Source organism: Neovison vison, chromosome 1, assembly GCF_020171115.1.
Source record: "Neovison vison isolate M4711 chromosome 1, ASM_NN_V1, whole genome shotgun sequence".
Classification (NCBI taxonomy): domain Eukaryota; kingdom Metazoa; phylum Chordata; class Mammalia; order Carnivora; family Mustelidae; genus Neogale; species Neogale vison.
Window position 1 is genome coordinate 305,499,436 of NC_058091.1, and position 288,358 is coordinate 305,787,793.

General features: G+C 47.3%; 1 protein-coding gene across 2 annotated transcripts; it reads right to left on the bottom strand.

Annotated features, from left to right (window-relative positions):
• Positions 1-16,743: 16,743 nt before the first annotated feature.
• TRIO (trio Rho guanine nucleotide exchange factor) lies at positions 16,744-243,129 on the bottom strand. 2 transcript variants are annotated; one of them, XM_044233736.1, is made up of 56 exons: positions 243,006-243,129; positions 234,083-234,197; positions 228,327-228,519; positions 225,285-225,797; positions 223,649-223,771; positions 219,374-219,565; positions 211,934-212,065; positions 199,583-199,813; positions 184,120-184,242; positions 172,301-172,492; positions 155,098-155,267; positions 153,955-154,129; positions 149,501-149,696; positions 148,549-148,715; positions 146,207-146,326; positions 144,541-144,732; positions 143,911-144,060; positions 140,409-140,523; positions 136,402-136,517; positions 131,797-131,919; positions 124,854-125,048; positions 124,644-124,759; positions 123,802-123,868; positions 123,081-123,190; positions 122,045-122,114; positions 121,327-121,416; positions 116,292-116,384; positions 113,796-113,907; positions 111,597-111,787; positions 109,505-109,606; positions 105,347-105,489; positions 104,681-104,780; positions 93,486-93,729; positions 58,240-58,532; positions 56,671-56,841; positions 54,069-54,164; positions 48,751-48,899; positions 47,448-47,514; positions 46,031-46,134; positions 43,709-43,778; positions 41,683-41,772; positions 41,047-41,139; positions 40,226-40,276; positions 39,885-39,962; positions 38,564-38,755; positions 36,462-36,639; positions 32,998-33,821; positions 28,768-29,015; positions 27,080-27,218; positions 26,087-26,114; positions 25,736-25,898; positions 25,351-25,472; positions 23,985-24,063; positions 22,099-22,299; positions 19,739-19,877; positions 16,744-19,117 (listed from the first exon to the last, which is right to left on the bottom strand). In XM_044233736.1, exons 1-56 carry the CDS (start codon positions 243,127-243,129, stop codon positions 18,569-18,571), a joined length of 9,219 nt encoding a protein of 3,072 aa, XP_044089671.1. In that variant the 3' UTR covers positions 16,744-18,568. The 2 variants fall into 2 exon arrangements, with proteins under 2 accessions (XP_044089671.1, XP_044089679.1); XM_044233744.1 differs by lacking the exons at positions 16,744-19,117; positions 19,739-19,877; positions 22,099-22,299; ... (3 more) ...; positions 26,087-26,114; positions 27,080-27,218 and having other exon boundaries at positions 28,933-29,015; positions 33,561-33,821; positions 243,006-243,060.
• Between the last annotated feature and the right edge of the window lie 45,229 nt (positions 243,130-288,358).

The window sequence follows — 288,358 nt, forward strand, 5'->3', positions numbered from 1 at the left end:
GTCCCGAAGAGAGGAGTGGGATTGGCCTCTGCTGCGTTCCGGGGCAGGAATGCTCCTTATTTACACCTCCCAAGGCCCTGCTTGTCCCATGAATTTTGGAACTTGGCCCTGACCGAAGGCCTCGATTTCCTTCCAAGCTCTTGCCATAATTTATGGTTTACAGGTTTTTCCTCTCGCGGGACATTGTTTGGTGCGCTGTGTACAGTGTTCTGCTTGGTCTATCGTGAAGACTAACAAAACCCGGCCTGTTTACCTCCCTTGAAGAGACGTGGCTGCTGCCCCAGACTCGGACTTTGTTCTCTTCCTAAGTCCTGCTTTGGAGAGACCCAGCTAGTTACCGCCCAGTAAACCTACGCCAGGGGGGCTTTGTGTCCTGTCCGCCCCCCCCACCCCGACTTCCCACCCTTCTCTTTGTCATTTTCAAGACTCCGCATTGAGGAATGAGAAGTGAGATGTCGGCTCTGGGGCCGTGCTGTTGGTGCTGTTGAGGGTAATTCTCTCCGGCCCCACAGTGCCTTGCAGCCAAACCGGGCCCTTCTCAGACTGGAAGGAGCAGATGCAGCCCCGGGGAATCTCGCCAAAATGCAGACTTTAGGTCTGGCTGGGGGGCTGACATTCTTCTTCTTCCTTTTTTTTTTTTTTTTTCCCTTCAGGCTGAAATATATTATAATAGTTCCTTATTCATTATAGGTATGCATGGACAGAACAGAAAGTCTAGGCCATGAATGAAGTCTTCAGCAGTCAGGAGGTAAAGAGAAGACTTCAGATCAGTCTTGCTTTTGTGTGTAGGTCTCCGGGTCACTTCTGTGTCCGCAGGTTTACAAGCTCTCCTGGGGCAATGCATCACACATCTTGAGCCTGATGCAATCCTGAATTCTTTTTTCCCATGTGGATTTTTACGTTGACTACGAAACATTACGTGTGCGTTACACAGGTTAAAAAGAACATGGTGCCATGACTTGGGTGACAGAAGGAAAGAAGGGCTGTGTTGAGAATCCGGGTAGGAAGGGACGTCCCACGTTTCTAACCAGCAGCCTGGTGATGCTGATTCTGCTGGCCCTGGGACCACATCCTGGGCAGGGATGGAGTCCGGAGGGGCCAGGATGAAGTTATCCATCATATTCTTCCTAAGACGCCAGTAGAATGAAACACCTGTAACCATACTTTAGATCACGGATTCTCCACTTTGTGAACTTCTGTGATAGGATTCGTTATATGTGGTTATGAGAATCGAATAAAAATAACATTCAAATTCCTTCCCCATATTGCGAGACACTGTGTGGGTTTTTTTTTTTAATTACTCATAATTTATTTTTTTCTGAATCCACATAGAGAGATGACCTTATTGATTTAATAAATAGTATTTCCTTGCATGACTGTACCTTCATTTATTCAACAGATCCTTCCGTTTGGTTTAGCTTTATCTTTAGAGATTTTCAGAATTCCTTGAATATAAGTATTGTTAATGCCCCCAAAAAGTGACAGTGAGGCCATTTGTGTGTGCCTGGCAGACTCTGGAACATTTGAGTGTTGGCCTGGTCACAGAAATCAATGCTAATCTAGTCAGTTGGCCTAAACCATACAGTTCCCAAGAGGAAGTTAATGAAAGGGGAATTTAGGAAAAAAATTCTTAAAGGAACAGTGATATCGTTTTCTGAATAACTGGCTCAGAGCTTCGGCTGTCTGTCTTCACTCACCTACCAGGCTGGCTGCTTTTCTTCACAAGACAGTTTAAGTACCTCGGGCTTCACCACTTTGATGATGCCCTGACTTGGGGGTGCAGCCCAAGCCTTTCTCTTAAGCACCAGCCACTTGTCTCCAGGCTCTTCTCGTAGGCATCCATGGTCTCTGAACTCTAGCACGACCTAGAAACACCAGAGACAACTTGGGCTGCCCCCCCCCCCACGGGTTGCCCGGCCTGGTGTCAATTCCAAGGGGTCCTGATTGCTGGAGTTTTAGATACGGGCTTGTCATTGGGCTCGGAATGGGCTTGTCATTGAGCCACAGAAGGCCTCCAGCTTCGTTGTTCTTCTTCAGGATTATTTTGGCTTTTCATGGCCCTTTGCCTTTCTAGATGAACTGGAGAATCAGCTTCTCAATTTCCACATAACCATGGGGACAAAACCCATCTGTGGAAGACAGAGCCAGGGCAGGAAGGTTATGACTAGGCAAATGGACACACACAATGATCAAGTCACCCTGCCCCCCTCAGCTTCTCAAATCGCCTAGAAACTATTTTAGAGAAGCATCCTTAGGTTTGCCTGCTATCCACACTTGGAAACATTTTGGGAGGCGAGGTGCCAGTGGGTAATCAGTGGTGTGGAATCAGAAATTCTGGCCTGGAGCTAGGATTTTATTTATTATTATTGTTTTTTAATTTTTTTTTTTTTTTTAAGTAATCTCTACACCTGACATGGGGCTCGAACTCACGACCCCGAGCTCAAGGGTCTCCCGCTCTACTGACTGGGCCGGCAGGGCGCCCCTGAGCTCCGACTTTAATCCAGCCCAGAACCTGTTAATTTTGATCACAAGGCAGAGCGGGTCGTCATTTTTGCTCGATGAAGTGAGACCGGCTAAGTGAAGGGCCAGAGCAGCCCAGCCAGCTTCTCACCGACGGACCCCTTTCCAGGTCTCTGACGGGGAGGCCACAGCTGTTTGCTTGAACTCTTTCTCCTGTAATTACTTTGCTTATCTCCCGGCTATTTAAAGGAAAGGGAACGATGCTGAATTCCCTGGCCAAAGACCAAGCACCATCTAAAGCCAATACCTGGACAGATGAGTTCTCCTTCACGTCATTTAAAAACGAAGGGCCGTGTTCCACAGTAACATGCAAGAGATGATCTTTTCCATCCAGTGGTACAAATCTTATCTTTTTTTTTAAGTTAATAAACCTATGCTCTCGTTTTCCTGGCACCTGCGAAATGACACAGGGTTCTATGAAACGTCTTCTTCCGAGCGTGGCGGAATTGTAAGCAAAGATTGAAGAATCTCAGGATAAGCGTGGCGGCAAGCCGTCTCGTGAACACACGGAATGCGCCACTGGGCGCCGTGGCTGGAGACGAGCTGGGCCGCCGCCGGGCCCACGCAGTCGACATGTCACACGCCGTGGAAGCCGCCCTGACATCTGGCACAGTTTAAGGAGGTTTACTCATGGGGTTTGTGTTGGGATAAGGATGGCCTGGAATTTTCCACCTCAGCAGAACACAGCAGGTCCTAACTTCTTAGCTGGATTGCGGCCCAAAAGGAATCAGGGGTTATAAATAAAATTTCCTACACAAGGAGCGGCCTATAGACAGAGGTGAGCTTTCCAGGGCAGCCTGAGCTGCAGAACAATGAAGTACCTGGAATTCCCTTTCCAGCGAGCCAGAAGAAGGCGATACTCTTGCCAACCAAGTCTGAACTCAGCCCCAGGAAGCCGGCTTCTCCTTCCATGGAGAACGTTGGTCCCGGCTGCAGCTCTGGGATTGCACTTGGCACCGGCTGTTGGGGTGTGGGACCTGGGACTGAGGTGCTGGGTCGTGGGGAGAAGGGGCCCCTGAGGATGGACCCCCACCCCTCGGGTTTCCGGGTTGGACTTGGCATTACTGACCCCGTTCTGGCCTGGTACTGGCCTAGCCCAGCGGGGTAAGAGGAAGACAGGAAGTGGGGCAAGAGCAGGGGGCAGGCAGGGGTGCTGCAGTGAGCCCCCAGGGGCGAGGGGAGGACTTCTGGCCATGGAATCGGAAGGTAGGGGTATTCTTGGAGCCGTCACATTGGGATGTTCATCAGTCCAGGGAAGATGGTCCCGTGGTGGTCTGGGGAGGGAGGGACTCGTCACACCAAAGCAGGAGTCCTGGGCCTGCTGTGCGTGTGCGGCTGGCTGGCTGGCTGGGAGAAGTTCAAGGCTTTTTGAAATAATTAGAAAGTCACAGGAAGTTGCAGAGATAGCACAGAGACGTCCCGTAGACCTTTCGTCCCCAGTGTGGTCCCATTGTAAGTAAGTACAGTACGACAGCAAGCAGGACAAACTGACATTGGTACAATGCACGTGTTTGCTTCCATGCTTTGAGTTTGGCTTTTTCCACCCAGCATTACTGCCTTGAGACCCGTCCAGACCGCTGAGTGTATGGGTAGTTCATTACTTTTGATGATAACACAGAGTGCCATGGTGCGTTGTCCGGGTGGGCTTGGCCCCTGTTTCCGTTCGGGTTCTTACACCCTGGGCGCCATGAACGACTGTGTATGGGTTTACATGTGGAGATAAGGTCTCATTTCTCTGGAGTAAATGCCCAGGAGTATGACTGCTGACTTAAATGGTTAGTGTGGGCTTACTTACTTGAAATGCCAAACTGTTACCCGGCGTAACTGTATCATTTTATGTTCAAACAGCGACATATGAGTGACCCCCTTTCCTCTCTGCCTCCCCTGTATTTGGCATTGATGCTATTTTTAGTTTAGCATAGTTTTGGCTATTGTAATGGGGGGTGGTGACATCTCCCCAGGGTCTTAATTCTCTTGCCTTTCCTCCATGGCTAGTGTGATCTGACTCTGGCTTCATGTGCTCTTTCCAACCATGGTCTGTCTTTGGCTTCGGATCGCTATCCTTTGTCCACCATTTCTGGGAGCCAAGGCCCTCATGCTTGCAATAAAAAAACCTAAAAACCAACCTACAAAACAAATAAAACCTAAAACACCCCCCCCAAAAACGAGAAAGAAAATCTTGATTTTTTAACAGCAGTTTTAGGTTCACAGCAAAATGGTGCCTGAAGCACAGGGATTTCTCATATACCCCTGCCTGTAAGCATGCGCAGACTTGTCACTATTAATATCTCCCCCATTAATGAACCTACACTGATACATTGTAATTATCCAAGGTCCAGGGTTTACATTAGGGCTCACACTGCTGTCCTTCATTCTGTGGGTTTGGGCAAGCGTACGCTGACGTGTACCCACCATCAAAGTATCATACAGGGCACTGTTGACCCTGAACAGTGTGGGGTTAGGGTACTGAGCCCCCGAGCAGCCCACATAGAACTTTTGATTCCTCCGAAACTTCACTAACAGCCTGTTAACCAGAAGCCTTACCAATAACATAGTCGACTAACACCTATTTCCTATGGTCTATGAATTATATACAGTATTCTTACAATAAAGCTAAAGAAAATGGTAAGAAAATCATAAGAGAAAATATATTTGCAGTCCTGTCCTGCATTTATTGATGAAACAAAAAACAAAAACCAGCAAGAACTCTGCATAGAAGTGGACCCACGTAGTTCAAACCTGTGTTACCCGGGGGTCAACTACTTTCCCTGCCGGATAAATCCTGTTCTGCTTATCCATCCCCCTCTCTCCGTTAACTTCCGCTGACTCACTGATCTTTTTACTGGCTCCATAGTGTTGCCCTTTCCAGAATGTCACAGAGCTGGAACCGTACAGTACGTGGCAAGCCTTTTCACACGGTGTCTTCCACTTAGTCTGGCACAGCACTTGCCTCGCTGCCTTTCCCCGGCTCGCCGGTTCCTTTCCCGTCAGCGCCGATGCTGTTCCGCGGGCGGGAGGTGGCGCGGTGTGTGGATGTGACGCGGTGACCTGAGGACATCTTGGCTGCTTCCAGGTTTCGGCAGTTATGAATGAAGCTGCGGTGAAATCCCGAGCGGGTTTTGCGTGGACCCGATTTCAACTCCTTTGGAGAAATACTAAGGAACATGATTGCTGGGTTTTGTGGTGAGAATAGGGTTAGTTTGGTAAGAAACTGCTGAGCTGTCTTCCAAAGTGGCTGTAGTTCTGCATTCCCGCCCGCAGCGGCTGGGAGCTCCTGCTGCTCCGCCTCCTTGCCAGGGTTTGGGGGTGGGGGTGGAGAGGGGGTTGGATTCCGGTCATTCTGACAGGCTGCCTGCTCTTTCCTCTTTCCCAGGAGACCCTCAGATGCACGCACTCCTCCAGCTCGCCCTGTCTCAGAGGCTGAAACCTCCGCCCTCCGGCTTCTGCTGGGAATCAGCCCGGGAGAGCACCCGCAGGGGCGGAGGGAGGATGACGAAACGCAGGCGCCCCCCACCCGGCTGTGGCCTTGCCTCTCGCTGGCGGCTTCCGTCCCAAAGAGGCCTCTAGTCCTGTGAAGGCCGCCTCTCCCTCTGAGGACCAGTCCTGACTCTCGCTGCCTGAGTCCTTCAATAACCCTTTGTTGATATATCAGTTTCTCAGGGCGCCTGGGTGGCTCAGAGGCTTAAGCACCTGCCTTCATGATCCTCAGGTCCTGATCCTAGGATTCTGGGATCCAGCCCCATGATGGTCTCCCTGCTCAGTGGGGAGCCTTCCTTCCCCCTGCTTCTCCTTCTCCCTCTGTCCCCCTCCTTCTCTCTCTTACTTGCTCCCTCTAGAACAAATCTTTTAAAAAACAAAACAAGAGGCTCCTGGTGGCTCAGTCGTTAAGCCAGTTTGATCACAGGGTCCTGGGATCAAGCCTCGCATTGGGCTCCCTGCTCTGGGGGAAGACTGCCCTGCTTGTGTTCCCTCTCTCACTCTCAAATAAATAAATAAAATCTTTATTAAAAAAAAAAAAACCCAAATCAGCTTTTCCAACTTGAGTGACCTTCTGTTTCCAAAAGGACCCTGATGGATGGATCTCCCCATCCCTTCACCCCCAAGAAAGTTATTTTATTTTTCTTATTACTCACTTGCTTGGCCAGTTGGTCTATTCGTGTACACGCTCATTTCCAACTGTGGAATTCATTCATTCATTCATCCAAAAAATATGGAGTGAATATGTTTCCTTAAGGAAAAGGTGCATTCAGGTGTGCGCCCATGTTTGAGGAACTGGGTGTGAGGGGCAGAGCAGCAGGTGCTGTTTTGAGTGACAAGGAAGGGGTTTCTTCTGCGCCCGATCTCCAGTCTTCCCCGGCTCTGTTGAGTTCTCTAAAATACCTCCAAGTCCTGTCCCTCCTGAGCATTTCTGACCTTCAGAAAGTCTCTTCTTCCCGGTCTTTTGTCCTCTGGACCTGGTGCCATCTTGCTGGGCGGTTGATCTGAGTGTCCGCAAACATGCTAGCCACTCCGTTTCTCCAACAGGACTGTTGGTCTCTGTCCTTCCATCTGACCTAGGTCAGAACTTCTTCTGCAGCCTACCTCCACGCAGCTAAACCCTTGTTCGCTTGTGGAGACTCTCACATATCTGGATCATGGCCAAAGCCATGCCCCCAGTGAAGAGTGTTTGGGGCTTTTCCCCCCATACCATGGACCCCCTCCCTTAGGCTTCTCAGTCACCACTATTCCGAAACTTCATGAAGCCGCCCTCTGCTCACCGTGCCTCTGTAAGATCCTTCTGAGTTCACCTGGGACAGCTCCCGGAGGGCCCCTTCTCCCCATTGCGAGGTGTCTCCAGCTACGCTGTCCAATATAGGAACTATTTACATCTAAAATAACTAATAATAAACTAAAGGAAAACTCAGTGCCTTAGTTGTATTAGCCACATTTCAAGGGCTCAATAGCCACATGTGACTAGGGGCTACTATACTGGACGGCACAGATATAGAACATTTCCCGTCACTGCAGAAAGCTCTTTTGGATGACCCTGGTCTAGATAAAACATGGCTAGGGCCTGTGGAGCCTACGAGATTTTTGGAAAGAAACAAACACCTGGCCATGTGTGCAGGCTTCCTGCATTGATTCACTGGGCAGTTTGGAGTCTACAACACTGCAGTTCATCAGGTGGCTAACAGTGCCCACACTTCAGAGTCAAAATGCAGAATCCTTCCTGTGGGCTTTGCTGAAATGAATGAAGGAAAAACATTTCCTAGAACTCACAAAGCTTGAGCCCCGGACTTCTAATGTCTATTCCTCGGTTTTTCACTTCTCCAGTCTGGCAGGCACAAGCCCCCAGCAGAAGTAGAGCCTGTCCTGGAAGGGTTTGTAGGACGCGTCTTGATCTTATGAGAGGAGATTACTTATTGCACACAGACCAAGCACTTGGAAACAGTGATGAAGATCGACAAGCTCCCTGTCCTCACATGGCTTACCATCTGGGGGGGAACAAAGAAACAAAGTGCATCCATTCATGCAGGGATGTGCAATGTGGGAAAGAACAGGCCTGAAAGACCAGAAGAGGCCATCCCTCAGGTGTCAGAAGGGCTTATCTCCAAGGACACCTAACCTGAGTTAGAGGATGAGGAAGCAGTTACATCAAGACAGGGTGTCAGCATGGGGGTACATGGTGCCCAGGGAGGGACAGGAGGGTGTAAAGGTCCCACACAGTGGGGATGGCAACATCCATCTGGGTCTGAGCAAAGGCAAGTGGTTGGCGCAGAGGCAGCGAGATCAGTGTGTGGCGGGATGGAAGCCCTGTGGGGGCTGGACATTTCCTTACAGCAATGGGAAGCCTCCCAAGGGCTTAGGCAGGGAAGACACAGGCATCTCCCCAGGCTGACTCTGCTCTGAGGGAATTGCCAACTAAAATTGTGAAGAACCAGAAGTAGGAGTCTGATTAGGAGGCCTCTGTGGGATGCATGGGGGCCTGGTGTGAGGTGGAGGAGAAAGGAGGGGGCTGAAGGGCATGTGTTTAGAGGTGCAGGAAATGCAAGGGGCAGGGAGAGGCAGGGCAAAGATCAGCTTCAAAATTTCTGGCCCAACACCTGGGTAAATAGCCATGGCTTAGGGGTTAGGTGAGAGGTGAATTTCAACGTCCAAGTAGAGCGTTGGATATGAGGGGAGGGAGGAGGAAAACTGATTATCCCCTCTATCCTTCTGAGCTCTTAGGTCAGGCCCCTGCAATAAAAGGCAAATTAACAAGGGAAAACAAGCAGAAGTTTATTAACATGTAACTCACATATATACATGGGAGATACACAGGGGGAAGTAACTCGAGGAGGTGGATTTGAACTCTGGCTTAAATGGCATCTTCCACAAAAAACAATAAATTTGTGCAGAAATTACCAAAAGAAGGAGTTTGTTATGCAGATTTCTCTGGTACTGACTCTCAGCTGCCAAGCTCTAAAATTGTCTCTGGTGATTAACTTTTGTCCTTCCTAGTAGAGAGTGGAGGGGATCCTTTGAAAATTTATGTCCTACTTTCAGGCAAATGGGGAGGGAAGGAAGCTTTTACCATATCTACTTCAGCTGCCTTCCTCTGAAAATAATCCAGAGTGGTATGTTTTGGGATGGTATTTGGATCCCCTTGATGGATATGTGATGGGGAGCAGGGGGGACTTTGCTGGAGACACAAAGTCAGAATTGTGGGCACAGAGATGACATAGTATGTTGAAAAATGGCCCTTTAGAAGACATCTCTGTCCTAATCCCTGGAACCCGATATAAATGTTATGGCAAAAGATGAATGGCAAAGATGATATGGCAAAGATGAATTGAACATCTTCCCAGATGTAATCTGTTCTCATTCATATTTCCTATTTCACCCAATTGGCCATAACACTGAAAAGGAAAAAGAAAAGAACAATGGCTTCTTCTTACCTTAAGTGAGCCTGCTGTTCTAACTCCTGGCATGGTGGGTGAAGCTTAGTGCTGGGAGGTAATTTTCATGTTTGCAAAAAGTCAGTGCTTTGCATCTTTTCCCTTTTTGTGTAAAAATAAATACAGAAACCAGGTCATTACCATATCTTAACAATCCAGCAGTATAGGCAGTTCTCAAATTTTCATTAAGGTGTGTCTTGAAAATCGGCTTTATGTCATTAGTTTTCTTTTTTTTTTTGTCATTAGTTTTCAAATATAATTTTCTGTGTAAATACATTAACATGAGATGAATTTAGTTATAAAGAGATGAATGGACAGGGCAAACTGAGTTTAAGAGGTTTTTAACCTTCGCAAACGAAGCAGAGATGTATATGTTTTCTATAGGCAGCAATTATAAATGAGGCAATTAGTTTTCAAGTCTCTGCTTTCCTTGGGCCTTCCCAAGGATTCTGCCCACACCAGCTTTAGCTGTCCTCTTCTCGGGACAGAGAAAGCCAGGAAATGCTCGGATACGCTCAGCAGGCCTGCCAAGAGGCCCCTGAGCTGTGGTTTCAGTAGGATGAGAGCTATAGAGTGAAAGATAAAGCCCTGTGATTTTGCGAATTGTAAATAAGAAATGACCAATGGAAGCTGAGATGTTGGAGGAGGCAAATGCTGGGTCAGTCTCAGATTCCATCAGAAGAAAACCTTCCTCTCCAAGGAGGACCACCTGCCCCTCTGGAAGTGATCTGAGGCCACTGCCTGGAAACCCTGCTCCCCCACTGAGGACCAGCACACACTCTTTACTGTTCCCTCCAGTGTGAGGCAGTTCTTTGCACTCCACCTTCTATAAGTGACTTGAGTCAATTCTTGTCCCTTCTCTCCCTCCCTATGCTTGAGAGCCGAGTGGCCACACCCCTGCACAGCTCTGCCCGCCCTGGGTGCTCCCTCCCCAAAGTCCAGACAGGCCCATGCACCTGGATCTTCCGGACCAGGAGCAGGAGCAGGAGACCTGGGTGGGTAGTAGAGTAAGACTAGACGGAGAAACGAGTGGGCAGAAGAGGCATCAGACCATGAACCAGGCCAACAGTCAGTGGATGTGCAGTTCTTCCTTTGACACCTGATAACATCAGTCACTTTTGAAAATAAGATAAAGCATTTGATTTTGCCCAAGAGACCAGTGTCACATAATCCCAACACTGACAAATAAGGGGAGAAGCATGGACACACCACTTCTGCTCTTGGGAGGCCGGGCCTCGTGCCCTGGCTCGGAGCAGCAGAAGACCCTGGACGCCAGGCACGACAGGAAGCAGGAACCACAGAAGACCATGCTCGGTGAGGAGAAAGCCGGCTGGCTAGGGGCCTTAGGGTTGAGGAGGCACAGATGGTGAGTTCTCTGGGATTTCCTTTTTTCCTTAGTCTTACATCTAAAGCTGCTGGCAACCTGGAAAAGTCAACAGATGCCGACAATAAAAGTCCCAATAAAGCTCTGCTCTCTCTAGACAAAGGGCCAGCTCTCAATGATGAAAAGCTTTTGGACAGTAACCTCTCTCCTCTAGCAGATGCTATAGAAAACACAAAGTCAAGACTGAGTGGGGAGCCTAGGTTTCCATGCTTGATAGGCTATAATGGGGTATTCCAACCCCTGGCCGAGGAGGTATTAGAGAAGTCAGAGAGCTGAGACTTTTAATCACTGCTGGGTGGGAACAGGAAGCCCTGCTCCCTCGGCTATCAGCAGGGATTATGTGGGGAAGCCTGCACTTCCAACCCACTCCCACCAAGTAATAACCAGGTTCCTGTCCTACCCAACTGGGGTGTCCAGGAAAGCCTAGGGCAGAGTCAGGACCTCTATCATCCTTGTGGGATCTGGGGAGACTAGTGGAACTCAGACCACTGACCACTATTAATGAGGCAGCACCCAGCCTCCTTCCCGGCTGGAATGGTGGCAGAGGAAGCCAGCTAGATCAGAAGCCTGGAGTGATATCCAGAGCCACAGAACCTAATACCTGAAATGCCCCCATTTCATTGCTCAGAGGGGAGTCTACTTCTCCCTCTGCCTCTCCCCCCACTCGTGCTCTCTCTCAAATACATACATACATACACACATAAAATGCCATTTCAAATGAAAATCATTCATCATACTAACCAGGAAAATCTAAACTTCTGTGAGAAAAGAATAAGCAATAGAAATCGACAAGATAGATGACAGGGATATTAGAATTATCTGACAAAAGTTAAGGCAGCCATGATAAGAATCCTTCAAGGAATAATTGTAAACATCCTTGAAATCATTTAAAAGGAAAAGATCAAACATCTCAGCAGAGAAATAGAAGATAAAAAGAAAAAACAAATAGAATTTTCTAATACAGAAATACCACAGCTGAAACAAACTCAGTGTATGGGTTCAAGGGCGGCCTAGAGTGCACAGAGGAAAGACTCCATGCACGTGGAGACAGAAAAACAGAATTTACACAATCTCAATATAAAGCTAGTAGCTTAGGGCTGGGGTTGGGGATCGGTGGGGATACTGTCTCAAAACAAAAATGTCATCAATGTCTTTGAAGAAGGCAAAGGATGGTAGGCCTCTAAAAGTACTTGAAGAAATGCCTGAAAACAAATTTGGTAAGAGACCTAAACATATAGATTCAAGAATATTAGTCTCAGATGGAATAAACACAAGTAAATCCAATGCTAAGACACTCACAAACTTCTGAAAACTAAAGACAAAGAAAAATTCTTGACAGTGAGAGAAAAACATCTCACTTATGAGGAGGAAAGTTTTTTCTTTTTCTTTTTCTATTTATTATTTTTAAAGATTTTCTTTATCTGTTTGACAGAGAGAGACAGTGAGAGAGGGAACACAAGCAGGGGAAGCAGCAGGCAGAGGGAGAAGGAGGCTTCCCGCTGAGCAGGGAGCTCAATGTGGGGCCCGATCCTAGGACCTTGGGATCATAACCTGAGCTGAAGGCAGATGCTTAATGAATGAACCACCCAGACACCTCAAGGAGGAAATTTTAAAAAATATATATTTATTTATTTCTTTGAGAGAGAAGCAGGAGGACAGGCAGAGGGAGGGAATTTCAAGCAGATTCCCCACTGAGTGCAGAGCCTGATGCAGGGCTTGATTCCACAACCCTGAGATCATGACCTGAGCTGAAATCGAGAGTCAGAAGCTTAACCAACTGAGCCACCCAGGCACCTCATGGGAGGGGGGTTGGGGCAGGATTTGAATGACTGTAGATTTCTCATCAGAAACCATGAAGGCCCAAAGGAAGTGGCACAATGTTTTTCAAGGGCTGAAAGAAAAGAACTGACAATTCAGAATTCTAATCCAGGGAAAATATTATCGGGAACAAAGGGGCAGATCAAGGCATCTTAATTATCTTTATTGGGGGTGCTTGGGTACCTCAGTCGGTTAAGTGTCCCACTCTTGGTTTTGGCTTAGGTCATGATCTCAGGGTCATGAGATTGAGTTCTGTGTGGGGCTCTGCATTCATGCTTGAGATTCTTTCCCTCCCCCTCCCCCTATACCCCTTTCCCAGCTTATGCTCTCTCTAAAATAAATAACATCTTGAAAAAATCATGTTTGATGATTGAAACAAAAATCACAACACTGTGTGATGTGATTCTAAACCCAAGTAGAGGAATTATTTAAAACAATTATAAACTGGAGAAGGTAATGAAATATAAAGACAGGTGGGATTTCTATATTTTACTCAAATTGGTAAAATGATGACACTGGTTGACTGTGATGACTTACACATATGCACACACATACACACACTGTAATATCTACAGCAATGACTAAAGCCATACAAAAAGATACATTCAAAATCAGTACAGAGCAAAATGGGATTCTAAAAATGTTCAAACAACCCATAGGAAGGCAGGCAAAAGATAACAGAGAAATGAAAACCCGAGAGAAAAACAGTAAACAGAAAAATAAAAGGGCAGGTTTAGGCCTTAAGTTTATTAATAATTACGTTAAATGTAAATGACCTAAATACACTAACTAAAAATAGAGATGGGTGGGTATAGTGGATTATAAAACATGATCCAACGATATGCTGCTGATAAGCAATCTACTTACATATAAGGGTGTAGGTGTACTGAGAGTTAAAGGATGGAAAAAGGTGTATCATGCAAACATTAATTAGGAAAAAAGAGTAGGCATGATTACATTAATGTCAGATAAAGTAGATGCTGGAATAAAGAAAATTACTAGAGGGAAGAAAGGGATAAAAAATAAACATTCAAAAATCAATTTCAATTTCTAAATAACAGCAGTACATTCATGGACACCAAAATTAAAAGTATGATATAATTTATAATTGCTTTAAAAAAGAAACTTGGGTATAATTCTAGCCACCACATATAAGAACTTGTAAAACTATAAAATGCTGATGAAAAAAATGAAAGATCTACATAAACGGAGAACCATATTGTATTCACAGGAGACTCAACACAGTGAAAGTACCAATTCTCCCAAACTGATAAACAAATTTAATGCAATGCCTATAAAAATATGAGTAAGATGTAGACAGGACTATTTTAAAATTTATATGGAAATGCAAAGGAAATAGAATAGCTAAAATTTTTTTTGAAAAGGAAAAATAAGGAGGGAGGACCATCTACCTGATTTCAAGACTTCCTACACAGCTATGGTAATTGAGACTATGTGGTAATAGTGGAGAAAGAGAACTAGACGAACAGAATAGAGAACCCAGAAACAAACTCACATAAACAGGCGCAACTGATTTTTGACAAAATCACAAAAGAATAGCCTTCTAACAACTGGTGCTGAAAAACAAATTGGTCTTCAATCTGCAAAATGTGAACAAAAATAAGAACACAAGAAGGCAAAAAATACCCCCAAAACCTTCAACCTAAATTTGATACCTTATACAAAAACTAACTCAAAATGGATCATGGCCTTAAATGTAAAACATAAAACTTAAAAACATAAAACGAACAAAACAAAACAAACCCTTAGGTTAAAAAAGTTCACTCTGGGGCTAGATTAAAAAAAAAAAAAAAAGTTCTTTGACTTGACACCAAAAAGCTTGATCTACAGAAGAAAGAATTAATAAATAGGACTTCATCGAAATAAAAATACATTTCTCTGTGAAAGATCCTGTTGTTAAGATGAAATGGGAGAGAATATTTGCAAGCCACATCTCCAACAAAGGACTAGTATCTAGAATGTATAAAGAACTCTTAAAACCTAACAACAGAAACCCATTTAATGAAAAAATGGGCAAAACACATGAAGGGATGTTTTATGGAACAGGGTAAGCAGATGGCAAATAAGCAAATGGAAAGATGTGCAAAACCATGAACCACGAGGGAAAGAAAACTTAAAACCACAATAACATCACTATGTACTTGTCAGAATGGCTAAATAGAAAAACAGTGACAACACGAAATGCTGGCAGATTTGGAGAAACTGGATTACTCCGACATTGCTGGTGGGAACGTCAAATGCTAGTCTGGAGAAGTTTGGCTAACCCTTAAAAAACGGAATCTGTCATTGCCCTGTGATCTTCCAATTCTCTGACATTTACGGCAGAGAAACAGAGACTTACGTTCATACAAAAATCTGTACACCGTTGTTCTTAGAAGCTTTGTTTGTAATACCCAAAAGCCAGAAAAAACTCCAGACTTCCTTCCATGGGTGAACAAGTAAGCTATGGTACATCCACCCCACGGAACACTACTCAGTAATAAAAAGGAAAACTGTTGATATATACCACAGCCTGGATGAATTTTCCAGAGAACTGCGCTCAGCTAAAAAAAATCGATCTCAAAATGTTACAGACTGCATGATTCCATTTATTTAACGTTCTTGAAATGACAAAATTGCAGAAACGGAGACCAGATTAGTGGCTGACAGAGATCACGGGAGGGTTAGGGGCAGGAGCGTGGGGTTGGCATGGCTCCAAGGGGCTGTGGGGATCCCGGCAGCAATGGGGCGCCCTGCATCTTGACTGCATCAATGTCGGTATCCTGGTTGTGACATGTGGTATGTTTTCAAGACATTATCACGGGGGAGAACAGAGGAAAGGGGACATCTCATAACGCGGCAGGCACATCTACGGTGATCTCACGGTAAAGCTCAGCTTGGTTTTAAAAAGTACATTTTATGTGATTGTATTTACATGAATTCAAAGGTAAACTAACCTCAGAATGCTTGAAATCAGAAAAGCAATCACCCTGGCAGGGAAGGGGCATGAGGACCCTGGGGGATAGTGGAAATGTTCTGTTTTTTTGTTTTGGGCAGTGACCACAAATTCAGGTCTCAAAAAAGTACATTTGAAAGGACCTCTCCTTCCAGAGGTTTAAGACAGTCTGATATCCTGAATTTAAGATAATGCTCAGCATGTGTTCTGCTAAAATACTGCGTTTCTTCCCTTTAGAGCTGAAAGGAATCCCTGAGCTTTACGGATTTATAAATGGTAACATGCAGAATGCAAAGCATCATGATTTTTAAGGGGAAAAAAAATCTAGGTAGTGATCATGACAGGCCGTTTTTCACTTGGGGGAATGCTTGGCTAGTCCTGTGACTTTCTTTGGCAAGTGTCCAGTGACAAGAAAACCCCCACTTGCCCCAGTCTCGCTACTGAGGTCTGCACTGTGGTGAGGCGGCCACTCCCCCCGCCCCGCGCAGGAGGAGAGCCTACCCCGTGTTTCTGGCCCTCCAGAGCCTCCTGAGCCGCGGGCGGCGCCCGTCTCTGGGTGGGTGGGCTTCTCGCGCCCTCCCTGACTTAGGGCCTCGGCGCAAATGTTGTCCTTTCACACCTGCCCGACCTTTAGGATGTCAGTGAACGGAGGAATAATAAAGCCTGTTCTACAAGTGCCCCAGGACCCCACGCCTCCTGGGGCGGGTGCTGAGGGCCAGCCACCACCGGGGGGTCTGCTCCGAACACGGACGCTTGAACCCAAGTGCTTCACGTTCTTCCATCCCTCTGGACGTTAGGGTTGCTTTCCTGTGGCCAGGAGGCAACAGCTCTTCCCTTTGCTCGGTTCGTGTGTCCATCGAGAAGTGGGGGACCTCAGCGATTCTGACCAGCACGAGGTGCAGCCCCACTGCACACCCCTGAAATCTGATTTACGCACCACTGTCTTTGGAGTCTGGATTCTGGGAACCAATCTGCAGGCCCCTCACTAACTCCCATTTCTGGCCCTGTACAACGGATTCCCAATCCAGAACATTCTCCCCTCCGGCTCCCCGCCAGACCTAGGAGAGGCCAATCTTTCAGTCTCCCTCAGTGAGGTCTCTCTTTTCGATTTCATGGTGATCAATTTAAATAAAAGGCCTAACGCAAAAATCAGGCAAATATGTTTAATTTTTTAAAATAACTGATGGCAAAATAAAATATTTACATCACATCGTACTGTGTAAACATGTAAGGTCTCTGTACAAAGAAATATACATGCAAAATAATGTAAAAACTTAACTGAATAAAAGAAACAATACACAAATAAACGTTGTGAGGTTACGAATACACATCCAGTTTTGAATCCAATTTCTTTTAAAAAGTTTCTGTACAATTTTACAAGAAACAAACAAAAACCCAACAAAGGAATAAATAAAATACACTGGAAGCGGCAGAGCTGAACTAGGCCAGTTTGCGGCTCAAGACTCTGGTGTCTGGCCGGCCGGGGACGCGGGCTGCTCTCTTTTGTGCATTTCACACAACAAAGGAAAAAGGACATCCCGAAAAATGCAAGTGTGCCCAGAAGCCTCACGGCACGTCCCAAGGCCTCCCCACCGTGGCGTGAATTCTGCCAATGACACCGACGTTGGATGCCGGCCTCGGGGCGGCTAGGGCTTAATTGGCTTTTATTTCTTACCAAAAGCTCAAAATCCAGCCAATTTCTGTACAGAAAGTTGAACGTCAAAAAGTCTAAAAAGTAGTAAATGTCCAGACTGATTTTGGGAAAAAAAAAATAATACTTTGGCATTCTGAATAATAGCATAATAAATTTTAAAACATTACCCTATTATCCAGTTTTATATTCAGAGTATGAAATCACTTTTTACAGTCCTCAAAACTGACAAATTTCACGAGGAGTTAAATCTCCTTGAACTGATGGCACAGGGCTACAACCCCCTCCCCCCACCCACCCCCGACACACGCACAAAACCATAAAGCTCACTGTACGAAGTATGTGCTTTTTCTATATATTTATTACAGGTACGACAGAGGTCTTCATAAATAGTTGCATAAAATGTTAAAGCCACAACATTGCACATGATATGAAATAAAACAAAACGAAACAAAAAAAACCAAACCAAACCAAAACCCCAATGAGTGCATTTACAGTATTTTCATCTGACTGTATACCGCTCGACAATCTGACTGACGGCTTGGAGGGGTGTGAAACACAGGGAAGAGGCTACTGGGGCTCAGGGCAGGACCCAACCTGATGTCCTGGGTGGATGGGCAGAGCCCCCTGACCTCCCCCAGAGGAAGCCCTGGGCAGCGGGTGGGGAGCAGGAGGGAAGGCAGGAGGGGAAAGGACAGACTGAAGGCAGGACCAGTCTTATATACAAGTAAGGCCTACATTTCATCAGAGCAGAACGACTCATTCTACGCTTGTGCAGAAGTCTGACGCTGAATGCACATCTCAGGAGCCCAGGCCGGCGTCCCAGCGACACACACACAGACGCGGCAGCTGGGCAATCTCAGAGCCAGGTGGACCCCGAGCTCTGGACGATGCCGCAGGGACGGCCACCACGAGGGGGAGTCCTCCCTGGAGGGGTCCACCATCTCTGTTTTGTTCGTGAACACCAGTGGTTGAACACAGGCATTTCGTTTCCTTGAACAAATCTTGGAAAATGTTAAATTTGCAAAATTCTATTCATGTTCGTTTAAAAAAGTTTCTTTTTATTTTTTGCAGAAACCTGAATAAAAGACTGTGATACAGCAATGCTGTCTCCGCTCACGAGAGTGTGCGAGAAGGTCCTCCACCCCAGCACTGCGTGCGCCCGAGTCCCACGCGCGGCCGAGCACAGCTTGCTCGGAGCCCGGGGTCACACGATGAACATACGGCAGCTGATCAGTTCTGTTGGTTTGTGTTTCTCTTCGAAATTCAAATTAACAGCTGATTGGCAGGTGAAAGAGAATGAGAAAGAACTTCAAGATAGGTCAAACTCGAGGCAAAAGCCTGCTCTGTAAGAAGTTTTTAACACTACGGATAGGTCGAACATCGTTCTGGTGTTTGCGCCGCTCAATGAAGGAAGTCAGTCTGGACGTGTCGAGGACGCCCGCCCCTTTGCCCCCGCCATGGCCTGCCTGCAGCCACTGCTCCTGGAGGGCCAGCGCAGCCGAGGGACGCTTGGCAGGGTCCTCTTGCAGGAGGAAACACACGAACTCCTTGGCCTTCTGGCTCACTCCTTTAAAGCAGTCCTCTGGGAAACTAAAGTCTAGTCGGCAAATGTTCAGGCAGGTCTCCTCCACGCTGTCGTCGAGGAAGGGGGACACGCCACTGAGAAGCACGTATGTGAGCACTCCGACACTCCATGTATCCGAGGTCAGGGAGATGGGGTTCCCAAGGATGATTTCGGGGGCTGCAAACTCGGGGTTCCCCAGCAACTGGTGGATGTAGTAGGTCGTGTTGAGTTGGACAGCATCTCCAAAATCAGCCAGTTTAATCGTTGGCTTGGCCAAACTCTGATCCACCAGAATGTTCTCAGGCTAGAAGACAGGGTAAGACAATGGTCATTTCCACTGATCCCAATCTCAAGCTTACGCGGGATGCGCACCAGGAATCAACGAAGCCAACTGGAAGAAAGCATCCCACGCAAGACGGGAGGTGGTTCTGAGCGTGCAGCCCACGGAGGAGGAGGAGGAGGCGCGACACAGAGGGAATGGCACCCCCTCCTTGCAGACAGCCCTCCTGGCAAGTGAGCATGAAGGCGCCGGGCTGAAGAATGCTGGCTCAGGAAGCTGGGCGTTCATTTGCACTCCTGGCTCTACTAGTAGAAGTCACCTTCCTTTCTCGGCTACCACTGACCCAGTCCCACATCAGCCTCACAAAGCTCACAGGAACTTTCTGGAACCTCATGAAATGTGTGAAGATCTCAAATGTTTATCTTATACTTTGCTGACTGTTTATATTATTGAGAGCAAAATCCTAAAAATGGAGATTAGATATCAGGGTTCCCACTACCCACCTCCTCCTGTTCGTCCGCCATCCCCCCACGCCTCCTGGCCTGGCGCAGTGGGCACACTGGGAGGTCGGGAGGAGGCCCCTGAGAGCCAGGTGGCTGGGCCATGGTCAGACATGCTGGCCTTGGCCCCAGGAGCCCCACTAACCTTCAGGTCCAGGTGTGCTATCCTGCAGTTGTGAAGGTATCGGACGGCTTCCAGAACCTCCCCCAGATACGCCCTGATCTTCCCTTCGGTGAGGTTTCCCCATCGCACCACACAGTCCAGGAGACGCCCCTGGTCAGCCCTGTGGAGGCAGGAACGTGTGCAACACTCGTCACGGTGCTGGGTCACTTTAGAGGCAACAGCTTGTCCGCGCCTGCTGTTAACGTCCTACCGGGCTGATGCCCCAGGAGCACACCTCTGCCTACGGGCACGACTATATCGAGAGCGGGACTGCTGGTCAACCTCGTTATGGATGTGAGCGAGGAACAAGGGTGCCCAGCCCTCAGAGGCGGTGGGGAAGGGGAGAGGAAGGGGCGCTCTGCAGGCACCTGCCGTAGGACGGAATGAAGTGACACACCTCCCTGAGCCTTCGTTCCGTCATTTGTAAGACGGGCAAAGGGAAGGCCACATGAGGTAACGTAAGCAAAGAGGCAGACCTCAAGGTGTGCGGAGAAGACAGCCACCAGGAGCTGCTGCCGGGGTGTTCCACAGCACGACAGGCTGTCCCGCACGCCTCCGGGGTCTGGACATTTACCCAAGTTCCTGCTGTGCTTTTCCCCGGTGCCTCTGGAAACAACCACTCAGAGGGGAGCTGTGACCAGTTAGTGACCTCGGCCCCGCCCCCTTCTAAGTAACACCTGCTGCTGCTGCTCTCGATCTCCTGCTCACTCATGACCTGGGTTGGAGGGCTGCCCTTCCCCAGCTCGCCGCCGCCACCAGTTCTAGGACCTGTGATCTGAAACTGTGCCTTCGATCAAAATGCCCGCAGAGCTCCCGTTTCCCTGAAGCGGGAGCAAGGATGCTGAGGGATTCATGCTGGACTCGAAAGGCTTCCTACTGTCAATGACTTTGACACGGAAAAGCCACTGACGGCAGCGCTGCCCATGGGCCAGGGACTAAACGCTTAGTGTCAATTCACTAGATCCTCACGCCAACCTCCCCAAGGCCAAGCAGCCGCCCAGGAAGGCCAGCACTGCAGCAGGCAGTCTGGCCCCAGGCTCTCTGAACACCAGGCTACGCTGCCCGCTGTCTGTGGAACAGGAACTAAACGGAAAATCCGTCACTTGTTGGGTAACAAAGAGGAACTGAGGAGGATTTGGTAGAAATCGGTTATAAGCCTATGGCCATACTACCCTGAACGCGCCCGATCTCGTCTGATCTCGGAAGCTAAGCAGGTCTGGTCTGGTCAGTACTTGGATGAGAGAAATCGGTTATGAAAAGAAATCCTAGTACTAGCATGGTGAGACTAAACCCTTCAGTTTTCCACTAAGAAGAAATGGCAGCTGAACACACTTAAAATTTTCAGCCAGAAATGGAAGTCCTGTTGACTTTTGACGAGGACTTTAGGATAGTTCTCGTTAGAAAATCCCTGAATGAGCAGTAGCTGTCAGACACCCAGCATCTCAGCCAGAACAGAACAGATTTTAAACACAGCTCAATGCCAAGATATTTCAGAGAGGCGGGAATGTTCTAGGGTGGGCTTCCCAACCCGGGTGCCCGCTCGGGGGCAGGTGATTCTCTGCCGCAGGCCCATTGGGCCCCGCAGGATGGAGGGCAGCAACCCTGACCTCCGCCCTCTGGATGGCAGCGGCACCCCCAACCCAAGTTGTGACACCACAAAAGTCTCCAGACGCGGCCAAATGTCCCCTGGGGGAGGCAAACAGCCCCCAGCTGAGGATCACAGCTCTTGCGTCACAGTTTTCACACTCGCTCCTTAGAAGAGTGAGTGCACTGTTTAGCGGGGTGGCACACTGAGCTCACCGAGCCCCATGGGACGGGGGACTGCTCTGGCCAGAGGCCCACCCCCCTTCCCAAAGATGTTCTTTGCGCGAGGTGCTTCTCACTTTCCCATTCCGACTGTCCTGCAGTGGGCCAGAGCTCTGAGGGGCAGGACTGCAGGCCCGAAGCATCAGACATGAGCAGGGAGCCCACTCAGCATCCATGAGGCTCCCAGGCCCCCAGCAGCCGTGCAGTGCCTCCTGCAGGGGAGGAGTCTTTAGGGGCCTGGCCCCTCGGGGAGCCTGGGAACCCGGGTGGTACTGAGGTGTTTTGATGCTGGGTGTAATGCTCCCTCATTCGAACAGCATGTGCTGAAGACTGTACTTCTTTCTACCATTATTGGAAAGCTCTAGAACTGTGTTTTCTCACAATAGGCATACACACATACACATACACACACACTACAGGAGATATGGATCCTGAAATCCTGATTTCTGTCTGTCTCCGAGAACAAACGACAGTAAAATCACTTAAGGTCGAGGATGAGGCTTACGAACAGGGGAGGGCAGTGGGTGTGTACGCACATTTCCAACACCAGGACGTAACTGGTGGGGGTCTCGAAGGTATCAAGGAGGCCAATAAGCAGTGGGTGCTGGAGGTTCTGCAGGATTCCAAGCTCATGGGTGACCTGGTCACGCTTCATCAACTTCTTGTTCACAAACTTAGTGGCCACTGCTCGTTTGGTTCCTTTCTGATCACATTTTTTAACGACAGAGAATCTGCCCCTGGAAAACAGGTTGAGAAGGTCACTTTCAGAGGACTCTGAGTATGTCACAGAGAAGAGACTCTGCTAACCTAAACGGACTGGAGGCCTGTCTGCAGGCCCTGCTCTCCCTTGGCACTTGTGGAGGAGCAGTGGCTCACAGTGGCTCACAGTGGCCCCGAGGGAGCCTGCCAGTCTGGAGCCCCTCTGCCACTGACCGTGTCTTCTCCTTCCTAGAGGCAGGCTCCATTTCCTCACCCTGCACCTGGCTAGGCCACGTGCCCTCCTGCCTCTGGATGTGGCCGAGGTGACACCACGAGGCTTACCAGGCAGCCCCCACCTCTGCTCTCATGGAAAGCCTTCCTTACCACATCAAAACGCTTGAGCTGTACGTGGTGGCTCCAGTCACCTCCTGCCCCCCTCCCTTTCAGAAGGGATGCAAGTGTGGGTCTGGTCACCCACTGATAGCCCACGGCCTCTGAAGCTCTACCCAGTAAACCGTCCCAAGAAGCTCAGCAGCACCTTGATCTGACCTTGATGATAGGGTCCCGGACCTCAAGTCCGAGCCTACTACCGATGAGGACTCTGAGAGCACCGGGACAGCAAGGAATAGAAGTAAATCTGCAGATAAATGCTGAAATGGCCACACCATCTTGCTACTGCTCCCACACAGAGGCACAGTCTATTTCTCTGGTGTCGAATCTGGCCTGGCCGGTGGGTTTTGCAGGCCCACGCAATGCTGGGGAAATGTGGTTGCAGATTTCTGCAACCTTAAAAGGCTTTGCAGCTTCTGCTTTTGCTGTCTTAAAATGCTTCCGCCATCAGGTGAGGAAGCCCAGTGTGGAAGTCTATGTGGACAGAGGCCTAGGTTCCCAGCCCAGCTAAGGCCAGGAGAAACCAACAGATCTGCTGGATCATTCACATGTGTCAGAAGTGACAGTAAGTGTGTGTCTGGTGCAGCAGGGGTAAGCGAGGGTGTGTCAGCCTGACACACCAGCGGGTGAGCAGGTACCCGGAGGCGCACGGCCACTGTGGCCACAGGACTGCAGGAGGCTGCTGCTGGGGCAGTTTCTTGGAAAGCTTTTTAAAAGAGACAAGCTCAGCTGCAAGCTCTTGACCTCCTTCTCGCCACGTGGGTCATGACCCTGCACGTGGAGAAGTGCTGTGTGGACGGGCAGCAGGGCCAAGTCAGAAGGAGCCTGCCTGGGGGTGAGGACACTTCTGAGCCACTGCCCCAGGTCTGGCTGCCCCTTCTGGAGGGAACCAGCCTCTTTCTGGACAGGAGGAAGGACCCTGCCCCTCTAATCTACATCTCCAATCTGAAGATCCCATTCAGCCTTTCTCAACTGGGACACCCCAAGAGAATTAAATGTCAACCAAAAAAGGTCTGAGCGACTCTCCTCTGACTTCCCCAGGGACAGGACAGAGCTAGCACAGTCCTGGAGGCACAGCAGGAGGGTTAAGTCAACACATCAACAGACGGCTTATGGCATTAGGCCTTAATTCTCTCTTGGAACCCAAGCTGAAAACATCTTTACTCCCTCAATGTTTAATATCAAAAGGCAATTACAGATTATGTTTCAAATATAATTCATGTAACTTCTAACTGGTGGCAAAATTCCCTGCTAATCTTATCAGTCTACTCTTACAGAGAGTTAGGTCATATACTCTGCTTTCCTGGGAGGGGCCCTGGGTTTTATATCCTACCTGCCAAGCTCAGCCACTTCACTGTAGAAGGAGTCAAAGTTGTCTTTCCAGGTCACCATGATCCCGTCACTCCCTGGACCTGCAAAAAGAGCAGCATCTCCCCTGAACTTGGTTTATGTGGCGCTTCCTGGGAAGAAGTCTGCAGGCCTGCGCTGTCCGATATGGTAGCCACACGCGGCTACCGAGCACCTGACCTGTGCTGGAAGCGCGAATACACACCGCAGGCCGGGACTTAGGATGAAAAGGGATGGATTCACGGGACAGAAATAAACACACACTTCCTTTCCCATTATTTTCCCACTCGCATCTCCAAGGTGGGAGTCTTCTACCTTCCTAAGCTCCTTTAGCTTCTGCTACTGATTTCTTACAAAGCAAAAATCACCTGCATAGTTTCTGTGACATCTTTCACAAATTAGAACACTGGCGATTCTTCCCTTTTAAATTCAAGATTCTCTTTCTTCCTTGTGTCATGATCCAAGAATCAGATCATTTCCTTTCTCTGGTTTAATGAGGTTAAAATAGCTGGGGTGAAGACACATGGGATAAAAATGCTAAGCCAGTTCTGTTCATTGTCTACACACAGGGCGCTCCCGGACTCAATACACATTTCAGGTCAGATTCTTATTTTTGCTTTTGGAAGCAGTTTCCTAGAGCCGGGGCAGCTGAAGAAGGCACGGCAATGTCAGCAGCCCTGCACTGCACGGCTGGCTTCCGCGAAACCAGAGCTGCAAACCAACCAGTACGTGTCGTCTATTGAGTATGTACCCAGGTCAGTGAGACCAGTGGGAATTTAAGAGGGCCTGAGATGTGGGTTCTGCCTCCAGGAGCTCACAGTCCGGCCAAGAAGAGAGAACAAGGCCTTGCTGGGCCGTGGACAGAGCAAGGGCTTCAGACCGGAGCGATGCCGGGTCCTACCGTGGTTGCCCTGCGCTCCCAGGAGGGATGCTGTTAGGTTTCAGTGAGGCACAGAGTCTGCACAGGCCTCAGCCACGCTCCTTCCTCTCCTTCCGCAGTCTGCGAGAAACCAACTTATAGGACATCCCCTCAGAGCCAAAGTGTCAACTGAGCAACTACATGAAAGAGAAGTCAGATACGAGAATGTGTTTTGAGCACTGTGGGATGGAACACACCATGTTCCAACCTGAAAGATGGCACTGGCTGCTTGGATGCCCGGGGCCTGCAGTCAGTGGCCTACACCGTGCACCTCCCCGAGACCCCCTAGACACTGGGGTCTGCCACTTGCAGCTCTCATTGGGAAGGTCCCACAAGTGACTTACTGCCTCTTGAGTGTGTTTGCGCAGGGGTGGGGTTTCTGGACCTGAGAATCTGGGAAGATGCGTGCCCCCGGCTCAGGGGTGTCGCTTACCCAGCACCCTCAGACTGGCTGAGGACGAGGCTGAACCCATGTCGTTCACAGCGATGCACGTATAGATGCCGTCATCTTCTGTGGTCACGCCGATGATCTTCAGAGTGGCCTCTCCCAAGTCACTGCCACACAGAGAACAACACACTGTGAGTCACAAAGGTACGGCTCCCCCAGTGACCACCCCTGCCCTCTCTCCTTTGGGGTCACAGAAAATGACAGAGGAATACTGACAAGGAATTTCAGTGGAATTTTAGTTTTTTTGCACACCCCGGTATGAAATGCTCCCTTGTGGGCAGTGTCAGGGTACAGAGGGTAAGTGAGGGGTGGACTGTGGTGGTCACAGTGGGCGGAGGTCATGCTCACTGCCAGAGAGATCCCCCCTCACCTGTAGGAGATGCTGTAGTGACCGTCGTTGTTCAAGGTGTTGTGTTCAGGGCCCTTCCAGGTGATTGAGGCCTTGGGGCGGCCACAAACTCGACATCTAAGAACAACGGTCTCCCCTGTCTCACACGTGACCTCACTCAAGGGAATGACGAATTCTGGGGGAACTGCCAGAGAAAGGAGTCACTGACACTGTCACCCTTGGCTCCCTTCCCACACCCACCAATCCCAACAAGAATGAGAACGAGTTGTTGCCCATGCCCTAGGACCCCAGAAAACCTGCTCCCCAGGTTATGCACCAGCGTTCTACAACATGCCCCACAGACCCTACACTATGCAAAAGCAGAGAACTCACCGTCATATATGTAATTGGGGTTGAGAAGCTGAAAGGGAAAAAGCACACAGATGTTGGCCAGAAACATGAACTGCTTTGAGATATGGTACTTTAATTCCCAGGCTACAGATGAACAGGAATACAACTTGACTTTTGTGGGTCTCAGAGCACATTTTCACTGCTTTTAAACGCTTTCAAAAAGCCTCATGTCATACAAATTTCAGCGAATTTTTGTTTTGCTACCCACAAACACAAAAGAGCCTCTTGAACTCAGAAATGTCCATTTTCCTCATCCAGTGGTCAGGGTTCGGCTGGTCCCTGGGCCCCTTCCTTCTGAAGAGCAGCCAGTGCCCTGACCTGAGCCCTTGTGTTCCCTTTAGGGTTGTGCAAGCAACCACCCCCAGCTAGGTTTAAGGCAGTCTGACGGGAATAAAGCTGACCAAAGCAAGCAGCAAGGAAATGTGCTAAAGCCAGTGAGCCTGGGTCTCCAGCCTCCAGTCACTTCCCAGCAGTGCGCAGCAAGCAACTGGGGAAGTCTGTGCCACGGCTGCTTCACATTGTGTACTTGGGAGAACCTGGGCTCTGCATCACCAGGGCGGCTGGCAGCCTTCTTTGTAAGCTACATGTGCACTGATCAGCGACGCAGGTACCCAGCGACCGGAAACGCGCATGCGCACCTGTGCTGGGAGCACGGTCCCGGCCAGCCCTCTACAAAGCGCTGCGGGAGCTGCCCACAGGGCAGGGAGGTGATGTTGGGAGGCAGATGGCAGCAAGTGAGGCCAGTTGCCAGGCCCGTGACTTGGGCCGCTACTAGCCCAGCTACTGCCCCGGGAATGAATGATGTAGGCTCCTGGGCCATCACCAGCCTTGCCCTGGAAATGAATGATGCAAGCTCCTGGCCGCTGCCAGCCCTGCCACTGCCCCGGGAATGAATGAGGCAGGCTTCTGGGCTGCCACCAGCCCGGACGCTTACCCACAGGGATGGCCAAGTCTCCTGGAGATGCTCATACGCACCTTCACAGATACCTTGTTGCTGAGCCCCTCCCGCGACTTCCGATAACCGTTCTCCAACTTGCCTTCCCGCTTGCCGTCTTTATCTTTTTTCTCAGATTTTTTCCTTAAACGGAGTGCTGTGTGCCAAGATGTTGACTTCCTAGGGGGAAAATAACACGTTGGTAGTGTTAACATCTTTCCAGTGTTTGGCAAGCGATTCCTGAAAGCCTTAGAGAAAAGCTGAGTAGCCCACTTAAGGATTTGGGGTGACTGAGGCTCCCTGGCACCAGTGAGCTCTGCTGAGGGAAACCCGCCTGTGGGGCTCAACCATCAGAAGAGAAAGCAGCTCTTCACTTTTGAGGATTAAAAATACCAAAGTGCTGGTAATGGTCAATTTTATGTATCAACTTACCTGGGCTATTGGGTGCCCAGAAATGTGATCGAACATTGATCTGGGTGTTTCTGGATGAGATTAACATTTTAATTGGTAGAGTAAAACACACTACCCTCCACAACACTGGAGGCTCCCTCCAATCAACTGAAGGTTTGAGTAGAACAAACAGACGGGCTTCCCTGAGCACGAGGGAATTCTCCAGCAGAGGTCCCCAGCCTGCGGCCCTCACTGCAGATTCCGACTTCCTAGTCTCCATAACTGTGTGAGCCAATTCCTTACATTACCTGCTTCCTCCCTGGGACACATAAACACACACACACACACACACAATCTCTTTCTCCTACTCTTCTATTGGTTCTATTTCTCTGGAGAATCCTAATATAAGGCCCAAAAACACTCTTTGAAAAAACAAAGTACAAAACGGTAATCTTGAACAATGTGCTAGAATAGGAGAAACAGGACAAAGGGATTGAGGAGAGGCTCTCTGTAGCCTGAACTCAAGGCCCCCTTCCCCGTGGGACTGCAAGGTCCAAACCCGGAGGTGCAGGGCTGTGCTGGGATGCCGGCCAGCCTGAGCTGCGAAGCCAGACAAGGGTCCTCCGTGCTTGGAGAGGAGCACGGCCACTGCCACGCTGCCTCTGGGTCTGCTGGTTTGGGCTGATCCCTACCACAGGTCAAACAGATTCAGGGAAGGGCAGGGCTTTAAACCAGCACCTGAATTAAGTTTTCTTTAAAAAACAAAACAATCAGGCTCTCTGCTCCCCTCTATCTCTGCCTGTTGCTCTGCCTACTTGTGATCTCTCTCTGTGTGTCAAGTCAATAAATAAAATCTTTAAAAACAAAACAAAACAAAATTTAATACAGCAAAACCAGTCATTTCTTAACTGAATGAACCTTCTAGTAGAGGTGAGGCGCGATGGTGATGGCACCACACAGATGTTCACCGGCAGCTCCCGGAATGAGCGTGTGCCCGGCTGCACCCTCCGCATAGCCAGCTAAGGAGTTAAAGGTCCTTGGGGAATCCTCATCCCCAGCCCGAGACCTCTGGAGACTATAGTACTATTGTAAATACCCTAGTAGCTTAAAAACGCTGTCTGTTTGCAGATGGAGGTTATTAAAAGAGCCTGTCAGAACAAGTCTGAGAGATGAAGGGCTAGACCCCGTCCTCACTCAGGGGCTCCACACCGTGTGTAGAGATGACTCGCCCCGACAGACAACAAGGCTGCTCTCTCGCTGGACCTCCCGCCTCCCAGGGCCTCTAGGCCTCCCTTGCGCGCAGGCCCCTTGGCCCTCGGCCGGCCTGCCGGGGACTCACTTGAGAGTCCCATCGGGGTTCTCCATGATGACTGCACTGGTATGGCCCAGGACGAAGCCTGGAATCCAGCCCTCGGCTGCGGGGCACTGGTCAGTGGCGGCTCGGAACACCAGAAACATGTTCTGTTGATTGCTGGCCAGAATTTGAACGACCTCTCCTTGATAGACGTTTATCTCATCCTCCTTCACTGCCGTGTAATCGTGTGTCACCAACATGGTGGAGATGTTGCTACTGCTGCTACTTTCACTCTGGAGCGGGAAAGACCAAAACAAAAGGCAGAGGGAGCTGAAAGGAGATCTGACGTCGGGCACTCGCTTGCCGGCGCGCCGCAGAGGGACAGCCAGAGCAGGGCTCACCAGCCGCACGCGGAGGCACCTGCTCTCCTCTCCACGCTCTCTTTAGTTATCTTTGTGCCTCTTTTTGGGTAATTAAAAATCGGGATTTCTCTAGAAAGCAACGCAAGCAACAACCTAGATTCAATCACTGCAACGATGACACTTTGCTTTTGGGAGCTTCATCTACTGTTTTAATCCCATCTTCCTTGCACCCTCCAAGGAATGGCTCAGGCCTCCTGTGGATGCCATGCTGCCTTGTCACTGGGACTATCAGGCTCATTTAAAAAAGTATTATTACATTCAAAGGCCACGGAGAGTAGCTCTTCAGCTCACTGACTCAGCAGATGATGGAGCGACCCCAAGTCTGCCAGAGCAAACGTTCCCCGAGATCTCCTGTTGGATCTCCAAGGATCCTCACAAGCCACTGACAGGCCTCATCACTGTTACCTCTTTCTCCTTTGAAGAGAATGAGGAACACCTGAAAAGGGAATCAGCGCTGTTCTGCTCTCATGGACAGTTACTCGGCCTGCTGTATGTGGCCCTCAGTGAGCGGCCCTGAACTTGCGCGACTCAACTCTCCCGAAGGTGCTGTTGCCACGGGAACACAAAGATTACACAGCAGCTGTGGACACCGCTGGCCCCATGACTCAAGCTCCGGGAACAGCCTTTGGCATGAGAAAACCTATTCTCTCCTGGAGTCCTAGCGGGGCCCAGTGTCTTGGTTCACTGTGTGTCTCTAAGGTCCACCATGGTGACGGACACGTAGCAGACACGCAATACATATTCAGCGACTCAATGAGGCAAGACTGCAGGAGTAAAACACAGGTCATTTCTTAAGGCCACCTACCTAGGCCCACAAGCTGAGTGGTGTCAGCTGCTGAGGAGAAGAAACACAAATGGCAAATGGCAGTATTTGTCCCCAGCTGTCATGTACCAAGTGACCCTTTTGTTCCAGGAGAGGAGGAGGAAGCGGACACCACGGGCACATCCTGAGCTACATCTTGCTCAATGCCCCCTATCAACAGGTGGGATGCGGGAGAGGGCATCGAGCCCTGCTCCTGGTAGCTTGTCCTCAGAGGCTCCCACCAATGATGTCGTCTGGCTGCTTGCGGGTCCCCCGGGCTCCGAGGATGCTAGCCTCTGCTGGGCTCTCGGGTGCCCGGGGCAGCTCCCAGGTGGCATGGTTGCAACCGTCAGCCACGCCTGCCATGTGCCCGTCAGCCCTGGCTACTGAGCTGGTGTTAAGATGCGCGGGAGCAGATGGGCGGCCGCTGTTAACAAGCCAGTGTGCGGAGGATTCCGGGGTGCGGAGCTAGGACTCTGGCCCCGACGCAGCAGGGTGTCAAGCTCTGGTTCTGTCTCAGCTGAGAGTCTGTTGCGGATTCCTGCTTCTCCTGGGTCCCCATGCTGTCCACGTTAGGCTACGGCCTGTGCATATTCATTTACGCCATTTTATTCTTTTAGCACGTACTTATATAGCAACTTCTGACTTATATAGCAACACCCAATAGTTTTGAGATCACAAAGCCAAATTTGCTGGAAAATGCAAACAAAAAGCAACTTATGTGGCACAGCTGCTTTTGGCCACAGAGCATCCCAAGCTCTCTCATAATTTTGCCACAATAATAATTGCTATTAGTATTTTCTGAACACCCCCTATGTGCCAAGCTAAGTATCAGTCATTTAAAATCTGTCTCCCTTAGTTGTCGAAGCCACCTTCCCAGCTGGCACAATTATCACCCCCTTACAGAACAGGGGTTGGGCATTTGTGTGGGCCATCTGGCCTCGGAGACGAAAGCAGGGGTGCACTTCTACCACTGCCAGGTGGGCAGGTGCAGACAGATTGTGCATCCACATTTGGGGGCTGGCACAGTCACCATGTGGGTTGGTCCACATCCACTCCACTCCTGCTCTCAGCAGAACTTTCCAGAAGGTGCCCATGAAAGGAGCAAAAACCCAGGCCATGGGTTGGGCACAGCTGCTCAGCTGTGACTGCAGACAGCTCCGTGGAAGTAGTCAAGAAGGAAGGTGGTCACTGCTGACCCACTAGGAGGATAAGATGACTCAGCTGGGTAGAAATGGGGCAGGGCAACAGTTCCTTTGAACCAGAACATGTAAGAGTCCTAGAGGACATGTTCACATCCCCACTTAAGCCCCTAGTGGTCTTCCTGGCCTTCCAGGGCATTTCTGTACGGCACTCTGACTCATCAAAAACACTGGCAATCTCCCTTTCCAGGTGACCTACCACCTAAGAAAAAGTGAGAAGCAACTTTTGCAGCCTACAGCTGAAACATATGGCACCTGTGATTGTGCCTCTGTCCCAGGGCATCCTGGGAGGGAGCCGGGTGCTGACGGTGATTTGGGTTGCTCTCAGGCGGCCTGGGGACCATCGTGGCATCTGAGTCGGAGCAGCTGAGATTCACTCTGAAGCACAGACTCTGAGCACTCCTCATCCGTGGGAGGGGAGTGTCCAGGTGAGGAGGAGCTCGGGAGTGGTTCCCCAGCCTAATTCCCCAATCTGCAGGGGTCTCAGCTGTAAGGCCACGCCTGCCTCCCAAGTATTCAGATGTGGACAGGCATGGCATCCCTGCAGACCTCTGCCTCTTTTCCTCTGGCTGAAGGCGCGCACCTGCTTTCCTAGCATTTCAGACCCAACTGGGGGCCAGGCTACCCTGCCAGGTCATTGTAAGGCACCCACAAAGATGACACGGGTCACAGCCACTGCAGCAGACGCCTGCCTGGACCACTTATTTTTGCAAATAAAAGTCAAGGGCAAATAAGTATACCAAGACCCATTTCCTAATTTCTTTCTACGTAACAAAATACGTAACAAATAGAAAAGAGAAGGCCACATCAACCCAAACAGGGCATTAATAGAAGTCCAGAGAAAATTAGAGAGACATGCAAAAGCTAGATTTGTTTTCATAAAGAGAGACACAGACCCTTTTAGGGAAATGTATTTAAAAATTTATAAAGCGATCAAACATACACTCAGAACAGTTCTATTCTCTCACGCATGCCTTTAGGAAAAGTGTTAGAGGTCAGGCCATCTGCCGTGTAGGAAAACAGCTGGGTAGGATAGTGAGGAAGCCACAAAATGGGGGAGAAACCCACCACAGCAACCTTTCTGCTTGAGGACACAACATAGGTGCCGGGCAAGAGGAGGGCGAGGAAGCCCGGAGGGCCCACAGCGCGCCCCCTGCTGGGCAGAAGGCAGGATGGTCGCGGCCGCCGGCAGGAGCCCGGGCTCCAGAGGCCCTACAGCAGTCTCTTCCAGAGTGAAAGCTGGGGGAAGCAAGTATTTCCACTGGAGAGATTCCTTTCCCCCCATTTTGTCTGCTTAGTTTGCTGTGAGTTGCTGTTGGAAGTTTTCTTGAGGGGTTTTTTTTTTTTTCAGCAGAGGAGTCAAAAATGCTGCAAAGATAATTTAAGGCATAAAAGAGCACAACCAAGCCATGAGCAGAAAGCTTAAAGTGTACAGATTCCAATTTAAATAGGAAGTAAACAGCAGGGACACTGACCCCTCTAAAAAAAACGTGTGTGAGGAAAGCAGGGGTAAAAAGGAAGTTCCAAAATATTCTGCTGGTCAGAGAGCGTGAAAGACGCACAGGTGTCGCGTTCAGAAGGTTACCGATCTGGCTTCCCGGGTTAAGGAGACACACATAAAGCAAGGAGCGAGTTGTTAGTAGAGACGAGAGCAGCGCTGTTCCCGCAGCAGGAGGGGTTAGGAGGCGGCTGGTCCGCAGGCTCCGGGCGGAGAGCTGACCATTGCAGACGGTGCCGGCCGGAGGGCCGAAAGTTAGTAGGAGGAGAGCGGCGGCCACGCGGAGGTTTAGAAGAGCTGGCGGGACAGAGGCAGTGGGGCGGGCGGGCGCAGGCTGCCGGGTGTTCTTACCCCGTTGCTCTGGGTGGACTGCACGGACTGCTCGCTGGCCGAGGAGCACGTGCTCATGCGGTCCGTGTCCTTGCCGGGGGCCGTGTGGCGTTGTGCCTGCCGCTGGAGGGAGTCACTGTCCCCCGGGAAGGTGAAGGAGCCCGGCCGGCTGGCGGGGGAGGCAGGGATGGAACTCCAGAAGGAGCCCCCCTTCTGCAGGGGGCTGCTGGGGGGAAAGGGCTCCTTGCCGATCGGAGAAGGGAACGCGGTGGCCACAGGCGAGTTCAGAGGCGAGACGGCCCCAGGCCTGGGCTTTCCTAGGGGCAGTGAGCCCAGGCTGCTCCGTGAGCGGCTGTCCTCCTGGTTGGCCCGTGCCTCCTTGGCGTCCGCATCGCGGCTGGCGCCGGCGGCACTCCCTGAGGACTTCCTGGGGCTCTCAATCACCTTCATCTTGGGGATGTGCTCGGAGTCTTGCTGGGGGCCTTCGGGCTCTCCCGGAGTGTGCCTGCCAGGCTGGCCAGGGCCGGCCTCCGGGGCAGGGCTGCTGCCAGGAAGGGGCGGTGCAGGGCTGGGAGTGGACATACCTGACATCTTGTCTGCCTCTGCCTGGCTCGAGGCTGCAGAGGAGACCAGCACGGGGGAGTGGTGTCGGACAGGCTGGGGGATCCGGGAGGGTCTGCTTCTGCTTGAGCTGGGGAGGCCGCTGCAGCTGCCAGGGCCAGTGCTGGGGTTGCCGCCTCCGGCGCCTGGCGCCCCGCCGCCGCCGCTGCCCCCGCTGCTGCCCCCACCACCGCCACCCCCGCTCCCGCTGTGGTTCCTCTGATACTCGATGGGTGATGTCAAGGCTGTAAAGTAAGAGAGACACAGAGGAAAGACTGTCAGGGAACCAAGTTAAACATCCTTAGGGGGCAAAGGAGAAAGGCACAGGATCTCACAGAAATGGTATTCTGGTCCTGAATGCCCCCTTCTCCAGGCAAGTGGGGGCTCATCCACAAGCCTTCTAACCACGACAACCTTTAAGCTCCTACCCATCCTGGAAGCAGTGGACAGACACCATCCATCAGTAAAAGCAAAGGACTTAACCGCCGCTTGTCTGTCGATGAACAGCTCCCGTGTATGGGAGCTGCGCCTGTGTGAGTGGCTGCGGCCGAGAAGGCCGAGGAAGCCCCGAGGGTGTGAGGACTAGGGAGGCGCCGACTGGGACAGCCTGGGAGCAGCGAGCAGAACTCCTGCATCCCTGCCAAGTGGAGGAGGCCAACTGCCCGTGTGGGAGAATCCCAGACGGCAGCGGCTCCCATAGAGTGGGAAAATTCAGCCCAGCTGCCATAAAGGTCTTCTTTAAACCCGAGAGGTCAGGAAAAGAAGAACCCGGCTGGGAGCTAAGGAGTCCCTTGGTTTCCCTGCAGGCTCGCAGGATGGCAGCATTAGGGACCACCTCTGCTTTGCAGATTTGGTACAAGAGACAAGGGATGGTAAAGAGCTCCACAAAGACCCCCACAGGTCGTGGAGCTGTCCCATCTCCCCCTCCAGCAATTGAGTTTGTACGTGCTCATCCGCGGGAAACTGAAGGGAACGAGCCGAACAAGATATGGGGAGATATGGGGCGCCTGGGTGGCTCAGTGGGTTAAGCCGCTGCCTTCGGCTCAGGTCATGATCTCAGGGTCCTGGGATCGAGTCCCGCATCGGGCTCTCTGCTCAGCAGGGAGCCTGCTTCCTCCTCTCTCTCTGCCTACTTGTAATCTCTGTCAAATAAATAAATAAAATCTTTAAAAAAAAAAAAAGATATGGGGAGATATGAACACAAACTTCTGAAGCGTTAAAACCTTTGAGAAATAAAGCAATTACGCAGAACCCCTTCCTGCCAGGCAGGTGGGAACAAGCATTTGGTAGCCCAGTGGCATTTTACTAAGTCTGTCCTGGCCACGGCCTCTTACTGGAACAAGGGGCGAGAGGGAAGAGTGTCACGTGTCCAGAGCTCCCAGGCCATTCCTAATGGTGCTCCATCCTCTGGAATCAGTCCTTCCCGTACACTGAGGGCATCTAATATAGTTTCACAGCATGGAATATTCTGGCTTCCAGTTGGGAGGCAGTTCATTTTATTTTCAAGATGTAAAAGTTGACCGAGACCTCCCAACGGCTGCCTGCTGTGGAGGACCACGCGATGCGTCACTTCAGAACAGGACCGTTAGAGCAGCCTGCACTGGCTCACTGTCATGGGAGCCAAACTTTTTTCTACATTCATAGGGATGGTCCCCGAACCCCCATGAGCCCCATGAGCCAACCACAGGTGTAAAAAACGATCAGTCTTGCTTAACTACCAGGCAGCTGGCCACGCCTTGTCCCAACCTGCCTTGCCCTTGATTTTGCACTGAATGCCTGTGTTCGTGGCTCTTGAACATCATGCAGGTGTGAAGGTGGTTTTAGGGTGACAAAGAAATGACAACATCCTGTTGGACTGGGGCACAGACAGAGAACATGGACATAGAGAAAAGGACAAAGAGAAGGCTTTAACTGAGTTATCTAGTTTCCAGCCGAATTCTCAGAGCTCATCAGTGATGGCCCAGTTAGATGCAGAGTCAGAGTCGGCCATCAACAAGGGAAGCAGGAGGCAGTTGCAGGTCACCCACAGAACGAGTCAGAGGAGTTATCTAAACCGTAAGGTCAGTACGGTCACCCTCCGGTGGAGAAGACACAGCCCCTAAGGTGCTTTGCCGCTTCCTGTCATCACTCATGTCGTGGAAGCTGGGAAGGAAAACTACAGGCCTTGTTTTCTAACGGGAGGTGGGAGGTATGACTAAGCAATGCAAGCAAAAGCAAGTTTCAGACGTGCACTGGAGAATGTCTACAATATCTGTGTCTACTTCTGTCTGCCGCCTCAGTCTTTCTCAAGCACTCCCTTCCCAGGACAGGGCTCCAGGGCACAGATGGTGCGAGAGGCCGTGTGGACATGTGCCCGACACGTGCCCAGGGCAAGGGCCGGCTGGGAACCTTGACTCTGCCACGAAGAATTTGTGGGACTTGGGACGCCTGGGTGGCGCAGTTGGTTGGACGACTGCCTTCGGCTCAGGGCGTGATCCTGGAGTCCTGGGATCGAGTCCCACATCGGGCTCCCAGCTCCATGGGGAGTCTGCTTCGCTCTCTGACCTTCTCCTCGCTCATGCTCTCTCTCACTGTCTCTCTCTCAACTAAATAAATAAAATCTTTAAAAAAAAAAAAAAAAAGAATTTGTGGGACTTGAAGTAACTTACTGACCTACCCTGTGCCTCAGCTTCCTCATCTGTAAAATGGGCTAACACCAGTACTTGCCACCAGGGGTCGTTGTGAAAAGGAACTGAAGTAACACACAAGTGCTTATTAGGACAGAACCTGAAACACAGTCTGGGCTAACTCTCTCTGGCCATGGTGAGCAGGACGCAGCAGGAGAGAGAAGAGAAACGGAAATGTGTACCTCCAGTCCACCCACCCGGTAACAGAACATACATTACCATTTAAAAAATTGCGCTGGTTTTCTAAAATTTGGTTGATTTCATGGATCCATGTTTGCCGGACACTTGGACTGGATGAATGTAAAATGAAGGTCTCCACCACACCACCCGTCCTCGATGTCAGAGCAAATTTACACGGATCGTTTTCCACATTTTCCTCCAGGCAAAGGCAACTCACCTTAAAAAGAGTAAAGCATTATTTACAATGGGCAAAAGGTGAAAGTAACACAAGTGTGCGTTGATTGATTGATGGATAAAGAAAATGTGGTCTCTGGAATGAGGGATGGGGTATTACTCAGCCTTAAAAAGGAAGCACAGGCTGACATATGCTACAACGTGGATGAACCTTGAGGACGTCATGCTTTGTGAAATAAGCCAGTCCCAGGAAGACAAAGAGTGTTAGAATTTCTTATAAATGAAATAAGACTTTGAGTGGTCAAAGTCACAGAACCAGAGAGTGGAACAATGGGTGCCACGGGCTGGTGGGAGGGCAAGTGGGGAATGGTTGTTTCAAGAGCACAGAATTTTGGTTTTGCAAGGTAAGGAGGGTGTGGAGGTGGACGAGTGGACGGCCGCACAGCAGTGTGAATGTGTGTAATGCCGCCGAGCTGCACACGGACAAATGGTTGAGATGGAGAATTTAAGTGTATTTTACTATAATAAAAACAAAGCATATTTATTCCCACTGGTCAGGTGCAATGTAAAGTTCATCCTATGTCAAAGTTGAAACAACCAGTTTTGGGTTGAGCTGTCATTTTTACTGCCTGGGAAATCATCTTGAAGCTTTTCAATAAGTTTTCAAACACAGGGACAAGGGGATTAACTAATAATGTGAATATTAACTAGAAACATGGGCCTGGGAATTACCTGATTTCAAATGCCTTTATGATGAGCCAGTTTGTGTATCCCTCCCTTCTCTGCCCCAGGAAAAAAAATGACACTATTTAAAAACCTCGACTATTCATAGGACATGGGTTATGAAGTTATACGTGATATTGCACGTGGGATGGTTTCACTGAAGCAAGAACATAGGATTTCTAAGCTGCTGGAGTGGAGTGAAGTCAGGAGCCTTTTGGAAGAAACAGGTAAGATGTCCAGAGGATGGAGGGTGCATAGTGACAACCTGGGGGCCTCTAGCGGCCTGGGGGGGAGGGCTGGAGGATGGCGGGAGATAGAAGAGGCCCGCAGGTTCATAGAGCCCAGCTCGAGTGCCTCCCTAGGTTCTGTTGGGCAAAAGAGCCTCCTGTAGCCCAGAGCAGGAAAAAGTAGGAAGGCTGCTGTGGGGGCCGACAGAAGCCTCATGGGGAGCGGGATGGTGTGGTGTCCCACCTGTGTGCTGAGACCTTAGGGCTCAGAGGGCCTAAGAAGGTCCCTGCCTCTGTTCCTGACAGGGAGCCTAGCAGCCCGGGGCAGGAGGCCCTAACACAGGGAAGCACGTCTCCCTTTTCAGCTCAGGGCCTGCAGGGCTGCAGAGGTGGGAGGAGCGGGGATGGAGATGGGAGCGGGAGGGGGAGGGAGGAAGGCAGACTGCATCTCCAGGGACTGTTTGCTAGGACTTCAAACCCCCTGCTCTGCTTTTTTTTTCTATCTGGCCCTTGGTTTGTCCCATTTATAGGACTCAAGACCATCTGCAATTATTTTGTCTGGTTACTTGTGCCTCTCCTTCGTCAGAAAACTGGCTACTCGAGGGTGTGGACTAACTGTCTGGTTTACCCCCGCGGCCCCATGCCGAGCGGTGAGCGCTCAGTGTGTCTGCACTGGGTGGAGGAGAAGAGTAAGACACTGGGAAAGCGTTCTGCTTTGGCCTTACAACAGTACTCCAAATCTGTGTCTCTTCACATTGTACATGGTTCTAGGAAAGGGGGTACACAGGAACTAACCAAGACAAAGTCGTCTCATCATGGTCACAGAGAGGTGTGTGTGAACCATGAGCCACTTCAGAATGTGGACAGTACAGGGATGGAGTGAACTTTTATAAGTTCTACAACGTCTTAGGAAAATTTTAAAATATTTAATAAACAAAGGATCAGGACAGATCATCACTGAAAAGGAAACAGTTTATCCGTATGACGGCTATGTGTATCAGCACAATCACACGTTACCTTGATGCTATTCTTAAACAGGAATCCTGGCATCGAGAAGCCCTTTTTTTTATCAAGTGGTTCACTGAAAATGACGATCTGCTCAAAGAGGAAAACTCGCCTCTCTTTACAGCGAGGCAGAAGTCCCGAGTCTTGGTCTGTGACCAAGAATGTGTCCTGTAAGAGCAGCTTGCCCTGGGCAACAATTTTACCCTAAAAGGGGGGCAAAGGAAAAGGAGAGAACATTTCATTCTAAGTCAAAGTATCTGTTTTGTTCCCACAGAATGTGTTTTTCTTCTATTAATTTATAGAGCTTAAAACTTTCGTTTATTGAAATGAGTTCTTAACCCCAGATGGAGTAATCATCTAGATAAAATTCTTGCCAAATTCTGTGTAAGTCTCTGGCCTCAGTTACGAACAAAGACAGAGCGGGTGGAAAGTGTATAGTCTGCACTGGACCAGGTTCTCGAGGCGCAGTGCCTGGGCCCAGCTGCCCTGGCATCCTGGCAGGACCCTTAGTGATGCACAGGGACCTGTGTTCTTAGAAGCCCTCCAGGAGAGTCTGTGTGTGTTTTGCTGAGAACCACAGCACCAGAACTTTACATCCTAAATCTCTAGTAAAACAGTAGGCAAGAAAAGCAGAAATGTGTCCCATTTCCTTACTTAGTAGTTGAATTTGTGAAAATTCTGAGTATCTTTAAGATACTAATAAGGCAGGGGCGCCTGGGTGGTTCAGTGGGTTAAAGCCTCTGCCTTCGGCTCAGGTCATGATCTCAGGGTACTGGGATCGAGCCCCGCATCGGGCTCTCTGCTCGGCAGGGAGCCTGCTTCCTCCCCCTTCTCTCCCTCTGCCTGCTTCTCTGCCTACTTGTGATCTCTGTGTGTCAAATAAAAATAAATAAAATTTAAAAAAAAAAAGATACTAATAAGGCAATACATGTAATATCAATAGTCTGACCACTCAAAGAAATGTCAGACTAACAATGCATACAATGAGCCTGAGGTCAAGCTCCCAGGGAGAGTGGAGGGGCGGGGTCCCCTGCTTCCCACTACCTGCCAGGGAAGGCACCTGCCACTACAGCAGCGGAGGGCCCACAGGACAGAGCAGGTCCTGCCTATTTCCGCCATCAGGCGCTGGGTTGTGAGCAAAGGAAGGTCGTCAAATAACAAATCAAATACACTAAAAGAAGTTGAAAGAAAAGATCAATCAGGTTTAAGAACAGTTAGAGGAGACAGAAAACCAGGTAGAAAGGATCAGCTTTCTACATGCAGAGATAAATAATGGAAGACCAAAGAAAATGAGGGAGGCCGGAGGAACAAGTGTAGAGGGCAGCCGCATTACATCAAATCCTTGCAGACGCCCCACATTCATCATGTCGTTGCAGCGCTTGGGGACTATGCACATGACTTCCACGGCTCTCTGCGGGGGAGAGAAAGCAGATGCACAGTTCAGCTCCCTCGGGACAGCTGGTGTGTCCACCCTCCGCCCCACCCCCAAGTTGGGCTCCCTCCTTCCTCCCCCACCCCAGGGTGCGGAGGGCACATCCAGGTAGAGGACAGACCCCTCCTAGGGACAGGCTCCTCCGGGGTAAAGATGCTTGGGGGACACTGGAGACAGGGGTGGGGAGGATTAAGTGAGGGGCCTGGCGAGCACAGGGTGGGCCCAGCAGGGGACGTAAGTACCTCCAATTCTGACGTGTCCAGGCTCGCTTTTTTGGAATACTTGAGGAAGTCCTGCAAGGAACACGGAGAGAAGGACATGATAAGGGCAATAATTGGAACAACCGCCACTAAGCTTTTTGCTCGTTCCTGCTGTGCCAGGTGCCAGGCTAAGCGTCTCGGTTGTATGTTTTCGTTGTTTCTCCCAGTAACACAACACTTAGGAGGATTTTGAGCCACAGCAGGGTAGAGTCAACCAAATCTAAGCAGATATCGGCTCCTCTTTTACTCCACGACGGCTCTGGGCTCCATGGATACCTGGCTTGTAAGTGTGGTAACTCAAGGACTCTCCACATATTACAACACTCACTTTCGTCATGGAAAACCGTGTGGCTTTGCCTTTAATCGCATTGACAAATTTAAACCAACCAAGGGCTTCTGAGCTCTGTCAGAGCCAACAGAAAGCAAGAGGCGGGACTGAAATTTTAATTTCACCCAGGACCCCAGGAAGATCAGAAAACTTGAAAGGCCAAGAAAGCCAAGGAAAACCATTAGCATTCAACGATCTGTGATGGTGGAAAAAAGTTCACGTCAAGTGATGTTTTGATTCAGAACTTGATGTAAATGAAAAATCAAGGAAATAGTATAAGGTGCTTTATTAGACTTGAAGAAATTTACTCTGAAATATTTAAGATCAGGAATCAGAAGACCACTTTAGATTTTTTTATAGGAAAGAATCCCCTCCCCTGCCCAACCCCTCCTTCTCCTCACCCGTCTGGTCCCCTCACCAAACCAACGGCCGACCCCAGAGTCTGCAGCCAAGTCGGCCCCATGCAAAGCCTCACCTTCAGGAGCAGCTGGTACTTCATGATCCTCTGCACTGGCTTGATTAACAGATCTGTGAGCTGCAGCCTGTGGCCCAGGCGCTGCTTTAAGTCCTGTTGTTTTAAAGGAGAAAAGAAAGACGTGTAAGTGCTGCCTTTCAGAGGCCAACTGTTGAATCCCTGCATGGGTCAGAAACGCTAACTACCCAGTAGGAAAGGCAGGAAAGGCGTGGGGTGGGGCCAGGGGCCTCGCTGCCCCCAAACCAGTCAGGATGCCACGAGTTTGCAGAATGGCCTCTTCTAACCTTTCAGGGCAGTTTTCAAAATAGTCTTTTTTTCCTTATTTAAAGACCTTCTTTCACTTGGTTTCTTTTATTCATATAAACACACGCTTTAATTTTAGGCTGAGAGCTTAGATCATGAGTTATGAATCTGTAAAGAGCCTTAAGTTCAAAATTCCTGAAAAAAACCCTTATTTTAACAATGACCCCAGTCTTCTGAAGGTTAATGGATATACAATCATAGACTAAATTCATACTAATTTCTCTAATTCATAGGAAAGGATTACTTAGTTCCTAGGAAAAATGGTATTTTAGGTTTGGGACATCAACCATACACAGAAGATTCAGAAATATTTGTTTCTTTCTTGGCTCTTACCTCAAAAAAGGTATCAATGTATTCTGAGACAATGTGCTCAGACTTTGGTTTATTTTGACAATAAACTATGTACATGTGCAACCTTCTCTCCTAGGAATGAAAAAGGGAAACAGATGGGTTAAAACAATCGGAAGTTCAATTAGAATATAAGAGCACACGCACATTTCAGCACATTCATCAAGGAAATTTTCTTAAAACTGTGGTTTAGGCCGGTGGGAGTGCATTCCAGAGGCATGATTAGGCCAGCATTCTGCTCTGTGGCTCCACAGGCCGTCCTTCCTCCTCGCCCCCTCAGGTATTTCAAACCCCTCGCCACACCCGGCAATACAGGGGCAACAAGAGGACATGGTTCTTCCTGTTAAAAGGAGAATTACTGCCACCCATCCGAATGGCCCAGGGCTCTAGGACACCTCATTGGCTTTGGCAGGGAAGAAAAAGCTCTTTTACTTCAGATACTAAAGGCGGGGAGAAAACGTACACACTGAGCCCTCCCTGAATCTGGTGATCCTCAAAGTGTGGTGTGCCCACCCCTGGGGGTCCCTGTGTCCTTTCAGGGAATCCAGTGGGTCAAAATTATTTTCAGACTAATATTAAGGTAAAATTTGGCCCTGTCTTTGTGCTACCATCTCAATGATGTGCAAAACCAGCCAGCACCTGACAAATATTCACCACTGCACATCTGCAGAAGACTGCCAGTTCCACCTCAGAATGTTCGGGCTGCAGTCATAAAAATCCACTTAATTAAAACTCAACCATGGACTATACATCTTTTTAACATTCTTAAGACAAAAAAGAGGTCCACATAACACTTCTGTAGCATACGACAGTTGTCTCAAGCAGAAGCACTTGGGACACCGAGCTGTGGGCCACCATTTTTACTTGAAAGGAGGAGGGACACAAACTATATTTATACTTGGGTCTCTGACAGTCATCTTCTTGAACATGAACAAAAGAAGCCTGTTGTTTTCAAGGCAAACCAGCAGTATCTGTTGATAATGAAACTCTGAGCTTTCAAGTTAAAGATGAGAATTTTGGAAAACATGGTATCTGCCACTGTGAACTTAATACCTAAAGACTGGTCTAGAGAGAGGGTTGGTGATATCAATAAATCTGACTTTTTGATACGGTGTAACAAAATGTGTCAGCATCTGGAAACTCTGTCTAAATTGTTGAACCAGTATTTTCCAACTGACCAAGGCACAATTGCACAAGCTAGTGCAGGAGTGGAAGCCTGCCCGTGCCCGTGGGACGCTTCCAGTGAAACAGGAAGGCAGAAGTCCACCATAGAGCTTTCCAGATTCCCTGTGGCAGCTAACCTTTAAGATACTATTACATGGTCGAGTTCTGGTGTGGCACCTCAGAAAACTGCTCATAATTATTACCTGAAAAGAGTATTAAAATACTTGTTTCTTTCCGACTCTGCTTATATGAGGATGGATTTTTTTCCATATATTTTTAACCAAAAAACCATTGCACAACAGAATGAATGTAGAAGCGGATATAAAAATCCATCTGTCTTCTATTAAGGCAGACATTAAAGAGATTTGCAAAAATGCAAAAACTCTTATCACTAGCTTTTTATAAATGTAGGAATTTTTCCTAAAAAAAACCCCATTAATGCTAACACACTTATTTCAGACACACATATATATATTTAGCTACCACATTAAACCTAAACCTAAACCTAAACTGTACGTTCAGGTACATCACTATCGTCACTAAACAACTGTCTGCCCACAGATATCCCCAAATGCTCCTGCTTCAAGTCTGCCTCTGGTCCCCCTTCGGACCACTCTGCACTGCACTGAGCTGCACAGCCAGCTGGGGCCAGGTGACTGGGAAAGCACGTCATCTGTGGGCAAGACTGGGGTTTAATTCCAATTTGCTGACACTACACAGTTTGATTTGATTCTTAACACAAGCACTTTTGTAAACAACCAGTGAGTTCTCCTTTAATCTGAAAAACCGGTCACTGAACACAACGATATCAGAACAGAATATAAATAAATAATGTTATTGTACTGACATGTTTAACAAAAAGGGATCCTAGTTTTTCCGGATCTTCAAGGCACTTCTCCAACTCTCCTAAAAAAAAGCTGGAACAAGAAGAGAAATATTAGAGCCATTTCCAACTTGGCCCTCTGATTTTAGTCAAAATAGTCTGTTGTGACATGAGCAATTGGGAAATGTCAAGCATATACTTAAGAAATCGAATGTGCCCAGAAAACATTTTGTTAGGGCAGGAACCAAGAGAGATGTACAGGTGAAAAAAAGGCAAAATGAGACGATCCTTTGACCAGCGACCTTTCCTTCTCTTAGACAATCAACATTTTTTGTCTCACTTTTCTTAAGGACATAAGCAATAACATATCACGGCTGAATACAGACAAAACAAAGTTTCAACACAACTGGTCATTTTTATTTCTGAATACTTGAGTTTCATGTATTTTTACAGTCACTTTTAGGAGGCTCAAATTGAATAATCGATATAAAATACTGAGTATGTTACCTGTGCCACTTTTATAACATTTTCCCAAATACCATCCAAAGTAACTTCTAGGTTATGTATAGCAGTTCCCATCAGAGACAGAAATCGGGTATGACCGCAGCAACACAAGGGCTGCGGACAAGCACTCTAGCTCTTCCGGGCTGCAGTCTCAAAGATGCATGCCCCCCTTAGTTAGTACTTACCCATGTTGACATTTATGTCTGGTATTTTATTAACCCACAAACCAACATATCTATTAAGGTCATTTTGAATTTTCTAGCACTTGGGGTTTAATTACAGCTGTGCACACACTGTGCAGGCCCTATCTTCAGGGGCAACTTCTCTGTCTGGTCATCCCAGGAGCACTGTGTTGTTCCCTCTTTCCCATCACGGCTTCATAGCCAGACTCAGGGACGGCAGACTACAGAGGAGCACCAAATATCCCCTTTCTAAAATCAGGTTCACTGTAGGTTCTTGAGAAGTCTATCGTCAGTAGAGCTATCAGTTATGCTGTGACTGCAGGTGGCCATTCACTTACCTGTGAGTCGACTGAATTAGACATTAGGGGGATATGAAAATGATGACCCTGAATCCGGGTTCAAGGGTTTTACATTCTTTAAGGACAGATGAATTTAGAAATAATAAAACACTACTATACACACACTCTGAGAACTCCCGTATCAGCACAGTATTTTAGTTTCAAAAGCACATTTATGTATGCTATGTGCAAGGAGAACAGAGCACGTCTGCTTGGAGTGATGAGGTCTAACGGAGAGTGAGAATTTGACCTGGGCTTTGAAGGGGGATGGGAGCACTCTGCAGGCCAAGGGGACAGTAATGCACATAAAGACAGTAAAGCAGGTGGCCTGTGCAGGTCATGGGAACAGATCAGGGCTACTGGAATACTCCACATATCAGTGGCTGGCATTAAGCAATCTGCAGATGATTCAGTCTTTTAAATTCACAGTAAGGTGGCGTGAAGGGGCCTATGTGCTGTAGCACCAGCCTCCATGAATCTCCTTATTAGGATGGGTGTGACAAGGTGCTGGGGTCCAATGTTTTGGGCGCAGTCATGTCTGCTTTTTCCATTACAATCATTAGAAAAAATAGTATCTTTAAAACTCTCTAACAGTAATTTGTATTTATTCAAGAGGTGCCTGCAGTTCTAATTAGAAACATTTACTGATGCTTACTCTACAGAGATAGTGTTCTAAGTGCTTTGCATGTATTAACTCAGTCTCTCTTCATGAAAAACCCCAGGAGGGGTGGGTAAGACTCTGACCCACATTGTGTAGGTGGAGAACGGAGGCCAGGAGAAGGGAAGCAAGTGGATTAAGGCCAGGACTGGGCTCTGAACCCAGGCGGTCAGGCTTGATGCTGGTGCTTCCAGCCATCCCCATGGGCACTCCCTGGATGCACCAGGAAGCAGAACAGACTCGCCCCCCTGCCATGACATGCTACCACAAAACTCCTTGGCACATCAGTATTTCTTCTTCTTCTTCTTCTTTTTTTTTTTTTAAGATTTACTCACTCATTTTAGAGAGTGTGCACCAGCAGGGGGAGGGGCAGAAGGAGAGAGAATTTCAAGCAGACTGCACTGAGCATGAAGCCTGATGCAGGCCTCAAGCCCAAGACCCTGCGATCATGACCTGAGCTGAAATTGAGAGTTGGATGCTTAATCGCCTGAGCCACCCAGGTGCCCTTATCAGTACTTCCTCTGTACCAGCTGCCTCTGGGAGGCCACACAGGTAATAAGAGGACACGAACCACCGCACATCCTTTACCATTTGCCTGCCACAAGGCAGTTCAGCAAGTGGTGATGCTGTGTGCACCATCACACACGGCAAGTATCTTACGTACTCTCTGTGCCAATCATAAATCTGATGGATGTTGCCAAATACAATCTTGTCCTTTCCTTTCATGTCATCAGGAACGCCATCTTCTTTCATAAGAGCCATGTAGCCCTAGAATTGAATATTTAAAAGTAACTTTGCTTCACTGAACGTATCTTGATCAAGTAATGACTTACGTACTAAAAGTCATAAAGAAAAACAAAGACATATACAACTGTCTCAAAACCCAGTATTTCTTTAAAAACAAACAAAAGCTATGCAGGAAAGAGTCCTGCCTGGCACTTGAAATGTCCCCCCATCCACACTGCCATGACTTTCTCTCCTTGGACTGTGTGGCATTCGTAGATCCAAAGTCTTCTAAGGAACTGAAGACATTTAAATGTAAATGGTTTCACAAAACAAATCATCTTATCAGCTTGTAAACATTAAATATTTGGCCAGAAATATATTTACTCTGTTCTTAGCATAATATAAACAGATTTCCTTTCCTTTTTGGATTAGTGACATAATTTGTTAAAAAAGAATTTAACAATATTCTTTCCATAAGTGGATTTTTAAATAACACTTGATTAAGTATGTTGATAAAATGACATCTCAGCTTCTTGAGTGGGATTCAGCCTATACACACTTATCTCTTAAGTAATTCAAGTGACTGATATTGCAGATCCAACGAGCATGCTAAATCTTTTGCTGCACACTTACCTGTGAATGCTATTACTTCTAATGGAATGAACATCCCCAAAGTACTGTCTTAAATACATTTATGAAGCCAGAGAAATGGTAAAACTGTATACCATAAAAATTGCTTTTTGATGAGTTGGGTTTATAAATAAACTTATGCCCTGGACCTGAATGACTGGGTTAAGTGATGCTTTGTGAAAATGCCTTGATGCTGTGTGAGAGACCATGGTTTTGTTATAGCTACACCATGCATAGCAACTTCTGGGCCATGAATATGGTGATGTATTTGTTCTGGGGAAAGTATAAGCAGATGGTCTACTGTAGCCACAGGCCAGCTCTGAACCCAGGTGGATTCAGGATGGAATTGATGCCACAGCTAGTCACAATGGACTTCTTCAACCAACGACGTTCTCAATTCTGCGATGATATCCATGTTTGTAAATAATCAAAAGCAAGATTCCCATGTCATAAATACAATGGCTGGATATAATTTAAAAACTTAATTGTAAAAAAAAGTAATTATGTCAAAGATATACTATGTGAAAAAGAAGCATTTACAAGTGAATACAGATGAAGGTGATTGGCTAAATTTCATTTTCCTGAAACTTGGTTTTCTTTTGAGGGAAAGGATGTCAAAATGTTCTTAAAGCTTTTGAGAAGGTATCAGTGTTAAACTGTCAAACATGATACTCCCTTGACAACTCTTAGGGCTGATGCAGGTTATTAAATCTCTGAAAACATACCTCAACCACACAGCCGAGGTCCCGCACATAGTCACGCTCGGTCTCCACCAGTTCTTGCAAAACATAGCTGGAAAGAGAGAAAAACCAGTGTTTACAATTCAAACTCTTCTCATTTCCGGAACGAGTTCTTCAGCACTTTGCTTTTGTCAGGTGAGACTCCCACTGGGATTGTCCTATAATTTATCAAACTTGCACAACTGGGTCTCCAATTTCTGAATGTCCCAAATCACTTACAGGTTCATGTACGTAACCCCCAAGAGCTGGGGACTCTGATCACATACATGGACAATCAAGAGAAACTTAGATATAATTTTTCTGCATAAAGGCATGACATTAAAGAAAGCAAGTTTGTTTTGTTCTGTTTTTAAATGATTACATCATTTTAAGCTTCACTGGACCTACAAGAAAAAACTTTAACTCAGATGTTTAAAGCTTTGGGTCTGATCACTGAGCCAAAAGTGTGAGCCTGAAGGCTCACAACTGTTTGCAAGGCCTCTCTGATAAGACAATTAGTTGATCAAAAGAGCATACCACCTCAGCTGGCCTGGAAAAGTCTGTTGGTCTGCTCATCATTCATTCAGCCCCCACAGGCTGCGCCTCTCCCGAGAGCGACCATCATTCTCCGATCCAGAGTGCTCCACAGAGCGCTCAGGAAAACCGAGTCTCTGCCCTCACACAAGAATTTCCTCTTCTCTGAAGGCAAGGTTAAATCCTTTTGTAATATTTCTCAGGATTCCCCTTTTCACCATAAGCAGCTTTACTGGAACTGAGAAACACTATCACTAAAGTTATGTTAAAAAAATATTCAAGGTTCAGGACTCGATCTGATTTTATGTTGTCTTCTTTCCTTCACAGGCCATATGTAATATAAAGCACAGGAGTTTCTCACTAGAAGTGACAGAAGAAATTCTTGTATCATTCTTATTTATAAATAAAGTATAACATACAAATACCAAACACTGCAGCTACGGGGTGGGGGGGAGGTGACTGGCTGGCTCAGTCAGTAGAGCAGGCTTTCTTGATCTTAGTTGTGAGTTCAAGCCCCATGTTTGGTGTAGAGCTTACTCAAACAAGTAACACAACATAAACATAATATAACATAAATAAAATAAGTGATTTCCAAACTCTTGAAAAAGAAAACCCTGCAGCTATGACTTCCTGCACCCTTATGAGGCTCTGAGAGATTCTCAAAGACCTATACAACTACTCCAGGAGTGACCCAGAGACGGATCGCTGTTACATGTGTGAAGGTGACAGAGACAGGAGGAAATCTGACCAACGCGGACATGGAAATGTGTCTTACTGCCGTCTCTTTAGGGAGCTGGATTTTCTTTCTTCCATCTCATCAATGGGTGAGGAGGAGGACAGGAGGGAGTTGTCTGAAGGGTTGAAGGAGGGGCTGCTACTGTCTCCCTGGTCAACAAGGAGCGAGCTGGGACGATCCTCCAGTGCCTGAAAGAAAACCAGACCACCAGTCACGTTTCCTGCCTATGGTCCAGGAGCCTGGAGTTAGAATGAGGAAACCTTGTAAGTCAGAAAAGACAGAAGGCCTGATGGTAAAATCAGAAGATCTATGTTTGTGATATTACATGGTATTTCATAACAAAACCCCTGACTATTAACACAAATACTGAGCAAGAGAAGCTGGATAAATGAGGTAAGGCAAAAAGGACAGTGGATTTATATGCATTAATAAATTCTATTCCTTTTCACCAGATAGTTAGAAATAGCCCAACTTGTTTCCATCACAGCACTGCCCCCATTTCTGGATGTAGCAGGCATTCCACACGTAGCCATTTTGCCGCAGTTATGAGATAGCAGGACCATTTCAGAAGTGCGCAGAACCTCCTCCATCAGGCCAGCCTACCCCAGGCACATCACCCGTGTCCCCAGCTGGTGGGCTACGCAGCAGTGTGGGCCATCTCTATTTTAATTTAGACAGCGTGGGGGCTGTTCTTGATTATCCGTGAAGCCTTGACTCTGCACACACATTGCCCAGCTGAATGGAGCTCTATCTCTGGACGCTCACCACATCCTTCCTCTCTTCCATGGGAAGCAGCTGTCATGTTGCTTCAATGAGGTATCCTAAACTCCCTCTCCTCCACTGGAGTTTAGTTTCCACGAGTGACTGCTGTTAGTGCTGTAGTCTGTGCAGAACCTTGAATGAAGCTTTGCAGGTGTTCAACACATCTAAGATGAATCTCGACTTCTGTCCCTGGACTAATGTGACAATGATAAGCGACTGCTTACTTTCTAGTTGGTACATATTAACTATGCTTTTTAACTGAATTCCCAAAGCTCCCAACAGGTGTGGGTTATAATATTTTCGAACTTTCTAAAGCACACAGCTGGATATATAGGATGATCAAGAAGTATTTATCTAGACGGGAGCTGGGAAAATGTGATTAACTTACCCTCCAACAAAAAGCTCAATTCAAACTGCAGGAACACTTCATATTCTGCATCAAATCAGAACTCCTAATGCTCGTCCCATTTTTTTCCCCTTAAGAGTAAAAGACCAATGCTGACCTCGTCACTGAGCTCAGATGCGAGGACACAAAGTCTGTGCCTGTAGTTTTGTTCACCAAACCCATGGAGCTGTGGAAACACACGAACTGCTGCACTTATTAGTGACGAATCAGGAACAGCGTTCAATGAGAACACAGCACTCTGTTTTTGAAATAATTAGCTATTGGCCTTTACTGGAAGCAAGCACTTTGCAGGAAGCCTCGGGCTTGCTCTGTGCTCGTCGAACTCCTCGAGGGGAGGCTGGAGTCTGGAGGTGGAGGGAAGGACTCAGTGCACCGTCTCTGGTCTAGATTTGCGAGGAAACCGCTACTGCTCATTAGATTCAGTTCTGTTCATTTCAATGGTGATAAAAAAGAAAGAAAATAGAGAAGATGTCTCCTGATGCCCCTTCACACAGTGCAGTGAGCAATGAGGCCAAGCAGTGGACATGGCTGGTGTCAGTGAAGCCCTGGTGGTCGGCTGGCAGGATGGCGGTCCGGACAGCCAAGGGTGGAGATGGGAGGCGTGGACCCCGCTGGGCAGCCAGTGAGGGCGAGGAAAGGCTTCCACCGGACTAGCCCTCGGAACCAGAATTCCTGGGACTTCACAGATTCAGGTGAATTTCTTGTGAAGTCCTCTGGGTTTGGTGGTGTTCTGTGGGCAGGTTTTTGTCAACTTTTATTCCTTGGATAAGGACAGGTCTGCACAGATAATCCATCTCTTCTAAGGTTAGTTTTGGTAAACTAACTCATTTGGTAAACTGCTCATTTCATCCAGGTTCTCCAATTTACTTTCAAAGACCTCAACAAAAAGTATTATAATGATTTTAATTTCCTTAGTTGGCCCCTCTCTTATAATTCTTGTTTTGTGAATTTGTGCTTCCCCTTCTATTTTCTTGAGGTTACCTGATGTTTATTACTTCTTCAAATAACAAATTTTGGTTTTATTTATTCCGTTTTCCTATTTCTCAACTCATTATTTCTGTTGTTTTTCTAGTATCTTGAGATAGATGTTCATTCAATTTTTACTCTTTCTCATGTCTCCTTTTATATTTAGATCAACGAAGAAGAGAAAACCCCAAAGTCAAGTGCAAATGGTCACAGTGGCTGTGGGCTTCCAGTGTTCAGGAAAGACACACCATGTTTCCCACACCGCCTGGACCTGGGATGTGGAGGTCAGGGAGAGGAGGGAAATAGTTTCCAGGGTGGTTTTATTTTTCAGATCGACTCTGCAGGATTTAGGGTTAGGAGGTTCAATTCCCTGAATATCTTACTGTGTAACAGTTGAACTTCTTCCCAGGCCAGTAAGTTAGTATGTAGCTTCTGAAGGACAACCAACTCAGCCGAGAGGTGACCCACAAGAAAACGAATGTGGATGACCAGGGATCTACAGCATATGGTAAACGTGCTGCAGTACCTGACCCTAGTTCACATGCACAGAACAGGTGAAAGGATATTAAAATGATTCAGAGTTTTCACTGACAAAAAGCAGTTCTCTTCTGACATCAGAGGATTAGTGACAGGAAATCAACACAGAGCGACTTTTCCCTTGAGCCAGAAAAAGAGGGCGGAATCTAGATTATATTTCATGGACAGTGAGAATGGGATAAGCCCATCATGAACAGCATAAACATGGTCCTCCAATGGGAAAGGCAAGCACTTGTGACTACCCACGTGGATGGAACCTGGCCAGGAGCTGAGCAAACAGTCCTTAAGCTGAGTTTACAGCTGAAGGACACAGGCTCGGAGAGCCCAAGTGTAAGTAGCAGGGTCTGAACGTGAGTGTATGCTCTTTCCGTGATGGCAAGAGCTTTGTTCCTGTTAACTGAAGGAGAAAACTGAGTAGAAAGAATTGAGTTTCAACTGGTAAAGTTTAATGCTTTGGAAATGACAGGAAGGAATGAAGCAGTAAGAGCTGAGAGAAACCACATCCTAGAACTCCTCTCCATTTCAAGACCATGTGAATTAACGACAAATGAATCGCAGCCCACTTCAAATGGAATGCAGTTCCGACACAGAAGGACAACGAGAAGGCTGACAAAGGCAACCTCATAACCTTGCTTGGGAAAACTATTCAATTATTAGACAGAATGATTTTAATGATCATATAATTGAGGAATATAAATGACTGTTTTTAAAATGTTTAAAGATGCTTGAAAGCTCACAGGGTACAATTTAAGTACCCTTTGTTTAGACCATCAATCAAGCTGTCTCAAAAAGACTGCCGGGATGCGATTTAGCTCAGTTCAAACTGAAACGATCCTAAACTCTTGACCAGTAGAGTCAAGTTCTTGGGGTTTTCTACCAAGTACTAGCAACTTTCCTAACTTCCGAGCCCATCATGTCGCTTTCAGAGCGTGACTACCTGGGAAGAAACTCCAGTTATGGCACAGTGAAACAGTCTGAACTTCCCCGATACAATTCCCACTTGACAGAATCAACCAGTTTCATAGCAAATATGGTCAATTCCAGTCTATTTCATGTGGCCAGGGTCAGTGGTATTCACAGACAGACAGGCTGACCGTTTTCTTGCTATCTCTGATGGTTAGAATGATCAAATGATTAAAAAAAAATCAGATGACTGATTAGAACCTATGGGAGAAGAAATGGGGATGATATAACATTACCCAGTTAATACCCAGTTAATACCTAATGGAAGGAAGAGAAATTTCCTTGAAAAAGTATATTCTTCGATCTGGCAATTCCAGTGCTAGAAATTTACCCTATACACATTTACCATAGTGTAAAACTGAACACAACTTTACACACACACACATATATATTATTATTATGAATTTGTTTAAATAAATTATATAGTATAATCAGGTCTCTGCCCCTTACTGGTTAATTAAGTTTTAAACTCTGTGGCTTCAGTTCTGTCATCTCTAAGATAAAATGACAGTAATGTGTACTTACCTCATTGGACTCCTAGTAAGTTAATACAGACACAGAATAGTGCCTGCTACAGAAGAATCCCTCAGTAGATTATCACTGCATCCACCCAATGGACTACCATACAGATATTACAAGGAACAATGTAAACCTTAAGTACTGAGGTGAGAAACTCCTCGAAATTTATTAAGTCTTAGAATATTAAAAGCAGAATGAATCCTTTTCGAAAAACAGAGCATGGACAAGCACCTTCCCCCTCCCCATAAATGTTTGCACCCTGCACAGAAAATGTCTCGAGGGAAACATACTGATCACAGTGGTTACCTCTGGAAGACCGACTGCTGGGAGAGGCTGAGGGCTTTTATTTTCGGAGGGTGACTTAAAAGATATTAAGTAATACACTGGAAATCCAAATGAAAGATCTCAGAGACAGTGAAAGGAACCAACAACCCATGTGTGCCTGCCATTGACCATGGGCACACCTGCGGACCTGAGTGGAATAGACCACACCTGCTAAAATGCTGTGAGCTCTGCAGTCAATGTAGGTGCAAGAAAGGATTCATCCTGGCTCCTGGAAAGTGCCTCTATCCCCTGGGATGTCCTGCCTGATGAACCTGTCTATTTACCTAGGGGCTTTGGGCCACAACAGACAGTCCATGTCAACAGTGCCACTCTTGGTGGGGGCTCTGAGCCACGTGGTATCTGAATTTCTGGAGGGGTAGGAGACAAAACGGAGCCATGCTAGCAGTCAATCTTGTGTATGTGACTGAGCTCAAATAAAAACGCTGAACACCAAGGCTCAGTTAGTGTCCCCTGTTGGGCAGACTCTACATATGTGACATAAAACAATGTCACACATCGTTGTCAGGAGAAGTCTGTGCTTTCCACAGCTGGATGCCTGACCCTGGAGCCTTCCTGCACCCTGCTCCTCTTCCCCGGCTGACTTTAATCTGTCCTTTCACAGTACAAACCGCAACTTGGGCTATCACACCTTTTCTGAGTTCTAGGAGTCCTTCATGCAAATTCTTGAACCTGAGGGTGATACTGGGTCCCCCCAAACATGCAGCTGGTCAGGAGTGAGGGTGGTCCTGGGGACTCCGCCTGGGTAACCCTTGCAGGCACCCTGTGCGGACAGGAGCATGACGTGAATGGGGGGCACGTCCATCTGCACGCAGCCTCTATGGCAGCTTCCAAACCTCAGACTGTCGGTGGGAAGCCTTACCATCTTGCTTTTCACGAGTTCTTCAATTGCACTCACAAGCTCGGCTGCACTCGGAGTTTCGGAGCTGGTGGGGCGGACTAATAACCGAGAAGAGGCCTACGGAAGAAGCGAAGAGAAAGAGAAGGGGGAGGGGGAATGCCTCATGTTAGTAGCTGGACGGACAGCAAATTCTCCTGCAAGCTCAATCTCTTTTTCAAAGTAATTCCAGACAAAAAGACCACAAGTTTGTCTTTGTTTGCATTTATTTAAAGTCATCCTTTTAAATTTACAATATTCTGACACGAAATACTAAATAAAACCTGTCTGGGATACATGTGGAAAGCAGACAAAGTCTGTTTTTCATCCTCGGTCATGTAACATCAGAATGCTTTTCAAAGAGGTGACTGGGTGTGGGAGGTTGCTAACTTTAACTTTTGCAACTGCCAGCTAGGAGAGTGGCTAAGCAGGGAAAAATACAGAATCTGATCAATGTAAGAATGAAAGGCTGGGGGTCTAACGAGTGATCCTTTAATAATCAGGAAACCAAACAGGATAGTAAAAATGACTCTCCTGTGTTTATGGGGTCAACAGAAAGAAACAAGAAAGAAAAGGAAAGGAACCGGGGGTGCACTGACCAGACAGGGAAGAGGGGGGACAAGCTCACCATTTTCTGTGCCATCCATTTCCCCCATGATTAGTGCGGAGTACAGAAGATCTGTGGCCTCACAAGCTATGAGATGCCATTTACGGCTAGAATCAGGGTGTACAGGGGTTGACAGGTAGGGAATTTGAGGGAGGGGCTGCTGAGTTCAAGTTTCAGTAATTAGCAAACACAGTGTGTTTGCAGATTACTTGTGCCATTGATTAACTGGAAACTAGAAGAGGGGCATAATATGAACCTTGCTTCATATTAAGGACAGCAGAGATGCATGCGACACACGGCTAGCTGTCCTAACGATGCATTTCTCACAGGAGACAGATACGGATTTATACATTCACAACGAGGCTTTTACATGTGTGGATCCAGATATGTGATTTGCAAAACAAATGTTGATTTGGTCTAATGAAATCTGGAGTATGGGGTGAAAAAAACAAGAAAAAAATTCAAATGGAGAGGTAAGGAAACTGAGCCAAAACAGACACAGAACACAAATCAACGTAATGCTGCAGTGAAAGTTTACAAAAAGAGAAAACAGAACAAAACAAAATATTAGTCACAAGATAATAAACTCTCTGGGACTATCACTACAGATTTTTATAAATGAAGAACTGCTACTGATTATACCCAATGAGGTAACACAATAACCAATAAATGATTTCAACGCACCGAAGTATACAGTGTAATACAGTCCTGAAATGGAGAAAAATACTCTTACTGGGGAAATAAGTCAACCAGGCCCCACATCTCACTTCAGCTAACCATCCAGATTTACGAAAATTTTAGTTTCCTGCTTTCAAGGAAGGTACAGCTTGGGATGCCACAAAACAGTTTAGGAATTGTCTGAGAAAGGACACATTCCCCTTTCCTGGCAAGTCTGCTCTGCGCAGGGGGTGAGGCCCTCCGTCACCTCACCTCAGCTCCCAGAGCGGCTGGCCTGCACCCACATGTCCCCAAACTCCAGTCTCCAACCCAAGCCCCGGACTGCAGCCAAGCCCCGTGGTGCTCTGACTGTGCACCCAGTGCCACCACGGGGGAGGAGGCGGGTTCCCAGGAGCTGGGAGGTGGCCACCCACGTTAAGACTAAGATGTGGTTTGCCTCAGCCTCACAGCTGCCTATCATTGGGCCGGGCCAGAGTCATAAAACACGGGCAATCCAGCAAGTGACCGTGTTGGCACTGAGGAAGGAGTCAGGGAAGGAAGAAGAAGAAGAATGGGCAAAAATGATGAAAACACTGTTTTATTCAGAAAGCTTACTTACTGCCCCCCGACCAAAACCCAAGGCCTCTAGTCATCTAGTGATGACTTCATAGCATGGTTTTCAACACCTGGGCCAGAATGCAAGAGAATGTGCAAGCCAGTTACCAGGTTTCTTTTGGACAGTTCAGCACTCTGCAACGCGGATGTGCTGAATAGTTTTAGATCAGGTAAGAACTAAACAAACAAAAACCCAAGCCTGGTTTGAAGCCTCCACATGCACCCAAAGAGGAGATTTACGGTTTTGAACTGATCCTTACACTTTGATACCTATCCCCACATCCACGCTGATCCGAAATGCTAACATCAGGCATGCTAGACAGAGGGACCAGACAGCAGTAGTATCCCACTGGAAACAACGCTCGTGTGCAAAAACACCCTGAAGGGAGAGCAGGATGGCCTAACGTTCACATAGGGATGCCGTCACCAAGACTGCGCGTGACTTCTCGGGACTCCTCTCTCAGGGACCCCGGGTGGCACAGTAAACGGAAAATACAGTTACTTTCAAAGTAACAGTTACTAAAGCATTATTAAAAATGCTTTCAAGTACCCGTGTGAGAAACTACACGTCGGCCTACTGCCTGGTCTAAATCGGCTTTGTTCTTCATACTTTTGGGGAGAAATGCACATTTTCCAGGTGCTTGTTCACAGCCCCAGAGCTGCCAGCTGCAGCAACGAGGCTAGGGTGCAGTGACACGGGCCCCTCACCTTGTCGTCCTGCGAATCCGGCTGCAGTAGGCTATGCTGCTGGATGGCCATGGGCGGGGGGAGAGGCACAGCATCGGCCCCCTCCTCCCCTTCTTCTTCTCCGCAGCTCTGCATGCCCGACGATGAAGACTTTGAGAGCGTGCCGCTGCTCAGGCCCTCATTCCGGCCTCTCTGAAATCAAACCAACATTTGCTCATTATATTCTAGGCCCAACTGTAAAGGTCAGCTCACAGAAATGAACCCTAAAAGGGTTAACTGGGAAAGTCCAGCCAGGACAGCAACGGAGATCCCAAATCAAACGCAAACTCTTTCCACCCCGATAGTAACTGCTCATTCCCTTCCTGCAAGCCAACTACTTCGCCTGCCGACTTGGATAAGGGAAGGGCCGCCCATGTGTCTTCTGAAGGGGCCTGCCAACATTACCCATTAGGCTTTGAACACCTCTCATCTTCAACCCACCTCACCCCCCACCCCAGATCAATTTAAAACTCTGAACCATTAGTAACTTTCATGTCAGTTCAGTTCCTTCGGTCTACTTTCATTTTTGGTAAATTGCTAGAATAAAATTCACTGAAATTAAAATGGCATAAGGAATAATATAACTAAATGCATTGGGAGAATCTGAATTTAGTCTCACCTCAATTTTCCTCTGCTTTCATTTTAGAAAAATTGTTTTATTTCTACTAAGAGGACACAGATGTAGAAAACAGACAGATGAGAACATAATAAACCATATATTCTAGTGAAAATCCAGGGCAAAACAGGCCCAGGAGAAAAGCAGTAGAAAACGCATGTCTCCAAAAAAAATTAAAGGACACATATCTTATCCACTCTGTTTTTTTTCTTTTTGAGGGAGCTCGGCAGGCGGGGCTGGGGGTGATCTCAGTTAAAAACTCTAAGGGTCCCTCACTGACACCACCAGCCGGACAGAACCAGCCTGGGGATCATGAAGGGACTCTGTTCCTTCAGTATGTTTAAAGCTCTCCACCCCAAACAAAAAGGAAATTAAAAAAATTCCTGGCTGACCGATAGACATTCATCTGTAATGACATGGAAATAACCCAGTGTTTACTGGTTAGCGAACTAAATTCACTGGGTGTTCTCTACTGAGGACAGATGTTGAGTACGACTCTGGGGGAGGAGGGAGGCGACACGCTCCTCCTGGCCTTCCATGTCTGAAGTGGGCGCTTCCCCACACAGTGCTGCCCCTGCGGTTTAGGGGCTGCTCAGACCTTCTGCAGCACCCACGGGCGCCTCCTGGCTTGCCTGTGGTGCGCGGACAGAAGGACCACGCAGCAGTGTCCCCTTCCTCCTGGAGCAGGCCTGGGGGTGCCCATACCTGGGCGGGCGGAGGCTCACCGTCCTCCGGAGTTCTTTCTCAGAAGCCACCAGGGGCCCGACCAGGTTAAGGTGGAGCTGCTAGCGGGACGGCTCGTCCCCACCGAGTCCAAGTTTGCTACCAAGGGATTTCAGGAGCAGCCAGTCCCAGGGGCCCAGTGAGACACAGCCCTTCCTACGAGTTCAGGAGCAACCCCGGTGGGTGGCCCTGCCCGGTGAGCGGGCTCTGACCTCTTCCACGGTCTCGTCCTGCGGGGTGGCCGCGCTGTCGTCCGAGTCCTTCTGCGAGCCGGCGTCGGCGCTCTTGCGGACCTCCCTGCTCTTCTTGTGCTTGTGCGCGAGCTTCTTCACGTGCCCGTCGGCCTTGCCGCTGCTCAGCCGCCGCACCGGGCTCGTCAGCCACTTGCGCAGCGTGTTTCCCGGCCGTTTGGGGCCCGGGGAGCTCTGGGCCCCCATCATGTGGGGCTGGAGCGAAGCCACGGACGCCGGCGGGCTGGCATCGTTACTGGAGACGGACAGCGAGTCTGAAGGACGAGAGAGACATGGCCGGTTTCACAGACCCGCCCTCCGGGAAACCCTCCCGCCGTCCTGGCGGCGCCGTCTTGCCGACCCGCCGTCGCCGTGGAGCCCGGCGCGGTGCGCAGGCGCGAGGAGCACACGCGGCCGCCTCCGCTGTGTCCGGCCACGTCCCTGCGGGGCGCACGCCACGCTCACACGCACACGCCTTTCAAAGTGTCCCAAACGCGAGTCGCTCCCAGTGACACTCTTCTCGAGATGGGCCGTTCCCTCCCCACACCCCAAGTCACCAATGCTGAAGACCAGTGTCCCTGTCACACAGACTGAATATGTCATCACTTAAGACATCACAGGGGTCAGAAGACAGAATTTTAAAATTATTTTCACCTACTTTCTTGATAAACAAAAGCTACAAAAGAGGACTTTAAAGGAAATTAAAAACGAATTGTGACAGATGAATGTATAGTTTGAACACAAGAACAACTCCGTAAGCCAACGTGTGTGCGCACGCACCCAAATCAGTATGGATTTGCCCAGGTCAGACTTTGGGACAAATGACACCCATCTGGAAAGCTGCATCACGGCAAAGTCGGCGACTGTGGAAGGGATAAAGTCTGGCTGGCGTGGGGGAGACCCAGCCCGTGGCCAGACTCTGGAAATATGCTGCTGGTGGTGGGGGGGTGTCTTTGCTCTCAGCCTTTAAGTGACTTCGCATGGAGGCAAATGCCAGGAGCAATGAACAAAAACAATAACACATTTTTAAAAGAAATGTGAGGGGAAGCCTTCCTCAAATAACCAAAATGCTTTACAGAAAATATATCCAAACGAATCTTTTTACTGGATCTCAAAATCTAGTCAACCCTGAAGTGTTGATTCTTTAGGAGAAAGAAAAAAAAAAGAAAAGCTTAGGAAACTGTGGTGCTCACCAAATCCATGTAGTTATGAGGTTTTATTTTACAAATAGAAAACTGGTGACCTTGGACACTGCCTGGCCCTCTCCTGAGCACTTGACTCTAGGGTGTCACTGCAGTGGAATGGAATAAAACACTTTACACTTCAAGAAATGGAATGAGAAGATCATCACTATGCTTGTTATTTTCTTAAATCTTTTGAGGCCTTAAAAATATTAAAATTAATCTTTGAGAAGACCCTATCCTACAGACCCCTGTGTTCCCTTTATCCACGTCTGTGGCACCGGAGACCATCGTTCGCTGTGGTTACAAAGCAGGAGCGCTAATCCCCCCAATCCTGTGATTATACGTAGGAGAGTCAACAGCAGTTTCCCACTTATGCTCCAGACGCCAGAATGAGACGGCAGATCCAGGTCTCACTGCTGTCCCATGCCTGCCCTGGGCGAAGCCTTGCGCGGGTAGAGGGTATAATCTTCCATAAACAGATGACACATTTCAAGCAGGATCACTCATTCTTAAAAATCTACATTTTCTCAGAACCAGACTTTGGTTTCAAGACCAGTCAATACAGATGTAGCATTTTGTTAAAGAGTAAAAATCTTTTTTTTTCATCTGTGTGTATATATACACATATGAATGTGTGTACATATACCCATTCGTTTCTTTAACTTTATTTTAAAATGAGAGTCCCTGCCAGCCTTCCATGTCACTCCCCTTTTCCTTAGGTACTGTCTGGAGAGGAAGAAGAGCATGAAACCATTAAGGTGGCAACACGCACACTGTGAGGACTTCCTAGAGACCTCCTCAGGTGCGGATTTAGGATGAAGGGCAAACAGGGAAACAGTGCCTCAGGAACTCTTGTGGAGGGACAAGAAAGACAAAAAGAAGGGGAAGGTCTGGGTAATCTATGTACCAAGTGATAACTAACTGAAGTGTTTTAAGTTCCAGCTCTCAGCAAGAATCTGTGCTAGCCACAGCAGGTGACGTTTCTCAGTCATTTACTGTGCTGGGATCCAGAGCCAAGCCCTTACCTGCCACTGAACACAGAGGAATAAAACCTTACTTCACCCATGGGATCCACCATGTAGTGCTTTCTAGGACCACATAACTATTAGGCCAGAATATGACACACGATGTAAGCGAGTACAAATCCTGTGGGAGGTTGAGAAGAAGGGGAACCGAGTGGAAGGATCACAGAAGGTTTCATGAAGAGGGAGCACGGAAGCCGGCCTTCGAACGAGCTAGGCCTGAGTAACTCACGTAGGCAGATCACGAGAACGGCAGTTCCATGAAGGCAGGGCCTCATCGGCTGTTATGTGAGGTATTCCCCAGGCCTGCCACGGTGCCTGGCATACAGTAGGCATCTACTACGTATCAAAGAGAAATATCAGAAATCCCAGCCTCAAGATGTAGAGGAAGCTGAATCATCACCCAGATTTGAAGGACAATCATGTCTTTGATGTACATTTGTCCCGCTGGATAATGGCACCAAACAAAGGGCTGTGGAGATGGCACACAGCTGGACACATCCTGGGCTGGCCAACCTCTGACGAGCTGCGACGTGGGTGAACCAAGGGGGCAGGAATGAGATCGAGGCCCACTTACTGCAATACGACCGAATCAATGCCGGGTCTTCACTTTCCTAAGCAGAATCCTCGCACATGACGAGTAACAGGGCGCATGACCTGAGCCCACGTAAGAACCTCACCTGCGTTCCGTGCCCAGAAGTGAGAACTGGAGGGAATGTGGCATGGGAGCAGGGAGCATACCACGCGAATCCTAGGAGGATTCCTAGACGCCCACTGGAATTCTGACAGGCTCTGTCCACCAAAGCCACAAGGCCACCAGGAAGTGGACGAGAGCATGGTGGGTGGGAATGCAGGACAGTCCCCTGAAGCATAAGGACCTCTCCTTCGGTCACCAGACCCAGCAGGCCTCAGGAGGCATCAGGAATGCTTTGTGCAACCCGACTGGCCTAAAAAGGATCGCTCCCAGGACATTCTAGCCTTGCTCGGAGAGGAGCTGATGGTTGGTTGTAAGAATGGCTCAGAAAGAACAACAGGAGATAGCATTTTCTAGCTTCTCTCTGTGGGCTCAGCTGCACTGGGTTTGGTTCTTTGCACTGGAAGTAGGTTCAAAACAGAGTTCCTTTTTATCTGGCAGGTCAGGGAAGATAAACATGGCCGTGGCCTGGATGTACCCTCCCAGACCCAGCAAAGAGAAAGAGCTGCCCCAGGCCAGAGTTCACCTGTGATGAATGCAGTTCTGAAGGGGAGAGCAGTTCTCTTCCTGAGGGGCTGTTTATCAAACCACTTAATGACACTGTTTCACTTTACTGGAATATTTAGACCTTAGAAAAATCTAGGAGCAATTACAAACTAAGAAGAAAACTGTATTGAATTTTAAGTGCTTTGTTTTAGTTGTTGTTGTTTTTAAGTAATCTGAGTACCCATGAGGGGCCTGAATTCACGACCCAGAGGTCAAGAGTCACACGCTCTACTGACTGGGCCCGTCTGCCTCCCCTACACAATGTCATTGAGTTTTACATTTTACTTCGGAAAACAATGTCATTTCAGAAGTGTGTAAAGGTAGAGGGAGATTTTCTTCATCTGTCTCTAGGATTAGCAGATACTTTGTCTAGTGCAGGTCTGACATGTCAGTCCTAATTCTGGTGATTAGCAATAAAAAAAATGACCAAAACCAAAAGCAAAATAGATGAATTCCTTCTCTGTCCACTTCGTCTTTAATAGTAATTAATGCTCAATTCTTCAATGGTTTGATACTCTTTGAGAAAAACAACAAATTGTTGTTGTTTTATAATACACAAACTTCTTTGCCCAAATCAATGGATGCTAACAGCCCATTTTATGGTCTTCACTGGATTGCAATATAATGCATAAATCAGAAATTTAAAAACTTAAAAATTATTTAAACCTAGTATACTCATTAACAGAATGAAATAAAGAGCTTTTTTTTTTTAAGTTAAGTGAAGAAGAGACTTTAACCACTAGACCAACTGCTCTGCTGCAAATCTGAAATTAAACATGTCCTAGTGGTACCTAGTGGAACTAAGGTCTCTAAAGCTATTGGGCACGAGGTAAGGGTAAGTCACAAAACAAACACAGAGCTTAAAAGTCTCCTTGGGAAGACCTTAAATTACTCGTCTGCACATAGGTGACTTTCCCAGGGGAGTTCCTGGTGTCTGTGATATGCAGAATCCTAAGCGTCCTGCCCAGGTATAAGCACTGTGTGGCCAGGCCCCCTTTCTCCAAAAGTTCACCTTCGTGCTCTGGATTAGAGCGAGGACGGCTCAGGCCAGTAACACGAGTCATCCGCAGGTGGAGGCCCTACAGCCCCAGCTCTGTGTAAGCATCTCCTACCGGTACTTTCCCAGCTGGGTACCTGTCAAGACAGGAAGCCAACTGTGACCTCAGACTCCAGGCTTCATGTGGGTGGGCGCTGGGTCTGGTGTGTTTACAACTATGTGCCCAGCTGCCGGCAGGATGTCTGGCACATCCTTGGCGATGAGTAAGTAAGTATACGCTGAATATACGACAAATGGTTGGGAGAACAAGGCGACTGCCGGTTATGGGCTAGCTCCCCGACTAAGTATATTGCCTGATAACTTAAGCTGACCGCAATGAACGGTCATGTCCTGACTCGGTGGCATATATCCTCCTCAGTTGTAAGGGGAGCTCCAAGTAAGTTCACAAGTCTGTAAATCACTTACTCACAAGACGGTTAGTTCAGAGTGGACTGAGGCTATTCTCGTAATGATCTGCTCTATGTGATGCTTCTTCACAAGGTAGAGAGGCTGCTGTCCTGGTGGGGGCCAGGGGACTGAAAGAGGGTTCAGGAGTGAACCGACCTGAGAAATAGGATGGAAACTCATTTATCACTCAGAGAAACCGTGTCTGTTCCTGTTTCCACCTTCATTGGTGTCTCTTGCCTTCCCCTCAACTCCTAACTTCTTGGAATAGCAAAAGACCCAACGCTCAGTACTGCTGCTTACTCACCCCATCCCCGGCCTTCCCAGCCCCCAGAATGGCTCCAGTCACATTGTGTCTGGTTTGGGGATGTCGTTCCTCTTTTTAGGGAAACTCCACCAATTCGAAGGTCAGAGGGAGGATCAATTATGTGTGACAGAAGGAATTCTAGACTCGTCAAAGGGTCTCAGTCCAAGTCTGGCTCTCCTACTCAACAGCCATGACCCCAGGCCAACATTCTGGCATCTGGATTTCCTCATCTCACAGGGCTATCATAGGATTGTATGAAATAATGGGGTGAATGAGCTTTACAAACTGTAAAGTGCTATTTACAAAGGTAGGATGCTAGAGGTGACTTTCTTCAAGACTCCTCAGTACTACACAACTTCCTGCTACACTGTATTTATGGAAAACGGGGACTCAGTGTAATCATCTTGGTAATCAAAAGCCTCATGTGGTGACCAGGACGGCCTCAAAATCATTTTGAGATGAAGGATTTATGAAGGAGCCCAGGTGGGTTACTTCATTTTCTTCCCATTTGTTTTTAAAAACTTGTCCTGTATGAAGAAGAAAAAGCAGTGTAAGGAGAGGCTATCAGCCCATCGCAGTCTTTTAAAAAAGGCCCTTGAGTGTGTACACGAGAAAACCATTTGTGGCCTGCCTAAAGCCTAAGAGAGGAAATCAATTCAGGTTTATCCCCTTATTTTGAGGGGGAAACCAAGCCCACATACATGGCTTCTTTGCTAAGGTCAGAGTTCACAGAGAGTGCACACTAGATTTCTTAAAAAAAGGGAAGAAGCTCAAGAAAGAAGGGAAGGCAGGAGTGCTGACCCCCGGCCCCTTGCAGGAAGGAGTTGCACCCTGTGAGCACACAGAACACCGAGACCGGGGGAAGATGAATCGCCTTCTCGTTCCAGGCACTAAATCTGGGACATCTGTGATTAATAAAGCACTTTTTTTAACGTAAGGAGAAAAGGAGAAAGGACCATATCCTGCTCGCTGCAGAGTAAGGAGTTTCACATTTCATTTCGGCCGTGTCCCTGCTCGACAACGGCAGGACGTCTCAGGATGTTTATAATCCCACAGTGCTGAGCGCGCCCGGGTACAGAACGAAGAACTTCAGCCCCTGGAGTGGAAAACATTCCAACGACACCCCGGCATCCCCTTGCGGCACTCCTGCTGCCTTTCTTCCTTCTCTGTCCCCACGGCACGTGGCTCTAAGAAGGCAGAGGTGTGCTGTCTGTTCCCCCCGCCCCGTCTCTGCAGAGTTTAAGCCTGCTTTACCCTCGAACAAGCCCTCTCCGGATGCATATTCATTCAAACCCCACGGGGCCGGGGCCTAGCCCTGTCCTGTTAGGTCCTGGGCTGGGTACCATATAAGTCCTTCAGTTTTCTGAGGGTGGAGTGACAGTGAGTCCTCCCCAGGCTGCTCGGAGGACAGGAACAAGCACGGTCTTTGTAAAATCATAGTCTGACACACACAGGAGGCAGGACTCCCACCTGTGCACACAAACAGAACGTGCAGAAGGAGGCAAGTGGGGGTAAGGGAGGCACCCCGGGGCCAGGCACGGGAGGAAGGGACAGCTGGGACAGTGAAGGCCTCACCTCTCCAAGTGGCCGGGGCCGCAGCCCCTCACCGCACGCAGCCCATATGCAGAGACATGCGCCCCTCACCCCACATAATATCCTCCAAACGCGCGCACATGGGACTGGCGCTGACAGCCGCGTCACGTCTAATGACGCATGACCCCCACACAGATGTGTACCCTCAATCTTGGCAGACTTTCCAATAACCAGTTATTGAAATATCTCACATTTCAAATTCTCCTGCACCGACTGTCCCAGAACAACTGTAGCTCATTTCGAAGGAAGATATTCCCATCTTTCTGTCCACTGTACGTGCTCGAGAATCCCTGTCCGGTGGACAAGGCCATGTGAGGTCTTGATCCAGCCTCTAACCAGGATCAGTTCAGCTCGGAGCTCAGCGCCCTCCCAGGGCAAACTGCTGACTTCTGATTCTAGTGATAAGGACGTGAAGCCATGTTTATTTAGTAGCTATTGCTAGAGACAGATTATGTGCTAAAGGAAGATAAGTCAAAGACACTTTGGGGCAGCTGCACCTCATATCTAAAAATAATCCCCTCAGACTGTTTCTGACCAGACTGGGCAGCGTTTAATCAGGTGCATTTGGTCTTCGTCAGGTTCTCAAACCTCTTGTCAAGAATTCAATGCAGCAGGGGCACCTGGGTGGCTCAGTGGGTTAAAGCCTCTGCCTTCAGCTCGGATCATGATCCCAGGGTTCTGGGAGCGAGCCCTGCATCGGGCTCTCTGCTCGGTGGGGAGCGCCTGCTTCCTCCTCTCTCTCTCTGCCTGCCCACTTGTGATTTCTGTCTGTCAAATAAATAAGTAAAATCTTAAAAAAAAAAAAAAAAAGAATTCAATGCAGCAAATCACAGTTTAAACTAGGAAATTCTTGTACCATCCCAGGAAGGTCACAATGTATGGAAAATCAGATCTAAAATTTACTTGATCCAGGAGCAAAGAAAAAGTTGCTTGCTTATGGCTGCTGACTGGGTGGTTCAAATATTCCAGAGCGAAATTTTCACAATAAATGATGTCAACTCTATACTTATCAAACTGGCTTTTAATTCCCTGCTTTTTGGAATCAAGGTAATAGCTTTTTGGAATGGGGGGATAAAAAGGTCATAATGTACTAAAAATCCTCTTGGAGATCATAAAAAGTGAGCTAATCAGTAAATTACTCCCCAAGATGCGTTTCTAGGGATCGCATCTTCTCTTTGTGTCACACAGTGACTACAATGACCTCCACAGGTGAAGCGTGTTAATTTACGACAATGATGAGAGAGACGAGTCTAGGGTGTTATTGGGGGGAGCGTCACATAAAGAAGGGGAAACTGACTGGCCCCAGGATACGGTTATACTTCTGGTGGTTCAGCATACTGGAGCAAGTATTTTTGTATTTCCAAACTTAAGTCTATATTCTATTTGTAAGTATCTGAAAATTTCTCTTGATTGACTTCTTTTTTGTTCTAGTTACCTCACTCTTAACTGTGTTTCACTCATCTCGTGTGTGATTCAGCAGCAGGAAGATGCCTCAGGGGCTGAGATATACCCCGGTGCCCCGCCTCAGTCGGTTACCTGCTGCCCTCCACCCGCCATGGTCCGGTGTCCTGCGTTTCCCGGGCTTCACTCTGGCTTGAAACTGTCACACAAATTCACGTTAACACAGGAAATAATCATTTTTAAAAGGTTAGAAGCGTTTAAAAGCTATGCAGAGGTACCAAGCAGCACGAGAGTTCACAGAATGATGATGAGTGAAAAAGGTGGCAAGAAAATTAGAAGCAAATTTGCAAGGGGAGTCCTTAATGCTACAATGTGGGCTCTGTATTTGCTTTCAAAGATGAGGTAAACACAGAAAACATGAAGAGAAAGATTAAATTCCCGAGTTGTTTGTTTTTTGCTTTTTTAAAATAATCCCTAGATTCACCCAGAGGTCCAGCATAAGCACTGTAATGAAGAACACATGGTCTTTGCTGCCTGAGAAAATGTACATCTATGACCAGCACATTCGCCATTTCCTGTGCAGCCGCTGTCCACGAATTGACACTAGTGTTCACTAGCAGCCCACCTCAGGGGACCCCTGAATGGAAGGACACAATGTAATCACTGGCATCAGTTCACACACTGCCGACCCAACTAGAAACAACTGGCCTGGAAGAGAAACAATCTCTCCAACCTTTCTCTTGGTGGAGGTTGAAAGAGATGGATAGTGGGGACAGAAAGCGCAGTGTCCCTGTCCTGGGCTTAGGGAGTCACACCATGAAAAAGGAGTGGCTTCTCACCACCACGGAGCACGCGGAACACAAGAGACACAAGGTTTGTAACCTCTATCTAACCAGACAGACATGCAAATGGAAGTTGCACGTGCAAGTTTTGCTCTTTTGACTCTTAGAGAAATCTCAAAATGCTCTTTCTGAAAACCCTTAAAAGATTACACAATCACTTGAAAATGTGGCTGTTTCAACAAATGCAGAACTGCAAGCATCATTTTCCCTTGAATTCATTCTTGGGAGGGGAATGCTAACCTGTCAGAACTTCTAGTCAGGAAAAGCATCTCATCTTAAAGATCTTTCTCCACGTGAATTTCAACAGTTGAATTTCCAATAAGGAAACCTGAAGAAATTCAGTAAAAATGAAAGCAGATGGCATAATCCTTTGCTTGGCTAATCAGATGAACAGGATATCACATACTGCCAAAGGGGAAATTTGAAAACACCTCAGAAATGCAATCTTAGGAGTCATTTTTGATAGTGGAGAACACAAAGGCTGGATTAGTCTGGATCAGTGTTAGGAATTTAATACAAATCTAGTGAATGGCGTACCCGTGCCCTGAACAAAAAAGGCTCTGGCTCATTGGCTGGATGAGGAATTCTCTAGGGACAAGTAGATCTGTGGCTGTTGACAGTTCATCCCCAGGCTGCTGGCTTCTAGGAAGAGGTGAGCTAGGCAGCCGTCCTAGCTTGAGACCAGGACCCTGGCAGGAGGCAGCGTAGTGATGGTAAAGGTGGAATGCTATGGTGTGCCCTCCTGGTCCGACTCCCCCTGCTTCCAGGGTGGTGGCGGAGAACCGGGCACGTGTGGACCGACGGCTCACCTGATGCAGACATCCACACATGGACAACCAGACCGTTACAAAACCTAACTACGGTGTCAGAGAGTTCTTGTCTTCGTTTTCAAGCCCACTTTTATATTGGGGCATATTTCTTCGTGAACCTCCTCTGCCTGGGACAAACACTGGCTTTGTTGGAAGAAAGCTTCTAGCCCATATTCCTGTTTTCTCCGGATAACAGGGACATTTTCTTTGCCTCTTATGCAAGTTAGCCCTGGAAATATATGTTTCTGAGAGATGAACAGCAGGCTTTCCTGCAACCAAAAGCCTGAAGTGTCACAAAGGGAAAAGAAATCCCCAAGGATCTATCTTGCCAGTGATGACAGGGGATTTGGGCTCATTCCTGACTTTTACACAAGGATAAAAGCAGATGTTTAAAGGTATCCTTGCTAGGTGGAAGAAAAGACAGTTTTTTGAAAAAAACTGCATAAAGGTGAGACGGGAAACACACACACAAATCCTGCAAGCTGCAGACATTTATGTCTACCAGAGTTTTCTGACACCCTCTGGCCTGTCCCCACACTCCTGATGTATGAGCTATGTGGCTCTCCAGCACACATCGGCTGGGAAATAGAATGAAATGTGGTGTAGCCTCGGCGCTCACTTGGAAAGTTCTCCAGCCACTGAGTGGCCCCACTGCCCACACCGGCCCCCACCATGCCGCTCCATGTGAAGTCCTGGGCACAGAGGGGCCTCCGACCCCTCCCCAGGTTCTACTGCTCTCTCCACACCAGTTAACAGAAGCTGTAAAGCTCCAGGCCAGGCTGCTCCCGTGGAGGGTCTGCAGGAGAGGGCCCTGCACGTGGTGCATGTACAGCCGCCCAGCACCACCACGGGGTCCATCAGCGACATCCTGGGGCATGCTGCCCTCGGCCCTGGTCTGCTGACAGCTCAGCAGCAGGAAAACTTCTGAATGCTCCTCTATCTGTTTGGCTTTTTCAGAAGCTGAGAACCTCTGTGTCCCCCAAAAGTCAAATGGCTGTTCTTTCCACAAGCTTACTTAAGATGAATACCACTTACACAAAGAAAGATTATTATAAACACAAATACCGTGTGTTTACTAGATTACTTAGTATTTAGTGTACCGCTGACTTAGGGATAATGAGGTTTTTCTCTGAGATAAAATAATGGGTTCTTGATTCTTAATTTCTTCATTTGTGAAGCTATTCCCAGGGCAATACAGCATTTATTATTGCCCTGAACAGATAATCATCATTTAAGGGAATAGAAAGTTAATTTGGGGGGAAATAAACAATTCTGTGATGCTCACATAACATTCCCTTCGTCTGATTCTGCCTTTCAGAGGTTCAAAGACTGCTAAAAACATGAATGTTTATCCTGTGGGCATAACCTTTCCTGATATTCAACACAAAGTGTTAGCAGTGAAAAGACCTACCCTTATTTGAAGGAAGCTTACTTGTTCTGTATTCTTCATGATGAAGGTTAGTGTTTTTGGTTAATGTCTGATTAGTTATTGGTAAAAAAAAAAAAAAAAAATGAAATAAATCAGCCTACCTTCTTACAGAAGAAACCGAAGATTTTCTTAGGGGGCAATTTGTAGATTTCCTTAAAGTTGAAAATGTCTCTAAATGAAGCGGGAGGTACACAAAGATACTCCCATGCAAAATGGTTTAAAAGAACATTCTGTAGTTAGTGGTTTAAACTACATGACTGATTTGTGTCAGGCGCTAACAGAGTTCTCCTCATTCATATACAAATCTATTATTTTTAACTAAGACTGGATCCAGAATGCTAACATTCAAAAGCCTTTTTCCTACACTCTAGAAAATGAATCCATGTGAAGTCCTGGGCACAGAGGGGCCCAGGGGGTTGGGTATAAGAACATACCCAACCAAAATATGCTATGAACCATGCAGAGTTACGTTTTCATAGAGCCACATAACTCATTTCATAACTGTATACTAAATTTTACATAGAATTAAGAAGAAAAAAAAAACACCCAGCCTTGGAATGTTCTGCAGTGAGCTTGCCAAGCGGGATCACTCTTCATGTCCTCTACGCAGCAGGTTAGCTGAAGCCCCGGCCTCTAGGGGCACGGAGTATTAGTTCGGAAAGAGTTACAGCCGTGGAGAATGAGGAAATGGATGGCTTCGCCCCCCTTAAACCACAAAGCAAATATCTAGTACATTATATTTTAGGGTCCCTGGTCATTTGGTTCAAAAAAAATAAAGAAAACAAAAAGCCCTAACCAGTTAGGAATCTCTTTCACAATTATATTTTAGTAATATGTCTACCAAAGGCAAAATGCTGCTCTAACTTAAAGCTGAGCACTTGAGAACTGGGATTAAAATGTTAACCACGGTGGAAGAGGCCAAAAGCCCAAGGTGTGTGGGTAGCAGCCCCATTGTTCCCACCCACTACCAAGCACACAAAGGGTTTAGGGGCTGCAATCCCAAACTTTAATCTGATTTTAGGACACCCCACCCCACCACCGCGCTACAAGAACTGAATGGCACTGAATTTTGGTTTTTACATGACCAGTCTGTAATTTCTTGAAAACTGCCCACTCCCGTCCTCGGATGTTACAGAGCAAAACAATGACAACAGTAAAAAACACAAAGAAAAGAGGGTCAGGGCGACTCTACTTGGAGCTGTTCACAGACCCGGCACTGGAGGCGAAACCTCCTCAGGAGAAGCCCCGGAGCCCAGGATGGGCCGCTTTCTAAGGATGCCCACGCCTCCCCCCCCCCGGCCTGCTCTGAGGGAGGGGCAAGCACAGGGAGAGAAGGAGGGAAGGAAGAGGGGAGGCCTGGAGTTATTCCAGGAGGGAACAAAAGCCAGCGTGGAGACAAAGGGAACGAAAAGAACGCCTCTGCTATGAAGGCCAATTAACGGCACAAATCCTGTCCTTGGTGTTAATTAGCGCCCCGTGTGACAGAATGGCACAGCCACAGACCGGGAGGAGAGCAAGGGTAGGAAGTGAGCAGCCGGCCTCCGCGTGGGGCGCAGAGGCCAGCGGGGGCGGGCGCCGAGTGCTGGCTTTCTCCTAGCTGCAAAGAGACAAAGGGAGAATGTTCAGTGTTTAGCTCCACGTCCCAACAGGCACATTCCCTCCTTGTTATTCAAGACTCCCTCCCTCTGGTGTGCTTCTGGGCCACAGGGCCACTGCGGACCAGACCCCTGCGACTTCAAGAACTGGAGGGGGAGGGGGTGGTCTTCAGGTTCCGGACTCCGTCCCTGGACAGAACAACTCTGGTCCTATCAATGCTGCCAGGCGTAGGTCTGTTTTCGATACGGTTTGACTTGTTCTTTATTTTAACAAGAAGTAACAAGAGAAACCTTACTCAGCGATGCGTTTGAGAAAACGGACAATGGACAGGACAGAGGAGGTTTCTTAGAGTTGAGTTTTCAAAGTAGGAGTAAAATATGCAACATTTCACATGGAAAAAGACTAGAATAAAATCAAACTATGTCCAAACGTTATCTGCCAATGTTTTCTTTCCCTCTGCTGCTCCTTCTGTAAATTCTTTTTTTTTTTTTTTTTTTCCCTATTCACATAGAGTGTAAGAGAAACTGTATGTTTTGGGCTCGTATTTGTATGGTCGGATGTGAGGGCTGTCAGAACTGACTGGGAGCATCTGGGCTGTGGCTCTTCCCCCGGTGCCCCCAGCCCATCCTCCAAGGCGGGAAGAGGAAATGGGGGAAGTCTCCATGGACTAATTTCCAGGCTCATTACCCCCACACTCCCAGACAGCCTACCCTGGGTTTATGGACTTGCTTGCTGACCATGAGGCCAGCTTTGAGCACCTGGAGGAAATTCTTCTGAATAAAAACCCATAAATTTGTGTTCATCCTGAAGTCGGGCTGAAGAAATATGCTTAGAAAGAGCACATACCAAAGACAGATCACAGCTAAGAGCAGGGCTCTGCTCCTTGTCTAGAGAAGAGAAAGAATTCCAGAGCCAGGAAAGGTCATTTTGATTGAAGGCTTCTAACCTGGGGTTTTGAGGGATCTTCTCAGTCTATTTTTCTTATTAACTGCAAAATGTTAATACTTCAAAATTTCATGTTCACCCTCCATAAGGCAAATAATTTTATGTTTCTTTGCATTCTGGCTGGAAATATATATAAATCCAGTGTGTTTACACTGTTTTGATTTTTGTTACCTGAAACTAACACCAGAAGTTCCGAGAGACAATTAAATACGTGTTTGATCAGTGAAAAGTGAGAAAACAAAGTTATTTTTAAAATTGCAGGTATTTTAATCTCACGAAGAAAAAAGAGCCTTTAATGTAGTTTTTTAGAGAACACAACCACAGAAGCAGCAAGCAGGTGTGTGTGTGTGTGTGTGTGTGTGTGCGCGCGCGTGTGCATACATGTGTAAGGTGAGGAGAGCACAGTTGAGTGTGATGCACAAGGATTTAGCTGAGGTCACACCAGCAGGGGTCGGCGAGGACAGGAACACTGGTGGCGGGACTTCCACAGTAACACTATTCCCATTGTATTGTCGTGCATATCCTGTCTTAAACTCTGACTCACTTAAAAATACTTAAAGAGCAAAAAAAAGAGATTTGAGATAGAATTTAGTTTGCCCAGTAACTTGTGTGAAAGGGCTTTCATAGCTCAAACAATACAGTGCTGTGCTAAGCACTTTGGTGGTTTTCCTTTCCTCACAGGAAACGGGGTGTCCTGTGCACGGGCCCCCCTGCTGAGCCACAGGCAGGGCTGCCAGCCCACGTGCACACTTTCGGAACAGGTGCACGCTGTACGTTCCCTGCATTAAGTCTTTCAAATGTTTCCCTTTAATTTATAAAAACAAAAGCTGCACTGGTGAGAATCCACATTCTTCAAAAAGGAAACAGGATTTGAAGTAGTTTCGAGGAGAACGATAAGGCACACAGTCCCCTCTGTGTGTCCATCTGTTTAACGTTAAGGAGGATCACTCATTGTTCTTCTCCGTAGGAGAATATGTACAGCACTGGGATCGATTCCATGTGTCCCACAAAAGGGTATACTTAGTTCAGAATGAGCATAAATTCAACAGTTCCTCTATCTTATCAGTGTAACTGGGCTCTCCCACTGGAACTGTCTTAAAAGATAATTTATAATTCTATAAAACTCGAGTTCTTTTCCTAACAAATGCTTTGCAGTATAACTCTCCAGGTTTATGGCTGTGTAAGTTATTGGCAATGGCAAGGTCTGCACATGAAATGGGCTTTCATGAAGATTATTCCAAGCAAGACTAATTCACATTTGAAGGAGAATGCTTCAATGACTATGTCTAAAAGCAGAAAAACAGCCTTTCCCCCAGGGTGCTTCAATAAATGAACCCCTAGATTGCTTGGGGGCTCTAAAGGACAGCTTCGCAGGCTCTCTAAGGTTTGTGGGCTATTTTAACGTATTTCGGGGTTTATTTTTTGGGTATTACTCAAAAGCATTTTTCTTTTTCAATCTGATTTATGTCTATTTCTGCATAATCAATTTAATAAGTAGAATCAGAATGTATCAAAATATCACTCTGATATAACACGGCATTCTGAAAATTGTCTTGGAATTGCTATGAAGGTTTGGGAAGAGATGGACTGTCCCATTTTGCTTTCTCTCATCTGTTCTTTACTGTGAAGAGACTGGATTTTTTCTTCCCATGAAAATTCGAGGGGACATCAATTTCCTTCCAAATTTGGGATAGCTTAAAAATTTTGTGGTGACAGTATGGATAACATCACCTGGACTTCCCATCATAGTCTCAGAACTGCCAGAACAAAACTCTGTCTAGGGGAAATGAAAATGTTACTCCCTCCAGTATTTAAAAAGTTAAATAATGTCCCTTCAGAAGAATTTCTAAGGAACTAAAATAACGCTAGGAATCATAGTCCCTCTATAAAAAGAATACTCCGTCTTTTTAAAATCCATTATCTCTTGGCAAAATCGCTCATTAAAATATTTTGGTCTAAGCTTTTGGTGATGCTTAGGCTACACTAGGGGGAGGCCCCCTACTTTTACTCCCATTATGCAGACAAAGAAGTGAGGTTCAGAGACATAAGGTAATTTTCTTAGGACCCAGAGCTATCCAGTGGCACAGATTTTAAGTGAGTCTTTTGAGGTTACCAACTGTTTCCTCTCCTTTACAAACACTATTCTTTCCATCACTGAAGAGATCTCATGGATCATGTCTGTTCACCCACCCAGTGCAGAACGCAGAGCATGCAGTGTTACTACTGGACCCGCCCGGCCTGGACACCGCCACAGAGGAAGGCCATTCTCAAACAACGTAACAAACACAAATGGGGTAAAAGTTAGGCTCGGTGACTTAGAAATGTCTTGATAGCTTTGCGAACCAAAAATACACAGAATATTTATAAAAAATAATGTGTGAACCAACAAATTCAATATTCACGCAGCCAACACTTATCTCTTCCAGGGCCCACTAAGCAGATAATTTTCTTGTCTTCTTCTGGTATTTCATGAACAAGCATGTAAACAGTGCCGCTTCCCTCAGATGCTAAAAGCACATTTTTTGCTGTTTTCCACCAACAGCAACAGTGGGTCCCTCCGCCTCATCCCTTCTCCCTTAAGCTCACAGTAAACTGGAAATCTCCAGAAGGTCTCACCAGGTCCCCCGGGGGTCCCCCAGATGCCCACTTCTGAGGCACCAGTGTGGGTCATGGCCGGTCAGACAGTAGGGGCAAAGCTCTCGAGTTCACCAGGCCAGGCCCGAAATCCCGGCCGAAGCCAGCCCTGCCCGCAAGGCAGAGACGGCCTCGTGGGAGACTCGTTTTAATGGCTGCACCCCCTGGACAGATGTGGAAAGTGGCTACTGGAAAGCCAGCCTGCTCCGGAGCGCCACTGGGCAGTTCTGTGGAGACCCGCAGACCTCGTTCCTCCCCTCACTTCATTCTTTTGTATCCTCTTGCCTTTTCCTCAGCGTCGGAACTTACCGACTTCTCAAATGACCTTTGCAGGAACCACGTTTTCTTGCCTTAAGCCTGACTGTGTGTGTAAAGCCAGAGCCTGGCACACACACGCCCTTGAACACATGCGGGGGGCTGCGGGAAGCACACTTTTCCACTGTCTTATTATAGGGCCGCAGTTCCTCGGAGAAGGAACCAGAGAATCTACACACGGATGCGGGACAGTGCCTCCCCCCAACTAAACCTGGAACAGACAAGAGACCAACTGACATCGAAAGAAGGCGACGTGTGGCACAGATCACATTAGGCTGTTTACATGCCGTTCACGAGAAAGAGGGCATAATCAAAAGCAGTCCCGATACTAGAATGCCTCAGAGCCCAGCCGTCAGTCAACACGACTGCTTCTCGACCCACTCCGGGAGCCCCCCACCGAACAGCCCCCCGCACCCCGGCCCAGGCGGGCAGCAGGTAACCCATTTCTGCATGAGCCGCTTGTTTGAAAGCATGCAGCAGCGGCGCCGGCAGCCCCCGCGGGACCCGGGCGGAGGGCCAGCAGGCTGGAGGGGGCACGGGCGGGGAGCGGGGGTACCTAGGTCGAGGATCCAGTACTTGCAGGTGCCGGGCGGCCCGCCGCTGCGGTAGGCAGAGCTGACGGCGGAGAGCGAGTCCAGCGCCTCGACGGGCTTGATTCCGTTGGGCATGGTGGGCGCTGAGCGGGCAGCAGGCGGCAGGCTCGGAGCTGCCACCCTGTCCGTCCCCGCAGACAGCCAGAGTCACCCCCGCTGCGGCCGAGGTGGGTCCTCAGAAGCGGGCGCAGCGCGCCGGGGCGGGGAGCGTGCGGCCCGCGGGCCAGGCCATGCTCGGCGGGCGCAGCTCCCGGGGCCGGCCGCCCCTCTGCCTGGCTTCTGAGCGCTGCTTTACAGTGGGGTTTCACATGTGGGACTATCCAGACGCGCTGGATTACAGTCTACCACAGTGCCTCTAATTGGAGCTCAAGGAAATTCTGCGGGTGCGCCGGGAGCCAGCTGTCTCTCGTCTCCTGCGCGAGCCAGAGCGGCGATTTCCTGACGCTGAAATGTGGAGTGACGGCCGCCCTCCCCACGCGGGCCCTCCGACTCGGGCTTTGTGCACGTTTGGACGGAGGGCTTCTCTGAGGCACAGAACAAACAGTGCCTCCTGATGTGACTTGATAACAGAAAGAAACGCAATGCAATTCGGTCCCTAGCCAACTGGTGACATCACTGAGCTAAAATGCCTCTCCTCGCTTATTAGAAACATATCTTCCTTCCTCCGCACGAGCAGCGGCCAGCCCAGTGAAAGTAAGCATCTTTACTTGTGATTCGTAAAGACATTTTTAGGAAAGCATCTTAAAAGCTCATTTTGGTCCTTTTTGGAAACTCGAGTATTTTCTTTAGCCTGCATCAAATCTTACTATTTCCTTGAGAGTTGCCCTGGGGTCCCTCCCTTGTCTCACCCAGCACAATGGCTTCGTGGGTGACAGTTCACTGTTTAACAGTCATGGAGTCGGACTTTGCAACTTCAGGGGAAGTGTATGCACTCTCCTGTGTATCATGAATTCAAGGAGCGCACAGAGTGCTCTCCAAACTGTACTGTGATGGCCCATCTCCTGCTTTGAGGCAGGCACCTGGAATATTCTTCCCACATCTCAAACTGTAATGTGCCCCTCAGTTACTTAAACATTTCCTGAGGGGGTGTTACTTGTTGAAGCTTGTATGTAACAAAATCACACCCTGCCTTCCTGAGTTACTAATAATTCTTCTATCTCTATTTACCCTAATTGCATCAATGATGTTGTTTTTTTATTGTTTGCTAAGAGAAAATGTTCCTCTTTAGTTCCTTAAGAGTTAAACTTGTGTTCTCCCTCCCCCACTGCCCACATTAGTTGCGAAGTAAATTTTGAAAACTCTCAGAGTAAAAAAATGTGAAAATAGCATAGACTTCTAGTTTCTCAGTTTAATACAATACACAACTACAAAAAAAAAAAAAGAATTAATTCAAGGCACCCAAAGAAAGCTGTCTTGAGTGCTTGTTAACACCTCTCCAAAACAAACTGCCACAGAGTAGGATTTGTCTCATATTCTTCTCAAAAGACCAAAAGCAAAGCCCAAGGTTGTTTTTCCCCATGATAGATCCAGATGGCGTACTCATGCCAGGACCAAGCAAAAGGCAGAACTCTGCACAGAGCACTTTTTATGAAAGAAAACTCTATTACTGAATAAATAACCTTCTTTCTTATTGGCAAAAAAAAAAAAGCAGTAAAAATTATGTCCTAAAGGAAATCGAGTTAATTGACATTCTAAGGTTTCATTTACTACAGTCTTTATTAAATATTTCACTTTGTCTCTTTCCAAAAACACAGGCTGCCAAGCAAGGGCTATTAATTTAAAAAAAAGAGCTGTCAAGGGAAATTAATTACTTTATGGGTAATATATGTTCTCTGCTACAGAGGAAGGGAATGATCCTTAAAAACAAATACAATTTTGGCTAAGATACATGTGACATTTCTCCAGTAACTGTCTTCTTCAAATGCTGAGTTCACGTCTGCGAGAGAAACATAACATAGAAGGGGTAAGGGAATAAAGGAAGGAAGTCTTCTCATCCCCTCCTTCCTTCTGTCTGTGGAAGTGTGAGCTTATTACAGAGTGTTTAGTAGGTAACATGGCCCTTTATAAAGTATGTAAAGATAAACTATATTAAAGGCACTGCGTGACTCCTACCTGTAAGGAGTGATAATCGAACCCACTGGACGGACAGGCAAGGAAGCAATTGAGAAGTCAGTGTCGGTAAATGCAAGGTGCCAAGGCAAAGGGGGAGAAGAGCCAAACCGTGGGGCAAAAGCTTCCCAGAAGTAGCTTCTGAGCTCTAAGACTGACTTCTACCTTGGTGGTGGGACTGGAATTGGCTCTAAGAGTCTGTACCAAGTTCAGGCCAGAAAAACCCAGGGTGGCCTTGGCAGCCTACGGACAGAAAAGCTTGGTGACGACCGTGGCCGTGGGCGGAGAACGGGAAGGAGAAGGCAGGAAAGACAAAGGCTGGGGACCTCAGTTTCCTGGGAGCTGCTATGGAAGGGGTGAGGATGTGCTGCAACCAGCAAGGAAATCGGAGGCGACAGAGAAGTTGGAGAATGGGTGCGGGGGGCAGTCAGAGCTCTGGCCACGGAGTGGGCCGCCCTGGAGTGTGAGAATTCTATCAGGTAGGAAAAGAAAGGAATGGTGAGATCAGGCTAGCACAGACGGAGATGAGCTTTGCCCGCAAAGGGGACAGACATGTAAATACTCATACAGGGCGGGCTGAAAAACCATCTTAGGCATTTGGTGTTTCTGATTTGTCTCGGATATTTATTTGATGTCTAGATACATAATTAAAAGTGTCACAAAGATGGGGCGCCTGGGTGGCTCAGTGGGTTAAAGCCTCTGCCTTCGGCTCAGGTCATGATCCCAGGGCTCTGGGATCAAGCCCCACATCGGGCTCTCTGCTCCGTAGGGAGCCTGCTTTCTCCTCTCTCTCTCTGCCTACCTCTCTGCTGCTTGTGATCTCTGTCTGTCAAATAAATAAATAAAAATCTTAAAAAAAAAAAAAAGACATTAAAAAAAAAAAAAAGTGCCACAAAGAAAAGAGAAGCTCCAAGGCCCAAGACAGTGCTTTTAAAAACATTACCCAAGGTTTGTCTGTGAGGACCAAAAGCAAGGGGTACTGGGAGGAACAGGTAAGAGATACCTGTGTGTCAGAGGTTGACTGTTGACTCCTGGCACCATGGTTGTGTTTCACAACCCCCCACCCCCAAATAAATCATCAAGATCAACTAGGACTGGGATGTGTACAAATATGTGCTCAAAATGTAAGGTAAACACCGTAACAAAGGACCTAGCCATATTACAAAAGAAAACGTAGTCACACTAAAGGAAGGAGTTTTCCTCAGTGACTCTGAAAAATGGCATTTTGATTCTATGCTGCAAACCAAAGACAAAAGACCTGTAAGTTTGTGTCTCACAGGGGTGTGGGTCAGCAGTACGAGTGGGTAGAGTTGAGTGTTTTAAAGTCAAGTCATTTTAGGTAAATAAAATACTCCCTTTCTAAAGAGGAAAAACACAGGCTTCTAGACGAGGACGAAAATGTATTTTGAGTGACAAGATGCAGGTGTGTCACTGTCACAGAAGGTTACAGGTGAGGAGAAGGGAAGGGCTAGAATGAACTCTGTGCTGTTGACCAGGAGTTGGGAGGTTTCAGGGTGATCTGAAGTCCTGTTTCTTTACATGTGTGCAAACATTCAGAGACAGAGAGAGCATGAATGCAGGCGTGTGTGTGCCCGTGGATAGGTACACATACTTGTCTGCTGAGAGGACCCAAAGGTCATGATCCCTATGGCCATGGAGCATACCTAGCACCCAGATCTTAGTTTTTAAGCTCATTCTCCAATAAGAAGGAACCAGGGCTTCTTGGAGAAATGGTTGGTCCAGGACTGCAGCAAGGAAAATACAAGGTGAGCTAGGAAAGTGCTGTACTGTTAGAAAGCAAGGAAGCACGCTTGAAACGATGGGATGTGTCGAAGTACACAGAAGAGAACCCGAAGGAGCTCCTAATGGCCAAAGCCGGGATAATCTGAGTAACAAAATAAATAACAATAGTCCTGGATGAGGGCCCAGAGAATAAAATACATATCCACAACTCCACATCGAGGTCTGTAACTGAGTGAGTGAGGCAGACGGCCGTCTCCTCCTTTCAGAATTCTAATGAATACATTTAAAGAAATGAGGAAGATAGCACAGAGAAGGTGAGAACCACTGATGTTAAAATGAGTGGGGAAAGGCAGGATGGGAAACGATATTTGTATAGTTTCAAAACATCTCCCACGAGGTTCTTACTAGATTACAACGACAAAAGCAGCGACTTCACAATGGATTATCATTGCAGTCCCTTCCCTAACCAGGCCCTCAAGGTCACCACCATGGGCAACACGGCGTGTCCGGAACCTCCCGAGCCTCTGCTACCACAGGGGTGGACACAATGTCATCTTTGTGGTATTCCTGCCAGAAATCCATGAGCTCCGTTTAGTCATGAGAAACATCAGAGAAGCTGGGTGTGAGGGACCACTTACAATATAAAGGACTGGTAATACCTTAAAAGTGTCAAGGTCATTAAAAAAGGTGTGATGGTCATGAAAGAAAGAGAAAAAGGCAGAGGAACTACCATAAATTGGAAAGACTAAATATGACACGGGTCCTGGATTGGATCCGAAGCCAGGAAAAAAGACAGGCAAACCCTGAGAAAGGGCTGTGGTGTAATTAACAGCACTGCATCAAGGCCCCGGATCGGATCGTGAGCACTGAACCGGGGTCAAGTGACACCGCGGGGGGGGGGGATTCTAGGTAAAGGGGGTCCAGGGATTCCCTGTACTATATCTGCAGCTTTTTTGTAAGTCTAAAATTACTTCAAAATAAGCAGTTTGGGTTTTTTCTTTTAAGAATTTATTTACTTGACAGAGACACAGAGAGAGAGGAAACATAAGTGGAGTGGGAAAGGGAGAAGCAGGCTTCCCACTGAACAGGAAGCCCGATGCGGGATCAGGACCTGAGCCAAAGGGAGACATTTCACCGTCTGAGCCACCCAAGTACCCCCAAATAAGCAGTTTTTAAAAAATAAATTGAGTGTAATGGGTATATAAATACAAATAGCTAGAGAACTTGAGAATGTGAAAGAAGTTACTAGAGAAAAACCAGCAAATTCAGAGAAGAAATTTTGTGGGAAAGAAACATAGTAGGCAAACTAATGACTTGTGAATAAAGGATCTATGGTTTATTGAAAAAATAGACTGAAGGAATATAAATTCATTGTTTGTTTGCATATATATGGAGCGACATATAACCATCTTCTTCTCATGGCAATAAAGGTACTTTTATTAAAATTGGTAGAGGGGCGCCTGGGTGGCTCAGTGGGTTAAAGCCTCTGCCTTCGGCTCAGATCACGATCCCAGGGTCCTGGGATCGAGCCCTACCTCGTGCTCCCTGCTCTGCAGGGAGTCTGCTTCCTCCTCTCTCTCTCTTTCTCTCTCTCTCTGCCTGCCTCTGTGCCTACTTGTTATCTCTGTCTGTCAAATAAATGAACAAAATCTTTTTAAAAAAATTGGTTGAAAACAAAGATTGTTTTGGTCAAAACACTCCCCCAAAATCACTTTTCAGGTACCCCCTCCCATGATAGCCATTCCTCAAATATTTAAAATAAGAAATTCGATGTTCAAGTGCCTACTATTAGCCTATCCAAAAAAAAAAAAAAAGTATGAAGCAAGGTCATTTTTGCCAAAGGAGGTCTTAAAAAAAGAGGGCCATATACAAACGGTGCTTTTAAAATCAGGACTAAAACGACACGTAACAGAAAGCTGTTTGTAAAACTAGACTTCAGATAAGCCAAAGGCCCTACCTAAGGTCTTTCTACTCTAACAGAAGAGGAAAGCATCATTAATAATTAGGCAGCTAAACCAGGATGACAAGGGCCCCCAAGCCCTAAACGCAGCAGGTGGGAAATACAGGACAGCCGCAGTGGCATTTTGATGTCAAAAAACTCTACCGACGTGACTCGGAGGAACATTGCCCATCATCTCCTCTAGCGACTAGTGCCTTCCTGAGACTTGAAACACGCGCCACGAACCTCAGGGCTTCCTGTGGCCTGGCTTCCTGCGGTCCCGAACCCCAGGCGGGGCTGCCCTCCGGCCTGGCCTGCCCCAGCTCTGCGCTCCTCCCCGCGGCATTTGCCCTCTGCGCAGCAGGCCACGCGGCTGGCTGGGGTACAGCTGCGCCCCCGGGGTCGAGCTTCTCAGGTTCCACGCACAAAGATACTCCTGTTCCGAGGGTGTTTTGTCCAGTCTCTGAGCCCACAGATACCACCTCCTGCTCTGGAGGGAGCGGACGGGATGACTAAATCCTGCTCTTAGGGCTCCATTCAGCACATTATTTCCTGCTGCTTTCGAGCACAGTTGCCCATCCACAAAAGCACCTTTATTGAGGGATTCAAACACTTCGTGTGGGTGCCAAAAATTCGATAGGCTCCTTTTCATTGCTTTCCTTACTATCTTTTCAGAAACGATGTGAGTTTTTCTCTTATGTTAACAAAACACACATTCAAGTGCTCCTTTTTCACGTTTCACTCTAACTCGCTGTGTGACGTTCTCTGTCTGCACCAGCACTGGGGGTTATGTGCAAAATGGCAACATGAGACGGGACCCTCACAAATGTGTTCCCTAAAAAATAACAAAAACAGCAGTGTTCAAAAAATCAGGGTGATGTCACCAACCCCTGATAGCCAATCCGTGCTCTGATGTCCCAGTTCTGCTAAACTTGCGAGAGCGGGAGGCAGGCCACAAAAATCACTGATGGGGGCGGAGGGGAAGACAGGAAGTTTACTTTCCCAGATTTTTCAAGAAAAAACAAGCGGCAGATTTTGATTATTTTGTGAGGAAGGGGGGGGGGAATTTTTACTTTTGGGAATGGTTTTTCCATTCCTTTGCTCACAAAAAGCTCACGGAGGAGAAAGCTCTGGTCTTAACTAGGGTAGAAGGAAGAGGAGAGATGTGGCTCAAAGGAAAGAGAAAAAAGACAGATGCCCACGAAGATGACTTCTCTGGGTGAGGGAAGGCAACTGGAATTACCATAATTCAAATGAGAAAGCTTAAATGGAGCCTTCTCAGACAAGGGGATGGCTGGAGGGGGCCGTGGCCTCTCAGGAATGTACGATATAGCTCCAGGAAGGCAAGCAGTCTCAGCCCTAGTGGCCTTGGGAGACCAGCTTCCGGAATCAGCTCTTCCACAAATGGTGGCTGCCCTGGAGCAACTGAGTTTGTCTCTAGAGGTTACAGCTTCTCCCCTGGACCGAAGGCTCCTTCCAGCTTGTGTGGAAACAGGATGCACAGTGGTTAAGAGCCCGGAAGTCAGACTGCTGTTCTTGAAATCCCGTTTTCCAACACCTACTAAGCTTGGTTCAGTTAATGTCTCTGTGCCTCTATTTTCTTGTCATACAAAGATGACAATGTTACTAACTGCCCATGGGGGTACCTTGAAGATTAAACGTAGAGACAAGCACAGTGCCGGGCATACGGCAAGCCCTCAACACATCCCAGCTGCTACTACTGTGAGGTTTTCGGGGGGAGGGAGGGAGAGTGCGCGCGAGCACACGTGCCTACATGGGAGAGGGGCAGTGGGAGAGCACAGGGAGAGAGAATCTCAGCTGATGTGGGGCTCGACCCCATGATTCTGAGATTAGGACCTGCTGAAGTCAAGTCAGATGCTCAACAGACTGAGCCCCCCAGGCACCCCAGCTGTTAGTTGTTAAGGCTCCATAGTACCCTCTGCTATGGGCTGACTGTGCCCCCCACCTCCCTATTTGTATGCTGAAGTCCCAAGCCACAGTACCTTGGAATGTAACCCCAGCTGGAGACGGGGTCTTCAGAGAGGTTCTTAGGTTAAAACGAAGCTGTTAGGGTCGGTACTAATCGGACTGGTGTCCTTGGAAGAACAGGAAGGTTGGACACACCCAGAGGCACCAAGGTGCACACACAGGAGAACTGTGTGAGGACGCGGCAAGGAGCTGGCTGTCTGCAAGCCAGTCAGAGGCCTGAGAAGAAACCAGCCTTGCTGGTGCCTTGGTCTTGGACTCGGAGCTTCCAGAACTAAGAAAAAATACACTGCAGCTGCTGAAGTCAAGTAGTCTATGGTATTTTGGTAGCCAGAGCTGACTAACACACCCCTCCTCCCTTGTCTGTTAACAATCTCCTCCATAACCCAGGACTGAAATGGTCTAATTATTTTTGAGATAAGAGGAAACTAATCTCTAAGAACAGCACTTCAATGTTCTTTCCTTCTAGTAAATTCAAAGCTCTACAGACTCTGGAAAAGGGGCGGGGGAAGGAAAAGATGCACTAGAACACACAGGGCTACGTGACAGAAATAGTACAGGATTCCAGAGCTGCCTTGCAATGCAGCCGAGGCAAATGAGTCTGTTTACGGTCCTCTTCAATGTATGAAAGGGCCCTTCAAAGAATAAAACATGTTGGGTCCCCTGTCCTGAGCTTGGCTAGAAAAGTTTTGGGAAAATGGCGACCCTCTGGAATCGTGAGTCTTGTGGAATGACCGAGCTGTCCAAAGCATCCCTGTCACCGTGAGTCAGACCACAGTAAAATGCCCCTTAATGGCTCAGACACTAAAGCGACTCGGAGGATTCGTGGCCCTGCTCTGGAGGGTGGCCACTCGGAGGGTGGCCCTGCTCTGGTCCACAGAGAATGCTGGGAAGGGGAGCCAGGATGCTCCTTCTGGACGGCACTGGCTGTAGAGGTGACAGTTCAAAGGTCAGTCTCCTTAACCCTCTGACTCTGTCCAGCCCTACATGCCCCTCTTTCAGCCCCTCCGAAACCTTTCCATAGTGTCCATAAAGAAGGAAGGAGATTGGATGGGGGAGGTATTCAAAAACAGGATTTTTCAAAATTCACTGTGAAATTTTAGTGATGAACTGAATCCTTCAGAAAGTACAGAGATCACTCGGAGGCTTTAGAGCCCATTAGGGAACCCGTGACGGCGCTGCCGCACCCCGGTGCTTCTCAGAGGCGAGGGTGTGCTGCGGGTTCACAAGCGGCTCTACGTTAAGTGCAAGGCGAAACACTGGCGCCGCAAAGAGCTGTTTATTCTCTGGAAACTACTACCCTTGGACATTTAGCGGCAAACTCCTCATTTGCACCCTTCTGACTGAATCTGGTATAAAAACACAGAAATTGGTGAAATATTATTTACATTAATATTCCACTGTATGCTGCAGTACGGAGTTCTGTGGGAAAATGTCCATCAAAAATATCACCTCCTGGAGTGAGACAGAAACTTGTAATTTCATTGGTATGTATGATTTTAAAGAGTGATCTTATTCAAAGGGCACAGTTTTAGGGTTTGTTGTTGTTGTTGTTTTCATAAATGGATAAAATGATGTTAGAGACCTCAAATGGTGTGGTACAGATCACATGATCATGACTCCCATCAAAATTAAAAAATACGTAAAAGTAAATGTCACCATATAGCACGTTCGCAACTTTTTCTTTTTATAGTTAATTTATGATTTGGGTGATTCTTCAACAGTTTGCTTTCCATAAATGCATTTACCCTTCCCCCCCATCCGCTGGACTGCGAACATTCCATCTCACCACTATACCTGTGTGGCAGGGACAGCAACGGCCCCCCAACACCGCAGAGTGGCTCACGTAGGCACCACTTGGGGACAAGCTACGTGCACACATGACGACGGCACGCCCTGTCACACAGAACAACATGTGTCTCTACATCCCCATCTGGAGTCATTCCTACAAGGCTTGACCAAGTGAAAAAGAGCCAAAATATGCTACCTTTTATGCGAGAACGTGGAGGCAAGAATAAGCGTGTGTTTGTATTTGCCTAACAAAATATGGGAAGAAGTTAGAAACATTATAATAAAAACGGTTCTCTGTACATGGCAAATGGGATTGTGGGACTAAGACGGCTCAGCTTACACCTTTTCACAATTTAATTTCTGAGTGAGATGCCCAGAAGTGAGTTTAAAATCAGTTTTCCTTCTCTTCTTTAGAAAATGTTCTGTGTGTGGGGTTGCGGGAACGGTGTGCAAGCGCTCCCTGTTCGGGGAACCGGTACGGAAGCTCTCGTCGTGCACTCCTGCTCCCACAGCTGCTCCACAGGCAGCTGGGCCATCGGGAGGCATCTGTCCTTCTCCCTGTGGTGGGAGCAGCTCGGCTGTCAGGACCTGCAGTCCCAGCCATCAAACTCCTCACCACTCATGGGCAAGTCAGTGCTGGGAACACAACCACAAAGTCACCTCCTGCGTCTCTGAACACAGGAAGGAACGCAGAGGCAAAAGCCAAAACACACTTCGGTTTGTCTGGCGCCTGCTTCTTAGGTGCTGTTTTATCAGGTGTTCTCAGAGCCACGACTGGCTGCATAAATCACGGCGACAAGTGCAAACCCCGTCTGAATGGGATACACTGTTTTTTCCCACCGCGGACAGCACTTATTCATGGTCAAAACACTTAACGGAAACCAGCACACAATTTTTAAATGATTTTTCACCAAACACATCTTCTCTGTACTTTTTCCCAGCTTCTGCAGACCCTCGCTAGAGATATTTAAGAAACCCCAGTTTGTCCAATAAATGGCAAAGTCTGACATGTGCCAATGTCAGAGAGGAGATGGTTGGAAAAGCGGGATGCGGACACCTGTATCTTGTCCCTGCGGCCACTCCCTGCCCAGCCCGTGTGTCACGCTGAGGAGAGTATGCTCCTATTTTCCCTGGTGAACTTTCTCTCCTGATGACATTGCTTTCCTAAACACTGTCTCATGGCCATTTAAAGCAAGCGTGGGAAGACGGTTTTCTCATTTGTGGCTTATGACTTTGCTATGTATATAATTTTGTGATCATCTAATATGGACAGTGTTAATACCTGCTCATGGTTTTCTCCTGTTTCCATAAACACTTTAATATAAAGTTGGAACATGAAAATACCTCCAACATAAAGCATTCCCAGAGTAACGGCCCACTTGTGCGGCTCCATAATTACATGCTGCACAGCGAACGAGCCTTAATCATAGGGCTGGGATTGATCACCTCGCCTAGCTCCGTGGTGCTTGGGAGAAGGACCACGTCTTTATTCTTGGTGGGGCCCCATGTTCCTGTTTGTCTTCCCACTGGGATTTACATTAGCAGCTGTTCTCAGAGGCTAAAAACTGTTCTTTTCCAAGCTAATTTTCTGAGAAAGTATATATGGCCTCCATCATACATATATATTTTAAAGACTATGTGGGAAGATACAGGTTTGACACGTCTATGCCTGGGGTGTATTTTCCGGTTAACAGTGGCAATCTGGCATTAAACGTCTGAATCCACCAGAATCACGATATAGTCAACTAAATTTTTTCCTATCACTAAGGTCATTTTAATGTCCTAGGGTTTTTTTTGAGAACTTATTAGGTCACTTAAAAGTCGTAAAGCAGTTACAAGAGATAGGAGACTCTGATCCACCTTCGGGGCAGAGTGTCCCATGGTTTGGGAAAGAGGCTATGTGAGATGAACAAATTTAAACCTAGTCATCCCCAATATACTTGAGGAAATGCTAGAGGCCTCGGATGCAGAGCTGTGTTTTTGGTGGCAGAGATTTCTAGAGAAGCACCTTAGTCTCCGCAGAGCTGCTGTTTCTCTGGGTGGCGGCTGCTGGGCGGGGTGGGGGAGGGGGAGCACAGGACGAGGCCATGACTGCTGTGAAGAGGACAAGACGTCCCTCCGGTGGCTGTACTGTGCTAGGCTGATGCTGTCCTGGGAGCCGGGGGAGTGGTGTGGACGGGGGTGAGGAATCTTAGCACCTCCTGTATTCTGAGGAGAGAGACAGCTCTGACCTGCCCTCTGAGCTGGGCGGCCAGCTGATGATGGGCACAGACTGGGAATGCAGTCAGTGGGGCCAGAGTCCCTGGGAGAGGACACACCTGGTGGCCTGCGGAGTCCTTCCTTTCCAGGACCACAAACCTCTGCGAAGGTCCTGTCACCTGGTCTCACTTCCACAAAATGGGGAGAAGGGACACGGAAGCTGAGGCCGCGGGAGAGACCTGGCTTCTCCCCAAAGCTGGGGATCGCACATACAGGCAGGGCCACCAGCTCACAGGACCCTGATGCTGAGGCCGGGAGGCTGAAGATAGAGGCTCAGAGGCACTTCGTTTTGGCCCTTAAGGGAAATGCAGCCTAATTCTACACATAGGGGTTGTGGTCAGTGGTTCTCTAAGAATCAGACGTGGAGCTCGGACCTCCAGGCATGGCGCTGGGCTCACTCACTCATTCATTTTAAGAGACTACAAGTGACTCTGAGGAGCTGCCTCTGGTATGCGAGGTATGTCCAGTTCTCTGAACTCTGATGAATGGCCCCGGGAACATATCCAGATGGAGTAAGAGACGTAAGGCAGACCGTGACAGAGCAGGTGACAAGGAACTGTGCTCACCTGCCCATGCAGACCCTGCTGAGGGAGCCTCCTGGGGAGCCCACTGCCCTCTCAGGCCTCCCTGCATAGCTTCCCTCTGTGCCCTCTCAGGGTGATGGAAGAATTCTCTGCCTCCCTCATCAGTCCTGGTGTTGAGAACCTGTGTCGTGTCCACTTGCATGCAGGACCATGTTCGTAAGTTTAGCACCGTATCTGCACCCGCTGTTCGGACTGAAATCTGTTCTAAAGCGCTTGCAGTAAGTTCCTGTGGGTTTCCTGTGGGTCTGTGGTCCCTGAGTACATCTCATCGGGACTGTCTCAGGTTATGCTCAGCTTAGCCTTTGCTCTGAAACACTGTTAACTGCCCCCAAATTCACTCCGTTCTCCCTCACCTCCACAGACTCACCAGATACATTATTTTCCTCCTTTAGGGTTTTTCATTTATTTGGTAGGAGGGGACAGAGAAAGTCAGGCAGGGGCGAGGGAGTAAGACAAACCCCTCCTGTTACATGACACCAGGGGGAAGGCTGCGTGCACACCTGGGGAGGGTATGGCACGAGGCTCCTGAGTGACATGAGCTCTGCGCGACAGCAAGTCACTGAAGGAGCCTGAGGAGCACAGCCTGACGCGATCTGTACTTCAGCTGTAGTAAGAGAGGAAGGGGCACCAGGGCCGGGAGGGCTGCCGGCCAGCAGCGATGGCGGCACTGGAGAAGTCTGTTTGAAATACGTTATTTAGATCAAGGTAACCCAATGTGGTGGGCATGCTGAGAAATCTTAAAAAAAAAAAAAAAAATAATTATCATAGGACAGTTCCACTTCTGGGTACACTCCCCACAGCAGAAGCGGGGACTCAGGACCCCAGAACACTCCTGGTTACAGCAGCCTTATTCACGACTGCAGGCGGGAAGCAACCCCAGTGTCCGCTGTGGACGAAAGGAGGGATGAAACGTGGCCTGCACATACAGTGGCCTCTTTTCAGCTCCAGGCATTCGGACACACAAGCTACAACATGGATGAGCTTGACGGCATCGTGCTGGGTGAAATAAGCCAGTCACAAAAGCAGAACTACTGCAGGAGGACCCTCGAGGGGTCAAACTCCTAGACACGGAAAGCAGACGGTGGCTGCCAGGGGTGGGAGAAGGTAACCGAGGTTAGCGTCCACTGGGGACAGAGCCTCGGCGGACGGTCGGTGGTGAAGGGACGCCGTGTGAAGGAACTCAATGTCCCTGAAGAGAACACTGGTTGAGATGGTTACGTTTTATATTATGTGCATCTTACCACATAGAAAACCACTGTGGCGTCACCACCAGCTCCGGGTTTCGGCATCGGTCATGTGCCCCCGCAGCAGGTGCACAAGCTAGACTGTCACCGGGACCGTGGGGAGAAACGCCCCAGCGCTATCACGCAGGGTCACTTGAGATGTGAGGAGAGGGGAAAGCTGGATCACTTAGCCAGAGCAGCGTAAGAAAGGGGATGCTGTGAATTGGCCTCATAAGGAACATAAACGCGGCTGATACTCCTGTCTACTTTTTGTGACCAAGACTAAGTAAAGAACAGAACAAAGTGACAAGTTTTACAAGTTGAGACAGCAGGAAAGAAAAATCCCTTGGATTTACTAAGAGATTAGACATAATTACGTGGCATCGATTTCAGCGGTGAATCCATACGTGATCCCCAGGCGAGTGAGAGAGACCCGTGCCTGTCAGTCCCCGCTGCGGGTCAGACTCGCGGGGCACAGACACGGTCTCCAAGTCTGGGCCCCAGCCCCAGATGCTGATGTAACACAGATGGCACAACCCAAGTAAGACGGGATGAGCAGGAGGATTTGCTGAATCCTTTTCTACCTTCATGTTCTCAGGGTCCATGTAACTTCTGGTGGAGACTCCAGCAAGAACGTGGAATGGTGGCCAGAGCGACGCAGGAATGAAACACTGAACACCCACACCACCCGTCTGCAAAGACTGCTCCCCCAGCAACCTGCTTCCACGGGCCTTTCCCCCAGGACGGAAAGAATTTCTCAACAAATAGTGTTCACACTGGAAAACAAACCAAGCAGTTACATGTCTTGTTCCTTTTAAATATATTTTTAACCTCTTCCTACACCACTCAGGTTTAACAGAAAAGAGAGAGGGGCTCCTGGGTGGCTCAGTCGTTAAGCATCTGCCTTCAGCTCGGGTTATGATCCCAGGGTCCTGGGATCGAGTTCCGCATCAGGCTCTCTGCTCGGCAGGAAGCCTGCTTTCCTGTCATAGTCCCCTGCTTCTGCTCCCTCTCTTGCTGTGTCTTTCTCTGTCAAATAAATAAAATCTTAAAAAAAAAAAAGAGAGAGAGAGAGAGAGAGAAAGAAAGGAGAGAGACCTATTGCTCACAAATTCCAAGTGTTCTCCTTGTCCAACAGATTTCCTGCGTTAACAACGCTGAAAAACCATCAACATGAACCTGGGCAGCGCTATCGGTGAGTACTGGGCCTTCTTGGATGATGTATTTATGACCTTAACAGGCATGATTTTCACATTTGAAATTTACGGAAATTTAAGTTTTTTGGACTAAGGAATTATGAAAAAATTATTGAGGCAATAAAGCTGAGAAAATTTTGGAATCAGAAATCAGTAAATGTGCCTCCTGCCTGGGAGGTCAGAGCAGTAAAGATTGAAGGCATTTAAGAAACTGTCTAGAGACAGATACATAATGACAACTCCCTAACTGTCAGGAGTCTGGAAGTATGTGAGAGGCAAGACAACCTACTTTCTGGGATGGCCAAGAGGAGATGCACCAGCGATGGGCAGCAAGTTCTTGGAGAGAAGTAGCCACATGTAACTCGTCACTGTAGCGTCCTACAAGCCCAGCCCAGTCTGGGACCCCACATCAGGTAGGAGACGCATGTGTGGAACAGGTGTTAACAGCCCGATGCGTGCCAGGGTACGAGCAGTATGGTGGCATCACTCCTTTCCAAGTAAGGGCAAGAAGAAGGGTTGTGGGCTGAGCTGAAGCAGATCTAGATGTCCTAGGAGGCAGTGGCCTCTTGCTCCCTAAGTCTCTGTGTCTTTTTCTTGGACTTAATTCCCAGATCCTCATCCTAGTTGATGAAGGTCTCTTCTTCTAGGTGGAGGACCTCGTCACTGCTGCCCGATTTCCTGGACTTGAACATGGACAGGACACTCTGGCAGAGGCCTGTCCATAGCTCAAAGAAAGATTTCCCCTCCCCAATCTACGGCCCAGGTCCCAACACTGCAAGCAAACAGACAATCTTAAGAGGTTCTTTGCATTCTAGGAAAAATAAAAATGCAGGAAAGTATTTTAAAATGGAGAAGGTTTCTAAGCCCCCATCTACTGACTGGCTGTTAATTCACAACAGGGTTTGCTGAGTGAAGACACACCCTCTTGTTAAAAAGACCGTGATGGGGTTTCTTGGGGCTAAGGAGTAACTTCCCAGGGGCCAGAGTGTCACAGAGTAAGAGACAAAAAGCCCAGGCAACAAACTGGTACTTAAACTTAAAACCCAGCAAAAACTCCACCTCCATAAGAACTTTTCAGAACAAAGTCAAGTGTGATAAATACCTAGTTCTTTCCTCTCAGCTAGCCCACAATTGTGAACACCGGGAAGCAAAGAACACACCACGGGGAAGGCACATATAAAAAGAAATCTTTCCGAACAAGTGTTATTTGTAGCATGCTTAAACTCACCGGGGCTCCTCTGTGTGAGAAACTCGAGGGGAAAAGTTGTTCTTTATTTTCAATTCCAACTCAAGGACTTAAATACATTATGCAACTTTGGAAGTACTCTAACGATGGGCTGGTCCAGTGCAGAACCCTACTGGGGCTGAAGGGCCACAGGCGTGGGGGCGGCAGGGGGGAAGGCGGGGGCCCAACACTGCTCTAAACTCACAGCTTTGCCAGGAACGAAAGCCCACACCACAGCTTTTGGCCAAAATTGTAAAATTCTTTTTCTGTTTGGGTCCCTGGAGAAGTGATAGCTGAATTCTTCTGGTTTCTTACTGGGGTGACATTCAGGTCACATCTAGGCCCTAAGGGATCTGGACCAGGGTTGTGCCCATAATGAATGAGGTGAGCTAATCAGTAACCGTATCCTCTGCAGCCTCACTGAGCTCAATGCACTGAGCTCAATGCACCTGGCAGCCAGAGGACAGGCCCCAAGACGGGTCATGAAGAAAGCAAGGAGAGCACAAATGACAAATGAAGGGAGTGACCAGAATATTCCAAAATTAACAGAAAAGAACTAGAATATGGCCGACTAGAGTGATCTTCTCTCAGGAAAAGAAACTGCACAGCCCCAGACCGGGAACAGTCTGCCATCTGCCAGCGTTGCAGAGGGATGGAGACTGTGATACAATATGGTTTGAGGCAGAGAAACTCTACACATACTGCACTTTTCTAGAAGCTGTAAATGACCAGTGTTTCTCAAGAGGGCTTAAAGTCTCAAGTTTGCTTTTCCCTGAGGGGAAACCAGCACTAACAGAAATGTACAGCAACCTGCATATGCCATTTAAAACCTTCTAGTAGCCAGTTCTCAAAAGTAAAAGGAAACAGGAAATGAAGACATTAACTCTAACAAGACATTCTATTTAACTCTACACGATATCTTGTCACTTCAGCCCGTCATGGCTCTGAAATAGCTGTGCACGGTCTTTCTCACCACAGCTCTTGAAATCTAGCGCATGTCCTCCCCCTGCAAAGCAACTCGGCTCCGACCGGCTGCCTCTGGACGACGCCCTGCGCCCACACTTGTCCGGCGGCTGCCACGCTGGACACTGTGGACAAAGCGCCCTCGTGCGCCCGCTAGGAGCCCCTGACTGACCCATCTAGACACACAGAGTAAAGCAGTCTCGCCACCATTACCTTTCAATGAAAGAATCACCAAGGAACGCCAAATGCTGTTTGGTTCAGATGGCCTGCCACTTCAGGGGAAAAGCGCTTCTTTCGGAAGCCCCTGCCAGCAGAGCCACAGCACAGCCGCAGCCATCCTCCCGAGCCCTGCCTGACCCACCACCCTCTCCCTCGGGGCCGGCTCCGTCCCGATGCTGCATGGGAGCCTGGGCACTTTGGTGAGTTCTGAGATACTCTACAGGGGGGAAAGGGCCTGCATGCTTGAATTCCTGGGATTTAACACTAACAAAACAAAAGGACCCACAATGTGAAAACCTGATGAAGGAGAAGCTGAATGTGATCCCACCTCCCCTACCTGCTTTCATCCCTTGGAGGAGAATGGTCCCTGCTCTGTGTTCTCAATTTATGAACGACATTGCCCGAAAGAGAAGAGCCCCCTTCTCATTCTCCAAACAGATACCATTTCGGGAAATGACACAATCATTTCTGATCATCACATGAAATCCTCATTTCCACTCCAGCTCTTGATGGATTAGAAAAGGCCCAGAGCCACAGTGATAGCGGCCTGAGTCACGAGGGACCAGGCTGCAAGGAAACAGGGACAGAAGCACCAGTCATTTCCAGTGGGCACGAGCCAGCCATGCCTCAGGATTCCTACCTTTGTGGTTGAAGATGCCCTCCATTTCCATGCTACTTCTCGAGTGGGCGATGCACAGAGAGCCGCAGGGAACCAGGCCCTCTGCAGCAGGGGACCGGTCGGTGGTCCGCACCAGACACCAGTCAGGCTTGTCGTGGGGCCGCTCCAAAACCTCCACGGTCTGGCCACGGCGGATGGTCAGCTCCGTGCTGTTGCAGGCGGTGAAGTCGTGGATCACCACTGTCAGCTCGCAGCCGCCAGAGAGCTGGGGAGGGAGAGACACCCGTCAGCGAGCCCCAGTCACTGCACCTGTGGTGCGGGAGGCTGACCTGGGCCAGCAACATCCTGGGGTCGGGGCAGTAACTTGCCCCCAGCCTGAGTCAGGGCTCTCCAGTTTCGCTGCCCCTTCACTTACCTTCAGAATTACATGGGCAGCTATTGACTGTCTTGTGTTTTAATACATGGTTATGATTTTTGAGGGTTTCACGGTCAGAATCTGATACAATTTTTCAGATGAGTGCCCATATCATTTTGGGCCTGAGACATTATTATCTCCCTGCTCAAAATGTGCTACAATAATCATCTTTCAAACCTAGGGCAACCTTGTAAAAGCTCTGTTTCAAGGCCACGGGGGGATCACTGCACCACAGGGTGCTAACGTGATCGTTTTATCTGAAATTTCCCTTCCGACTTGGCACCACAGCAGCCTGCGCTGTCAGCATCGGGGCTCTTGGCACCACGTGGGTCCAACATCGGGCTGTCGCACAGCAGGGAGACCAAAGAGGCCACGAGATCCCTACATATGGGCAGAGCATGCCTTGTTCTCTCTCCGAAGCCCTCCAGGATGCCTCTTAGTGGGCGCTCCCATCCCCAGGCCTTTCCAGAACCCCTGCCCACACTGTGCTTCAGCATGCCGGCCCACACACTCTGTGGACACTGGCTTCTTTCCCATACGCTCGTGCGTTCTGGCCTGAAGCTCCTTCCCTTCTTCTCTCCTCTCACTAAGCTCACTCCCATTTTCTGTCCATTAAAACTACCAACGCTTAGGCCCTCTGAAGCGTATCCATGAATTCCAGAAAGATACATCCACGCCATGATTTCTGCTTATAAAAGAGGTGTGTGGCCTTCTCGTGGCCACTCGCTTACTGTGGCCAGGGCCCTCTAAGTCTGCGCCTCGGACCGTTCACATGTGGGGACAGCTCATACACACACATGCTCATTAACATCTCCTACACGAGAGTGTTGTGAACCCCGTTCCCCCTCTCCAGACTGTCCCCTCTGGCTCTTCAACCCAGGCAGCCCCGGTGGCTCCAGCTCTGCTGCCAGTTCACTGTGGCCCGATGCGGCCCCATAACCACACCCTCTATGCCGAGGACTCCCCAAGCAGACACCCCAGATAACAGCTAGACATTATTCCCCTCATCGTTTTGGACGTGTCCCTCCAAAGCAGTCCAGGACATGACCCACCTCCCTAGTTTGTCCGTCTTCCAATGGTGGCTAATGGTACCACAATTAAGTTACCCAAGTTAAAAACTCTTGCGCTCCAAATACTATCAAATAGACCTAAGGCCGTCTCTCGGGTTACTTCCTTCCTCTGCCCAGCCATGCCACACGTTATGTGGATTTTGTGGTGGCCTCCTTACACATTCCAGGCCCACTTTCCACACCACGTGAGCACTGCAGGCAGTTGCCTTTTTGAAATGCTAAGCCTCCCCTTCAAGGACCTCAGATCCAAACTGCTGAGCTTGGGATCCAAAGCTCCCACAGCCGGGTGCCAGCCCGCCCTGCCAGGCATGCTCGCCGGCTTCTCCTCGTGGGATTCACAGCCTGGAGCGTGTCTTCCCTGAGGTGAGCCCTGCCTGCACTGTGTGCATGAGATCCTGGCTGCTCGGAGCCCCCATGTCCCCTCTAGGTCTGCTTCAAGCTCTGTCCGCCCATCAAAGCCCCCTGGGAAGCTGCTCCTGCACCTACCTCGTCACTAAGTTTGTAAATAAATTGTGTCACAATTCTGAAATAAAACGTGACTTCGGGAGCTAGCTCTGCCTGCGTTCAGCATGTCACATGCCCAGCCTTCTGTCCCCCTGCAGGGCAGCAGCACGGAGAACACACAGTCCAGGACAGCCAGCGGCCTGGGCTGTGGCCGGTGGGTGGAAGGACCGGCTGGGCCTCCCACTGGGGAGCAGCCTCGTTCCAGAGGCCTCGCCGCTCCCCCTCATTCGCAGAGACCTGAGAATCCATGCCTCCTGCGCAGGCTCACGGCCCCCTGGGCCCCGTCATGCCCTAAGCTGCTCATTATCCTCCGGTCCTAATGGCCTCTCTTTTGAGAGAAAGTTTAGATATTTACAATAAGAAACACATGTCCACAAGACAACCACAGAAAGCAGAACACAACAGAACTCTTCCATAACAAAGCACACATATCAACAGATGGACTGTCTTTGCTCGGCCACAAAGGCAATTTCTCACGAATGTTTAATCCACTCCGAAACGGTACACATTCCCCACTGGGAAAACCATGCTAAATCTTACACACATCTCCGTGAACCATCAAAGATGCTAACGTTAAAAGGTTAAAGGTAGAGGCCCAGGCTGGAGAATTTTCCCTGTGAAACCCCACATTATGGAAGTGCTTAATCCCTGTAACAAAAAGGAGGAATGTTTCCTGCCCCAGGGGAGGCGTGACCAGGGAAGCAGCCCCAGCACGGAATCCAGTGTGCTGAGGCCCCGCAGGGTCCACACTTCCTACAGCCCCCTGTAGGCCTGCTGGAGCTCTCCCACGGCCACCAGTGACCTGCCCGTGCGAGTGTGTCACCCCCTGCCCGGAGCCCCACGCCCCCAGCCCGTCACGCCGCCTGGAGGTTTCTCCACCCCCCCCCCCCCGCCCTGGGAAGCACAACTTCAAGACACATTATCTCATCACCAGCTCTTTGCTGGCTTCATTCTTGAGCGTTTTATTAATTTTTCGGACGGCTCAAAGCCACGTGGTGCATTTTGCGGGTGGGGGAAGGGTGGGAAGGAGAGAAAGGGGCTGCCCAGAAGGAACGTTAAGCTCGACTTTATTTCTGGCCCTGACTCCTTAGCCCCTCACAGAGTAATCAGAAACTATTGGAAACATCTGTGGACTTGACAGAGCATAATAAAAATCAAGCCTGTTCTGACAAAGAATCCCATACTGAGTTAAAATTCTTTTTCAAAGACTTCGGAGAACTTACTAACAGAATCTCCTACAATAATCTGTTTTCAAATAGTACTAAAATTATCATTAAAAAAAACAACCTATCTGCTTGGCTTTACCGTGAGAATCTCCTCCACAAATCTTTAAGGGAGGACTAAAAGGATGCTTTCTGGGGCACAGAAGTCCTGAGGATTTCTATCTCAAGGTTCACATCTGAAAGTTTTAAATTCACTATACAAAAACTGCCTTTAAAACCAGTTTGCTAACTTTAAAAAAAAAAACTTTTAAAAATAAAAGACTTAAAATAACTATTTTGCGGAAGCAATGCAAATCATCACTGCCTTTTAGGAATTAAATTCTTAAGTAGAAAAAGTTCGGATAATGAAGGGTGACTGAGATTGTACCTGTTTTCAATGCTATTTCCACCACCAGTGACCCGATTTCATTACTATACTGAGTTACCATTCCACTGATGGTAGTTTAAAACTCACTTCTCCCTTCTAAGCACACCCTGAGAAAGTTTTCACGGGACCCTGTTCACTTCTGTGTGTTTTACGGACTTCTGTCAGGGCTCCTGCCGGCATGCATGTAGTTTAGGATCACAACTGATGAAAATCTCAGCTTCCACGATTCACATGAACTCTTGCGAAATTCACATGAGGAGACAGTGCCCTCCTCCCCTCCAATCCTTCTGCTTTTCTCCTTTAAAAAATAACTGTGGTGCCTAAAAACCATGGCCATGACTAGGCCTTAGTGCAACACACCATGGAAACTAGCCATGAAATGCCTCCTGCAGGACCAGACCACCTCCTGCCCCTTGCCGAGGGCTTCCAGGGGGCACTCTGACAATCCAGACACACAGACAACCAGCGGACTCCAATGAGGGTCCCTCTGCCTGAATTCTCTCTAGAAAGGCTGAATGTGAACAAGCTGTGGGCGCTCACCCAAAGGAATGAAAGAAAGAAACACTCATCTCTGGTCGCTGGCATGTTGAATCTTCAACAATTACCACACAGAACAGAATTTTACTTTTTATGTTTTCTGGAGAAAGCGTGTTATATTGTTGCTTTACCTGAACCCAGTTAAGAGCAGTGACTCAACTGTTTTAGTCCCCATGGCTGGGGACTTCTGAGAAGCCCACCGCTCCTCAGGGCAACCCTCTCTGGTGCACAACGAGGCAGTCTGACATTGCAAGAACACAGAATTCTGGAGAGACCAAAGCAAACATGTGCTTTGAAGGATGGCGCTCCCAGCTGAGCTCTGGGGCAGGATCGGCTGGAGGGAGAACAGGCCTGTCACAACGGCCACAGGGGATGACGCAGCCCCTGCAGCAAATGATTCTACTTCGAGAACCGAAGTCAGCTGCAGGTGGGTGTCTGGCCAATTTTGTGAGAGCGATTCAAAAGGAATGTGGCATTGCGGTCTAATAAAAGCCATTTCCCCCCAAAAGAACAAAGTGTATCAACTCTGTGAACAGTCCCTCCTACAGCACAGTTCAGTCATTCAGAAACCTCACAAAAGAATCTTGTGGTTTTGTGGCGGTTTCACACGGAGCGGACCAAAGACAGACCAAAGAGTGGCCGCTTGGTTCAAGGGGATCAGGGAGTACAGCGCCATTACTGGCAACGCTTCCGAGAGAGGCCACCACCGGCAGCCAGAGATCCCCAAGGGAGTGCATCCTACCCCAGGCTCTCACCCACCCAGGCTTCCCACTGGGCAACTTCACCAAACCTGGGCAGCAGAGCCCCTGCTCACGCCAACCCCAATGCCAAGTCCACAGGGGAAGCCTCCACCAAGATCTGCGGCTGAGTTCTAGTGAGGACCACTGTCATGGGCTCTCACACATCGAGGGCATAGAAAGAAATCTGTGAGAACTCAACAAATGGTTATTAGGGTAAATTTTATATGGCTTTTACCACACACACGCAAAAGAAATCTGTGAGAGAATTTTTTTTTTTCCCCAAAATGGTAGCTTACCATACCTAACATTTTATCGAAAAAAGAAATACTGAGTGTGGTATTCAGGGATGTTAATTCTTCACTCTTGACTGACATGATCACACATTGGGTTTTCTGACACAAAAATAATTCTTAGAACCAAGGCCTCCTTGACGGTGTGATATACATGAGGTGGAATGGAAAATGAGATGTTAAAAAAAACCCAATTTAAAAGCCACAGCTAAAAAGGCAAACTTTAAATGTAAAACGTCAGGCCAAGTGGAGATAGGACAGTGATTATGTATCAGGCTTCAAGGCTTCACAGACCCTGACCTGCACCAGCAACCCGATTCCCCTAGCTCACATACTAGAACGAGAGATGCCAGCACCTGCTGAAGAAACAGGCACGGAGGGAAGGTGGCCAATGAATGAGAAGTTTAGTTGGTTCACAAAGAAAAAGGCACAAGAGCTGGAAAGTAGACAGCTGACCACTGTTACCTTGAGTCATCTGGTCCTGGAAACCCCGAAGCTATGTAAGACACTTTCACCCAAAGAAACCCATTTGCTGAGTTTCCTGAGTGAGCAAGACCATCCTTCATCCAGAAACGTTAATGTGAAATGACTCTTTGTCTTTGATGGAGGAACACCAACCAGAAGAGCTAAGAAATGACAGTTAGCCAGGTGACTGCGCTTCCCACCAGAAGGAATTACAACTAGAAGAAACCTCTGGGCTCAAGTCCAAATCAAAACTATGTCATCACCTTCAACAGTAACTTTGATCAGTACTGTAAAATTTACATTAAAAAGCACTTTTCAGTGCACCACTATCTTAGTAAACATTGTTGTTATATTTCTACCGAAGCTTTGTATTTAAAAAAGAAAAAAATCTGCTTTTTCTTAGAACCAAGGCTTTCTGGGGAGCCTGGGTTGCTCCGTTGGGTAAGTGTCTGACTCCTGATCTCGGCTCAGGGTCTTGATCTCAGGGTCGTGAGTTCAGGCCTCGCACTGGGCTCCATGCTGAGCATGGAGCCTACTGAGAAAAAAAAAAGGAAAAGAAAAGAAAAAGAACTGAGGCTTTCTACTTTAGCGTGGGCAATTTTGTTTTTCTGATTAACTAAAATTATCAAAGACTACATTCCACTTTGTGGTTTCATGAAAGCACTGAAAAAACTTGTCAAAGGTTACAAAAAACCACAGCCACTTAGGAAAATAGAAAACAAAGATTAGCAAAAGGAAGACACAAACACCAGGTGCGCTCCATCCCCCAGACTGCTGGCGCGGGTGGGGGCCTCATCTCCCGGGTCATTCCTGTCCTGGAGCACCTATCCTGGGCCTGCCCACTTGGGTGATGCACGGACATCCGTGAATAGCGTGCAGTCATTTTACACGTGTGCAGCCACAGTACGGCTCATTCTGCGGGGTTAAAGATGAGTGGGGGGTAGGTTTTTCGCAAGAATCCCCCCTCTTCTTCAGTGACTGCCCATTCAGTATGGGGCATCTCACTGTGAAGCGCCACCCCAGTGCTCATGTCCAGGCACTCACACTGAGCAGTTTATTCTTAGGGCAGCTTCTAGCTCCTCATCAGCACAGTCCAATCCACTGCCATCCAGAGCGGGCAAATACAAGGACAGAGAGGCTGACACAGACAGCCATGTGCAACCACCGGGAATGAACAGCAACGGTCCAGGAAGGAGGGAGCAGACAGCACTTCTGACAAAGACCCAGCAATCGCTGGGATTCCTTAAGTGCTCAGAACGTGCTCGGCACTGTTCCCAGCACGTCACACATTTTCAGTGCGCACAGCCCCGTGAGGTGAGTCGTTAGGTCCCGTCCCCAGTTACAGATGATGACACTGAGGCACAGAGAGGTGAGCTAACTGCCCAGGGCTGCTGAGGAGTGGAGCCCAGGGGTCTGTCTGGTGAGCACGTCCTCGTTCCTAACTATCTGCTGTCACACTGCGAGCAGTGGCAGGTGTACTCTGTCTGGGGAGACTAAAATTCTGCCCTGGAGAAAGGCTTCCAGATTAAAGCACTTGCTGTTATGCCCACACAGGGGCACACCAACGCGAGGTCCCGGGAGACTCAGAGCTCTGGCAAGGCCAGCAGCTTGAGCTCCTCCTTGGAGCCAAGGTGCCCTCTTGCTTCCAGCACCTTCAGCGGGGGGAGAGCATGGAGCCAAAGCTGCGGGAGCTCAGAACCAGGGCTCATGTGGCTCCTGGCAGGGCCACTCTCTGCCCGGTATGCCAGCGAGGTGGGCTGGAAGGGAGAGGGAAGGCATTTCCTAAATAGGCTCAGTGCAAGTTTCCTTTCTCGAAAATGTGAATTTGGCCCCATTTTAAAATGCACACTGCAATTTACATAAATCCGGCCAAGTTCCTATCGTTAGGATGTCACTTCATAGAGGAAGTTGGTTGACTTTTTAAACTACATAAAACCCCCTATCCCCAACACAGTGCTACAGCGCCTTCATTAAGAGTAAAATGAAATCACTTATTCTAAATACGTGGATTCATAGATTCACATTGTAAGCTTAGGGCAGTTCATGCCAAGTGTCAGTCTCAGTTGAATTTCTCATTCATTAAAAATCAGAACTGCATTACCTATGATGTAAAAAAGCTCACACGGGCCCCAAGGGCTTGGGGCAGCTTGTCCACAGGCCCCTCATCTTGCTTCAGTGATTCATCTTGACCTCAAGATGCTTTGTTCTAGAGTTGCCTGTATCTGATTCTCGTATTTTCTATTTTCTTTATAATATAAGTTTTTGTTATATAAAATAAACCACAGACTAATAAGGCAAATAGAAGAGAAAAAGGTTAAAAATGCTTCTTTAATACATTAAAATATTTAGCTCCATAACTAGCGCTAATGTGAATGATAAGGTCTGGACTCGAGCTGGTAATTAAATCCACATTTTGTTCTTGGCTTTAGCTGTCCGCTGCTGGGTGGCCCTGTGAGGGTCATCCGACCTCCCTCATCTCCTCAGTGTCCTGAAGGCTGGCTCAGCACTCTCCTCCCTACCTCAGGGAGACAAGCTCAGGACAAATGAGATAAGAATCTGGCAACCATTTGATTTCTTTGGACTCCGAATTATATTTTTATAAGATCATTTTATCAGCCTAAGTACCACGAATATGGACAAGAATCGCTGCTAAACTCACTCCCGGAACAAGGGGGTGGCGTATTTCAAAACTGATGTTTTCAAAGAAAGAACTGTGCTCGCGAGGCGTGTTTGTACCCGGCTCTGCGAACAGGGCTCCTTGGAAAGAGGGTGTCTCCAGGAGACCCTCCTCAACAGACTCTTCCAGAAACATCCTGTGCGCCTCCTAGAGCATTACTATAGCACTGGGCACAGAACTTTTCCTTACGAACGCTCCAAGAGGCCAAGTCGAAAACATCCCCCCACCCAGTTTCTGAAATGTAACCGAAGTCCACGATAACAACTAACTCACAACAGGCATCATAAATTAAGTCCAACAGGCAGAGTATGGTTAAGTAATTTCCCTCGCCCGGTCTATCTGCCTGTGTCATCAGAAGCTGCTTAAACCTAAAATATACACGGTGGAAAGAACCCCGAGACAAGAAAACTTACTGCCATCGGACCGGAGGGGGTTTTCTGGCTAAGCCGAGTTCAGTCCAACAGTGCATTCTAAAGCTGACTCGAAAAAGGATGCAGTTTCCTAATCTCAAAATGTATTTTCCTGACACATCTACTGACCCTGAAATATCTACTAGAAGTATAAGCAGGGAGACAACAATAAGAAAGCCCTCTGGAAGCTGAGAACACACAAATCCTGGCATTCGCATAGCAGCAAAGTCTTCCTTTCTTTCTCATCAGGCCGAATGGGAACATCCTCTCCAAACTCCACAGATTTTGAGTTACCATCATGAAATCTCACATGCTCTTTATTCTCAGCCCAAATACAGACCCAAGAACTGAAGAAGGCAACTGGCTGCAGGTCTGTGGTCTTAGGATGACAGCTCATCCCTGTTTGGTACTCTTGAACCTACCAAGGACCTACGATCTTAGGGAGGGGTATTTAAGGAAATACATGCCAGGTCTACATAAAAGAGGAGTTCTGGAGTGTCATTACTTCCAGATGGCTAGGAGTCATGGGAACGCCAGGCTGGGAGCTGCCCAGCAGGAGAGCCTCTGTACAGCTCAGGTGGAGGGTAACGGCCGTTAGCTGCAGAAGCGGTCATCAGGGAGTTCTGAGCTCCACAGTGACGTTCGGAGAGAGGGCACCACATGAGGGAAGCAGAAAATGGTGAATTACCTCTACACGTAGAAGACTCAATAGATAGTTCCTTAAAAAGCCTAACATCCCGGGGCGCCTGGGTGGCTCAGTGGGTTGGGCTGCTGCCTTCGGCTCAGATCATGATCTCAGGGTCCTGGGATCGAGTCCCGCATCGGGCTCTTTGCTCAGCAGGGAGCCCGCTTCCCTCTACCTCTCTCTCTGCCTGCCTCTCTGCCTGCTTGTGATCTCTGTCTGTCAAATAAATAAAATAAAATCTTAAAAAAAAAAAAAAAAAGCCTAACATCCCAGTAGGAAAGCAAAACTTTATTTATCTCTTTGACAATTTCATTCAAATTTCTTATTTCTACAAAGTAAATTTTAAAACTCATTTCTAGAGTAAATCTATGAGAGTAAGAAATTCTAGAGTAAGTTCTATGAGAGTGTATCTGGGAAGAACATGAACTTGGGACTGACGGGCCAATCGGTGGCTGGTGATGCCCACCACGGCGAGTCTGTGAAGGGCCTGAAGGTGGGTGGCCGCAAGAAACATTGCTATTACACCCCAGATGCCTGACATGTCCCTTTTCTCCTTCCTCATTTCTACCATTGGCGAGACACATTTGCCACTGGGCTCTGAACAAAGTAAAATGAGACACTTTTTCTTCTCCATCCTATTACTCCAACCAGTCTACTTTCTAGGACTTATAGTTTGATGAACTCAAAAAACTAAATAGAAAAAACAAATGACTCAAACCAGAAGGATCTTAAAAGAGAAATCACTGTAGGAAAGCAATACTTTAAAACTCACTTCCTTCTCTCCTGGACCCTGCATTACACACCGGAATCCTCTGCAAAACTGGGTGAGGAAAGTGCCCCCATCTGGGCCTCTGAGACCTACCAATGGAAACAGTCCGAGACTGGACCCTCACTGGAAGTCAGCAGTCGCTTCCAAAGGACGGTGAAGTCAGGACACTTCCTGCTACAAATGTGCTGTGCAAATACCAGGCCAAGAACAGACTCCTGCGTGTCTCCCCACCCCCTCATCGGGACGAATGCAGAAAGAGCAGCCTGCATCACATAGTGGGAAACCAAGAATTCTGAACCGGTGGCACTCAATAAAATCACTATTCACTATCAAATAATCTTTTTGGAGAATTTGGTCTAGCAGTTTAGAAACAGAACATGTGCTCATCTCAGTGGGAACAGAAGACTTATTTAGCTGATGTGAATGTCCCCCAACTGGCTTTTATGGAGGACCCTGATTAGCTATGCCTCATGTCAGCCTGGATTCCGAATTCTCCTGCTCATTTATTTTGTTGGTTCTGGGATTTGCTGGGGACAGATCATGAGGTGCTCTACACCCCTTCTGCAGAAGGGAGAGCTACATGGATGTTTTGCCGACCAGAATGGCTGCCCAGCCGTTGGCACAGGCACGGGCTCCTTCCGGGCTGCCTTTCCTGCACCTGCTGCACCTGTTCCCAGGAGGAGCCGCAGGGCCCACCTGAGGATGCCGGCGCCCCTACTGATTCACAGCAGCTTCTCGTCTGGGCTCTGTGCAGCATTTAACTTAAAATAACTAGTTCTTCTGCTTCTGTAGAGTTACAGCTTAAACACCTGCCCTAGAACACCCTGACAGAAAACCATGTAACGACACTGGAAAGGTCAGGCGATTTTTCCTGAATCCTCAGACTTTACCCCCAACACCCCCAACTTTTTGTCTCTGCTTCTACTCCCAGCACCACTTAGCACATAGCAACTGTCTGGAAATGTTGGTGCCAAACTGTCATTTATAGATAGAAACAGGCTGCTTCGTAGCAGATCCAAGACTGCATCACCCACCCGCCAAAGAAAGTGCTGGTTGCAGCTTACCTTATCACTGTCCAGCGTGTTCTGAGACGTCCGTGAGGCGATGGAAATTGTGTCCGGCTGGCTGCTCCCATCGCCCTGGCTATCCAGATCCTCTCCATCCCTGAAGAAGCAAATAAAGTTTTCATTCCTGACACTGCTGGATTTCTCAAGACTGGTGGAGGGCAGCTGTCAGTCACTGGAGAGACAGATTTGTTCAAAGAGGCACAGAGCCATCTGTGTGACTGCACCAGCATTGTGAGAACGGTGACAGGAGGCCACCTCAGCTGCGCGCTGGGCTGTGTGTCCAACACGTGTCCTCCGGGTAACGTGCACAGTGGTAAGACACGGTTGTGGTCATTTCCATCACAGAAACGAGAAATATGAACACCTAGGATAAGATGTAGCTTGTCCCGGTCCCACGCATGACCTAGACACGCATCCAGACTCACACGTGCTGTGGGAAGGGCAACAGAAAGGGATGTGCACGGAGCCCCTTTACTTTAAGCTGAAGGAGGTTCTGGTCGTGACAAAGCAACTTCATTGCTAAGAATGAGGTTACACCTAAACTATATTAAAAAAAAATCCTCAAAATATTTAAGAAAGATGATCTTTGAAAAACAGTAAGTTAACACCGCCTTGTTCCCTCCCTACCAACCAAACACAGCTACCCTGAGTCCCAGCACTAACCTCCTTCCCTTCTGCCTTGTGGCCGGCGCCGTCTTGGGGATGTGAATGGGCTCCTTCAGGGCTCCTTTCAGGTGAATAGTCCTTTCCTGTATTACTTCGCGGATGTGCTTTATCCAGTCCTGCTTGTTCTCTATACTGGAAGCCTGAACGAGGTGTGAGAGTCAGTCAGGATACGGAAGCGCTCCTTTCCAGAAGCCACACTAACCACGCCCAGGTCACCCGCATTCCTTGTTTCCCATTTTCAAAATAACCTTCCCGCAGAACAGCAACACATCCCATGTTTACTTTGCCATTTTGAGTATTTTTCAGTCAAACCATTTTTATCTTACAGCACGTATGTTACTCCAGATCTCCAAATATTGTAATAATCAATCATCCCCCAGCCTGCAAACCTTGTAAGCAGCGCTGGGTAAATATGAAAGTGCAGCTCATCCCAAGCCCAAGTGTCCCTGAAGCAATTTAGGCAAAGACCAGAGGTCGGGGGTTCCCAGCCACCTGCATTGGTGCCCATGTCCCTCTCCCTCGTCCCCTGCACTCTGTTACCAGAGCAGCCCCGCCTGCACCCATGCTCGCTGCCCTAGCACTCTGTGGAGTCGGGCGCCCCCTTATCCTCGGGTCAGAAATGGGCCCACGGTCACACGGCTGGCATGGGAAGCAGCCGGAAAGCTCAGGCTGGACAGATGGCATCCATGTGGACGTCAGAGCCCGGCCTCCTAAGCTCTGCCTTTACCTACCCCAGGTCACACCAGTAGCGTAAACCAGTTAACCTACTGCGAATCACAGATGGCAACAGCATTACAACTTTTGAGAACTATTTTCTGAAAATGACACACAGTCGATATTCAATAAGCATTTGCAGAATGAACACACAGGGTGGTACTCCTTCCAGATTTTTTTTCCTTTCTCTTGGCCTCAAAGAAGGTTTCTTTCTTTCTTTCTTTTTTTTTCCTTCTTTTTGCATGTTCTGGGGCTTAATAACAGTTTTTAATTTCCTTGTGGAAAACATCAGCCTCCTATGACATAAGCACAATTCCCTGTAAGTGACTCAAACAGTCGTCACAGGGATTACAGCTGAGATCCTGACCAAGAGGGAGCATTTTCTCATGGCGCACCTTGTTTTCAAAAACAGAAAGGTCAAGGCCCAGGTTGGGAAAGGAAATTAGAGTTGGGACTATCTTTCCCCTATGTACAAAGTTTTAACTGGAGGCTGTGTCTTTAAAGTCACTTAGAACTAGGAACAGGGAACTAAATAAAGGATAACAGCAGCCTCTGGCCTCCATTCCCAGACCTGAGACTGGGAAGCAGATCTCAAGTTCTTCTGGGGCCAGAGGCAGGAGGATCAGGGACTAGGGGAGTCTGTGCATGGAACAGAGGTGTTCTCTCGGTGCAAAACTCTGAAAACTGCAGATCTACTGGCATTGAAATGCTTGATATAAGCATTCAGGTTAAACTGAGAGAAGAATCTGAGAAAGAACATTTGGCTGGGTTTAGAGACAACTGAGGGAAACTGTTAAATATGGTTCACAAAGAAATGAAATTCTCATGATTTAATAGGGTGAAGTGATCATTACATTTATGGAGAGGAATTCTCTCGACCTTAAAGAAATTAAACAAAGAAAACACGTGCCAATTTTTCAGAAAAATAAGAGAAAGATAAGCCAGCTAAATACTAAATAAAAGGTCCCACTTGTCTAAGAGATGGGAATAGCTTGTTTTGGACTCTAAGTAGTCTCCATCCGTTTATGGAAGGATTTGGAAATCAGGTTCTCCCTTCCAGAGGACAACATAAAAAAGACCACAGCTTTGTTTTCTAACTACTAGGCCATCAGTATCATGGTCATTTCTATCAGTACCTCCTCCACCACCATCATCAACTCTACCAGCACCACTGTCTCCCCTGCCACCACCACCTCCACTACCATCTCCAACACAACCACCTCCATCTCCACCACTTCACCACCACCTCCAGCACCATCACTCCCACCACATCTCCGTCTCAACCACCTCCATCATTTCCACCACAACCATCTCCATTTCTACCACCACCACATCCATCCCAAACACCTCCCCCCCACCATCTCCATCTCAACCACCTCCTCCATCATCTCCACCACCTACATCTCCACCACATCCACCACTACCTCCTCCACCATCACCTCCACCATCATCTCCATCTCCAACACCACCTCCACCACCATCACCTCCATCATCATCTCCATCTCAACTACCTCCTCTGTCATCTCCACCACCACCACTTCCATCTCAAACACCTCCCCCCCACCATCTCCATCTCAACCACCTCCTCCATCATCTTCACCACCTACATCTCCACCACATCCACCACTACCTCCACCACCATCACCTCTACCATCATCTCCTTCTCCAATACCACCTCCACCACCATCACCTCCATCTCAACTACCTCCTCTGTCATCTCCACCACCACCACTTCCATCTCAAACACCTCCCCCAACCATCTCCATCTCAACCATCTCCTCCATCATCTCCACCACATCCACCACTACCTCCACCACCATCACCTCCACCATCATCTCCATCCCAACCACCTCCTCCATCATCTCCACCACCACCACTTCCATCCCAACCACCCCCCTCCCCATCTCCATCTCAACCACCTCCACCACCACCTCCATCACCATCCCCACCACCTCAGTCCCTGCCTCCACCATCATCTCCATCTTAGCTGGCATTTCCACCTCCACCCGCACCTTCTGCATCTCCAGCTCCACCACCACAAAGTAATCTCTAAAATGAATGAGGACATCATTTCCTTTAGTCTCTCCTTGGAAGGCAGAGAAGTATTACTCGAAATTCCCCTAGAAAGCTTTCATCTGATAAAGCCTGTAGGGAGCCTTATCCTTCAACTGCATCATGAGTATTTTATTATATCCTAAATGAAAGTAGTTCAAATCTGACTAAAATATCTGGCACTATTTCTCAGATTCACCCTTTGACATCTGTCACTGTAGCTAATCTGGATAAATACTATGAGTTGGAAGTTTTATGGTTTTGAGTATACTTTAAAATTTTATGGCTTAGGAAAGTTCCGTTATCTAATATTTAGCTATCAGTGCAATTTCTATTTTATAGGGCTTTATGCCAATACTAACAAGAACACACTGGGCTGGTAATCATATATTCATTGCAAAACAATCCATCATCTCCACGGGAATAAAGATCTTAGAAACACAATGGCTTCCATTAAAGTACAAATTCTTTAAGAGCAAGGTACCGAGGAGAAATTCATAGTTGCTGGAAATACTGGTGAGAGATTAAAAGGAATGTATGAGACAGAATCCCTGGCATGCAAGTTCATACACCAGAGTCCCATTAAGCTTTTGGCTCATCTCCCAATATTGTACAAACCTTCAGCAACATCTTCCACAGAACATCCCAAAATCACTTATGGCCTTCCCAGACAGCTAAAAAAGACAGTTCCATCTGTATTTTCTCAAACACAGGAGGGAGTACACAAGACACCTGAGTGCCCTGTGTCTTTCCTTGGAGAGGCTGGTACAATGGAGGCAGAGTTCAAGTCAAATATTCAAACATATATTCCTCCTCCATCCCAATATATACCCTCCAAAAGCACCCTTAGTGTTTTTGAACACTTTGAATCATAATATTATCAACCCTTGTAACTGATCATTATCTCCCTTTCTTTCTCTGCCCCTTAACCAGAAAGCCAAAGAGCCTGGGACCCCATGAAGACTCTCAGCACATTCAGCCCTGGAATGGCCCAAGGCCTTCACAAGCTCATCAGGTGCCTATTTGTCTTTGGAAACTGGACAAAGTGTGCGGTGAGAGCTGTTGAGCCACATGTCCTTCCTCCTGTACCTTAACCTCCTGCACCTCTGATGGAATCGACTAATTTTTTTTCAGGCAGAATGGGAGAAGTTTAAAGAGATTTCTCTCCATCTGACCTTTATCGTAGAAGAGCAAAGTTTACTTCAAGGCATTTTATCACTAGAGTACCAAACTGAATTTATTCTTTTATTCTTTTTGTGATAATCACCTAACTCGAGAGAACACAAAAGAGCAAATAAAAGCATATGAACACCAATATATTTCAACAGGAAAAAAAAAAAACCATTAAACTTGTCCCACAGCACATTCCCAAGCTTCAAATGAACATACCTTAAGGACAATTTTATTATCTGAGGTTGGTGTCCTCCCCACCCACAGTGCAAATTTGCAAGGATCTCCTTCAACGTGTTCCGTGACACCCAACTCTGAGGTCTGGATAAAAAGGTAATTACATAATTAGATGACTGTAAGATTCCAGCAGGATACAGAACAAAGACCAAGAAAATGGTTTTTGGTGGCTTGTGGTCACGCCAGGTTCTAACAACATAGTTTGTTTACGCTAACGGGTAAGCCTCCGATCTTACTGCAGTTAAAATGAGAGGATTTTGTTCTCAGGCCGCCATGATTGGTTGCATCCCTTCTACTTCCCCTGTGCGCATCTACTGGAGATCCTGATGAGGGAAAACCAGCAAATCCAAAGGAAGGAAACCAAAATATCTAAAAATCCTCTTACTGGAAAATCAAAGAGTTGACCATTTTCAACTCATAAACAACAAACCAAATCAGTCTGAGTTGCAAAGAAGCTCCCGCCATGCATTTTCGGCACGAGTGGAGCAGCTTCGAAGAAGGCACATAATGTCTTCACAGTTATTTCCCGATTTGTCTATCAAAAGCATTAACTTTTAGTATTTTGCCAATAATTATAAGGGCTAAGAGACAAAATTTCTCTCTGTGACATGTGCAGTTGTGATGGGAGCACGTGGAAGAGCAGAGGAGAAGGTCAACATCTTCAGTCCCTCCCCCACAGTCAAGTTCACCTTCCTGTGTTTCCCCTCTCCAGCAAAGGAAGTGATTCATAATGGTGGCCTCGAAGGGAACCTTAACTTTTGAAAGATAAATTAAATGAAGATGTATCAGCTTCTAAAACAGACTAGCTTGGTCTCTGAGGATAGATTAAAGGCAGCTAGTGAAATTACTAGCCAGCAATGCTGCATTTTTTCTTTCCAGTTACAATATGATCTAAAATGATGTAAGGTGGGCTGTGAGCCAAAAGACAATCTCAGACAGGATATAAGCCAAAGAAAATGGTATGAAAACCATTAGTTTAAACTTGCAAATTCCAAATTATTATTAAAGATGATTTCTACATTGGTAGTACTTTATTACTTTGGGAACTTGATTAATATATGGATACCATAAAAATACATAATGTAGATGATGTCCAAATTCCAAATATCTACCAGTATTTATAAGTGATCTGTCATATCTTGTGTAAAGAAGAAACCAAATTCTATACATCTCTTATTCTTTCTCAGATGGTGATTTTTCATTAGTTTTGCACAATCCTCCCCCTGCCTGACCCTGCCCAGCAGTTCTGTGATGACAGCCTGAGGTATTCCCACGAGGGGAACACAGAAACACAGCGGACCATGAGGAGGACACCTGCTTGAGGCTTCTCGGAGAGTCGGCATGTGGTTTTACACAGAGACTTGTTATTTGTTGGAAAAAAGGCATCAGCTATATTCTTTTGGCATAAAGTACACTCACAAGTTAAAAAAGAATTCAAATGCAACACAGTATGCACCCAGCACTCAAGGGTGGGAAGTAATCTCTGCACAGATGGGATAGTGGACCTTTAGAACTATTTTTGCATATGTATATTTTCTCTAATAACCATATTTTGTTAGTGTAAAGAACCCTAAATTTACTTGTTTATTTTCCACACATTTACCTTTATTGAAAGAAAAATTCACCCCAGATTATTAAGAGCCTACAGCCAGCCACCCAGGAAGGCTGCTTAACGTATCTTCCAACATTGGTGAAAGGAAAATTAATTAGAATGATAAGAGAACTTAATCGTAGACTCATATGATCAATTTATTTGTAAAGCTGGTTTGGGTACATAAGAGGTAAATCTAAATTCACTTAAAAAAAGTGTTTTCTCATCCTTAGAGTCTATGGAATTTAGAAAAAGCAGGTTTTCTCAGTCTAGCGAAGCTAAAACCCATGAGCTCCCTCTAGTGGACTCCAGATTGTCAGAGACGTTCACTGTGGAAGATGAAAACCTAACAATTCTAAAGTTTCACATTTTAGGGCAGTTTGGGAGGTTAAATTGAAAGCAATGGTGCTTTTTTTTTCTGCCTACAAGAAGATTTGCAAGTGTGTTACCTTTAAATTAACAATTCTGAATGCTGATACTTACAAATAATTTGCTTTTATAAAGGTACTTGCTTCTGCCACTGGAATCTTTCACTTCTTTACTAAATACTAAGGACATTTCAAAAAGGAAGAGATGCCGTTCTCGACCCTTTCGAATTAAGGTTTTTGGGTCCCACACTTGGAAGGATTCCTGCAGAATGAGTTCTCCCTGAGACTCAATATTTTCATCAAACCCTATAACACAAAGACAAGAAGGCACAATCAATTTGAAAGAAAATAAAAAATGATGCACAGGACAGCATTGTGACGATTTAAACATTTGTTCAATGCCCAACAATTACATCACAGAGTAGAGTTCCCTTTCTGGGCCCCCATTCCAGTTTCTCTGCACTGATCCCACCTGGCGAAGGATAATCTTTCCTTAAACATGACTTTGTGTATATTTTCCCTTGCTCAAAAAGGAGGGGAGAGAGAAAAAAAAAAAAGCTAGTGCTTCCTCATGGCTTTATTCCTTCAACTCTGTCTGCTGCGGGTGGCATTCACACCATGTGAGATCTGAATGAGCTCCGTGCTGCTCCTCGGCCTTCACTCACGGCATCCCATTACACAGACCTCCTCCTCCCCTGGCCCAGAATGGTCCACGGGCCTTCCCCCAGGCCACTGCCTACTCCCAGGCTGCGACCTGATCCTCTGCCTCTTCAGCCCAGAACACCCTCCTGGACATTCCACTGCAGTCCCAGCCTTTCCACAGGGCTCTGGTCTGGCCTTCCTTGGTGAGTTCTCCCAGCTTTGCAAAATTCTTCCTGTGAATCAGTCACACTCCGGCCATGGAATGGCTTTCGCTCTGCTCAACTCTTCCTGGAAGTGGCCCACTGCATGGACTTCCAGCGACCAGGCTGCAGGAAGTGGCTGGATATCTGGGGCAGGGGCTGCTAGTTCTCCTCGACCATGGCTCTCTCCTCCTTCTCCAGAGAGAAGCGTCCTCTGTGGTTGCTCAGACAGGCCCTGCATTTCTGCCCCCGTGGCACTGGGACAGCACGTGGCCAAGCACAGGCCATGTGGGGCAGTCTTGCATACAACTCCTCGTTTCTGCCCTTCCAGCGGCTGCTCCTTCCCCGTCCTCTTTCCCCACTTTCTTTCTGCTGCATGGAACATTCCCATGGTCTTGACATATCCTAAACCTTACCAAGCAAACAACATTTAAGCCGTGGAGAGAAAGTACAGAGAACAGAACCTGAGTCCTTGATGATGCCAAGAAGGGCTGCCGCACCAGCTCAGGGTCTCACATCAGAGACAGGAAAAGCTACCCCACCTGGCCTCTGACTTCTGCGTCTCTACTGCAAACAGCAGCACCTCTGCCCCAACCGGTTACACTGCTCAACACTACTGGTAAGACACAGGCTCGAAAAAGCATTTGGGGAAGGATTCCTTTTTATACATAATTGTGTACCTGATAATAGGAGTTAAGCTCTACAACACAGAAAGAACCTCTTTAAACACAAGCATCCATGGAAAGTTCGCTTGCAAGGTGTTTCGTTTCTCTACCTCGCTCTTCACCACATCACACATGGCCGTGTCACATGCCGCCATGTTCGAGGCTCTTGCAAGTGATACAGTGGATAGAGATACAGGGAAACAGCAAGCTTTTTAAAGGATTTGATAATCAGAGGGGGCTGATCTTGCCGTCCTTCCATCCATCCATCTACTGTGGACACCTGATTGCCTAAAACTAGTGACACACAGTGCTACCGGGGTCCAGGAGAGTGGACAGCCTGTTCTCCAGATGATGGACAAGAGCGTGCTCTTAATGAGGCTGAAGCACTTCAGAAACTAAGGGGAAGCAATGAAACCAGATCCTTTAAAAAAGAAGGTCCTTGGGGCGCCTGGGTGGTGCAGTCGGTTAAGCATCTGACTCTTGATTTCAGCTCAGGTCATGATCTCAGGGCTGTAAGACTGAGTCCTATGTGGGGCTCCATACTTGGCAGGGAACCAGCTGGAGGATTCTCTCTCTTCCCCTGCTCTTTACCCCTCCCCTGCCTTGTGCCTGCACACTCACACTCTCTCTCTCAAACAAATAAATCTTAAAAAAAATATAAAGAAGGGTATTCACATCTAAACTCTTAACTCCCAACAGAATACAGAGGCACAAAGCCAAGAGTTTCAGGGCATGGGAGAGCCCCTCATACACAGTGTCAGCAGGACGTGTGCAGATGCTTGTTGGGGGACGTGCAGAGCCTCGTACCTTCCAGCATGCTGAGGTGCATGGCGTCGTTGGCTCGCTTTGGCACACTGAGCATCACCTCGAGGCCATCTTTTATCTCCCCCTTTCCTTCCTCACAGCAAGTGAGTAGCTCCTGTAAGAGACCGATACCATGAACCATCCAAAGGCCAAAAGCTTTGCAACAAGATCTTTGCAGAAAAAAAGTCCATGAAGAATCCATGAGTTTCAAGAGAATAACCAACCACAGTCGGCTGGGCACATATTCTCACAGAAAATGAATCACTGCCTCTTTAAGGATGGAAGGATCTGTCCGGCTCAACTCAGGATGCTTCTTCAGATCAGAGGAAACCGGATGCAGTCACAGTTTAAGACAAAATCAGTGTACACATTAACTACCAAGCCTCAAAAATAATAATAATAAAAAAATAATTAGCACAGCAAAGCATAATCAGCTACTGGTTTTATCTGAAGGTCATGGCAGAGTGCACCGAGCATCCCCGTGTGATCGTGAACGTGTCTGTGCTGTTAACTCCGCCCCCAGCCTGGACATCCCAGGTCACGAGCGGGAGCAGCACCGCCTTGCTGGTATCCACAGTCACACACTGTGTGTGCCCTTGTGCGCAGGACGGTTAGCAAAGCGCGAGTGATCCGATCACACTTCCCCGAGTGGGATTCCATTTCAGACGCACTTAGAGGAACATCTGCTATTAAAGGAGGGTGACAAGGACAATAAATGCATGTTCTGGCAGGCTCCAGGGTATTTTCTTACCAGCATATGAATGGTGATAGTCAGCACTAGTAAGCAGCACTCTCTGGGTCCTAGCAATCCCCAAGAGTGACAGGGCCCTGCAGGGCGCTCTGGTCTCATACTGGATAGCTTTAGAGCAATCTGGCACCAAACAAGCACTTTCACTCATGACCAGATGGTTTTTACCTATTATTCTAAGGAGCTTGGCAAGAAAAAAAGTGCTTAAGAATGCTATGTACAGAAATTAACCTCACTGGCAGAAAACACTCCTCGTTGGGGAGCTCAACAGAGCTTATTACTATTCTGCTGAAGAACCCCTGGGCAGAATAACGTGAGGTTCATAAATTAAAGTCCCACTTTAATGGTGATTAGCTAGATGTGAGGTCACTGGAAAAGAGATTTTTAGTGGAAACACATGCTAAAGACAAAATTCTTAAATCCTGAGGACACCAAGAGGTACACGGCCTTTGCAGAAGTAAAAAGCAGAGGGCTAATGTGAATATAAATAACTTAACCTCCTGACTTCTATTTCACATCCGTGGCAAGCTCATATTGCTGCAGTGAGGGACATAAAAGCACTTAAGAGGATTTTAAAACAAAAGTGCAGGAGAGCTTTCCCAACGGAAATGTCTCATGATGGTATTGCTTTAACAAAAGAATATGGCCACTTCTGTTTCTAGAGTTTTCTCATTACCAGAAAGTGTTTCAGGATTTCATAACTCCATCTCTGAACTTTTTTTCTATCTGGGAAAATTACAACATCACCTCCTACTGCTGTGCTAGGGCAGCACCAGGGACAGAGTCAGATTCACAAAACAGGGGTCCCAGGATGAGGGCAGGTGGCTCATTCTCAAACTGGGTAACATTCTCCAGCCACATAAACAGCACACACATCATTAGGTAGAGCTGGTAGATTCTTATTCTCATAGTCAAGAAAACGTACATCGATTTATACGACGCATTCTGTGACAACAATCACAAATTCCAAATTTCCTCTCCCATTCTACTGTTAAATCCTTAAGATTATTAGAAGTGGGGTTTTTTTTTTTTGAGGTATAATTGACACACACCATTATGTTAGTTTCAACAGTATGACATAAGGATTTGCTATTTGTATATATTGCAAAATGACCACAATAATTCTAGTTAACACCCGCCAGCATACCGAGCTATAGGATGACTTTCACTCACCATTCGTAACCAAGAGAAAGTGGAGATCAGTTTGCCGTGTGAACAACACGCTCCATAAATAAGTGTGTGATACGTGACTAGACGTCACAGGGAGGACGAGCTGAGGGTGAGCTACTTGACCCGTGGCTCCACATGGGTTTAGAACAGAGCCCAGATGCCAGTGACCCAGGGATGATAGCGGGCACAGCCCTTCCCCTCACAGGCTCACTTCCAGACCTGCAGACCAGGTGAACTTAACACACGCGGAGCACGGAGCATAGCGTGCGGCCCATAGTCAGCGAGCCAGCCTGGGACACAGGTACCAAGGGATCTAGACTTCACAATCTCTTTTCTCAGTGTATGTTAGGGACCAGGGTCAGGCATCAAAGTTCAGGTGCCTAATCAAGGAATAGTCTCTTATTTCCCTGCTGCACTGAGAAACTGATCAGGGTAACAGATGACAATACATTAAAAAAAAATTAATTGGCTAGGTGTTATTTCAAAAATTCAGGGTACTTGACATAAACAGAGAGAAAAAATGTCAAAATAAAAATGCACAGTTCACAAAATTCTGCAAGTAGAAAATGCTTCATACATACTTTCAAAAGAAGTTGATACTTTGTTATTCGCTGAACTGGCTTAATAAGGTACGAAGAGATGGAATTGGCTAATCCGTGCCGCTGTTGTATTTCCTGAATTAAGAAAAAAAATAAATGGATATATACTGATGAACATTACTGGGTAAATTAGGTAACATGAACTAAAACTACATTTTTTACCTTCAAAATGACTACACACATATCACTCTTAGCCTAAGCAATAAAAGTAGAAATCACTATTTACTCTTTCAATATGCTGAACATAAGAATAAGCTAATCACTTTGAACCAGAAGACAGCATGTTGTCTGGGTTTCTGGCTTTCACGTGCAAACATCAAACAGGCAAGCCCAGGACTCCCAGCCATGGAGCCATGGGGCCCACACTGGCCCAGCAACCTCCGCCCGCCCTCCCCTGCCCCGGGCTAGCCCCGGTGCATCAGCCAAGGGACACTGAGCCACAGCAGCTCTGGCAACTTGGGCCACCAGTGCCCTGGAGCCACAGACCACATCCCTTCCCCCAAGCCTGACTCTCCCGCACAGGGACCCCTCCTTCCTCACTGACACATTCACACACAACTCAGCCATTCTTCCACCCACGCTGGCAATCCATCTCCTAGCCCAGACTTTCACACAAACCCACTGTACTTGTGCTATCTTGGCTCTTAACGCTCTTCTCAGGAAACTAACTAACTAACTAACTAGATAGATAAAAGGGGTGGGGCACCTGGGTGGATCAGTGGGTGCAGCATCTGCAATCGGCTCGGGTCATGATCCCATGGCTGAGCCCCACAACAGGCTCTCTGCTCACAGCGGAGTCAGCTTCTCCCTCTGCCCCTCCCCCCCTGCTCATGCCTCTCTCTCTCTCTCTCTCTCTCCTCCCCCCCCCTCGTTCTTTTACTCACACTCTCTTTGGAATAAATAAAATCTTTTTTTAAAAAGGGTTATCAGGCACCTGGGTGGCTCAGTGGGTTAAGCCTCTGCCTTTAGCTCAGGTCATGATCCCAAGGTCCTGGGATCGAGCCCCGCATCCGGCTCTCTGCTCAGCAGGGAGCCTGCTTCCCCCCTCTCACTCTGCCTGCCACTCTGCCTACTTGTGATCTCTCTCTCTCTGTGTCAAATAAATAAATAAATAAATAAAATCTTTTAAAAAATAAAAATAAAAAAGGGTTATCTACTAATAGTTTGCGCTTCAAATGTGATTTAAAAACCACCACCTCTTTGTATTCTCAATATTCTCAGTCTGTGGGTCATCTCGACTAAGCTCTTCAGGAACCGAGCATCACTCAGGGATTCATGTGGCCACTCTCCCTGTGGTGTGCCGGCTGCCGGAATCGCCGAATCACGGGTCACTCACGCAACAGGCAGATTAGAGTAAAAACTTAGCAATTCTTCCTCTGCCTTCCAAATCACAAGAGGAGCCTTAAGTTTCTCTTCAGTGACAAATGTTAAAAATGTGGGATTTATGATTTAATGATTATGATACATGTATTCATGATGTCCCATCTAAACGATATCTTTTCATATACAGTATAATGTACAAATCCCAAGTACGGGTCACTGAGTTCTGACAATGTTAACATACTTGCAATCAAGTACGTACAGAGTATTTCCAACATCACAGGAAGTTCTTCGTACCCCTTTCTAACCAGTTCCCCCCACACACAACCCCACCACCACCAAGAGGCAACCCTTGCTCTGTTTTCTATCACCTAATCAGTTCTGCATATTCTAGAATTTCATATAAAAGGAATCATAAAGAGTATATTCTTCTATGTCTAGCTTCTCTTAGCCCACGTTTTGGAGATGAATCTTTGCTATTTCTGTATCAGGAGTTTATCCCTTCATACAGCTGAGAAGTATTCCGTTTCATGCACACCCCACAAAACATCTGAGACATATTGCAATGTGTTTTGAATACTATTTTAATAACATTCAGAAATGCATCTCTGATATTTCTAAACACCAATCTCACTATTTTTGTTGACATTTTTAATACCTTATCATGGGATTATACTGCTCAAAAATGACAAGAGAGAAACGAATATCTAATGGGAAAAAGATAGCCTCTTCAACAAATGGTGTTGGGAAAGTTGGACAGCAACGTGCAGAAGAATGAAACTGTACCCCTTTCTTACACCATACACAAAAGTAAACACAAAATGGAATAAAGGCACAAATGTGAAACCATAAAAATCCCTGAAGAGAGCATAGGCAGCAATTTCCAGGACACTGGCCACAGCAACATTTTTCTAGATAATGCCTCCGGAGGTAAGGGAAATAAATGCAAAAATAAACTACTGAGACAACATAAAAATAAAGAGCTTCTGCACAGTGAAGAAAACAAGCAACAAAACTAAAAGACATCTTCTGAGTGGGGGAAAGCATTTGCAGATGACATATCTACTAATACTGGATTAGTAACCAAAAATACAGAAAGAACTCATACAACTCAACTCAAACACACAGACACACAGACACACACTCCAATTAAAATGGGCAGAGGATATGAACAGACATTTCTCCAAAGACATCCAGATGGCCAACAGACATAAGAGAAGATGCACAACATCACTCATCATCAGAGAAATGCAAATCAAAACTATAGTAAGATATCATTTCACACCTGTCAGAATGGATAAAATAAAAAGTATAAGAAATAATAGGTGTTGGTGAGGATGTGGAGAAAAAGGAACCTTCTAGCAGTGTTCCTGGGAATGCAAACTGGTGCAGTCACTCTGGAAAACAGTATGGAGGTTCCTCAAAAAGTTAAAAATAGGGGCGCCTGGGTGGCTCAGTGGGTTAAAGCCTCTGCCTTCGGCTCAGGTCATGATCCCAGGGTCCTGGGATCAAGCCCCACATCGGGCTCTCTGCTCAGCAGGGAGCCTGCTTCCTCCTCTCTCTCTGCCTGCCTCTCTGCCTACTTGTAATCTCTGTCAAATAAAAAAAAAAAAAAGTTAAAAATAGAGCTACCCTACCCTACAATCCAGGAATCATACTACTTGGGTGTTGACCCAAAAAATACAAAGACACTAATTCGAAGGGAAACATGCACGCCTAAGTTTATAGCAGCATTATCCATAACAGCCAAACTATGGAAGCAGCACAAGTGTCCACTGACTGAAGGATGCATGAAGAAGATGTGGTTCATCCATACAAGGGACTATTATGCAGCCGTCAAAAGAATGCAAGCTTGCCATTTGCAATGACACGGATGGAGCTAGAGAGTATTCGGCGAAGCGAAGTCACTCAGAGAAAGACAAATACCACCCGATTTCACTCAGCTGTGGAATTTAAGAAACAAAACAAATGAACAAAGTAAAAAAAAAAGAGAGAAAGAGAGAAACACACACACAAACCAAGGAATAGACTCTGAACTACAGCGAATCCACCTACGGTTATCAGAGGAGAGGTGGGCAGAGGGATGGGGGAAACCGAGATGGGGATCAAAGAGTTTACTTATCATAAGAAAATAAAATGACTAGAGAAAATAAGACAAAAATGGCTATGAGATCAGAATATTTTTCTAAAACCCCATCAAAGATTTAATCCTGCTGAAATAAGAAAGTTCCCGTTTTCTAAAAGGCTGTTAAAAAAAACTTCTGTGCTTCTAAAATTATACTTTGGATGGCAGGGGCAAGGAACGGGGCGTTAAGAGGATGGCCTCGCTCACTGGTCAGTGGTAAATCTCAAACACAGACACCCGCAGCGCTCGCTGAGCCCCAGAAAGATGGGCAACATCTGTACGGTGGGAACTGACGGCGAGACATCTGTGAGATCCCTCAGTTAGATAAGCAGAATTTCCTTTACCCTTAAAGGTGTCTTAGGGCAAAGGGTTTTTTTTTTTCATTCGATTCCATATGCCACATGCTCTCTGTGCTTAGACCATACAGAATTCTAACTCTGCATATGGCCTTGATGTTGAGTTTCATCTGATGGTAAAGAGCGAGGAAGGTGCGAAAACCTGACAAGAAAGGGCAGCACAAGGCTGGGAGAGCTGACCTGGTATTTACAAAGGCACTCATGTGGGCTTACTGGTCACGAGAACGACAACTAAAATAGGGCCATCTCCAGGGCTCCACGGCAAAGACAGAAGCTAAAATGTACCCTAATTTCCCAGATGTCCAGAAAAGAGCATCACGCATGGCAACGCACACAGGTAAGAACAGAAAAAAATCTAAAATTCTCACAGCCTTTATACCAAATTACACGTGATACTGAAAAGTACTCTTTTAATCATGATGTATTCAGCACACTTGTCTATATTCCGGAGACCCAAGAAGCTTTCTTTATATTACTTCCATAAGGCTCCAATCACCTTTGTACAAAATCACCTCCCTGCAATATCTTTCAAAAAAAGAGGACCTACATGTATGCTTACACCAATGAGAATATACTTAAAGAGCCTCCCAATGATCTTAGTTGTTACAGTGCTAGTTGTAAAAATTTTACTGATAAGCCACTTCTGGAAATCAACCACATGATAAAAATGGGAAAAATAAATGAATAAAAAAGATTCAAAGGTTCAAAGATTCTTTTTCCTTCATAGAGGGTAAAGCAGGTTTATAGTCTACACCTTCTGCACATGATATTGCATTTAAGAATGGTTACTGGGTGGCTCAGTTGGTTGGGCAGCTGCCTTCGGCTCGGGTCATGATCCCAGCCTCCTGGGATCGAGTCCCACATCGGGATGCTTGCTCAGCAGGGAGCCTGCTTCTCCCTCTGCCTCTGCCTGTCACTCTATCTGCCTGTGCTCACTCTCTCTGTCAAATAAATAAATAAATAAAATCCTTTAAAAAAAAAAAAAAAAAGAATGGTTATATATAAATAGTAAGTGAGCTCATATACACACGGACCTGTTGAAATCTTAGAAGGATCTTTTAGAAACACAAGACTATCCCACCATAAATGCAACAGATAAAAAATGAAAACACTCCCTCCCATCCATTAGGTGAAAGCTATGAGTCGTGTGGCATCTTTATGTTTACCAAACACCCTGCAGACGACTTCACCGCTTCGCCAGGAGTCTCTTACTTACGTCAAAGTAGGATCCCGCATGCTCTAATATCAGCTGAGTAGAATCAGGCTTATTTTTGCAGTATGTGACATACATCTGAAACTTGTCTGCCTATAAACAAGAAAAATTAGAATATCTCTTTCAAATCAAATGGCAGTAAGTCAAAATATGATAGACTTTTATGTAGAAAAGTAGCTACGGGGATGAAGGAAATTTAAGCTCTACATAAAGAGACCCTATTTTATACTGAAAGTTGTTAAAAATAAGAAATGCCATCTTCTGCTACCATACGTGCAGAAGCCTCCCTCAGCCCAGTAAGTTAGGGCTGGGCACACCCTCCCTGCTCCCACAGTCACCGAGGCAAACCCAGGCGTCCTGCATGGAGGGCAGGGCACAAACACAAGGCGACCGTCTGCCTCTCCTCCAGATGGATGACCCCTCCCACCCCATCGCCAGCCCCCCAGGCGTGGCCGGGCACTCATGTCCCTATGAATCCCCAGGGCCACTCACAGGCCCCATACGCCAGATGTTCAAATGTTCCACTTCAAACCATCGCAACTACCAATAAAAAGCTCATTCCACATGACTATCTGGCTGGAAAATGTAATTCTTAGAGGCAAAGCCCACTTCTCTGTAAGCCGACACTGCAGAAGATGGTGACAGAAGAAAAATGAACCATATTCCTTCCAACTTCCTGCAAAGCCACAAGCTGTGAGAATGAGGAGCCGAGGGTCCTCACCCAGGTGACAAAGCAGTGTCCCACGTCCTCCGGCAGCTGCTCATATTTCTCCAGCTCCTTCAGGAATATGCTGCAGAGTAAAAATGGTATTGTATTATTAAGAGGGTTTAACGCACTTTACCAGTGAGCTAAGCCAGAAATCAGACCAAGCAGGCCAAGCATACCATTTCAACCAAATGCAGTGACACATCTGCGCCGTCTAGATTTTAAAGATTTAACCAAACAGGTAGCTCTTAACTGGGCTAGGTTATTGTGACTTTCAATCAGCTAACATGTTTAGCTCTTAAGCACTTCCTAATACAAAGTCTACCCCAGCAGCCTACTTCCGGGCGAGTGCTTTGTTCAGTAGCTAGGGATGTTATTTAGGGATACAGATAAACAGTCAGAAGAAGTCACTGAGATTTCAGTGTGTTTTGCTGGGGTGTGTGTGTTGCGGGGGGGTGGGGGGGGCATGAGGAAGAGTTCGGCAGCTTTGGCCCCAGCATTATCCTTCCACAGGCTACTGGGCTGCAGAGGCTCTGTCCAAAGCAACTTGTGCCTTTTTAAACAACAACAACAAACAAACAAAACAAAAGAAAACCCTTAAAAATAAAACCAAGTGCCTCCTGTGGCCAATGGACAGAGCATCTTATTTTGGTCAGACTACACATCTGTTCTGTCCTCAGTTCCTCCTTTCTTCTTGGAAAAAAACACACGACCACACATCGGCCAGCAGCCCCGGAGAGCTCTCCTTTAATTCTGAGAAGGAACGGACGTAGCAGCTGGTGACACAGCTTCCTCCAAACACAGTGTTCACACTTCCCCTGACCTTACTTCTGTGGCAGGGAAGCACATGGAAAAAGCTGAATCTCTATAAAAAGCGTCTCTACAGTGTCGGGGTCTTTTGACGAAAGCCCAACAGGGATCATTCATATTTCAACAGATTCACTGGAACGGATGCTTAATTCAGTTGGAAGCTTCCATTTCTTGTTGTGACACTGTAGCACAGTACCTAGATTTCAAGAGTAACCGGCTCCCCAAAGATAAAGCCACTCACTTATTATGAAACTCATAGATTTCCTGCATGTTCCCGAAGATAACAAGCTCTCTGTTTACGATGCCGGGCGGGATCTCCTCCACCCCGCTGGTCATTTCCCACAGGTACGTCTGGTCAGGAGGGAAGCAGAAGGATTATACAAAAACCGACAGCACACGTCCAAGAAACAGCTACTCCTGACATCTGTAATACACACCCAGAGTTCAGGAATCGCTGAAAAACACATCTGAAGACTGTAACTTTTTATAAAACAACATGAAAAACTTTTCCCCAAAAAAGTCCCCGCAGTTGCTATAAGCACTTGGGAATAGTTCCTATACATTCCAGCTCAAAACTTTCTATCCCCAGCTGCGAGTTTTGGAGTTACCCTATTCTGCAAAGTATGACAAATATTCTTTCAAACTACTGAGAGGACGAGCTGCCCATCACAATTAGTGGGCACATTTCTCTGAAGCTGCTGTAAAATTCTGTACAAAGAGACTGTCAGCCAGGCCATCATGTGATGAATGGAATGAGAGGGTTACTGCTGTGTCATCTCTGGGATGAGCAAAACACAGCCTGGAACCGCACAGAAGAGCGGAAACAAGAAAAGCAGGCTGCTTAGGCACACTTCAACTCTCAGAAGCAACAAAAAGTGTGATTATTTTAAGAATCGCCAACAGGTTGGGATAACGAGCTCGCTTAGACCAAATCTAAATAAACAACAAAAAAACTTACTTACATCCATACACTCACGGAGGTCTCTTACGTAAGCCTTTTCAGTTTGAATTAGCTCAGCCATGATGAACCTTCAACAGAGGAAGATAGCGGGGAGCTCAGCTTACGGGCAGGACACATGCTCTTTTTAACTACCTACTTTGATGGTTTACAAAATAATAAGGCAGTTTTAAAAGCATCAGTCAGTAAGGTGTACTGGGGAATTAAGAACAGAAAGGACGATAATAGTACACAGCCACCGACTCAAAGGAAAAACCGTTTTGGAAAACATTCTGTTGAGGTCCCCGCAGGTCAGGGCTTCTCACTCAGCACCGCTGACACCTGGGGGTAGAGAGCGCTCTGCTGGGGGGCTGTCCTGTGTTGTGGAGGAGGTCAGCAGCATCCCTGGTCTCCAAACACTGATGCCGTTGCACATACCCCCTCCCCACGGTGTGACAACCAAAAATGTCTCCGCATGAATGTCCCCCAGCCGGGAACCCCTGGTTTAGGACAATCCTGTCTTCATGTGTGTCTAGTACAGTGCACCAGTGGGCAATTCTGAAGCAGCGCCATGTGTGTTATTTTTCCCGTTGGTACTACTATTTACTCATGACCTACTGATGACCAATGACCCTAAAACAGTTTGGCAACCCTGTAGGAAATGGAGGCACAGGGATGAAAACAAGTCACGGTTCCTGAAGCAGGTGACAAGGGACAGTGGCATCTACGCTGCAAAAACGCTGCACACCCAGAGCAGCACAACGGATCAGCGCCATTTGGTTTCAGACACACACACAAGCCTGTCTGTCCAAGTGACAGTCCCTTCACTTGCTCCGCGAATCCCAGCAGGTTCGGGGACCGGCTTACTCTTTCCTGCGGGCCGACTTCCGTTTCTCTTCATTGAGCTCATGAGCGGCATCGCGAAGCTTCACCTCCGACCCAGGGACACTGGCGGGGATTATGTCTAGCTGAAGACTTTTGCTCTGTGGAGGAAGAGAGCCAAGCAACTTCAGTTAATTCAACCTGGGCAGGACACGAGCAAGAACACCTTTACTCTGTGCGCACAAGGCAATTTACCGATTTGTTGGAATCTGAAGAAATCCCCAGGGCTTTCTCCAAAGATGTCCTGTACTTCTCCATCCGCAGAGAGAAATCCCTATACCTCTTATCCACTGCAGTCACACATTTTTTTATCTCTGCCGCATGGGCATGCCCTTTTTCACAAAAGCCGTCAGCCAGCTGTATCAATAGCTTCACTCTCTCTTTGGTTTGCTGCAAAAAAAAAAAAAACAACAGGAAAGTATTGTGAAGCAAATGAACTCAACTGTCAGAGACCAGAAACATAGTGGCAACTTGCCTACCGCTCTGAGCTCCCAACAGGGAAAAACCACAGGGGACAGAAACTTCCTCTGAAGCTCCAAGCCACCCGTTCATCTCCCTGATCCTAGCCAAGCTACCTCTCCTCAGCTTGCCACAAAGAATGGCAGGTTTATGACCTTGAGAACCACCAGGCAAAAATCTAGACTTTCCCTCGGCAATGTCTCCATTGGGTTGATGCCCAGGAGTACCCTGTCGAAGGAAGACAGGAAAGCTCGCTCAGGCTCTCTCGGCGCCCTGCGACTCTCCACCACGGACCTGCTACATAAACCGGCTACAGAGACGCTCCCTGCTGCCCGCAGGTCCATGCCCCGCGCCTTTAGGGCAGCAGTGGTCAGATACAGACGCCGGCTTTCCGGCCGCCAGCGTGGCAGAGGATCTCCCCCCGGCAGACCCTCCACGGATCCTTGGAGCAAGTCCACATCGCATGTTCATTTCTCCTTCAGCTCTCAGTAGAAATGGAGGAAAAATCACTAGTCAGGAAATGATCTTCCTAGAGGTATTTTAAATGTCCTTCCCTGTTGTAGAACTCCCTCTCAAAAAAGTTATTTTGTTTGTGTATGTACTTAGAGAAGATATCTTAATTAACTTAAACATAACTTGCCTACTTTTCTTCAAGTTAAGGATAAGCCTAAAACATTGGTTTAGCGTTTATGGCAGTGACTTCACTCAACTGATTTTTCCACCACATCCTTCCCGTGTGTTCCGACAACGAGGCTTCCTTCAATGTTCCCGCTGGCACTTGCAATGAGTACAGTTAGTCCTCTGGCAGGGAACCTGATTTTTTCCACTGGACTTTATCTAGAAAATCTCTATGCCTAACATTCAGGAAGCGGACTTTAAAACCCCCAACAGGTGTACATGAGAGTAGAGGCCTCAAAAAAAAAAAGAAAAAAAATCCCAAAAGGATAAAGGTAAGAGCTCAAAACCTGGATAAATTATCTTAGTTTATACAGTAAGTCTGAGGCAGAATTCACTAGGCTACCTGTAAAGCCAGCTGTCAAAATCCTTAGGCTCTGTACAGACCCCCCCCCCCGGGTGACCTCACTACAGCCGAGCATTCGACTGCCCAGTGTCCAGCATGTGGGCCCTACACAGGCTCCCTGTCTCCATTTCTTTGCCCCAGCACCCCTCCAGCCCGGGATGCTATTCCCCCAGATGTCTCCGTGGCTCCTTTTGGTCTCCGCTTGACTAAAGGCCCCCTTCTCAGCAGGCCCCTCCCTGATTCCCTTAAAATTACAACTTCTCCTTCCTGTCATAGCTACCCTTCCTTACCCTATCAGCTCTACTTGTCCCCAAGGCACAGATCACCTCCTAACAAGGACCCAGCTTACTTACTACCATTACTGCCTGGCTGTCTCTTGTTAGAATGTAACCAACACAGGACCAGGATATCTGTTTTGCTTACAGAGTATCTCACTCGCTGCCGTCTGCCTGGCGCGTAATGGACATTTACCAAATATTTCTTGAGAAAATAAATTAACATTAGGTTCTTTGTGCAAGTATGTATATGCCTGGAACTTTAATGGGCGTGGTAGTTACTCTAAACAGGCATTAATATAATACTTTTCAAAAAACAAGTGAAAACAAAACTCAGATACAATCATGTCTCTGTGGAAAAAAAATTAACTATTGCAGATTCTATTCAAGCTGTTTATTGGAAAAAGTCATCAAAACTTAAACTACCCTGAAGTTGACAGGGCTTTCATCAGGTATGGAAATGAACTCAGGTTGAGGGAGCGAACAGGAAAAGATCTGTCATCAGATTTTTTTTTTTAAGAGAGGGCAAGGTGGCGGGGAGGTACAGAGGAAGAGGGAGAGAGAGAATCTTAGACCCCTTACCCAGTGCAGAGCCCAACATAGTGTTTGATCGCAGGATCCTGAGATCATGACCTGAGCCAAAATCAAGAGCTGGACATTCAACCGACTGAGCCACCCAGACGCCCCTCAACCAAATCTTCACTTACCAACATGACATCTTTCTGGATATGTTAAGACGAGACTAAATATAAACCAAATAAAGAAGTCAAAGTTTCAGACTTGGAAGCATACATTCCAAGAGGAAGTTAACTTATTAAATTTTATTATGAACTGTATTATTATTAAATTTAATATGAATTTTAATATGAAATTATTCAATTTTATTTTATTAAATTTTAATATGAAAGTCAATTAATAGGAGTATGGTGGGATTATTAACAAACTGCGTTGCCTAGATAAGGTTACACTGCTGTGTGCCCAGATACTACTGTGCTGAGAAGCCCAAAGAAGGTTCTGTGTGACACCCAGGGAGCACCTATCTTCCCATGCTCCATCGGTGAAGGGTACTCAGAGTTATGTGTATCGTTAAAGAGGCAAGAAAACTGTGTCCCATCGTAAGCACCAGGGTCACCAAAGTGAATATAAAAAAGACAACTGAAAGGGAAAACAAAAACACCAAGAACGGGCAGGAGGGTTTTTGCCTAGTACACATCACACAAAACAGACCAGGTGCCAATGTGTAACACCACCAACAGGCTGCTACTGAACAGGACACTAGATGCCGCAGAAGGTGGCCTAGAGGCAGAGCCTGGTAGCTTGCAACTTTATTTAAACCATCGGTAGTCAGTTTCTCCAAGAGCTGTGGCCGAGCCACTCCCTCAACCATGGCCTCCCTCCCTCCCTGATGGCTGTCCGCTTTCTCTCATTACTTCGCACACACATGAATATATATTTACCCATTCGTCTTGTTATTGCCTGTTTCTCTAACCAGAAACGGCAGTCCAGGAGGCCAGCACGAGGAGTGGTTTCTGGTGAGTGGCAAGGGCTCTGTGAATAATGACTGAATGAATGAACAGTGTGATAAAAATGAAGTATGATGAATCTGCTCATTCATGAACCTTTTATATCTTGATATATATTTTTTTATTGGTGTTTTTTAAATGTATGCATAGAATTCAAAATTCAAAAGGTAAAAGAGGATACAAAGTGGAAAGTCTTCTTGCCCTGCCTTCCCATGACCGGTCTTCAGTGATCAACATCCTATGTTATCATTCCAGAAACGTTTTAGTACAGAAGGGGTTACACCTATATTTTATTCTCTCTCTCGTTTTGTACCTAAATGCTTGCACAGAATAAGCCCTGCTCTACACCAAATACTTTCCATTTAACAACTCAATTATCCTTCGCCACTAGAACACAAGCAACACCCTTGTTTCATGCTGAGAGCGGCATATCGTTTCTATGAGCTAACGCGCTTCCACTGATAGGCCCTTCATGCTGCTCCTGAGCATGTGCATCTGCACACCTGCAGAGGCCGCATTTCGAGATGTGGGCCTGGGGGGCTGGGCAGAAGTGCGTCTGTGACGATGGTTGGTGACACAGTGACACCCGCAGAGGTCACCTCCATTCACCACTCCCAAGACAACAGCTGCAAGCTTCTTGATCTTTGCCAATCTCTTGGGTGAAAACAGAACACACTGCAGTTCTGATGTGTAATTTTATTTTAGATAAATTTGACAATTTCACATATTTAAAAGCCATTTGTAATTCTTTTCCTGCGAGCCCTCTTTAACATCTTTTGTTCACTTTCTTGTTTTGTCTTAGTGATTTAGAAAAGCTCTTTACTTCTAAGAAATCAGCCCTTTGTGATATGAACTGTGTATTTATCTTCTCTGCTTTTTGTCTTTTAGTTACAGTGGACTGCCCTTTAGCAATTTTCATAGTTTATTGTGTGTGTGATTTTTATCTTTCTTTTATGGGCTTGGGTTTTGTGTCCTGTTATTTCTTCTAGTGGGTCAGGTTTTCACTGCTGCTACTTCAGCCCTTTTTCTGACACTTACCTTGGAATCAAAGTGGGATATGAATCCAACTCCATTTTTCTCCAAAAGGCTACTTAACACTATGAAAAAAACTTTCTACCTCTTTTAAAATGAATTATTATATGAGTCTTCATCATTATTTCTAGAGACTGTTACAGAAGTAGATTTTTACTGTAAAAGAATGCAAATGTTGTAATTTGAATGACTTCATCAGTCAGCAGAATCAGGGGCTTGAGGAAAAATAAAAGCAAACTGACTTTCTGAGTCTACCAGCTCAAAGGATCTTTACTCATCATGTTCTTAAGTAAGTAGAAATCCAGAAAGGATACACATTCAATGGTCTTGGTCACTTTCTGGCAGATTAAGGCATTTGGCACTGGGGACATGGGTGACGGAAGTGTGAAGGAAGGAGAAGGCCATGGATCTGACTCCAATGTGCTTATGTAAATATCACGTGGGACCTTGTTTAAATTTGCTCATTTTCAGGTCTCACTCCTAAATAGTTTAAGTCACTAAGTCTCGAATAAGGACAGAAATTGGCTTTTAAGTAAACTCATGACCTGGATGCAGGTGATGCCTGCAAAGCACTTTGAGAAATTATTACATTAAGAGTGGCAAAGGAATGCAGCTGAGTCATAGGTAAGATAGTAACCAAAAGGCTTTATTTCTATTACACTAAATATGTTACAAGAGTAGCCACTGTAACAACAGAGCTGGAAGACGGTCAAGTCAAAGCAAAAAAGAGTCTCTACATAACAAAAGAAAAATGGTTTCTTAAAAACACCGTGAGAGGGGAACAGAAGGCGAGCAACACCTCCAAGGGCCAGAGCAGGGGCTGTCTGATTAAAACAAAGGCAGCCAGAAACCAAAAGAATAAAAAAGGCTAAGAAAAAGAATAAGAGGTATTCTTTTCAAAATCTACCAGTTTCTTTTGCCAAAACTGATTCCGTATATTCAGTGAAAAAAAGAGCTCTGTATATCTGGGAAACAGCAAGGTCAGATATTACCTGTGATTTTAGATGCTTATTTTTTACAAAATGCAAGGGCGAAAAGATGCCTGCTACTGTTCATTCTTTAATAACCATACCCCAAATTTGAGAAGGGAAATTCAGAAATAAAAAACCCTTTTGCATACACCCCACTGGTGGAACACAGCTGCCACGCTAGTGCACTGCAGACAGTGGCATTCACATCACATCTGTGTGCCTGGCGCCCCCTGGGGTTGTGCAGCAACAGGGCTGTTTGTGCATCATGACCTGCAGAGGGCAGCATTAACGGAGATGTAAGCTCGTGAAAAGGAACCAACCTTAAATCTACCCTCTGAGTGGGATCTTAGGCATTTTCTTAATACCTCTATAATCAAAGGCTATTCAAAGAAACAAAGATAGATCATATGAGGCACACAACTATAATTTATTATCCAACTATTAAGAAAAACAAAAATTATACAGACAAGGGGGTGCTGCATCTAGGAAGCAAAAGGCACGCTCTTACCTGCAGGGGCAGGCAGGTCAGCTCTCCTCAGATGAGTGGGTGGGCGACCTCTGGGTGCTCATGGCCCCTCTGGGTGCAGCTGTCATTGCCTGATTGCCTGAGCCTGCCCCCGAGCCCCAGTGCTCACGGTGCCCCTCCCCACCAGTGCCAGCTCTTGCCGAGCCCCGTAGGGGTCAATAGTGTCCGTAGCGGCACTTGACTGTGTGCTCTTCCAGAGCAAAGACCGGGGGGTTCCCAGAGCCCACATCTCATGGGCGGGCAGAGGGCAGTGAGGAATAGCAGGAGGGGTCAGAAACGGTTACAGAAAACAAAGTACAGATAAACATAATACAAAGTAGCTGTTGCCACTCTAGAGGATTTAACAATTTCCCACTGATGGTTTTCAAAGCCACCTTAAGGGCAACACGAGAAAATCATTTTTTTTTTAACTTTGTGGGAATACTTCTTTTTAACCAAATAGACTATCCATCTTAATCACTTATTTCTACCAGTAAATCTGAATTTCCAGTTTTAAAAAAAAACACCACCTCAAATCTATCATCAAAAACAGAGGCACTTCTGAAAATATTACAAAGAATGTATATTCAAAAACTTTGAAAAACAAAAATAAAAATACCACAGGTTGAGAAGGGAACTCTAAAAATCTCAAAACTGTTTTGAGGTAAAAGAGTCAGCCTCTGTGGGTATATACTCGAACGCAGAAAATATTCCTGGCGATGTGTGGAGTCTTACGGATTGGCTTAAAAATTCATCTTTACTCACGTATATTACATATGCCATGTGTTTAATTCTACTTCGCCTTTCACTACAAGCCCGCGGAGGGGAACTCTGCCAGCCGCACCCCAGACCGATTCCCGACCGGACCAGGCGGGGCGTGAGCAGGGCTGCAGCAGGGAGTGTCACTGCCCAGACACCAGGCCACAGAGTGTCCACAAAACACACCCACGCCAAGTCAGTAACACCACACAGTGTTTCCTGAAAATAGCAAGTACTCTGAAAAGACCTCAAAAAGAAAATAAAAAGGAAAAAAAAGTAATGGAAATGACAAAAGAGAAAAGATACAGGTATTTGCCAAAATCAGAGGATCCAAAGGGAACACCACATAAAGGGGGGGACAGCTGAAGACAAGCATGAAAGGCAGAAGGAAGTGTCACCTACATTAATGTATGATGAGCCACTGGGGTCCCACTATTTCTCCAATTTTGGGTAAGGAGTTTAAGTGACTTTTTATTTTTTATTTTATTTGAGAATTACCTTATGTACATGAAGTGTCCTGTTCTAGGTTATTCTGGAAAACCTGCTGGGCATCTATGCGACTGAAGAGATGTTTATTACCAACCTGAACCTACCTTGGCAGTGATCTGAAACTCCTCGTGCTCTTTCAGTAGCTCTTGGGTGTGCTGTATGCTTGAGCCCGTGGAGGTGTGTGTGGAAAGGTAGAACTCCCCATTGTCATGGATCCATTCTAAAGCCTAGAGAGGGAAGGAATAGAGTTGTTCATGGCTGAGCCCTGGTAAAGGCAGCCCCATTCCGTGTGCAGAGCACGCAGATGTGAAGCCACAAGCCAAGGCTGGCACACACCTAGAAGTACTTGCCTCAAGGACAGATGAGCTTCTGAAATAACTATTTTAAGTCCAAAAGTAAAAGAAAAACCCTGACATTCTAGGAAGCACATCACTTATATCACAATGATTAAACAGTTCAAGAGGTTCTTATAGCTGTGAAATACAATCACAACAGAAGCAGCGAACACTAAGATCCTTTTTCTAAGATACTGAGAAGGTGTGGATGGGGGGCAATCTGAGAGCCTCACACTGCTAAATGTTTAGGCCTTATTTCCTCTTCCTGCCTTCACTGAGTATCAGTGGGACCCACCACACTTGCTTTTTGGGGGTCCCATCCCATGATGCCCAAACATGCCATGGGGTTGGGGGACGCCAGCAGAAGATGGGGCCTAATCCCTGTGGTGGCAGGAGAGAAGGGAGTACACCTGAGAAGAAGGGGGCCAGAGAGGTTCAGACTGCAAAGACCCAGTTCTAATGCATACGCGATCTGGTGCCCTTAGATGAACGTGGTTTTATCACTTCTATTTCCATGTAGCTAAAGTGAAATCAGACTTACTCAAACATATGCATCTAAAAACCCAACACTGTGGGAAAGAAACATAAAAATGGAGAAGCTTTTACATTTGCCGTTTGTAGTCTCTGGGTCATCCGTTGTACTGTGCTCATCTTAGAGCAGAAATGTCACCGTGTTTATTAGCTACGTCACAGCACCTACAGCATTTTAGAAGGCAAAGTGAGAAGGAAACCTGGCCAGATGACTTACCATGCAGCAGACTGCATGGGAATTATGGCGGTCAGGCTGCAGCCCGCCTAGGACAGTGTTAACACTGCTGCCAGCTGGAGGCCGAAAGCGATGCTTGTCAATTCCCTCCAAAGGTCCCTGTTTTTTTCGTACTTAATCACACTGTCTCCGGGGGCCTACTGTTGAGTCAAGTGCTACCTGGGGGACTGGGGAATGAGTGGAGCTTCGGCCCTGCCCCTGCAGACTGGGCAGGAAGTGGGAGATGAAGAGACACACAAAGACAAACGAGAACAGGGGCACCATACTTAGAACGGGAGATCAGCAGAGGCGATGTCTAGGCCAGGAGAGGCTGGCTGGGGAAGCAACAGGTTCGGAAAAACGGAGAAACTCAGCAGCAGAGGGGGGTGCGCTGTGGCCGCAGGCTGCTGAGCTGGTCTGCTGCGGGGGCTAGAGGAGAGGCTGGAGAGAGGCTGCAAGGGCAGGAAGGCCCAGGAGCTCACCAGCACAACCTCGACTTCTCTGTGAAAGCTGACAGGGCTGCCGTGTGGAGAAGGAACTGCAGTACACAGCGAGTAGAAGTAACCGGTCAGCAAACGGGCTCCAAGACTCAGGGAGGACACGGCTAGGGTTCCTACAGCATGCTGGCTCTGAATGTGAAGGGGGAGGGCAGATCTGACAGGTGTGGGAGATCTGCACCTATGGGCCTCATGAAGGAGTGAAGGTAGGAAACTGGGAAAGAAAGGAACCAGGTGCTATACACCCTGGAAGGTGAGAGGGCACGGGACACACCATGGAAGAGGAGGGGATCCTGGGGGACACAGCTTATAAGATGAGGAGGGGGACACACCCCATAAGACAAGGAGGCCGGGGGGACACCCACAAAGGACGATGGAGCCTGGGAACACACTCCATAAGATGATGGGGGCTGGGGGACACATAGGACAAACCCCATAAGATGAGGGGGGACACCCACATAGGAAGATGGAGCCTAGAGGACACACTCCATAAGACAAGGAAGCCAGCAAAATCAACAAGACAGGAAAAAACAAGTGTTGGCGAGGATGTGGAGAAAGGGGAACCTTACACTGTTGGTGGGAATGCAAGTTGGTGCAGCCACTTTGGAAAACAGTGTGGAGATTCCTTAAGAAATTATAAATAGAGCTATACTATGACCCTGCAATTGCACTACTGGGTATTTACCCCAAAGATACAGATATAGTGGAAAGAAGGGCCATCTGTACCCCAATGTTCATTGCAGCAACGGCCACAGTCACCAAACTGTGGAAAGAGCCAAGATTCCCTTCAGCAGACAAACAGATAAAAAAGATATGGTCCATACATACTACAGAGTATTATGCCTCCATCATAAAGGATGAATACCCAACTTTTGTATCAACAGGGACAGGACTGGAAGAGATTATGCTGAGTGAAATAAGTCAAGCAGAGAAAGTCAATTATCATGTGGTTTCGGTTATCTGTGGAGCATAAGGAATAACATGGAGGACGTTGGGAGATGGAGAGGAGAAGTGAGTTGGGGGAAATCAGAGAGGGAGATGAACCATGAGACTGTGGACTCTGAGAAAAAAACTGAGGGGTTTGGAGGGGAGGGGGTGGGGATTGGGTGAGCCTGGTGGTGGGTATTGCGGAGGGCATGAATTGCATGGAGCACTGGGTGTAGTGCATAAACAGTGAATCTTGGAACACTGAAAAAAAAATTAAAAAGAAAAGATGAGGGGGCTTGGGGGACACCCACAGAAGATGAGGAGGGGGGATAGGGTTCATGAGTCCAGTTCTGGTCTCAGTAAGGCCAAAGTAGATACCACGGAGGCAGCTGGGATTTCTAAGTCTGCAGACCCGAAGCGGGGGTCAGGGCTGGGAGGTACCAGCAGAGGAGGTAAGAAGACAGGAAACAGAAGAAAGAGCCAGACCCAGACAGCCTGGGAGAACGCCAGCGTTCCACAGCGGGGAGCCTGGGGAGAGCACTGAGGAGGCCAGAGGAGCCTGGGAAGTCCGAGGGCTGGGACTCGCCCCCAGAGCCGGGCCTGAATCAGCACTCTGCATGCCAGTTAGGCTCAGGGTGCCATGCATCAAGGGGGCCTCCAGAACTGGGGTTATAGATAAGCAGTTTCAGTGCAGGACTGTGAGCACAGTACAGAACAGAACCCAACAGGCTTGCAAAGGCCTGCACTTCCAGATTTCATTTTGGGCAAATGAACGGACTTCAGGAAAAAGCAACAACACATTCCATTGTTTTTCTCTATTAAATTAATTATTTACAATTGTGTTCTCTGTAGCTAAATGACTGCTAGTCTTTTGGCAGAGAAACAATAAAGAAAGACATGAGAAGAGATTATGAGACAATCTTTAATTAGAAACAAAATTAGGCCCCGTAAGTCTGAAATTCGGTTGAACTGTCATTAAATAAAATATATTTAAACACTGAAAAATGCTGCTTGCCACTTCCGTTGGGACTCTAACTACTTCTGGTAACGTCAGCCGAGATGAGGGAAGGGCTGAAGCTGGTGCCAGGTCTACAGTCCAGGAGCTCCGGCTTACCAGCCTCAGGGGAACTAAGCCGTTCTGATCCCCTCACTGCCCGCCTGAAACCAATACTGACCAAATCGAAAATATTCTCCCTAAGTGGGAAACTGTGCTGAGGAAAATTTAATCTTTCTTGAGCTAAAAGATTTAACTGAATGCCGACTCTGTGGCAGGCACCGGTGAAATTAGAAGACTGTCCATGTCTGATACAGTGACCAGGACCCACAGCACTGAAGAGGCCCCAGTGACTTTAAGCTTCCCGACATGCAGAACACGAGATGGCTCACACAGGTGTTCTGCAAGCGAGACTCTGCCCTCCGTGCCCTCCAGACTCTCCACATTCTGGACCAACAGCTTATGGATTCCTGTGCTACCGTTAATGCCAAGAAGTGACAGGAATCGTAGTTCATGTTAGGGTCAGACAGACTTTACCCTAAAACGATCTTCCACGACTAACCATACTGGTGGAAGCACTGATCCCAAAATGACTTCAGAAGATGGAAACTCTAGCCTTACCTTTTTACTTATTTTTTTAAGTAGGCTCTACACCCACCATGCGGCTTGAACTCATGACCCTGAGGTCAGGAGTCCCGTGCTCTACTAAGTGAGCAAGCCCCATGCTCCGCAAATGCACCCTCTTGAAGTCTCTGAATTAGTTAACTGCATGAACATTTTTTAACTCTACTGAATTCTTAGAAATTCTGAAACATTTCTTACCTAATTTTAGCTCAAGTTATCTGAAGAACAAAATTTTATCTTGAAAATATAATTATAGCAAAAAACAACAACAAAAAACCCACCCACTACAGTATTTCTACAAGTACAGAACCTAGCTTCTGCAACAGTTTTTGAATCATTGTCATAATTAGGACTTGTACCTGGTGGTCTTATGTCCGAGCTAATGGCAGCGGAGGCCAGCTGTGTGACACACCTGCTGAGGGCCCAAATCACATTTTTACGGGGTAGGGGTTTTCTTTTCATGACAAATTTATTTAAAAGACATGACTGTTTTGGTCATTTGAAAGTGGTTTTCAGAAACGGCTGATGTGTCAAGAGCCACCCAGTGGAGGCCGGAGAGCACGGGGGAGCCCGGTGTAATGACCGACCTGCTTGGCACTTCGTTCAAAGACCACGTACTGCTGGCACTGGTCTAGCCGTCTCTTTCTCATGGTCCAGTAATGCAATACCCTGTTCTCCCGTTGGAAGAGTTCATTCAAGATATCTAAGAGAGCAAAAACAAAGACGTATGTTGGTACTTACAAGCAGTGGAAACACTTGCAAAATCCCATCCAATGCTATTTAAAGACGTGATGCAAATGTCAGTGTAAGACAGAGTATTAGATTAAGAGCCACACAGCTTGCTCTCCCCACTCAGTGAGTGAGTGTGTCCACCAGTCCACCAATCTCTCCTTCTGCTCTTACCCCAATCTGTTATCTTATGATTGAGGTCATTGGAAACTGAAGGTTGACGTCCAATATCTCGCGTTATCTGGATGAGTGGGATAAGCTATGCACCCCCTGCAGGGCAATCTGACAATGGCTGGAAAAACTTCAGGAGTAGGTAATTTGTTCAACAACATTAAAACCTTCTTGTAGAAGTTATTTAGTATATAGGATCTATGTCATAATGGTGAAGTACTAGAAGAAAACCGTTTTTTTTTTTCTTCTTCTCCTTTTTTTAAAAAATAAAGACAAAAACAAAAATATAAACCATTAGGAGAAGCAAGGACATGAAGCAGAGAAGCATGGAGCCAGAAAGGCCAAAAAACCCCGATAGATAAAGAAAAACCACCATAACAGTACAGCACCAATAAAAAGCAAGTTAAAATTATTGGAAAAATATAAGACACAGACCAAATGTACTTGCTAGTCAGGAAAAAGATGAAAGGTTTATTAGAAAAATGAGCAAAGTGTAAGAAGATTTATTTTTATTTTTAGATTTCATTTATTTATTTGAGAGAGTGATCGTGCAAGAGAGCGTGAGCATAAGCAGGTGGAGGGGCAGAGGGAGAGGGAGAAGCAGACTCTCCTCTGAGCAGGGAGCCCTACGTGGGGCTCAATCCCAGGACCCTGGGATCATGACCTGAGCCGAAGGCAGACGCTTAACTGACTAAGCCACCCGGGTGCCCCGAGCAAAGCATATAAACGTGAAGTTTGTAACATGACCACTAAATACACACAAACACGTTTAACCTCACTCAAACAAAGAGGCCATCCTGCACGCTTTTCCTGCAAGCACTGGTGCTATCCAGCGCTGGCAAGATGGGGGGAGAGGAACGTGCACGGGTGACCCCGTATTACTGAGGGGAAACAGCACCACTCTTGCAGCGGGCACTCTGGCAACAGGTGGCGTCACCAGAAGCGCGCACACCTCTGAACCAGCAATTTATCCTTCAGATGTACGGTGCGTACACAAGCCATATGGACTCGGACGCATGAACATGAAGGCACTGTTTGGAAAAACTGGCAGTGACATCTGAGCCCAACTAGGGGACAGGTTAAGTCAACTGTGAAATCATTATACTGGACATTAGATATCCATATGATAGAGCAGATCTTTAAAGTCTGGTATAGAAAGAGGACTAAGATACATTATTATTAAGTAGACTCGACACCCCGTGTTGGAGCCCAGTCTGAGGCTTGCACTTACCACCCTGCGATCAAGATCTGAGCTGAGATCAAGAGTTAGATGCTTAACATGAACCTGTGAGCAGGATTTATGAGGGAGCTTGGTGGTCATGCTCCACTATCTTTACTGAAAAAGTAAACTTATGTAGTGACACAAATTAAGACTTTGAAGTTTGAGGCTAGTCAAAAAATTAAGCTACCATTTAAATAAAAACATCACATGTAAAACTAACATGAGCCAATGGGTCGTTTCCAGGCTCTTCTTTCTACAGTCCCTGCCTTGGGCCCGACTGACTTGGGGAGAGTAAGTGGCCAGGCAGAGTGCAGAGCACCCCGCCGGGACTAGGACGGAAAACCCCCTGGGGCTTCCTCATGCCCCTGAAGGACTGTCTGGGGTCCTGGGACACAGTCTTTTCCGGCACCATTACCCTTACGTGGATTTACTGCACTGTTACACATGTAAATCTCTTGTCCCCAAGTGCCCAATGAGAGAAACGGGACATTTTGGTTTTAGCTCTTCAGAGCATCCAGAATGATAACACAGAGCAGCAAACACAGTGACCACCCAGTAAGTGTGCATGTGGGACACACACTCCTCACACACACACACACCCCTCGGACTGGTACAACGTGGTAAGGATCCTTACATCTGCGACCAGAGAAAGCTGAGTACAACCAACAACCAAAGGCAATACTGATGGAGGAGAGAAAGGCAGTGACGGTTATATGAAATGAGCCAAATGAACTGATCACCAATGCCAGTAACTTGCTGAGAAGTGGCTGTGTTAGTCACTCATCTCCCCGAGAGAGAAACCCACCAAAGACGACTCTCCTCTGTGTAGCCTGGGGACTCTACCAGTGTGACATTTTTCTGTGACAACTCTGAGAGATGAATCCAGATGAACAAGGAGGGAATATAAGGTACAAAAGTTTCTGCCCATTGTATGGGTTTAAAAAGTGAGATGAATCATTTGTTAATGGGTTATGAAACCCAACTCTGAGCGCTTAGGCTGTGGGCCCAGGTTCCTCCTCTGTTTACTGCCAGCCTCTGAAGCCCCCCGTGAGGGCCTTGATGTCAAGACTCTCTCAAACTCTTATTCATTTTTCTGAGGATCTATTTCCATGTCATCTTAATTGTAAAAAACAAAACAAAACAAACAAACAAAAAACTATGATTAAATCTAAGTTTTAAGTTAGAGAACACCCTCATGTATTTTCACTGTTAAGTACTCAGTCAGAATTCTAAAGTAAAAACCCTCAGTCCCCCTTGCTTCTATTCATACTGATCCTATTAACAGTTTAGTATCAAATTTTCCCAGATCAGTTTCTACGCACTTACATTATATGCATACATAAAAACATACCTTTATAGACTTTTACACTCAAATGATACCAAAAGGTATGATATTTGGCAATTTGATTTTATTAATGCTTTAAGTATATAGAATCAAATAATACCTTCCAGCAAAAACTTTGGTGTACAATTTCCTGACTTGAACTCTTTTTTTTTTTTTTTAAAGATTTTATTTATTTATTTGACAGAGAGAGAGAGACAGAGACAGAGATCACAAGCAGGCAGAGAGGCAGGCAGAGAGAGAGGAGGAAGCAGGCTCCCTGCTGAGCAGAGAGCCCGATGCGGGGCTCGATCCCAGAACCCCGAGATCATGACCTGAGCCGAAGGCAGTGGCTTAACCCACTGAGCCACCCAGGCGCCCCCTGACTTGAACTCTTAAAAGTATTTGACTATAGATAAATTCTGGTTTTTCCTTTTCCCCTAATTTACAATATTTTCCCTTGCTTGCACAAAATACTCCATGCTAATAAATATCATGCTGCATTTTGTCCCTGCTTATACTCTTCAACTTTATTCAGCAAAGTATCAATCTATATCATTTGCTTCATATTTTATTATTAAACAAAGGTAACTGCCAAGAAAGTTAATATGAAACAGACATTTAAAATGAAGCCCTGGGGGACGCCTGGGTGGCTCAGTTGGTTAAGCAGCTGCCTTCAGCTCAGGTCATGATCCCAGCGTCCGGGATCGAGTCCCACATCGGGCTCCTTGCTCAGCAGGGAGCCTGCTTCTCCCTCTGCCTCTGCCTGCCATTCTGTCTGCCTGTGCTCGCTCTCTCTCCCTCTCTCTCTCTGATAAATAAATAAAATCTTTAAAATGAAGCCCTGGGTGGCTCAATCCGTTAAGCAGTTAAACGGCTGCGGCTGCCTTTGGCCCAGGTCATGATTCCAGGGTCTGGAGGTCAAGCCCCGCATCAGGCTCCCTGCTCAGTGGGAAGTCTGCGTCTCCCTCTCCCTCTGCTGCTCCCCTGGCTTATGCTTGTGCTCTCTCAAATAAATAAATAAAATATAAAAATTTAAAAAAAAAACATAAAAACAAATAAAATGAAGCCCTGGATGTCAGGATCTTCGAACACTTCCTGCCAAACAAGCCGCAATGCTCGCCAGTAGAATGACTCGTAGCGGTACTCACTTTTTACTTGTTGTTCAGGGGCTTTGATATGTGTCACCATTCCTGGCATGTTGACACTGTTCCTGTGCAGGTATTTCAAGAAGACATCTGCATTCCTTCTAGCGAGTGTGCAAGCCTAAGAGATACATGGAGGGCAGCGTGTTGTTAACATGACTCAGACAAACACGTGTTTTGAGTACATACGGATGACACCACCATACAGCTCTAACACATGTCTTCACCTAAAACATTCATCGGGCCAACTTGCGGTCTGGAGAGTACATAGGTTATATCCTCTTTCAATTAAAAAAAAAAAATCTGTCTTGGAGCTCTTGCTCTGATGAAACCAGCTGTTGGGTTGAGCGCCGCCCTACAGAGAGGCGCATGGGGCAGGGGACCGAGAGTGGCTGCTGGCAGTCAGAGGGAGAAGCTGGAGGCCTTCTCCTGCCAGGTCTTGAGCTGACCACATCTCCCAGGCAACACCCTGCCTACAGCCTTGGGAGAAACCTTGACTCAGAGCACCCAGCTAAGCTGTGCCCGGATTTCTAGAAAGGGCAGACAGTATTTTCAGCTTTCCAAGTCATACATTCTCTGTCTCCCTGCTGCCAGTACTGAACCCAGCCACTGTGGAGGGAAGTAGCCACGGGCAGCACGGAGATGAGGAGAGCAGATGGATTCAGCTCTCAGGTGCTTAGACTGCCAACCCCTGGTGTGAGCCGTCAGTTTGGGGGTGCCTTGATTTGTGGTGTTACTATGGCAATAGATAACTGGTGGATTCCACATTTATAAACCAAATAAGTTAATTTTATTAATATGTTTTAAAAAAACAAGAGGAAAAATATTCTTAATTATATTTGAGTTGGAAATATCTTATCCAATTCCTATCTCCTTTCTGGAGTTACTCTTTCTTCCAGAAGCTCTGTCTCCTCCTTCAGATACAGGGTATTTAGGCCACAATCTGGACAAGACACAGGGAGCTCATTGTTTCTGGGTGGTCACTGTTTCCAGGCCTTTGCAGTAGATGGAGTTGGGACAATTTTTAATTAAAAGAAGAACGTGTCCTGAGTCTCCACAGATTAGCCTGAAATCGGCTGCATTCCAAACAGCAAGGAAGCGGCAGCAGACGACCGTGGTTATGCAAGGAGGACGTCGGAGCCAACCTGACTGGAAGGAGCTTCCATGAATGGGACGAGTTGAGTATAAAAGGATAAATGACTGCAACTGATCAAAATACACCAAATATCTTAAAATCCAGGAAGACAGAACAAAAACTAATCCTATGTAGAGGTTGCCAGGGCAAACAACCCATTATTCTGAAAATGATAAGCAAATAGAAAGATTCAAGCACTTAGCCTGCCTTTTCTGGACACGCTCTGTTTGAGAGTAACCAAATAGCTAAGGAGGGAATAATTCTAGCTCATCAAGGCAGAAGAAGACAGAATCTCACCATTCTGCAACTCCTAACGCGGCATTTTCACCCCAGGGTACTAGGCCCATCAGGTAAATGCAGACAGAGAAGCACATGATGGATGAACGGACTCCGCACAAATGAAGCACTGAGAAGTCCTTGTATCACACAGACACAAAGAGAAGCGGAACTCGTGTGCCTCCTAACAGAATACCAGGTACGCTGAGCACACACGCACACACACTCACACTCCAACCTGAATCCAAATGAGGCTCTGAACAGAACACACTTAGAGAATCCAGGATGGCGCAAAATGACTCCCCAGGATGCAATTACAGAAATCCAGAGGGAGAGAAATGCTACAGCCTGAGTGACTTACTTCTTCAGCTAATAGATAGTAATAAAAGAGGGGCTGGTATTTAGATTAAAAGAGGTTTCAGAAATATGTCAATACAGTCAACAGGCGGACCGTGTTTGAATCCTGATTAAAACCACATTAAAAAAAAAAAAAACCACATATAAAAGACAATATTGGTCAATTTGAACCAATTGAATTCAATTGGACAATTGAAATGGGAAATTTGAACACTGTTGGATTTTGTATAAGAGATACTGTTAATTTCCAGGATCTGATAATGATATTGCGGTTGTTTCAGAAAGGCAGAATTTACTGTTTAGATACATATGCAAGTATTTACAAATAAAATGATGTAACATCTAGAATTAAAGTAGCCCAGGGAAGGTGGGCATTATGCCCAGGTGCCGATGTTTACGGACACTGGATAAGGACTCAGGAGTTTGTTACCTGTTCTATTTTTGTATGTATCTTTAAATTTTCATAGTGAAAAGTTTAAAGATATCCAATACGCAGACACTAGTGAACCTAGCTGAGTGAAGGAATGTGAACAGATCAGTGAGTATTTTGTTTTATAATTTTATTTAAGTATCTATCTTACTTAGACTAAGGAGTATTTAATTCTGCTTTATCCTGAATGGACTACAGAGAAAGAGAGGCAAATTATGAGGGTTCCTACCGAAATGTCCTCACGGTGGCGGGCATTTCATAAACGTAACGAGCAAGGACACATAAGGCGGGAGCTTTCAAGTCCCCTTTGAAATGGTTCAGCTGGAGGCTGAGGGAGTCACCAGCTGCTTTCCCACCCTGATCGGCTAAAAAGAAAGTCATGTGATGGAAACTCAAAACAAATGACCAGATAGAATTTTCTAAGAGTTACAATCTGTTCTCCCAGACTAAACAGTAACTCTGTCAGGACAGACATCACCTTCGGGATGGAAACAGAAACTATGAAATGTAACAGGAAATGGGGTCGGGAGGTCAGAATGCCAAAGTAAAACTCAATAAAGTGACAATGAAAAGCACACACCGCACCTTTTCTTGAAGGTCTGAGTGACGACAGGCAGAGCCTCAGAAGATTGTCAAGAGTAAAAGAACGCATCACAGAAACATGGAAAAGTTGCCCAATGTATTAAGCACTTTTTACAACATCTGGGTGATTTAGGTACACACACGACAAAGGCAACTAGAGAACCTCCTCATTTAAAGCTTCTCAGAGTCCAGACTTCCAGCCAGGCTTGAATGGGATTAAGTTTCTTTTGCAGGAAACACTTCCTGAACGAAGTAACCAATCCTGCATACCACAAGAGCTGTTCCTGCTTTGGGTCTACTCTGCACTGGGTTCAGGCTTTATTTCTAAAAAGGCTGAATTTCCAAAGGAAGATTCTTTAAGCTATAGGCTTTTCTGTCTCACTGAATCAGTCAGTCTCTGTTCAGAATCATCTGGTGTTCTGATGTCCACCCAGGCCCTATTCGCAGGGGTTTCCAGCTCTCTGGGAAAACCAGAGTGCAAATCACAAATGGAAGATTTTAAGACTTTCTCTGACCAGCTGGCCCGGGGCTGATGCACCGTCACACAGGGGAAAGCTGCAGGTGGGGGGAGCCCCCCGGGACGTGGAGGAGGCCACACGCCTGGCGCGTGGGGACATCTGTGGTTCTCTGACGGGACAGTCCAGACCCTGCCACCTTCAGGCAAACCCTCTCACGTCTGTGTCCCCTGTTCAGAGAGGCACCAGCACCCCAAAGGGCCGCCTCCATACCTTCAGGAATGCTTCCTTTTGCTCCAGATGCTTGCTGATCATTGGGGTGACGTGGTCCGTCTCCGAGTTGGGGCCCAGCTTGTCGGCTCCTCCACACCAGTCCTCTTCTCTCTTGTACTCCTGCTCCAGGCTCTCGAGGACACTGCAGACCTGTGAGCAGAGGAGTCGCAGGCTCAGAGCAGGCCGGTCAGGCACAGGTCAGCATCTCTGGCAAGTGTGGCAGGTCATGTGCTAGGGACAAAGGTGCTGGCCTGGGGACCAAGACCATCGGAAGGAACCATGGGCTCCGTCTTAAGCGAGGGCAAATGCAGGGGACAAAGCAGGCAGTAGACAGGCCTTTCAGAACAAAAACCAAATAAAAACAGAATTCCTGGTCTCTCTCCGGTGTGTTTCAGCCTGTGTATTTAAATGAGAGGAAAACGGAGGTCTTCTCAGCTCCTTTCCAACCTATTACTCTTTGATTCCTGAGATAAGCAGGAATTCTTCTACTTCTAGAATGCTCTTCCCTGCCTGCAGTTGAACTGACAGGCTTAGTAATGACTGCGGGGTTAATGACAGAGCTGTCCGATAAAACGCAGCTCGACATAAAAGGCTGGTCAGGAGCCCAGGGCACAGGACCTGTCTCCTCACCTGCTCTGAGGTTTTGTAGAAGGCGACAGACGCGTTCACGAGCTTGAGACGGTCTTCCATCTTGAGCATGAGCTGCTGCCAGTGGGAGGCCACCTTCTCGGCGCAGTCCCGAATCATGTCCATGTCGTAGTGATTGGCCTGCAGCATGGCTTCTGCCTTCTGCTGCACCTGCAGGGCGCTCTGGTGTGTTTTCTAAGGAAATAGAAAGGAGAAGGGAAGCTTACTTAACTGGGCTGCCATGCGTTTACTGGAAAGGAACACGGAAGGCTGCTGTGGTACCGCTCCTCCTGTTTTTATAGAAACAACTTCACTTAATACTCATTAGGACACTTCCACAAACACAGCAGACTGCTCAGTCAAAAAAGAAGAAGAAGAAGTTGTTTTCACAGTTTTCATGCCTAACAACAATTGCATTTATATTTAAATTACCTAACGAAGATGAAATTCATTACGACATTCCAGAATGGGTCCCCGTCGTGGGGTTCTCAGCTTGAGAAATAGCAGAGAAAAGCCTTAAGAGCCAATACTCTGAAAAAGCTGCTGAAATGTTCCAAGTTTATTCTTCCTATTGAGCTTCCTTATAACAGCAGCTGGAGGCACACAGACACATGGAGAAAAAGGTGGCCACCCTGAATGCCTTCTTCATTTTTACCTTAAACTTTAGACTTGAGTAAAAAGTTTTCAAGAACTACACACCTTTAAAAAGAGAGAGAGAGAAACATAATTCAAAGCCAGGAATGAGCTAAGGGTATACTCTGGAGGCTCATGCCATATTAAAATATCAAAATAACATCAGAAACCCAGTAGGAATTCCTGCTTGTGGACGTTCACTAGAAGATTCCGTGAGGGGCTGACAGGTCAGATTCTCCCAAAGAAGAATCATAGCACCAGACAGAAGAGCAGTTAGGGGGAGTACATGGGTCTCTGTGGACACAGAGTAATTTTCTTTTTTACTTTTTTTTTTTTTTTTTTTTTGCCACAGCAAAATTTTGCATTTTACTAGAAAGGTACTAAATGACCCCACAAAAGATTATATGCAGTATGACCAACGCTGTCCTTCACCCAGACACACTGACACGTATTAGCAACTTAATTATTAGAAATCACTAGGCATAGCGTATAGTTTTCAGAAGATGCCTAGAGTCTGGGCTTCAGGAAGAAGTGTTAATATGTGCCTGTTGGAGCTGAGTAGTTGAAAATACGTCCATCTTGAAAATAAATTAATGGTATTTTCTGTGGCTTTTTTCTCTATGTATGTAACAAGTAATCTGTAATCAAATGCTCTTTTTCCCATTACCTTGAGACTACCTACCATAATTAACTCCCCCCTCCCCCAAAACACAACAAATAATTAATTCATGTGCCATGACAGTGAATCTGAGCGGGCCTGGACCTCGCCTGGCACTGACCCACGAAGGTGAGGACCGCTGCTTGGAACCAGGGTCGAGGAGTTCCGTGGACGGTGCTGTTTATTGGTGACGTGTACAGCTCTGCTCTGTCCAGGAGCATGTGGACAAGACCCGCAAAACGTAAAGCCCCTCAGCCCAGACTCCAGCTCGGGTTCTCAGGTGCAGGTGCTCCTGGCAGCGGGGGCTCAGTAGACCAGGAGGGAGGAGGGAGGAGGGAGGCGGGAGGCGGGAGGCGGGAGGCGGGCCGGCATCCCTACCTCGATGGCGTGCTGGAACTGCTCATGCTCCCTCTGTAGCTGCTCTGCCTCTTGCAACGAGCTGGCTGTGATGAGTCCAGCGTTCAGCATCGACTCTCCATTGCGGATCCAGCCCAGCACCTGAAACACGACACGGGGACCTCCAAGCATCAGCCCCCTGCAGGAGATCCCCCTGTGGGCCAGCAGGGACACGAGCCACGCGGACAAGGTGCTCAAGCTGCTCATGTCAGCTGTGAAGCACGGGTCTCCTTATGATCCCTCGGCCGACAGCCTGACGTCTTTCCACAGTATCCGATCCTGAGTGCTGCATTTTAAAATTAAATCAGTTCTCTTACAGCTTCAAATGGGTGCTGAAGAGGTGGGGAGTCCGGAGGATTGTGATTATTAGTCCACAGGTCAAAACAGATTATGAATGACCTATTAGAATATCTACTACCACAGTTCCCTGAAAATGGGGTGCCTAGGTGGCTCAGTTGGTTTAGCCTCTGCCTTCCCAGGCACGATCCCAGGGTCCTGGGCTCCCTGCTCAGCGGGCAGTCTGCTCCTCCCTCTCCCTCTGCCCCTCCACTCCTGCTCGTGCGTAACCTGCACACTCGGTCTCTCTCAAGTAAATAAAATCTTTAGAAAAAACACGAAATTGGGTGCCTGGGTGGCTCAGTGGGTTAAGCCGCTGCCTTCGGCTCAGGTCATGATCTCGGGGTCCTGGGATCGAGTCCCGCATCAGGCTCTCTGCTCAGCAGGGAGTCTGCTTCCTCCTCTCTCTCTCTCTGCCTGCCTCTCTGCCTACTTGTGATCTCTCTGTCAAATAAATTAAAAAAAAAAAAAAGAAAAAGAAAAAACACGAAATAATTCCCTGATAACCAAGAAAAATATTTTTCATTCCTTTTTAAATAAATATGCAAAATTAGCAAACTGCTTAATAAGAAAACTGTTTTATTTCACCAACATATTTTCCAATTTAGTGCCAGTGCTAAACGGCCCGCTAACCGAAGAGCCGATTCCCCGGAGCTCCGAGGCTCAGGGTCGCCCCCCGGGATTCTCAGCATCACACACCAACAAGAGCACCCCAACTGTGGCAGCCACAGGACTGTGGAAGGTCACCGCGGGTAGTTATTTGTGGCCCAGACCGTTGCTTACCTACCCAATACCTACTTCTCCTCATCTCCTGTCTCAGAGAGCCCTGACTCTGGGGGGTGGGGAGCGGAGGTTACAATAAAGCCACTTCACTGCCCCGCCACCATCGCTCCGTTACCGTCATTAGCGTCAGGACACTCTCTCCAGCTACTGAGACCAGCACCGTGTGAGCACCCTTCTTCTCTGAGGCAAGTGTTGCTTCCTCCCCGTTATGTCTTTCCCCTCCTGCTGCCTGGAAAGTGCCGGGGAGCCGGGGCTACAGCAGCCGCCTGACAGCTTGTCGCCCATGTATCTACCTGACCTGTCTTGTGGCCACGCAGACGCCAGTCAGTAATTTCTGAGCACCACTTTTAGACTGTTATAGGCGAATGCAATTCCTCGTGAATAGTTTATGCCTTTGTTTCTCAGACACACTGTTTTGTTTTTAGCAAGAAGGAACGTTTTATTAACTGGTCTTTAAGAGGCAGATCACGATACCTCATCTCACCACATGGGAGACCAGCAGGTGCTCCTTAAAGCTCTCCAGTGGGACAGTGTATCTGCCGGAGTGTGGGTGCCGCCCACTTAGGGCCCACACCTGCTCACACTCCAGAGGCCCCTTCTCCCCCTGCTCAACCTAACACACGCTTTTCTGTGTCTCCACCGGAATCCCAGAAAGCCCTACTTTCCCTGTATCACGGCGGTAGGAGTGGTTTCTCTGATCATGAGATAAAATGTCACATACACGAAGAGTGTGCACAGGAATCCCATGAGCCAGGAGCCAGGAGCAGCCCCTTGCTGACGTTCCATTTTCATCTGGCCATGCTCTCTGAGATAGGACAGTGGAGCAGGCTGGCCACAGGAGACAACCCCAGCCCTCTCTGGCCTGTGACCCCATGCATACTGAAAACAGCCAATCTGGCAGAACAATCCTACAGTTATTTAGCCTGAGAAGCAACGTGCTCAGTTTCAACAAGAGACCACCGAGGACAAAACAAACTAAGCAGATGTTCCCTTCCGGTGATCCACCTGCTGGGCGGGGAAGGTCTCTCACTGCAGAGGAAGCACAAGGCAGTCCAGGCACTGGCTCCGTCCTCGCCTCCGAGCTGTGGCCGTACGGAGATTCACGCCATACTTCCAATAGCTGTGCTCTGTGTCCCAGGTGGCCAGGAGGTCCCTCCCCGGAGGGCTAGTGGCGCGGGGTCCCTCGAGGCCGGCAGCTGGCTTACCTGCTTCACTTCGGCCTGCAGATGGCGAAGCTGCACGCACTGCTCCAGGTGCTTCCGATGCTGTTCCGCCGCCACGTCCAGCTCCTGCTGCTTCTCGTGGAGGAACTCCAGCAGGTCCTGGACCCGAGTTGCCATGTCCACATCTCTATCGCAAAGCAGCTCCACGCCTGCGGACAATGAAGGGAGAGCCCAGAGGTTGATGGGCACATCTGCCGCTCTTCAGCCACACAACACACACTGCACTTTTGTGAACAGGCTGGAACAGGCCTATTACCTAGAATGCTAAGTGCAAGGAAGGCGGAGTGGGCAGAGGAGTGTTTACATGTGCATGCGAGGGGGTCTGTAAGAATGTATCTGATGTGTTCCAAAGCAAAACGTAATGTAGAGCTAATCAAACCAAACCCATTTCCCATCAATCTGTTTCTGCAGCGGTAACAGGGCACTCGAGCCCCTTGGCTTGACCAGTGAGCGAATGTGGGCTTGTTTTTGCTGCACCTCCACTGGCACCCAGCTTACTCTTCAGGAAGCATTTAATCTGATTTGTGTAAAATGAGTAACGGAGCAGCAGGTTGCTGCTAAGTTTCAAGCACTAGGGACATCTCTCTACATTTCTGAGCCTAGAGTGACATCTGCTGGTAACACATCAACTAAGACAGGAAATGAAGGATGTGAACATTCTTTTGAGATTCCCATTTCACTTGTGGATGTACAACCAGAGTTCATGCTCCCTGAGATGACAGGCAAGAGTAACAAGGGTAAGGACACTAATCGTAATGTTACACGTGATCACAGGACGTGGAAATAAAACGGCAAACTGTTCCTTCTGAAGAGCCAGTACCCAGAATATCTACATCACGGTGGCTCACTAAACTTTGCGGCCGGCACACTAACAGGTTGAGTTCCTGTATGACATGATAACACCGCAACTGACAGCATGACATGCACTCCTTACCGGAGGCCTGAACTTCATTGACATACTGCAGAAGGTCCTGCCCTTGGTGGATGACATCGAAGGTCAAGTTGTTCATGGTCAGAGCTTTGTCTGCATGGTGCTGGAGGCGCTGTTCTGCTATCGTGAGATCTTCCGTGTCAAAGTCGTTCATTTGCTGAGAAAGCTCATCGTTCCAAGACTCAAGGTCTGAGATGATCTGACAGAGGAGAGTATCTTTTTAGGACCAAGACTTAGAAAATAAGTATTTGCTGCAGCATCTCACTGTGCCAAGGAAGGAAGGAAGGGACTAATGTGACCATGTCCAAAGGACATGGAAGCCAGCTATAGGGGCTCCCACAAGCCACAGATGGGGCAGTTAGATTAAAAAAAAAAAAAAAATCTATCATGAGTGAATAAAATTTTAAAAATCTATAAAAACACATTAATTCCTAATGATTTTTTTTTTTTAAAGAAGAAGAGGTAAAAAGCTTAAAATTAAATGAAAAACTCCTCTGATTAGAAGTTGTCTGCAAACCAACCTATATCTGGAACCTGGTAAAAGAGATAATTATTTAAACCTTTGATAACAATGAAGGAAGGTTTCCCTTTATAGATAGATCTAGTTATTAAATGTAGAAATAATAAAATCATGAAGTTTTTTTCTAATTCTGTATTGAAATTCTAGTGAAGTAACGCTTCGGGCCAGGATCATCAACGTGCAATAAACTACAACGGAAGGGATGGAGGGAATTCATGGGAGGATCAGGCCGCCAGCCCTTAACCCCACAGACCAGCATTAGCTCCCTAAAGAAGTGGGACCAGATAGGACCAGCCACCTAACAGGTGAAGCCGTGGACCCTGGGAGCATCTGGCACAGAAACGTGAATCTTAACCAGGTCTTTACACTGAACGTTCAAGTTTATAGGAAATACCAGGAAAAGAAAAAACAGAAGAAAATCACTAAGTGAATGCAGAACGTGGGACCTAATTTCTTCCGCTAATGCAGTCATTCCAACAAGTCACAGCAGGAAATAAAAGAAGGGTGGATGGAGAGATGCTTCTGGATGGAAAGACTATCAGCCACACAAGTGGCGCCCACACCTCCCCGGCCCCAGGCAGCTGCAGAGGTCTGAGCAGGGGCTGGGTGTTAGTTAGCGATCAAGGACTCCGATTGGTGAGGGGCGGCAGACTGTGGTTATGTGGGGAAAGGCCTTACTTTGTCGAGATATTTATGAAAGTCTTCAGGAGGGACGCGGTAAGCTGGCAAAACTTTGCTCTAGGACGCTACCGCACAACAGTAACAAGAGTGGGTATGTTTGCAGCAAGAACACACAATCCTGCCCCATTTGGGAGACGGGCATTTGGACGTTCGCTGCTTCACCCTTGCTACTCGGGAGCTGGTTTGAAAACTTTTGTAATCTACTTTTTAAAATTAAGGCTAAAAATTATGAAACCCAGAAAGAAGGAAAAAATCTCTTGTGAAAGAACACTATATTACCTCTACCTCAGTGGAATAACCTTTCCCATGAGTCCTGATTTCCTTATCCAGATGAGCAGTGACTACCTGCGGGTAAAAATCTGACAACGTGAGAGAGGTCACATTGAACCTAGCTAGGAGATGGGAAGTAATAAAAACTGCAAGCTTCCCCAGACTCCTAGAGCACAAATCTTCTGGATTTATTCAGTCATTAGTAGGGTCTGCATATAGTATGTGTATTCACATTAATTTATTAAATTGGGCTAATTTATAAGATTAATAAATTTTAAAAATGTTAAATTATGCATAAGCCAAAGTCACTGAGGGAAAATATTTTTTAAAAGGAAAGAGTCAGGGCACCTGGGTGGCTCAGTGGGTTAAAGCCTCTGCCTTCGGCTCAGGTCATGATCCCGGGGTCCTGGGATCAAGCCCCGCATCTGGCTCTCTGCTCCACAGGGAGCCTGCTTCCTCCTCTCTCTCTGCCTACCTGCCATCTCTCTCTGTCAAATAAATAAATAAAATCTTTTAAAAAAAATTAAAAAAAAATGGAAAGAGTTTACCATACCTTTAATCTTTATCTCTACCCTAAGGGGGATTTTCTTTCTTAAGGTTCCTTTTCTGACACTGAGGTAGGAGAGGGTTAGATGTGGCTGAGACAGACTCAGCAATGTCTCATGGAGAAAGCATCAGGCTCAGACAACACTCGAGAGCAGATAACAAACAAGGAGGAATGTTCTAGAACCAGCAGGATTCAAAACTACTCACTGAGCTTAAAGAAACCCTGGCAATGGCCGTGATCAAAGGATCATCAGGCAAAAATCCCACCCAAAGTTTATCATTATAGCTTGTTAACCATACAAGAGAAGACAGGAAATCGGTGGCAAAAACAAAGCTCAAGAAAGTGGAAGTCATTTTTGAACAGAAATTCTTTGGAGAAGTAACTTTGTTTTTAATTGGATCCCGAATGTTTATGAATTCTGTAAGTTCCTCTTCGTCAATGTACATATAACTGTGCTCCATAGTGACTGTCACAGAATGCTACAGTCAGATTTTTTTGTTCTCAGACCAACAGAGCAGACTTTATCTGGAACATCAGCAGGCTGAGACTATAGTATTTCTAAGCCATAGAAAACCTAGATCCACTTTTGAGAGATGGCAAGACTATGAGATACAAGAGATATCAGGGATTTTTAAAAATTGGTCAAGGAACAGTAAGTTTCTTCCACAAAGATAACTCCAAGCCTCCTACGGGCAGTAGGATGGAGCATTTTCCCAGATAAGGGACAAAATCCCAGGCGAAGCCTCAATTGTTCGGGTTTTCCTGTTTCAGGATTATTCCAGAGAAAAGAGGTTCTTGGGCTAAAACATTCTAAAAGCTTTTAAAGTACATTTTAGCTGGGCTGTGACTAAACTGCAGGTTTAATGTCCTCACCTCAGGGAAGCACTAGCCCCTGGCCTGACACACTGGCTTTCTTACGGCCCCTTGGAATTTTGTGGCTTTGGGGTGGGGAAAACTGTGTTTCTGGTTCCTGAGCTACATTTTAAAATACTGCTTTGTTGAAAATGGAAAGACAATTAGAATCTTTTTTTTCCTTTAAAGTTGCAGCAATGCAAATGAAGGCAAGAGATTTTCTTTAACTATCACAATGTCCTGAAGAAAAACTTCAAATCATGCCTGATTGCTCTATGTTTCCTCACTAAAGCTACTCAAGAGCAGCTAAGTTTATCAAAGCAATTCATGTGAGTAGAGGCCACAGAGGAAAAGAGGCAAGCTGGGTCTTCATACGGTCTGCAACCTAGAACTGGCACACGGCACCAGCCACGGGCAGGCCCTTCATGAGCTCCACACAGGGTTCCGTTTCTCTACACGGCTTCATGTGGCTGCAAAGGCCATGACAGTGAGAACAGATTTTACCAGACAACGTGCCTGGGATTTAACTCTTTTCTTGTCATGAACCAATGATGACAATGAAAATAGCCAAGAAGGCTTTTCTTTAATGAAAACACTGATGAAGTTTAGACAGATGGTTGACCAGACTCCCAAGAGGCCCTGCACCAGACCTGGCCCAGTCCCTGTACAGCACATCAAGAACCCCACTCAGAACTGGGCCTACAGACAGGCCTGAGAGAAGCAGGCGAGGCCCACTCCCGGCAAAGGGTCCTCCCCTGAGCGGAGAGAAGTGGAGCGGTCTACACACGGCCCAGCCATCACCCCTCTGCCTTCAGCCGTACTGAGGGTCTGGGTCTGCACGCCCTCGAGGCACTAGCATGGGGCAGGCAGGCCCGACAGGCTCTGCTGGGCAGTCACAGGACCAGCGGGCAGGCCGCAGGTACCTGGACAGGGACTTGGTCTCCGAGCTGACGGGCACAAGGAAAGAGGCCTCCCCGAGGCTGGAGTGAGTTTTGGTTCATCACGTCCCACAGACAGATTTGGTGCCATCCAATTATACTTACTTCTGCTTGTACTTCTTCAAGTTCAAAAATAAGACCTTCTCTGACACAGAATTAAGAACCACCCTTTTGTCGAAGAAAAAGAAAAGAAATCTCACATATAAGGTGTAATATTTAGATAATAAGAATGAAAGATCATGTGAACACACTTCTGTGAAGAAACTGGCCTTCAGACTGCCAAAACTGCCACGGGCACAGGCGAGGCCTGTTCTCACTGTCTGGGAGGAGGCCGGGCGGGGGCAGCAGAAAGGAGAAGTGAGGACCCGGAGCGCAGGTGGGAGCCTGGGCTGCACAGACCGGGAGGGCGGTGTGGGACCCCGTGTGGCTTAAACAAGCGACTTGGAGGCAGCTTGGCTTCCCTCCCCACAGGCTCTGCTCTTCCCTCCCCTGCCCTGCAGTGCGGCCTCCAGCAGGGGCCAATAGTTCCCAGGGCCAGGTGTGCTCCTCCCTCCCTCCGTCCGTCGGTCCGTCTGTCCGTCCATCCTCCCCCTTGCAGGAGGAAGGAGAGGAGCAGGTGCGGCCGTTCGGCAGTGCAGCGCTCACTCACGTCGATGGCGTCCCTCTCGAAGATGCGCAGCTGCAGGAAGAGCTCCAGCTTGATCTTGCGCTCCTGGAAGAGCTCCTCCATCTGCGCCTGGGCCTCGTCCAGCTGCTGCAGCACCGTCTCGATGTGGCTGATGGAGCTGTTGTGGGGGGTCTTGTTGCTGGAGATGGCCGAGTCCCTGCAGAAGGGCAGAAGGGGCCGGGACAGGCATGAGAAAGTCTCCCATTGTCAGACGCCAGATCCGGCCAGCAGCGTGGACCTCGGGGGGAAGAAGGCGGGCAGGAAGCGGGCCGCTGGCCTCCGAAAATGGAATCGGCGGCCCCTCCCGCCACACAAGGCCGGGCTTCCTCCCGCAAGCAAGCTGCCAGGTCGGAGGCCACACGGAGGACCCCCTCCGCACCCCCCTCCGTCGCTCTCAAAGGAAGTCTCTGGCGGAAGGTAACTTCAGGGGGGCTCCACGGTAGCCGCTCTTCTCCTTAGGCAGAGAGAACAGAACAGACGCTCCCCGCCTGCTGCACGTGGTGGGGTCAGAGTGGCAACAAGGGGTTCAAGTCCAATGCAATCAATTCAGCCCCAAACAGGTCACTTTCGCCCAGCTGCTGGCAAAGTGAGTGCCCCTCACTTGAATCTCAGTCGCGATTCAAACACCGTCCCGAGTGAGCCACTAACACGACTCTGCTTCCGGGCCCGCTTCCCGCTCGGAGGAGCACCTCAGGACAGGTCCGCCCCTCCCCGAAGTCCTGGCCTCCCTGAGCCCCAACTCTGAGGACAAAGACCCCCATTATCCTCTAGGGAGGAATGTGGGACACAGTCCTCGGAGGTTTAAATCAATCAGGTCTGTGAAGAAATTTCAATAATCATTAGGTAAGTGTGAAGAGGAAATAGTACTAAAAGCAGAGCTCTGGGAAAGCTTCTCAGTCTGCTGCCATGAGAGAAACCCTCGAGTCAGAAAGACGGTGGGAGAGAAAAGCAGAGGAGAGAAAGAAAGGGCTGTTGCTCTCCTCTGCGTGCAGAGAGAGTGTCTGTTCTCCCCCTCACCGGGCGGCCGGGCGGGGGGTCACAGCTCATTGTTCAGGGAAGGGGAAATCTCGGGCCCGATTTCAAAGCGCCCGCGCCCGGCGGGAGGACAGGGACAAGGCGGCCCACCTCAGCTGCTGGATGAGGTCCTCCCCTTCCTTGATCACGTTGACGGTCACTTGCAGGGTCGTCTGCTGCTGCTGGCCGAAGCGCTTGATGAGGTCCTGCACGGCCTCCACCGACTCGGCGTACACGTCATCCAGCAGCTCCTTCTGCAGCTCCTCCAGCCATGTCCACAGCTGCGGAGGGCAGAGCGCCGTGAGGCCGGGCCGCGGCCCCTGCCCCGGCTGCGCCCCCTGCCCCCCGAAGGCCTGGCGCCTAGCCCGGACGCCAAGCGACGGGGCTGAGGGAGCGGGTAGCAACCCGCTCCCGGGGAGGGAAGGCGGCGGGAAGGGGAGCGCCCCGAGTGGGCCCAGGGAGCCCAGCGCACTGGGCAGTTTGCAACCACTGCCTGGTGAAAATAAACAGGCAGAGAGCCCGAGGGGACTGTCACAAAAGAGAAGAGGAAAGGGAAGGGAAGTCACTCTTTCCGATTCTTCTTAGGCTCAATCCCAGCGTAAGAGAAGGAAGAAAAGACCCCCTCCGCCAACCGAAACATCTGCTAAGCATAACGCATTCCTTTACACATCCTCTGACTCTCGCTCAGCAGATGGACGGTTTTATTTTATTTTTAGCAGGGGCACTACAACCCATTATTAATTATTAAACCATTGCTCAGATGGGGCCACTTTACCTCATGGTAAAGAGAAGGAGGCAGCGTGCGGTGTGCGGAATAAATTCACCACCGGGCCTGGCGGAGACTGCGAGGTGGCCCCGCTCAGTAACGTCGCCCCGGGCCACGGCCAAACCGGCCACGGCGCAGTCCTTTTGGGGAAGGAGTGTGCCTCTCGAAAACACCTCAGACCTCACTGGTACGAGCACTCAGGATGTGTCTGGGGACGCGGAGGGGCAAAGACAACTTGGAAGGGCAGTGGCAAGAACCAAGAAGGATCTCAGGCGTGGCGGGAGCCGAGCGCTTCGCCCAGCTTCCCGCAAGCCCGCTACCGCCCTCCACCTCCGGGGGGAGCCACTGAGCAAACTGGGAAAGACGGCTGATTGCACCGGGCAGGCCCTGGTGGCTTGGAGGAGAAACAGCTTCCTGCTTCCTCAGGGATGTAAGATTCACCCCCTTCCCCGCATCTTCCACGTGTCCCTTACAGACCGCGCGTCCACCCCTGACGCTGACCAGCCTCGGTGGCCCAAACGGCAACACCGTGCTTGCCAAAATACACGCTGTGTGGGGTCTTCTGTTTCTGAGTTCATCTTCTTTTGAAAATTGCTTTCCTGAGGTAAAGAAATGACACTCGAAACTGCAGGAATTTCCAGGATATAATTTGCAAAGTTTTGAAACATGGACGCACCCACGAAAATACCCCCGCTGTCCACAGCGAACAGCTCCATCGCCCCAAAAAGTCTTCCTGCGCCCTCTAATCCTGTGTCTCTCTCTGTACCACCCTGCTGGGCAATCACCTTCACTATAGATTAGCTTGCATTTTCTTAAAAACTATTCAAATGGAATCACACCCTAGGAACTCTATTTTTGGTCTGGTTTCTTTCCTTCAACACTTGTTGACTTTCACCCATAGTACAATGTGTATCAACAGCCCACACCTTTCTTACTGTGGGACAGTGTCCCAGGCTCTGTGTGTGGCACAGGGTAGCCGCTCACCTGGTAAGGACATCGGAGTTGTTTCCATTTTTGGCCATTACAAATATAATTCCTTTGAATACCTGTGCACAGTCTCTGTATAACCTATGTTTTCCCGTTTTAAACAGTAAATAAATAGGTGCAGAGTGGCTACATCGTATGACAGGTATATGTTTAAATTTTTAACAAACTGCCAAACTTCCCACATGCCCATACCATGGCACATTTCTGACAGCAGCCTTTGAAAGTTCCAATGCCTGTGCATCCTCACCGATATCTGAGGTCAGTCTTTAATTTCAGTTGTTCTAGAGAATGCCATTTCCTTATGGTTTTAATGAGCAATTTCCTACTTGCTAACGATGGCAAACCCAAGCTAACACTCTAAGAATTCTTTTGTTGTCAAAGGTAGATTTAGTTATGTCAGTATTTTAAATACAGCAGGTCAATTTAAAAATAAGGGAAGTGATAGCAAAGGACTTATTTTTCAGTCAAGCTACCTGTGACCCGCGGAGTTCATTTTACTAAAAATGTTAAATAAAACATCTGTTAACTTTTTACTATCCACACATTTTTGTGTATAAGTTACCAAACTTATTCCAGAATTTTGGTTTAAAGGGGTTTTAGAGGTAGGCTCGTTCACCTCTTTGATCTTACAGATTAAGGAAAAGCAGCCCAGGTGCTGAAGTCACCCACCCGACACGGGCAAAACCAAGTGCTGGGGCCGAGCTACTGGCAAAGAGCCATCCAGCTGCCGTCACACTTGGCACTAATACTGTCCGTCGACACCAACAGTACCATTTGTAGAGTCACCATATAAATACGGACAAATGCCCTGCACCCTCAATAAAGATCCATTATCAAGAACATACTCTTTTGGGTTTGTTGTTGTTTGCTGTCCTCTGAACACTTGTGAACATGGTTGCTGCTTTTGTAAATACCAGGAAGGATGGCAGCATCACGGCCAGGGGGACCCTCCCGGTCTGTTCTGGTACTTCCTAGGAAAACCTTCCGAGTCTACAGGCCACACTGTGCAGGAGGGATATGGGGGATTCAGATGCTCTAACACAGCACTGCCTCCGTGACCTCAGAGATCCTCGACTTTCCCTGAGACTCGGCTCGCTACAGCAGGGACCCTCAGACCAACACTGGCCTCAGCAAGTCACTCCGAGGGCGCTGCGGGAGCACGCCGGCGCATCAGAGGTGCCCTCAACAGACTTAACTCCTTAAGCATGGTGACCCACTCCAATCAACTCAAGAACCAACATTCGCTAAAACAAACCAAGAACGTGCCAGCGAGCAGTAACAGTTTTACCAACACATTTTATCGAGTCAAAATATTTATCCCAAAACATCCAGGGTCCGTTATCCAATAGGCAGGCTTTTCCAGCTTCAATGGTTTCACCAACTTCCTGGTAACCTGCCTCCCACGTGCTCCCCACAGAGAAGACCCCCTCAGCCACATCGGGCGCCGCTATAGCCCTCCCCACCCTCGCCTTCCTGTCCTGAGACAAACACTATGGAAGGTGGACCTGCTCAATTATGCTGATTCCAGTGTCAAAGAAAATTAAAAACAAATAAACACTTCAAGCCCTTTTCTTGCCAAATCTCACTGTCATCTTCCGCCCTCTTCATGGGCTGCACCGGAGCTGCTCCTACCTCGTCACTGTGACAGAACCCAGGGAAAGGAGGGTCCCCGGAGCACAGCTGCCTGGGAACAGGCCCTGGCTCACGGGTGAACCACGGTGCACACGTGAGGAATGGACAGAGGCGCCACACATCACACAGCTGGGTCTCTAGACTCAGGGGAGCTGAACGCACAAGCAAATGCACAGCCAGGAAGGGCGGCTCTCTTTCACGGTCACTCAGCAGAAGCTGCGCTGAGGAGAAGCAGCGTCAGGGTGCCAAGCCCACCGCATCACGGAAGGGGGTATGGGGCTTCTCAGAGAACCAGCTGGTCCACGGAGCGCTGGAGCCGGTGGGGGCCTCTGTTTTGACTTACACCACACACGTGATAGCCGGGGCATCGGAACACCAAGACAGACGAGTATCTCTTCTCTCAAATTTATGGAGAAAACAGAGACACAACTGAAGACCGCTAGAAAAACACTACGATATCAACTCAACAGAACAGCACGAATGCAGACAGCTGGTAGAGACGGGGCCGCACAGGACCCATCTGGTCCCTCCAGGGCCACACAAAGCATATGGCGGCCCAACCCTCCTCCCTGCCCCTGTTCCCACAGCTGGGGCAGGCCTCTCTGGCTCATCAGTGGCCAGGCCCCTCCAGGAGCCCTGGCCCAGCACCCTTCTTGCCCCAGGTAGCCTAGATGCCACGTGGACCCAAGGGGGCTCTGCGTCCCTTCCTGATGCTTGGCAGCCTCTCCCCAGACTCAGCTGTGAGCCCTAACTCACAACCCAGCCTGTGGGACAGGATGGGGCATGGGGTACAAAATCCCTCTTCTCCAGCAAATCTGACCTAAAATACATAACTTCGATTATGAAACCGTATTACCGAGCCTTTCTCCTCTACACTGCAGGGAGGAGGAGATCAAAACCCACAGCTGGAACTGCCCCGAGGCACAAGCCCAAGTGCTTCGACAGAACGCCACTGCTGCAGCCCGCGAGTTAACGGTTTATCACCTCTCCTAAGACGTGATCCGGAGTAACAATGAAGAGTGTGGGCTCTGAAGCTAGACTGCCTGACACCCCATCCTGACTTAACACCCCAGGCCGCAGCCTTGGGCCGGTTCCTGGGCCGGTCCCCATCTCGGGCTCCTCATCTCGCACGGGCCTGGCAGCAATGCCTCCCTCAGGGAGCCGCGGCCCGGAGGAAAGGGGACGGCACACCACGCAGAGTGAAGAAACAAGTAAATGTGAGCCACGAGCGCGAGTTCTGTTCTTGCAAGAAAAACACATCTAAGAAAAAAACACAAAGTTTTAGGTCTTTTTTCTCTAGATATTTTTCAAAACATATCCAGGTTCCTACCTATTGTTCAAAATATGTCACTGAGTCTGGTAGACTCAACACCATCCCACGTTTAAGTCTTTTTACACCTAAAAATAGTAGGAGGAAAAGGTGCTAGAATGAGTATGCCAGAGTCCGCAGAACTCACTTCCCTTGGGTTGCAGGGGAAACGCCATGAGGACCTGCGGGTCAAACCTCTTCCTTCCCTCAACATCCTGGACACTTGGACACGCATCCACAGAGGAGCATGCGGGGGGCCCAGCCCACTGTGGAAGTGGGGAAGGGCCGCGGCTATGGAGGAAACCACAGAAATGGACCTTAGGCTCTGGCAGTTGAAAAGGGAACAGTAAATGAGGTACAAGGAGCAAGGTTATATTTAAATCCATAATGTCAAAATGCCTCCAAATCCTTTGCCCCTTTAGAATTTTTCTCCCCTGCTTCTACAGAAAATATTCTCATTCAATTTGGAGGAAAAAGGATTCTCAGATAAAGGTCATTTCTAACGTTGGGGATGAGCTGCTATGTACCATAACCCAGTGTGATTCATATAAAGTCTATTTTTAAGCTTTTACATTAGTATATGATGCCTAAAGTAACCTCCGAATACAAGAATGAGAAAAGAATCTCGAGGATACCTGTGGAATTTCTACCATAAATCTCCTAAGCGTGAAAAAACCCTGCACTTCTGTGCAAGCTGTGAATTTCCAACAAAGAGCTACATCTTTGCAGATAAGCAGGAGAGGAGCTGCTTTCCATCCAGGTTCTCGGCAGCGTGGATTTTATTGAGAACTGGGGCCCACAGCCAGTCAGGCAATGCTGCCCCCTTGAGGTTTCCCGAGTGGTCACCAGCAACGTTCCAAGGATGAGAACTTGAACGCGGCCCACAACTGGGCGGCAGTTGTCTACAGACCTGGTTCATGGACCAGGATCCATCCACAAAGAAGGCTGAGCTAGGGAGACACAGGAGATTCTGCGGAGAGAACTCCCGGGGCAAAGATGTGTGACTCCTGGTCCTGGATCCAGTGCGATCGTGCCGGGCTGGTCCGACCCAGGCACACGTTCCCCCGCTGCCCCTCACCTCTGTGCTGGGTGGAGCCTAAAGGAGGAGAAGGCAACTCTGCTGGGAGCAATCTCCTGGAAAAGCCCCTTCCTCATTAATCGGATGGGAGACTTTGCCAGAGAGCTCTCTCAGAAGAACCCACTGGCCTGGGGGAATGAAGCCCAGGAAGGACTGAGCCTCTGGTCCTAGAGCTCCCAGTCCTATTCTGTAGGTGGCAGGATCTGAGACCTGAGGTTTGGGGATTGGTTCAGCTGCAACCTCTTTCAGATGCAAAATCTGAATGCAGCCTACCGGCCCCCCCTTCTGGAGGTGGAGCCCAACAGGTCAGATGTGGGCCCTTATTTGCAAGTGGCCTTATGAAAATCCTGGGGACTCTCCAGCCTCAGATTTCTCATCACAAAATTGGATCATTTTACCATATGCCCTCCCTAACTGGCAAAGCGGAATCTGAAAAATCAGATGGAAGTGACCACAGGCCTGTGAAAGTGATCAGACACTACAAGCACTTGGAAAACAGAAACAACCACCTCCTGCTGTCTGCTTCCCCACCCTTGCTTGCGACAAAGACAATCATCTGGGTGCCAGTGGGGCTGGTGAGCTGAAAGTCCAGCACAGGAAGCACAGAAGCCTCGGCCTGAGCAGGAGCTTCGAGCCAGGAGCAGGAGTAGGTAGTTTCGGGACTTCAGACAGCACCCAGTGTGCACGTAAATCGTGATGCGGTTTCAGGTCCAAGCAGCGGGGTTCAGAGGGGAGTTGTTCCCCCACGCGCGGCACGTTCTTTAGCCTGAAATGGTGCACGCGTCTGGTGCCCTGATCAAGGAGGAGTAGAGCCTGGGGAAGTACCTCGTTATTCTGGGGTGGGTGAGAAAAGATGCCTTGATATGACGAAAAGAAGTCTCTGAAGGATCTATTGGGCGGGGCCACCATTCAGTCAGTGTCATGAAGTAACAGCCACGCAAGTATGTGTAAGAGGGGACAGAAGGAGAAGCAGGAGCATGTCAGAGTGGCTCCCAGTCGAGAGGGCATGCCACGTGGGCATGGCAGCACTGGAGGGCGGAAGCCACAGACACCGGATCAAGGACAAGGTGAGGCACAGGAGATGTGGCTGGAGAGAGGGCCCACACAGAGACCAAGGTCAGAGCAGGAACCTCAACCTCAACCCAGATATTTACATGAAGTCAACTTGGTGAAAGAGATTTTGAGATGAGGGATTTTCTTTTTTCATTTTATGTCCTGACATCACCAAACCATAAAACACTCTTCTTGATGTGTCCAATTTGGGAAGAGCTCCTCCTCACCCCCGCGTCATTCTGAGAGCAACCACTTTCCCCTCTGAAAGTCTACAGTTAGTCAAAGTGTAATTCCTCCTTCAGTCGTCAAGTGCCCGGCGACGGAGAGCACGGACCTAGTCTGTCCTCCCTACCCCACGGGCAACACTTCAGTCCTTGGACTCCGCCAGCGCGGCAGGATCTGAAACTCCTTCCACACCAGCTCACTCTCCTCTGAACAATGCCCCCGGCCCCCCGCCTTGTGAAGTGGGGACTGGAGAGCAAAGGTGACCTCACATGGGATCCAACCAGCAGTGCACAATGAGATGACTGCCCCCCCCACATTGGGAATTTTTTTCAGTGCTTTTGCTCATTACAGCCATGGGGCACAACACCATTGTGCACTCTGTTCATGAACATGTGTAGGGTGGTTGTTTTAACAAATGCTATGCCCCGCTACATGACCCTTACTCTATAACCTGTCTAGATGTGTGTTTATGATTCAAAAGACTCACAGTACAACCCATGAATGACATTGCTGTGATGGACTTTGACTTATTCCTGCTGACATGTTTTGGGATCCTACATATTTTACAGACCCTGGGCTAGGCTTTGATCAGCATGCCTTCTGTGCCAATCCACCCACTCACAGGCTTTCTACATGTGGACAGAGGCATACTGGGGAGACATCGCTCCCCAGCCTCGCCAAAGCCACTCACTGACACCCCCCATGATTATGGTCTCACTGGCAAGGCTTTTAAGGTAGTCACAGTTATTTCTGCTGCACCAAGTCTGCCCTTGCTTTGTGGCCATTTTGCCCATTTTCAAGACACACAGCTCTCCATACAACAAAGGCGAGCTTTCAGGGTGCCTAAGGTCCAGTGATGTCGCACTGGGACACAGAAGTTCTGAAAACATTAGTGGAGCCCGTTCAAAGATAGGAACTGCACAGGCTGCTCGCCTACAGAAGGTGACAACCAGGGGTGACAGCCACACATCCGCCAGGTCTCAGGTCCAACTAGGACGTCTGATCTACCATCTCCCATGGCCACCACTATCAGCAAGTCTGATCCAACCGCAGATCTGGACTGGAAATCACTTCCTTAACTCACAAACCGGAGATGATGCATAATACCTTACTATCGAGCACTTTCTTCCGGCACTTTCCACTTGGGAGCAGCACTGGAGGATAAGGACAGGGTTGGTCTTGTGATAAGGGACTCCCTCAGCTGACATTTTTTCCAGCCATTCAGCAGTCTGAGTCCAGTGACTGCGCTAACAGACTGCCCAGACTTTCCTATTTTGTCTACAAATTAAAATGTCAAATGTCTGATCAAATGCCCACTAATTTACACTGCCTGCCCTCCATCAAACCCAGTCAAGAATGAAATCAAGTTAACGTGCTATAACATGTTTGTTCACTTCTTCCTCTACTGGTGGTTTATAAACTGCCTTTTCTAAAACTGCCTAGGGCTGACCTCACCTGAGTGCTGTGTGAACCCCGCCTTCTGCATCTCCAACCCCCCCGGCATGTCTCCCCTCACATTTCCTTAAAGATCAACAGAGCCAACCATCAAGTTCTCTCACTACCCAGGGGTCTAATTTGTCTTGTGACAGAGACTTGAATTCACTTAGAAGAAGTAAGTCCTTTCTTACAAAACCTTCACTCATTTTGATCTTCCACTTCTCCTAAGTCTGAAAAGTGGCCTCCTTGAGGAGAACAAAAAAAGCAAAGTGAAAGTGCATGAAGTCTGCATTCTACTCGCGTCCACGGACTTCACTAGTGCCAGGCAGAAAGCCCAGCCCTTCCTTGATCCTGGGGTTCTGAATTTTGGGCTTCAAAGAGAGGAAAACAAACAATAACAAAACCAAAAAAGCATTTTCTTATCTAGAGATTTTAAGCTTTCCTGACAAAATCCTCATTATGTTGTTGGTGATCAACTGTTCTACCACTTATTCAATAAGAACAATAATCAGTTACGAACAATACGTGCCAGAAATGCACACGGATGATGTGTTTCTCGCAGTTAACCGAGACCTAGCCCATTTGGTTTATGAAGCCAAGTATCAAAATAAAAATTAAGAATATTAAAAATGCCCCCCCAAAAAAGAATATTAAAAATGCCCTTTTACAAATCTAACAAGCAAACCAGATTCCGCATACATCCATTTTCAGCTGGGCATTTTAAGACCTAGCACACAGCACTGGCTTGACATTCAGTTCAAGTGCTTCCTCTTTCTATTATATCAACTGAGGCCAATCTACAAACAATGCCTTAAGCAGACATTTGCAACTCTTCACTGAGGGCTGACCCTTCAACAAGAAATTGTAAAATGTGGAGTCAGTGCAGTAACAGATTTTCAATCCCCATTGTAATTCTGAGTTACAAATAAAGTTACAAATAAAGATAATACAGTACACTATTCATTCATTCATTCTTCTAAAAATCACCTACAAAGTGACCATTATGTGTCAGGTATGTTAGCATTCACTATATTCTCTGCACTAACGTCTAATTGCTCTATTGACATTAAAATTTTCTCTACCTGAAAATACTGGACCAATATTAAGAAACAGAAAATTCATGAATTTATACTGTTTTAAAACAACAGGGCGCCTGGGTTGCTCAGTGGGTTAAAGCCTCTGCCTTTGGCTCAGGTCGTGATCCCAAGGTCCTGGGATTGAGCCCCGCATCTGGCTCTCTGCTCAGCAGGGAGCCTGCTTCCCCCTCTCTCTCTGCCTGCCTCTCTGCCTACTTGTGATCTCTGTCTGTCAAATAAATAAATAAATCTTTAAAAAACAACAACAACAACAGCAACAAAAAACTTTTCTACAGAAAAAAAATTCTTCTTTTACCTGAAGCTATTTGGATAGAAGGAACTTCCCTTTGGATAATAACATCCCTCTTTCCCCCCAGTCTAACAAAATGTTTCTCACTTACTTGGTGAAAAAACTCTCACTTATTTTGTAGCTTTGGCTGGTAACAAAAGTACTGAGTAGTGTGTACAAGGAAACACATGCCAGTATGGATGATCCTGAAAGAGCCAACTCAGTCCTGACAGAGCGGGGCCGGGGACCGAGTGGGGCCGGGGACAGAGTGTACATTCCAGGAAGGCTTCCTTCAACCTCGGATCCTAAACACCGGGGCCAGGGCAAGGTGCTTCTCAGAGCGAGGGCACCACGAGCAGCTTGCAAAGTTTCTGTGACACAAAGATGAGTGAGGAAAAGATCAGCCACATCGGGGCACTTACACCTTGGCCGCTCATGCTGAACTCAGCCTCGTGCTGTCCGTGTCCCACAAACTACAGATGGCCTGAGGAGGCCAAAGTGGGACACGTCCCAGTAGCTCCTCCAAGGCGGTCGCTACCACACCCGCAGCTGCGCTCAGCTGAGCCACACGCCCAAGAGCCTTAGCGTTCCCATCCTGCAGGCAGGAAGGCTCTCCAGAGCACTTTGCCCCAAGTTGCTCAGCCAGACGAGGGCACACAGTTCTCTGATATACTCTGTTAATTATTTTAATAAAGGTTATATGTTTACAGAAAGAAAGCTTGAATGCCGAGGACATACCCGTACCAGGAAACACTAGGGAGTAATGAAGAGGAAAGAACTATTATTGATGGATCTCAAGGGAATTTCTGTGCAGTACAAAGGTCACCCAGAGTACGATCCCGTTACGGAACAGTTCTGAAAGACAAATCACAGTCGGAGAGCAACAGGTAAGTGGCTGCCAGGCCTCAGAGATGCCATCACAGTCAGGTGTGAGCAGGAGGTGTCTCTGGGGGTGACGGAACAATTCTGTAGGATTCCGTATGTTGAAAGCGGCAGTGGTCACATGAATGTATACAGGATGACAGTGCACAGAGCTAACCACGCGCCTGCTCACACATGCCAGCGGGTGCCCACCTGTGGCACTGACATAAGCTCAATGGGGCCGAGCAAAGTCACTTCCCGGCTTTCATCACGAACTGTGGTTACATAAGACGTGACATGCTGGGGGTTGCTGGGAGGAGGGGGACAGACCTCCTTGTCCATTTCTTTCTTGCTAACTTCCTGTGAACTTATAATTCTTTCAGACTGAAAGCTAAAAAAGAAAGATGGGGACATGTTTGCAGGTATTACATCGTCTTTGGAGGTAAATACGTGGGGTGGCATTGGGAAAGGAAGAATGTATAAATCATTTTAGATGACGCAGACACAGGAGTCCTCGGCAAAAGCACAGCCAAAATGAAAGGCTCGGAAGTGGGAGTCACCTTGGGGAGAACAGAGCCCAGGACAGGTAGGAGAGCTGGAGGGCTCGGAGAACTAATGTGTCTCATCCCCTGGACAGGCGTGCCGGGGGGAGTGGGCTCTGCCAGTGAGGACAAGAGTCCAGTGGGAGGGCAGCTGGTCGATGCAAGGAACAGCACATACCATCAGAGAATTTTCCTAAACGAAGTTAACCAGCAGATGCCCCATCTCTCTCCAGCAACATCAGAGAAAGGAGAGAAAAGAAATCTGGGTTTTTTTTAAAGCAGGAGGCAGACTAAGAAAGCGCTGGGGCCGTTTCAACACACTCCTGAAGCAAACTAGGTGACGGGCCGAGGAGAGGTGGCCCCGAGAGCTCCATCCCCCAGGGAGCTACGCAGTGGCCGCTTCCTGGAAACCCTCCCCGAGCCCGGTGACCACAGCACAGTCCATGAGGGCTCTGGCCCTGCTCCCCAGCAGAGAGGGAGCACTGGTCTGAGCATAAAGAAAGAAGTCTGCTTGCTTAACTGTAGGCATGAAAATGATGCCAGACGGGTAGACTGTGACAAAAAAATCACCAGGTGGTTGGGAGGTCTTTGCTTTTGACTTCTGAATGAAATGAAAGGTTCCTCTTTTCTCAAGCCATTACCCCACACAAAAACTAGTCCCGGTTCAGTGTGAAGTTTTGCAGAAACAGAACTAAAAGGCTTCTTTACTTATACCCAGCAAGAGTCATAGCCCAATTCAAATGGGAATGGTCTTCCCTGGGAAACCAAGGCTTTCAGGAATCCAGCAAACAAAACCGACTCAAGGCCACTGAATCAAATCCAGAAATAAATCACCACCTGGTTGCCTCAAATAACCCACAAATTTCAAAGGTAATTATCAATTAACTCAGGACCTAATTTTGAGAACAAAGTACAGATGGATGAAAATAATGACGCTTGTGCTATATTTGGAAATGGAGAGATGTCCCTCTATCATTAAATCTTAGAATGGTCAGCTAAAAATAGGTATCATTTCTTCCCCACGCTGACAGGGGCTACGCTTAGTCTGGAAGGCAGGCTAACGAGTGAGATGCAAAGATAAGTGACACATAGTTCTGGTCATGGAAATTCACATCCACCACGAAAAACAAACAAGAAACTAAAACAGACAACACACACGAAAACACAAGTACGTTTCTCCACTGGTCATTCATCTTTGTCCTGGCACGTGACGGCTGGCCGGAGAGACTCCTTCCTGGGAAGGAGTGAAAGAGCGAACATGTGATCAACAGTGAGAAAAAGCCTCGAAAGGAAAGGAGGGCAGGTAACACAGGAATGATAAAGGGAGAGTACAGTCAGAGCTGGTGTGACTAAAACACAGACAGACTGGGAGGTAGAAGACAAAATGCAGGAGGAGAAAACTCCTAAAATAAAATCCAAATCCATATTAGGCTAATGAGCATTCTTTTGAAATACTACTTTAAAAACACTGTCAAAAGGAAAAAGGAGACTATCGGTCTTCCAGCTCTGAGAGGAGGTAAAACACCTCAAAAATTGCTTTTAGAGGGGAAAAAAAAAAACCTCAGAAGGGCCCCAGAACGCTTCCAAATCTGGGTTCAGGGGTGAAATTGAGGCTAATACCTCTACTAACCACCTTCTGCATCTAATTTTAAGGTAGAAAATATTTCCTCGGGGTACCTGGGTGGCTCAGTCGTTAAGCATCTGCCTTCGGCTCAGGTCATGATCCCGGGGTCCTGGGATTGAGCCCTACATCCGGCTCCCTGCTCAGTGGGAGGCCTGCTTCTCCCTCTCCCACTCCCCCTGCTTGTGTTCCCTCTCTGGCTGCCTCTCTCTGTCAAACAAATAAATAAAATCTTAACCCCCCCCCCACCAAAAATTTCCTCTCTATTCTATTCCTGGGAATGGGAATTCTATATTACGTCCTCTGAGGTTAGGACAGCTTAGTCTGCAGCGATGTGTAACCGCCAACCCCCTTCTAGGTGGGACTCTTTTTTTTTTTTAAGATTTTATTTATTTATTTGACAGATCACAAGTAGGCAGAGAGGCAGGCAGAGAGAGAGGAGGAAGCAGGCTCCCCGCTGAGCAGAGAGCCCGATATGGGGCTCGATCCCACCACCCTGGGATCATGACCTGGGCCGAAGGCAGAGGCTTAACCCACTGAGCCACCCAGGTGCTCCCTAGGTGGGATTCTTTTTTTTTTTTTTTTTTTAAAGATTTTATGTATTTATTTGACAGAAAGAAATCACAAGTAGATGGAGAGGCAGGCAGAGAGAGAGAGGGAAGCAGGCTCCCCGCTGAGCAGAGAGAGCAGAGAGCCCACTGCGGGACTCAATCCCAGGACCCTGAGATCATGACCTGAGCCGAAGGCAGCGGCTTAACCCACTGAACCACCCAGGCGCCCCCCTAGGTGGGATTCTTAAGAAGAATCCCTGACCCAACCCTGAGCCGACATCACCTCAATTCTGCACTTTTAAAGTTACTTGTTAATTATGTGCTCATCACTGAGCCAGAAATTTACAACAAAAAGGGGAGGGCCACTGCTGTGCTCCAGAGGAAGGAAGACACCAGCAGGGCTGGGCACCGGGGCAGGGGTGGGGGACTGTTAACCTACACGCCACACCCATCACCACCACCATCGGGGAAGCCTTTGAAAGTGAACTTCCAAAAAGCTTCGTGTATTTGCCTAACTGAAAAAAGACAACCTGCTTTTTCTCTCATCTACGTAATTTTAAATTGTATGATCTGCTAGAAAAAAATTGATTCAGATAGCAGAGATCTTTCAGCAATTTTTCATTCCTGATATGTTAAACTATTAAGTAATTTTACGCAAACAGGTATTTTAATTAGTATGACTTCCTCTCCTTGGCTGCTCTGTCTCTTTTCATCTCATTTTCAACTAAATTTGTTCTAAGCGGATCTAAGTTTTCATTCAATAAGCAGTTTCAAAACATAGTGACTGAAGAAATCATTCCTTCCTGCATAAAACCTACCAAATACCCCTGTGGGTCTTTGGGCATGATGGATATAGCACAGAGAAAGAAGACAGAGGAAAATTCTGGAGCTGGTCAGTAAAAAAATGAATGTCCTCTGATACCAGCTGGGGTTAAAAATGAAGTCCACGCACGTGGCAGGGAAGAAATCAGGCAGCGTTCCATGCCTGTGTGTGGCCTGCCTCCGGGCCACCCTGCCTGCCAGGTACCCACCCACCCACCCACCCCCCCCCCCCCGCCACCAGCTGGCCACTGGGGGGCCCCTTCCTCGCCTCCTATCACTCAGGAAGAACCAAGTCAGGGTCAACATGTCAGCTTCTCTGCCACTCTGACAGCTTCTCATATAAAAACAAAAGAATGAATGCACTGAAAATTCTCAAATTGTGACAGTGAATCACTTCACCTTGAAACCAGGTTTGAGGCCTCCTTAGTCCATCAATCTCATCAATGCTGGAGGTTCCCACAGCCTAAGTCGATGAAAACAAAATGTGTTTTCACTTTTCAATAAATTTCCAGGCCTAGTGACAAGACAGACCCTACTGTTTGTGAACTGTTTTTATTCTAAGATTTTTTTAAGATTTTTTTTTATTCTAAGATTTTTATTCTAAAATGCTACAGATGTAAAAAACCAATGAACACAAACTGAGTCTCTGGGGAGGGGGCAGCTTTTGTAAAATGCTTTGCTTCTAGCTTCCTTTAGTGTCTGCTTTTTGAAAACTGTAACCACGTTGAAAACGTGATATAAATCATGAATGTTGCTTTGTGTAAAAAGTCTTCTCTGTCCTAGAGGCAAGTTAAATCTTCACAAGTCCTGCTGAAGAGCATCACTAGGCATGTCACAGAGACAAATGTCGGATTACCAGCACGGGGCTCGGCTGCACTTCTTCCCTCTCCTGCTGTACAGGTCCCCCTGGGGCCACAGCAGCCCCCGTGGCCCCCGCTGGCTGTGCTTCCTTGGGAGGAGCTGCTCTCGGCTCCCTGCTACTGGCTGGCTGGCTGCCGCAGCTTACTGAGCAAAGTCACAGTCTGCTTTTTCACACATGTCACCTTCCCCCTCCCAACTTGGAGATTCAAACGCAGAAGATAAAGAGAAGTTAATGTATCCACACTGAGGAGAAACGCACAACTGTGCTGCAACTAGGCCAAGGGCTATGACAGATGCATGGAAAGAAAGGTCCAGAAAGGGCAAGGAAAACCACTAACTGCCTGGGGAAGGGAAGGGAAGCAGTTAAGTCCAAGTTTCAGGGGGGTCTGAGTGCCACAGGTTTGGGGAAACTGTCCTGAGTATGAGGGGCTGGAGGAAAAGCGGAAGCAAGGCCACAAGGCCGTTGAAAGGCTTCAGGCTGGTGCCCGACGTACAGACTCACTGATGGCTTGAAAGCAAGGCTATGACATGGTCAAATTTGTATTTCTGGTGGCAGTGCTGTGGAGGCTGGGAAAGAGCTGCCAGGGGAGGGAGGCCAGTTGGTGGTTACGGCTTGAACTGAGCAGAGTGAAGAACTTACACCCCGCTACCTCTGCAACTAGGAATTGCTGTGGACAAACAGAGCATCTGGACGTCTCCTCAGAATGACCATGTAGCCTCAGCTTCTCCACAGATGTGGTAAAGTCATTTTCGTTATAGCATTATTAAGGGAAGGTAAAGAAAGGAGCAGAGTTGGTTTTCTACTCTGACGGCCAAGCCTACCACCAGCCTGGGTGCAGATGAAGTACAAGGTTTTGGGGCCTCCAGTTCGCCACGTGGGCTCATAGAGTTTCAGAGTAAGAGCGAAGGGTGCTCTTCCAGGAGCCAAGCTTTCAAGTTACGAAAGGCCTGGCTGAGGACTGCCCAAGAACCTAGAACGGGCAATGAAGTTCTTTCCTCCTGAACACATCTATTGGCTCCTGATCTCTGATGCTCCTCCTGTTTCTCCAGCGGCCTTATTCTTTCTAGATTCTTCTTCCCAGCCTGTGCCTATAAGCCTTCATGTGTTTAATTCCAAATTACCTGGGAGAACTCCTTAATTCCAATTTATAAAGAGTTTGAAGTAGAGAATTTTTTCCCCTTAGAAATAAGATGCAGTAAAGTTGATATGCTTACTGAATTTGTAAGCCCTTTTTTTCTCAAAAGCTACAGGAGTGGGGCGCATGGGTGGCTACCAGTGGGTTAAGCCTCTGCCTTCAGCTCAGGTCATGATCTCAGGGTCCTGGGATCAAGCCCCGCATGGGCTCTCTGCTCAGCAGGAAGCCTGCTTCCCCCTCTCTCTCTGCCTGCCTCTCTGCCTGCTTGTGATCTGTCAAAAAAACAAAATCTTAAAAAAAAAAAAGCTACAGGAGTTTCTTGAATTGTAATTTTATGTGATTTCTACTAAGAATAACACATACAAAAGCATAATTAGTATCTCCCTATTTCTCATATAAATATCATATCAGATAACATATATTCATTTCATATATTTCAATGTTTCATTTAACCTTATCTCTTACAATGCGTTAAATGCACTAACAAGAGCAGACCTATGACATTAGCATTAATACTATTTACGGCCAGGCTGGCCTTGCTACCTTTACATTTACTATTACGTAAAATTCACTTCTCTGCGAATCTGAGAGTAGTCCCACAGTCTGATAAGATCGGAAGCCAACCATAACGTTGGCCACATGACAGACTAATACACAGAAAGGAAACCCAGCTCCGACCACAACGTTCAAGTCGTTTACTGACGCTAAAATGGCCATGCTCTGTTCTCTCTCCCAAGTTAAAGGCAGCACCTTCAGCTCAACATTTCCCTGCTCACTGGCTACTCCACGCCTCCTATTGGCCAGCCCAGCCCTCATGGGTCCACTGCTGCAGACACACAGGCTTCCACCTCCCCTGGCAGAGGCATGGCCATCGCCGTGGGGCTGGAGGCTAGGAAGACCAGCCAGAAGCCTAGTGCCTAGCGCACCCCTCCCCACAACCCTGTCCTCGCTGGCTCGCTCAGTACGGATGGGCTGCACCTCATCACTGCCCACCTCTGGCCCACTTTCTCACACCACAACCAGTCCACACTCTTCCCCAGAGGTTCACAGAGCCTCTCAGACCCTTACCTCCTTGACATGGCTATGAAAGGACACGGACATGTCCAGCAGGATCTTGCGCTGCTCCACGCGCCGAACAAAATCCTGTATCCGGTCTTCAAGCTGATGGGCAGCCTGATAAATCTCTTCTGGGTCACATTCCCCGGTCTGAGCCAGCTGTTCTGCTGCTTCTAGTAATTTATCCGCATTGGTGTATGTGTTCTGCACAAGGGAAAATCCAGAGAAACAGAGGGTGAATTTAAAATAAATAAATAAATAAATAAATCCAGCTGGGCCTCCTACCAGACTGCAACTAAGTCTGTCTGGGACGTTCCTGATCATTTCTGTAAATCCAACCAAAAAAAAAAATGATGGAAAGAGAGGACTTTAGGAGTTCAATATACCTCTGTCAGCAGCTTTTCCCATTACTGTTCTAGATCGTTAAACACCAAAATTTCTGGCAAAGACCTTCCTTCTCCAGCAGTGATGGGGTGTCTGCAGCAGCTTCTGGCTGCCCCCTGACTCACAGAGGGCCTTCCACTTCTTGTTGCCGCACACCCAAGACAGCCCCGAGCACGAATGCCCACTTCACTTTCCTTTCCAGTCTTGTGACGGAATGTGGGGTTCCAGTTTTATTTTTCAGTATGATGTACGATTTTAAAATTCCCCAAATGCAAGTGGAAAGATTAGGTTGCAAATACAAGTTGCCGTCTTCTTAACATGTTTCTACTTATCAGTAATCTGTGCTTATCTTTTTTCTACTTAAGGGGACATATGTTTTTGAGAAAAAGGAAATAACCATAATAGCTTATACAAAGTAGCCAGAGTTTTAAAGAACTGAAAGTTATGTGTAAACAGGCATCAAAAACACTTTGACAATTATTCCATTTTAATTCGTGATAAACGAAAGGCTGCAAATGGGTTCCGCAGATACAGAGGTGTGTTCGAGGCCGGACTGCGTTCGGGGAGCTGCTGGAGAGGGGCTGGCCGGCAGGGCCCGGGGCAGCCTGGACGGGCGGGAGGGCTTCAGCACAGCGAGAGACCAGGGGAAGGTCTTCCAGGAAGGCCCACAGAGCAGGCTGCCGTTCCTCCGAGAAACAGGTGGAATCCCTCATCCTTCTCCAACATGAGAGTCCCACAGCTGAGCGGGGTGGGCGTCTCCTCAGTGGCCCAGAGTGTGGGGCGGTGTCCCCAGCAGAGAGCCTGAGCCTGGGGAAGGCTGAGGGCGCCCCTGCACAGGCAGCCTCCCCCTGGGGACACTGATTACATCCAGGGACACTCATCTTCTCAGCCGATAGGTTAAGGATAATGAGAGGCACAGCCCTCACCTCAGAGGTGAGCAGAAGGGGAAAAGCCGAGTTGACTTGTGTGACTGGGCTAGAATTAGAGGTATGAGTGTGAACACATGGTTTTCACAGATGTGTGAACGTGCTCCTCTCTCCCTCTGTCCCCTGAGAAGGCCCGGGAGCAGCAATGACCCAAGAGCAGTCAGCGTGCTTAGCACCCAGCTTTCCAGCCGGGAGTCACCATTCTCCTCCACAAGGAACCAGGGCTCCTGGAGACACGGCGGACTCTGGGGGCAGGGCGGGTAACAAGAGGAGGCTGAGGCGTCTTACTGTATCCACGAGTAAGGAAATGCTTAAGAACAGTGTGGGTGGGTCAGGACACAGACGGCAGCTTCGGCTTCCCCTGGCCCAATCAGGGATGGCCTGAGAGTAAACAGTGATAGCACCAGAGGATAATCCACCAAAAACAAGAGGAAACCACGAGTCCATGCAGACAGAAACAAATAAATAAAATTGGCTGAGGAACAGGATATTTACAGAATTTCAGAGTAGCTCCCCGCTAAGTGCTTACTAATTACAAAGGGCAGCGGAGACTCATCTCACGACGGAGAATGTGGCTGACCCCACTTTAACCAAGAAATCCACCTGAACAGAACACGTAGCAGGACAAGTTGAAGTTGGGTGCCGATGGGTGGGGAGACACAGGGACTCGGCGGCCCTGATGCGCCGGCTGAAGATGGATGTAGAGGCGCAATGGACTCACGACCGAACGTCAGACAGACCCAGAGTGAGGAGCAGGCTCCAAAATAACAGGCTTGAGATCTTCCAAAGTGTCAGGTCACCAAAGCTCAGAACAACCAGGCGCGCGCTACAAACTCAGGGACAGCTGAGGTGAGATGGCTCAAGGCCACAGCTGATTCTGCACTGGGTCCTTCGGCCATAAAGGACATCACGGGGTCCGGGGACCAGCACATAAGCCTGCAGCAGGGCTCACTTCCTGATTTTGACAGTGGCATTGTGGGGGTACAGCCTAATGTCCCTTCCTGCTAGGAAATACACGCTAAAGTCAATGGCTTAACGGAGGATTAAGTTCTTTGTGCTATACTTCCAACTTTCCTGCAAGTTAAAAGAAAAAATTTTAAACAGGTGTAAATACAGCTTGATAGGTAGATGGTCTCAGGAAGGATGGTCGTGAAGCACTGAACAGAGCGGCAGGCGCCCCAGGCGTCAGCGTCGGGGCAGAAGCCGTCCCTCCTGGGGCACGCTGGAAGTGGGGGTACAGTGTCTACAGAGAATTTGGAGTGTCCATAAAAACCAACGAAAAGTCAGTCTAAGCTTTTACCATCAGCGCAGGCTGCACGCCCACCTCTCCCTGCGCCAGAGCCACGAGCACTTACTGGGCCTTGGGTCTACACCTCAGCACGGCCCCTTCCTTCCACGGATCAGGACACTGAGGCCCGCAGGGCAGTCACTGGGCTGGGCCAGAGGCTGAGCGTGGATCCCGTGCCCCCGCCCCGCTCCCCCGCGTCCTGTTCAGCCCACGGTACTGAACCGGCAGTTCCCGGCAGCGTTGTCCACGCACTGCCAAGAGGCGAAGCACATCGCCGTCTCGCCCTGCCCATCTGAAAACCCGTTTTCAGGAGACTTTTCTTTTTGGTGCTCTGCATTATTAACTGAGGATCTTTGAACTCTTTCTGGAAACGACTGAAGAGATGTCAAAGGACCCAATCTTTTAACATATACCACTTATGGCCGGAGCTGGAGAGTGCATCCATGTACGTCTCACATGGTCTCTGGAAACAACTACCCTAAGTACTTTGAAAGCGCAATTTCCGATCTGACTGCAGAACTCAACACTGCCACTGAGGGGCTGCCCGTGCACTCGACGGGGCCTCCTCAGAAGCTAAGTTAGAGCGACCCTGCACGGAGCAGAGACGGTGATAGGCCACTTCCGCAGGGCTTTGTAATGACAGCAGCACGTTTCATAAACTCCGCTCTCCATCCTGTGCAACTCCAGACCTCCGCATCCCCCAGGCGCGTCTGGCACCCTGCCAAGGAGGACGGGGCCAACGAGAAGCCCTCCACACACAGATGTCGAACTGCTCGGAGATTCCGGCTGCCTGGGAGCAAAGAGTCTCACGGCAGATGCCCGAGAGCCAATACCAGTCACGTCACTGGCCTGGTGCCCCTGAGCTGCAGGCGGGAAAGCACCACGGCCTTACGGACGAACGAGGTGGGAGCTAATCTATGAATGAGAATCCAAACGGTGTCCTGACAAGTGAAAGGATTTGGGTGCTATTAACAACAATACAAAGTAATGACAGAAACTCCTGGAGTCGAGAGGAGCCTCAGGAGACGCGACAGCTAAATGCAACGTGGCATCCTGGACGGGGTCTTGAAATGGGGGAAACTCAGGAAATCTGCACAAAGGAGGGGCTCCAGGAAATCCATCGATCTCAGTTAACGCGGACAAACGTCCCAGACTAAGAGCAATCATAGGGGAGGCTGGGGCCGGGTATGGGAGCGCTCTGCATCATTGCCACAATTTTTCTGCAGACCTGAAACTGGTCTAAAAAAATAGATTCAATGTATATGTGTTTATACAGTTGGCCCTTGAACAATACATTTGAACCACACGGTCCATATACATGTGGATTTTTTTTAATGAATATAGTATTACAAGTATACTTCATGATACTACTAACTTTTTCCCTCTGGTCCACTTTACTATAAGAATACAACACACAACACGCATAACATATAAAGTATGACAACTGGCTGCTTATGTGATCACTAAAGCTTCTGGTCAATAGTTTTTGGGGGGTTAAAAATTATACCTGGACTTTTGAGGCACCGGCTGGCAAACCAGTAGAGCATGTAACCCTTGGTCTTGGGGTTGCAGGTTTGGGCCCCACGTTGGGTGTAGAAATCACTTAGAAATAACATCTTTAAAAAAAGTTATACGTGGACTTTCAACTGCAGTGGGGGCAGTGTCAGTGTCCCCAATCCCCACGTTGTTCAGGGGTCAGCTACATATGTGTGCATGTACACACAACATATACATATACACACATAAATACACATATACACAACATATACACACATTCACACAGCAGATTTTTCAAAAATACTTTCATCTTTGGAATAATCCTTGGGTACTTTCCACAATTATCTGAGACGTTCCCCGAGAGGCTGGCCCCTGGGCACAGAGAACGCTCTCCTTGTGAAGCTCAGTTAGTAGCATCGAGGTCTCCGGCCACCGAGATTCTGCGGTACACTGCTGACAGGGTCTGTGACCGTTGGAGGCTGTTCCAGGTGACCTTTCTGGGGACGACGGCTTTATGGAGACCCAGGCTTCCCCCCATGGAGCCTCACCGAGGAAACATGGTCTGCACCTCTGGGCAGAGACATGAAAGAAGCTACCAGAGTATCATGCTTTATTCGGCGCGCGCACATTTTTTTTTTAAGAGCTAAATCCTATTTTCTTATTGTCACCACGACCATGAAGTCGCTTACCTCTTGTGTTTGATAAGGGGATCGGCAGGGGATATTGCCTCCCAGCACTGAACACTTTGTTTCTGAAAGCTTTTCTAACGCTTTTGTCAGCAGGGAAGGATATTTGAGACATACGTGAGTTCATTTCAAACAAACAAGTGCACTTTTTAAATTTTCAGAGACACTACACAATATTTACTTCATCCCACTTCTCATTTCACACGTGGAGAAAATGAGCCCACACAACGGTCTCCACGGCTTTCCCTGGGCCCCCAGGATGGGCTGCTGGAGCCAGGGTCGGCATGCAGGGTCTCTGAAGCCGACGGCCTTCCTATGGACAGAGCCCCACCCTGCATCCCTCTGCCTCAGAAGGTAACAGATTTCCAAACTGGTCATAAATGGACGCTTTGGAGCCCCTGGCCTGTGCCCTGCGACAGCCTTATCCCAAGGATGGTGAGGAAACAAGGTGCAAAGGGGAAGTGACTCGTCCAGGTCAGTCAGGAGAGCCAGCATTGTTCAAACAACAGATGCCCAGGCCTGGGCTCCTCCTACAAGGGGAGACCTAGTACTTAAATCTCTACTTAAGGAGAGGCGGTGTCAGGAGGCTGTTTTAGAGCCGGAAGAAGCCAGCCTTCTCCTGCCTTTGGCCTGCCATCCTGTCCCCAAGGGCACTTCTCCTCTGAGACGTGGGCCCACATTCCCCGTGAAGAGGAGTAAAGGAGGTACTGGACGGCCCAGGCCTGGGTGGGGCTGGAAGGGTTTCCTCTTTTCTGGAGAAGTATATCAAAATCGCGGAAGAGCCCGGACTGGGCAACACTGCAGTGCAGACAAGACCTTCCTTTCTCCACGGATCCTTATAGCTACCCTGGTCTGGGACCAACAGAAGATTGCTGGGGGCTATATTTAGACAGAATCCAGTGAAAATCATGGGTTTTCTGATCTTACAGAATACAGGAGAGGAGGAGAACATAAGTATTTCAAGGAATGATTACTTCTATTCCATCTGTTTTGTTTAAAAAAACAAGACCAAAGTCTGCATATAGAAAGCTTTCAAGGTATCTTGTACCACCACGACAGAAAGGAATGGTGGGTCAGTGCATCTACATTCTGTGTTAAAAACCTCAGGGCCCTGGGGCACCAGGCTGGCCTAGTCAGTTAAGTGTCTGCCTTTGGCTCAGGTCATGATCCCAGGGTCCTGAGATGGAGCCCTGCATCTGGCTCCTGGCTCAGTAGGGAGCCTGCTTCCCCTTTCCCTTTGCCCCCCTCCCCCCACTCATGCTATCTCAAATAAAGAAATAAAATCTTAAAACAAAAAAACAAAGCCAGTGTTCTGAATCATCTAAAAGGCCCATCAATTGCCAGGGATCATTCTTTCATCCACGAAGGGGAAGTGCAGGACACAAGCCTGCCAGCGCTCCCCCCCCACCCCCCGCCACACACACACAGGTGATACAGAACCGAAGTGTACTACAGCATGACAGGACTCGAAACACTAAGAGCAGAAGTGAAGAGATCTGTGTGGCGTGTATTCAGGTCGAGCAAAAGAGTGACTGCTGACTGTTCTCTGTATGTGTTAGCATTTTACCTGAGAGATAATGGGGGGGGGGGATTTCCTAGGCAAGGAAACGGCACAGCTCGTCTCCTTACAGCTACCTGGCGAAGGTAGGAATCAGGTATCTTTTCACGGCTAGGGAAACTGAGGCTCAGGAAGATGGGGGAACTTGCTCATGGTCGTAAAAGCAGTGAAGGCCTTAGGAAATGTAAGAAGTGTCTGTGATAAGGGAAATCTGATATCTTGTAAGCACAGGCCAACCTGAAGGAAATCTTTGATAGTAAACATCGGGTTGAAATTCTCCACTATTAATTTATTTTAAAAGACAAAATGCCACACCTTACATCAAAAAGTGAACTTACTGCGACAGAGCAGCCTGTGGTATGGAAGCAAGGACCTAGTAACTACAGCAAATCAGAAATGTAGGACATGCCTTGCACAGTCTCCACAAAAGAGGACAATGAGCTCGGTAGCGAGCAGGGAACTGGAGAACAGGCCTGACTATCTTCTGCAAATCTTGCCCAAATGGAACATCTGCTTTCCTAAATGCCACACTTCTTTATCCTAGAAGACAAGACAATTACACGGCACCCACAAAAAGCTGTTGACAGAGACGGCTTCATGCAGAAGGCTGTCACAATACATTTGGAAGGTGATGGGACTCTCAGGGGACAGGCAGACGGGAGGGAAGGGGTTGTACTCACGGGATGCCCGCCTGTGGGAAGATGTGATGGCAGAGATTTACTGATCGTATTCGAGAAATCTGTGCTCTGGAAACCAGCTTCTTCCTTGAACCAGAGTTCTGTGGGCTTTACTTTACCAGCTACTGGAATCCTAGCTTTTTCTATCTAAAGAGGAATGTCAATTTGATATCTATATAGAAGGTAAAAGAGAAAATGGCTGCCAGAGAGCGTCTCCCTTCCCAACAAAGGCAGAAAGCTTCCATGGGGAGAGTACGGGTTTCATCTTTAAAGCTCCTGCGTGGACACACGACATGGTTGCCCAGGCCACACCCCATCCACTCGTCAGCCCAGATTCATGCGATAGGAAATGGATACTCACATCACTGTACAAAGTAAAGAAGGGACGGATCGTCAGATTAGTAGAGAGAAGGCTCTTGGCTCTGCAAAACTGCACATAAAACGTAGCCCAGTGCTTTCTGACGTGGCGACAGTGGTGTGAGAAACAAAGAAAGACCCAGGCCGGTGGCTCCTCTGAGAAGTCCCGCCCGCACACGGGACGCAGGGCTGTGCAGCTCGCTGCCACCAACCTGCCCTGACTCCTCCGCAGTTCCTCCTTCCCAGAGCAACAGAACTGCTCCACATAATACATCTATATTTAGTGCCTTTTAAATGAATTCAACCCCAAGACTTTCATCACTTCCTTCTTATACCTGTTACTTCATCACATGCCACAACTCACCGTTCTGAAGACACTGTCTACATAAATGGCTACCTCTAGATTGCTGAAGATAATTTAGAGTGGATTTCCCAAAAGACCCCTCAAGACGCAACCCTAAAAACAAAAAAATGGCAAAAAGGAATTTTCTTTGCCCTAAACCCCCAAGTATGTTTCAGAGAATGAAATACAACTCCTTATTAAGGACTGACAGTACCTCTGCTTACATATTTAAGGGGCCTCCAAAGGCCATCCTGTCCAAAAACTACCATCAATCTAAAATGTAAACTTCGATCTCTACGATAAGCACCTCTCCTGTGATTTGCTTTGCCCGACAGCAGTCAAGGATGGGGGCGGGCAGGGGGAAACAGGTAGTGAAGGTCACGTGGCGGAAGGCCTCGTTTGCCTGTGCTGCCCCAACACTGAGTCTGTGTCCCTTGGGAAGAGCCAGAAAACTTCAGTGAAGGAAGCTACAAACCCAAGAGCAAGGCCACCGTTTGTCGGGACCAAACCTACGGCACATGGGCAGTATCTGAAAACCAGAGCAAGGGAAAGTGGATGCAGATGTTTACAAAGTGAACAAAGTGTTTGCACTCAAGGCTGCTTTTGATGCACAGCTCAGATTTGGGGCGTAAGCAGTTTCAGTGTAAGAGGAAGAGGGTTAGGCACCCCTTATGGTCCCAGGGGCAATGAGCAGAGATAAGAAAGGACTGGGACTCAGCTGAGTAGGCAGAAGTGGGCACAAACAAGCATCTGCCTCTCTCTGAACCAGGGGTGCTACTCTGACCCTTGGCTTGCCCTAGAAATCTGTGGACAGAAAAGTTTCCTACAGAGAAAAGTTTCCTACATAGAAAGTCTTCTCACTCCTCCTGCCCCCTGGGAACTGGTGTTGACAGCTTTGATGTCTTAGACCTCAGACCTTAGACCTAGATGATGACAGCTTAGACCAGAGGAAATGAGTTTACCATGAAAAGAAGGGGCGTTAGGCACAGCAGAGACCTACTGAATTTGGAGTGGAGGGAACCACAGGAAGTGGAGGGAGAAGGGTCCGCAGAGTGCTGGACACACGAGGATGATCTGTAGGCCATCATCGTCCCATTAGTGGGAGCGTGGGAGGGCGTGGAAAGAGGCAAGGGCAGCCCAGCCTACCGCCGTGGGGGACTGTGCTACTTGAGGGTAGCATCTCCATCTCCAGAGCCCATCTGTTGGCAGTTCTGCCTCTTACTTTCCTCAGTGCTTCAAGTCTTTGCTCATAGGACACATTTCACGTCCATCCCAAACCACACCGGTCACGGCAGTAGCTTATCGCATGGAAAAAATGAAGGGGAGATAAGAGCACATATTCCATATTTCTTCTACAACAGGAAGACAAAATATTTCCCAATAGGCACGAAGTATGGATACCACACATAAAACAGACAAGAAAAATGCTCCAAAGATGCCTGAGGCAAGGCTGCTGAACATACCATCCTTTCCTGCTCCTTTCTTGAGAGGGAGAAAGTAGAAAGGCCGAGATTGCCATTTTTACTCTCTATGTGAAGACATGCAGAGAAGGCATTTTCACTGAACAAGACTTAAGTGGAGACTGTTTTGTTATCCCATAAGTCGCCCCGATTCAGTTCCCCAAAGGAGTGTGCATCTGAACCCTGTCATGCAAAACTACGGACACACAGTACGGTTTCCTTCTCTCTCTTACAGATGAGACCACATTGTTGGATCTGTTGACATTCTTCCTTTAATAAGGGAAGAACCTCTTTATTTCTAATAACGTTTTTATTAGCACGATTTTTAAGAGATAATCAGAGAATCTTTTGTCTCTTTACAAGTAAAATCTATTTTGTATTTATTATAATTACTGATCTTATTCTACATATAAATACTAATCTATATGATAAATACCTATAAATACTGATCTATTCTAAATTCCTACATCTTATTCTGTGATTTCTATCATGATTTTTGTTTTGTTTCTTTTGCTTCCACCAGACCCATTTCCATGAATTTTTATTTACTCAGTTTTCTGTGTTTCTTTTCCTGCTAGAATTCCTAGGAAGCAACACTTTCTATCCCTAGACTGTACGTGGTCACTCTAAAGTGCTATCAGGCGTCAGGAAAGCAGTGGCTCCTGCCAGCCCCCAAACCCATGTCTGTGCTGTCCTGTTTTTAACTACTCTAAGCCTACCTTTAAATGGTCAGTCCTTAGATTTATAAATACGCTTGTCAATTTCTATGCTCAGTCTTGATCCCAGTCCTTCCTTCTGATACTTTCCTTTTTATTAACTAATTCATTTGATAAACACCTGTTGATCACTTAAACGCACCAGGCACTGTTCCATGGGTCAGTGAGAGAGAAGCGAACAAAACAAAGGGCCTATTCTTGTAGTGTTCACATTGTAGCGGGTGTTTCCATTATTCTTACTTAACAACATGCCTTGGGGCACGTGGGTGGTGCTGACATTTGAGCATCCTACTCTTGGTTTCGGCTCAGGTCATGATCTCAGGGTCAAGAGATCGAGGCCCACGTCGGGCATGATAGTGGAGTGTGGAGCCCGTTCAAGATTCTTTTCCCTCTCCCTCTGCCCCTCCCCACCACTCTCATGAATATGCACTCTCCTTTTCTCTCTCTGAAATAAACAAATCTTTAAAATAAATAAATAAACTAGGGCGCCTGGGTGGCTCAGTCGTTAAGTGTCTGCTCAGGTCATGATCCCAGGGTCCTGGGATGGAGGCCTGCATCGGGCTCCCTGCTCAGCGGGAAGCCTGCTTCTCCCTCTCCCACTCCCCCTGCTTGTGTTCCCTCTCTCACTGCCTCTCAGTCAAATAAATAAATAAAATCTTTAAAAAAAATAAAAAATAAAAAAATAAACTATATGCTTTAGTTCTTCTGGTAAGCATCTGAGGAGTAAACTCATTCAGTCTTGGTCTGCATTTTGTCATCATTGAACGATCATTCCCCTGGATCTGGAATTCCAGGTTCAGAATTAATTTCCCTTAAGACTATTCTACCAACTTCCAGAACCTGTGGTTCCTGGAGAGAAGTGGCCTTCCTTATTTCCTTCCTTCCTTCCTCCTTTAAGATTTTTTTTTTTCTAGAGAGAGAGAGTGAGTCAGTGGAAGGGCAGAATGAGAGGGAGACTCCCTAACAGACTCCCCACCGAGCACAGAGCCCAACGTGGGGCTCAACCTCATGACCTCCAAGGATCACAACCTGAGCTGAAATCATGAGTTGTTTGCTCAACCAACGGTGCCCCAAGAAGTTGACTATCTTTCTAATAGTCCTTCTCAGAGAAATTGTTTTGTCATTTCTTTTTGTTTTTAAGACGTTGTCTTTGAGGTTCCTTGGTTTTACAATAATGTATTTCAGTTTGGCTGCATCCTACTAGACAACTTCTTTTTAAAGTAACTTTTCCCCTACACCTCCTTATAACTTCCATATCATACGGAACAGACACACACAATGCCCACGTTATTGTCATTTCTCCCTTCTTCACTCCTCTTTCTTTCAAAGCACATTTACCAAATAATAAGTTGTAGAAAGGCCCTGGCCCGGGTGACTTCCCCACAGCCCCATGCACACCTGACTTCCTCCCAGAAGACTTCGCGGTGCCTACTTTCCAGATAAGAAAGTTAATATGAGAAACGTGAAGAGATTTTCCCAATGACACAGTGAGCATCACAGCCAATGCTCCAACTCACAAATCGCGTGCCCTAAACACACTACACCCTCTACATCCTCTTTCTAAGTACACACATGTAAAAAAAACTGGAGAAGGACAAAAAATGCTGGTCTCTCATTACAGAAATGCAAGAAGAGCCATTACTGTTTGACTATCAGGTGAAATCTCACAAATGAGTCAATAGGCATTGGTACAATAAGTATGGGAAAACACTCAGGGCACTGTTCTGTGTCAAGAACACCTTATTTTATGGCCCAACCAACAGACAAAATCATCTTTTTGAGCAGGTAAGAACAACCTTACTCTCAAATCTGAGCATTACCTCCTCTGAACCACCTTTAAACATATCTAGCCAAGGGTCACTCATCTCAAATGCTAAAACGAACTCAAAACCAAAGACATAGGTATTTATGGCAGAAAACAGTGAAGCTATGGTTTTACCTGTGCTACTTCTTCAAAATCTTCATGACGTTTCTGTAGAGCTCTGGCCCGATGAAGAGATTTCCCCACACCCGTATGTTTGCTCAGAAACGCTTCTCCGTGGTTCTCAATCCAGTCGAGCACCTACAATAAAATACAGGTACACACGCCATAAAAACAATGTTCTGGGGCGCCTGGGTGGCTCAGTGGGTTAAGCCTCTGCCTTTGGCCAGGTCATGGTCTCAGGGTCCTGGGATGGCGCCCTGCATCGGGCTCTCTGCTCAGTAGGGAGCCTGCTTCCCTCTCCCCCACCGCCTACTTGTGATCTCTGTCTGTCAAATAAGTAAAAAAATAAATGTTTTTTAAAAAAAAAAAAGTTCTGTCTCGTTTGATGGCTAGGCCGACCCACCCCCCACCCCCGCCCTGATACATTCTGTTGTCAAAACTATAACAAACAAGAAGCAGAGGAAGGAAAAAACTGGAAGCAACTGAACACGAATCTACCATGTCTGATCAGCTCTCCCAATGTGGTTTTCAGCAGCTCTTACTGTAAAAGCCTAAGTCCATCTCTGTATAAACATTATGTGCAATAATGATTAAGTCTCATATCATTTTATGCGCAATGGAGCATCCAAAACTGAGTGGGTTTTGGATAAGATTGTGGTTATCAAGCCACAGAAAACCAGTTTAACTTGACATTTTTATAAGGCTCAAAGCTTCCCAACTCAGGCAATTCAAGTTTAACCACAGAGTTAATGTTTTTCTGTCCCTTTCTAGACCACTGAAAACATACAAAAAACAGCCTAAGAAAACAAGACACTTCAATGCCTCTGTCCTGGTCTTTGAGGATAATTTATTCTGTAAACTACTAAGCTGTTGTCAAAGCTAAACATTCCATGAATTTAATTACATAAAAGTCCTTGCAAGTTGACGTCCACCACATACAGAATGGGAGTAAAAGTGACGCAGTGCCGCCCGACGTGTCTAGGTTCAGAGCCGGGGCCGAGGAGCTCACTGGCTCTCGTACTTGGGAAACCACAGAACACTGACATGAACAAAATATTTACATTACCATCAAATGTACTCTTGGCCTCTTTCTGATGGGGAAAAGAGAACTAGCAAACAATAAGTCAGTGACATCTTTCACTAAACACTAAAATTTTAGTACGAGGAATTCAAATATTCGAACACTTTTGTTACCGAACTGCTGAATGCCACCTCTCATATTTCGCGTTTCATTTCTATGGTAACACTGTACGGATCAAAAGTATCTCAGATAGAAGTGGCAGCTGGAGCAGGCACAGCCAGGACAGCAGTTGTGGGGACAACGGAAGCAGACCAGTCACGGCACCCCACTAATGGCAAAATATAAGGGCTCTTAACATTCAGTGCTATGAAAAGGATCCCTTGCCCTTTGTTGCCTGCAGTAGAGAGAGATCAGTGGTGCTGACAGAACTGTTTAAAAAAAAAAAAAAAAAGGGCGGCTGGTAAGGGCCAGCCGGCGTCCAGGGACACCTGGCCTTGTTATACATCCCTCCAAACCAGAGACCTTCCAAAGCCAAGGGTCTGGCCGAGGGCCCTTTCCGCATAGAGTTTAGTAAAGTTAGTAGTACACGTAAACAAAATAGCTTGCAAACCCGAATAAATCGCTGGTGGTCATCCTAAAGATCCTGCAGAATTAGCAGAGGTGTTGGTGCATGGGAGGAGAGGGTGGGCGCGAAGAACCCAGAGGCCAAGCCTTGCAGCAGAGGCCTGGCTAAAGCCACACACCTACCTTATTGCTACGGCTCATTTCTGAACCTCTTTTGTCAATGCCTCCCATCTGCTAGCCACTCGAGGTCACACTACCGGACTGCTTCTTCGTGGATCTACCTCTATCCTGTCACCTGGCTCCCAGTTCTCCTGAGAACTCACTCATCCCCACCCTCCGTTTCTAGCCTCCGCTGCATACTCCAGGTTGGGCTATGTGTTCTTGGTCAAGTTCTTTATCCTTCCTAGACTGTGGCTTCCATGGGGCTCAGGGATGGGGGGAGGCGGGCGTTGTGAGGTCCGTGTCAGGCACATGAACACCAGCGTGGCGGATATGCAGTCTGGGCAGCCTCCCCTCCCGAACCGCAGCGCATGGCAGACTGCCATCTAATTTACAGCCCGGGGGTGGCACAAGCTATAATTATGCATAGCTTTCCAGTTTCACTTTTTTTTTTTTTTAAAGTAATCTCTACACCTAACACAGGGCTCAAATGCATGACCCCAAGATCAAGAGTCACCCACTTCTCAGACTGAGCCATCCAGGCGCCCCATCGATTGCTTTTTAGTTAGTGTACATTATTTTCCTTTCTTGAGGTAAGAGAGAGAGAGAGAAGGAGGGCACTCCAGTACTACCATCAGTAAACAGTGCTACATTCACGCCTGACTTCAAGGCAGACATAAAGCTGCTCAGTTGTTTACATGAGTCTCTTAATTCTTATTATAAAACACAGACCCTGTTTCACTCCTACGAAATGTTCATTGACAAGTTCAAGATGTCTCAACCTCAAGGATGGATACAGTTAAATGGAATGTGCCTCTGGGCATGGGGCCAATACCACACAGGAGACAAGGATCAAATATTTTATGCTTGAAAAGAACTTAAAGACATGTAAGTACACCTAAGCTATAGTCTCCCTGACTGTCAAACGGCTAAGAGCTCTTTCTTTCTTTCTTTCTTTTTTTTTTTTTAAGATTTTACTTATTTATTTGACAGATAGACATCACAACTAGTCTGAGAGGCGGACAGAGAGAGAGAGGTGGAGGCAGGCTCCCCACTGAGCAAAGAGCCCGATGTAGGGCTCGATCCCAGGACACTGGGATCATGACCTGAGCCTAAGGCAGAGGCTTTAACCCACTGAGTCACTCAGGCGCCCCGAGATCTTTCTTTTTAACTATATAATTTGCATATTCCTCAACTTTACTGTCAAAAGAAAAATTAAGCCACTTGCAAGCAGCAAATCTGATAATCACCAGCAACAAAATAAAGACTTGAAATAAGGGCACAATTTCAAAAAGTAAAACATAAACATTATTTGGTAGAAACGGCTGAGGAAGCAAAAAACAGTATATCTAAAATAATAAAAGTTTGGTTTTGAAGCCCAAGAAGTCTTTCAGGGAGCAAAAGTTGGAAATTAAAGCTACTATGAACCAAGCGCTTAGAGTTGCAATTTTTCTTTCATTAGAGGCTCCTTTAGACAGAATTGTAAAAACCAAGTAAAATCTTATTTCCAACAAACATGAAAGTAATTCAAACGTGTATGAACGCCAAGCACTTAAAAAAAAAAAAATAGTGGCAGACAATTATGAAATCCAGCTCACATTCATAACCAAATACCCCGCGAAGTTTTTGCTTCTTTTACAAGTCTGAGAACACTCCTCAGATTGCCAAGGAATCCTAAACCAATAGAGCTGTCCAAACAGCATCTCAAAGACATGCCTGCACTATCTCCTCCATTTAAAACATAAAAATACTTGCAAATCAGGGGCTTCATCAACCTCTTCCAGTCAGCCACTTCCCTGACCTCAGCTGTAGCCAGCAGCTGTCCTCTTGTGTCCCCAGCCTCAGAAACACATTGGCACGGGATTTGTGGTGCTGTTGCTAGATTGGAGGAAAAGGACAAGAGTGATCCCTTCCCACAGGCTACCTGGTTCCTGGGCAGAAGAGCAAAGCTGGGAGGCCAATGCCACCTCCCTCTCTGGGCAGATGCTGTGCTACGAGTTCATTTCGTTGTATATCAGTGCCCTCTAATGGACACAGTGACAGCACCAAGGTCAAGGTCACTTCAAAATGAAACACCAACACAACTCGAATACCGTCTCAGCATCTAAGTCAAAATGTCAGATGGGCAGGACATATTACATATAGTTTAACTTAACTCCCTGTTTGTAATTACAAGATAGATCATGATGATGGCAAGTATGATTGTGCTCATTTCCTCCCTAACAATTATATTGTTGTCTGAGAACCTGCTGCTGCGGCAAGCACCGGCCCGGACTGTATGTGCGCTAAGCCATCAATCCTCACAGTGGGCTGGAGCAGGGAGACCTAGCACGTCCCCATTTCACAGACGGAGACACATGACCAAGGATCCTCGACTACCAGGTGGAAGAGCCAGTCCAGGGGCTAAGACCCAGAAAGTCGGCTCAGAGGGTCCATGCTCTTAACTTCTGGTCTACACAGCTCTTGAGTCCGCTCAAGTGCCACAAAAGTGGGACAACAGGATCTGGAAGGAAAAAGCTGTTCTTCTCTGCAGACAGCTGGGGGTTCCTAGGGGATGACCTCTGCCGAAGTGACTGTTACAGTGGACAGCAAATGCCACCAAGTCTCAGGTACAGCCATGGGCACCAGCTGTTGGCGCCCCTCCCCGCCACGCGGCCGACTTCCGGCCGCCACGCACTGCCCGCCCGCTCTTCTGGGAGGAGCCCCCTACCCCACGCTCACTGCCTCCTGAATTACTGTTTCCAGTGACTGCTTCCTTAAGCATTTGTGACTAAACACTACACCCCTGTCATAGGAAACTAATTCTCCCAAACCTGTGTCTCAACCGTAGACAGCATGAAGACCATGCGTTATCTACGGAGAGAGTATTCCACGCTGTCTGGGAAGGCCGCATATGCAGGTCCAGAGTCCCTTAGCCACAAAAAAGCTGAAACAGCTCTGAAATTCTGAATATTTTTTCAAAACCTGGTCTCAAAAATTCATTTGGCACCAAGATCTGGCTCCCTTAGTGTAATTCAGAGTCCTTGTACATTTGGCTGCACAAATCTCCACGCTTTCCTTCAGATTATGGGGGACGGCCCAGACACCCAGGGTGTCCCGTATCACACGCTGTATGCACTCTGTTACTCCTAAAGTCTGAAAAACTCTTAACCCCCAAACGCATCTGTCCCCAAGGGCCACAAACGAGAGCGTGAATTTTGATTACTGTCCCTATGCAACAAGAAACGGGGACTCAGAGACGTGAAGTGACTCACCCAAGAAAGAATACTGAGAAAAGAGATTCACGTGAAGGTCTTCCCAGCCCCAAACTCAGGCTCTAACCCGTCAGTACATTACATCATGGCTTGTAGATACTACATGAACGCTGTAAAAGTATTTCTAAAATTAGAGTTCTAGCTCTAGGATAGCTGATTATAAAAACATCTACAGATAAGACCTCAGACATAAAACCACCAAGAACACAAGAAGCCATCTGGTTTTACTGGGAATTCAGGACCCAAAGAGTATTCAGGGAAAGTATCCAAATGTAAGGGCCTGCCCCTCCCAGAAGAACTTGCTTGTGGACCCCGGATGTAGGGGTGGGGCAGGCCAGGTGGAGATGTCCAATCGGTGCAGCATGTGTATATCCACTAGGGTAAATTGAGAGCCGATTGGCCACCTGTATAGGGGTGGGGCTCAACCAACCGCATAAAGGTTGCTGGTCGAGGCTAGCAGGGGAAGAGGAGAGCTGTGATAGGAGCAAAAGGAAGAGCTGGTGGGAGCAGAAAAGTCGACGGGAGCGGAAGAGTCAGCAGAGTGGAGGAGCTGTAACAGCTCTTGTAAGAGCTATAACCACCGCCAGCGATCCCGCCACCTGCGGTCCCTGCGCTGGCAGTCTCCAGCCGCCTGCGGTCCCGCCTCCAGCGGCCCTGAGCCACCTGCAGCCTTTAGCCACCTGCAGCCTTTAGCCACCAGCAGCTTCCAGCAGCCCCGAGCTGCCCAGACACCAGCTGTCCAGCAGTCCAGCAGTCAGCAGTCCCCACGCCTGCAGCCCCTAGACGCCAGCGGTCCCGAGACAACAGCGGTCAGTGGTCCCGACGCCTGCAGCCCCTGGATGCCAGCGGTCCCAAGATGCCAGCGGCCCTGAGACGCCAGCGGCCCCTAGCCGCCAGCAGCCTTGCCGCAAAATGCCTTGCCACCCTGAGCCACGAGTGGCCTTGTCCGCAGCGGTGGCTTCCTCTGGGTGGCAGCCTTGTCAGAGTGGCATCGTGGGGAGCAGAGTCTGTGTCATCCGGGTTGTCCTCCTTGTCATCATCGCTGTCATCGTTGCCTCTTCGTTGTCGGGAGCGGCCTCGTCCAGGAAGCGGTCTTGTCCAGAATGGCCTCTTCTTGGGAGTGGCCTTGTCCGGGGAGCAACCTCATCGAGCAGCAGCCTTGTCTTGGGAGTGGCCTCTTCTTGGGAGTGGCTCCGATCATGGAGCAGCCTCATCTAGAGCAGCCTCGTCCGGAGCGGCCTTCTTGGGAGTGACCTTGTCGGGATCATCATCATCACCTTTTCATAAGAGATAGCCCTGACCGGTCAGTTTGATTCTTGATGCTTGGCGCAAAATAAAGTTTTGCTTGACCTTCGCTTTGTATCAGTCTCGTTCCTTTGATCACGGACCCTAACACAAATATTTGTGAAATCCAGCCATCATTTTAAAGAAACATAATCAGTGAATAAGCGTTTTCTGTTGTAATAATAATGAGAACCCCTTCTAAGTCACATTTATTCAGTTCACAAAACACAAACACATGAATCAAGTGAAAAACCAGGGTAACTGTAAAATACCTAAGTGTGTTCTTTTTTAATATGAAATCATATTTTTCCAGTGGCAAAATATTAATTTCCTCCCTGCCCATTTCCAATAAAACCAATATTAACCCAGTTTCATTTAGTTACTTCCTTCTTCAACCCCTGTTGGTTTTCATTTAAATCACCGGAGATGCCAATCTTGAAACAGACATACCATGTTTCCAGGGCTCCCTATTTTTTAATTTTTTTTTCCCCAGTGCCATTTTTTAAATAAGTGGTCCTGAAACAATCATTTAGATCAGGGCTTTCTGGATTATCAAATCAACGTTATTTTAACAATTATAACAATGAGTGAGTGATTAAGCAACGTCACTACAAATTTGCTAAACATAAAGAGGAGACCAAAAAGGAGGCCTTCGCTTTCAGAGTGTTGTTATGAAAGCCTGTGTCCATCACTGCCGTGAGGATATCCAATATTAAGCCACTAATGAAATTTGTTCACAAAGTTAAAATCACAAAAGAAGGATACTCAAAGTTTTGTATTATTGAATGCCACATACACACCCTCTCTCAGGCTGCCTGGTACCTTTCCCCAAAAGCTCAGAGCATATTTCACCCAAAACCAGCACCGTTGTTCATGTCCTTCCCTTTCTGGTGGAGGCCAGGCTCGCTGAGCACCTGCACAGAGAACAGGAGAAGGAGACAGCCTGGGACAAGTGTGGGGAGAGGGGCTTGAGACCGCTGGAAGCCACGAGTCAGTGCAGAGGGGTTCTCTCCCCTGCCTTCTCCACCCCCACTTACCCACTCCCAAGGGGACTAACTGAACTGTCACAGTGGTGAGCAACTGTAGCTTCTAGAAAGCCCTTCCCCAGTCTGATAAGCTCCACTTCAATATTCTTTCCTAAATAACATGTCAGTTTAATTTTGCTCTTTGATTAGCTCAGAAGTGAGCAATCCTCCTCAGGTCAAGAGCTGTGAAGCAGTTAGAAAACCACTGGGCTTCCTGGAGCTTTGGTCAAGTCACTGGTCTTTTTCTACTCTCAGTTTTATTAACTCGAAAATAAGGAGCTCAACTTAACAGGATCATGAGGGCCTCTGGCTCTAAATTCTAAGATCTGCATGGCCCAACTTCCACAGGGAGATATGAGAGACAGTCAATATACATTTGTGGGCTTTTGGGGACTGAGGGAAGAAGAGGGAACTTTTCAGGCCCAGCATGCACAGGTGCCTGACAATAATGATAGTCCTCCAATTCTTTATTTCTCTCCACTGGAGCCAAGAACTGTCTCTTCATTCATTATATTCCAAAATTAGAATTAAGTTTTTCCTAAAAATCTATAGAATTATTCTTAATATGGAAAGATATTCTTTAAAAAATATGGTTTCTAGAACATTCTGAAGTATACTGAGCCTAATGCTCACTTGGAAAAATGGGCTATTTAAACAAAAAAACCTCAGCAAGTTACACAAATATATAGCAAATAGTACAGCAAATGTGGAATACAGAACCACAATGACCTGTGTTACAAGAGCTACTTTAAAATATATATATATATATATATATATATATATTTACTTATTTTGAGAGGGAGGGGAGAGCCTGAACACAGGGGTGAGGGGAAGAGGGAGAGAAAGAATCTCAAGCAGACTCTCTGATGAGTGGGAGCCTGACTCAGGGCTCAGTCTCGTGACCCTGAGATCTGGACCTGAGCTAAAATCAGGAGTCACATGCTTAACCGACTGAGCCACCCAGGCACCTTACGAGCTACTTTTGTTTAATCCAAGAGCATATGAAATGTCAGGAACACGTGCTCCATGTACACTTTCTGGGCTAGAAGGGAACACACATGAGTCAATGAAGAAGGCTCACAAGGAGGGCTTGGTGGGGATTCAAGATCTAAATGTGAGACCTGAAACCATAAAAATCTACAAGAGAGCATAGGCAATAATTTCACTGACACTGGCCATAGCAAAATTTTTCTAGATATACCTCCAGAGGCAAAGGAAACAAAAACAAAAATGAATTATTGGGACTTCATCAAAATAAAAAAAACTTCTGCACAGTGAAGGAAACAATCAACAAAACTAAAAGGCAACTTAAGGCAACTTACTGAGTGGGAGAAGATATTTGCAAGTGACTTATCTGATAAAGTGTTAGTATCCAAAAAACACATAAAAAACTTAGACAATTCAACACCCAAAAAACAAATAAGCCAATTAAAAATGGGCAGAAGATTCAAACAGACATTCCTCCAAAGCAGACAAACAGATGGCTAATAGACACACGAAAAGATGCTCAACATCACTCATCACCAAGGAACTACAAATCAAAACTATAATGAGAAACCACCTCAAACATGTCAGAATGGCTAATTGAAAGCATGAGAGACAACAGATGTTGGCGAGGACGCAGAAGAATGGAGAACCCTCTTGCACTGTTACTGGGAATGCAAGCTGGTGTAGCCACTCTGGAAAACAGTATGGAATTTCCTCAAAAAATGAAAAATAGAACTACCCTACCAACCAGTAATCACACTACTACTTGGGTATTTACCCAAAGAATACAGGAACACTAATTCAAAGGGATATAAGCACCCTGATATTTATAGCAGCGTTATTTACAACAGTCGAATTATGGAAGCAGCCTAGTATCCACTGACAGGTTACTAAAGAGGTGTAATGGGAGCGTGTAGCTATGTAATGGAGTATTATCCAGCCATAAAAAGGAATGAAATCCTGCCATTTGCAATGACATGGATGGAGCTAAAAAGTATAATGCTAAGTGAAATAAGTTAGTCAGAAAAAGACAAATACCATGTTTTACTCCTATGTGGCATCTAAGAAACCAATGAGCAAAGGGAAAAGAAAAAGAGAGAAACAAAGCAAGAAAGAGATTCTGAACTACAGAGAACAAACAGATGGTTACCAGAGGGGAGGTGGGGGGAGGAGGGTGGAAAGGGGACAGGGATTAAAGAGCACACTTATCATGAGGAGCTCCGAGGGATTACAGAACTGCTGAGTCACTGCACTGTGCACCTGAACCTAATGTAACACTGTGTGCTAACTATACTGGTATTAAAATTAAAAACTTAATAAAAAAAGAGGAGTTGGTGGAACTTTAAACTTTTACATCATCTACCTACCCATCTATCTTCTAAAAATATTTAAATCACCAGCTCTCATGGTTATAACCCTAGTTTTAATTACATAAGTACATGAAATTTCTTAAAGAAAACAAAAAAGCTAAGGAAGGAAAGGAAGGAGGAGGGTGGTAGGTAGGTTATTATTCATATAAATAGTCTTGATCTTGGATATTCCCATCAAACTCCAACGAAATCATTATTCTGTCAATAGTGGCTAATCTGTATCTTTCCCATTCCTAGTTTGGAAATGAATATAAGAGAGTCCAGAGTTATCCACCACCCCCCCAAATCTTCCTATGTCCAGGTCTTACTTTGGGACACTGAAGTTCTTATGCACAGCTAGTCTCGTTACTGAACACGTCTGCAGGCGTGCACTATCCCCTGTCCAGCTAATCCCTGTGCATTTTCCACTTCGGAGCCCCAGGCAATGTGGCTGGCACTCAATAAAAGGGAATCCCATGGGACCTGGGGTTTTCTGGGCTCTCCTGCTCCTCAGCACAGAGGTCCTCAAGGGCTTGATGACCTCTGCTCCCTGCTCACTTCCGATTTGCCCCAGTTCCCTGGGCTCCAGCTCCCTGTCCTGCTGGCTCACAGAGCCAGCTCATGTATCCTATAGTCCTGGATTCTGTCTACTTGGGGGGAAGAAATTCACCCATTTCCTACCCTTTGAACACCCACTGTTGGCTTTTAGCTCCTTCTGAGCTTGGATACTAAGATTACCCTCACAGTCAAGTGTCTCCCGAGGTCACTACCACAAAAGGTAATTAAAGCTGGTTCTAAACCCACCAGGAAGACCCGCGCCAGCCTCCACTGGCCCCCAGCAGCTCCCCGAACACTTACCCTCCAGCACTCCCTAATTCCAGTGGAGAGGCTCTCAGAAAAGATGGTAATCCTCTAACCACTCTTACCACCAGCCACATCAAAACTGTGAGCGTGGGAATGTAAACAGAAGAGCATGTTAAGTAGCTAGAGCTATATAATGATTCTGGTGAGTGGGACGAGGAAAACCCACCCTCCTGACTTAAATTAATGAGCAAAGGACAATGAGGTTCAGAAACCTTCGCTCAAAAGCTAGGTCCATTATAGGTGATACCAACCAAGAACTCCTAAATCAAGCATCACAATGAGATGGCTTTTAGTGGCATAAGGATAGCAGCCTAGGTAGGACCCAAGGGAAACCAATAAAATAGCTTTTCTGGGCACCTGAAACCTCTTTCTTTGCCTTGATGGCATATCCTGACTTCCCTCCCCCTGCAGCACTTAAGACCCTCATTTTGTATTCAAGTGGCCAAAATCCGTACTAAGATCTCACTGCATTTGCACAATTGCCAGGCACTGAAATTATCCCTTCCTTCCTGAGCCACTCCTGATTCCCCAACATCAAACAACACTCCTATTCCTTCAAGCAGATCTCCTAGTTAGACCATTTGACTCCAACATAAGGCCAACCCACCCCCATTCCAGAATAAATAAGCTTTTAACCCAGAAGAATCTTTAATTAGAAAAATTGGGTAATTCCTTAAATTTCTTCATCTATCCATTTACTCATTTGACAAATACTGAACTTGGCACTTGGGAAACACCAGTGAGTAAAACCCACATCAGCGCCCCATGGACCTCACGCTGCTGCTCTCCACGACTCCTCTGCGACACGCATGGACGGCCGCGAGGGTACTCAGCCTGTCTCCTCAACCGTGGTCTCCCTCCCTTCACCTCACTCGCCACACTGCCAACAGGGCGAGCTTTCTAACCCATGCAGCATCCTGTCCTCCACCCCCCACAGCCCAGAGCATCGAGTCAAAATGCACGAGGCACAGGCCCTGCCTGGTGTGAGCTCGGCAGAGCGGGGGGAAGCGCCGGCTCAACAGAGCGGCTGAGAGTCAGAGAGGCAAGCAACGGACCCGTGAGCAAGCACCCGAGGCACCGAGACAAGCCGGATACCACGTACGTGTTCCTCGCGTAAGCCTCACAGTCACTCGGGCCCTGGCACCCACATACAGCGCTCAGGCAAGGTGTGCCGTGCCCCTTCACTGGCATCCCGACGCTTACAGAGCCACGTCGCAAGCTTTCATCATGAGGTCACCTTCCCAGCACCTGCCCCGTCTCCTACCTCCACGCCCCTCCGTTCCGCCCACGCCGGGCTGCCTGCCGCTCTGTGGACAGGCCCTGGCCTTCTGGGCCTCGAATCTCAGCACAGTTCCCGCTGCCCGGTCCTCGGTCTGCTGACTTCCTACCCATCCTTCAACGAGCAGCTCCAAACCTACCTCTCCCGTGAAGGTGTTCACAACCTGCGCCTCTATTACGGGTCTCCTCACTTGCCCTGTATACCAGACCCCCGACATTTGACACGGAGACGGAAGAGGCTTTCTAGAACCCCCACGTTTGAAGCACAGATATTCACCCTCAAGATGCCTGAGCAAGGTAGTCAGGTAACATGGAGAAGGGCAGCTCCCTCCCTCCCTCCCTCACTCCCTCCTTCTCGCCAGCTAACCCCGTCGGAGGCATGACTCACATCCACGCCTGAGCGAACTTATACCTGGCAACAACCAGAGGCATTAAACACTAAATCTGAGCACGTTATGGTATAATCTATTAGACTATCAAATGATCTGCTTTTACTAGATTACAATTCCTCGAGAAAAGGACCTTTGACATATGCAGCACAGTTACCTCTGTATGTCTGAGTGTCACACATTTGAAAAAGAAAAAGGAATGAAATGTGGGTGAGAAGAATCTAGAAGATACTGGATTTGTCTCACTGTTTTCTCAGTTAATGGCCCCACATCAGCCTGGAAGGAGTTCTTCCATGAAGTAACTCAAAGGGGTGACGTTCACACTCGCTGGCGGGGGTGGCGGTGGGAGGCTTTCTTGGGGAGGGCTGCCTACTTCAGGAAAGGGAATTCTGGAGCCCATCCACCATGCCCAACGTGCTGGAGTGAGTAACTGGCACCCGTGTGAGAGGCAGGCAGGCTGCAGCGGGAGGAGGAAAAGAAGCGGGCGAGCAGACCACCGTGGGCTACTTCCACACACATCTTCGCCCTCGAACATGGTCAGCCAAACTGCTGCCTTAGGAGCGACACTGGAGATCACTGCTCGGCAGGAACGCAAGCGCAACCCACGGAGCGCGGCTCCAACAGTGAACGCAAGGCAATGGGAGCACATCCATTGCTCTACTGACAAGAAAGGTGGCAGGGTACTGGTTTTCTTTTCAAGTCAACAGTGACGAAGGGTTCTACTTGCCAGCAAGCAGCATGTGTGTCTGAGTCCGTCCCTAGCCCACTCCTCCAAAGGCAAGGGGCCCGGCAGCAGGGGGCCTCTCCGCCCCTGCCCCCACCCAGCGTCTGGGTATCTGAAACACCTTCCATGCAGAAATCAGAACATTCCCTTACCTTGTGAAAAAAAAAATTGAACACTAAACCAAAATTATTCATGCTTCGAAGATCATGCCATTCTTCCTGGAGAACATACTACTGACCCTCTGGCTTCTATTCTTTGGAAGATTTTTCCACAAACAAGCACGTCCTCTGTTCTCTTTGGGAGGGCTGTTTCCATAAAAGTGTCAACATTCCATCATTTCTCTCAGCAACAACCAAGCAGTTTTAAAAGCACCTGTGGTACCTAGTTGACTTAATATTTTTTGTGGATTTTGTGTTCATCTTTACAAATTTACCTTCGGCTGACAATGTCTTTGATAAGGACTACTGGGTTTTTTTTGTTTTGTTTTGTTTTGTTTTTCCATTTATTCTCAGCTTACCTCTCCCAGTCTATATGTTCAAAATAGCAAAAATTTCCACGTGTTATAATTGCTTCAGTTTCAGAAACACACTGTTGGTTCTGACAGCCTATGGACTCCTTCGAGGTAAAGTGCTTACTTTGCGTAATCTTATCAACTTCAGTTCTTGCTCCACAAGTCAAGCCTACACAGCAATTTCCTGTTTGCATAACATGTCCAGACCATTCCAGATCATTTAATCAAAAGAATGTTTCCCTTAAAGAGCAATTATCTATTTTCTATGGAATGCTAATAGGACCATATATGCATTAGGTGTACTGCAAACACTGTCTCCGCTGAGATCCAACCCAACCTACTGATGTTTGAGGAAAAAAAAAAAAAATCTAGAACTGGTCTCATAATTATCATAATTACCTTTCTACATATAAAATGTAATGTTTGGTGTTTCAAATTCAAGGGCATTAAGTACTTGGTGCCAAATTAGATGGCTAGACTCCTCAGCCTATTCCCCATTGCCTATTCCCAAAGGTGCCTCCCCCCACCATAAACTGCCCAATGGCTTATTCTCATGCGCCTGGCACCCTGTGTAGCCCTCAAAGTTGGGGTGACCCGGGAAGGGGAGCCCCTGCTGCTGCTTCAGACATAAGTCTAGACGGCATGCTGGTCCATGCGCGTGTAAAGAACACTTGATCCAAGGGACAGAGAGGTGAGTGGGAAAATCCTTTAATAATTGCACTGAAACTATTAACACTTCGTGGTCTATAGAAGTTTTTAGACAATTAGGAGAAGCTAATAGTCATGCTTTCAACCACAACACCTCTTTTCTCACAAATAACTCCCTGACATTGACTCTCCCTGTTCACTCCCTAAGCTATATTCTTTCCCTGGCAATTATCCTCTTTAATTAAAAGAGCATTGGAAAGAAACATGAATAACATCAAAATGATCATTTTTGAGGCACTTGGTATATGGAATCTTCAGAGAACTCAAACACCCATAAGCAGAATCAAAGCACTGTATGTGAAAATTAAAAAAGTTATAGAGCAATTTAAAGTATTCTGAACTCACCAGGCTCACATTATGTGAAGAATGATGTTCAACGAAATACAGGAGAGTCTATGTGCTCATTGGAACACAGCACGACTCTCCACAATCTCGGCCCACTGAGCAGGAAAGCCCACTGGCCCTTGGATGACACGAGGTAGGGGGAATGAAATCTGAACCTGTACATGTCTGAGCAATGCTCCTGGGCGCTCAGGGAAGAGAGAGAGGTTTTGTTCCAGACTTACCAGCGTGACCGCCCACGGCCTCCTCGGGCTTCCCTGCACACGTACCCCAGGATCTTCCCGGCCCCAGCGTCAACACCTCATCCACACCCTTTTCCCCTCTATTTTAGAGCAAGGACACAACTATTATCTTGTTTCTCACGAAAGTTGTACCGTACTGTACCTGCTACCACAGCTTTAACTCTCAAAACCCTGGCAGCAGGCCAATCCTCTCTACCCCATAAGAAAGGCATGAACAGTACCAGGGTCTAGGCTTAAGCTTACTTTTGTAACAGTAACAAATAAGATGAAAACTGCTTAGACACGGATAGTCCTAACTCCACTTTCTGTGAACTAGACTTGAACCTCTTAAGCACCTACAGCGCATCAGGAACCTCAGGGCCTTCCGAGTGGGAAGGGACGCGCGGCGAGCTTACTGCTCCAGGAACCAGAGAACACAGAGACGCTGAGTTGCGAGGGAACCAGGAGGAAGCCCCTCTGGCACTATTCTCAGCAGTCAGTGTAACTGGGGACGACCTGCTTCAGGAGCACATGCCCCAGTCCCCAGAGGCGGCCCTGCCCCGGCTCACGCGCTCTGCCTACGCGAGCTAGCAGCTGGCGGAAGCCCGGGCGCACATCGGCAGCACCACGGCCACTCACGGAAAGCAAAGCGGCTGTGCGCGCGTGTGCGCGTGCGCGCGTATGTGTGCGATCCTCCCATCTCCCCGGCTTGAGCTCTCAGCACAGATCGCCCGGGATGGCACGCGCTCCCCAAGCACCCAGCTCCGTCCTCCCGCGGCAAAGCGCCCAGAGACTGACCTGCTGCACGTCTTGCTGGAACACACAGAGCTGCAGCCGCTGGTGCAGTCGGACCTTGCGGTGCTGCCAGATGTTCTCCAGCTGCCGCTGGTGGTGCAGCACCTCGTGGATGACGTCAAGGACGTGGTGCACGGCCTTGGAGTAGTTGGCAGAGGCTGTCAGGGAATCGGAGCTGCCGGGGGTCAGAGGCCGCTGGAGCTTGTCGAGGAGCGACTTCCCGTCCTGGCTCACCTTCCGACAAAACAGGGGGCGATTAGCCAAGGGCCGCCGCTATACCCAGGCCGGGACCCGGGCAGTGCGTGCGGAGACATGGGCCCGCGCACACACACCACTCACACTCACACACACACACAAATAGAACTGTAGTTTTACTCAAAGACGTATTTTATAAAGAAAAAAATAAAATTTAAAACAAACCCCTCAGTTCTCCAGTGATGCCACAAAACCAAATGTGGTCGAACACGGAGTTAAAAGAATGTTCACTTTCTAATTTTAGTATATGTGCTGCCGAAGCGAGCACGAATGTTCACTTTCATACATGATAGTTGATGCCCTTCGTAGTGAATAAACATCATATTTTGCATTAAGTGGCACATGTCAGTTAATATAATTACATTGCTCAGTTATCTGCAAATTAAAATTCAAATGTAATAATTTTCTCTGGAGATATTGTTAGAATTAAACAATCATAGTGGAGCCAAGTTTTAACACTGAATCTCAAAACTTCAGTTAAAAAAATACTATCTAGCCCCTGGCAAAGAATCTGTACTTAAACTTTCTGATGTAGTTGGATAGCAATTTTACCTCACAGGATAAAAATTTTAAAGTGTCATTTTAGGGGCACCTGGGTGGCTCAGTGGGTTAAAGCCTCTGCCTTCGGCTCAGGTCATGACCTCAGGGTCCTGGGACCGAGCCCTGCATTGGGCTCTCTGCTCAGCAGGGAGCCTGCTTCCTCCTCTCTCTCTGCCTGCCTCTCTGCCTACTTCTGATCTCTGTCTGCCAAATAAATAAATAAAATCTTAAAAAAAAAAATAAAGTGTCGTTACTTCATTCATGAACTTAAAGAAATTTTAATTAAAATGCCATCATTTTTTATTATTTTTTTAAAGTATCCTTTTTTTTAAGACTTTATTTATTTATTTGACAGAGATCACAAGTAGGCAGAGGCAGGCAGAGAGAGAGGAAGGGAAGCAGGCTCCCTGCTGAGCAGAGAGCCTGATGGGGCTCAATCCCAGGAACCTGGGATCATGACCTGAGCAAGGCAGAGGCTTTAACCCACTGAGACACCCAGGTGCCCCAAAATGCCATCAATTTTTTAAAACAGATTTCAGTATTATTTCTATACTCTGGCAGCTAACTCCCAAATTACATTGAAATAAAAGCATTCACAGTAGCCAAAGAAATAAGCAAAAGATAAAAGTGGAAAATGGAAAGAAAAGCACTACGTATTTTTCATATTTAAGTGCTGCTTAAGATTTATAAAGGACTATGCCAGATGCAGTAGAAAAAAAAATATGACATCAGACAACAGAAAAGCTACGTGGCCTACAATGTAGGAGGCTGTGATCTGGGGGCTTCTTGTGTCAGCCCTCACCTCGATCCCTGTGCTCAGATACTGCTGAGTCCGGACACCTCACTGGGTTTCTATGGAAAGGAGGAGCAAACGGGAGCCTTGCGGACAGACACAAGCAGGGTTCAGAGGCAAACCCGCAGGAGCGGGAGGAGGAAGGGAACAGAACACACCGACACAGGAAGCCGGTAGCAGCCAGGAGCCCATGGAAGAGCCTTCCAGGGTCATGCTGGAATGGAATGTGTTTGATTTCTAAGACCTGATTCTGAGACCTCCGTGGGAAGTGCTGACTGTTCCCCACAAAGGCTGGTTGTCAGCCTTCCTAGATTAAAACTGATCAAACACGTCAAGACAGCAAACGTCACCAGAAACAGCCAAGGTGACAGAACCAAAGAAAACAGGTGAAAAAGAACCAACTAAACCACTCAGAATCAGGCATGTGTATCAACAAAAATAGTGAAAACGGAGAGCTGTTCTAAAGCAGAGAGCTTTCCGCAGTTTCACTGAAACTCACACGGGCATTTTCTATACAATGGAAAGGGATGTGGAGAGGGACGCACCGTGAAGGATTTGGGAAGGGACTCGTGGGGAAGGATCCAGAGAGCCAGGATATTACCTCGAAATGAAGACCTTTCCTGCTCAATTGTCTGAGCTGGGCTCTATTTAGCATATACGCGTGTAGGTCCTTCCTTCTACTTCTTTTTTTCTTTTGGGCCTACTCTAACATATACTGATTTTTCCAGGAATGCGATTACCATGTTCATCAAAGCAAGGCAGTGCCTGGTTTTCTTTTGAAATTTGTAAGAGCTGCTTACCATTTCAAATTAGCAGCACAATAATGCCATTCTCTCTATCGGAGTCACCAATATAACACATATCCAATCTGCACTTGCTATATTCACAATGGTTTTTTGATCTATGGCCAACATAGATAAAGATCTTAATACCTATTTTTTCCTTCTATTGTGCATGTCCTTAGGCATTTATAGGAACACATTTTATTATAAATCACCTTTGTCTCTAATTTATACTGTAGCATATATGTGATCTACATATGTGTACACACATAAACTTTAGGTGAAGATAGATTATTCATACATTTTTTTATAGCAGGCATCAGAAAATGTTTTGTTAATCATTGGGGGGTGTAGCTTCTCTTAGGATTGAAAATCAGTGCCCTGGAGTGCCTGGGTGTCTCAGAGGATTAAAGCCTCTGCCTTCGGCTCACGTCATGATCCCAGGGTCCTGGGATCGAGCCCCGCATTGGGCTCTCTGCTCAGCAGGGAGCCTTGCTTTCCTCTCTCCCTCTCTCTCTGCCTACTTGTGATCTCTCTCTGTGTCAAATAAATAAATAAAATATTTAAAAAAAAAAAAAAAGAAAAAAGAAATCAGTGTCCAAGTCACACACTTCACATTCTATAGAACTTAGTAAGAATTCCTAGAAATATTTCCTCTAAGTTTTACTCCTTATAACAAACATAAGTCAAGAAACCTACAGAGCATACAATTTGGTGAATATGTGTTAGAAGGATATAGATCAGAGGTATGGCAGAGGAGGCAGTTACCTCCTCGAAGTCCACTGGCCCCTCCTTGACAGCCAAACCCCGATCGCCAGGGATGGCAATTCCCCAGTATAAAATTGCATTTCCCAACCTCACTTACAAGCAAGAGTAGCCAACACACAGAAATAAAAAATGTTGAGGGGGCTTCCAGGAAAGACATTTAGGGGGTGGTGTATGCTCAGCCCCTCTTGCCTCTTTCCCCTCCCTGCTCCCAAGAACTTGGTGGAGACAACTGGAGCTTTGGCAGCTATTAATAACGTTGAGGCAGCCTTAAGAATGGCAGCCTCCCTGCTAAAGGGGCAAAAGACAACTGTATCCAGAGATCTCTTACTAACAGAGCTACTGCACCAGCCCTGAAATGCCAGCCTTGGGACTTCTACACTGGCAGAAAGCAACCTTATCTCAAGCCACTGTTTTAACACATACACTAGAAATACAAAATTCTCAGGCCTCACCAGGTGCCCTCAGGCATTCGGGAGACACCATAAATGTTCTACTATGAATAAATAAATAATCGGAGCAAGAATATTCCAATGAATCTGTCTTCCCTTGGGGGTCTCTGCAATACGTAGCAGAGCTCTGGAGCAGATACCATTATCAGGTTTAGAAGAACACGCTGGCTCATGACGGATGGGTGGTGGGAAACGGCTGAGTTCACACACACAACGTGAACACACAAATACCTCAACATAAGACAACTTACAAGTAGAGCCCTGCCTTCTGGGAATTCCTAGGCAGGGACTGAGGTGCCCGTGTCAGTGTGACCGCTGGTGCTGTCAGTGGCAGACGGATTCCAGGCAAGAGAACATCGCTTACGCCCACTGAGACCAGACGCACACAGCGCGCGACTCGGGCACATGCTCACTGTAGCATTTCTCCAACAGACTTTTCAGACACAATTCTGTCCCTGTGCAGCTTTTTTTTTTTTTTTTTCATTTTTGTTTCAAAGATTTTACTTACTTATTCGGGAGACAGCATGCGCAAGAGAGAAAGAACACGACCAGTGGGAGGGTGGGGCAGAGGGAGAAGCAGGATCCCCGCTGAGCAGGGAGCCTAAGGTGGTGCTCAACGTGGGGCTCAATCCCAGGACCCCGAGATCATGGCCTGAGCCAAAGACAGATGCTTCACCAACCGAGCCAGCCAGACGCCCACTCAGTACAGCTTTTGTAGTTGTGTCAATTGAAAAGAAGCTAAGCAAGCCCATAAAGGATATCACTTCTATTTTAGTGACTTGCAGTAAAACGTCTGCCTTCATTAGTACAGTAGTATTAAGTAAGGAAAAAATACACTACATATTTATGAAGGCTACCATTCTATCGCAAAGAAGTAAAGATTTTTAAATGGTACAAAATAACCAGAAGAGAAATAATGAAAGACACTCTAAAGTATACAGCAGCCAAAATATTACTATATAGTTTAAGTACTGAAACAAATAGGCTACATTTATAGTATGTGAGGCAGTTCTAGATTTCTTAATCATTGAACCAGGTGAGTTAATTTACTGAAGTTATATGTTTTGTCTAAAAATAATTTTCTAGCTTTCAGGCAGTTCAACCCTGTCCCACAAAGGGATAATAGCTCAAGAAAAAGATCAACCTTTATTAACAAAGAGCAGGACTTCTATAATTTTTGAAGAAATCAAACTGACCCATTTTTTTCAGGTTCTGCTCTTTGTTTTGCTTGGAATACAGTGCTCGAGGACTTCACAGATACTGCAAATTGCATTTTACAAAGACTAATAATGTTCTATAGGTGTATGAACTAATATGTTCTGTAACTAAATCAGTTAGGACAAATGAAAATTCTTAAGTGTTAAAAATCCAGAATAATGGTCTGGTCCTCGAATTTCTTTCTTTTTTTTTTTTTAAGATTGTATTTATTTGAGAGAGAGAGCATGCGAGCAAGCACAAGGGGAGAGGCAGAGCAAGAAGGAAGGAAGCAGGCTCCCTGCTAAAGAGGGAGCCCAACACGGGGCTCGATCCCAGGACCCGGAGATTATGACCTGCACCAAAGGCAGTCACTTAACCAACCAAGCCACCCAGGCACCCCTTGAGTATTTACTTTTAATCAAAATCCACATAAGATTTGTAAAATTGGGGAGCTCTGGATTCCTGTGTGTTCCACCGCACCCCACAGAGACTTGCCTATTCTTACTTTGGGTACTCCACATTTCCTGTAAATCAATGTGGTGCTACACATTTCCTGTAAATCAGATTAGAGCTAAGAGACTCCACCAGGAGTCTTCCTCACGTGCACAAAGTAAGAAGGCTGCTCTGATCTACGGAAAGGGAATAGCACCTGGACATTATTGCTTAGGGCTGCAAAAACCGCCACCTCCCAAAGACCACATACGACCTACAATACGTCAATTAGGTCCAAATGTGGCGGTGCAGACCTGAAGGTACTAGGGAATGTTAATCCCCAGACAGAACCCAAACAAGCAAGCAAAACACACAAAATATATAAAGGCACGATGAGAAATGACGACACTTAGCATGCAGCAAAGAAACAGCAGCCCTTCTTCGAAGCTTTCAGGAAACAAGTTGCACCATTTGCATCAACTCAAACCACCACAATTTGTTTTGATTTTTTTTTTTTTTGGCAGGGCTTGGCCTGCAGAGCACACCCCTCCACGCGAAGCCTGGGGATGGCTTCACGGCCACCACTAGCCTTTCCAGCTCATGCTGAAATGATTCTGAAATCAAAGTTCTAACGTGACAGGAAGGAGTGACGACGAGTCCGCACGTTCTGAAGCTGTGGTCAGTGGTCCTCAGCCAAACAGGAACACCTCCTCCCTGGATTAGGAGGTTAAACCTGGCAGAAGACAGCTACACTAAGAAGGTCCTACCAATAACAGAGGCCAATGACGTTCTGGAAGGCGCTGACCCGGCAGCGGCCCTTTCCCACGCATCAGGGAAGCTACCCGGAGAGAAAAGCAACATTCTTGCCTTCAGATTTCTCGGCTCCCCTCTGATGATGGTTCTTTTTCCCGGCCAAGTTCTCTAGTGGTAGGTTTCTTGATCTTTCTGCTGTTAGGTTTCTTACTCACAACCAGATCCTCCAACCATGTCTGACTCTCTGCTACCTCTCCCCGGGATTCTCAGAAAGGAAAAACCAAGAGAAGATGAAAACAGGAAACGGCTGGAGCAGCCCAGTTAGTTACATCAGGTCCATGCGGAGAACTCGGCTATGTGGCAGATTCCACCTGGGCCCGCCATTTTCTACTCTTTCGTATTTGAAGCCCTTGCAAGGCTTCCAGGTTGCGGGTGTGCGGAGATTGCTGCGCGGGCTGGCACCTCTGACACCGCGCCAAACGCTGACCCCAGCACCTGAGCCAGAGCAACGCCGCATTACTTAATGAGGCTTTGGAACGAGCGGTTTACAGAAGTTCCTCTACGGCAAGGCCGCCGAGCTTCCACGTACACCAAAGACGAGGGGCTTCAGTGAGCGGACTATCGACGTGACTCAGTTTGCTGCTTCCTTACATGCCGCTGACACTAATCATGCCGTCACCCACGCACGCAGTGCCTCACGGAAGGAGGCCGACCGGCTTCATGGGCAGCGAACCAGTCACCTCCAGAACTGCGCACTATGTCGCCGGCACATCTGCTACACGGAGAAGCTGGTACAGAAACGAAACCCTGACGTCACTGCAAATCAGAGCAGCCAGGGCCGACGTGCCACCTCCCTTCCTCCCGCTCCAGGAGTCGCTAGCCACGGCTGCAGCGGCCAGGACCGTTGGCAGGTGTGCAGACACGCCCGCCCGACTCTGGCACCCCGTGTTCAGTGTGCGGGGCCACGCGGGCTTCCTGAGCTAAAAGTCCTCCGCAGGAATTTAGTTGTGGGGAAAGTGGTTGATGAGATTGTTTGCTCAAAAACAGTGTTAAAATGAATAGTCTACATGCTGTTTCTAAAAGTATAGCTTCCCCAGACGAGTCTGTTGCTTCACTCTCCTGTGATCGACCTCGGATTAGCCCGGACCCTGGCAAGGGGAAGCAAGTGCAAGTTCACGGGGCAGACGCACACTCCCGCTGCCGAATCGCAAACAGCAACACCACGGGCCGGGGCTCGTGGCAACACCGAGAAGCAGGGGTTTGCGACTTGGAAAAAAAAAAGCTGGGAAGATTTCCCACGGCAAACCGGTGTCACCAGAAAATGGAAACTGCAGACACTGTTTAAAGAAAAAAGTTACAGGGAGGAGAAGGGGAAAGTGAGAGGAGAAGAGAAGGGAAGGGTGAAGTCCTGCTCTCCGGCGGGGTCTCAGAGTGGCCCTGGGAGGACAGCCTCCTGGGGGGACCGCAACCCTTCAAACCAGGGTGAGGACTAGCTCCGGCTTGGGGTGGGTAAGCCTCGCGGCAGGGACCTCCACTGGTACGGACATCCCTTAAACACGGACGGTGACTCTGCATCTCCCTACAGTTAGAACACCACTGATTCAGGAGAGGAAAAAATCACTTCAGAATCAAAAGGAGTGCTTCCCTTCCTCTCCGCTCCCTCCCTCCTGGCATAGAGGAAATGGCTCCCAGGGTCTAGGCGGGGAGTTGGGGGCACCAACACAGGTGTCCCCTGCAGGCCCCGAGGAGTCAGGAGGGGGCAGACACACACAGAGAAGCCAGACCAAGTGGCATCCATGGGGCGGATGGAGAAAATACACTCCCTGAACAATCGGCGAATACATCTGGGGGTAAAGGGAGCCCGGCTTCCTGTGGTCTGAGAAGGAATTTGTAAACACAGAAAGGGAAAGGCTGGAAAGAGCCCCACCGCGCTGGATTAGGAACGGAAGCACCGGTATGGGCATGCGGGTCCTGACCACAGACGCGGTGCGATCCAGCAGCAGTCCCGGGTGGGGTGGGCGCGAGCGTGCAAGGGAGTGCAGGGACACAGCCGTGCGCAAGGGTTTCCCAACTGTGCACGGATGCCCCACAAGCAAACAGGCGCTCCCGAGCACCCCCATCTTAGTCTCTAAATCCCACACAGCACAACTCCTGCAGCTCCTCAGTGAGATGGTGGGTCCCAGGGATGAGGCCCGGAAAGAACGGAGTGAGCCTGAGAATGTTCTACCGGGAAGTAGGGGCGTGCTCCAATAATGGTAAGGGCATTAGAAAAACCAAAAGCAGACCCCAAAACCACACACAAAAAGGGGCTCCTACTCCCTAAATGAGGACAGTTTAAGCATCAAAATAGAGTTTCGGATTATAACCCCAATAAATATACCATACGTTCACACTGAAATGATGATTAAGTAGGAAAGAAAGACAATACAGTTCTCACAGTAGCAGAGCACAGAGTAAGTGGAGGAGGAACACTGGCCCCAGGCGGCCTCAGCAGTGGTAGCTTAGAGGGGCGGAGGCGGGTGCAGTCTGATGAGAAACACTGGTCAGTGGGTCTCCCACAAAATGCTCTTCAACACCAAATCTTTTTAATGACCACTTTGCACCAGAGAAACCTTGCAGACACCAACCTCACCGAGGGGTTAAGGTCAACAACACCAGTGGCGCAAGAGGGGTCAGCATCCTGTGACCCTGCTGGGACACTCGGCTTTTATCAGCACAGGAGGAAAACTGCCTGGGTGGGCAGGAGGCTGAGGGTCATCCTAGAGAACGAAGGTGCTTTGTTCCCGAACACTGTCACAAAGACTAAACAATGCTCCACCGTAAAAGGAACCCAATAAGATGAGTCCACCAAGTGGGACGCATGCTGTTGACAGCATCCTGGGAAACAGCCCTGGGTCTGGGCTGTGTTGCCACATAGCTCGTTTGCCTACTCCAGAGAGCAGGGAGGGGAGGAGTGACGGAACAAATGGCGGAAAATGTGAAAAACTGGGAAATCTGGGTAAGAGAACATGGGAGCTCTCTGTTCTATTCTAACATTCTTCTATAGCCTGAAACTATTTCAAACATTACATAAAAAGAAAAGACTTTGTTCTGTTCTATTGGAAGGCTTTTCTGTTCATTTCACTGTGAAGTTACTGTTTCCTTGAGTTTATAGCTCAGCTGCAAACACGTTTTTAGGCAAAAAATTGTGATTTAATCCCTCAGCCTGAAAAGCAGTTTACTTGCCATCAAATTATTTAAGACTTTGTACCAACACAAACTCCCATGAAACTGTACAGTAGGTAAAGCGAAGTTCCCACGTCAAGATGCCCCATTCCTATAGAAGGCAGTGTGCCAGAATCATGTACTTTGCCAGAAGCACAAGGGCACCAGGCAGACTGAACTGGCCAAGGTAGCCAGAGAATGACACTGGTCAGGTCAGGCTGACTCCGACATAAGTCGTGTCCTCTAAGACAGGAGCCTGGTTACTGCCAAGCACCTTAATAGCGAACTATTCAGCCCCACAGGGGTCTGTAACCTATCAGAAAAATCCAAACACAGTTCCCAAGGAAATCACTAATATGTAGATGAGTGAAAGCCCAGTTACATGGCGGGCAACACTCACTTTCCTGATTACAGGTCAAAAATCAGACAATGCCTTGAGATGGTACGCTAGGGAGAAAGAAATTAGTATTTTTTTTGGAACTCACAATAATCCTCAAGAACTAACGCAATGAAAAAAATTATAGATCTGTTCAACTTTCCATTTTACTGTTTAAAAAAACTATCACTCGGGGAGCCTAGGTGGCTCAGTGGGTTAAGCCTCTGCCTTCAGCTCAGGCCATGATCTCAGGGTCCTGGGATCAAGCCCTACATCAGGCTCTCTGCTCAGCAGAGAGCCTGCTTCCCCGGCTCCCTGCCTGCCTCTCTGTCTACTTGTGATCTCTCGCTGTCTTTTAAGATTTTTTAAAATCTTAAAAAAAGAAAAAAAAAAAAAAAAGCTATCACTGGACACCTGGGAGGCTCGGTTGAGTGTCTGACTCCTGATTTCAGCTCAGGTCATGATTTTGGGGTCGTGCAATCCAGCCCCACAGCTGGCTCCACACTGGACATGGAACCTGTTTAAGAGTCTCTCTCTCCCCTTCCCTCTGCTCCTCCTTCCCACTCTAAAAATTAAATAAATAAATAAATAAGCAAGCACACAAAATTAAAAAGGCTATCACTAATATAGTTCCTGATAAATTAGATTATTAAATTAACTAAAGTACATTGGGTTGGGTACAAAATTAAGAAGCATAATACGGAGGACTCCTTTTAAATTCCAGGGACAAAATAAAGCAATACCACACACACACACACACACACACACACGAGTGGGAGATCTTTTGGATAATGAAACAAGATGGGATCAGGAGGGAGAAAAACCATAAGAGACTCTTAAGCTCACAAAACAAACTGAGGGTTGCTGGGGGTGGGGAGGTAGGGATAGGGTGGTTGGGTTATGGATATAGGGGAGGCTATGTGCTATGGTGAGTGCTGTGAAATGTGTAACCCTGATGATATATAGACCTGTACCCCTGGGGCAAATACTACATTATATGTTAATAAAAACAATTTTTTTAAAAAAGGTAGCCAGGGAAATAATCATGTAGATTTTAACCTTCAGGGCAGGAGGTATGACCACATTCTGAAGCAAATATCACAACCATTCCGTACATCCGTTCAATTCAACCAAGGATGCTAAGGGATCAGGAGACCAGGGCCCAAGGACAGGAGACTGGCAGCCACTTGGTGAAACAGGAAGTGCCAGACTGAAAAGCCGATGTCCAGTTTCTTCCCTGTGATTCTGACCAGTGTCAGTAGTTCTGGTCAAGGAAGACATGGGTAAACCAAGCATCCTCTCTGTGCCCTGCCCTCTACAGGGTTTTGCGTATTTCTTACTCGAGTCTCGGGCGATCTTTCATCTCGGCATACATGGCTGCAGACGCCCACGATGAAGGGAGAGCGGGGGACACCTCGCTGAAGACAAGCATGCACCCGCACCCCCTCCGGGAATTTAACCGGAGTCAGAAAGGCAGACTGGTCTCACCGGCCTGATGACCACACCGTGGATGATGGCGGGCACACGTCAGGCTCTCTGCACCAGCTGCGCCCAGCACGTGAGGGCACGCGGAGGCAGCAGGGTGGCGGCTGAGAGCCTGGAGCCGGCCCGCCCGGGCTGGTGTCTCTGCTCCACCGCCTCCAGGGGCTGACCTGGCACAAGTCGCTTGATCTCTGAGCCTCGGTCTCCTCATTTGTAACAGCACAGCCAACAAGGACACATGCCCCAGAGTTGTGAACATGCAATAAGTGATCCCATAAAGTCCTCACAAAAAAGCCAGGCCCAGGGGTGCATGGGTGGCTCAGTCGGTTAAGCGTCCAACTCTTGGTTTAAGTTCAGGTCATGATCTCAGGGTAGTGAGATCGAGCCCGCATCGGGCTCTGTGCTGGGCGTGGAACCTGCTTCAGATTCTCTCTCTCCCTCTCCCTCTGCCCTGCTCCTGCTGTGTGTGTACGACCTCTTTCTAAAAAATAAATAAATAAATAAATAAATAAATAAATAAATAACAACTTAAAAAAAAAAAACCACGCCCAGAGAAAGGGGGCAGAAAATAAGACAGGGTAAAGAAATAATTTACATTAAAATTTTAAAAATGCTATACTTAGATATCTAAAGCAGCTAGTAGCTTCAACCAGTATGTGGTTTTTTGGGATGCCGGGCTGGCTTAGTCGGTTGAGCACTCTTGGTTTTGGCTTAGGTCATGATCTCATAATTACAAGATCGACACCAATATTGGGCTTTGCACTCAGCAGGGGAGTTGGCTTGAGATTCCCTCTCCATCTCCCTGTCCCTCCCACTGCTCGTGTGCTCTCTCCCCCAAATAATCAAATCTTTAAAAAAAAAATTTAAAAAATTTAAAAAGACAGTGTGTGCTTTTTGATCTAGAACATGAAGCAATATCAGGTTTCCCTCCTTCTACAAAATTTCATTCAGGAAAATTAAACTGGGTCCAACTAGATGGAACAGCAGGTGAAAACACCTATTTTTAAAGTACATGCAGTCCAGAAAGTTGGAATCTCACTTTATCAGGTGAAAACATAAGCAACTCCAGAGGAAATCCACAGACATCACAGGGGCAGGGGAAATGAGCTCATGGCCGACCACCCCGTTTTATAGGAGCCCCACAACCCCGTCCCAGGACACACACATCATTCAAAAGCCACAACCAAACTGCATGTTAACACAAAATCTACAAGCCATGTCTGGGCTAAACAAAACTGTCTTCTTTCTCCCCAGCTCCTGGGACGAGGACACAAGACTGTTGCCTCGCATCTCAAGTTGAACGGGGCGGAACTGCCGGCTCACCTCGGAATAAGCAAGAGTGATGTGCTCATATATCCCCTGGTGGTGATGAATGGCGTCCTCCAGATCCTGCAGCTCGGAGGGAAGGTCTACCTCACCACAGGCTTTACACCACGAATCCACGTTGCTCATGTACTTGGAAGATTAAAAAAAAAAAAAAAAAAAAAAAAAAGATTACTTCTATCAATGGCAATTTATATTGAAAAGTACATATTTTTTAAACATGGTTTTGAAATTAGGGTCATTGAGAGAGAGTCTAAGAAAGCAGCAGGGTTGAGTCTCCACCGCAGCCAGCACTGAGGTGAGCCCTCAGACCACAGCTGGACTTCACCCTGAGCTCACGTTCTAGCAGGAGCGGGGCTGGGCCCAAGGACCTGCTGTTTGAAATGACAGCCCCAGGTCACTCTGAGGCCCACACCGAGCAGCACGCCTGGGGCCACCCCGCCCTGCGTTCTGTTTTGGGCCTCCTGGTTAACTCCCCAGGCCTCCTCTGACCCAGTGATGCCAACCAGCCTGCGCCACGAGCTGTGGGGGGCATGGAGGCCCGGCGGCCCTGTGCCTCGGCCCCAGCCAGGAGCTCCACCCAGCCTTCCCGCTTTCCTCTAACACGGAGACGCTAGCAGAAGCCCGAGTATCTGAGATCGTTTACCTGAACAAAGGAAGAGCGGCAGGCCCAAATGAAGGCCACCCAAAGTCCTCCGCCGTGCCCTCCGAGCCCACGAGAAGGCTGAGGGAGGTGGTGGACTGACCCAGAGGTCCTTCCCACTTTGCACATAAACGAGAAGGGAAACGTCTCAGCTGCAGTCCTGGTTGAGGACTGTCATTCCGACCTCTCCTCAGTTTTCGGCCCCTGCCAGTGCCGCAGCCCCAGGATTCATGGAGTGGAGAAATCACTGCCAGACTTACAGGGAGACCCTATCAGTACCCACCGCAGGTAAGTGTCAAAGGCAAGCGGCAGAAGACCCCATTAAAGATGCTAATTCAATTAAGCCAAGTAGGCATGGACACGTTTCCCTGGGCTTCACCTCACTTACTCTAATTCCCTGGCATCTTTCTACGTTTACCAAGGAATGCAGAGGGTAATTATTCGAAATTGGGTGAAGACCTGCTAGACAGGAAACGTGCTAGGATTCTCTTAAAATACATAGGAGAATCACCCACCAGTTACTTACGACTTTTTTTAGAAACTTAAAATAGGCAAGTCACTCAAGTAATAATTTGTTTATAAAAATCCTTTTATCATTAACATACTGACTCGGAAAAATATCTGTATGCAGACCTCAGGGCTTGAAAGGAATTCGCAGGGCATTCTGTGTCCTGTGATATCAGCTGATGCTTCAGCCACCACAAGCGCCGGGGATATCCTCCGAACACCTTCAGACCCGGAGAAGTAGGAACAAGGCTGCCTTACACCTCTCCCCTCCGCATGCGTGCATGTGGGACGACACACGCGTATTTCTAGGGATTTCTTGTGTGGAGCATTCCAGAAATGTCAGACAGGTGAGCCTGAGTGATCTCGGTTTCCCTCCTTTTCTGTGACTGCATTAAACACCAATCATTGAAAACCTTTCTCAAATATGAATAAAGAGAAACATTCGAGAAGTTTTATATATGCCTGTAATAAAAGTAACTTATAGCTTCTTTAAATATCTAGAAAGGGTATTGATTACATTCACCTGAAGAAACACAGCCAGGTCCTAAATACGTAGAGAGGGATGGCCTGCCATGAGGAAGCCACTGTGGAGAAGGGATTGTGCACACCTAAATGCACTGGGCTGAAGTATCCCAGTGACAGACATAAACCTGGGCATGGTTTCACAGGGCTTTTGTGCAGTGTAATTTGTCTCTTGTTTACGAGATGGCAACTGGAGACCCCAGAGTACAAGCTCTAAGCCCTGAATGGTTTCTCAAAGAGTCCGAACCCACGCCACAGGGCAGCCATCCCCATCTAATAGGTCTTCCCCAAGGAAATGGCATCCTGGTGGCAAAGGCCAGTAGGTAACTATATCGAGTAGAACCTCTCCGGGCAAGTTAATACGATAACGTGCATTGTGGATGGGCAAGGGGGGCAGCCCGGTGTGTTCATTCCCTGAACTTCTCGGGCCATTCTACGGCCTTCCACCCTCTCCACGCCCAGGCCGGGCACGTATCCCCATCTTGAGACATATGGTTGGGACTACAGCACCAGGGGAGTACGCACTCCGTAAAGGACGGCTGCAGGAGGCGGCGACCGTACCCTAGGGAGGCCCGAGCAGCCAGTGTAGCCTCTGATGCTTTCAATGCCTAAATACGTGAACACACAGTACCCAGCTAGGCAAGGGCAAGAGAATTCAATGCTTCTCCATGAATTCAAATCGGGAGCAGCTATAGACCTGGGAACTCTGAGGCTCAGCAGAATGGTGACTTTTTTCAAGTGTAGCTGAACACAGCTGAAGAGTCTGGCTCCGTCAGTTCGCAAAACTGAGGCAAGCAGATGAGGGCAGAGGAATTACTACACATAGCTTCACCAGGAGAGCTCGAATCATTAATTGGGTTTGTTTCCATAAACATGGATTCCACTCCCCTCCATATGCTGAGAGTGGGGGCTTCCAGTCTGGGAGCTGCTCAGCGCTCTGGCCTGCTCTGCCGCCCGCCACCCGCACCGCCCCCCCCAGCAGGCCTCGTGACAGGGCACAGCTGAGCGCGGGTGCTTAGCTCATTTAGGAGACACAGAGACAAACTGGCCAGAATGGGAATTCTTCAAATATTTAGAGAGATTTTCTCTTCTTTGAGAAAAATAACACCAGTTTCATATTACAGATACACAGAGACGTACATGTTTAATATAAATATGAACTCAAACGTCAGAGTTCTTATTTCAATTTCTTCACTTTTTTGTTTTCACTTCTAGAAAATATTACCCTAGAAGTTTCATATTTGACTAGAGTCAAGTAACTTACAATTTACTACTTTTCCTTCACACTTCATCATTTCTGCTCCTTGAGTACTCATCAGCAGGCCCTCTTTCCCGGTTCTGCCAGGGAGACGGGCTCCCTTCTCTAAAGAGTGTGGAGAGCACGAGAGGGAGAAGCCTGCCCCATCTGCGAAGCTCTGACAGTATCAGCACGGTAACTTGGAGGAGGCAGGCTCAGTTTGAAGCAGAATATGCCGGTGATAGTGTGTGTTACAACTGTTCTCTTCAATAACTTTTTATTTTTATGCATAATTACCCCAATTCCTTTCTATTCCATGAGAATCTTTGTTTTTGTCCACAAGCCAAAAGTCAGGCCTACACTTTTATAAAGTAAAACACCATTAAACTGGGACCAAGTACATGTGTATTATTTGCCTTAAAAATTCAAAAAGGAATAGTGAAGTATTATTTTCCTCAGAGTTCCAACCCTGACTTAGGATAAAGTTATCTGGATAACTAGGATAGATGATGTTTACCATAAATGTTTTTTCCAAAACTTTTTATGGAAAGTGAAGTTTTATAAGGATATTAACCTAATAAAGAGTGTTCTATTACACCAGGAACTAAAAGACTGTCACAGACCTCAACAGAAGTCCCAACATAAGCAAATCACTCCCCAAACACAATATAAGGACAATAATACCACTGGTCCCATCTACTTCACTGGGCTGATTTAAAGAAGAAACGACAATTTGTGTCAGAGAGCTCTGTAAATTCTAAAGAACTATACAGATACTGGCTCTCACTTTAGTTTTGGCTATTATCAAGTTGCAGAGCTCTCAAACTCCCAGATGAAGTGAGGTAATCAGATTGAAGGCTCACATAAAGGTACATCTTTATCAGCACTTGCAGAACTTCCGGCAGGGATGGAAATGTCTGTCTGTGCTTTCTGGTACAGCAGCCAGCAGCCCTGATGTGGACACTGTATGGAATTTTAATTTACTTTTACATTCTTTTAACAAACTTTAAGTAATTTCAATGGCGGCACGTGGTGACTGGCTACCACACTGGAGAATGCAGCTCTAGACCTTTTTTTTTTTTTTTTTCCTTTTCAGAAAGGCAGACAGCCACACACAGAACCTCGAAGTTTGACTGCCCTCCTTTCTTTCCACAAAGGGACCCTGAGGGTCTGTGTGGGGGTTCCAGCAGGAAAGCACAGGTACTGGCGTGCTCCTGACCAAAGACTATCCACTTTCGGGAACACTCACCCTCCTGGATGCAGCGAGCAGCCCTTGGGAGGGACACACGTGGAGCCGTGGAGCAGGGACATAGGCGGGGGATACCCGCCTCGCCAGCCAGATCACCCCTGGTGATCAGTGAAGTGACAGATGTCATAGCCAGATCACCCTCACACCCCAGATCATTTTTGTTTAATAATAAAAACAGGAGATGTGAAGGTATAGTAAAATCAATCACTTTCTCTGGTTTTATAAAAATGTAATTCTAGTGACATTAGCTATGAAAGTTCCGTATCAAGAGACCATCCAGCAGACAGGCCATGTGACCAAAAGCAGTGAACACCATGTACCGCTGAGACCACCGGCCTCACAGCCCTGTCTCCAAGCTTGCAAATGGAGACTCTGGGGACACACAGAGCATCCCCAGAGGGGGCGGCCTGAGAGCGAATGAACGGCCGAGACGTCTGCCCAAGGCAATGTTCTCCTCAGCTAGTCTCCATCTCAAGATTTATGCTTATAAAACCACAAGCAAACCCCAACACCAGAACACCCACTGAGACCACAGAGGAGACAGAGGAGCGCGGCTGTGCAGTGCAGGGCACGTGTCGCCCCAGCTGGGAGCTGCACTCCTTACAGGGAAGCTGCTTCCTTCCATCAAGCATGAACCATGGGCTCCCACGGTGGAGCTCCAGGCCTTCCTGATCACACTTCATTTCATACTGATACATCTGGATGGGGTTCAGAGAGGTGGCCAAGATGGCAACCTAACTTAGGATGTCCAAGTTTCTGGTCTTCTCCCCAGTGAGCATATGAAAACAGCTTCAGCGTTAACTGGAAAGCAAAGCACTTTAACAAAAGACCAAAGCTGAGCTATTTCTCTCCTGGGAAGAGGGCAAGTACTGAGTAGATGTGATCTTCCTTCATGCATTAGAATTTCAAGGATCTTACTTCTGTTCAGTGAAGGGGAAGATTCCCACTACATTTTCACTCAAGACTAAAGGCACTCCAAACACGTTCCAATGCCCCACCTGTACATTTCAGATGCCTGGGCAGGCCTTGGTCAAGGTCCATCAAAAACCCTGGGGCCTCTCTACACCAGGTCCCTCTCTTCCTACACTTGTATCTGGCTTCTGGCTTCTTCTCTGGCTACTCGATACACACAGAGACTCAAGCACTGTTACACTTTACGAAAGATCCCACAAAATTGTGTTCAATAATGCGTTCATCTAGTTTCGTTTCCTTCAGATCCATAAATTACTCATTCATCTTATCCAAATGAAAACACCCCACGCTCTTTTTGAAATTTTGGATAAAAATTTTGGAGGAAAAAAAATGCCCCATGGCACCCTCATTTCTAGATTATTCTCAAGCAGGTCAGAAGAGCAATTAACTTTGGGGCTTATTTACAATTCTGAATCCTACCATGTTTACAGGATTTTTCCCTGTGTGTTACTGTGGCTCAGACTCTGTCATTCACCCATGTAGCTTGTCCTGTCTCACGTTTGCTCTTATCATCTTCACGGAACTTTCCGTGAGTCCACTACCAATGAGCACACTTCTACTTCCAGGGGTTGCTGTGCTCCTAACATGTTACCATTCCAGATGATGGACGCGCAGGGACCAGACGGCGCATCCCCCCACCCACCATGACGTGGTCAATGCCGCACCGCTCCTCTGGCCAACGGCTTCTGCTGAAGGGGTTTCCTATTACTTTTTAAAAAAAAAAAAAAAACTTGTTTTTCTCTGTGGGCTTTTGTTTATTCTTTATCATAAAGCCTATCAAATATATAAGTTTAGGGAGGTGAAAAACCCTACATTGGAACCTGGAAGTCCCTATTCACAGCTTTCATGTGAGGCTACTATCATTTTTTTCTTTTCCTGTTCCATTTAGTTTCCGCTCTTGCTTCACACTTGAAAGGTTTCTAGAGTCGAGATCACTGCTAATTAGGGTCTTGTGCAACACTCTTGTTGACTTGCCAAAACCCTGGGCAAGCTGGGACCTTTATCCTACCTTCCCCAGCCTCGCTCCTCAACAGGGACTGTTTCTAGATTACAGAGATACCATTTCCTGCCTAGCACCATCAGTACAGATCCCTATGAATGTAGTCTCCCCTCAACACCAGAAAATCCTCCCCAATCAGTATTTCTCCCTTACGGCAACCCCTCACTTCTCCCCCGTATGTCTTCCTGGCGGCTCAAAGTTCCTGTGTTGCTTCTCTGCCACTTGAGGAGGTATCTCCCTGCCCCGCACACTTCCCACTAGGAAGTCTGAGTCATGAGCAAAGCACTCCCTTCGCGCTACTCCAGAGTGTTTGCTTCAGTGAGCTCGCTGGGGGCCTGGAGAGGCGTGGGGAGTGTTACAGGCACATATTAGATGTTCCCTCTTCAAGTATTCTGACCAGAACATCGGCAGATGAAGCCAACGTGAACTCTGAATCCAAACAAATAATTTCATCAATAGAAGACACTGGAAGCGGCCTATCCAAAAGCCACTCTCCAACCCTAGCCCCGGCCAGCAGAGCCTGCCTACCGCTGTGGAGGCGAAAAAGCCACACCCACCTTTGCCCACACTTCCTAGAGCTAGGGCACGGCCTGCACCCCACTCCTGGCCAGTGGGAATGGAGGCGAGGGACCTTCTGAAAATAATGCTTCCCCGACTATAGTGGGTGCCGTGCTCGAGGTGCAGGGGCTGGCACACCATGACTGTGGCCATGGCAGGAAGACCAAGGCAGCGCGAAAGGAGCAGATCCTGGCCTGACATCGCTGTACAGCTACAGTTCCCGAGACTTTGCAACATCTTATTTTCTGAGAAAAGCAAACCCCTGATATTTAAAACCTCATACTCAGGCATTGTTACTTGCTGTCAGAGGGTCGTATTAGAATACTAAGGTGACAGTAGTGAGGAGGAAGAGGAGAGGAGGAAGGGGAGTAAGAGTGGGGAGAAGGGAGAGGAGGGAAAAAGAACAGTGGCTACCACGGTTAGTACCTACTGTATACCAGGCACCACACAGGCCACCTCACAAGAATTATCTCATTTACAGGAGAAAACACTCCTCTTATGTAGATACTTTTATTTCCATTTTATAGATGAGAAAACCAGGGAACAGAGAGGCGAAGGAACTTGCCGAAGATGGCACAGCACACGGTCAGAGAGCTGGGGTTTCAGCTCACAGCTGCCTGACTTCAGAGCTCATGTTCTTAAGCACTGTGGGTGTCACACCAAAGTCGCCCAGGGACTGGGCTGCGGGGAGGGCACCGGGGGAGAAGGTGTTCCGGTCACTACCTTGCGGGCTGCAGGCCCCAAGCACTGACCTTTTCAGCCTTCTGGTGGAAAATGGAGGACATGTCCAGCAAGGTACTCCGCTCATCCAGGGCTGCCGCAAACGCCTTCCACTCCTGCTCCAGCTGGTTCGCAATCTGCTTAATCTGCTGAGAGGCGTAGTGGCCAGACTCGACCAAGCGATTTGCCACGGACATTATGCGGTTTATATTTACATACACGTTCTGCGAAAGGTGGGGGAGAGGAAGAGGGCTTGTCAGAGGAAGGCAAACAAGAGGCTTCCTTGCAGGACCTGCGGATCACAGCGCTTTCTGAAACACAGCCCACGAACTCCACTTCTGTTTTTAAGGGCAGAATCACCTGGTATAGAACAGTGGACGTACTGGCTCTCTGATTTCCAGAAACTCTGAATAGTGGTTTCAATTTCTATTTCTAAAACTGCAAAATTACAAATCAACTAGCTGAGGGGCAGACTGGTAGGCACAAAGCAATCAAGTACACAAGTGGGTGCACACAGACACACTCTTACTCACTCGCTGCCTTCGGATCCTGAAACGGGGCCAGATGGCGAGCCTACAGAGAAGCATCACCCAGAACCAAGAAAACCCAACACCGCAGGTTTTAACTGGAACCCAGGAACTACACGCTGCACGTGGAGCAGCCACAGGCTGTTCTGTGTGGAAACAAGCTCTCCCGTCTACATCAGCCCAAGCCGTCTGGGCGGTGCCAACAGAGAATCCTCTGCAGACGGATCCGCTTTCTCCACAGCAGGGAAGTGGAGGCACAAAAGGGAACAACGCTGGGTGCAAACCTTCAACCAAGTTTTCTATTCTGTGGAAATGCCCATCTTCAGGCCCAGCAGTTTAATGCAAAAATAACAGCGTGGGGCTGGAAAAAAGGACACACTTAGCCCTCAAAACAGGTTCTCGCTATGCTGTGCTCCCTTCCAGCTTCCTTGGCCTTTGAGGCTGCTAGTCTGGCAGAGGCAGTGGTGGGGAACGCACGCCTTCAACACACCCCCGCCTGTCACCACAGCATGCTCCTCTTGACAGGTCTCCCCAAAATCATGTACCCCTGCTGGCTCCTCCCAACCGTGCTGCTAAATCTAATTCCTCAACCTTTCCAAACCTCTCTCCCTTTTTCCTGCCTCCTCTCCGCTCTAGCCGTGGTTCTCTGGGCCCTCTCACCGCACACACCCTGCGTGGCCTCCTCGCGGAGACCTCATCTGCAGCCCACCCCAAAGCCCCCTGAAGAAGGTACTTATCCATTCTTCCTTTGTACCATCTTCTACTCATTTTTTCCTCTCCACTTTGACCCAAATCAAAACTAGGTAGAGTCACTCTGGGACTAGAAAGGCACAGACTCCAGCCTCGAATTAGCTAACAGATGACCGCTGTCTACAGTGGCAGAGAGAGAGGGCACCCGTGAGGCTAAGACAGTCCACCAAGGCCATGGTCAGTGGGAAACCGGCCTCCCTGGCTCTTGTGGCAATAATGCTCTAACGAGTATCCTTTATGCAAAAGTAATGCCCCCTCCTCCCATATGTGTTCTCTCCCTCTAGCTGCACTTGATCAGAATTACTAATTTTTGTTTTGTATCATTAAAGATGTAAATCAACCCCAAAGGTGCTGGGAAGTGCGTATGCCAATGCCCTCTGTTAGAACCCAGAGCAGAGCTCTCCATGCAGACGGGTCTGCCATGGGAACCACTAGGGGGACTCATTCCCACTGAGATTCTGTTACGGTGTCCCGTGTCCCTTTCAGATCCTCAACCAGACTGTATTGCGCGTGGAGGGTCTGTGGACTGGACCTTTACCATCATTCCATCAGTGATTACACAGATAAGGAAAGTGCTGGCACACCAACCAATAAACAGTCTCTAACATAAAATATAGAATTCCCCTTGTTAAAGTACCTACCTCTAGATCTTATCATCACAGTTTTCAAAGGGAAAAAAAAAAAAAAGATTTTATTTGTTTGAGACAGAGAGAAAGCACGAGCATGGTGAGGGGCAGAGGGAGAAGCAGCTCCCTGCTGAACAGGGAGTCCCATGCAGAACTCAGTCCCAGGACCCCGGGATCATGACGTGAGCCAAAGGCAGACGCTTAACCAACTGAGCCACCCAGGCGCCCTCATCACAGCTTTTAAAAGCATCTGCGATAGTACCATGAGCAGAATTGTTGGCGTCCCTGAACATGCTTCAGAGACTGGCAACTTGGCAGATTGATATTCAGCATTTTCATTTTATCAAAAAAAAAAAAAAAAGTTTAAAACACTGTAGGAAGCACAAGACAGGGCTGCAAATTAAGAAGTCCTTGCTCTGCATAAAGACGTGTCCTAGCTGGGTCCCAAGCACTCGTGGAGGAGTGGCGGACAAGGAGCCAGACAGGCCTGGAAGCTTCCGCGGCAGCTGCCGCCCACAGTGGCACAGGGTTATGCCACTCCTCCAGTTAAAACTTAAGCTTAGAGGGGCACCTGGGTGGCTCAGACAGTTGAGTGTCTGCCTTCTGTCTTTGGCTTGGGTCGTGGTCCCAGGATCCTGGGATGGAGCCCCACGTCAGCCTCCCTGCTCAGCCGGGAGCCTGCTTCTCCCTCTCCCCTTGCTTGTGCTCTCTCATAAATAAATAAATAAATAAATAAAAATCTTCAAAAAAAGAAAAAGAACTTTACTTAGAAAAATAAGTTTATTGTAAAGAACCAGAAAATAAACTTAAGCCTTTAAAAATTAAAAAAAAGAAAAGTACATTACTCATACTTTTAAGAGTTTCTTTTAACAGTGTTTTTAACTGGTGATAACATGACTGTTAATAGTTACCATTTATCAAGTACTTACTTTGCATTGAGCACTATCTTAGTGTTTTTACATATGCAGAGGAAATAAAACTATATCTGCCATGGAAGGCAGATATAATCCCCACTTTACTGATTAGGAAACTGAGGCTTGCAGAGACTAAATGGACTGCCCAAAGTCACAAGGTAACTGGAAGGCTTAGATTAGAAACCTCTGCATTCCTAACCCACCCCATGCTCCTGTCTTCTACATCATACTTCCCATTTTCTTGACCCTAAATGTCGCACTAATAATGCTGGGGGGTGGGTATATTTTCTGTTCTTGTTTTTCTAAAATATATTTTAGTACTTCTTGTTTATATATTATGTGATACAACAGACTGAATGCCTTCCAAAACTAGCTGTGGTTTCAGAATAACTTGAAAAATTGATAAAAATTTCTTAGGAAGAAATTCTAAGATGCTTTCTCCACAGGTAACATTTTGGAACTCTTCATCTATGCCTGGGTTTAAAATTTCAAACCAGAAATTCTCTTACCTCAAACTCTAGAACAGACACTAAACATTTTGATGGAGTCTATTACAAAAATTGTATTGCTAAATGTTACCTTTGAAACTGCCTAGAGCACTCAGTTACCCAAACTTTAATTAAATAGCATCTTACTGAATTAATTTAAGCAAAGACCCTGTCTTCATACCACTTCAGTGTTCTGGTACAAATGTTACAAGGCAGAAGAGTGGTTAATTCTCATAAGACTAGCTCAAAGTCCAACCCAAAACTCGTGGTCCCTGAAAAGGAAATTTTCAGAAGGATAATTGTATACAGAAACAACATATATCCTGTAGAACATAGTGTTTTATTTTAATTATATTAACTCCAAAAATGTAACGAAAATACTATTTAGAATTGTTTGTTGTTTTGCTTAACAGTCCTACAACAACCCAACACTGGTCACAACAGGCCACTGGAGTCAAGTGCCTCAGCCGCAAACAGAGCAGGGTGTTCTAGGCATGGCCTATGCCCAGACCCTAGTACTTCAGTTCAACCTGGAGGGAAATGTCACGTTTTAAGAGAACTGGAGTGTGCCCTGGAGGGAGAAAGCAGGCAGGCTGGCTTATGTCCTCCTCACAAAGGGCAGCCAGCAAACTGAAGGCAGCTCTGCTCAGAACACTCCCTCGACCACTGAGCCGCTTCTCTGGAGCCCCTACAGGCTCCTAAGAGGTACAGCACAGGAACCGGCCTCAAAATCATCCATGTAAACTGGCCAAGTAACTGGCTCGAGTTTCTCCGATGTGTTTGCTTGTTCTCACATTTTCATCTGCTTAAAGCTTAAAAGAACCTGTAGGTACTGCTAACACCTAGAACGTCGCATGCTCGGAGGTCAGCTACCAACCCCACCGGTCCCTCTAAAGGCCCCGCGTGGCCTCCTGGCGGAGGGCTGGGGCACCGTCTGTGTCAGTCCCTCCCGTCCGCTGGAACCCTCTCCTACACGCCACCTCTGTGCCCACAGCCTCTTACCATGCAGTTCATGGCGAAGTGGTTGTGCTGCGTCTGCAGCTCCATCGCGTGGGGGTGGCTGGTCCCGATCTCAGTGTAGCTGTTCAGAAACAGGCCCTTGTTGTGTGTGATCCAGTCGAACATCTACCAGAATGAAGAAAGGCAAGCTGAAGCAGCCCCAGGAAGAGGGATGGCTGCCACAGGCCCAGGAGCAGGGCCAAGCCAACCAAGGGCAGTATCTTTGCTCTGACAACCTCTCGGTCTTTTGGGTCCAAAAATATCCTTGACTTCGAAGTAAGCTGTTCTGAACTGGCCCGGTCTGCAAGAAAGTCCTACCGCATGTGTTCCTTCGGCTGATGAGGAATTAAGGGGCAGACAGGCAAAGAGGGGTGCTCAAATCCCCCAGGCTAACTAAATCCAACCTTTGAGTCTCAACCCAGCCTCCCCACTTTTGCGAACTGCTTCCCTGACCACACTGCTCTTCAGTGAAAGACCTGTTGGGTGAAATTAGGGACTGGCAGGTATCTGAGCAGGTTCTCCTATGCCCACAGATGACCGACAGCAACTCCAGTGACTACACGATCAGATCTGCTTGAGAGCAAACAGTATTTTAAAAACCGTGCAAATGCAAACAATAAATTTTACCATAAAAATAGAAAGGACTGGAAAAAAATTTAATGATGACATACATCTCTCTCGAGGTTCAATACAGATACTCCCTGGAAAAGGAGGTCAGTTACGTTGCTCACAAGGAAAACATGAAAGCAAAAGGAAATAACTATCATTATTTGGACTAGTATCGTGACTTGAATCAGAATCCTAGAGACAGTCACCTGTTTTTTCCTAGTAATTGAAAGGAAGACTTTTCCAGTGTCTTTGACAAGGCATTTCTTTATACATAAGTACGCTGACGGGTAGGTTAAAAGCTTGCCAGACAACAGTAGTGGATTGTCACTGTTTGAAAGGTCCTTTTGTATCAAAGATTAGTGATGTAGTTTTTTTAACACTAGAAAATATTCTCCTGTGAGAAAAACTCTGTGAAAAAAATTCAATGAGCTCAAATTAAGAGTGATCGGTTCACCCATGTTCGTGGCTTGCAACACAGTCCTCTCAGGAAGTGTCCTGTTCCCACTGCTAAGACGGAGTTAGCAGTGGACATGAGCATCCACTCAGACCAGCTGTGTCATCTGGAGCATGAGAATAAAATGAGGCCATAAGTAATCACTGCCCGTATTTCCCAGAAGCTATTCTTTTTTACACCTGATTCGTCTTTTATCTTAAAAGCATGGTCAAGAGATCGGAATGGTGCTCTGTCCCTGGCTTCATTGGGGCAAAACACATACCTACGTAATTATTGCTTTTGATCATATAAATTCTATAAGATGTTCACTCTTTTAACTCAAGATACCCTTCTCGTCTTACAGGCATGCCAAACCACAATGTCAGTCATTAAGAACCCAACGCTCCTCAGACAGCCCTGGCCTGCAGCACGAGGGAAGCTAGAAGGAAGATTTCGGGCAGATGGCTGGAGTGAACCGACACCTTCCTCTTCCTCAGCCCTCTCTCCTGACCAAAGCAGCCCCCTAGCTGCCAGGACCCGATGATCCAGGAAACCCGTCTGTGTCTCATTTCAACTCCTCTCCCCCTGCTCCTTTACCTTTTCAGCATCCTGCTCAAACAGCCTCAGCTGAAAGCATTGGTCCAGCTTCAGTTTTCGGACGTGCCACATCTGGTGCAGATGCTGCCGCGTGGAGTGCAGCCTGTCCAGCATGGCAGACACCTTGGGCAGGAGGCTCTGCAGGTCCGCATTGCCTGACCCCGAGTTCTTTTTGGGAAAGCTGTCACTGCTCTGAATCCTCTGGAGCAGCTTCTGTCCCTCTAAATCCAAGTCTTCTATGGGGGCCTTAATCACCTTCTTCTTCAGCTGGGAATGTTCCTCGATCATATTCCGAGCCCCCTCTAAATCCTGAGGCAATTCTTTCTTGGCCAGGATGTCCTGAAGTTCCTCCAGCCGAGAGAGCATGTGGGTTGCATTGCTAATGTAGTCCTCAAAAGCAACTCTGATTTCAATCCATTCTTCATGGTTGTATTCCAAGCAGCCATCAAACTCGGGAGTTAGCTGAGAAGGATCAACTACTTTGGTAAGGCCTTCTAAAGAGACCATGTTTGTCTTAAGGGGAAAAAAAATCATGTATGAGAAAATGAACCAATTTTCTGTGGCCTTATCAAAATGCAATTTGCAATACTTACTTATAGATATTCAAAATGTAAGGCAAGTGATCTCTTTACAGAAAACATACCTTGTTCTGGCCCCATAAAAACAAATGTAGGTGAAATGAACATTACCAGTATAGCCAGTGAAACAGAAGTCCATTAGAACAACACGTTAGTTAGAATACCTAAAATTACAGGATGTGTATCTCGTGAGAGCTAAAGAAATGAGATTTCTTCCCAAGAATGTGGAAATAAACCCACTATCTTAGGCATGTTAACTGGGAAAGGTCTTAAATCGCGATACAGAGCAGACGGTTAAGAAATTTTACTTTCATCAATGCACTCTTTCTCCTCAGAACCACTCCACCATCTCACTCCCAACAGAAAACTCTGCAGAGGCCTCGGGCTCTCTGCAACCAAGCAAATGTCCTGTTCGTGGGCTTCCACAACCCTGAGAAGTGCCATCTCCCTTTGAAGACACGTGTTTGAGAGCTCCTTATTCAGTGACAGACATGCTCCAACCGGACCACAATCGGCTCATCTTTCGCTAGTCCACCTCCCGTCAAGTAGCAGATACTAGGCTATGAATGACTTTTTGAAACTTTCTAAAATAGACAAAAGTTAGCCAGACAGGGGGCAGAAGCTCCTGCCATAAAGCTGAAGACAGACGGGATGTTTCATGCTTTACAATCATCTGTCACAATTCTGAGTAGTAGAAGTTTTGTACGTTCCAACTTGCACTACATTCCAATCTAACAGCGACCAAGTTTTAGTCCTTTATCATCTAAGCAAAAATCTTACCCTCTCCCTACCTATGCCACGTACCACAGGGTTACTATCAATATTGTGCCTCAAGGAAAACATCGGGGCTGGGAGAGGGGTCATTAAATGCAAACACAAAGTTACAGGAAAAAGATCTGTAGCCTAAGAGCCAAAAAACAAACCAAAGAAGGGCTGGCTTAGCCCCACGTCTGTCACCTCCAGCCTTAGAAGACCTAGAACTACACCAGCCGCATGCTGGTGTATATAAGAACCCGCACAAAGCAAGAGAGCTAGGAAGAGGGGCCACTCCTAGCCCCGCACATCTGCTTGCGTGCAGACGGGACGGTAGGTTCATTTCTATCTCATCTGTCCAGGCTTTTAGTAACATCCATGGAACTAATCACTTCACAGAGAGAGGCTGGTAACGATGTAGAGACAATAGAGAAGCTGGTCGAGGGAACTTTGAAGGCCCAGGGGAAGATACCAAAATCAGACTAGCAAAAAACTTTTTTGTGCATTCTACAATGCTACACCATTGTTTCTGCTTTAAACACGTATAATTAAAAGCAACACACTTTAAATTCTGTATCAGGAAAATAATAAGACCCAATAAACTGTTGTCCAAAATGACTTTTTAACTGTGTGAAGGTAAAGGCTTATGGGTTTCATCTTTTACCTAAATCTCTTGAATGAAGTTTCAAATTCAAATTAAAACTGAATTCCAATTTCTGACTGAAAATCAGTACCAAGGCAAGAGATTTAAAAACACAAGTAATACACATGTGAAAACACTGAAAGTTAGCATGGAACATGCAGCTTAGGAAGTACTATTGCATGATGTGCTTACTACTACTGTCGTTTATCTTAACACCCATGAGGACATTTATTGACACCTGCTATTTGGACAAACTTAAAGAAGCAGCACAAGCTATTCCACCAAATATTATGAGATCTTATTAGAAAACATTGTACTACAGAATATGACATGAATTAGGTTTCAAGCTGGCCAGAACACTTTCTTCCCATAATCATCTCCTTATATTACCTGCATCGAAGCCCAGGCAGAGCCTTAGTAGCTGAAGGAGAGGAGACAGTGGAAAGGAAAAGAAGTCAGCAGGCTGAGGCCTGTTTCACACACCATCTAAGACAGTGACCTAATGTGCTGCTGAATTCCGAACTCTGCAGAGCTTTGAAAGGAGTATCTCCCTTTCCATCAACAAGAGAACGGACGCATGAAATACAGAACAGATCATTCCCTCCATTCTCAAGGACAAGGTGAAAACTCACTTTCCTCCGGACACGTGAAATTGGGTATCTCTCCCTAACATTCCCTTATTTCCAAGCCGAAGGCAATGATGATGGATCTGGTGCCACATAAAGCCATCGGGACTGAAGGGCGAAGCTGTTTTATTTAGCACGAGAAGTAAGAGGGAGCCTCTTCCGATGGTACACACCTTACACCTCAGCAGCCCCACCAACCAAAACCAAGAGAACTAAAACCTAAATCGCCCGTGGGTGAAATAATCCAGTAGCGTCATGCCATAAATGAACCAAATTTTCTTTTATTCGGTAACTGATTTTACATGCCATCTGTATGTAAGATGTGCCGTTCCCATTTAATATGTGCTTTTAAAAATCTATTATCTAAAATGACGAGGAGAAAGTCAACTTTTAATGAACCACGCCTATTGGTTTAACTGGTCTGGCTACAGATGGAAGTTACCTCAAATTCAAATTTAGAACTGCCAAAATTCGTCCTCTGTTTCTGCCAAAAGTTGTCTGGCTTGATTATCAGTGCAACATGAATGCAGCAGGGAAAGGACTCTTGCAGTATCTTCAGCAGAGGCTTAATGGAGTCCCACTTGGACCCGCGCATGTCCACGATCACTGTGAATCCTCGCTTGCACACCTCTTCACTAGAGAAAAAGAAAGAAACAGGTTTAAGCCATGCAACTCCTCCTCCGACCAGAGTCCCACTGGGTGAGGCTGACTCTGTGACCCTCACCCTGATGTCTGTGGGGCTCCGTACCATGAGGTGAGGGTGGGTGGGGGAGGGGAGTGGGTGTCTCATCTTTTGCTTATTAAATGATCCCACAAACTGTCTAGGAACTATCACAGCAAAGGTCCTCAGTGAGCACTAGTGGGGACAGACCCCTAACAGTGTGCAGAGAGCCCAGGTGGGGAGGGTGACAGACCAATGAACAGCAGTCCCAGGAGCCTCCCAGGATCACGGGCACTGAAACCACCCACGCCAGTGCACTGGGGATGGCGGGAGCTTTTCAATGTCCCGTTTTGTCCCCTTTAACTGGCTTGGGTCCTTAGCTGTCCTAGAGGTTCTCCAAGTGTGCTCCACTGATCCCTGGGGCTCCTTGGTGCCCTTCTGGCAGGGTCTCCAGAGTAAAGGGATTTTCACAGTAATGATAAGACTTATTTGTCTTTTGCACGCAATTGCACTGGTGACACAAAGGCCATGGTGGTGACGAGGCTGGTCCTCAGCACCGGCCAAGCAAGTGCTAGAGCCTCTGTGCTCTTCCCCTCCACGTTCTGGCCAATTTAAACAAAAAAGCCAGTTTCTCTTAACAATGACCCTGACAAAGCAATAAAAATTATTAGTCTTATTAAGTCTCAACCCGAGTACATGAAAAATATAGGCAATGCACTTCTGCCATAAAGAAAATCCAAGAGTCAAAATGTCCTTCAACGCAGGTGAAAATACTCTGTCACACTTGGTTATAACTTCAGTGTTCACGGGGAAGCTTTTAGAAAGGCTCTGGCACGGCCTTCCACTTCTGGAACAACCATAACCCTGTTTTGTGGTGGATTCACACAGTCCATGCAGGCTTCTGGTCCTAGTGCCAGATGTGAGCCAGATAATGACTGAAGGAAGGGATCTGGACACACACGTAAGACCCTGAGTGGGTAACGACAACTTTTTCACCCAGTGTAAATGTACTGGGCCCAGACAGTGGAAAGACATTGGACATTTTTCTGCCTCAGGTAATCACCTGAGAAACTAAAACCTATTTATAGTTATAAACTCAAGTTTTAAAAACTCAGGAAACTAATCTCTATCATCAAGTGTTGTTAAAAGGCCAAAATAAATTAAGTCAAAATTAAAACCAATTTCATGCTCTCCTGCATCAGCTCACACCTTTACCCTTCCCCCCATCCCTGCAGAATGCCATTCTTTTCCTTATTTTGAGGCACGCCATTACAGTAACTTGCTCCAAATTTCACAGACATAAAGTTCCTGTCACAGCTACATCCCCGTAAGAGGCATGTCACAAAAAAATTCTACAAAACAAGTCTGTGGGGCTAGAACCTGGGTAGGCAGCAGTGCAGGTGCTGGAAACATGGTGTGGCGAGCCATCACGGGGACACAGACTGACAGCAGCCCAGCTTCTCAAAGGCGGAAACCGCCAGGAATGGTTTGATGACCTCCTGTCTGCCACTCCTACATGAACAGGAGCCCCAAATGAGTTAATGCTTGGCTCAGGCCTCCCTCATGATACCGCTTCTCCGTGTCTCCAGTAGGTCCTGGGCCATAAACCAGGGAACAGCACAGCACGGACCTCCTTCACAGATCCTGGAAGCAAACAGGGCTTCCAGAAAGGTCTCCTCAAATCTCCCAAGTCACTGACATGGAGCATTCTGGGCCTCTTAGGGCTCTGATGGGGTGTGCAATCTGGCAAGACCAGCCAGAGCACAGGGAGCCTGCCCCCGCAGAGATCCTCTACTCCGGATACACCATCTACTGCCACACTCCAAAGGCAGGAGACCACACGCCAGGCCCCTGATGGCCTCAGTGGGTGCTGTCTGCTAGACTGACTTCAGCATCAGCCTTCACCAGATCCGGGTACGCTCTCAGGCAGACTGTGTGTCTCTCCTCACAGAGCATGACACGGTGTGCACAGCGCCTCCACTTGAAAGGGGCTGGAAAGGCATCCTGAGTAACTCCAGACTCAACAACAGGAACACGTCAGAGAACACCACACCAGAAGGTGCCTGAGCTTGCACAGGTCACAGAAGGACTCACGATCCACCTTCCTCCACAATCGAACTGACCACCCAGTGACTTCTAAATAACGAAAATCGCACACGAACTGGGCTGGGAGGGCACATCCTTCCAATCCATCTCTTTACCCAGTTAAAAGCCAGTCCTTGTTAAGAAAGCAGTGACTTGCAAAGATTCCCAAACCCAGTTCTATTCAGGAGCAGCTAGGGCATGTGGGCAGCTGTCTCCAGGAGAAGGCACCCATGCCACACCTCCACCAGAAGACACGGCTCGCTGGGACGTGTGATCATTCACCAGGTACTCTGGCAGTTTCCTTTAAGAACCTCATTTCATTGGGAGATAAAGAAATGTTAGATAAAATTAACATGCCTTCTCAATGCTGGTCTCTGAAAAACAGAAATGCTCCTTAGTTTCTACAAGAAGAAAGTACCTTTTAATATGAATGTTCACAAATGAATCAATTTAAGTCTCACATTACTTTGCTAGTGACAAAAAAGAGTTGATCCATGTAGCTACTATAAATCATCCTAAAGAAGCCAAAATACTCTAAAACATAATTAGTATACGTGTAATTCAAACAATAAGAGCAATAAACACCTAGAGATGTACCAAGACCAATGCTATTTTCATCACTGTGTGGGAATCCCAATTAGACCACCAAGAAGTTCTACTGTGATTTGCTTCTCCTCCACATAGTTAATGGAAAGTTTCTTTGCAAATTGATTCTATGAAAGTCACTCCATTACTCCAATTGCTTTTATTTTTTTTTTAAGATTTTATTTACTTATCTGTCAGAGAGAGAGAGAGGATAATAAGCAGGCAGAGAGGCAGAGAGAGAAGCAGGCTCTCCGCTAAGCAAGGAGTCCAATGTGGGACTCGATCCCAGGACCCTGAGATCTTGATCTGAGCCAAAGGCAGTGGCTTAACTGACTGAGCCACCCAGGCATCCCACTTTTTTTTTTTTTTTAAAGGAGGGAGGAAGGAAAGGGAAGGTGACCCAAGTAATAATGCTCAAACTACCCATCACCGCTCAGATCACACTTACGATTACCTCTGAGGGCCACATTTTAAGAGGCACACAGACAGAGAGGCCATGCAGAAGAAAAATAAGGTAACTGGGCTCTAGAGCACATGTCAAAGGGAAAAATAAAAGAAGGGAAGTAGGACAAATGGAAATTACCGTACTTTTTCCTAGGGAGCTACTGTGTATCAGGCACTACACTGGGTATGTGCATTCGGAATCTTACTCCACACTCACAATGATCCCAAGAAGTACTCATTACTGTCCTATTTCACAGATCAGAAAACTGATAAAAGGAACAGCTGGTCTGATTCTGCTGTCCATGCTTTCTGGATAGTGTACTTCTCCACATCTGGGAACGTGGGGCCCTGCAACTATCCACTTGCGGGTAGCAAAAGGCCACCTTAATGCCACAGAAACTGTCAGGGGTAACGGATAGGAAAAGAAGACTCATGACCCCCAGGACGATTTATACAGCTCTGGAACTGTGCCAACAAAAAATCAGACTTAAGTGCAAGCAAACCCACAAGTCAAAAAAAAATTCACACGATGATTTTCTTGGCCCTGCTGCTCGGCTCTAACAAAACAATGTTCCCACCACCAGGCGCACAGTGGGGTGGAACAGCTCCTGTGTGGTCAGGGAGACCCACGGGTTCTGTCGCCGCTTCTCTCCATTTGAACCACTGTGAGATTTCCCCATTATCACTTGAGAAACATATCATTCACGTGTTAATCCTACTTCTCTTATCATTGACCAAGGACAAGCAATGTGCCATTTCTTGTCACTTGGAATTATAAATACAAAAGCAAACTTAGGTGATGAAGTGGCAGTGCTCGACAATGGAGTGGGGGGTCACCTTATACGCTTATTATTTCTGAGAGAAATGATAGGAGGCTTGGGACTTTTTTTTATTACAGGGGAAACCGAGAAAAGCAAGACTGGTGACACTGGTCATCACTGACGCCGGATGACAGGTATGTGGATGTTTGCTGTGTTATTCTCACTACTTTTATGTATGCTCAGCATAATGAAGTTTTGTAGGCTCAGACAGATCATCCCGATGATCTACACCAACCTAAATCAAATGTTTCACATTATCAATGAAATAAAAGAAGTTTTTAATAGTTACAATCCATCGACATTTTTAGGCCAGAAAGCCAGGGGCCGCAATTCTATACAGTCGTTCCACAGTTACACTATATGACAAGTATCTCTGACTGGCACAGATTTGGACATCGTCCCTTGTGCTTCCGTCTCTTCTTCCATCAGCAGCACAGCACCGAAGACACAGAGCTCCCGAAGTGGTCGTCACCAACTAGATTGTTCTTCAGAAATGACTGGGAGTAGTACAGAATCTCTGAAGCCCTTTTTAACCCCGTGGTTTCAACCGATCAACTGCCCGAGAAAACACAGGAGTGCGGGGAGAGAGCGAACCTTCCCGCATATACACGCAGGGCTCCATCGCGTAGTCACGGACGATGCAAAGTGGTGGCTTTCTCGGAAACGACGCCCAAACAGGCGTCAACAGGGCGGACAGTCATGCCCCGGCCACCGCGGGGCGGGGTCACAGCGGGACACTGTGACTTCCCTGCCTGGGGCGGCCGAGGAGGCCAGCAGTGTCCCAGCCCGTGTGCCGTGGCGAGTGCAACGCAGTGCCCTCAGCCTCCGAGAAGCCATCAGCAGTGCCACTCACCGCCGTGTCCATGACATCACGCCCCCCCCCAACCCCCGGCCTGGGTACAAGGATCGGGATTTCCTGCGCACGCGCTAGTGCGTCTCCGAGCGACGCCCCCTTCCGGCGCGCGCCCGTCCCCCCCCCCCAGGGAAGCCAGCGCCCCCGGCCAGACGCGCGGGTCCCCCCTGCGGGCGCGCCGACCTCCTCGGCCTGCACCCCAGCAGGAGGCTCGTTTCCAAAGTCACCAGGAAGACGAGGCTTCGCCCCGTCTCGCGTCTCCTCAGCACCCACGCGAACCACCGCCCAGCCACGAAGGGGTCTCGGACTGAATGGCGCTGCCGCCCCTGGCCCGTCAGCTGGCAAAGACCCGCGCTGCCTCACAGACCTTACGCCACAAACGCAGAGGCCGCCTCCCAGAACCTGAAGCGGACACGGAGGCAGAAACGTACCATCGACAACAGCCGCCGTCTCTGGTCCCGCGGGGCGTCCAAGGACGGTCCGCCTGGGGGCCACCTCCTCATCCCGGCCCCGCCGCCCCCCCAACAACGCTGTCCAAGCGAGGCGCGTACCTTCTCGCCCCCACACCCACACGTGTCGTCAGCGTGACAGAACGGTCACAACACGGAGCGAAGGGCAGAGGGGCCGGTGCCCGTTCTGCACTGGGTGGGCGGCGTGGACGCCAGGCCGGCGCGCGGCTGCTCCCGGCGGCGCGGTGTCCCGTCTGGGACGCCCCAACAGGGACAAGCCCCGCAGCGCCCGCGACTCACCTCGGGATACAGGCGAGGTAGGAGATGAGCCTGCGGAGGTCCTCCTGTCGTATTCTGTCGTGGTTGCTGCGCGCCGGGAACGTCAGGATGGGGCCTCCCCGCTTGTCTCTGCCACCTGCAAAACAGCGTTCGGAGCGCGCTTAGGCGCAGACGAGCGCACAGGACTGCGCGGGCCCCGCGGGTGCACCGCCGCCTCGCAGCCGCGCGCGCGCACTTGACCACCGGCTGCGCCGCCAGGAAGGAGCGTGCAAGCGGCTGGAGTCGGGCTCTGGGCGGACACCGGGCTGGGACCCGGGGCTGGGCTACCTCGTCCCCTCCCCGGACTCCGGACAACAGGCCTGAGTGCCATCCGCCATGTGGAAGCCGTGAGAGAAGGCGCCGTCTGTACCTTCCCGTGGGTCCCCTCCAGCGTCACTTTTAGGGGTGGAGAATGCTTCCACGTAGCTGGGCGCCGTTCCCCTGAAACCGTGGCCGCCTCCGCCTTCCCAGGCCCTCCCATCGCCCTCCCACATCACCCCCTCCTTCCTGCCCTGGCATTCTAAGCTCTCTTTGCTATCAACCACGTGGGGGGAGTTGTTTGTTTTTTGTTTTTTAAGATTTTGTTTGTTTGTTTTTGACAGTGATCACAAGCAGGCAGAGAGAGAAAGGAGGAAGCAGGCTCCCTGCTGAGCAGAGAGCAGGACATGGGGCTTGATCCCAGGATCCTGGGATCATGACCTGAACGGAAGGCAGAGGCTTTAACCCACTGAGCCACCCAGGCGCCCACCACACCGGGTTTTAAGTCTTGAAAGAAAGAAACGGGAAAGGACTTCAAACTTTATGCCAACGATGACCTTCATCATCTGGGATCTAGGGCATCATCCTCTCCTGAGAGCAGCACCTGACCCCAGTGGTCAAGCCTCACCAACCTCTCACACAGAGCCACACAGACAGAGAGACTGGCATTTAAGAATTTTAAAAGCAGAACTGAAGTAGCTTGAGTTTAGAAAAATTACATCACATACAAAGTATAAATGTCAGGGGACTATCTTGGCAGATGTAACCCTCATGAACACACATACAATCCTCATGAGGCCTGTGGGTATCACTGAATACTTCCGGTGAAATTTCCAGAAGTATTCTATTACTCCACCAATGTTTTCAGAAAATAAAACAGAGGAGGAAAATCTAGCCTTCCCAAGAGGATCTTTCCTTCATTTCACAGCTCTGGTCATGTGTCCTCAGAGGTAGAGCAGTAAAACCACAAAATTTAAGTCACAGCATGAAACCCCTCATTATTTTCTCATCTTATTTACTTCATCAGCAGAGGTAAAACTAAAAAGCAAGCAAACACTAACAACAGAAAACCGGATTCTCTCCTTTTAGAAAAGCCAAAAAAGGATTCAGCACAAGATGTTGGTATTTTAAAAACATATTTCACCAATATGGATTTTCACAATTTCCTAGAATGATTAATAATCCCGCTGAACAATTACGAAACTCAATTTTGATTCTGAACACTTAAAATGATCCACATGTACTGTCAGGTCATGCAGTCTAGAAAAGTGTTAAATTATAAATCCAGTAATTCGTGTATTAAATGGGAACAACACAAAACCACAGCCACTGATACATGCTAGGTATGGTATCAAGTCTTTTACATGTGCTCTGATTTCAACAGCACATTGACCCTGTCAAGGTTTTATCCTTCCAGCTTTATAATTAAAGATACTAAAGCTCAAAGTGCTTAAATAAAGACGGGGGCAGGGGTGGGGGGAAACTGCCTCCTAAGAAGAGCACGCAACTCCTGATATCAGGGTCATGAGTTTGCATGCCATGTTGGGTGTAGAGATTACTTAAAATAAATAAATGAAACTACAAAAAAAAAAAAAAAAAAGACAAGGAGACTATTTCACATGGTCATAGGTGGGTTCTTTGCCCTGACAAAAACTTAAGAAAAATTTTCAAACTAGTGGCTTTAAATCTCTCTAAAGTAGTGAAATGTCAGGACAACTGAATGATGGTTCCTGAGCTTTTCAACGAATGAAAGGTACTATTAAAAGTAAGCAGCAATTCTGTTATAAATGCCAGAATGTAATCTTCTGAAATAACAGTATTTTTAGGGTCAAACCAATGGCCCTAGTTTTGGGGGAATAACTCTTATCCCCAAGATAAAAAAGGCAACAATTCAGTATTTTTTAAAAATCTCCGAACATCTTTGATACTTTCCAAAAAGACTCAGTCTCCTTGATCGAAAAATACTGTGTTTTGGGGAGCGAGCCTGAGTGGTTTAGTCAGTTAAGTGTCTGCCTTCAGCTCAGCATCTGCCTTTGGCTCAGGTCATAATCCCAGGATCCTGGGGTCAAGGCCCACATCGGTTTCCCTGCTCAGCAGGGAGTCTGCTTCTCTCTCTCTCTCCCTTGCCCCCTGCTTGTTCTACTCTCTCAAATAAATAAAATCTTCAAAAAAATGTATTGGAACACCATATTTTTCAAAAATTTGAGCTCTTAAAAATACAATATGATAGGGGCACCTGGGTGGTTCAGTGGGTTAAGCCGCTGCCTCCGGCTCAGATCATGATCTCAGGGTCCTGGGATCGAGTCCCGCGTTGGGCTCTCTGCTCAGCAGGGAGCCTGCTTCCCTCTCTCTCTCTCTGCCTGCCTCTCCGTCTACTTGTGATTTCTCTCTGTCAAATAAATCTTTAAAATCTTTAAAAAAAAAAAAAATACAGTATGATATTTGGGTTAAAATACTCACCCCACTTTTGATAAACAGAATAGCATCTAACATTTGTCTGGACCACCATTCTGAATTTTTTAAAGGCAACATTAATATCTGATTCAGCAGGGAGACTAGATGACAATGACCCATGCTCGACCCTCCTCCCTCTGGGGTCACCATATCTCACCAAGCAAGCAAAGGAATGCTCCACATGGGTGTGAAAAGTAGAATCCAAAGCCTGCCCATCAAAGACACTCACGCAGGCAATCAACAGGTGTGCACACCGCACGCAGCCATCAGCTCACACAGAAGTGAGAAGGAAACGCAAGGGTGTGCACAGGTCCTGACTGCCTGTTGTACCGCTTCACCTTTTAACTAGAGAGTCCCCCCAGCTGGTAGCGCTAATGAGGTGTCCCCTGGGAGCTGCCAGCAAGCTCCTCCACCAAACAGGCTCTCACTTATGTCCTAAAGAAAAGCTTCCATAAACCCCAATTCGACCTTAAAGAGGAAGAAAAAAAAAATTCACCTTGTCTTTTTCCTTTTCACAGAACAGAGCTCCAGAAAACTCACTAAATAGTTTTAAAACGTCATCAAAAATCACTTATGAAGTAAAAACTGCATATTCTTTATTTAAATAATTTAATGATTGGCCTTCACTTGCTAACCTCCCTGCATCAGGGCTCATCTTCCGACCTGTGCTGTGGCACAGTCAGTGACGGGCAGGTGCCCCATCTCCATCTGCTGACCCTCCCAGGGAGGTTTAAAAAAGAAAAACCTAAGACCTGAAGAGACACAGTATTAGTTAAAGCATCCTGGTCTCTGAACCTCGAGGAGCCTGAAGTCAACGCCACAGATGCATTCGCCAAGCTTTATCACAGTGCCAACGTCACAAACGGGAAGGCACACAAATGAACGCTGCCCGGGCTGTGAAGCTAAAGAGTGACCGCCTGAAAGTTCTCGTTCCGGAGCCAGTAACAGGAGTGAGGCTGCAGCTCAAGGAAGCTTCGCCTGCCGGATACACTTGAATGGATGTGATGTCCACCTGCAGCCCCAGGGGGAAGCAGGTGGGACACACAACGGTCCTGCGGCACAGACGGGAAACCCAGCGCCTGGGTTTCTGCCTTGAAAAGGGCAAGAAATCCGTGTCCTGCACCTACCAACGTCCAGTACATCTGAGAGCGGCACAGCCTCTGGGCTGCTCCATGCCTGTCATCAAATCTAGCAGCTCGTCGAGGGTTAGCTGCCCGTCCAAGTGCTGTTTTAGTTAAACCAAACCAAACAGAAAGTGTGGGTTTTGTTCATAATGACACTGTTTATTTTCAACTCTTACAATTCTCCCCATACCCCACTATATCCCTGCAAGGCACCTCTCCCCTTCTAGTACATCATCTGATTGACGCAGTCTTTTCCTTTGTCTGTCCCGCCAGCTAAGTGAAGTTCTACGGAGGCAGGCTTGTCTGCTCATTCACGGATGTCAGTACACACCTGTGAAGCCTCGGAAGAGACTGGAACAAAGAGTGTACTCGATACAGACCAGCTGAATGAATGGATTCCTCATCTGTACTCCACACAAAGGTAATTCGAAATACCTATCATTGGGATCAGGAAGTTAAAAACAGACGTGCCTGATGAACTTTCCTATAGAAACACAGAGGTAGGGACGCCCAGCAGGGGCACGGGCTGCGGGGGCGGCGGGGAGCGGTGGGTTAAGCGTCTGACTCTTGATTTCGGCTCAGGCCGTGATCTCAGCTCAGGTCCTGATCTCGGAGTCCTGGGATCCAGCCCGGCATCAGGCTCTGTGCTCAGCATCAACTCGTCTGCTTGACATTCTCTCCCCTTTACCCTCTGCCCCTCCCACCTGTGTTCTCTCTCTCCCCTCCCCTCAAATAAATGTTTTACACACACACACACACACACACACACACTGGAGGTTCTTGTCAACATGACAAAGAAAGCGGAGAAAGTCCTGCATTATGGTTGCAGCCATCCGCGTGACCCTTCCTCAAACCCAGTGATGCTTATTTTCGTCTTCTGAAACGGGAAAGCCCAGGGCACTTGGGCTCTGGAGCAGCACGGTGCAGAATGACCACAGAAGCAGCTAGCTTCAGAGCTGCCCCTTTCTCTTTAAATCAATTAAAAATTCAGCTTTCATCCTTCTCTTCAAAGGCAGGCATACCTGCTTTGAGGAGTATGAGGTCGATCTCAGTGAACCAACTGTATTTGTCTTGTATGGCCCCTGTTTGAATTTCTTGATTACAATACAATCTGGAAAATGATTCTTTATGCTCCCACCCCTGCCCAAAGAACGGTCTAACTCACTGATCATGAAAAGTAGAGCTTTATAAAGGAAGCTCTGAAAAGGCACGGTTTGTGAAGGAGAAATTATGGCTGCCACCTATTAAGGCTGCTGTCAACTAAGAAAACTCTTGTTACAAAGGTGAACACCAGGCCACTGCTCTAGGAGGGACCAAGGAGCAGCTCCACAGCCCGGTACCCTCCCACGCCGGCCTCCTGCAGCCCCGTCCTGAGAACTAGTATTTGGAAGGAAGACTCCAAGGGGACTCTTGATGGGGCACTTGGAGAGCCTGTGGCAATTTCCGGTCTTGGTCTGTCACCGTCGCCTCAGACAGTGTAAGGGACTAACGAGAATCTCCAGATGGATGGGCGGTGCCCCCTTCTCTTTCCAGAAAATGTAGAACTCGGCAAAACTGGAACAAGAGGAACTATGATCAAAAGCCCCAGTACTAACAGCAAACCTCTGGGCAATCAAAACCCACACTCCCGTCAACACCCACACTTGCAAAGGTGAATGATGTTCACCTTGCCCCACCCCAAAAATTCCTTCTGAAAAAGCAACCCAAATGTCTATCAATAGGCAGCCAACTGAACCAATATGCTATATACCCACAATCCAGTTTAAACAACTGTAAAAGCAATGTGGCATCTCCGTATGTACTAATACTCTGTTCTCCAGAAAACTGTTAAAATGAAACTGTAAGCAGAGAAAATGGTCCGTAAATACATGACTGTTTATCTCGGGGAGGGAGGAGAGAGCTCCTGTTTTACAAGAAAAAAAAAAAAAAAAAAAACTAAAGAAAACAAAAACAAAAAAGGTTTCCTTTGATGGAGGAAAGGCATGGGGTCAATGAGGCAGGTTTTACAAAAAACTGCATTTCTTCATACTTTAATTTTTTTTTTAGTTTTTAATCCTGGAATGATGTACACATTTTACTTAATACTGATGCAAGATTAGGTGCTTGTTTTTTTAAGCTTTAAAACGAAAAAAAACAAAATGAAACATATGATCTGGAGTTTCAAGTTGGCAGGAACTTGACCCACACAGAGAGGAGCTATTCTATGTGATTTTAAAGCACGGTAACAGGACCATATGCTCCTAGGGGCATATATCCTTAGGACAACAGAAATATTCGATGACATCTGGTAGTCACTGCGCGGCAATAAAATCAGTATTACAATGTGAATAAGCAATTACGTTGAGGAGGGTAGGAACGCGGATTTTTAGTATAAGGAAAAAGAGATACAAATATAAAGTCAAAGAAAAATACCTGGAAATCTAAATCTGAATTAGAAACTTTAGTTATGGAGCCATGACATCCTACTTAAAAAAAGTTACCTACACACGTATTTCCTAGATGTGTCCACTGAAGAGCACAGAAACGGTGACCCAGCCAGGAACAGAGCTCCCCTAGCACCTTGAGCCTTTCTCCCACGCAAAAGAGGCAGCACACTTTGGAGAGATGGCTGGCTCCTGATGCGGAACGGGGACAGATGAGATGGGCCGGAAACATCCTGTCTCATCAGCAAAAAGAGAACCTGTAGGGCTGCACTGCATGGATTCAGGAGCCAATCTGAAGACACTCCCATTGGATCAAAGAGAGAAAATTTTAACTTCATAAGAGATTTTTAAAAATTGGCAATTAATTGAAACACATCAAACATTAAAAAGCAAAAGGTTCTTTTTTTTATCAGTCTGAAATAACTATTGGTCATTTTTCATTAGACCAAAAACTGGTAAAGGACAAGAATCAATCATTTAACCTTCCTCTCTCTTTTTTTTTTTTTAAGATTTTATTTATTTATTTGACAGAGAGAGATCACAAGTAGGCAGAGGCAGGCAGAGAGAGAGGAAGGGAAGCAGGTTCCCTGCTGAGCAGAGAACCCAATGTGGGACTCGATCCCAGGACCTGGAGATCATGACCTGAGCCAAAGGCAGCAGCCCAACCCACTGAGCCACCCAGGCGCCCCTTAACCTTCTTTTCTTGTATTAACTGTGTTCTCAGGATAACGACGAAACTGATGATGGGACTTTTTTTTTTTTTTAAGTTTTTTTTTTTTTTTTTTTTTAATTTGACAGACAGAGATCACAAGTGGGCAGAGAGGCAGGCAGAGAGAGAGAGGAGGAAGCAGGCTCCCCGCTGAGCAGAGAGCCGGATGTGGGGCTCAATCCCAGGACCCTTGGAATAGTTAAAAGGTAAACAGTTTTAATTCTGATAGTGACTTGGACAAAAATGACATCAAATGAGGCATTCTGTATTAAATGCCCAAGAGAAAATGAGTACAAATAAAAATCATCAACCTTAACCTTCTCCTGCTCTGGACATGCCCATCTCTGGATGCTTAACCAAAGAAGCAAGTGCTCTCACCACAGATGCAGATTTTAGACATAAAAAAAAAAACTGCGGAACATCTGGAATTGGCTCTAGGCCCTCCTACGGACGCCTCTGTCATTTATAAACAGTCTTTTCACTATTATAACTTTAAAATCCATCTGCAAACTACAGAATCAGGAGTTGACAAAGTGCGGCACGAGCCCGCCTCACACAGTCTGTTACGAAGTGATTAGGAACGCGCAAAGCCTACTTTCAAAACTCCGTGTAACAGAAGCCAAGAGGGGCATTTTCTGCAGGATGTATTCCCAACTACCGAAAGCAACCTCTTCTTTCCATGAACTTCTATTAACAGTCCAAATGCATTCTGAATTAGACTCACTTGAGCCAAATCATCAAAGAGTTTAGGAGGGACGCCAGGAAACACCACTGGCCGTCAAGGTGAGATGAGCAGCAGCACACGGGGAGCAGGTCCTAAATATAGCCTAAATACAGCCCCAATACAGCCCCGTTCCGCAGCCAAGGGGACACACCCAACATATAAAAGCAGCTGGCAGTGTTATACGTTTAAAATAAAATGTGTTCAAAAGGAGACATCAGATCACTATATTACGCCTGTTTGAGAAAGATAAAAAATTATCGGGGAAACATGTCCTGGAAGATTGTCTGAAAGTATGTGACAATCCACACATTCACTTCCTGCTATAACAGAGCAGAAAACTCTGCAGACCTTTGTTTTGTGACAAGTGAACTGGGGCCAAAAAGGTAAGACACCCAACGGCTCTTCTGTTCATCTAGGAGGGAGCCCTCAAAGAAACAGCCCCAAAAAGCCGAAGGTGGACCCTCTAGTGCCCCAAAGCCCGAGAGACTGGCCGAGACTGTCCTCACCCTGAAGGGCCAGGCTATACAGGTAGGTGGAGGAACCAGTTGGCAGAGATCACAAGGACTTTCACAGTCCGTAACACAGGTTCTAGGAGCTCCAGGGTGAGGGGACAAGAAACCAAAGCAAGGAATTCGGGACACATCCACTAAGGCCATGTTCCCATCTCTTCCAGGAAGATGACGGACTTTTACTTTTTTTTTTTTTTTTTTTTTTAAGATATTTATTTATCTGACAGAGAGAGAGAGCGCAGGCAGGAGGAGCAGCAGGCAGAGGGAAAGGAGAAGCAGGTTCCGCCCCACCCCCACCACTGAGCAGGGGCTCGATCTCAGGACCCTGAGATCATGACCTGAGCCAAAGACAGACACTTAACAGACTGAGCCACCCAGGCGCCCAGATGATGGACTTTTAAACTTTTGAACAATCAGTTGTTTTACTTAATTGAATGAGGAAAAACATCAAATGTCTGTTAAGTGACAGACACAAACATATCTTACTCCCCAGTGCCATCTGACTTATACTGTGCCTACCCACTAGGAGAAAATACTTTGGGCACTGCTTTCTCGGGAAAATGCTATAAGAATAAAGCAATCAAAGATCTACTGAAACAGTGTTTTTATGTGTGTTGCAGGTGAGTTAGTATGGTATTTCAGACTCTTGGCACTGTATCAGAAGCAGAAGAAACAGTAAGCAGATTAGAAAGTTCCAACTTTACCTGAAAGGTACGCAACTTTTTCCTTTAAAATTGGCAAAACATCCATAGCTTTCATTTCATCATTTTTTCGAAACCCTGAAATACATAAGAAGAAATTCGAGTTACTAGGTTGCTTGAATGACATTTAAACTTCTTACCCCATCTATCCAGTGCCAACACAGCAGCTTACTCACACCCATTAAATCAGCTTTAGAAACAGCATTTCAAAGCATCTGAATTCTATGAAGGAAAGGCCGTGATCACAGAATTATTTTCTATTTTAATGTCAAACAGGGATTTGCACACAGACCCAAAGGCTCCGGTACCAAGCAGGCTCCAGGCCACTTGTAGCAATAAAGATCTGGTCCCCCAAAACACAGGATATGAAACCAGTCCAGACCGTTTCAAAATTCTTCGTCTGGATCCGGTAGATGAATGCATAAAAAGCAGCAGTATCATGTTTTAAACTCTGATGCCTCTAGGGGGCACTCAAAGCCGCCTCCAACTTGGCATCCTCCTCCTCCTCCCAGAGTCCAGAGTGGTTAAAAATAAACGGTGGCAGTGAGGAGAGCAGGGATTATAAATAGCCGGGGACTGACCACAGCTCCCTTTAGGCTCTATCCTTCCAGGCTTTCTGGGTCATGTCCCCCTGGAGGAATGTCACTGGCTACTGGGGTAAGATGGCCCAGTGCCGCCTGCTTCGGAAGGCGGTTAAGACCCTCTTCTCACTGTGAAACTAACTCTCCCCACAACCAATATTGCCAAAGGCAAGTGGAGAGATAGATCATGGAAGAGAAGCATGAAGTAAGCAACTGAGGCCAAGCCAACATCCAAGATAAGGAATTCTCGAAGCCGAACGTGTCTGGCTCGGCTCACCAGGGCAAAGGCCCACATGGGAGTCTGGGGTCAAAAATGTTCATGCTCCTAATAATGCCTCGGGATGTTCCTCCCGGAGGTCTCAAACAGGAAATCTAGGTTCAGGATGCTGGCCATCCTCATCAAAACAAGAAAATATCATCACTGGCTGAGTAATCTCTAAGAAAAATTAAAGACCACTGCCCCATCACTATTTTCCTATTTGTTTTTGCCAAAACAGTACAAGGAATGCTCCAGAATGGTAGCTTGGTAACACAATGCAAGGTGCAGACCTGGACTGGGAGAGCAAGGAAGGCTCTCTCTCAGTGACCTGGGGCTTTCCGTGACATGTCTGAGTAGCCCCTGGGGGACCAGGCCTGCCTGCCACAGAGGAAACCTATAAAAAAGTGAGCAGTCTCAAGGCTGCAGAGTGACCCAGAGCAGAGCAACGTGCTTGGGCAAAAGGGAATGGCACTGGGAGCGCTAGGTGGGGCTTTTAGCCTGAGGACAGGGCACAGGCTAAGCCTCATGGAGCTGCCAACACAAGAACCAGACACAGCTTGGGGCAACCTCAGCAGCTGAGAAGAATCGTGGAAAGGAGCGGGGGAGCCCCAAATTCTGTATATAATCTTGGCCCAAATCTCTGGCTCTCTCCTGAGCCTTGCTTGTAGGAGGCAAGCTCCAGGCTAAAGACAGAGTGTCTGACTGAGATTCGTGCTAGGGCCCACTGCAGGAGATCGGGTTCGTAGCTCGAGTCCCCCCAGATTAGCCGCCTGCCAGAGTAAGCAAACGACTACAAAATTAGCACTTTGAGGAAGGATGTAACAGAACCCACCCCTGCAATACAGCATTCAGATCCGCAAAGAATGACAAAATCAATCTCTCCAGTGTACCAAGAACCCAGTTTTCACGGTATTAGCCACAATACTGACCATCACCAGAGACGCTGCAGAAAGACAGCAGCAAACACATCCCCAGGAGGACCCCAAGGTCCAGAAGATACGGCGGCATGACCTCTCTGGTCATGTAAGGGCTCAACACAGAACCCACAGCTCTATATCATCAGGCCATTTTGCTTTCCAATATACCAAGCTTTGTGCTGGCAACACACCAAGCTTTTAAAAACAGTGGCTATTTATAAAAGGCCAAACAAGAGCCAAGAGTTCTGCAATTTCATCCTGAAGGTTCCTTCAAAGCTCTTGAATGGATGCAATCTAGTGTCAGCGGTCGCTGGTAATTCACCGGACGCATCCACAAGGACAGATTACATCTCAGTGCCCCCTGGGATGATCTAGAGGTGTCAGCAGGGCAACGCAAGGAGGAACTGGGCAGCACGGCGGCCCTCGTGACGACAAGCTTATGAATATACCTACGGCGCAACATCCCACAAGCGGCCAGGGGTGCTGGGAGCTTGGACGAAAGGAGGAAATCGAATGACAGAACAGTAGGAAGGACTGAGCCTTGACTGTGGATCCCAAGCTCCAGGGATTTGAAAAGAGGATCCCCCTCCTGCTGCTACCAGTTAAGAAAACACGCTTTTCCCCAACTGCACATGGTCTCTGTCCCCACAGACATCCTGACCAGGACACGGCTAAGCCCTCCGAGAAGGACTGCCGTTGACCGCGGTCCTGGGCCCCAGACACAGAAATCGAGCCCCACTTGAGGGTCTCCCCCGTCTCACACAACCCTCAGCACGCAGAATGTCCCAAGCCCAGTGCCGGCCCCTCACAAGAGGACTACATGACTTACGTGGCAATCCCAAAGCGTTCTTAGCAATTCCGGCTGACTCTCTGCAAAAAGCCATTTATTACCACCCTTTACAGAGTGGGTGACGGAAGCGGCCCCAGGCCGCCCCAGGGGATGCACAGATCACGGACATGAAAACAAGGTGAAGTAAACACAAGCTTGCAGCGAAAATCTCAATTTCCTCTGACCCACCAGAAAACACAGACTCACTCCCATGTTTCAGTTTCCAAAACCTAGAGTTACTTGAGGCCTATCAGTTCCTGCATTTCTCCCCTAAATTAAGTAAGACTCAGTCTTGTTAGAGGAGCAAAGGCACATAAATCCAGAGTTAAACCAGTGTTAGAGTATGTTACATTTCTATTGTGATATACATACATGTCCAAACATAGGGTAGAATATGAAGTCTTCACAGTTTTACTACAGTCTTTTTGTTGAATATATCACAGAAAAAGAGACGGGAATTTCATTAAGATCGTCAAAAGTTTTAAAATAGAAAACTTTTAAAAGCAGAAGTATAAAACTAACCACAAAGAGACTGAGTTTGTGACTATTATGACAGTGACCAGCTATTATCTTTAATCTCATTTCCATTTAAAAAAAATACATCCCATAAGCAAAAGGTTAAGTAAAGAAGCATGTACACATACCATAAAGCTAATTAAACATATCACGTAACTTTTAATAAAAAGCAGGCAGAACTCAGCCATGAAATATCTTCAGATCAAAAAGGAAGATTCAGTTCTATGCCCTGAAGAGCGATTTATGAAAGCAGAGTGTGCAATTATTAAAAAAGAAAAAAAAATCCAAATACATGGCTTCTGTGCTATTCCAGTGAGTCTAGATTACACAGCAGATAAGACAACTCCTACTGTGTTCCATCTTGTGCATTAAAGGAGCTAGCCGTGGTGTCTAAACTTTTAGATCAAAAGGATACGCTCCATGACTATCCTTATAAACACACAGCCCCTCCCCCACCCATGCTCCTGAGGAGAGAAAGGGATGGCAAATGCCACGTTGGGGCAATGATTCTGATGTCTCAGACCACGAGCCAGCAGCAGTCTTACCTCTAAGTGCCACCAAGAGACTTTGATAACACACTAACAGGTGAAAGGTGGAGCCAGAGAAAGACTTTCCGTAAAATTCCACGAAAAGAAAAGCAGCTTAAAAATGATAAGGAGAGGTCAAAGTCAGAGGACATTTAGTTCTACCCATTTCTTAAATTAGATACTTTTTAAATTACACAGAGCCTAACTAGAGTGCAGAAAGGCAGACTAGATTCTTGTTACAATTTAAAGTAAGTTTCCCTACCGTAGACAAAGAAGCCAACGTGAATTAAGTCAAACGCTAGCTTCAGGAGACAGTGACCAGAGCGTAAGGATGTAGTCAGCCACGGCTCGTTTGAAGGTGCAGAGGATGTTTCCCAGGGGAGCTCTAAAATACAGGCAACGACCACTCTTTTGAGCCAAGTCTACAAGGAACCTGATTGGAATATCTACATGATAACATCTGTCATTACTCAAACATCTTGATATTAATATCTATTGAATGATACTGAAGAGAAAGGAGTGTGGGTTAAAAATCAGATGTTACCATTGTTAAAATCAACGTGAAGTCGGAGCTTAGTAATTATCTCTGTTCTTTCCAAACAATAAAATTTGAATATTTAGAGGATTTAATATATTCATTTAAAAACATCCCAACTCAAAGGTTCACATATTACTTGCCAAAACGGATTCTGTTATCACCTTTTATTTACCTGTATTTAAGAATTTTCTTTGAGAGAGGGAGAGACAGCATGAGGAGAGGCTGAGGGGCACAGAGAGAGAATCTCAAGCACAGCCCATGCTGAGCACGGAGCGCAACACGGCGCTCCATTCCATGACCCTGAGATCATGGCTGGGGCTGAAACCAAGAGTCAGCCACTTAAGCAACTACGCCACCCAGGCACACCCTGTTATCACCTTTTAAATTGCTATTTGGTTCAGAAGCATGTCAATCTGGGGGATACTTTACACCCCTGCTTCCGAATTGCTCATATTTCTTAAAATGACAAGCATTATGTTGCCCATCAAGAGGAGAGTTTTTCTCTCTCTTCCTCTAAATTGTCCTGCTAACCAGAGGATGGGTTTCCTTTCTTCCCTGCCATATACCACATGCCTAAGACAGGACCAGGCACAAGGCAGTCAACAAACACAGGACGGTTGAATGGATGAATGAATGAATCAGTGAATGAATGAATGAATGAACATACTTCTCCAGTTTCTTGCCCCTGAGCCCCTACTCAAACACTCCAATGTTCCTTTAGCACTTTGTATTTTAGGTTTATGAATTATAAGCTCAGTGTTTTCAAAGAGCCACTCCAATATTATATATTATATTTATAACAAGGAAATTAACCTCTGCCCTGAGAAGAAATATTCCACAAGTTAGCATTCAGCAATGGACAGTCTTTTAGCTGAATCAATGGTCTGAAACTTCGGCTACCTAACACCCCCCTGGTCAAATCAATTTCTCATTTTTTACCCTGAGACTCTGTGAGTAGGTACTGTATTGTTACTGCTAACAAATGCCTTTTGAACTGAGTCATCGCGGACCATAACGCTCATTCATTTGGTCTCTTTTCCATATCAGATTTAAAAAACGACAACAACAAACAAACAGAAAAGAAACAACCCCAAAGTTCTCTTACTTAAGGTGGGGGGGGGGAGCACCAAGGGAATAGTTTTACAATGAGAAAAAGCTTTTATACAGCACATTCTGATAGTATTTTTTATATAAAGGTCAAAAAATTAAGGTGAAATAAGTCAGATGAGGTAAAAATGAATCAAATTTAAGCTTTTTAAACTAGGAAGTCATTTTTCTTAAAGGGTCATTTTTTTTTTTTTAAATCCCTTATTTCTCCCAGGACTACTGGCAGTTATTAGGAATTTGAAATTTTATGTAATCGTCAAATTAAACTAGTTAATGGTTTGGGTTTTCTTTTCTCTCTCTCTCTTTTTTTAGGTAAAAACAATCTTAGGAAAAACCACAGTTCTCTCTTGACCATTTGGGCTGAACGGGATGAACTGACGCCTTGTTCTGAACCGTCTGCCTTGCCTCCTGCCCTGGGATTTGTCTTTAAAAGACAATCCACAAGACAAACTGTGCCCTTCATCCGTTTTCAAAGGCCTCATTTGCCTGTCAGCTGCCCTACTTCAGTACTCGATGGGAGGATCGAAAGTGGGAGTAACTGAAAACTCAAATTCTCCACCTTCAGAAACACGGGTTGTAGCAGTAATAACGTGTTAATAAATACAGCAGCATTCTGAAACCACAACAAAAGGGAACACTCCCGTAAGCTGGAGGGTTACTATTAGTACCAAGTCTTGGTGGTAATTACCCAATTTTACTCATTAGTTTATTTAGGGGAAACGAGCGCGCGCACAAGCGCCCTGAGCACAAAGAGCCGGATGATACATCTCTGCATCAGAGGCCCCACACCGCGCCTGCGCCTGCGCAAGTGGGGGTGACGTCACCCTTTCCAGGCAGCCGTCCGCAGTTCCGACTCCCTCACCTTCCTCTGCAGTGCCTGCAGGATTAGTCACAGATCACAGGGAGCGCTGGTGCGTGCCGTGCAGTGTTTGTGCTATCGAGGGCTTCAACTAGGCAAGCAGTCAGACTAGCGCTGTGCAGGAAGGAAGCGTTTTTAACTAGCCTGGATCCTCCATGAAAAACGTTCAGGGGGAAAGGAGGTTATAAATCAAATGACGGTAATGCCATTTTTGTTAAGGCTCAAAAAAATCAAAATATAATGTAATGTTCATACTTTTATGTAAATCTACAACCACAATCCACACATATATAATGTTTATAAAATGCATACGAAGCACATTATAAATACTTACATCAAGCCTATAGGCATGTTCACAGACCACCACACGGGAATACAGATGGGGTTTCATAGTGCAGTATTATAATTTTCACTTAAACCTTCATGGTTGTGGTAATTGTCGGACTGCATAATATATTACTTCACATAAATTTAGAAGCAATAACCTGTTTCTTTAAGGAAGTAAAAGGTAGTGTAAGTTTGATCCAAGGAAGTTAAGGGCATTTCAACTTAAAATGGTGCTGGCTTTTTAATGTGTTGAGCACAAAACATAGAGGGCAAACCAAAATAACCAAAACACCATAACAAAAAATATTTTTGAACTATTATATATATTTTAATGTAAATGAAATGAGTTATTAATGTTTGATGATTTAATTATATATTAGCTATGCATTAGAATTTAATTAAAAACCACAGCTAACAGACCAATAGAAGGGAGTATCTTAGTAGTCAAAAAAGTAGTAGTATCATAAAAGGGGATTCTACCTTCCTACAATCTCACAGACCAAAAAAGAAACATGTGCCCAGGTGTGCTGTTCACCTTCATATCCCCAAGGACCAGCCAGGGCTAAACCCAGAGAAACCTTATGCTGTTGTTTGCCAAATGCCAAAAGAAAGAACACATATATCTGTCTGTACCTCTAACAGTATCAAGAGATACCTCTAGGGAAAGCTCCCCCACTGTGCTCTGAGACTCTAGTCACCCATTCCAAGCCACATGTACACACACACACACACACACACACACACACCCCTGCTTATGGTTCTGTGCTACCTACTCCAAATAAGACTTGCTTTACATCAAGAAACAGCCTCTCAGGAAAGCTAGTTAGAAATGTAGTTTCTATCAAATGAACCACAAAGATATAACTGATACAGTTTGGTCACTGTTAAATGATTTGATGTAGAACAAATCATCCAAGATTGACAGCTAAAAGAAATCATGTTTAATATCACTACAATAAACATTTCATATATGTTAGCACCCTTGCCCTCTATCAAAATAGAAAAGAAAAAAATTCTTATGTCTTCATATTTTTTAATGCAGACCAAAACCATTCTTGCAAAAGGCTTTGAAAAATAAAGCTATATTGTAATTCTCCTTTTCCTTTACATACAGATCTTTTTGATTATTATAAAGAATAAAGGTGCAATTACAGAGACGCAGTATAAATCAGTGATGTTGAAACTTTGTTCAGCATACAATGACTTGCCATTCTGGCGGGACAGGGAGGGACTTGTACATGAACTACTAGAGCGCCCGTGTTACACTCAGTCTGTTTGAGAAAGCAACACCTGAGTGTTCAGACTTGGAGATGACTATGGTGGGTCTTTATGGCCAAGCAGAAGACACCCACCACTGGCATCAAAAGGGGTCAAGAAAATGGGGACAACCTACATGCCTATGACACAGCCGTCTCTGCCTGTACCCATCACAGGCTCCGCACACCTGCTCCCCATAAACCTGCTCCCCATCATATGGGTCCCAGCACAGTCCCTGGCCCCACAAACCACCTACCCAACAGAAAGCCCAGAAACCCAGGCTTCCCCCCGACTCCCATCCTCTCATGCACTCCTGTGGGCTCCACACTTCACTGGAGTAGCGCGGCTCCCCACCCCACTGGCCGGCATCTACCTCTCCGTATAGATCACCCCAGCAGTCTCCTTAAGGAGCTGCAGGACTGCCTCTGACCCGTCCTGCCACTCTCCCCAACCCACACCTCATCATTTTACTCCCCTAACATTTGCCATTGGCTCCTCAGAGCCCTCAAATAAAACTGAAACTCCCTGACATGGCACAAAGTCCATGATCCGATCGCGCTGACCTGCACCCCCCTGAGCTCCCCATTCACTACCCCCTCCCTCATCCGCTCCCACAGGTTCCACAGGCCCCTGCTCCCGCACTGCCTCAAGCACCCCCTCCCCTGCCCACGCACAAGCCCACACATTCTTCACCTTCCTGAAGGCTCCAAGCAGATCCACTCCTTGGCCAGAGTCTTGCTGACCCCCGACCTGGCGTGGTAATTATCTAAGCAACACCTGGGGGGGGGGCACCCCCACCCCCTATCAGAAGGCAGGCTTGTGCCTCTTATCTCCCAGGGTAGTTTGGCTGCAGCAGAGCACACAGCACCCAGGAAGGGCCTCACACCTAGCAAGGCAACCCGGCAGTTCATAACGCTCCAAGCAGTCTGACATTCTAAGGGACAGTCTACAGCGCGGAGTTCCAAGCAAAGTACACAGAAAGTATCACAAAATATACTCTGTGATACACAAAGTATCACAGAAAGCAACAAGGCCACACTCAGCCTGCTGCACACTCATTTTGAGGAGGCTAACGTGACTGTATTACTGCGTCTGCTATATTCAGTGACAAGTGCATAAAATCACATTTATATATTTGGGATTTTTAAAATGTAATTAAAAAGGTATTTTCTGCCCTGGCCACCAAAATTTTAATTAACTATAAAAAGCTTCTCTGGTGGGAAGACCGGGCTGTGATTTGTGAAAAGAGCACTCAGTGGCTTTTTGTTTTATGTCCCCAACAACCCAAAGAATGCAGGCCTTCAGGGAAGTGGTTTCGAAGTAGGAAACACAGGCCTGGAAGACCAGCCTCTTTGCAGCGGGTGGGGTCATGGTCATGTCTTCACCTAAGAACTCCAGGTTACCCCGAAGAGCCTTCACCATGAGGTTCTGTAAACACAAGAACAACAGCGAACCAGCAAGCCAAGCAAATGCCACTCAGCTCCAAACCACATACCTTTCTGTCTTGTTGTCTCCAGGCCCCCAGAACCAGCAGGCCAAGTTCAGCCTGAGGCGGCCTAACCGGATACTCACACAGCAATGTCTTTGCCACATTAAAGACAAGTTAAGCCTCCATAAGTGTCATATATCACAAATAGTAACGATCCCAGAACACCTGCATTATGTCACTGACCTCCTTCCTTGTTAAGGACCACAAGTATGAAGGGAATAGAAAACACATCAAGCAACTAGGCAAAAGCAACACTAAATTATACACACATATATACAAAATATCAAAATGCCTCCTAAAGTAGCCAGCAAAGTATTGTGTGTCCAATTCTGCTTCAAAGCTCTTGAGTTAATTCATCTATCCTTATATTAAGTTACCATCCAAAGGAAATGCCAGAAAGAAACAATTTTTAACCCAAGGACTGAAAAGTTATTTCCAGTTAGATTTAATTTCAACATAAACTCACTAGAAAGACATATCTTAAGTAACATCAAAGAATTTGGAAGAACTTTCTACCAGTCAGTCCTCTGATGAATCTCAGAATTGTGTTTTTAACCCCTTGGCATTCACAGAGGACGTATTTACACACAGAGCTCTCTTTTAAGTCCCAGACACCTTCCCCCTAACTGGTATGTTCTGATTTTAAGAAGTTTGTAATCTAAAACAAAATAAAACACACATTTAGACCAATGGAAAAAGCCTGATGGAGATGGACAAATGTCTTGCAAATCCATGTACTGTTATTTTTAAGCAAGATGTAGAGATTGCTGTGAGGAGATGATCCCACCTTAAGTGTTGCTTTTGTCCCTGGAATTTCCTATCAATCATAGACACTAAGTCCATGACATAAAAAAGGGTGTTTGGGACTGTTCTGAAAGGGATAGAGACCCAGACCCCTGTTCTAGGGATTAGGGAGTGAATAATACAAATAACACGTTCAAAGATGACCACGGTGATGTTTCCATCATTACGGATCCGCATGACTCTGTTTACATGCAGCTGCTGTGCCTAAGTCATTCCGTCCCCCTACTCTGCTTTGACAACTTATTTTTCATCATTTTCTGAACAGATCACAAACACGTCTAAAATACATTGTGATACATCTGATGCTTGAGAACACAAACCAGAACAAGCTACGTTCTGACCTTCAGATGGCTACTGACCAACGACGGACGAGAGCCTCGAACAGTATGAGCACCCTAGGAGAAGCAATTCTGTCGCCAGTATGTGAGGACGACTCAACAAAACAAAACAACAATAAGAAACCTAGCGCTTTGTAACTTGTTTTCAGGTTAAATTTGTATACAAGCTAAAGTTTGAATTTTTCTTCCCAATCCTTCTATTCATCATAGCGAGATTTGCCTGCTGAGGACAGGTTACGGGAAGGGCCAGGCCCACTCTGGGCACAGACAATGTGACCTCTTTTACAATTAGACCATGGAGGGCAGCTCAGCCTTTACGACTCACCGCCTTTTAAGGTTCAAGTGCCTTCTACTTCAGGGGCTGGTGTCCTGTCTTACCCTCATTTCCAAGAAAAGGGAAAAAAAACATACTAGTGAAAAGGTCCCTACCATTTACCTTCCTATTGGATTCCTATAAATTGAAGAAAATGAAGAAATGGGGCGTCTGGGTGGCTCAGTGGGTTGAACCTCTGCCTACGGCTCAGGTCATAATCTCAGGGTCCTGGGATCGAGCCCCTTATCGGGCTCTCTGCTCAGCAGGGAGCCTGCTTCTCTCTCTCTCTGCCTACTTGTGATAGATTTCTCTCTGTCAAATAAATAAATTTAAAAAAAAAAAAGAGAGAGAGAGAGAGAGAGAAAAGGGGAAAAAAAAAAGAAACTACCAGAGTTGAGAAAAGCCACCTACCATTGTAAAAAAAACAAAGAGCAAAGTGAAACTCATTGCCATTCTCTCATTGTCTCTCTTCCCACCTCCCCTACCTCAAATCCCCTCTGCATATACATATAAAAGTAGGTTTTTTTAAAAAATTCTGGTTTAAATGTGCTTATTAAATCAAATAATTTAGATATACTGAAGAGAAAACAAATTGTGACATGAAAATGGATTTTAATGCTGACTGACTCATCTCCATTTAGTTTTATACATAGGCACTGAAGAAGAGAAAAGGGCGCAAATTCCCAAGTGTCTGAGGACGTGAGCCCTCCGGGCAGGAGTGTAGGACGCTGCCTGGAAGGAAGTCACTGTCAGGTACTAGGCACATCCCTGGTGGGGGGTCCGCCTCGGAGTCCCTGGAAGCTGTGGTGGGAAGTCGGTAAGCAGACGCCAGCACGGCTCAGAGGAATGAACCCCACGTGCTCCGAGAGGGCTACAACCCCCACAAAAGGCGGGGAAGCCCCACCTGTGGGCCCGTCACTCACCAACCCATGTGGGACACGGCTGAAGCGCTAAGGGCAGAACGGACACGTGACAACGGGGCCTGCGCCCAGGGCCTCCTCCCGCCTGCCACGGGGTCCCATGGCACACAGCCTTGGTGGGGAGCGGGGCGGCCTCTCCTCTCTGCACATTTTATTTCTTCAGGCTCGTCCTGCAGTTCCCAACCCACGTGGAATCGAGCCCAAAGGCGCGTGCCTCGTAGGCTGGGGAATCCGCTTTTCCTTTCGCCATTCCCTGCCTGCTACATTCCTGACGGAGCCACAAGCTGTGTCTACCAAGGAACACGTTTGCCAGGTTAACTCATTATAGAACTGCAAACGGAACGCGACAAGGACCTCTCGAGTAAACGGCTTAGAACTCCTCCAGCTCCCGCACCTGCGGGCCCTCTGCAGTGCTCAGCGCAGACCTCAGGACACCTGCCGCCCAGGCGCTCGTGCCCAGGGACGGGACGGCACAGGGTTGCAGGCGACCTCCTTCCAAGGGAGGCAGGAGAGACATGAAGGGTGAGGAGGAGTCTCCATCTCTCACTTCTGTTAGCATGACCCCTGAAAGCCACAGCGCCACAGCTCAAAAGAAAACTGTCAGCAGCGCCTGGATGGCTCATCCCTGAGGCATCGGCTTTCGGCTCAGGTCATGATCCCAGGGTGCTGGGATCGAGCCCCACATCGGGCTCCCTGCTCAGCCGGAAGCCTGCTTCTCCCTCTCCGGTTTCCCCTGTTTGTGTTCCCTCTCTTGTGTCTCTCCCTGTCAAATAAATCAATAAAATCATTTTTAAGAAAGAAAAGAGAGCTGTCACGGTAATACTACAACTACTAAGGAGCCAGGCCGAGGGCGGGCTGCCTGGTCTTTTGACTCCCAGCAGGGACGCAGAGGACTCAGTCCCTCTGCACCTTTGTTTCCTCATCTGCAAAATGAGACTCCAGTGACACTGCCTCACGCAACCGACAGACAGCGCCGAGACGGCTCGCTGTGACTGCCGCTGCCACTTCTTCTTAGATGCACACATTCGGTAACTGTTTTAAATAAATGGATTTGAGGAAACTTTGCCCATTTACCTGCCATTTCTGCATTCTATATAGAGATGCATCTTACTCAAAAAGAAAAAAGAGGAGGACTGAGATACCCAGTTACTGTCAAAAGTCACCAGAGAGAAACCACTTATTTTTGGAAAATCAACAGTCACAACAGATTAACCTTGGCAATTTCCTCCTCCCAGACTGACTGGAAATAACTTAAGTAACTATAAGGCGATTCAAAAGTCAGAACACTCTCCAATCAAAGAGCTCTCGATCAAGTCCATCCCGACCCCTTCGTCACCCTCCCACCACAGCAGCACCCCCACCCCCACCCCGGGTCACCCAAGCACTTTCAGGATCCTGCTTACTAGCCTGCCCCTGTCTGTGGGAAGGGGCGGATCAGAATGCAAACAGGAATGAAAGCACATGGGCCAGAAAAGTCACCTCAAGGAAAACATCTTTGTAAGAGATCACCTCCTCTCCCCTAAAACGGTGGCAACAAAAACTTGAATAACCCCAAAAGGGCCCCCCCTTTCTGACCCCTCCTCATTCACACCCCTCTACGGTTGAGATCTGTCCGTCGGTGCAAGAATTCCTCTGCTGCTGCTCTGAAAGTGGGAGGGACAGGGAGGACTTCAAGAGCCACTACCGGCGGGGTGGCTGCGCCAGCTGGGGCCCCGAGCCCGCGAGCGCTGGAGCTGGTGGGGATGCCAGGCGCTGCCGGCTTGGCCCCACATCCAGGCCCGCCACCTGCACCTGCCCTACCCTGCCCCGCCTCTGGGACGCCTGCAACCGACAGGAGCTCGATCTCTACCCCGAACAAGGCCTCCTGAGGCCGGAAGGCCCGGACAGACCAGACTCTTTCCGCTCGCTCCGTCCTCATCTTCCACTTCCTGCTGTTTTTAACGGATGATCAGGAACAAACAGGGTTTTCCCACTCTGCCTAGAATCGCAGTCAACAGTGCAAGGAGCAGCCGGCTGTGCACACACAGCAACGCCGGCCTCTGTACACACACCGCCCGCGGCTGCCGGACCCGCGCCTGCCGGACCCGCGGGCCGCGCGGCTGAACACAGAACTCATGCGAAGGTAACGATTTACAATGATGAGAAACCACTCCACTCTGTCCTTCTTTGCTCCTTGCAGAAGCCAGCCAGCCCCAGAAGATGCGGACAGCGCGACATCAGCCAACTCTGCAACGGTACCTCCAGCACCTCCAAACAGGAGGACGGTGGGGCTTGGTATAGGAAATAACATCTAAGAGCCCCAATGGCTTTAAATACTCAATTATTCACTTTATGGTAACACAAAAAGGCTTTCAAATCCATGTTTCTAATTCTTTCAGCTACTAAAATGAAAGCCCAGGTGACACAGGCCCCACACAGAAGAGAGGGCCAGTCTGGTCTGCACCGAGGCCTGTGTGCCGTGTGCACGCCTGAAGGCAGCGTCCCGTCTAAGAGGTGGGACCGGCCAACACCTCGGAAGCCTCCTGCCCCTGCCTGATGCTGCGCGCCCCTGACACAACCACGTGATGAGACCCAGGGGAACCATCCCTTACTTTTCTTCACAGCCACGCTACTTCCTGCTCCGGAGCTGCCTGACACACGGCCTCGGTTCCGTTTTGGAGCTTCGCGTGAAGACGGTCCTACTGCACGGATCCTCTCGCGACCTGCCGTCTGTCTGTCTGGTGAATCTGCCCTGCTGTGCGCCCTGAGCTTCATTCACTGCTCCACTCCATGACTATCCCGCAAACTTCCTTGGGCATCTTATGAATGGACATTCGCTCCGTCTCCCACGTGTGCCGTTACGAATGACGCTCCCTAACGGCCTTGTCCAGCTAGCCCACAACACACTTCTGCAGGTCCCTCGGCCTACAGCGAAAACTGCTGGGTCAGAACTGACGTGCCTATTTACATTTATGAAGTGATGCCTAATTGTTTTCCCAAATGGCTGTGCTCCACATCCTCTCCAAAGCCTGCGCTGTCAGATGAATCTATGTATTTTTTTTTTTTTAAGGATGCAACCATTTCATACTTTCTACCGAAATGAATTGAAGAAAACAACAAAAACAAGCACATTAATGGATAAGAAGGTCAGTTAATTGTGGGTTCTAATCTCCCTGCACCAATAGAACAATAAACTAGATTTTCACATTTCGTCCTGCAAGTTTAAGACTGAAAGAACAGGATACCCCAGATGTTTCCCTTTCTATTTCTATCTCAACTGAATTCCTCTAATAGTTCCTCCTATTTAAGAGTCCTACAGAGTAACTGCCAAAAAGGAACTGCTGTGGAGATCTGCACCGAAATTCAGTCTCTAACCTCCAAATGGCCTAGTGTTCCAAAATTTTGTCAAATCCACCGTTACTCGATTACAGGAACGGATTTTCCCACAGAAATAATGCTAGGGATTGGTCTTAGGGTTTCAGGGGTTCCCACAAAAGCCTATTTCATGTACAATAACCCATATAAGCTGCTGACACGGATTAGAGCAGATGCAGGGTGTGTGGTGAAGAAGCAGCCCAGGCGTTCGCCAGCCCCTGGGCTTCTGGGGGGCCCTTTCCCAGGCTCCTCACGCACCACCTGGACCCGTCTACTGGGCCTTGACCAAAGCAGTTCTCAAAGGCTTTGGTCTCAAGACCTCTTCACGTGCTTAGAAATTACTGAGGATGCCAAAGAGCCTTCAGTCATGTGGGTTCTCCCTGTCATCTACACCGTCCGTAGAATATCTGGATATCTAGTGTGGATACTTACTATATTAAAAATTAAAACTGAGAAAAACTTAAAAGAGGTCTTTAAAAAACTATCACAGATTAGCATAAATGATATTTTCTATTAAACTATCTGTATTTTCTAAAAAAAAAAAAAAACAGAAAGCTAGCATTGTTTTATACTTTTGAGACGGGCTTCAGACTCTGGCTTAATAGAATACATCTCGATTCTCACATCTGCTTCTGCGTCCGATTTGTTGTGACATTATATGCCCCGCGGACCCTAGAAAACATCCCTATACACTTTGGAAAAAAGGGGTGTGAGAAAAAAAAAAAAAAAACCTAAGACCATAATGTGTCTATTTTGGAAATGCCATTTGCTCACAGATCCCCTGAAAAGTTCGTGGGAAGCGCAAGGGATCCTGAAACCACACTCTGAGAACCAGTGCCCTAAAGCAACACTCTTCAATGCTTTCGCCCGAGAGTCCTATCACCAGAGACTTTTACTACATGCCCCAGATTATAGGTTATAAATGTACTACTGTACTAGTAGATTACACACCCACAAATAGATGTTTGAACATAAGCTTTAAATAAATAACTTTGAAAGGCTTTTGATATTTTCTCCCCTCGCTCAGGAGATCCCAGTGCACATCCCTTCTTGGCAAACACAGAGCTCCGTGCTCCCCGGAATCAGCATTTCCTTTTCTTCGGCAAAGTTCCTCTGAATTACCACTGGACATGACAGATGAATCTACACCCGTGACTAAGAACAGTGCTGACACAGACGGTGTTCCTGTGATCCAATGAACGGTTTTACTCATCAGCTCGGCACCAGGCTCCCTCGGGGAGAGGAAATGCTGGCAGCGTGCACAGTCGACCCCAAGTCCAGGAGCCTTGAAGGTGCGGCCAGCTCTTGCTGGGAGTCTATGCCTGTTCCCCACCCGCTCGCACCCACTATGAGCTTGGCCGAGGTGGGGAAGCCTGCACACCTGTCTAGGTGGCAGGACCTTGTCCCTCTGCTCCCCTCGAAGTTAAGGGCAGGGACTGCGCCTTCTATTCTGCCAATAAAGCAAAAACCTACACTGGTCATACACAGGCAGCCTAATCGAAGGGGAGTAATTTAGATGTGGAAAGGCCAATTTTAAATAAATGTTCAAAGAATGGTTTAATCATGTCAGGAGAGATGGCTCTCCTGCCATCTTCTGTTCTCTCTTCGGGAGGCAGCAACAGAAACCACAGCTGAAAGCTGGAAGGGAAGTGATGGGAGTCCCTCAGTGACACAGGTGAGGCCACCTAAAGACTCTGAGTTCAGCCCTTAGAGGGTAAGTGACACGCTGTGCAGGCTAAAGATGGGACCTGGTCCTCAGCAGGTACAAAACAACAGATACACTGAAGTCAGCGAAGAGACAGTGCGCCTGGAGCAGGCAGTCCCGTGAGGCGGCCAGGCGCTGGGTTAGGCTACAGTGGGACAGTGCATAACAAAGGACTAGAAGCACAATGATCACAAATAGAAAAGGAATTAAATCTGCCAACAGACATGATGGGAAAGCAATAGCCCTGACATACTAAAAATGTCTCCAAAGAGTCTTGCACAAAAGATGTTTAATTTGTGGGGTGCCTGGGTGGCTCAGACGGTTAAGCAGTCTGCTTTCCGCTCTGGTTATGGTCCCAGGGTCCTGGGACCAAGTCCCACACCTGGCTCCCTGCTCCCTGCTTCTTCCTCTCCCTCTGTCCCCCGCCCCCCGTACTTGTGCTCTCTGTCATAAAAAATATATATATATTTTAAAGGTTTTATTTATTTATTTGACAGAGAAATCGCAAGTAGGCAGAGAGGCAGGCAGAGAGAGAGGAAGGGAAGTAGGCTCCCTGCTGAGCAGAGAGCCCATGTGGGGCTCCATCCCAGGACCCTCAGATCATGACCTGAGCGGAAGGCAGAGGCTTAACCCACTGAACCACCAGGCACCCCATAAATAAAATCTTTAAAAAAAAAAAAAACTTAAAAAAAAGATGCTTAATTTTTAATGAGACAAAAATCTTAAGACAAAAGAAATCATAACTAAGCACAGTAACAAAGTGACTTTTTTCTTTTGTGAACAAATGTAACAAAAGCAAACTGATACTTTTATTTCAACATCTTATTTTACAAGATCTAGTTAAAGATATCATAAGCTAGGGAAAGACCCATTTTGAAGGCCAGCCTCTCACAGGTTGGCCAAACGGGGTCAGCTGCCTGGATCCACCATCCCCAAGCACAAAACCACACAGCTGGCGAGCAGTCACACGGACAGTCAGCCCGAGGGCGCCGGGCTGCGGTGCTGTCTCACCCCCATCTCGTGTCCTAGACCCCGCCCCTTATCTCACCCAGAAAAGCAAGATTTTAAGATACTAACTCACTTCATACTCTTCCCTTATGACTTTTGAGACTCAATTCCAGCTTTTCACACACCACCTCCTCCGATCCCGTGGCTTCTGTCGGCACCAGCCTGGTCTATCCATAAGATCACTGCCACCCCCCATCACCCCCCAGGCAGACAGACAGATCGGAGGCCTGAGCTTTCCTCTTCAGGGAGCTGCCACCTCCTGGGGCACTGGAAAGATTCAATGAGCTGATACAGGGAAGCACTGAACACTGCTGGGCACTGGTGCTCCGTAGACGTGGGCTCGAGAAACAGACACCACGCCTGTGTGCCACCACCCAGGCCTGTGCCCGCACCATCCCGAAAGCACGCAAGGCCTTTCCCGATGGCCAGCTCAGCCGGAGGTGCGGCCAACAGAACGGCTGCTGAGAGGGAGGTAACGAGTGTGCACGGCAGGCGTGAGCACGCACACGTGCTCCTGTCTCCCCATCCACCCATCCCATCTCCAAATCCTCCACATAATACAGCACGTTCGGAATCTGGGATTAAGGTGCAATGATTTTTAATTATACAGGAGTTATGCTCGGTCACCTTATGTGCAGGCCATAAATGCTGATCACAATCAGCGCTCACACAGCTTAACAATAAGGTCCTCAAAGGCATCGCGCCTCCGAGTCAAGGAAATTCTGTAATTCCTTAAACGTTACGGGAATCACGGCACTCACGTCACCCAGAAAGCCAGGCCCAAGAGGGCAAAGCTGGCCTGATGTAATTAAGCCTCAGCGGCCAGGGGCACACACACCCGGGGGCTTTTAATAACTGGCAAGAGAACACCAAGGTCACTTGAGGAGAAGGAAGGTTCCAAACCTAATCTTTCATTTAAAGAAAAAAAAAAATCAGCCAGATAAAACGAACACATTCCCCTCGCCTGACTCCGTGCAGCCAAGCACCCTGTCTCCCCCAGCTGCATCCCCTCCTCTGAGCCATGGGTTTCAGAAGCTGGTGGCACAATGTAACGCGCAAATACGCAGGGAAGCGTTTAACACAGAGCTGGAACGAAAAAGGGCACAGTCCACAGCAGTGACTATGTCGCTGTTCACTGCCCTAAATCAACAAGACGGTGTGATGGCCACGGAGGAAGGGCACTAAAGGGCAGAACATGTGGTAGGATTCATTCCACTGAAAAGGATGTGTGTCTGTGTCTACACAGCTAAATGCAGTCGTCTTCTGGGCACCCCACTCGAGGGTACGGGCACAGGAGGGCTACTGTCGGAACTCAGAAAAAAGCAGTGGGAGAAAGGGGAAAGCTGGAGCCCTGAGCGTTTCCCCACACTAATAAATAGCCAAGTGGTTGCTAATGGCAACGGAGCATCTCTTCCCGTGTTACATCTGCACACGCACACGGCCCCCGTGGCTCCCTACAACACGCTACTCTGGTCCACTTTTTGCAGAAAGTCACCCCCGCTCTCCAAAAGCACAAAGGCACGCGTGAGCGCACGCAGGTGAGGGACAGCCTTGGCAGGAGGGGAAGGCGCTGCGAGAGGAATGCAATTTAATTCCAAACACACAGTCCTTCCGAGCTGCTTAAGTGTTGGCAGCAGCGAGGGAACCGTGTGAAGACAGTGGCGGCACGCTGGCCACGTGGCCCACAGTAAAAAGATTACATCATCTCCTTTGTGCACAGCCGAACTGCAGAAGCGACCGCTCGCTAATTGAAGCACCACACGAGCTATACTACAGACGGTGGCAGATTTTTTTAAGGTGAAAATCATTCCTATTTCTCCTCTGCATCAAAAATAAAACATGCCCTCAAAGACAATAAAATCAAACAGCATGGATTCCCTAACAAATTCATATTCATCATTTCCCTGTGTCTTCTCAAGCATACTGTTTAGCAGGTTAATTTCTAAAATTGGAGAGGAAAAATATATATACAGGTCTTCTTATGAACTGGGTTAGAAAATTCCCAGAATATCCAGCCTTCCTCCAGCTCTGCTTCAGCTCTGCTTCAGCTCTGCTTCAGCTCTCCATTCCACACACAGTGGCGTGCGTATGGATGTGCACCTGGGGTTCGTGTTCTCTCCCACCAGAGCTGCTCTGGGCAGCGTGGAGCCAAGCCCGCAGAGTCCCTAACCAAGCCCTCGGACGGGGCTGTCCCTGGGGCCAGAACTCCACTCTGCTCCTTTCAAATGATTCTATTCAACAGGCAAGTCAGGAGTCAGCTCAGAATGACGTTATTACCAAGGACCCTGCTCCTAAAATGTGTCCTGCAAACAAGCACGCCGACCCCTCACAAGCAAATCTCTAAACCTCTGAACATAAACCACAAAAACTAAAACTAAACCACTAAACCTTGCCCGCCAGCCTTGGCAACAAAGTAGCTGTGCTGAGGGTCTGTCCAGCTGCTTGACCGGGACACATGCAAATTACACTTACACAAAGGAACGAATGAAGCCTGAACCGCATGGACACATTCTCCAGCAGGAACTCCCTCTCTAAAGCCCGGAAAGTTCAGCTGTTTTTCAAGCTGAAGTAATGACCAGGGCATCTGCCTCAGCCCAAGTGATGGGCAGCCAGCAAATGGGGAAGCCTCGCCAGGGGCTGTCATCAGCCTCCAAATGACAGCATCTCTCCCCCAGTTTCAGAATGGCTCCAGAACCCAGAAATCAACTAAATCAGAAACTGGCAACCTTTTCAAGTGCCCTGCACCAATAAGGTTCCTCGTACATTTCCACAGCTTTCTTCAACACAGAAGCCACATGTCGTTCCCCCCACCCCGAGAAATCACCAGTCAAGCCTGCTCTCTGTGGCCCTTGAGGTCAGCGGTTCCACGACCTGCCCGTTCCCAGCTGTGAGCAGCTCAGACCAGGAACTGGGTCTCACTCACGCTGGCCCACCTGTGTTGAATCAGAGGTTCAGCAGTATTTTAGGGGGTTCAGAACAGTGGGAAAGATCATCACCTTCGGGCTGTCAGTCAGGCTTGGAATCAAACCTCAGAAGTACCATCTCCATGTTAGTCAAACTGTCTATCAAATGGGAGTAAGAATTTGTGTGCAGGTTTGCTCTGAGATTTAAAGGAAAAGTCTACAAGCACTGAGCACAGTGCCTGGGACCTCAATTATGTCCAGCAAAAGTCAGCTCTGCTGAGGCTTATTTTTTTCAGATCAGAGCCCAACAAAGCAGTTCCTGGCCACGAGGGAAGATGGGCAAGAGAGGTACCCCCCCCCCCAAAAAAAAGAGGTACCCCCCAGCCAGGGCAACCATTCTGGACAGAGGCAGTGCTAACTGGGCAAGGGGCTTACCCCTCGGGGGGGCCGACCTCCAGCATGGAGTAGTCCTCTTATTCCCGGCAGGACTTAGGGCTCCTCTAACCTCCTCACCTAAGGCACTGCACGCAAGGATGCTGCCTGGGCCCCCCCGCCCCAATATTTCTCTGTGTATTTCACCTACACAGTTAACATAAAATTACCATTCAAGTAATCAACAGTTCAAATCAACATATTTTACTTTCCTAATCTACTCAATGTCACTTTGAATTGGCAGTGGATATTGGTTACTAAAACGCACTCAACACATTTTTCAACAGTAACAGTTTTAACAAAAGGGTACAACATGGGCTTTGTTACTTAAGGTTTGACATTCTATTTCTTTCCAAATTCGTTTTAAATGTTAGAAGGCTGTAACAAAGAGGACGCCTGAGTGGCTCAGTAGGTTAAAGTGTCTGACTTCAGCTCAGGTCATGAGGGGTTGTGGGGTGTCCTGGGATCAAGCCCTGTGGTGGGCTCTCTGCTCCAAGGGGAATCTCCTTGTCCCTCTGCCCCTCCCCTGCAACCCCATACTCTCCCTCTCAAATAAAAATCTTAAAAAAAAAAAAAAAAAAAGGCTGTAACATAAATTCATGATTCCTTCAAAAGATATATTGATCATTTTAACTTGGTATATTACCAGGTTCTAACTCTATGATTTCCTAATACACCATGAAGTACAAGATCTATTTAGACTCTCCACACTCAAGCTAAAAAAGTAAAAAACAAAAGCAAAAAAGCAAGTCTTTTTTATTAACATGTCACAGATTCTAAACTTGTGAACTCTGTTGTCAGAATGGTATACTGTCTTAGCATGAACTGTGAAGTCTCAAAACAAAATTAAGATGTATTTTAATTCCCACAATGGAAACTTTTTTTACAAATCTAGATGGAATATATATGTGTGTGCTGTAAGAAACCTATAAAATCCAGTGAATTTTCCAAAATAAGGTTCAAATAATCAAGAACTCCTTTGACATAGGACTTCAATTTCTGAGTTAGCCTATAAGAATGGATTCCTTAAAAGACTTATTTTTTATAAGATGCAAGAACCAAACTGTTCATGTAAAGGTGTGTACAGCTATATCTGAAAATATGCCAGTTGCACACTAAAAATGTTCCTAATTCAGAGTATCTTCCCAAAATTCTGAGGTTTATATCCATATATCAAAACAACAGATTCCAGCAGCAAAGTCCAGATCCCCAATTGTGACAGGAACAGTCCTGTTGTCCTGAACTTGGCTCGGGCCCAAAGCCAAGGCAAGAAGAGAGAAGCGCCCACCACTCTAAGGACAGACGTCAGGCCCATCTTTCCAGGGCTCCACGCAGCCCAGCACCCTGGTGCCCGCCCTGAACTCTGCAGGCTGAGGTGGGCTGCACAGTCCAGGGAGAGGCTCTGGAAGCCAGCAATACCAGGTCACCTAGAGCTTCACCAGGCCCTAGGAACGTTCCACAAGGGAATGTCTCTGAAAAAACTTGCAAGACAGATGCAGAAACATGGAAACAAAGCACAAGAAAATGGTAGACAATAGCCCAGGTCAAAAGAGGTGTCACCCTTGCCCTTTTCCCCGGTTTCCGCTCCCCACCAGGAACGGCCAAGAGAAAGGGTGGGTGAAGGGGGGCAGTGTGTAGAGAGGAGAGAGCAGAATAAACAGACACGGTCGCACCCCTGCCCTGTGGCTGACCCACAGGAAGGGCCGGGGGCACGGACCTGAACTGGGGAAGAAAAGGGCTCTGAGTTGGATAAGGGAAGAATGGTTGGGTTTGGTCCGGTCTGGTCCTTTAACACACAGAGCAAGACCTTTCTAACGATGCAAAGAAAACTGGACGGCTCTGGGACTGAAGAAAAGCTACCAAGAGGTGGAGGGAGGTGAGGCAGGTGGGGGCAAAGCCAGCCCAGGCCTGATTGTGCCTTCCCACAGTCTGACAGTTCAGTAAAGTAGTGATGTGACTTCACAGACTTGCTATTTTAAAATACTGGCGAAGATACTAAGTTCCAGGAGCACATGAACCTCTCAGCCCTGAATGAAACTGCACCTGAGAATTCCCACCTAGTTTAATGCCTAGTAAATCAAGTTTCAAATTTAAGAGAAATGAGGAGTTGAAACTTTAATACCATTGATCCTGTAATTAAATTTTTTCTATTCTTAAAAAGGGATTCTGTCTATTTTGAACTTTTGCCTTCTGATTTAAAATTTTTCAAAGGGTACAGTGAAACAGTGTAACTGCTTATCAGATAAAAAGAAATGGTTTGAAGGGCACCTAGGTGGCTCAGTGGGTTAAAACCTCTGCCTTCAGCTCAGGTCATGGTCCCAGGGTCCTGGGATTGGACCTCACATCGGGCTCTCTGCTTAGCAGGGAGCCTGCTCTCTCCTCTCTCTGTCTTTCTGCCTGCCTCTCTGCCTACTTGTGATCTCTCTCTCTCTCTGTCAAATAAATGAATAAAATCTTTAAAAAAGAAAAAAGAAAGAAAGAAATGGTTTGAGAGGGGAAGTAAAGTTTACAAGGGATTTATGAATATTAAGGGGCAAGAGAAGGGGTGTTTTCTCATTATATCACTAAGAGTTACACCGCAGAACAATCAAGCAGCATTTAATACACACTCTATCCCTAAGTACCTATAATCTTTTCCTGCTTGAAACAGATAACAAGTACTCAAAATAAATAGCTAATTCCATAGCATGAATCATTTACCTGGAACGGGAATCATTTGGCAAACGGGGCTCTAGCAGGGTCAACCCTGGCCTAGCAGTGCTGACAACAAAACCACAGGCCGCCAGTTATCCTGGATTCTGAAGGACTGGGCCAAAGTATCAAGCCCCTGGCACACCCTTCACCCACTCATTGCCCTCCCCACCCCCCGCCCCCCAGTAATCTCTTCGTGCGCGGGCGGACACAGCCCTACAACCCGCTCTGGGGGTAGACAGGGCCGACTGCAAAGGCCATTGACCTGCACGGAGAAGCACTTCCAGGCCGAGGCATCGCCCATTCACGGCTGTACAATTGTCACCAGCTCGGCTGCACATATACTGTCATTAAGTCATGACAAGCACTGCCCTTAAGAAAGCAAGATGTTTTGTTAGCAGCTGCCTCAAAAATAATGGAAGCCTTTCTGTTCTTAATTCCACTCATGGAGGAGGGGAGGGAAAGCACTGGGGCACCCCCTGAATAAGAAACTTTGTTGTTGCAGAGAAAGACTCAACCATCTGAAAGCTGTACACTGATCCTATCACACGCGTTCAACAAGAATGTTCTAGTTGAAATAAGAAACTTCAGTGAAAGAAGGGCTCAGATTTCTGGGGTTTACTAATGTAGAAATTATGCCAGCCTTTTCAACAGGTGCAAACGAGCTCTCACAATAACCTAATCTAAATACCACAGACAAATGGATACACCGCAAAGGGTGAGTGGGTGTGAAAAGCTGAGAATGGTTACAGCCCACGGAACAGCGTTCAAGAACAAACGCTAGCTCTTCGCTGACCCAAAAGGCTCACTGGCTTTTTCAAACTTCACGTCGCTATAATATCTTACTGCCTCCTGGAGAGGACTTTGTACATGTAAGCCCTCAACGCGCACACCAAAATCCCAAACCTCATTCTCCCTGTGCTCTGGGGACCACAACCTCCATACAAGAGCCAGCCCCATAATGGATGCAGCCCACCTGAGTCCCCCCAGGAACCCCCCCCGCCCCACCCCGCTCCCCAACTGAGGACAAGGAGCAGCGCGCGGAGTCCCCCCAGGCCGCTGCCGACTCTGCTGCTTCCTGGGCTTCACTTGGATACAAATGTGGTCCCACTGGCCCATCAGAACCTCAGATCTGTTGGGAGGACTGCTGCTCGTTTTCCCCAGTACTCTTAATACTGTGATTCAGCAGCATGACAGAGCAGGTCAACTTGTAGGGCCCGGCCTGAGGCCTTAGCCACTAGTAACAATTCTATAGGAAAACACGTTCAAGAATGTAGATAAACTGGGGCGCCTGGGTGGCTCAGTGGGTTAAGCCTCTGCCTTCAGCTCAGGTCATGATCTCAGGGTCCTGGGATCGAACCCCCGCATTGGGCTCTCTGCTCCCTGGGGAGCCTGCTTCCTCCTCTCTCTCTCTGCCTGCCTCTCTGCCTACTTGTGATCTCTGTCAACTAAGTATATAAAATCTTTTTTTTTAATGTAGATAAACTAATTGAGAAAAGGTGGCCGTAAGTTACTTGTATTTATACAGTACTATGAAAACCCCACGTCACCGATGCCTTCAGACGAAGCATCGATTTTTACCTTCTCTGCGACTTCAGGGAGAGTTCAGCTCTGTTTACGCAGACGTGGGGAGCCCCTTTTCAGAAAGCTTATGCATTTTTACACTGAATGCTGTAAATTAAAAAGGAAAGCACAATTTCAAATGCCTTCCCAAGAATGGCAACTTCAAATAGAAAACAGCCACCTTCCTAAAAAATGGGTTTTATTTTCCTAACGTTATCAGAATCTCTCACATGAAAAGAAAATCAACCCCTCTGCTAAAATACTCTATCCAAAGACTCTCCCAACTTTAACTAATGAAACCAAAGCATAGAATGCTAATTGGCCAGCTCCATGAGGCAGAAGGTGGCCCGCAGGCCCACAGGCAGGAGCTGAGTCGTGAACTTGCTCCCTCTCCCGCCAAGGGGACGCCGCCCCCTCGCACAGTGTCAGGTTCTGAGCAGATCTGCCGGACAGCGTGTGGGAAGCTCAGACCCGGCCTGTGCTATTTTCCTAGAAAATATTCTCTGTTTGATGAATTAGGAAGCTCTAGGCATGTCTATTCTGACAAAAACTAATAAGAAATCTACACAATTAAGGGGAGAAAAAACTACCAGCATACAAAAGTCAATACGGTCTTTTAATGCACCTAATTATTTTCATGACAGGTTTTCCTTATAAATGTATGAGAAAAGCAAATGCTGGGGAAAAGGACTAGAGTGGTAGTCTAGTGGACTGGCAGCTTCTCCTGCTGAAGACCTTTTTTTAAACCCAGGACACTACATGTACTGTAAGACATACTCTTCTGTCATCATCATGTCCAGCGGAACTATATCTTTCTAAAAATCATTTTCTAATTCAAGACATGCATAGTAAAAGTGGTCATTATAACAAGCACAGGGAAACTTTAATCAAGCCCCACAAACATAAAAAAACAGAAGGGGTGGTGAGAAAGTTTACTATGTTAAGGAATAGAACCTTGAAACAAACTTAAATTTAACTTAAAAAAAAAACACAAGGGGCGCCTGGGTGGCTCAGTGGGTTGAGCCGCTGCCTTCGGCTCAGGTCATGATCTCAGGGTCCTGGGATCGAGTCCCGCGTTGGGCTCTCTGCTTGGCAGGGAGCCTGCTTCCTCCTCTGTCTCTGCCTGCCTCTCTGCCTACTTGTGATCTCTCTCTGTCCAATAAATAAATAAAATCTTTAAAAAAAAAAAAACACACAAAACAAAACAAAAAAATTCATTTCTAAGGTATGTGCTGAACATTAAGGGAAGGGGGTAAATGCCAAGGAAGAGGGAAAGAGCCCAAGCTGAGGCCGAACAAACACAACAACACCCCAAACACTGCTGGAAGCCCAGACTGAGAGAAGCCTGAAGCCCCAGAGAAAGAGCCTGGCGTCGGGGCCAGAGGGCCCCTAAGTCTCCACTCAGCATTCCTTCCGAGCTCCCACTGAGCTCCTCCCCGAGGGCTGAGAAGACCATCTCTGGCCAACACCTGCCCCAACACCTGCCCAACACCTACTGGGTGCTGCTGTGACCAGGGGGCTCACCACCACCCGCGTCCCCACTGCTAGAACTCACTCACTGACCAGGCCTTTGGAGGTTCACCCATCATCTACCTCCCCAAGGACAGACGGAGTTTACAGAGGGTGGGGACTGTGTTTCTCATTTCTAGTTTATTCTTCAACGATGCACACTATGGTGGGAACTTAAGGACTTGTTGACTGCAAGCAGGCAAAGGTAGGTTTAAAAAGTCCCCACATTATTATCTTTTCCCAAGTGAATATAACATTCACTTGGGAAAAAGAGTGAAGCAGAAACTTCTCTATGCCTGGTGGACACCAGTTTTATCTTCTTCTCATGAAAACTCAAGGGAAAAATTGCATTAATGTCAATAATATTTTTTAAATTGGAAACACAGACCAGACTTCAGACTTGCACTGGTTTGGTCTCCTCTGTTAATGACCTTCACTCTGTGTACAGAGGAGCAGGTTGGGAAAAGATAAAGATCTAGCTTCTCTTCATTATACCAGAGATGCACATATTCTGATCCCAAGGCCCTGTTAACACAATGGGGAGAAAACTTTCTCTCAGTTGGCTGAAAACATCAGGTCCAAGGGCAGCACGAGCCAGGAGTAGGACAACCGCGTGTGTTCCAAGGGGGGCTTTGCTTCTCAGGAGTCTCGAGGCCTTGCTAAGTCCCTTCATGTCTCTGTTTCTCAGTCTCCATACCTGTAAACAGTACATGCACCACGCAGCACCACAGGGAAGACAATCAAGAGTTTACACCAGTGCCTGGTGCAGGGGAAGCGGCCTACGTGGCTCTGGTACCCTCGTCATTGTTGTCTTCAGCAAGATGCCCTGCAATGTAACTTACTTGTAATTTTGGTAAAAATTACAGCACCAAATGCACAGAACTGCTACAAAAAGTATTCCAAGCTTCATATGAATACAATTTATCCCACATTTGGCCCTGAGAGGCAGGGCAGACCCTAACAAGCACAGTGAGAAGGAAATACAATCATAGACCATGTCTGGGATAAGAGAGGAAACAAGAACACCAAATGAGCAAATACATGTTTCACTCGTCACTGCTTTGCCTTCTCCAAATTATGCTATTTAAAATGATGAAATAAAATGTGAAGAATGCTAAAATCAGAGTTTTAGAGCTGAGAATTTCTCTGAATCCACGATATAAAAATCAGCCTCTAATACAAATCAAGTTTCAAAGAAAACCTTAATGAAAAACCTTTTAAAGGCACATAGTCCTAAGCAGGGACCGGCACCTGATGCCGCTTCCTCTCCACTTACTCCCATGGTATCAAAAAATCCCGAATACTTGTTCAACTACGTACGGGTTTTTACGATCACACTAAATGATTACTAAAAGTTTACAAAATCATCTACCAACTCCGTAATTTCTACCTGGTTTCCCTAAGTCAGTATCATTTAATTCCCAACTATGATACAAGGCAAATTTATAACATTCAAAGGATAACTGCATACTATGAATCTGAATACAAGAGGCCCAAAACAAGGCCTGCATTTCTAAGTTAATATGAAGGAAAAGTATTTAGGAAATACGCTTTGAATAAACCCTCAAACTGTTCTAGCAGTCTTCACTGAAAATGAGCTGGGACCGCATGGAGGTCCTTCATTCTGACACTGGTAACGAAGAAAGAATCCAAGTGGCATTTTTGTTCCTTTCAACCTTCTGAAATGCATTGCTATTTTCAAAACGAACAAACAAAAAACCACAACTATCACCAATACTTTAATCAGAACACTCTAGGATCCAAGAACTACTCTTAAAAACTGTTGTTTCACAATTCCTGAGAACATAATGTAAATTTCCAACTTTTATCATATTATATTCCCAAATGGGTTTTGCCAATAGCTTTAATGAAGAAATTCCATCTTGACCGTAAAAACAAAAAAACAGGGAGAAAAATTCACATTTTAATATGTTTTCAAATTCAAACCAATTAAGAGAACTGCAGAATCTCATCAGATACTGATAACTGGGGGGGCTTGTTTTCCACAACTTAGGTGAAAAGGTAGTCTTCTCTCTCGGCTGAAAGGCCGCGCACGCGCACAGCCGGGACTCACCCCACGCGCACAGCCGGGACAGAAGCACACAGCGCGCAGAGCCACTGTTCACAGCTGGAAGGGTTTTGGAAGATGTCTGGCTGGCTAACAGATGCTTGGCTTGGATTTCCTCCCAAATATGTTTTTAATGTTGATAATGCTTAAATGCAACTGTTCAGAGCAAGGGAAGGAGTGAGGAGAATGAAAATCTGCTGGCATGTGAAAAAGGGGAAGGGGGGATAGCCTCACATTAACAGCTTAGCTAAAATTTTACAGTGATTTTTGCATAAACACATCAGCTGTTCCCAATCTTCTCACCACCAAGAACCCCTTTTTCTTCATTTACCCCAGTAGATAATAACTGATCCCATCTTCAGAAATCATGTATCTGTTAGAATAAACCAATGTAACCACACTGCATTCATGAAAGCAAACAAACTTCAAGCTTCACTTAGTTTCCAAAGCCTTATTCCAGACATCTGCATGATTCCTATTAACTGTTTTATTATTTTAAAATCCATTACTCACAGACCAAGACAAAATCCTGAAAAACAGCAAAATTTAGGTTGCAAAAAAAGGCAAAGAGTTTAGGAAGGAACCGCTGGAGAGGGGGAAACCTTGGTTTCCTCTAGCCAGAGTGATGGAATACTCTCAAACGCTCTGCAAATTACGTGTGAATTACTTCAAAATTGAGAAAACAGTCCTTCTGCTCCTATCACCCTCCCCTCTCTCCCAAAGCATCCTTCTTTGAAGGCCAGCCTCTAACTTCTTGAAGCCTTTCCAAATACCTGGGAGGAAATGCTCTCCTTGTGGACCCTATGCAGTACTTCAGCCATCGCTCAGCGTCCGGAGAACTGAACCGGGTACTCCTGGTATGAATCCCATCGTCATTTATGTTCCTGTATTATCCCTTCCACAAAACATGGAGACAGACAATCGTGGCAAGAAGTCGATTTTTTTAGTTTGCTCAACCGGATCAGAATGCGGTTCTGCAGCGGGGTGGCCCCCTGTATGGGATGGGATGGGGCGTTTGATAAGGTCGTGAGGATTTAACAGGGAAGTCGGCTCCCAGGCAAGCACCTAGGGAATGAACACACGTCAGGTCCGTGCTAATTCGCTGCAGGGGGGTTATCTCTGCATCTCCAGGGGTTTGGGGGGGATCCGGGCGGGAATGAACACTGCAGCTCCGTGTTGCTGTGCTTGCATTGACCTTCTCGGGAAAAAGACCAGCAACCCACACTTCCGGATGCATAAAGGGCTTCACTGCAGACTGAATTACTACATAAAGTTCTCATTCTGCACACTCCAACTCAGTATAGGAGGAGGAATCACCAGTAGCGCGTTGAAGAGCACCCAGAACCACCCAGAAAGGCCTGGGGAAGGGAGGGTAGAGACGGGAAGAGGCCCACATGACTCACCAGAATAGAACATCACAAAATAACTATGAGACTTTCTCTCAAAAACAAACATACAGACACAGGATGTCAGAATGCCATTTACATACAGGTGTCCCTTAAACATGGGGTCAGGGGCACTGACCCTTACGCAGTCAAAAGTTCAAGTATAACAACTTCTGGCTCTCCAAAAACGTAACTACTAATAGCCTGTGGTTGACTAGGAACCGAGTAGACACACAGGTGATTACACGTATTTTGTGTATTTATCGTGTACTGAATTCTCACAATAAAAATGACTTATAGAAAAAAAATTAAGAAAACCATAAGGAATAGAAAGCACATTTAGAGTACTGCACAGATTTACTGGGGAAAAGTCTGCGCCATGAGGGGTTGTGCAAGGCAACATCCCACACTCGAGCCCACACAGGGTGACAGAGCACTGACACTGGGAATCAGAGTCACAAACATGGTACCACAGATACTGGGCTTCAAGTTTACCTCCCACTGCATCGTGCAATAGGGGCCAGATTGTGTCACTGACATTATTATATGTGTTTTAAAGTAACGAGCCAATTAATGAAAAATTTCGAATCAGCATTTTTCACCAGCTAATTACCTTCTTACAGAAAGTCCTTCCCAGGACGCAGGTAATCAGTTCACCTCCAGCACTGGCCATACTCCTCCAAAAATAATACACTGTGCATTTTTTCTAACTTCTGTTCCTATTAAAATCTACTGCATGCCCACTGTCGAAAGAAATCTGATCCAAACTCTATGTCTGCAACATAAATATGGTATCTGACTTCATCCAAACATTACGACCAACTTAAAACTTCACCGCAGATGGAAAGGAAAACATATCCTGTGTCGCTAAGGTTGATCACAGGCTGGACGGGGTTAGTAGCTGTATTAACCACTTACAGTAACATTTTTAAAGGTAATTTTGTCCAATAAATAATAATAGCACTACTGCTAAGAAAGACTACAAATCACTGGGCCATAAACTCTACTTCAAATAGTAGCCAGCTCTAAGTTAAAACTAGGCAAGGAGGTTTTCGTTTAGCTCGTAACCAATCTCCCTGTGTAACACCCAGTTATCAAGACCTGACCAGTACTACTGGCCACGTAATTCTCTCTCAGTCAACAGGTGTACTGAGAGGAGAGGAAGCTGCTGAGCTGGGGCATCAGGGATTTTAAGTGCCGTGCTGGGAAGCGAACGAAGTGGCTGTGCAGAGAGCTTTCTGGCTCATACTTCAATGTGTCGCGGTCACGGCCATCTGTGTCAAGACTACAACTGCTGGTTTCCACCCAACAACTGCTGGTAGCAGCAGGTGTGTGTGCCGCGTGTGCATGCACATCTCCCACGGACCCGTCAGTCGACCCGCGTGTGCACGCACATCTCCCACGGACCCGTCAGTCGACCCACGTGTGCATGCACATCTCCCACGGACCCGTCAGTCGACCCGCGTGTGCACGCACATCTCCCATGGACCCATCAGTCGACCTCTGGTGTTCAGAGCAACACGCAAGCCTCTCCCCGTCGAGGCCACATCACACCACAAGACAGCAGTCGCTCCACACGACAACAGCCCCGCAGCATCACCGGACCTGGTCCTTCTTCAGCCACTGCATCGACAACCACATTAGTACCAAAGGAAAGGGAAAGAACTCCCAGATACCGTCAGAGGGAAAAGGACTCTGCAATGCGACAGGAAGGCAGGCAGGAGGTCCCAGTCCTCCCCCAGATGTTCATAAAGGTACAGCAAGTCACCGCACACAGTGCCAAAGCAGACGGGCCTAGAAAGTCTGTGAGTATCTTTCTCAGGTTAGAAAAACAGGTTGTTTTGTAGACAATCTGTACCGAAAAACAGTGGCTTAGGATGCATGGGACCAGACAAAATCAGATGTTTGGAGAGATGAAGGTTAAGGAGTGTGGGGCTCTTTCTGGTGAAGACATTCCAAAATTAACTAACTGCCGTGATGGTTGTACTACTCTGTGAACATACGAACAAGCCACTGAATCACACACTGGAAATGGGTGATTTTTACACTAGATCAGTTATATCTCAACAAAGCGGACCCAAAAAAGTTGTTGAGAAATGTTTCAAAAACATTCTACATAAAACATGCCATAAATGATTATTAAAAATATTCATATGGAAGGGAGGAGAGGTCATTCTGAACAGAGGCAGTACGATCATTTTGTCTCTCCTAAATGGACACAGGGTTTGGGTGTATTCGATAATTCTAACAGTATTAATGTTTATTACAGCTCTGTCAGAGACTCCTCTGGGCAGTAAGTGCGCACCTTCTAAGTTAATCCACTCCCGATCCCAGCGGTTAGTTCAGGCTGGTGTCCTGAATACAAAGAGAGACAGCTCTCTAAGTATCCCTCATCTCTGCCTTGGCAAACAATCCCCTACAAGACGAAGGCTTGAAGAATAAAAACACAGATTTTATAATTAAGACAAAAATTTTTTCCACAAAAGGATTTTTGGTCACTGTATAAAAAATGCAAGCATTTTAAGATTTTGAATACATTTAAAGGAAATACCTTCAGTCACCATTAAATATTTAGTTTGGGGGGGCTTTTGATGTTCTGGGAAAAAGAATTTAAAAAGCTTTATTAAGGGCGCCTGGGTGGCTCAGTGGGTTAAGCCGCTGCCTTCGGCTCAGGTCATGATCTCGGGGTTCTGGGATCGAGTCCCGCATCGGGCTCTCTGCTCAGCAGGGAGCCTGCTTCCCTCTCTCTCTCTCTCTCTGCCTGCCTCTCCATCTACTTGTGATTTCTCTCTGTCAAATAAATAAATAAAATCTTTAAAAAAAAAAAAAAAAAGCTTTATTAAATTGCCTTGTGAAGGGCCAAACCACCATAATTCCATATGATCGGGCCTTTCACCCTAAGGAACCAAGAACTCAATAAAATTAGGTTCGCCTCGTTCATAATAAATCATTTGTCAAATAGGTCATCCGTCTAACCAACCAGGTCAGCTGGCTGACTCCACAGTTGTAAGTTTTAGGTTTCATCAAAAATGCATAGTTTATCAGTAAAACCACAAAAAACCCTGCATCCTTACCCAAAAGCTTTTGATGACTTGCCAGTGAACTCATTCTACAAATACATGTTTATTGATTAGAATGAGTATACATTAAGTGCTAAATATCATTCATAGTTTAGTATTTTGGCTTTGGAAGAAAAAGCTTTCATTTCTCTAGATTTTCATTTTATGTAAATTAAATCACCTTTGGATCTAGCAGAAACATCACTGGCCAATATCTCACCTTTAAACTGTTAAAACTATTAACACTTTATATAGTTCCTTACAGTTCTTAAAGCATTTTCCAAACCTAATTAGCTCATCCATTGACTAAACCCAGACTGTAAGATACATACATTTATTTTTTATACATTTATGGTCTACACTTTTTTTTAAAGAGGTTATTTATTTATTTGACAGAGAGAGAGAGAGAGAACCTGAGTTACCTGTCCAGGCCTCCTGACGGTCCTGCTGAGGCCTGGACGAGTAACTCAGGTCGTGCTTGTCACGGGAGCTGCTGGCGGCAGCCGAGGCTGTTGTAATTAAGTCCTGATGTTCTCAGTGAGACAAGAACACCCACAAGACCAGAGTCTTCACCTGAATGAACTTGTACATGTAGATTCTCAACAAGTATTTGCCTCCCCCGACTCCTTCAGGGACCTATGATCACGTGACAAGATACAGGAGGCCCCCCTTACCTGCAGTGTCAGTTCCCCACAGTCAACCACCATCCGGAATCCAGGACCCTCCTCCTGCACGCTGCCAGAAGGTCAACAGTAGCCAAGGCTACGTCACAGCGCCTGCGTCGCTCACCTCGGGTCACCTCATTGCAGAGGCATGACACCATCTCACAGCAAGAGAACGGTACAGCACAGCGAGGTGCTATGACAGAGACCACATTCACATAACTTGTGTTACAGTGATCGTTGTAACTGTTCTACTCTCTTATCAATCTTTTACTGTGCCTCACTTAGAAATTAAACTTTATCTCAAGTACGTATATACAGGAAAAAATACGGTATATATGCAGTTTAGTCCAATCCACGGTTTCAGAGGCCAAAGGTCCTGGATCGTATTCCTCACAGATGGGGGGATGGGGGGGCAGGGTGTACTACTGTTATTAAAAAAAAAAAATTGGGGATGCCTAGGTGGCTCAGTTGGTAAAGTGTCTGACTATTGAATTCGGCTCGGGTCACAATCCCGGGGCTTTGAGATGGAGCTCCACGGTGGGGCCATGGAGCCTGCTTGGGAGTCTCCCTGTGGCTCGCTCACTCTCCTGTGTCACTGTTTTATGCCTGTATAAGACTGTCCAAAGGAGTTCAAGTCCCCAAGATCAGAAAAGATCCTATTATGACTCTACAATATATAATTTCGGTAATTTGCTTAACACAAGTTTTAAATAACTGATCATAATAACACATTTTGCTGTTGTATACTTTATGTTCTAAACACATTATTCAATTAAACTAATAACAGCAGAGAAGGAAGCTGGTAAATAGCAAATAGCTCTCTATCCCTGCAGAGGAGAAAGGAAGAAGAGGCACCGAGAAAGCGGCCGGCTCCGAGAGCAAGGCAGGCCCAGGAACAGGTGTTAACAGACTTTCTACTTAACCCCGAGGGAAAGTTTTCTCCCCTTCACTTATAGCCTGGAGGGTCTAGGAACAAAATACATCTACTCTCTGACTTGCGAAAATTGAAGAGTGATTATGATTCATTACTGCTCAACTGAAATGTATAAAAGTCAATTGAAAACTGCCAAAGTTCATTCATAAAATAGAGCTTTAACTCTTTCTTGGTTCGGACATAACACTAATGACAACATACACTTTCCGGCACCCACAGGTCATCCAAGTGTCCCCACCCGCCCCTGCCCACAGATAGGGCGTTGGGAAGGACAGGGGCCATTACTGGAAAAATGGGCCTGTTCGGCATGTTCGAGCCAAATGCAGTGGGATCACAAATTGAGAGAGACAGAACTACTGAAGCAAAGCAAATTTCTGCACCTTTGGACGGTTGAAATTCCAAACAACAGTAAACATGAAAAACTATTCTTTGCTTTTCTCTTCTTTGTAACAGTGACCACTAAACACATTTGGTGGGCACCGCAATGCGAGTCATCCAGAAGCACGGTCTTGCACATTTAATCCTCAAGCAACGTCGTGGGAAAAGTACTGATGTGGCTCACTTGTCGAATGATGCTATGCATGAGCCTTAACTTCACCACTTTCTCTCCAGCTCCGGGAAAACACGAAAACCAAAACCAGCCAAGTGGTATAGGAAAATGTATATTGCAAATGTCAGTGCTTTAATAGTTCCGGTGTTAGGTGATTCTCACCACACATGACAAATGATTAGGACTCAGCAGTTTCGGGAACATCAAGATAAGAAACATTACCTTAGAGAATCATACCCAGAGAAATGACCAAGTAAAATGGGAGGGGGGGAGCGGTAAGGAAAAGGTAGAAAAGGAGAATATAAGAAATAGAGAGAGAGGAGATTCCAGGAAAAACACTCAGGAGCTCTGAGAAAGGTGGAGTGGCCCTCGAGCCGCTCCGCTCACGCCCTGCACTCCGTCTGCACGATCAGAGCACAGACAAGAGTCAGTCTGCACACTTAACCACGTGCTTAACACCCTCCGCGGAGCCTCACCTGACACTCCTTTGTTCTATTTGTATTGGAAGTCCGTGCGGGCTTGTCACAGTGACTCGGGGAACATGACTGGCCTCTGGAGGATGAGGGCCTGGAATGCCGGACAGACCCCGCATGCGACAGCCCCCAGCACACACACGCTCCATTAAACATCTTGCCTGACTTTCCAGTGTCTTGTCAGATAGTCAAGGAATTCAAAATCCTGAGCTTAGAACCAAACTGCATTTTTTTTTTAAAGATTTGATTTATTTATTTGACAGAGATCACAAGCAGGCAGAGAGGCAGGCAGAGAGAGAGAGGGGGAAAAAGCAGGCTCCCCGCTGAGCTGAGAAAACCTCCCCATGCGGAACTCGATCCCAGAACCCTGGGATCACAACCTGAGCCAAAAGCAGCAGCTTATCCCACTGAGACACCCAGGCGCTCCCCAAACTGCATTTTATGCATAAACAGAAACAAATTTTTGGCACAGTTTCTATACACTACATTTTTCAGGAGAGAAACAATCTTGTAAATGGAGCGAATCTACTTTGGCTTAGAAATGTTCCAAAAACTGTTCACTTCAGAAAATCCTGTCACCAGCAGCAATTGGGCTCCTGGCACCTGAGCCACCAACACAACACACCGGCCGCAGTAGGCTTCCATGGACAGGATATCCCATCCGTGGAGACGCTACGACAGGTACTCCCTCTCCCAGAGTGCTCCCACCAAAGCATGATCCCAGGACCGGCCGCAAGTCCACAAGCTCATGAGCACTTCTCTGCGCTTAGGAAAGAGTTCGCAGGTCTTCAGCCGACCTTTCTTTCCCACGGTGAGACGGTCAATGAAGGACGCTCCCAGGGGGTTTACAGATTGACATTCTCCAAGGAGATCAGCACTTCCAGGACCACGAGCTAGTGGTCAAACAAATGTTTGTAAATTAGGTTTCTCTCATTTCTCCTGTTAGTTTTGATTTAATTAGGTGCTAATGACATTATGGGACAGCACACCGAGCATTATACAACACTTTATCAGCAGAGGAGCTGCGGCTGATGGAGTTAAGAGCCACCGCCGCAAAGGAAGAGAAGAACCATGGAGCCCAGCTTGGAATGCTGTCTTCTGAAATGTACTGGGAAAAATCAAAACAGGCCTGATTATTTGGACCGTTCCAAGGTGGTCAAAATTACATCACCCCCAAAACCTAAACTCCTGGAATAGGTTCCAGACATTGTCTGCTAATATTTTACAGTTTCACTTTTTTTTTTTTTAAGATTTTATTTATTTATTTGACAGAGAGAGATCACAAGCAGACAGAGAGGCAGGCAGAGAGAGAGAGAGGAAAGCAGGCTCCCTGCTGAGCAGAGAGCCCGATGCGGGACTCGATCCCAGCACCCCAAGATCATGACCTGAGCCGAAGGCAGCGGCTTAACCCACTGAGCCACCCAGGCGCCCTACAGTTTCACTTTATTAAAAAGTATTTATTAAATAAAAAGAGAGACCTTCTCTCTTTGCAAGCTTTGAAACAATACTGCAGGAAGGGCCTGACCAAGGAGGGCCTGCAGGCCAAGCACAGGCCTCTGCCACCGTCTGCAAGTGGAGTCTCACTCAGCGCAGCCAAGCCCCTTCTCTACAAATACTGCTTCCACGTTCCACCTACGTGGTCCACTGAGCAGCCGCCCTGGAGACCCGCCCTGTGGTCCACAGAGCTTGAAAGACATACTATCTGGCCATCCATTTTTAAAAAGTGTCAATTCAGGTTTAAAATCAAACATACCTTGATGTTTTATTCTTTATCTTATATCTATTTGAAATACACAAAAACCTATAATATCCATAACTGATATTATAAATTTCAATATTTAGAGAATGTCTGAGATAAACAGGATGCTCTCAACTCCCTTCAATACGTTTGAATTTTATGCCTTCACTTTATGAACATGTATCTAAAATTTCCCGTCCAGATTTTGGTTTGTCACAACCTAAAACTGGAGTGGTTTGAACCATCTATTATAATTTGATATGCTCAAACAACCTTAGTAGAACTTTTCTTATCAAGTAAATTCCTCTATAGTCAAACAGTTCTAGGAGTACCAGTGGTGATAAAGTAGATACAAATTTCATTCTGATGTTTATTCAAAATGATGTGATTTGTGCCCATGCAGACCACCTGTACTTCAAATCCACATGCAACTCCTGGAAGCTCACATGGTTGCAAGAAACAAGATGGGCTACACTGAGGTCCTTCTCCATCTCTACCAGCGTTTACGCTGTCTACACTGCTGGACTTACACGGTGCATTCGCTGACCTTCCTGGGCCAGGCTTCTGCTTCCCAGACACACACTGATACTCCTGACACACCATCAGTCAGAGTCCCAAGTTCACGGCAGCAGATCATGTGTCCACTTCAGAAAGAGCTTCAGTGCCGTGGGGACCACAGGAAGACCAAGCAGGAAATAAAGACTCAGACTGTGGCCACACTGCTCTCCTCGGGACAGCTATCAGGAAGGGATTTCTCTTCCTGACGTGCCCACACCAAACCCTCAGAATGCAAGCTCAAGGTGCAGAAAGCCACATTAAAACACACGAATGTGATTTTCCCCCAAACCTAACCAGGTACTAATGAAAGTAAACCTGTTTTTCCTTTGTCCTTTATTGGGCATGGAGGCAGGGGGTGGGTTTCGTCGGTTCCGAAAATGGCCATCAGCAAGCCTGCAAGGGCTGGTTCTCGCTGGCCACACACCCTGGCCCTGACACCTTCCCTGTGAGCTCAGGGAGAGCTCGGATAGCAACTCTTCGGGGCCCCTATTATGGAGTACTTTGCTAAATACTAACCCTGAGCTGTACTCATCCTGAGTTTCAAATGTAACAAACAGGATATTAGCAAAACTAGATTCTAACTTTATTCACAGGAGACTTTTCCAGAACACAGAAAATGGGACTTTACTCTTATACCATAACCTCTCAATTGAGGTTGAAGAGCAAAGCTAAAGGTGTAGCTCTAAATTTCATACCAGAAGTAAACAAGTGTCGGCATCTTTATCTCGGGACTGAAGACAAGCCTTCCCCATCTGACTTCACCTTACTCAGTGCAGCACCGTTTGCTGAGCTGCACTTGGTGGAAAACCACATGAAGCTCTCCGTGTCTCTTCCACATGGGCCAGTCTTCCCAACCCAGTTCCTGCCATTTCCCACAGCGCTCGGAGGGACGGGGTCCTGAGCACACAGCGGGCCCTGACAAAGGGCTCCCCGGCGGACTGCGTTACACACCAAAGCCCAGGCACGCCGCTCAGTGAAATAAATCTTCCACTCGGAAACCACACACGAGGAAGCCCGCTCGGTAACCAACGACCTATTTGAGGATGTAGTTTCACTCCGCACACAACGACAATGCCCCTGTCCTTTATCACAAAGGTCAAAGGTTTGCTGTTTCTTGGCTTTCTCCTCGTGCTATTCTTTACAGAAAACATCCTCATTTTACCTCCCCAAGTGGCCATCTCTGTCAGCTCCCTTCACTCTTGGGACACAGTCTGAGCTGCTGACAGCAACACACTTCCTGAAGGCCCAAAAGGGAGGTGACCCACCAAAATGCCTGAAATTCCTCAAGGACTGAGGGCTGCGAACCAAACAAACCTGGCCAGAGAGCTGAGTGCTTAGAACAATACTGGACTGATTTCCACCTGTCTTCCCCAAAGCGCTCCCCTGTGCCGCAACTCCTGATATCACAGAGCTGTGGGCTTCCTGCAAGTCCCCGGCTCTGAGGACACTTAGCCTTGCTCCTGCTCCTCCTGACTCCAACCCTTAAGCACTACGCTAAGGGAACCACCGTCCCCCCCATCCTCCTGACTTCCAGCCACGTGCTCACTGGGCCCGCACCTGGGGAAAGAGCTGGAAACGCTCACTCCCCACGGAGCCTCTGCTGAGAGCAAAGGCCCTTTCAAAATACCGGATTACCCAGGCAACTGCCTAAACAGGTTGTTTAAATGAAGACAAAAACAGGAGCTTTCGCCAAGCTTCATGGACAACATAAAACTATGTTCATGATTACTAGAAATTCCACACGGTAATAGACATTGCCTCCTATAAATACATAATCTGGAACAGTACTGTAAAAAAACAGTACTGTAATAAAGAAACCTGCTTCCACAGACCCTTGCAACTGGATATGCTCAGCCTCAAAGATAATGTGCAGACTCCTTGGAGCTGGGCCTCCGTCACTAAAATTCTGCTCACCCTGAGGCACCCAGGTAAATCTTATCGCGTCCAGAGAGCTGCATGCACCTGGCATTGGCCTCGTTCTCAGACTCCATAAGGTCTTCTTAAAACTAACTATAGGGGCACCAGAGTGGCTCAGTCGGTTGAGCGTCTGATTCTTGACCCAAGCTCGGTTCTTGATTTTAGGGTGGTGAGTTCAGGCTCTGCATTGGGTTCTACACCAAGTATGAAGCCTACTTTAAAAAACAGCCTGTATTAGCATGCTGGAGAGGCTGGGATTTTACAGGAGAAAGGACCGATCCAAGAACATCCTTGCTGTCATCAAATAATCTGAGGCAGGAGGGGGGTCGGGAGAGGGGGTTGGGTTATGGACATTGGGGAGGGTGTGTGGATGGTGAGTGCTGCGAAGTGTGTAAACCTGGTGACTCACAGTCCTGTACCCCTGGGGCTAAAAATACATTATATGTTTATTTTAAAAAATTAAAACATTAAAAAAAAACCACACAGACATTAATTTTACATATATTAAAAAAAAATAACCCGAGAGATGACAGGCGCTGGCACTTTGGAACTTTCCATGCTGGTCGCACTGAAGACCCTCCCGCCAGGAGTCCCCTCCGGTCTGCACCACTTCCACTGAAGCCCAGGGCTCAATCCGCTCCCGCAGGCCTCCAGGGCCGTCCCTGGGATGGCTCCTGTCCCATTCAGCCCCTCCCACACTGTGTCCTGATGAGGGGGCTTGAGCACCGGCCCAGCCAGCCACGCAGAAATGCAAAGCTGACTTTTCCCGCATTTCACCTCTTCTTTGTTTCCTTCTGTCCTTCCACCCATTAGTGTCCGGCCACGATGCTATAAGCACTGGGGCAGGCACACCCTGAGGATGCCCCAAGACAGCCCCGGCGTGTGCCCCTCGGAATCCCCCCGAGGGTCATGGGAGCCACTGCGCGTGGCAGGACGGGAGCCCGGCTCTCAGCTAACCACACGGTGGGGGGGCCCCGAGATGAAGGCGAAGGGGCAGAGAGGTTGTCCTGCTGGCCTCGACGAAGCACACCGCCACCGGCTGCAGCAGGCCACCCGGCAGCCACCTGAGAGCGACGCCCGTCGGCCAGCAACCCGCGAAGAGCCTGGGGCCGCGATCCTTGGACCAGCATGAAGGGCCCTGGGCCAGCAGCCTGCGCGCCGGCCGCCGAGGAGCCCGAGCTTCGGGCCCGGACACCAGAAGGGTCTGCAGAGCAGACCCGAGCGCGGCCCGGGAGACGCTGGGCCGGAGCCCGTGGGGCCGCGGCCGGACCCCGACCTCCACAGAGTGCGTGTGGCGCAGTGACCCGTCTGCGGGGACCTGTTCCCGGCCACAGAAATGCAGGCGCCCCAGCTCGTCCGGGGTCCGCAGGCTGCCTTCCGCCCGCTCTTTCTTTTCTCAGGGAAGCGAGTCCAATCTCCTCCCTCCCGCCTGCCCCACCGACCTCACCCCCATCCACAAACAGCCAGTTAATGTTCTGCTGAGCCAACGCTCCACACTGCCTCTCTCTGTAATTCAAGCACAACTTAAGGGACTACTCCCTGCTTTCGGTAACCTGTGGCTTTTAAAAGTGACGAAAACTGCTCAGGACTTCTGTGTTGGATACGATGATAGAGCACGAGCCGTTCATTCTTAGAAATGAGGACAGAGACCAATTTTTAATTCAGAGACTTTAATCTTGACACATGATATCAAAAATACTGGGGTACCTGGGTGGCTCAGTGGGTTAAGCCTCTGCCTTCTGCTCAGGTCATGATCTCAAGGTCCTGGGATCAAGCCTCGCATCAGGCTCTCTGCTCAGCGCCGAGCCTGCTCCCCCTCTTTCTCTGCCTGCCTCTCCACCTAGTTGCTATCTGTGAAATAAATAAAATCTTAAAAAAAAAAAATACTTAACATAACGTTACAGATCTTAACCTATATACACGTTTAACATTCTGGTATTCTACTTTCTCTTTCATGTAAAAATTGGCAACAAGCCCTATTTCCTGGGTCTTTATTATTCTTCCATATTTATAATTTCCACTTCCATGTCTGGATGCATTAGGGTCAAGCCCCCAGAAAACAACCCAAACACAACTGGTTTTGCCTGCTGAAATATATCTTACTCATGGACTCCTTCCACTCTGGTTTTTCTACAAATCTCACTCACTATTTGTTCGGTATTGCCTGCTAGCAACTTGTAGCTCACCATAAAAGCAAGCAGCCAGCCATTCTTCCAAGTCACTCGCTATCCTTTAAAGCCAGTATGAAAGCTTATGTTTACGATGTACTAAAATTATGGACCTCATCTTCAGTATAACTTTTAGCATATCCTTCACTTTATTCTTTCTTGACCAAAAGACCACAGGTTAACTCAGCTGTATCTCCTCTTACTTCAGGAGCGAACTAAGTACTAAAGTAGCTTTTAACTCATCAGCCCTGCCCCATTTTAAATTTTATAAAATTGCTGGAATTTCTACTTAAAAAAAGCAACACAGATAAGGTTAACCTGAAGATGAGACAGGATACTGGCCTCACATACTTTCTGAAAATCAATAGATAATAATAATTGTTTCTTCTTGCATGAAAAAAAAAAAAAATCAAGAAATGGACAAAGGTATTGACATTAACCAAAATTAACCAAGTAAATTTTCGAAGTACAAATGTGATATACTGAGAAATCAAAGAAATACGGCTGCAACTTATGCCTGAAAAACATTTACTTCTGTAAATACTATTTTCAGGCCAAATGTGGGTTCTGCCTCTCTCCTCTCCAGTATATCTAGCAGAAAGATAGCAAATATAATGACTTGCAGATCCAAGTCAAGGGCTTGGGTATATTAAGCAGTGACTGATCATAAAATTATATTTTGAGAGGATATGTATAATACAAATTAGATTACGACTAAAATTAGATAGGAATTTGAGCGTAAAATGTCACATATTTAAAAGGAGAAGGAAGTGCATATGCCAGAGGCAGGGAGGGAAAGGGTAACCTTCAAGTTAAAAATAAAGTGGCTTTTCAGGGCCACAAAATGCACAGCTACACAGCACCAGCCAAACTTCCCGGAAACGAGAGCGGTTCCTCTGGTTCTCACAAATCCCACTGGCTAGAACTTCCCGCTTACAACCGATCAGAAGCAGCTGCCTGGTCTTGAAAGATAATCACCCTCCCTTTATTTACATAATGAGATTAAGCTGTGGCCCTGCATCCTAGGGAGGGGGTCTCTCCCAGCAGCGCCCGCACCCTGTTCCAGAGTCCGCCTGATGGACAGGAGACCCAGAAACGCCGCCCACTGTAAAGCCCCCCAGTTCCCCAGGACGAGCTCTGAGACTGAGTGGCCGGGGACTGGGGAGTGTGACAGCCCAAACTGGGCAGCCGCACCCCAGTACGTGACTGTCCCCGTGGGGCTCCGAACACTTCCTTACATTCTGTTTAGCCATTCAGTATCTGTGGCAGGGTAGGGGACAGGAAATACCACCTTTTCAAAAGATAAGATCACAGGATTTGCGATCTGGAGTCGCTCTCAGGCACGGAGGCAGTCCTCTGGTTTTATAAAAGAAGCAGTGAGAGCCCAGCAGTGAGAGCCAGCCGGTGAAGCCATCACCGCCGACCCCAGAGCCGAGGCAGGGCCTTCCAGTTCCGGGCGGGAATGCCCACCCACCTGAGCGTGGGCTTCCTCTCTGTCCAGCGTGGAGCTCGGAGCTCCAAGCACCCGGGTCTAAGAGCAGCCCAGAAGCCACAGGGACAGAATCTGCTTGCAAAGCAGAAGGCTTTGTGACCCATCTTCTCTCTAAACCTTTCATTTTGGGGGGGCACCCGAGTGGCTCAGTTGCTGGGCATCTGCCTTCGGCTTGGGTCATGATCCTGGGGTGCTGGGATCGAGCCCCACATCCTGCTTAACAGGAAGCCTGCTTCTCCCGCTCCCACTGCTTGTGTTCCCTCTCTCACTGTATCTCTGTCAAACAAATAAATGGAATCTTTTAATAAATAAGTAAATAAAACTCTCATTTTTAAAACAATCTCATTTTCTTCCCATCAGGGCAACCCCCTAATCATGAGAGCTTATCCTTCACCTCTCATGGCCCCTGATTCCCTCTGAGGAGGGGGTCTGGGACACCATGTAAGTCACCAAATCAAATCAATGTGGCTGCAGCGTCCTTATCTGTAAAATCGGGAGGAGGGCCTGTCACCTCACAGACTTGTTACAAGGTCTAAAATACAGCATGCTAAGTGCCTGCACAGGCCCATCCCTATTTCCTAAATGGGGGGGTCCTGCAAACACTTGCCTCAGAATCATAAGGGACACTTACTTAAAATGCAGCCTCCTACGCCCTGGCTCACGGATTCTGAGACGGTCGGTCTGGAGCAGGGCTGCATTTTACTCATCTCCCTGGGATATTCCAATGAGCACTGAAATCTGAGACCCACTGCAAAGGATGGATTAAAAGAGTCTTCCCACATCTTTTATTTTTTAGGTTCCTCACAAAGTAGGTAACTTCCTGGCCATGACATGGGCTTAGGCTGCAAACAAGGTAGGAGGCTGCGATGAGGAATACATAGGAACTCCCAGACATCATCCCCGCTCCTGGCTTCCATGCTTCACTGACCTTGACCCACAGTAAGAAACACATTCTACGATGTAACCTAACCAGAACACATGTCAGACACACGGATTTTTCAGTCTCACCAAATAACGCTCAGTGTGTGCGGTGAACTCTGATATTTCCTGTACTATTTTATTTTAGTCTACTCTTATTTTTTTTAGAAATGTTGGTAACAACCTACTGCTTGAAAAATACCGATCTATTTCATTTCCTCCAGAAATAGCTCTTGAACATCAGTTCAGTTCTCACGCAGAGATGCCGGCATAACACAGGGTCCTGAGCTCCATCCCAGACTCTGGTGAGACACCCAGGGAAGCTCTGGGTGATGCTGATGCATATGATCCCTCACCGCCAGGGTCCTCGGTGGGGCAGGCCACCCCGAGGACGGTGAGGGACCTGCGGAGGCAGAACCCTCAAACCCGGAGGGTCTGTCTCCTAGAGCCTGAAACAGCCACAGGCTCTGCCAGAAGCATCCAAGCAGCATTCCCATGGGGGCTGGTAAGACAGGGGAGGACATGGCAGCAGAAAGAAGCAAATGTCTCCCGAAGCCCTGAAAAGGAGGACCCAAGACCCGCCCCCGCTTCCCCCACCCACTGAGCACTCGGAATAACAAAGCAACTGCTCACAGAGGGCAAAGCAGGGTTCCAGAAGGAGATTCCCTACTCTGTGCAGGAAGGG

Bases quoted from the DNA above. Each gene is read 5' to 3' on its own strand.
- TRIO (XM_044233736.1), bottom strand. From the start codon at position 243,129: ATGTCATTCAAGCAACCTAGTAACTCGAATTTCTTCTTATGTATTTCA. The intron at 223,772-225,284 runs GTAAAGGAGCAG...TCATTCTGGTAG, and splicing joins TTGAGCAGGATGCTGAAAAG to ATGTTCGACTGGATCACACA. The intron at 122,115-123,080 runs GTGAGTGGCTTT...TTTACTCTGCAG, and splicing joins ATCTATGAGTTTCATAATAA to CATATTCCTGAAGGAGCTGG.